Genomic DNA, 281,921 nt, shown 5'->3' with positions numbered 1-281,921 from the left:
TTTGGTTCACCATGAGCTTGCTGGGCAATCTGTGACTCTGGGTGTTTCAAGTCCTATCAGAAAGGTAGACAATACAATACAGTTCACTGTCAAGCAGGAGCGATCTCTCCATCTTATTTATCTCAAGATTTAGCCAGGCAGGTATTTTGAGTATGGTTATTCCAAAAAGTACAGATGTGCAATGCCCAAATCATTACAGGTTGCTAATTAATGAAAATTTACCATAACCTGTTCTCCGTTTCAATACAAAATATTTTATTTTAAACTGCTCTGCACCCTAAACCTCTGTCGGCATATCTTGTTTGGCTGCCTAGTGCAACCAAATGAGCGGGTGGCAGGGAGCAGTTATATTTATCTGCTGCGGACGGATTACTCTCTTCCTCCACCCGTGGCTCTGAACTTCCGACATGTCTTCTGGGTCCTGATCACAAGATATGACCTGTAATTGGGATCCAGGAGACTGTGTCAGCATTTAGCGCCACCTGGTGGTGGAAGAGTGGTGACGAAAGAGACTTTCACCACCCCTCATCCACCACTGGGTGGCACTGTGATGCTCACATAGTCTCCTGGATCCCGATCACATAACATAGTATGTGATCTGAACCCAGAAGACATGTTGGGGTTAAATTGCCGCTGTGGTGGAGAAGAAGCAGAAAGTTTCCTGTTGCCCACTCTGCATACTCTGCCTAGCCTGCCATCTTGGAGAAGGCACACGGCAGCTTTACTTTATTTGGCTGCTAAAAGGTTAAAGAGTCTCTGAAGCCTCTTTTTTTAACCAGTTTTTTTTTAATTAGTCCTGTACAGCATTGAACTCTAAGTAGATTTGCCGCATTCCTGCAGCAGAACAAGTGTTTTATACCAAAGAAATAGCCCAGCAAAGTTCCTGGGCTCTGCAGATCCTCTTTCCGGGTAGAGGCAGAGCTGTACACAGTAGCTCTGCCTCTACTTCAGTCAATCTCCACCAATCTCCGCCTTTCCCCGTCCCTCTCAGTCTTCTTTCACTGTAAGGGGCAGGGAGAGGCAGAGATCGGCAGAGATTGACTGAATAGGAGGCAGAGCTACAGTGCAAAGCTCTGCCTCCCCAGGGCAGCAGAAACTGTGACCTGCAAAGTCGTGGAACTTTGCAGGTCTATTTCTCTAGTGTAAAACACTCGTTCTGCCGCGGGAATGCGGCAAATCTACTTTTAATTTAATGCTGAACAGGACTAAATAAATAAAACAGGTAAAAAAAAAGACCTCAGAGTCTCTTTAAAAATGTGTGAGGCTAAACTCAGGCTTTAATGCATTAAACTGTACTATTGTACAGATGTAAATAAAGCCATGTGTTTTGATGCATATCTATAATTCATTATTCATAATTAGTTTTAAAGCAGAAACCTAATTATCGCATCGATTTATTGTAAGGCATTTGCCTGATAAACTGACCCTTTATTATACGCTGTTAAAAAAATCTGCATATTATCCTTCTTTGGATTTGTCATTCTGGTTATCACTCAGCACCATCCAGATATCTGAAGGCTAGTTAGGGATTTCTCATGATGCATGATGGCTAAGCTGCTGAATTTGGAACCGTTGAAAGGTGGTGACAGCCGATGAGTAGCCCGTCAACAATGATTCCAAATGCATGGCGAGTTACCTTCACAAATAAGATTAGCATACGGACACAGGGGTCTGTGCTAAAGTGCTGCCTGGAGTAGAAGATAAGGAAATATTTTTTGTTACGAGAATAAGAATTGAAGTGACAAAAAAAATATAAAGCAAAGAAATAAATAATACATTACTCATTCTTGTTCATCTGTACATGGCAATGTCAGGCCATGCTTGACTGCACATAGCTGAATAGCCCAGACATAATGCAGAACAGCCCCAGGAGCATGCTGAACAATTTTATGTAATGATTTACAAATGGAAACAGTCACACCGTTTAGGAAAGAGATAAGAACAAAAAGGTAACTGGAGGAGAATATAAAATAGCTAATGACCGGCTTATCCTACGAAAGCCAAACATTGTAACGAGTAAACAAAATCATAAAAAAAAATAAGTAAAGTATCTTGATTGTAAATTATACATTTAACCTTTATTGACTCTCTAATGTTTTAAAGTGTAACTGAAGTGTCAGGTAACATTATGAGATGACCAGTGGTGTAGCATAGAGTGCTTGGGGGGGGGGGGGGGGCAATGTGAAACTCGCCTCGGGGACCATAGCTTCATAGCTACACCACTGGTCATCTCATAATGTTACCTGACACTATATATGGGTGCTTCATCTCTGGTTCACTTTAATGATTACTACTATTCAAAGCATCTATGGAAGTGATTATTACCACCACAGGACCAATAAACAGCTAATACTTTGGTTGAGGAAGGGCCCCTCTGGCCCAAGAGCCCCGATGCGGTCGCTACCTCTGCAACCTCTATTGCTACGCCACTGGAGATGACCATGGATATAACCAATCATACGAAGAATTGTCTGTGTTCCTATCTTAGTTTTTCATTGAAAGGGGCCAAAAAACTAGTGCCATGGACAGTGAAATAAGTCACATTTCAGTTGGTAGCTTTTTTGAAAAGTCATGAGAAGGTCTTGCTCCTCTCGCTTCCTTTCCCACACTTCCTTTCCTTAAAGAGGAACTTAAATCTATACATTGTAAACTGAGAAGTTAAAAAATAGAAGAAAGATTAAGAAATAACTGATATCCGCCATGCAATCCTATATAATAAAAGGCAAGTGTCCCTGCGTCTGTCCGTGTGTCAGTGCTTTTTAGCACTGCGCATGAGCAGGGACAAGACATAGAGACACTGCTGAGAGGCGGAGGAGGACGGGGACAGAAGGGGCGGTCCTGTGTGCGCACGCGCAGAGAGCACGCGCACGGCGGATTAGTTACAGACTAAGGTCACTAGTTTGTTCATATTGTTTGATCCACAATCATGCATGCAATCATCTTTTCTACTGGCAGAGATGAAAAAAAAAACAGCACCAACTGCCATTATCAATAACCACATCCCCTAACAATGGAATAGGGTAAAAGGTTGTTTTTTTTATGGATACATATGCACAGAGGGATATACTGATTGCTTGGTAGTTGGAAACAGCTGTTAATTCCCACAATGCAACAAGGCTCACAGACAGGAAACTGTCAGGAATTGGTCATGACATTACACTGTGGGAGGGATTTCATCACAATATCAGCCATACAGAACCCCCCGATGATCTATTCTCGATAAGGTAAAGATTTCTCAAAGGGGGTATCAGCTACTGATTGCAGGGATGTTCAATCCTTGGTTACGGTTCCTCTTTGAACTTCATCCTTCAGTGTTTTTTCACCTTATGCATCGGAGCAATTTTCACCTCCCATTCATTTGTCAATAACCTTATCACTGCTTATCACAATGAAATAATCTATATCTTGTTTTTTCCACCAACAATTTTTTTTCCTAAATGCATTTTAATAAGAATATTAAGAAAAAATGGAAAAAATTCATTATTTCTCAGTTTTCAGCCATTATAGCTTTAAAATAATACATGCTACCATAATTAAAACCCACGTATTTTATGTGCCCATTTGTCCCGGTTATTACATCATTTAAATGATGACCCTATCACAACATATGGCACCAATATTTTATTTGGAACTAAAGGTGCATTTTTTAAGTTTTGCGTTCATCACTATTTACAAGCAATATTTGCATTACAATAATTTAAAAAATAACCGTAATATACTCTCTTGACATGCATATTAAAAAAGTTCACACCCTTAGGTAACTAGTTTTTTTCCCCTTTTTTTAATTGTAATTTTATTTTTTTTAGTTAAAAATGTTAGTTGGGTATTTTTGGGGAGAGTGTGGGAATTAAACAGTTAATTTTAAATGTAATTGTGTGTCTGTTTACTGAAAAATTATATGTAGATGTAGTTTTACTATTTGGCTACAAGATGGCCTCTGTCATTTTTTTCCCGTCCTGCAAGCGTGCAATCACGGTTCCAGGAAGTTAAGGGAGGACATGAAACTTTTTTTCTTCTTCAGAGAGATTGCGGCTTCTCATAGAAGCCTTTAGTCATTCTAATGGGGACTTAGATCAATGAATAGGAACTACGTTCCCATTTATTGATCTAATGGGCGGCGGCACAGAAGCGCGTGGGAGCGTGCGCGATCAGCCGCAGGGGCGCGCAGCAGCAGCCTTTTGGACGTAGCATCTACGTCTAAAAGCCTTAATTGATTAATTGGTAGAGTAGCGCAATGAAACTTTACCTCCTCCAGTGTCAGGTTGGTCCGGGTTCTGCTGTTTGCAGCCTCTCTGCACAGGACACTTCCAATCTATTCAGCTCCTGTACAGAGCGGAGAATGAGCGGAGCACTGCATGGATTTGCCGTGCCCTGCATAAGGGGGTGTTTAATTACCTTGCAGGTGTTGTTTCTCTTCTCTCCCCGCAGGTACACGCTTTCCCCCAGCATTTGGGGAAAGTTTCACAGCTGTTAGCGCTGATTAGGCGTACGAGCCGGCTTGCAGAGGAAGGCAGCCAATCCGCGTCGAGTGCGGAATATAAAAGGCGGAAGCGGGTGGATAGCGTCATTCAAATCCCCATCTGAAGAGGAGCGGTAACGCCCCCCCCCCCCCTTCTCTGTCGCTGGTCATTTGTTTAGTGGGGTTATTTGCTTATTCGGTTAGGTGAAGTTCATGGGAAATGGCACCCAGGTATGGGTGGTCCGTTTGGAGTGACCAGTAAAGATTACTGGCAGTTATTATAAAAACTTTCAGTTTGTTTTTTGTATTTCTGAATAAAGAAAATGTTGGTTGTTCTTATTTAATAAAGATAACAAAGTTATACATTTGAAACCCCAATAAAAATGGCCGCGGCCTTAATCCAACAATGGTGTGTAGTTATTATAGAGTTAAGTGGGTTTAATGGGCAAGTGCAATTCCATGATGTATGCCACATGACATACATCAATATCTGTACGGATAGGAGGTGTGTTGTACAGATCGGCTGCAAATCACCGGCTTTAGGTACGTAGAAACCTGTGTGGCCCTACAAGTTCAGGATCATATATGGAATTACTTATTATGTATTACCCAACCCATGGGAAAGGGATGGTGTCATCAGTGCGTTTACTTTATTGTATTTAGAAGTTGGCTACAATAAAACACAAAACACTGGTAAAGATTAATTATTGGACAATGACAAGACTTATGTTATAGTAACAAACACAGGAAACAGGTCTCATTCGTATCACAATACCCTTTGATTACTTTTATTTTACTGTTCTAAGAAGTCTAATTATGTCTCACATAATGAGCTGTACCCCTAAGCAGTGCTGACACGAGACAAATTGAGATATTAACATACTTGTTTACCACAACTTAGGCTAATTAGCAGTGTAGCAATCTGTTAAATTCTACAGAACCGCTTCTCTAAACAACCAAAAATAACTTACCACAATCTTTCCTTGTTAGCGGAGTTTCTGCTCAGTACACAACTAGATTTAATTTACATGTATTAAAGCTCAACTTCAGGCACAGATATAAATACACCATCTGATGGATTAGTAAGGCAGAGTGCCCAAGTTACCTTCCTGGAGAAAGGAGGCTGTTGCCACTAAATATTAGTCACATTATACTTTGAAGTAGTCCAGCTAAAGGAATTAAAGTGACACTGAAGCCAAAACAGCCTCATGATATAATGAATCGTATGTGCAGTACAGATTGTTGATAGCACATTAGTAGCAAAGAAAAGAGTTTCATATTTGTCATTTCAGTTCTGTAGCTTTTGTTTATGACATTGCATCATACTGTCATATTTGCAATTACAAACCACACTCTGTATTTTAAACTATAAAACAGAGCAGAGCTAATGACCCTTTGAACTCCCCTGCAGCAAAACCTTATCTGAAGCGGTGTCTCACTATTTCTTTGATGTCTAAGTGCTTCAGAAAATAGGACTCAGAGAATATCTTTCATAACCCGATGCTCGCTGTCTGTGTCTGCACAGTGTGGCCGAGCTGCGTCAGCAAGCCCTTTTTGACATGGGTCACAGCGCTGGAACAGCAAGGTGGAGGGGGATGGGAAAGCCTCTAGAGCCTCCACAGGCTTCCTCCTACCAAGGTAAGTACCAAAATTGGGTTATTTTTTCTTCACATGTTCTTGTTAAGCACCCATGACTGTAATCAGTTCACTAGTTGTCCTTCCTAGTCCTTCCAAGACCACATTGAGTAGACACTACCCATTGCATGCCAGGAACAATCCGAAAGATCTCACATTTTGAAGATGCTTTGGCCCTTGTCAAAGTCACTCAGATTTTTATGCTTGCACTTCCAACTCACCACCTTCAACAACTTGACTGCTCACTTGCTGCTCAATATATCCCACAGGCATAACACGTCAACTCTCCACACCCTACTATGTTTTAGCTGACAGTTACAACAGCATAGAAACAGGCACTTTCTAAACACTTCTGCTCACAAACAGAAAGGCTCCTTTCATTCAGTTTCAATGGTGGAGAGATAGTTCATCCGGCACTTCTTCCTTAGCTTAAAACTGCTTTATTTCCAAAGGCTGTTCATACTGTCACATCAGTGTATAAGAACAAGTAGAAACAACTTACCAACATACAAAGCAGGAAGTTCCATGCTGGTCCAAATGCCGGGCAGGCTGAACCGCATCATGTGAACGGAAGGAAGTTTAGTGCAAAAATTAGCCTATAAAGCGCAAGGTGCTTTGCTATAAAGCCTCTGAACATGAGGGATATGTGAATTAGTTAGGCGGCCATCGCTGCCACGCTGCCCAACAGCCTCACCGTAGCAGTTGGTATGTTCAGGGGCGTTGCTAGCCCTAAAGATCAGTGGCACGTGCCTCGGATCTACTCTGGGGTGCCCCAGATGTCCCCCAGGCAGAGTCAGCTGTGGTGCCTTAATGGTGAGCATGCTGGGAGCTGTGGTGCATCAATTGAGGGTATGCTGGGTGCTGTGGTGCCTCTATGTGGGTGTACTAGGTGCTGTGGTGACATGCTGGGCACTGTGATGCCTGTATGGGGGCATGCAGTTAGCTGTGGTAGTTCTATGGGGGCATTTTGCTGTGCAGGCCTACTTAGACTGCTGTGAAGTTCATGTAAATATGGGGCTTTGCCCATGACCACACCCACATTCTGGTGCATGGCCACACCCATTTTCTGGCTGGAGTGCCCAAATGTGCCCCGGATCTCTTCAGACCCTAGCAACGCCCCTGGGTATGTTGTTTTTTTTTACTTGTCCTTATACACTAATGTGACAGCCTTTGAAAATAAAGCGGTTACAAGCTAAGGAAGTAGTGTCCTATGAAATATCTCTCTACCATTGAAACCTATATCTCTGCTAGCTCTGTGCCTATGAACAATCCTTTCACACTGTTGTGGTGGGACTCTCATATGACAACACAGCACAAGTCCCTACAAATCACACATTAAATACTTACCGAACCTCCAGCACCATCTTCTAACCATCCTGTAGCTCCTAGTGGCTTCCCAGTGTTCATGCACAGCTCCCGGCGCATTACGTGACCCATTAGGTACCATACATAGAGGATGCTCTGAAACCGCTAGGAGCTACAGGAAGGTTAGAAGATGGCACTGGAGGCTAAGTAAGTATTTAATGCTGCACGAGGCAGGGGGGTTGTGCTTTTTAGGCTCTTTGCTCAAGCAACTGGCAAGCCCTGCGGACTTAGCTGTATATGTATCAAAAACGCCATACACACACATCACTGTATAGAGATGGAAAGGGAACATGATTCAGCTGCATTCTCTGTAGTGCAGTAATGACTCATAGAGACCTGAGAATGTGACTTGCGTTTATGAACATTTCCTTTCAGGGTAAAATGATACGTAACAAAATAGATGTGCTACTTCCTTTTACACTTCCAGTAACATTTCATTTCCCTGAGATGGAATTCTCCTCCGCATTGATTTTGCTTTTGTTGTTTCATTTTCGTCCTGCGTTCTTTGTATATTTGGTAAATAAGGTGAAATGATATATGTTTTGCTTACCCAGACCTTCACCCTTTCCGAGTTCTGAAAGAACAGCACTTTCTCCGCAGCAGGAAGCCGGCTCATTCACACTTTCTCTGCTACAGATGCATGCTGTCCTTAAATTACTGCGCTGCTGTTGCTGGGTTCCTGCTGCTTCTGTGTACCATTTACTGTTCTCCTCTCACGGGCTGTCTGTGACTGTGTTCCTACCTAACTTTAGCCGCAAACCTAAGTGGCTGACACCTCTGCTGTGTCAGCTAGGGGAACATGTCAGCCCAGTGCTTGGAAACGTTCAAAGCATCGGAGTTAGGCAATCCCTGATACAGCAAGGGAGATACACAAGTCATTATATTCTCTAAGGGCCTGAGCTGATTGCTGCATTTTTAAAAAACGCATTAAAATGCTTGTGTTTTTGAAACGTGTTTGATGCGTTTTAGCGTGTTAAAATGCCTGAAAACGCATTAACCATTTCAGCCGCAGTTATTTTTCACCATATGCATCAGAGCAATTTTCACCTCCCATTCATTCGCCAATAACTTTTTCACTACTTATCACAATGAATTGATCTATATCTTGTTTTTTCCGCCACCAATTAGGCTTTCTTTGGGTAATACATTTTGCTAAGAATTATTTTTTTTTTCTAAATGCATTTTCACATGAATATTAAGAAAAAAAAATGCATTATTTCTCAGTTTTCGGCCATTATAGCTTTAAAATAATACATGCTACCATAATTAAAGGGACACCGAGCTCAAAATAATAATGAAAATGGTACTCACCTGGGGCTTTCTGCAGCCCACCGTAGGTCGGGAGGTCCCACGACGTCCATCTGGCTCTTCTCCCAGGCCTTCGCCAGATATGGCTCCCCGGCGGCTTTCCGGCAACCACTGTCGTGACGGCCGCCTCGCGTCATCACGGCGGCCGGCGTGGCAGTACGGCACAGGCACGATTAAACCGCCGTGATGACGCGAGGCGGCCGGCGCGTGACGACAGCGGTTGCGTATGCAGAAGAAAGAGCCCGACACTCGGGCCAGTGTCGCCGGAAAGCCGCCGGGGAGCCATATCTGGTGAAGGCCTGGGAGAAGAGCCAGATGGATGTCGTGGGACCTCCCGACCTACGGTGGGCTGCAGAAAGCCCCAGGTGAGTACAATTCTCATTATTATTTTGAGCTCGGAGTCCCTTTAAAAACTATGTATTTTATTTGCCCAATTGTCCCGGTTATTACACCATTTAAATTATGTCCCTATCACAATATTTTATTTGGAAATAAAGGTGCATTTTTTCAGTTTTGCGTCCATCACTATTTACAAGCTTATAATTTCAAAAATGTTCGTAATATACCCTCTTCACATGCATATTAAAAAAGTTCAGACCCTTAGGTAACTATTTATGTTTTGGTTTTGTTTTTTGTTTTTTAATTGTAATTTTTTTTTCAATAAAAATTTATTAACAAATTTCATTAAAAATATTTTCATTCTCTGTGTTTGGGTAGGTTTCCTTTGGAAACTCTGGTTCCCTCCCCAAAAAATAAAATGATACAATAGAAAAAAAATGATTGGTTAATTGATTTCGTCCCTAAAATTATCCTTAGGCCTGAGACACACTACAAAGCACTATCGCTAATCGCAACAGCTAGTGTTTTTAATAACCGTTTTGTAAGCGATTTCATGAGCGTTTTCTGGTGACTTTGGTAGCGATTTTGAAACATATAAGCATTTTGCCAGCGATTGTGTAGCGATTTGCGATTAGCTTTTTTAATTCTGATTGGTCCTTTCAATTAATTTAAATTTTTTTCCAGTGTGCAGTAATTTAAAAAGGCTAGCAAAATCACTCTGTATAGAGATTCATGAGCGATTATGCCAGCGTTTATATACTTTACATTGCATTACATTGCAGAAACGCTAATGCAAAACGCTAATGCTCAAAAATGCTGCATGTCCTGCATTTGCAATGTTGCTAATCGCAATCACTCCAGTGGAATTTGGCCCACCCATTAGCATTTTGAATCGCTCCCCAAACGCTTAAAAAAATCGCTCTACTGGGTTCCAGCCCTTAGACCTTTTGTAGTCTGCAATGGTTTAGTCCCATGGTTAGCATCTTGCTTCATTTAAGGGTCCTGTATTGCAGCCCCCCCTCTTTTCAATGGCCATTTGTCTGTAACCTTTGCAGAAATTTGGCCATACTTGTCACCCTACAGACAGTGATTACAGTGATGACAAGACCCCGCCCCCCTCTCACCCCCACATACGTTTTTTGCAATGATACCTTTTCTGCACACGAGTTCCAGTTCAGTAGGAAGAGGCTTTTGTTACTTTTGGAGAAATATTAAGCCTGCTGTACTCTTAAAAAATACTCAAAATGAAAATGCATCTTCAGCAGAATCTGGTGAAAGTATTTGGATAAGTTCCTTTTCAAGTTGTATTTCATAAACAGTTACCAGTCTGTTCAGCGAATTAGTCTGCCCAGTGGCAGCTCATCTCCTCAGATCAGCCAGATCTGCCATAATCCATAGAGACAAAGGATTGCCAAGCTACGCCTGAGAAGAATAAATAAATAATAGAGGGCAGACAATATCGCCATGCTCCTACTTTCACCACATAATCACAGCAGCTGTGGCTGTTAATAAGGCACTGAAAAGTCTTATTGCCTACTTAAATTACCCCCCCCCCCCCCAAAAAAAAAAAAAAAATTTGTTAGTGTTACAAAAAAGTAGTAGAGGACATTATGGCTGCATTGTGTCACATACAATAAAGCATACAGTCAATGAAAAGTATGCTTCACTGTAACTGTTAACGCGAGTTTAGCAATAATGCACTGCATTACCATCCAGCTTCCCATTATACTGCAATACACTATAGTTTCCCATTTTGTCCATCTAGCGATGTATGGGCAGATTGACCATGAGTAAGATCATTACTGAGACAGACCATTACTGCGAGCGCCACCATGTGGGGTGTACACAACATTGCGCATGTGGGACTTCACACACATGCGTTGGTGCCACATGGGGTGACGGCGGAGAAGGCCAGAAGTTGCACCAGAGGGACAGGTTAGAATTTGACATACACATTAAAAAAGTCCCAAAGGTAATTATTTAAGTACTGTATTTTTTTTTATGTACTGTATTTTATTTTTTTTAAATGATGTTATTTTTTTATTTTGGTAAGTAAGGGGTAGGGGTAAAAGGGGTTAAAAACGAATACAAATGCATTTATTTTTATATATAATGGCATGTATGTGGGTGTATTTTACTTTTCCGGCACAAGACGCTGCCACACTTAATTCCTGTGTACTGTGAACAGTACACAGGATGTGTTATGTGTCTGTGTTTTACTTTCACTGTGTGAAGGAATACCGGCATCTTGTCAGCTTTAATTCATTTCAGGCACTGTGATCCGCTTTGGGAACAGCTGTTCCCATTCACCAATCACGGCACGGCTAGATTGTAACAAACGAATGGGAGCGGCAATCGCGAGGTAAATAAACAGGTATCCAGTGACGTGTGACATAATGAGATAGACCTGGGTATGTACAGTGCCAAGCACACTAATAACTATGCTGTGTTCCTTTTTTTCTTTCTCTGCCTGAAAGAGTTACATATCAGGTATGTAAGTGGCTGACTCAGTCCTGACAGGAAGTGACTACAGTGTAACCCTCACTGATAAGAAATTCCAACTATAAAACACTTTCCTAGCAGAAAATGGCTTCTGAGAGCAGGAAAGAGATAAAAAGGTTCAATAGTTCATAGATTTTAGCTCTGGCATACTTCAATGAGTGTGTCATTGAGCAAAAACAATAAAACAGTTAAAATTTAAAAAAAAGATTTAAACATAAAATAAAACTGTGGAATATCTTAAAAAGTCATTTTTAGGAGAAGGAAGATAGATACAATAGTTTATTTCATTAGTTTATTTTCACTTTGGGTGTCCTTTAAAGTGAACCTCCAGACTAAAAACCGACTCAGCAGCACTGAAAAGGCTTGGTGTTTCTTTAACAGTTTCACAGCATCAGAACTTTGTTTCTCTTATACAAGCTTCATTTTTAGCTGCACAGAAGAAAACTGCCCGGGCAGTTTTCCCCTTATGCTGTACAAAGCATGATGGGATTTCTGATGTTGTTGTTCTCGTTCTGCTGTTTTGGTGCAATTTTTTTTCTTTACATTTTGAATTTGACATTTGAAGCCTAGTGTGTGCAGCTGGGAGGGGTTATCAGGACACAGGACAGTTGGAACTGTGTCTCATGCTCCCTGTCACCTCCTTTCAACCAAAAAGTTGGCTGCCCCATGACAAAGATGGCAGCCCCCATGAATCACAAACATTTGCCTGTTCTTTTAAAACAGAGTGAGTAAGAGATTATATTACCAATCTATTCTAATTACCATAACTAATGTAACTTGATAACAGTATGTTTGTTTAGGCTGAAGTTCTCCTTTAAGGGGCATAGATATGCATACCAGTGGTTGGCTAGGGGTTAAAGGCTCACTTGGCTTTGTGTTACATTACTTTTTTCTATTAAAACATCTTCTAGGAAAACATCTTCCTGGTTGTGTTGATGCTCATTCACTCTTGGTTGGTCAGCTAAGGTCACATCACTAGGGAACTTTTTATGCAGCAGAAAACTGCAAGCATCGAGTCTTCAAGGTTCTGAATTTTTTTTAAGGGAAAAAAATTCACATTTTGAAAGGTTCCGCAACATGTCAGTTTTTCAGCAGCTGCTTAATCGCTGCTGTGGCAGGCTCACTAGGAATTACGTAAAATTCTCTTGGCATTTGGTTTTTAATGAAATGTCTGTCTGGATGCCAACCTGGGAACATCACTATTTCCGCCTTATCCAACAATAGTAAACATTGTTTTCAACAGTGTTATTGTGTTACTATCCTTAAAGCGGACCCAAAGCAAACATTTTTTTAATTCAAAATATTTAGTTGCACCACTCTGACATATACACAGATAAATAAACACTCCTTCAAGCCTATGAGCATTTCAGTGCATGTTTTTCACCCTTCTCTTTTCATAACTAGGGTTATACAGGTGGCAGCCATTAGCAATTCCTCCTTTGCTGGACACCATCTACTCTAGCAGTTTGCCGGATTCTGTCCCGGCAATATGAAAGGAAGGGAGGGGTTCCTCCAATAAAAGTAAAATATTCTATATTTGTCATCGTGCAGCTGAAAAAAGGCTGCTATTTATTATTATAATTTACAAATAGATTTTATTTCTGAAATCTTGTATTTTTAATTTGGGTCCACTTTAACCTCCTTGCTGGTTCAATTCCTCCAGCAAGGAGGCAGCGCAGGAGTTTTTTTTTTTTTTTTTAAATCATGTAGCGAGCCGAGGGCTCGCTACATGATAGCCGCTGAGCGGCGGCATCCCCCCACCCGAGTATGCAGGAAATCCCGTTGAGAACGGGATTTCCTGCAGGGCTTCCCCGGTCGCCATGGCGACGGGGCGGGATGACGTCACCGATGTCATGGACGTCGGGACGTCATGGGGAATCCCGATCCGCCCCTCAACGCTGCCTGGCACTGATTGGCCAGGCAACGCAGGGGTCTGGGGCGGGGGGAGCGGCTCGGCGCGGCGGATTGCGGCGGATCGGCGGCGATCGGAAGTTACAAGCAGCTAGCAAAGTGCTAGCTGCTTGTAACGAAAAAAAAATATGCAAATCGGCCCAGCGGGGCCTGAGCAATCCTCCTGCGCAGGTTACCCCGAACTGAGTTCGGGATAACCGGCAAGGAGGTTAAGCGGATTGTGTACTTCTACTCAGGTGGGCTTAAAGTAATTTTAATGTTTCATGCCCACAAATTCTCTGAACATGAAAACAACTAAGCTCCCTTGTTATAGAAATCCCTGTTGTAATGTAAACCCCATCGCCCATAACAAAACTAAATCACTCAGTGCTGATTTAATTGAATGCAGTATTAAACTCTGACATAATATTCAATAAAAATGTGTTTTCCTACCTTTTATATCCCATACAGTTATTGTTTTTTCTTTTGTGCATAAGTATTATTATTCATTTAGAAATGACAAGTTCCTAAAGTACAGCTTTATTTGTTCTGAAAGCTGACATTGCATTTTATTCATAACTGGTGTATTTATGTTGTAATGTACCCAGTAATGATTTCTGAGCTGATGTCTGTGTTCTCTGGACACATTAGAAGAAGTTTCTGCACACAGTCAGGGAATGTTTACATTCCTCTCTACTACAATTAAGTAAACACATGATAATGTTATCACCAGTTCGGATGCGGATCTCCCTGCAGAGAGCATTCTTTTGTAAAAGTAAAGGTGGCCATACATCAGGCGATTTGGCAGCTGATCAACCATCCAATTCTATTATTATAATCGAATTGGATGAAAATCAGTGCCGCCAAGTGCATGCCTGACCGGCAATGCAACCAATTTCGGAACAAAAATTGGTCGCATTCAATCGCGCATGCTGCAAGATGTTGCTCGATCGGGTGCGCAGTGGTTACGGCGTGCAATTTCCCGACGATTGATGAATGTGACAAAACCCCCAATGCTGTCTCCCCTAATGTCAGTGTCTCCCCATGTAAAGTGTATACATTACCTGTCCGCGGCGTCCGCTGCTCCAGCCGCATTCTCCACTTCATACATGCGCGTCCCACGTGGTTTCCTAGTAAGGGCACGCGTGTGACGTCACACACGCACGCCCTTACTAGGAAACTACGTGGTGCGTGCGTGTATGGAGAGGAGGAATCTTGGAGGCCGGCGGGGGAAAAGCGGAGGCAGCGGAGAGGTAATGTATACACTTTACACGAGCACTGGGGGGACATTGACTTTAGGGGACTGCGGCGGATGCGGTGCACAAGGCCGATTCCCGAGAGATTTAATGCTGAAATTGATTGGGAATCGGCCTCTGGTGTATGGGCAGCTGACAGATCTCTCTCTTATCAGATTCGATAAGAGAGGTTTGTCTCTTTGTCGGTTATATGCCCATACATCGCTCGATGTACGGCTACCATAAGTCCTGTGCTTTCGCCCTTCGAATGCTGTTCTGCTAAAAAAAATAAAACAAATTGTAGCAGTATATTATATGCTGTAAGTCATCTTTTAGAGCAAAGAAGAAATGCTAGGTTTTATACCACTTTAAAGGAAACTTGAACTAGACTTGAACAAAAATCTATAGCCTTTACCTACCTGGGGTTTCTTCTAGCATTGACCCATTACAAGGAGAAGCGTTTGCAATCAGCACTGTCGGACTGGTCTTCATTCCTTCCAGAGACCGGACGTCATGACAAGAGGGATGGACAACACACAGAGGTATGTGAACATAACTCTGTGCTTACCTTAGGTAGCTTTGCCTATGTTTTTTCTGGCCACACGCCGTACTGCACATGTGAGAGTCCTCACTTAAATATTTCATATGTAAATACTTATAAAGATAAATATTCAATAAAAGCAGTCTTTTTTAAAATAATTTGCTTTGCGCAAACACCAAGCAACCAAAACATGGCTGAAGGTGGCCATACACTGATGGATTTGCAGCAGATTCGACCATCGGATAGATTTCTGTCAGATGCCTGTCAAGTTGAATCTGACAGTAATCTATCTGATGTGTGCCACACAAAAGGAACAGATTTCCAATAGATTTCAGAATCTATTGGAAATCTATTGAAAATCGATTTAAATGCATTACTGCACCATTAGATCCAATGCAACTCTATGGGCCATCGATCTACTGCCAGCAGCAGATCAATCCAGATTTTACATCCTGTAAGATAGATCAAATTGATCGAAATCGGCCACAAATCAATCGATTGGCCAACCGATCGATTCTATTTAATTGATCGATCGATCGATCGATCGAATGCTGAAATCGACCAGTATATGGGCCCCTTTAGCAGGGCCAGATTTAAGCCAAGGCAACATAGGCCATGGCCTAGGGCACCACAGGATCAAGGGTGGGTGGGGGGCAGGCTATACTGGAGGGGATTGTTACCTGGCTACTTATACTGAAGGAAGGGGGTAACCATGTTATCTATATGAAAGGGGAAGGGTCATCTGGCTTCTTATACCAGAGGGAAGGGGGGAGGGGTCATCAGGCTACCTATACTGGAGGGAAGGTGGGGTCATCAATCTGAACTTGAGGGGGGGAGGGTTATCTGGCTAGCTATACTAGAGGGAAGGGTATTCTGGCTACCTATATTAAAGGGGGGGGGCGGCTGCTGACAGTGGCCTTGGGCGGTGAAGAGTACAAATCCGGCCCTGCCCTTTAGGGTTCAATATACAATGCACTATCACATGCATCAGTGCTGACACTTTGTTGACACATTTCTTTTCTCCCCAGTAGAGGGTGCTCTACACTGTTCTATTTTTTTTTACTTATAGCAGATCTGAACTCAGAACTTCCTCTCTGCTCTAAAAGCTTAGCAACAGCATAAAAACCTTTAACCTCCTTAGCGGTATGCCCGACACTGTGTCAGGCATACCACTCACTGGCCCCAGAAGTCCCCCATGCTTAATTATAATGATCTATTGGCTGCAAAACCTTTAGCTAGCACTAGGCTAGCTAGTACAGGTGTCTGGCAACCCCCCGATCACCCGCGATCCCCCGATCCAGTCGTTTATACATTACCCCACCTGGCTCCAGCGATCGGCGCAGTTCCCAACACAGCTCCGGTCTATCTATGGGGAGGATCGGGTCTGTGCATGACGTCATGTACGATCCTCCCCATGTAGAAGAGTAGAGCTGTATGGGGAAGCTGCGCCGATTGCTGGAGCCAGGCTGGGTAATGTATAAGCGGAGGATCGGGGGCGATCGGGGGGGGGGGGGGTGCTGGACACCTGTACTAGCTGGGGACACAAACTAGTAAAACCTCCTGAGCGGCGTAACGGCTAAAGAAACACATTTCTTTGTTACAGCTGATATATCCTGCAATAAATCTGCAGCGTGTCTGTTATGCTTGCTATGCAAAGCATAAGAATTGCAAGAAATGCAAATTTGTCACTATTGTGGAATATACTGAGACCCAGACCAGAAATAAGGAAAACAACATTAAGAGCTCATTCACACTACACAACGCACGCACAAACACGATTTCGTGCATGTGTTGCCATCGCATGGTCAACGCACGGAATGCACGTCGGGTTGCGCTAAGCACAGAGGTCGTCAGCTGTACTCATCTGGTAACATGTGCGTCGTGCGATAAAATGTCCCCAGATAATCATGATGTGTTTTAGTAGTAAGGAGTGCAACTTGGCGTTAGGTCAAAGGATAAATGGACTGAGGTAGAGCGTATGCTTGTAATGACAGCAATTTCTCTTGTATTATTCACAAGCTGACAAATCATTACATTCCAGCAGTTCTGGAGGTGTGTTTAGCTATCAGGGACAACAAAGAGATGCTTTGCAGTGGTGCTCAAATACCCCTTTTTAAAATTCGAGTTTGGTCGAATTCGAATAGTAAATTATTCGAGGTCAGTCGAATATTCGAGTCGAATAAATTTTACTATTCGATTCGACCTCGGACTTCGAGCTCACTATTCGAGTCGGTATTCGAGCTCATTATTCGAGCTGACTATTCGAATTGGCCTTAAATAGCTTCCCAACACTTGTTTTGAGGGTGAATGATGCAAGAAACATATTTTTTTCCAAGTAACAACAGCAAGTGATTATGTGGGGATGTTCCTTTAAAAAAAAAAAGGTGAAAAGAGAAGTTGTGTCCAGAATTTTGTTCAGTACTGTATATACTTCTTCTTCTTCTTCTTCTTCTTTATCTTCTATATCTTCTTCTTCTTCTTCTATATCTTCTTCTTCTTCTTCTATATTGTCTTCTTCTTCTTCTTCTTCATCTTCTTCTTCTTCATCTTCTTCATCTTCATCTTCTTCATCTTCTTCTTCATCTTCTTCATCTTCATCTTCTTCATCTTCTTCTTCATCTTCTTCATCTTCATCTTCTTCATCTTCTTCTTCATCTTCTTCATCTTCATCTTCTTCATCTTCATCTTCTTCATCTTCTTCTTCATCTTCTTCATCTTCTTCTTCTTCTTCTTCTTCTTCTTCATCTTCTTCTTCTTCTTCTTCTTCATCGTCTTCTTCTTCTTCTTCATCTTCTTCTTCTTCATCTTCTTCATCTTCATCTTCTTCATCTTCTTCTTCTTCTTCATCTTCTTCTTCTTCATCTTCTTCATCTTCTTCATCTTCTTCTTCATCTTCTTCATCTTCATCTTCTTCTTCTTCTTCTTCTTCTTCATCTTCTTCTTCTTCATCTTCTTCTTCTTCATCTTCTCCTATATCGTCTTCTTCTTCTTCACTTATTTCTCTTTTCATTTTTTTTTTTTAAAGAAATGCAGCTATTTTTGAGCGTAACAACAAATAGCTGGTGGCGCACGCATGTTGGAAGCGCCATTGTATGTGCTCCCTGGCAGTGGAAACACACAGACAGCAGGAGGTAAATTCAGCAGCAGGAGGAGGAGGATGAGTGTGTGGCAGCATGCAGTCAATAAGGCAGGCAGCGTGACATAATAGCCCTGGTACCTAGCGGTGATACCAGGGCTGTAAATAAACACAACAGGAGGTCCCAGACAGCGGTCGTGCAGCCCACATTGTGTCCAATACACAACTGGAACAACACAGTTTTCAACCCGGGCACCTCAGAAAAATTAAACCTTTTTTTGTAATGGTTTTGTAGTTTTGGTTTTACAACCAATTACACAGATATATAGCTATTTTTTGACGTAATAGCTGGTGGCAGAGTGGCAGCAGAAGGTAAATCTGTGTACCCTGGCGGTGGGAAACACAGACAGACAGCAGCAGCAGGAGTAATGGAGGAGTAGTGTGAGTGTGGCAGCAGGTAGACAGCGTGACATAATAGCCCTGGTACCTAGCGGTGATACCAGGCCGTAAATAAACACAACAGGAGGTCCCAGACAGCGGTCGTGCAGCCCACATTGTGTCCAATACACAACTGGGACAACACAGTTTTCAACCCGGGCACCTCAGAAAAATTAAACCTTTTTTTTTTTAATGGTTTTTTGGTTTTGTTTGTAAAAGAAATTACACAGATATATAGCTATTTTTTGACGTAATAGCTGGTGGCAGAGTGGCAGCAGAAGGTAAATCTGTGTACCCTGGCGGTGGGAAACACAGACAGACAGCAGCAGCAGCACACAGCAGCCCACTGTAGGTGTAAAATGTGTGGCTGCAGGCGACGTAATAGTCAAAGTGAACCAGGCTGGCTTAGTGAGCAGGAGCCAGGAGGTGGTAAAGGGTGGTAAGGCACATTAACGATGGTTCTTAGCCAGTTCATGTCCCCCTCTCGCCGACAACAGGGGCCAGGAACTCGCCTTCCACCCACGCCTGGTTCATCTTGAGAAACGTCAGTCTGTCCACAGACTTGTGAGACAGACGTGAGCGTTTCTCGGTGACCACGCCACCAGCTGCACTGAAGCAGCGCTCGGACAGCACGCTGGAAGGGGGGCAGGACAGCACTTCCAGGGCGTACTGCGCCAGCTCGCTCCAGATCTCCAGGCGCTTGACCCAATACTCCATGGGATCAACAGGGGCATCGCTGTCAAGCCCGCTGTAGGACCCCATGTAGTCAGCCACCATGCGGGTCAGGCGCTGGCTGTGACCGGAGGAGGATGCTGCTGCATGCACCTCCTCTCTAGTCACTGCTGCCGGATCCTCTACAGTCCTGTAGAGCTCGTGGCTGAGAGACAGCAGGTCTGTGGGGCGCTTGCTGCTGCTGGATGCAGGCACCTGCTGCTGCCTCTGTGCTGGCTGCTGGACAGTGGGGGTGGAAGGCTGGGGGAAGGCTTCCTTCAAGCGCTCAACAAGGGCCTGCTGCAAGCTCCTTATTTGTTGCGCTGGGTCTCCTCCTGCAGGCGGCAGGAACTGGCTCAACTTCCCCTTGAGGCGTGGGTCCAACATCATGCTGATCCAGATGTCCTCCCTCTGCTTCATCTGGATCACCCTGGGGTCCCTGCGCAGGCACGTCAGCATGTGCGCTGCCATTGGGAAGAGGCGGGCCACGTCTGCTGGCACATCGACGGCAGTGCTGCTGTCCTCATCCTCCTCCTCTGCCTCGTCAGCCTCATCCTCTCTCCACCCCCGCACCAACTCAGCTGCACTGTGCTGCTCCCCCTCATCAGCAGCAAGGTCAGGGACCTCCACCAAGTCCTCCTCCTCCCCCTCAGAGGTGGACTGTGCAGCTGCTTGCCGCTCCTGCTGGTCCAAGGCTGCCGCTCCCTGTTCCAGCAAAGGATCGAGGGCCCTGTTCAGCAGACAAACCAGGGGCACCCACTCGCAGACCATAGCATGGTCCCTGCTCACCATGTTAGTGGCCTGCAGAAAGGGAGCCAGCACTAAGCACACCTGCTGCATGTGCCTCCAGTCATCATCGGGGACGATGGACGGGATGTTGCTGGTCTTGTCCCTTCTCTGAGCGGCGGAAACAGTGGCCAGGGCAAGGTACTGGTTGACAGCGTGCTTCTGTTCAACCAGACGCTCCAACATCGCCAGGGTGGAGTTCCAGCGAGTCGGAACGTCAAGGATCAGCCGATGGCGTGGCAGATCCAGCTCCTTTTGCACGTCTTCCAGGCTCGCACAGGCTGCAGCCGAGCGCCGGAAGTGACGCACAACGTTCCTTGCCGTTTCCAGCAGTTCGCCCATCCCCTGGTAGGTGCGCAAGAACTTTTGCACCACCAGGTTCAGCACGTGGGCAAGACAGGGGATGTGGGTCAGGTTTCCCCTGTCTATTGCGGCAACCAAATTGGCCCCATTGTCGGCCACCACCTTTCCGACTCTGAGGCCTCTGGGGGTCAGCCAAATCCTCTCCTGCTCCTGGAGTTTGGCCAACACATGGGTTGCCGTCAGCTTGGTCTTCCCAAGGCTGACCAAGTGCAGCAGCGCTTGGCAGTGGCGGGCCTTCACGCTGCTGCTGAGGCGGGGGGTTTGGCCAGGTGTGCCGGAGGATGGCAGAGGTTCGGAGGAACCTGCTGCAGTTCCCCTGACCCTGCGGGGTGGCACCACCCACTGTGTTGCTGCTGCTGCTGTGCCCGCTGCTGCTCTCCCATCCTCACCCCCTTCCACCAAGCTGACCCAGTGGACAGTGAAGGACAGGTAGCGGCCTGTCCCGAAGCGGCTGCTCCAGGAGTCCATGGTGACGTGGACCCTTTCACCAACCGCGTGCTCCAGCCCTCTCTCCACATTGGCCATCACAAAGCGGTGCAGTGCAGGAATGGCCTTGCGGGAGAAAAAGTGTCTGCTGGGGAGCTGCCAGTCTGGGGCTGCGCAAGCAAGCAGCGCACGAATGTCGCTCCCCTCCTGCACGAGCGTGTACGGCAGGAGTTGGGAGCACATGGCCCGTGCCAGCAAGCCGTTCAGCTGCCGCACGCGACGGCTGCTGGGAGGCAGAGCCCTAACATCCCCCTGGAAGGACTCGCTCAAAAGGCTCTGGCGTGGCCTTTTGCTGGCACGGGAATCAGCAGACACAGCGGAGGAGGCCACTGAGGACTGGCTGCCAGAACAGGCCTCAGTGTCGGCGGCAGGAGTTGCAGAGGGGGGAGGAGCAGTGCGTTTCCGCACTCCTGCTGGTGCTGCTGGAGGAGCAGGAGGGCGGGTGGCTGCTGTTGCTGCTGCTGCTGCTGCTGAAGGCTGTGCAGTGATGGGTGTGGTGCCACTGCCAGCACCAGATGCCTTCAGCCTCTGGAACTCCTCATGCTGGTGGAAATGTTTCGCAGCAAGGTGGTTGATGAGCGAGCTGGTGCTGAACTTTAAGGGGTCTGCACCTCTGCTTAACTTCCGCTGACAGTGGTTGCAAGTGGCGTACTTGCTGTACACAGTGGGCATGGTGAAATATCGCCAGATTGGTGACAGAAACATCCCCCTACGGCATGGAAGCGCTGCTGCCTGTCTCCCTGTGGTGGTTGGGGGGGGGGCTTGGGTGCGGCTGGTGGTGGTACTGGCAGATGCTGCTGCTGCTGCTGCTGAGCCTGAGACACCAGCTGGCTGTGGGACCTGCCTACTGCTGCCAATGCTTGCAATGATGCGCCTCCTTGCAAGGCCCACAAGCGCATCCTCCTCCTCCTCCTCAGAGCTGCTGAGGACGACATCCCCTGGAGGTGGTGGCACCCAGTCTCTGTCTGTCACCGGGTCATCATCATCCTCCCCCTCCTGAAACATGTCCTGCTGGGATGATGACCCCCCAAACTCCTCTCCTGATGCATGGATGGGCTGCTTGACTGTCGCCACAGTCTTGCTGTCCAATCCCTCATCCCCCAAAGTGCCCATCAGCATCTCCTCCTCAAAATCGCCAACAACAGCAGACAATACCCTGATGGTGCCTGGGGTAAAAATACTGCTGAGTGACAGGTCGCCAACTTGTGACGGTGAACTGGCCTCCTCCCCAGACCCTGCTGGGCGGCTGCTGCGAACAGGGGTGGTGGTGGTGGTGGTGGTGAGGGTGGAGGCCTCGGATGCAGAGCTGATGGCGGGCTGCTCATCCTCCGTCATGAGTTGCACCACAGTGTCTGCATGCTTTTCCTCAATGGGACGTTTCCGACCCGGCTGGAGGAAAATCGGAGCAGGTGCTACACGCTGCTGCTGCTGTGTCTCTGCAGCGTGAGTTGCAGATGCTCCTGCTGGGCGGCGCCCAAGGCGTCCACGGCCAGTGGCTATGGGAGGAATGTTAGCCACTGACGCTGCTGCTGCGGAACTGTGCATGGTGGCGCGGCCGCGGCCTGCCACAATGCTGCTCCCTCTCCTCCTGATTCCCTTGCTGCCCTTCCCCTTGCCCAAACCGCGCTGGCTGCCACTTCCAGACATCTTCGATGTTTTGGGCGTATAGACAAAAGTTTTTTAAAAGGGCGGGTGAAAAGTGGGGTACTTTAATGGAGTGGGTTGGTGGGTGAGGTGACTGAGTGAGTGTCCCTAGTACAGTAAGTAAGTAGTAACAGTCAGGAAGTACAACTAACTAATTACAATAATCAATCAGTAATCAGAAGGAAATAGAGTGTGTGTAGTGTGTGTACTCAGACAGTGAGTGCACACACGCAGGAGCTAGTAGCCTATGAACAGTGACTGAGTGTCCTAGACTCCTAGTACAGTAAGAGTAACAAGTAGTAACAGTAAGTAACTAACTAATTACAATAATCAATCAGTAATCAGAAGGAAATAGAGTGTGTGTAGTGTGTACTCAGACAGTGAGTGCACACACGCAGGAGCTAGTAGCAAATGAACAGTGACTGAGTGTCCTAGACTCCTAGTACAGTAAGAGTAACAAGTAGTAACAGTAAGTAACTAACTAATTACAATAATCAATCAGTAATCAGAAGGACATAGAGTGTGTGTAGTGTGTACTCAGACAGTGAGTGCACACACGCAGGAGCTAGTAGCCTATGAACAGTGACTGAGTGTCCTAGACTCCTAGTACAGTAAGAGTAACAAGTAGTAACAGTAAGTAATTAACTAATTACAATAATCAATCAGTAATCAGAAGGAAATAGAGTGTGTGTAGTGTGTACTCAGACAGTGAGTGCACACACGCAGGAGCTAGTAGCCTATGAACAGTGACTGAGTGTCCTAGACTCCTAGTACAGTAAGAGTAACAAGTAGTAACAGTAAGTAACTAACTAATTACAATAATCAATCAGTAATCAGAAGGAAATAGAGAGTGTGTAGTGTGTACTCAGACAGTGAGTGCACACACGCAGGAGCTAGTAGCCTATGAACAGTGACTGAGTGTCCTAGACTCCTAGTACAGTAAGAGTAACAAGTAGTAACAGTAAGTAACTAACTAATTACAATAATCAATCAGTAATCAGAAGGAAATAGAGTGTGTGTAGTGTGTACTCAGACAGTGAGTGCACACACGCAGGAGCTAGTAGCCTATGAACAGTGACTGAGTGTCCTGGACTCCTAGTACAGTAAGAGTAACAAGTAGTAACAGTAAGTAACTAACTAATTACAATAATCAATCAGTAATCAGAAGGAAATAGAGTGTGTGTAGTGTGTACTCAGACAGTGAGTGCACACACGCAGGAGCTAGTAGCCTATGAACAGTGACTGAGTGTCCTAGACTCCTAGTACAGTAAGAGTAACAAGTAGTAACAGTAAGTAACTAACTAATTACAATAATCAATCAGTAATCAGAAGGAAATAGAGTGTGTGTAGTGTGTACTCAGACAGTGAGTGCACACACGCAGGAGCTAGTAGCCTATGAACAGTGACTGAGTGTCCTAGACTCCTAGTACAGTAAGAGTAACAAGTAGTAACAGTAAGTAACTAACTAATTACAATAATCAATCAGTAATCAGGAGGAAATAGAGTGTGTGTAGTGTGTACTCAGACAGTGAGTGCACACACGCAGGAGCTAGTAGCCTATGAACAGTGACTGAGTGTCCTAGACTCCTAGTACAGTAAGAGTAACAAGTAGTAACAGTAAGTAACTAACTAATTACAATAATCAATCAGTAATCAGAAGGAAATAGAGTGTGTGTAGTGTGTACTCAGACAGTGAGTGCACACACGCAGGAGCTAGTAGCCTATGAACAGTGACTGAGTGTCCTAGACTCCTAGTACAGTAAGAGTAACAAGTAGTAACAGTAAGTAACTAACTAATTACAATAATCAATCAGTAATCAGAAGGAAATAGAGTGTGTGTAGTGTGTACTCAGACAGTGAGTGCACACACGCAGGAGCTAGTAGCCTATGAACAGTGACTGAGTGTCCTAGACTCCTAGTACAGTAAGAGTAACAAGTAGTAACAGTAAGTAACTAACTAATTACAATAATCAATCAGTAATCAGAAGGAAATAGAGTGTGTGTAGTGTGTACTCAGACAGTGAGTGCACACACGCAGGAGCTAGTAGCCTATGAACAGTGACTGAGTGTCCTAGACTCCTAGTACAGTAAGAGTAACAAGTAGTAACAGTAAGTAACTAACTAATTACAATAATCAATCAGTAATCAGAAGGAAATAGAGTGTGTGTAGTGTGTACTCAGACACTGAGTGCACACACGCAGGAGCTAGTAGCCGATGAACAGTGACTGAGTGTCCTAGACTCCTAGTACAGTAAGAGTAACAAGTAGTAACAGTAAGTAACTAACTAATTACAATAATCAATCACTAATCAGAAGGAAATAGAGTGTGTGTAGTGTGTACTCAGACAGTGAGTGCACACACGCAGGAGCTAGTAGCCTATGAACAGTGACTGAGTGTCCTAGACTCCTAGTACACTAAGAGTAACAAGTAGTAACAGTAAGTAACTAACTAATTACAATAATCAATCAGTAATCAGAAGGAAATAGAGTGTGTGTAGTGTGTAATCAGACACTGAGTGCACACACGCAGGAGCTAGTAGCCGATGAACAGTGACTGAGTGTCCTAGACTCCTAGTACAGTAAGAGTAACAAGTAGTAACAGTAAGTAACTAACTAATTACAATAATCAATCACTAATCAGAAGGAAATAGAGTGTGTGTGTACAAGACTGTGAGTGCACACACGCAGGAGCTAGTAGCCTTAGCCTTAGCCTATGAACAGTGACAGTGAGTGTCCTAGGCTAGCCTAACTACAATACTAAATACAGAATCAATCAGTAGTAAAGGACAGCAGCAGAAATACTGGTATAGATGAGAGAAATATACTAACAGAGGACAGGAGAGAACAGCTGCCCACACAGGCAGGCCCTGAGGCCTAAAGCTGTGTAAGCCTGCAGCAGCTGTGTCTCTGTCTATGTAACACAAAAGCTACTAACTAAAATACAATGTCTATCTAACTAACAACAATATAGGTGTATATAGGAGGTGTATGTGAGCAAAAACGCTAGGTAAATGACCACAATAGAGCTCTTACTAAGCCAAAGCACAAAGGAGCAACTCTCTCTCTGTACAAGTCTCAGGCAAGCACGGAGAAACCTAACATGGCGGCCGCTATTTATAGGGTAGGGGCTGGCCAGGGTCCCCCTCTGTGATTGGCTGCCGTCAGAGGGCCTGGGAGCCCTCTGATTGGCTCTAAGGACATCAATCTGGGCTATGACGCTATTCGAGCTCGGTACCGAGCTCGAATAGCGCCGTTTTGCTCGAATAGCTCGAATAGTGAATGGGCTATTCGAGTGTACTCGAATACCCCATTCGAATAGCTCTAGCTATTCGGAGCTCGAATACCGAGCTCGAATAGCTGAGAAAGAGCTCGAATATTCGAGCTACTCGAATATTCGAGCTCTGCTGAGCACCACTGATGCTTTGCATATTCAGCAGTGATGCATTGTGGGACACCTAAGAGCTCACTCCAACCTGAATAATTACAATTACTATCTGTTTAAGAAGGCATTCTCCTGTTTTGCATAGTGTTTTAGTAAGGAGGCTTTTTGATCTCTTTCAGCCCCTTACACACTCCTAGGAGTTGTAGTTCATCATGAGCTAGAGAAAAAAAGGTGAATTCTGCTCAACCTCAATCACTAAGTGCTGGAACTAGGCGAATGAACCCAAAGGAGCAGGAGAAAAACTAAGGTTCCGCACAATGTCTATAGTCAAAAATTGTATCCAACTTTATTGAAACAGGTAAAAGCCAAACAGCCTGGTAGCTGACATGTTTTGGACACGCAGGACTTTAATCATAGCACGGCTAGCTTGCTGGGCAATCTGTAATACTGTAATGAAACACAGCTGTGGTAAAGGTAACTCATAAACTATGTATTGGAGCCCAAACGTTCACAAAAGGCTGCATGTCCTGCATTAGCGATTACCAAAAGCACTCTAGTGGGATCATCAACATTGACTTACACTAGCAAAGCATTTTTGAAAGCGCCAGCGATTGTCGGTGCTTTAAAAATCCGCCCAAAATCGCTCTAGTGTGTCCCAACCCTAATTCATAGTAAAACTCATGGAATAGAGCCACCGAGAGCCCAATATAGTGTAGTATGTACTGGCATGTGGATATGACAAGTAAAGCAGCCCATACACTCAGCCGATTTTCTGGCCGACCGATCGATCGATCGATCGATTGCAAATCGGTTGGCCAATCGACCGATCGACGGCCGATTTCGATCGATTTCGATGGATTTCCATCGAACTTGCAGGGTGGAAAATTTAGGTCGATCTGATGAGATTGCTTATCAGTTTGCATTGGCCTTAATGGAAATCTGATGGCAAAAAAATGCCATCAGATCGAATTTCAATAGATTTCAAACTGAAATCTATTGGAATTCTATCCTGGTAAAAAATGTTCTAAAAACGCATCAGATAGATCATCAGATGCATTTCTTATCTATCTGCTGCCAATCTGACGAGTGTATGGGCACCTTAAAGGTGCCCATACACTCGTCAGATTGGCAGCAGATAGATAAGAAATGCATCTGATGATCTATCTGATGCGTTTTTAGAACATTTTTTACCAGGATAGAATTCCAATAGATTTCAGTTTGAAATCTATTGAAATTCGATCTGATGGCATTTTTTTGCCATCAGATTTCCATTAAGGCCAATGCAAACTGATAAGCAATCTCATCAGATCGACCTAAATTTTCCACCCTGCAAGTTCGATGGAAATCCATCGAAATCGGCCGTCGATCGGCCAACCGATTTGCAATCGATCGATCGATCGATCGGGATCGATCGGTCGGCCAGAAAATCGGCTGAGTGTATAAGCTGCTTAAGTATCTATATATACTTACAAACATGGGTTACCGTTCAGGTAACCACTATATCAGCAGGTGAGGAGATTAGACCTGTCCTCACTCAGGATTAAGAAGTTGCTCTCTGTAGATAGGAAATAAGGGGCACCACCCTTCCACCAAGGGTGGACTCAGGAACTGTATAAGCAGACAGAGGCGCCAAAAGGATAAAATATTCGAAAACGCTTAAAATGAGGAGGAACAGGTGGACTTACCTCCTCCAAGCAGACACACACGAGTGTTGTGTGTATTCAAAACAACAAAAATGTATTTATATACTACAGAAAGTGCAAGTGCACCGCGTTTCGCAGGCATCTCCCGCTTCATCAGGCAATAGAAACGGAGCATAAAACTCAAATAGGTCTGGTGCAAAGCTCAGCGCCTCTGTGAAAAAAAACTCATGCAAGTCCTAAATGTTTTATTGCTGTTTGTGTCCCCACTGGGGAAGTTCCTCTCACTGCTCATCTTCCTGAATCCACACAAAGCTTTGGAGAAAATCTGAAGCATACCCAGGTAACAGAACGGTGCATAGGATGAACAGAACAGTACAGAAACAATGCATGTGATGAAATGCTACATCATGAGGTTACATACAGCATTAAACCTTGTCCTCCCAACTGAGCACTGTATTCTATTGCTGCTCAGTGACACATCCACTGGAAGTAAAGTACGGGGTCATTGTCTGCTTTTATACGCACACAGAGAGCTTGCATGGCCACTCGGGATGACTGAAGATACAGCCTTGACAGATCATAGCTGAAATGAAAACCAGAAGCTGCAAGTCATTGTTGTTTCTGTATATGTACAAATGGTCTCTGCAGAGTCATAATTATGTATCATGGTTCCCCACAGCAACATTTTAATGGGACTCCTGGCTTTAGGCACATCTGAGCAGAAATCCCCCTTTACCCACAAATATGAGTGGATAACACAAAGTACAGTCACATACAGTGCACAGAGTCTAAGACAGGGTTGTATAGCTACCTCTCTTCTTTTGGAAGAACAGAGCTTGCAGGGGAGCTGTGCTACACAGCATGTCTCCATAATGCAACAGGGGGGTTCTCTTATGCAGGGTTTTGTGATCAGTCACTTTTTTTGCAGGAAAGAACATCATACAGTTCAATCAGTGTCTCCCTGCGATTCCGCAACACTAAGCACAGCTTTCCTGCAAACTCTGCATATGGGTGTACAATTGAATTGAGCAATCCCTACACTGCACACACTCCAGAGCATCAACCAGGCTCCCAGACTCAACTTATAAGAAACCAGATCTGGTATAAAGCTAACATTTTATACATACCTGGGGCTTCCTCCAGCCCCATACGCACAGATCGCTCCCACGCCGCCGTCCTCAGTCTTCCCACAGCTCCAATACCGGGTCCTGTCACTTCAGCCAGTCGGGGCCAGTCTACGCAGGACGTGCGCCCTCTACATATCTCTCCAGTGGCTGCTGGAGAGATATGCAAAGAGCGCACTTCTCCTGCGTCAGACTGGCTCCGACTGACGTAAGTGACGGGACCCGGTGTCGGAGCTGCGGGAAGACTGAGGGCGGTGGTGTGGGAGCGATCCGTGCGTATGGGGCTGGAGGAAGCCCCAGGTATGTATAAAACATTAGCTTTATACCAGATCTGATACACTTTAAAGGGACTCAGAGCTGAAAATAGTAAAAAGATTTATACATACACGGAGCTTCCTCCAGCCCCATCTGTTCGGATCGCTCCCATGCCGCCGTCCTCCGATCTCCGCAGCTTCGGGAACTGGGTCCCATCACTTACGTCAGTCGGCTCCAGTCTACGCATTAGAAGTGTGCTTATTGCGCATCTCTCCAGCAGCCGTGGGAGAGATACGTAGAGGGCGCATTTCTCCTACATAGACTGGAGACGACTGTCATACAGTTTTCAGCTCTGGTACACTCTGGTACCCCTGTAAACAGAATAGTTACAAACTTCTGATATAGAAGTACAACCACATCTGCAGCCATAGCCAGATCCCTGCCTGCCTCTGGACCCTATCTTACCCCTGAATTTTTGCAGTGGCAATGGGCAGCGTTACACTGTGGCATGCTGGGGCACTCCCCCTCCCCCCATCCCTCCAGGAATCACTGTGCCACTTTGAGTAGCCCCCTGCTCAGTAACATACAGCTAACTGTTTCCAAGCTCCAGCAGTGTACACTGAACAGGATAGGGTATGTAAAATACTCTTCATGTCTACTTGGGTCTATGTAGGCGGAAAGTAAACCAAGGGTCTTATCTATTTGCCATAAATACCTCACAATCCTTGCATGATCCCTTGTAATTAATGAATCTGGATTACACTTACATTTGCCAAAATATCTCTCTACCTCTTGATTGTATGTTCTAAGATTGCCAGTCAACATGAATAGTCTGAAGAAGGATTGCAAGCTTACTGTTTTTCTTTTAAATTAGCATGAGTTAGGCAAAAAAATATCTAAAGCTCGCCAAACAAACATCGACTTTGATCATCCAAAAGGGCCCCACCAGCCTCTCCCCCCCCAAAAAAAAATTGAAGCTGGAGCCACAACTGGTAGTAGCTGGCGTATAGTCAGGAAGGCAGACTGTGCACACTTCACAAAGCTTAATGTCTCAGGTGTGAAAGGTGTGGCTTCATGGGACACAGCCATTACCTCTTGACTGCCCAATAGTTTATAAGCCAGTCTCTGCTCCAATGAAAAAGCTATTGTATGCCTGGGTGAGCAGGCACATGCGTGCTTTGGGTCACTACCTGTACAGGCATCAAAAAGAAATGTCACCATTCTGGATATTTTTTTGTTTTCATTTTCAAACAAACAGGTTAGGAAGGGTAGTAAAGCTGCATAGTATCCAGGCATACCATAAACACCATATGCAGGTTTACTTCAATGGTGTCATGTCCCTGAGATTCCTTGTCCCATACTGCTGTCAGGCACTGCTTCTGTGTAGAAATCACATGACACCTCTCCATTCACTCTGCAGCAGAGTAAAGGAATGACAGAAAGCTGCAGGACTAGCTCTACACAGTACACAACAGCTGTCAGTCAGAGCTTGGGACAGAGACATCAGGGGATGAGGGGAATTGCCAGCATATATACTGTTCTCCTGAAACATTGTGTTTTTGTCTATGGATTTTCTTTAACTCTTTAGAGGCTTGAAAGTGCTCCAGGCCAATTTATATTAGCACATTTTTTGCTATTAATGAGTACTGCTGTAATGTATATTTATAGCCACTTGTCACTAGGGGACAATGTGAGACAATAACAGAGGACTTCTGCTTTCAGTTTTTTAATCCTCTGCTAGCAGAGAGACTTCAAAGCATTTCAAGAATTTACAGCACAAGTTTTGCTGGCTGAAGTGAAAAGCAGTGCGTTTATCTCAAACAAGATAATACCTTTTAAAGTGAACCTCCGGACTAAAAATCGACTCAGCAGCACTGAAAAGGCTTTGTGTTTCATTAACAGTTTCACAGCATCAGAGCTTTGTTTCTCTTATAAAAGCCTCATTTTTAGCTGCACAGAAGAATTTTTCCCCTGATGCTGTGCAAAGCATGATGGGATTTCTGATGTTGTTGTTCTCGTTCTGCTGTTTTGGTGCAATTTTTTTTTTTACATTTTGAATTTGACATTCAGCTGGGAGGGGTTATCAGGACACAGGACAGTTGGAACTGTGTCTCCTGCTCCATGTCACCTCCTTTTAAACAAAAAGATGGCTGCTCCCATGACAAAGATGGCAGCCCCATGAATCACAAACATTTGCCTGTTCTTTTAAAACAGGGTGGGTAAGAGATTATATTACCTATCTATTCTAATTAACATAACTAATGTAACTTGATGACAGTATGTTTGTTTAGGCTGAAGTTCCGCTTTAAGCTGCTAATGAGGTAAGGAACACACATGATGTTGCTAGTGTTAAATAATGTAATAGCTTATTTGTTGGTGGCATTCACTGTAACATGCCATAGCATTGAGCACATCTCCTGACTCCACTCACTTCCTCCTGCTGTTGGAGAGATTAACTCTCTGTGGTTAGCACTGCTTCTTCAGCAGTCTTATCTTTTGTACTAACCTACTATGTAATAAACCATCAAACTCTTGTCACACCACCCAAATGAGTACCGCTCATTACCATATGCTGCCTGCAATAAGAAACTATATTTCCATGTTCATTTATTTAATCTTTTTACATAGACATAGAGGAACGTGTGGGGAGGGCTAAATACTTTTTACTACCAGAGCAAGGACAGGAAGTTAAAACATTGCCATGCTGCAATCCTGCAGTGTTGGTCTCAAAGAGTTAATCTCTCAGCAGAGGGAGGAGATGGGCAGAGTCGGGTGATATGTGCTTACAGGGAGATGATGGGATTGTGGGAGAGTTTGCACAGAGACCTAGGGCCCATATGCAATTCCCTTTTTCTCCTGAGTTTTCTCCTAAGTGATATTTTTAAACTTGTTAATAAAATGCCCTTTAAGCCACCAGAAAGCAAGAAAATACTCAAAACTATTTTGATATCACTTTTTCACCTACTTTTTGGTACTTTTTTAGTTGAAAAGTGCTGGGAAGTTATTTAAATCGAAGATGAAAAATTATCTCCTAGGAGAAAACTCAGGTGAAAAAGTGAATTGCATATGGGCCCTAGTCTGTCCAATAAAATTGCACAGTCATTTCAATAGTAAAAGGAACTACAGGACCTAGCAAATAGGGTTTTTCACTACTTTCATAGAAAAAAATACAGAAGCACAATGAGCAAAACTTTGTGCATCTTTCGTAACTCTCACATCCTAATTGGTCCCCATCCTGCACTAAATGCTTCTGCTTCTCGCTCATGCCTGTGCACTCTTGCTCTCACATGTGCACGGGTGCACCCCTGTTGTCTCCGCTGTTGCATTTCCATGTGCATGCATTGGTTTAAAAAATAATTGCTGTTATAACAGTAATCATTCATTTAAAGTTCTAAAGTTTAAAGTGACAGTGTCACATTAAACAATAAAAAGAAAATTCCTCCATGTGATTAGGTTTTAACCCATACCTAAATAACTAATTAACCCCTTGTTTCACCTATACTTGGCCCTAAGATTCCTGAACACCTGTAATAGCTGTTGCCTTTAGAGATTGGATGCCCAACGCTGTATAGATACATCGCTATGCTGTTGAAAAGCACTGGGGTCCCCAAACTGTGCGCCATAGCAATCACATCCAATCGCTACAGATGCACAGGCTGGCGATAACGGCATGCTACATTCTCAACTACTGATGAAATATGGCATGTAGGGTATCATTTTAATTGGGAAAAGCCAAATTATATATTTTGAGGTGTTTTATAAATGTGACTCTTGTCATGTGAAAAATAGGAAGAGTGAAAAATGAAAATCATTGTATTTTCTGCATTTATGTCTATCTTGCCCATGTAAAATGCCTATAAAATTAATAAATTATTGGAAAAAGTATTACCCATAGAAAGTCTAGGGTTCTGAAGAAAACAATATATGTATCACTTTAACCTCCTTGCCGGTTTTCCCGACCTGAGCTCGGGGTAGAAAAAACAAGCTATTAGCGGTGATCCCGAGCTCAGGTCGGGGTAGGCATTGCAGAGCTTTACCTTTAGTAGTGGAGTCCCGCGTGCGATCTCGCTGCGCAGCGGGACTCCAGCCTCTCTCCCCGGCAGTGTGGGGTCTTTCCCTGGCCGCCGGGATCCCCCATGTCCCCGCTATTCTTCCGGGGACCCGGCAGCCAGTTGGAGCAGCACAGCCGTGGTGGTGGCAGCAGAGCGGTGGTGGCAGCGTGACGTCATCGGGGGCGGGGCTAATAATGAAAACAAACTTCTCTATATTAGAGAAATATAGAGAAGTTCGTTTATATGTATATTAGCGCCATCTTGTGGGCAAAAAGAAAACTGCAGCACAGGAGACCAGGAAGGTACATTTTTTTTTTTAATTTTGCTGCAGATCTCCCTGCCAGAATAATTTTTTTCAGGTTTTAGGGTCTGAAAGAGTGGAAAAAAAATTGTACCGCTTTTAGACCCTAAAATCTGGAAAGAATCAGACCACCAAGGAGGTTAATGGCATGATTATTAAAAAAAAAAAGTTATTGCTATGTAAATAGTGACAGCTGAAATACCAAAATTGTCAGGAATCTTAACCACTTGAGGACCACAGTCTTTCTACCCCTTAAGGACCAGAGCCTTTTTCTCCATTCAGACCACTGCAGCTTTCACGGTTTATTGCTCGGTCATACAACCTACCACCTAAATGAATTTTACCTCCTTTTCTTCTCACTAATACAGCTTTCTTTTGGTGCTATTTGATTGCTGCTGCGAGTTTTACTTTTTATTATATTCATCAAAAAAGACATGAATTTTGTCAAAAAAATGACTTTTTTAACTTTCTGTGCTGACATTTTTCAAATAAAGTAAAATTTCCTATACATTTGAGCGCGAAAGTTATTCTGCTACATGTCTTTGATAAAAAAAAACCATTCAGTGTATATTTATTGGATTGGGTGAAAGTTATAGTGTTTACAAACTATGGTGCCAAAAGTGAATTTTCCCATTTTCAAGCATCTCTGACTTTTCTGCCCACCTGTCAGGTTTCATGAGGTGCTAAAATTCCAGGATAGTATAAATACCCCCAAATGACCCCATTTTGGAAAGAAGACATCCCAAAGTATTCACTGAGAGGCATGGTGAGTTCATAGAAGATTTTATTTTTTGTCACAAGTTAGCGGAAAATGACACTTTGTGACAAAAAAAAAAAAAAGTTTCCATTTCTTCTGACTTGTGACAAAAAAAAAATGAAATCTGCCACGGACTCACTATGCCCCTCTCTGAATACCTTGAAGGGTCTACTTTCCAAAATGGGGTCATTTGTGGGGTGTGTTTACTGTTCTGGCATTTTGGGGGGTGCTAAATTGTAAGCACCCCTGTAAAGCCTAAAGGTGCTCATTGGACTTTGGGCCCCTTAGCGCAGTTAGGCTGCAAAAAAGTGCCACAAATGTGGTATTGCCGTATTTAGGAGAAGTAGTGTAATGTGTTTTAGGGTGTATTTTTACACATACCCATGCTGGGTGGGAGAAATATCTCTGTAAATGACAATTTTTTTATTTTTTTTTACACACAATTGTCCATTTACAGAGATATTTCTCCCACTCAGCATGGGTATGTGTAAAAATACACCCCAAAACACATTATACTACTTCTCCTGAGTATGGCGATACCACATGTGTGGCACTTTTATGCACCCTAACTGCGCTAAGGGGCCCAAAGTCCAATGAGTACCTTTAGGATTTCACAGGTCATTTTGAGACATTTGTTTTTAAGACTACTCCTCACAGTTTAGGGCCCCTAAAATGCCAGGGCAGTATAGGAACCCCACAAATGACCCCATTTTAGAAAGAAGACACCCCAAGGTATTCCGTTAGCAGTATGGTGAGTTCATAGAAGAGTTTATTTTTTGTCACAAGTTAGTGGAAATTGATCTTAAGTGATTTTTTTCACAAAGTGTAATTTTCCGCTAACTTGTGACAAAAAATAAAATCTTCTATGAACTCCCCATACTCCTAACGGAATACCTTGGGGTGTCTTCTTTCTAAAATGGGGTCATTTGTGGGGTTTCTATACTGCCCTGGCATTTTAGGGGCCCTAAACTGTAAGGAGTAGTCTTAAAAACAAATGTCTCAAAATGACCCTTGAAATCCTAAAGGTACTCATTGGACTTTGGGCCCCTTAGCGCACTTAGGGTGCAAAAAAGTGCCACACATGTGGTACCGCCGTACTGAGGAGAAGTAGTATAATGTGTTTTGGGGTGTATTTTTACATATACCCATGCTGGGTGGGAGAAATCTCTCTGTAAATGACAATTGTTTGTTTTGTTTTACACACAATTGTCCATTTACAGAGAGATTTCTCCCACTCAGCATGGGTATGTGTAAAAATACACCCCAAAACACATTATACTACTTCTCCTGAGTACGGCGATACCACATGTGTGGCACTTTTTTTGCACCCTAACTGCGCTAAGGGGCCCAAAGTCCAATGAGTACCTTTAGGATTTCACAGGTCATTTTTGTTTCAAGACTACTCCTCACGGTTTAGGGCCCCTAAAATGCCAGGGCAGTATAGAAACCCCACTAATGACCCCATTTTACAAAGAAGACACCCCAAGGTATTCCGTTAGGAGTATGGTGAGTTCATAGAAGATTTTATTTTTTGCCACAAGTTAGCGGAAATTGATTTGAATTGTTTTTCTTCACAAAGTGTCATATTCCGCTAACTTGTGACAAAAAATAAAATCTTCTATGAACTCACCATACTCCTAACGGAATACCTTTGGGTGTCTTCTTTCTAGAATGGGGTCATTTGTGGGGTTCCTATACTGCCCTGGCATTTTAGGGGCCCTAAACCGTGAGGAGTAGTCTTGAAACCAAATGTCGCAAAATGACCTGTGAAATCCTAAAGGTACTCATTGGACTTTGGGCCCCTTAGCGCACTTAGGGTGTAAAAAAGTGCCACACATGTGGTACCGCCGTACTCAGGAGAAGTAGTATAATGTGTTTTGTGGTGTATTTTTACACATACCCATGCTGGGTGGTAGAAATATCTCTGTACATGACAATTGTTTGATTTTTTTTACACACAATTGTCCATTTACAGAGAGATTTCTCCCACCCAGCATGGGTATGTGTAAAAATACACCCCAAAACACATTATACAACTTCTCCTGAGTACGGCGATACCACATGTGTGACACTTTTTTTGCAGCCTAGGTGCGCTAAGGGGCCCAACGTCCTATTCACAGGTCATTTTGAGGCATTTGTTTTCTAGACTACTCTTCACGGTTTAGGGCCCCTAAAATGCCAGGGCAGTATAGGAACCCCACAAGTGACCCCATTTTAGAAAGAAGACACCCCAAGGTATTCCGTTAGGTGTATGGCGAGGTCATAGAAGATTTTATTTTTTGTCACAAGTTAGTGAAAAATGACACTTTGTGAAAAAAACCCAATAAAAATCAATTTTGACAAAAAATAAAATCATCTATGAACTCGTCATACACCTAACATAATACCTTGGGGTGTCTTTTTTTCTAAAATAGGGTCACTTGTGGGGTTCCTATACCGCCCTGGCATTTTACGGGCCCAAAACCGTGAGTAGTCTGGAAACCAAATGTCTCAAAATGACTGTTCAGGGGTATAAGCATCTGCAAATTTTGATGACAGGTGGTCTATGAGGGGCCGAATTTTGTGGAACCGGTCATAAGCAGGGTGGCCTTTTAGATGACAGGTTGTATTGGGCCTGATCTGATGGATAGGAGTGCTAGGGGAGTGACAGGAGGTGATTGATGGGTGTCTCAGGGGGTGATTAGAGGGGAAAATAGATGCACTCAATGCACTGGGGAGGTGATCGGAAGGGGGTCTGAGGGGGATCTGAGGGTTTGGCCGAGTGATCAGGAGCCCACACGGGGCAAATTAGGGCCTGATCTGATGGGTAGGTGTGCTAGGGGGTGACAGGTAGTGACAGGAGGTGATTGATGGGTGTCTCAAGGTGTGATTAGTGGGGGGAATAGATGCAAGTAATGCACTGGCAAGGTGATCAGGGCTGGGGTCTGAGGGTGTGGGCGGGTGATTGGCCCTAGGGGCAGATGGGGGTCTAATCTGATGGGTAGCAGTGACAGGGGGTGATTGATGGGTAATTAGTGGGTGTTTAGAGGAGAGAACAGATGCAATGCACTTGGGAGGTGATCTGACTGAGGGTCTGCAGGCGATCGGATGGTGTGGGTGGGTGATCAGATTGCCCGCAAGGGGCAGGTTAGGGACTGATTGATGGGTGGCAGTGACAGGGGGTGATTGATGGGTGGCAGTGACAGGGGCTGATTGATGGGTGGCAGTGACAGGGGGTGATTGATGGGTGATAGGTGATTGGCAGGTGATTGACAGGTGATCAGTGGGTTATTACAGGGAAGAACAGATGTAATTAATGCACTGGTGAATTGATAAGGGGGGGTCAAAGGGCAATCTGAGTGTGTTGGCGGGTGATTGGGTGCCCGCAAGGGGCAGATTAGGGTCTGATCTGATAGGTAAAAGTGACAGGTGGTGATAGGGGGTGATTGATGGGTAATTAGTGGGTGTTTAGAGGAGAGAATAGATGTAAACAATGGATTTGGGAGGTGATCTGATGTCGGATCTGCGGGCGATCTATTGGTGTGGGTGGGTGATCAGATTTCCCGCAAGGGGCAGGTTAGGGGCTGATTGATGGGTGGCAGTGACAGGATGACAGGGGGTGATTGATGGGTGATAGGTGATTGGCAGGTGATTGACAGGTGATCAGTGGGTTATTACAGGGAAGAACAGATGTAATTAATGCACTGGCGAATTGATAAGGGGGGGGGGGGGGGACTGAGGGCAATCTGAGCGTGTGGGCGGGTGATTGGGTGCCCGCAAGGGGCAGATTAGGGTCTGATCTGATAGGTAACAGTGACAGGTGGTGATAGGGGGTGATTAATGGGTAATTAGTGGGTGTTTAGAGGAGAGAATAGATGTAAACAATGGATTTGGGAGGTGATCTGATGTCGGATCTGCGGGCGATCTATTGGTGTGGGTGGGTGATCAGATTTCCCGCAAGGGGCAGGTTAGGGGCTGATTGATGGGTGGCAGTGACAGGGGTGACAGGGGGTGATTGATGGGTGATAGGTGATTGGCAGGTGATCAGTGGGTTATTACAGGGAAGAACAGATGTAATTAATGCACTGGCGAATTGATAAGGGGGGGGGGCTGAGGGCAATCCGAGCGTGTGGGCGGGTGATTGGGTGCCCGCAAGGGGCAGATTAGGGTCTGATCTGATAGGTAACAGTGACAGGTGGTGATAGGGGGTGATTGATGGGTAATTAGTGGGTGTTTAGAGGAGAGAATAGATGTAAACAATGGATTTGGGAGGTGATCTGATGTCGGATCTGCGGGCGATCTATTGGTGTGGGTGGGTGATCAGATTGCCCGCAAGGGGCAGGTTAGGGGCTGATTGATGGGTGGCAGTGACAGGGGGTGACAGGGGGTGATTGATGGGTGATAGGTGATTGGCAGGTGATTGACAGGTGATCAGTGGGTTATTACAGGGAAGAACAGATGTAATTAATGCACTGGTGAATTGATAAGGGGGGGTCAGAGGGCAATCTGAGCGTGTTGGCGGGTGATTGGGTGCCCGCAAGGGGCAGATTAGGGTCTGATCTGATAGGTAAAAGTGACAGGTGGTGATAGGGGGTGATTGATGGGTGATTGATGGGTAATTAGTGGGTGTTTAGAGGAGAGAATAAATGTAAACAATGGATTTGGGAGGTGATCTGATGTCGGATCTGCGGGCGATCTATTGGTGTGGGTGGGTGATCAGATTGCCCGCAAGGGGCAGGTTAGGGGCTGATTGTTGGGTGGCAGTGACAGGGGGTGATTGATGGTTGATTGATGGGTGATTGACAGGTGATTGACAGGTGATCAGGGGGGGCAGATGCATACAGTACACAGGGGGTGGGGGGTCTGGGGGGTGGTCTGGGGAGAATCTGAGGGGTGGGGGGGTGATCAGGAGGGGGCAGGGGGGGGTTAAAAAAAAATAGCGTTGACAGATAGTGACAGGGAGTGATTGATGGGTTATTAGGGGGGTGATTGGGTGCAAACAGTGGTCTGGGGGGTGGGCAGGGGGGGGGGGGGTCTGAGGGGTGCTGTGGGCGATCAGGGGGCAGGGGGGGCAGATCAGTGTGTTTGGGTGCAGACTAGGGTGGCTGCAGCCTGCCCTGGTGGTCCCTCGGACACTGGGACCACCAGGGCAGGAGGCAGCTTGTATAATACACTTTGTATACATTACAAAGTGTATTATACACTTTGTAGCGGCGATCGCGGGGTTAACATCCCGCCGGCGCTTCCGTATGGCCGACGGGATGTTACGGCGGGTGGGCGGAGCCAGTTGCCGGGGGAAGCGCAGGTCATCAATGACATGATCGCTCCCCCGGCATGTAAATAGGACGCAACGCCCTAAGGCGTATTGCGGTCCTTTAGCTATCCACTTTGCCGCCGCCCATGGGCTGTGGGCGGTCGGCAAGTGGTTAAAGGGGAAAAACCCAGGTATGCAAAGTGGTTAACAATGCTAACTTACAGTTTTGCTTATTTATAAAAATTAGACATAAACATGGGTATATTTAGTACGAGGCCTGCTTAGAACTTGTGTTTACTTTTTCTTCATTTTGCAATGCAGAAGTTAATAGACCAGTGCTTTATGTATGCAAATGATGGAGTGGAACAGCAGCCGAGTATAGCCAAGGCCCTCCTGAAAAGCATACAGAAGCCCATACACTTTTATCTGGCTGAGCAAACAATCTGTGACAACTAGAGAGTGCTCTCAACCTCAAAGCTAATAATTTATTTTGCTGAGGGCTGAAAATGAACCAGATTTTATATTATACTGAGGTGGTTGCCGTGCTAACTTCAGAGATCAAATGTAACCCCTGAAAGTGAAAATAAGAATATGAGACACCAGGTAAGTTCTATCTACTATTACAACTATACATATAATTATCTCTTGAATTTATTTTCAGTTCAGAATTGCTATAAAGGGAACCCAAGGTGAGAGGGATATGAAGGCTGCCATATTTATTTCCTTGCAAACAACGCCAGTTGCCTGGCAGCCCTGTTGATGTTGAACTTCTGCCATAAGTAGAGTCAAACACCTGGAACAAGCATTTGGCTAATCTAAAAAACCTGAGTCCGCTGAGAGTTCCTGATCTGCTGCATGCTTGTTTGGGGTCTTTGGCTAAAAGTATTAGAGACACTAGATCAGCAGGACTTCCAGGCACCTGGTATTGTTTAAAAGGAAATAAATATGTCAGCCTCCATATCCCTCTCACCTCGGGTTCTCTTTAAAGAGACTCTGTAACAAAATTTTGAGCCTTATTTCTTCTATCCTATATGTTCCTATAGCTGTTCTAATGTGCTCTGTCTTACTGCAGCCTTTCCTATTTGCACAGTGGCTGTATTATCTCTGTTATGTGATCTAATCTTCTCTCCTCTGTCGGGCTGAGGCAGTCAGGCTGGAATGTGCTGTGCTGCTTGTGATTGGATAGAAGCTATACACACCCTCTTCAGGCCCCCTGCACACTCTGTATGACTCACACACTGAGCTACTCTCAGCGCATCACTTGCTATGTCTTTTGTTTGTAAACGCTGCATAAAAATGGCAATCACAAGCCAGGATTGCAGCAGGGAGAGGCAGAAACAGCACAGAGGGGCCCAGGAGAACACAATGAATAGAATGGTATGCTTTTTATTGTAAGAATTTTACAGTACAGATCCTCTTTAAGCCAAAATGACAAAAAGAGAAGCATATATTCTGTGCTCATCATTTAGTATACAGCAAGAAACTTTGTTCAGCAAAGCAAATACGCTGTTAGGACCCACAAGGATTGAATTGGTCTACAAGTTTTACAATGAAGAGCAGTTACGTTCCACCATCTGCATATCCAATGTGCAGAGAAGTTTATTTTCTATTTCCCTTGCGCCTGATTGGATGTTTAAACTAAACACACCAGAACTTCAGAGCTGTTCCCTGCACATCTTCAATAAATCACACCCCACTGACTTTGCTGGGCGAAAATCCCTCCATTCAATAACTGCACACAATTGCCTGCTATAGCCTTGAGCATGAAATAATTAATTGATCTGTCATCAATAGTTAGTTCCTTGGGTACGGAGGGAGATTGGTAATGAACGGATTTCTGTATGCACTAATGAAAGATCCAGACCACTTGTAATTAGCTGCAACTATTTAACTGTCATAAAGTCTTAACTCCTACACAGCCACAAAGGAAATGCAGCAATGTAATTATAAGGCTTCTCTTTGGTCATACAGAAAGATAACCTCTCACTAGATAATTCCTGGATTCTAAATATAGCCTTTTTTCCTAACCCGCTAATAGATTATTTGCTAAGCCTAATTGATTTTTCTCATACTTACAAGTTTTATCTCAGAGAGTTGATTTCATACTCTAGAGTCTTATTGGGAAATGTATAAAGAGATTAGAAACTTAGTAAGCCAAACTTCACTCAATTAGCAAAAGAAAATACATTCACCACTTTATGTAATGATGATTTGGAAATTATTCCTTCTAACAGTGGTGGTGAGAATTTAGCATTCACTACAGATTGTTGTAAAGTACCCCTAGACAGCAGAAGGTGATTGGATGGGGCAGACCCAATCAGACTATAAACAGAGGCATAACACTAGCAGATTTGCAATTCAGCAGTTCTGCTTGGCACAGCCGAGTGTTCAGTTTTAGGGAATCTGAGGTGAGAGGGATATGGTGGCTGCTAAATGTATTTCCTTTTAACCAGTTTACCACTAAAGGGCTTTTCCCCTTATGGACCAAAGCGCTTTTCACATTTCAGTGCTCCTCCCTTTCATTCACCAATAATTTTATCACTACTTATCACAGCAAAAGTATCTGTATCTTGTTTTTTTTGCCCCCAATTAAGCTTTCTTTGGGTGGTACATTTTGCTAAGAATTATTTTACTCTAAATGCATTTTAGCAGGAATAATTTAAAAAAATGGAAAAAAATCATTATTTTTCAGTTTTTGGCCATTATAGTTTTAAAATAGAATGTGTTACTGTGGATAAAACCCACCCATTTTATTTGCCCATTTTTCCTGGTTATTACAACGTTTAACATATATCCCTAGTAAAGTGTATGGCGACAATATTTTATTTGGAAATAAAGGTGTATTTTTTCAGTTTTGGGTCAGTGCCGGATGCAATTACAAGCCCTCATTTGCAAAAATAACAGTAATATACCTTCATGAAATACAAAAAATGAAAGAAGTTGAGTCCCTGAGGTAACTATGTATTTTTTTTATTATATATATATATATATATATATATATATATATATATATATATATATATATATATATATATATATATATATATATATATATGTAACTATGGGTGGGGGAGTTAAGGGATTAATTTCAATGGGGGATTTATTTTTATTTAATGTATTAGGGAGTTTTATTTTACTATTTGGCCACTAGGTCTTACCCCAGTTTATTCCTGTGTACAGTACACAGGAAGAGTAATGTTACACTTTAATTTTATCAATGACAAAGTAAAAGGTGAACAGTCAACCTGGAATGAAAAACCACAGAAACACCGGGAGCCAAAATGGTGCAGTACGTCACAAGTGATAGAAAAAGCAAAAACATATAAACAGAGGGTACTCACAAAGGGAGGTTGCAAAGGGGCAACCAACCACTGCAGGCAGGTGGAGATCAATAAACCCGACTCCACTCGGAGGTCCAGGCTAGCCGGAGATGGTCGCACCATTCGAGAAAAATACCCCAGGGGCCCGTAAATGGTGTCCAAGGGTATCCTCGACCCTAAGCCAGGGGGGGGGGGGGGGGGGTTATACAATGCATAACAGGATGAAAAGCCTCCCAGAAAATGATAAAATGGATTAAAAACAATAAAATAAATAAAGTTTGAGGTGACTTGCCTCAATGAAGACAAATTCATATAGAAATGAACTTTTATAGCACTGGCTACGCGTTTCGTGGGTCCCTGCCCACTTCCTCAGTCCAAATCAAGTGTCTCACTGTGTTAACAGCCAAGGTTTGGGTGCTGGGACCCACAAAACTTGTTGCCAGTGCTATTAAAGTTCATTTTTATATCAATTAGTCTTCATTGTGGTAAGCCTTTTCATCCTGTTGGGCATTTTATCAATGACCACTGGCATCTTGTTGATCACAGGCACTTCGATGGTGGTGGCTGGATGGTGTACTGGTTAAGGGCTCTGCCTCTGACATGAGAGACCAGGGTTCGAATCTTGGCTCTGCCTGTTCAGTAAGCCAGTAATTCAGTAAGGAGTTCATTGGGCAAGACTCCCTAACACTGCTACTGCCTACTGAGTGCGCTCTAGTGGCTGCTTCGCAAGCGCTTTGAGTCCGACAGGAGAAAGGCGCTATACAAATACTGCCATTATTATTATTATTATTCGATCGGTGAATGGGAACTGTGTTCCCATTCACTGATCAGTCTACTACTACAATGCCACGGAAGGGGGGGTGTATTAGAAGTAGAAGACAATTATCTAGATATACTAGATACACTGCCACAATCACGGCTAGTGGTTAAACAAAGACAGTTGCCTGTCTACCATGGTACGCTTTCTGGCATCAGTAGAGGCTGAATTACACACCTGAAACACGCATATGGCTAATCTAGTCAGTCAGATATGACTCAATTTATGAAGTAGAATAGCATTTAGTAATAGGGCCTGAAATTACTTCAAACATTACTAGAACCATACCCCACTCCTTCCTATATAGTTGATTTTGACTGTACAAGGTGCCTAAGACTGCAGAAAGGAAAAAAAAAGATATTCTGATGGGCTCTAAGAACTAGACATAGTTACCCCCTCAAATGATGACAAACAGCAATTTTTGGCAATGGCTCTCATTGAAAGCACCAAACCAACGTCTTTTGTGTCTGATTTCTGCAGAAGGATAACTATTATTAGCACTAGCTTTTCAGCAATCTTCTCTGGTGAATTCACCAGTAAGCCCAGCAGCAGTAACCTTCACTAATCTTTTACAGTGAAAATCCAATCTTTATGTTTATAGACTGCACGTTTTCCATAGTGATTTAAAATTTTAAGTATACACAGATTGGGATTTCACCATCAAAATAAGAGATGATTACTGTTGCTTGGTTGTCTAGTGAATTTCTCATCTCCTCCACTGCTCATTCCAACATTGGATGTGACTTAGGTAAGAAGCGACATTTTTATTTTTAGTTTAAGTTTCTTCATTGAAGAATTTTAACATTACAAGATATTATTATATAATGGAACATGAGTTACACAGTACATACAATAAGACTGTGGGCCGACGGCCAAAAACGTTTTATCAGTAGTAAATGAAATATAAAACAAAAGCACGGCTATTGAAATATTGGACTCAATGGCCCCTCCAGTCACATGCTGCTCTAACAAAGGAGGCTAAAGGTGAAGTGCCTACTGTATTTTGTGGACTATAAGACTCAACCCAAAAGTGGGGGAAAAAAAGTCACTACATCTACATTGTCCAAATGCAGGGAGTTCCTGACGTGAAAACCTGCCAATACGACTCTCCAATCCACCGCAATATTGGGGACTCCCTGTACTGCGCCCTGTACTGCGCCCATGCAGAGGAGGACACAGGGGGACAAACAGAGGACACACAGGGGCATAGAGGAGGGCACAAGGGCCCACAAATGGGCATGGAGGAGGGCAGAGGCGGACACAGGAGGACACAAGGGGACAGAGGAGGACAGAGGGAGACACAAGGGGGACAGAAGAGGACAGAGGGAGACACTAGAGGAAAAAGGAGGCATGAGGTATAAAGGGGGCATAATCCACAAGATTCCCCTTCACCGTGGATGCACCAGGTTTAGTATATATATTTTTTCCCCTGATTTTTGCCCTCTAAACCTCGGTGCGTCTTATGGTCAGGAGCGTCTTATAGTTCGAAAAATACGGTATATTTCAAAATATGGTTAAGCATAAGCCTTTCTCATTCAGCTCACTCTTTAAAGTTTAACACTTAAAGTGAATTATGCACCAATTTAGCAAAATATATAAAACAGACCTCCTCCTACCGGGAGGTTTGTAATTGGAGAGTGTTGTGAGGGAGTGGGTGGAAGGCATTACTTACCTTTGGGGGGCAGCTCCCTAGCCCCCCATCTTTATTCTGGCATCCATATTCTCCAAGGAGACTGGTGGGTATTGCAGATTAAAGCTCCCAGTGGCAGCACATGTCTCCAACAGCCGCATTGCATGCTGGGAGATGGAGCACTCCGATGCGGTGGCCAGGAGCGTCTTTGACGCCAATACAGACACTTCCAACTTGCAGCTGCAGGTCACCCTAGAGAATATGATGCCAGCATAAAGATGGGGGGCAAAGGAGTAGCCCCCCAAAGGTAAGTAATGCCTGTCCTGCAATCCAACTCAAACCCTCCCCCCCCCCCCCCTACCAACCACCACAATTAGCTCATTCCAGTCATATTTTGCTAAATAAGTGCTTACTTCACTTTAAATGGTTCTCCAGGATTAATTACCTGCATACCTGCATCAGTCCCCACTCTGCAACCTTCCAATTGGCATCTGAAGTACATAACAAGTTGCCCCTACTTCCAGATATTCTCCAATGCATCCTCTGTGAGGATGCACTGCGCCACCAATAATTGCAAATGATGCTTTACTCTCTCTCCTTTCTCTTTTTCTGTTTCCACTGGCTATCAGCCAGAGAAGGAGAGAATGGCGGTGGTGCATATTACACTAGTAGGCAGAACTTAGCTTGCCCCGGATTGTTGTGCTCTGTGCAGATGACAGATGCAGTGTGAATCACCTGAAGTAGAACATAGAAAGAGGTAATAAGGCTGGATATTACAGTATAAAATAAAGGGTTTGCTGGTCACCCTCACAGCTATTCCACAACAAAGCATACTTTGAAAGAGAAAACAATATTTTACCTTCTCAACAATCTCCGTCTCCATTTCCTCCTTACATTCCACAGAAGGAGGGAGTGGCCGTGGTAGGGGTGGGGCAGCTGGGTGCTTTTCAGCTCCCCCAAATGCATCACAGTGTTTTGTTATGTACTATGTTGATTATTGGGCTGGGTCAGGATTAAAGAATTTAAAAGTCAGTTACTGTTAGAGTCATGGGAGACAAGTAAAACAAATGTCAATACTCCTTTTTGGTGGCAGGCATATTTTTAGGCATCTCAAAGAGATATGTCACAATTTCTTACGTTATACTTAAAGTGAACGCTTGCACAAGACAAAAAGAAAACAGAGAGAAATGTACCCTGCATGTATTTAGAGAGTTTAGCCTGTCTAATTCCCCCTCATCTGTGACTAATCACAAGTGTAATTTGATCTCTCAGCTTTGCCATCTGGCTGCCTCGGCAGAGCAGCTAATTTGTGAACACGGGATGATAACCCTCCGTCTGTTTCCATGAAAGCAGGAAGTAGACAAATTGCAGATTTACTGCAGAATTTGTATCAGCTGTAACAAAGAAATGTTTTTTCTTTAAAAGTTATTATGCTGTTGCTTATTTTTTAGAGCACAGAGGAAGTTCTGAGTTCAGGTTCACTTTAAAATTTTGGACGAAAGTGAACCACTTTAGTTGGACCTGGTCAGCACACACAATGAAATAACATCACAAAAAAAACTGCAAAACTTCGCAGAGCTCATACCTGCTCAGCCAGCGGGATAACTGACGGTACAAAAGCTTTCTGCTGTGACTCCGCAGGTCCTTCTGAAATAGTGGATCTGATGGGCACTCGCAAGTAAAATACATCTAAGAGTAATTAAATGTTACTTCCTATTTCTGATGTTCTGTCTCTGTATAAAACATACACTGATCATCTCAGAGGATAGGTTAATCTAATTGTTGCATAAAAGGTACAGAGCTTCTTTGCATTTATCTAGAAAAACATGACATGGGGCGATGAGAAGCAGCTGAGGCAAGAAGCTTACAATCTAAGCTGGCATTTCATTTCATAGCTCAGCACAGAGGAAGCACACTGCAGGTTTTTGTAACCAGAACTGGAACATGCAAAAGAAGTTATCTGACAGCAAGCATTTACTATACAATTCTCATTATCTGTTCACTGCTACGGCCCTGGGATAATAGCATATATTTGCATCCCGCACTTCATTCCACTTCCCTAAAATGTTGCTTCTAAAACAGTCTCGTTTATTCATGCACATTATGTGGCTTCAACATATTCTGCAAAGCATTAAAAATGTTGATTTTGTTAGATTTTTTTTTCATTAAATTAAGAAAAGTCAGCTAGAAAGTCTACAAAGTCTCCCATTATTGTCTTATCCCATGGCAGCATCATGTTATTTCCACCTTGTTCTAAAAATGGAAGAAAGACACAATAAGGCCTCTTGCACGCTGCAAGTGATTCCGATTCAGATTTCGCTTTTTAATCAGTTTTTACATCCGATTCAGATTCCGATTTGCAGTTTGCTCCCTGCACACTGCAAATCGGAATCTGAATCGGATGTAAAAACTGATTAAAAAGCGGAATCTGAATCGGAATCACTTGCAGTGTGCAAGAGGCCTAACTGTTTTGTCAACCAAGCTACATTGAACAATATGGACCAGTTCAGACGGATGGCTGGCAGCTTCTCATTTAGCCAATGCTAAACACATTTCTGCTACCGGGCAAAAAAGCATTTGCATCAGTTTCCTGTCATTCCATCATCGTGTTTTAAACCCCTATGCATAAATGGAACTGTGAACACAGTCAATGCTGGACACTACATGCGGCACCTCAGAAAAGTTAATTGAGTGCAGTGGTAATGCAATCCCCGAAAAATTAAGGTAAATATATTGAGATGAATGCTGCCATTAACGCTGCCATGATCTTGGCATTAAATTACGTGCGATAAGTGAGGAGGGTCCGCACAATGCCCCAGTCAATCAGACTATCCCGGATGTATCCGTTCACTGCACCATACAGCCCATTGCTAACATGTCTCGAAACAAGCCTGGTCCTTAAACATAACCTATAATTTGGGTCCAGGCTTGGTCCGAAACAAGTTAGCAGTGTGCTGTATGGTGCTGTGAACGGATACGGCCGGAATAGACTGACTGACTGGGGCATTGTGCGGTTGTGCAGACCCTCCTCACTTATCGTACTGTTGCTTTTTGGACTGGCTATCTCTGGTCAAGCACTGCCCTTTCTTGGTGGAGTGTAGCGGTTTTCCAGTCTTGTTTGGTTATTAAACGACGTGGATGGAAGCCGGCAGCCGTATATCTGATCCGCCACTACCACTACCTTTAGTGCAATTTAAAGTAGAGTCAAGACTCAGTTATCTATATGAGCTAGCCTAAAGTAGTGGAAATTCACTCAGCTATCTGCGTGAGCTAGCCTGAAGTAGTGGAAATTCAGTCAGCTATCTGTGTAAGCTAGCCTGAAGTAGTGGAAATTCACTAAGTTATTTGCGTGAGCTAGCCTGAAGTAGAGGAAATTTACTCAGCTATCTCCGTGAGCTAGCCTGAAGTAGTGGAAACACACTAAGCTATCTGCGTGAGCTAGCCTGAAGTAGTAAAAATTCACTCAGCTATCTCCGTGAGCTAGCCTCAAGCAGTGGAAATTCAATCAGCTATCTGTGTAAGCTAGCCTGAAGTAGTGGAAATTCACTCAGCTATCTATGTGAGCAAGCCTGAAGTAGCGGAAACACACTAAGCTATCTGCGTGAGCTAGTCTGAAGTAGAGGAAATTCACTCAGCTATCTCCGTGAGCTAGCCTGAAGTAGTGGAAACACACTAAGCTATCTGCGTGAGCTAGCCTGAAGTAGTGGAAACACACTAAGCTATCTGCGTGAGCTAGCCTGAAGTAGTGGAAATTCACTCAGCTATCTGTGAGCTAGCCTGAAGTAGTGGAAATTCAATCAGCTATCTGTGTGAGCTAGCCTGAAGTAGTGGAAACACACTAAGCTATCTGCGTGAGCTAGCCTGAAGTAGTGGAAATTCACTCAGCTATCTCTGTGAGCTAGCCTGAAGTAGTGGAAATTCACTCAGCTATTTCCGTGAGCTAGCCTGAAGTAGTGGAGATTCACTCAGCTATCTGCGTGAGCTAGCCTGAAGCAGTGGAAATTCACTCAGCTATCTGCGTGAGCTAGCCTGAAGTAGTGGAAATTCTCAGCTATCTGTGTGAGCTAGCTTGAAGTAGTAGAAATTCACTCAGCTATCTGTGTGAGCTAGCCTAAAGTAGTGGAAATTCACTCAGCTATCACTGAGCTAGCCTGAAGTATTGGAAATTCACTCAGCTATCTGCATGAGCTAGCCTGAAGTACTGGAAATTCACTCAGCTATCTGTGTAAGCTAGCCTAAAGTAGTGGAAATTGTTCAAGGTAATCTGAATAGCACTGCAGAAAATATGTCCATTACATTGGAATCATCTGATACTCGGTGCCTGTATAACAAACTACATAGGCACATCCATGCACACATTTGGTGCCAGTAGTTGCTGTTCGCTCAGATATTACCATATTGGGTTCAGTGCTGTTCAAGCGCTATACCGCTGCTACCCACATCTGCCTGCAAAACTTAGACTGCCCCCTGGAGTGGCTGACAGGCAGTGCACCAACTGCTGCTAGCCCTTACCATCCCTCAATGTGGCTCACAGTCTAATGTCCCTACTACAGTCTAGGACATATTTTACGGAAAGCCAATTAGCCTGCCATTATAGGACCTGGTTGTCCTCCCAAAAACTGGCTGTCCTTCCAAAATCTGCCATTATCTATTTAAAATATTGATAACATAATAATCCACATTTATAAAAGTAGCGATCAGCTGAGATCACTTTTTATCCCGATAGCCACTTTTACCATAATCCCCACTCCAACAGTTTTTCATCATTATTTAACAGTACTTTAGTGTCAATCACCATATTTATAAAGTGGCAGCCGGCGTGATCGCTACTTTATCAGGGGCTTACACTGTATGACTTATTGAATATGGTGAATGCGGTAGGGAACAATGAAATACAATGATGCTTTTTCGAATTCTCTGTTTTCCACTGTTGCGGTAGATTGCTACTTTAGAAGGTAGCAGTACAGTTAGTGGGTTGCTTACTGCTGCTTCCAGACTAACAGTCAAAAATAAAAGAAGAAAAAAGAGAGAAAGGAAGAGAGGAGGAGAGGTCTGCTGGAGCCTATTTCAGCTTGACAGTACCGCAAACCTGAGTATTCCTACAAGGAATTCCAACAACCCTTCGACACTATTATACCTCAGTGAGTGACTGGAAGGTCCAATGAGAGTAATTAAGAAAATTGGGGTTCCATATTTTCTCAAATTTAGGTAGAGAGTCATCTAAAATAGCCCTCATTCGATTGAAACACATAGCAGAGCTCAAGTTAGACTTGAGCAAGGTAAAGAACAGTACAGAGGATTTCCAAAAACTAGCTATTACCTTTTTAGCAGCAAGTACTTTATTTTTTTATTTTGGATGTCAACATCACAAAACCACAATTATTTAATCTGAAAAAATATTTGTTGATCTACCTAAAAAGAAAGGTAGCCAACAAAATAGCAGTCAGACAAACACAAGATTTAGGGTTTTTGTGTATAGCATGGAAAGGCATTAGCAAAGAACTTTTTGGCTTTAACAAAAAGGCCTGAAAAAACATGAACATCTTTAACATGAGCTCAGGGGTCAAGGAATAAGGGATAGCAATAAATCTAGGGATTCTTACTCTTCACCACTCTACAAAAATATGTTCCACTTGATGCTGTCTTGGTCTTTTTGGATATTCCCACTTCCTGCCTAGATAGGAAGTTAGTAAAATTTTCACTGGAAACACGGGGCAGCAAAACAAATCCAAATTAAGTTTTAGCCTTTAACTACTGTAAAACAAACCCGGAATAAGCTCAAGAGATAATTAATTGTATATATGGTAGCAATTTTATATAGAACTTTCCAGGTGTAATATTTTTATTTTCTTTGCAAGGGGTTAAATTGTAACTGAGTGGTGAATAGCAGCCATATCACTGTGACATAAAATCTGGATCATTCAACTCCTGTTTGCATACATAAAGAATTGGGTTTATTAACCCTTACAGTGAAAATAAAAAATGAACACAGACAAGTTCTAAGTAGACTTGATACTTTATAAAACCATGTCAGTTTAGGTTCGCTTTAAATAGCTTGTTTTCTTGGAACTGTCCTATGATTCCTTTCCACACTTTAAAAACATATTTTTCTTTTTTTATAACCCTAAGCTGAACTTTAAGCAGCTGTCATTTTATTTTTAGATATCAGTTCTTTACACCACATTTGCCTGTTTTGTTGCAGAACATGCAGGAGTCAATTAGGGGCAGCGGTAGTTTAATGTAGTAAAATGTTGTAGTTTGTTTCATAGAAGCACTTTGTTCCTTACAAACTCTGCTCTGTCTGCGACTTGTCATTCATTTTTACACACTGCTTCCAGAAGGTACAAAACCAGCTAATATATCAGCATTAAGAGAATAATGTGTCTTCACGGATGCAGATTACTCATCAAGCGGGGAATGTGGAATCCCGTTCTTGGCTCCCCTCTTCCCAGCCTTGCTTGGTTCCCATGTTCTTGTGAGGTTATGCTTCATCTCCTCACTCTGTCTGGTTTTCATCTGGAAGCTCTCTAAGACCAAAGTTGTGTCTTAGGGATCAAAGTTAATGCTTTTCCATAAATGTGACATGATTTGGGCCAACAAATCTCATTCTTGTTACGTAGGTAAAAGGAAACAGACGCTCATCTCAGCAATTAACTTCCAAATCGGTATACAGGGCCGTTGCTAACAGCTATAACGTGTGCTAAGAAGAAAACTTGGCACGTCTACGGACTTCTTTGTTTTAGCATGGCTCATTAGAGGGAAGCTGACAGAATACCTCAATGGAAGTCGCTGTTCTGACTGCACAGCTCACACTAGCTTTGTGACAATGAAACCTGACGTACTCACCCTTCCTGTGGTGATGATGTCACTGAACATCAGCTTCCATATTTATCCACTCAGCCTACCAATTAGTCACTAAGCAGGAACCTGTGTGGAATAACTATTTAAAGACTATCTCCATGCAGGGAAACTTGCGAAAATGTACGTCCATATGAAAAAAGAAAAAAGGGACTTCTTTAATTTATTTTAATAACACATGTAATAGTATTTTTCATGTTAAAATTTTACAATTTGCATTTGTTACAGATATAAATAGGAGGTCAAAAATCACTTTTTATTTCTATTTACTTGGAAGACAATAAGTATCTGGGGGTCCCATAAAAGGGACACTCAGATTTTACTATAACTTCTCCCCAGGTCCTACTGGCTGTGTGGGAATAGTTACCCACACCTCCCAGAGCAAAAGGTGCAAATAAGCCTCTTGTCTGCTGAACAACGAAGAAGGCCAAAGCCTTGTCATCCCATTTTTTACATACTTCCTTCCATGTTATAGAGAAAATGTGGGTTGGTATTGTTCAGGAAGCAGAGCCCCACACTGGTTGATACCTAATTCCCTGGGTTATACCCTGCATGGTGGACAAGGCATTAATAGGGCTTGGGGGAGGACATTTTCATAAAGAGATGTTGTCCAGTGTAGTTTAGGAGGGATAATCAATTCTGGAATGAGCATATAGTCCCTGGAGTCAAACTGTAGACCATCTAATCTGCATTCTCATTCTGGTTCAGTAATTCAGCCAGTGATAGCATTTTGCTCTACTCCTAAAATGGTGTGGCAGAGGGGGGTGACAGTGTGTTGTCCTATGTGGGTCTCCCAAATGGCTAGAAACAGATCTAATTGGGTGATAAGATAACTGCATAAATACAGAGAGGTAAAGTTGTTCCTAAAAAAGTACTCATTCAATATATTTCATTGCAGAAAAGGGGTCCTCCTGCTATTACTCAGTGTATTACTCAGTGTTACTACTGGAAGAATCTTCACTAAAGAGGCGTTTTATTTTACTTGCAAATCCCTTTAAAAATTGTTGGGTAAATCAGTCCTATTTCTTCAGCTGTACTTATGTAACTGGATAGATTTGCTACATTGCCACATCCAGACAGATAGATAAACATCTAATTTTATATAGCGGTTTGTTTTTATTTGTGGGTATGTTACAAAATGTAAATATACTGTTGACTAATGCTTTTAATAGAGACACAGCTGGGCCCAGGCAGTGCCGAAACGGTGCTAGTCATGTTCAATTACTTTTTTTGCAGATGTTGAAACTCACAACATTATATTAGGTAATTGGCATGCAGAACGTACGCGAGACTTCCACAAGGACATGGAGATGGAAAATGCATACCCTCTATGAAATAGACTGAATAGGGAATGGCAGACTCTTTATTCCACAAAGTTAGACATATGAGATGTATTAAAGAAATACATTTAGAACCAGGGATTTTTTTTCTTTTATAGAACAGAACAGGAGGCAAGTCTGTTCTATTTGTAGAGACATCCACATGCCATTCATGTATTTTCATGCTGTAAAAAGAAAAGAGTCAGGTAATGCTTTAACACCCTGACACAAGAGTATTATTATAGTGTACTTCGGTGCTTCTGAGTGCTTGGCAGTCTAATTAAAGAGTTCTGGTAATTGTAGTGTTGATGGCACAGCAGTCTGGTACACATCATAACAAAATTATAAATTAGGCCATAATACACGGCTTATGAGTTTGACATATACAACTATGCTCTGTTTTATTTAATTTATAGCAAATCTGAACAGCACTGGAGCAGACATTTTCTGGGTAGATGGGTAGAATGCACCCTAGAGAGAAGGAGAGAGACTGGGAGACCGATGGTGCAGTACCGTTAGGTGTAACAGCCAGGTGTGATATAAATATAATAATATACTAACAAAGGTAGGGTGCAATTCTTGCAACCACCATATGCGCCTGCGGGAGAAATAACTATCCCCGCCTGGCAAGGCTGGATGCTGGGTGGTCGCTCTCTTTAAAAACTTTATAATTGAAAAATGCAAAGTTTATGAAACCTCCATAGGAGGTCTAGGACTAAGCTAAGAATTGTGGTGGAGGTGTCCAGTATATCTAAAGCTATATGCTAATGATGCCCGTAATAGGTAAGAAGAGGAATCTCTCCATATAATGTGACACATTGTCATATTGTGGCATATTGGAAATAAGTTTTTATTCAACAAAAACAGGCATGACAACGCATTTCACGGCTACTGATCCACTTCCTCAGGTCAATTCAAAGAGTTGTGCCCGAATCAATAGTAGCAGTGAGCGTGAGCGCGTCTGATAGACTCTAGTAGGCAGTATAAGAGTCAGTGTTAGAAGTAACAGCAGCGAGAAGTGGTAGTAGGAGAATTAGTGTAGTGAGGTTAGGTGTAGCAGAGACGAGATTAGGTGCGCCGGCAGTGAGGCAGGTGTTAAGTGTAGCAGCAGTGAGGTTAGTGTTAGGTGTAGCGGCGGTAAGGTTGGTGTTAGGTGTGGAGGTGGTGAAGTAAATGTTATGTGCTGAGTTGGCAGGGTTAGCATTAGGGGGGGTGGCAATGAGATTAGTGTTAGGTGTGGCGCCAGTGAAGTTAGCTTTAGATGCGGTGGCAGTGAGGTTGGTATTAGGTGCAGCAGCAGTGAGGTTAGCATTAGGTGAGGTTAGTGTTAGGTGCGGTGGCAGTGAGGGTTAGCGTTCGCTGCAGTGGCAGTGAGAGTTAGTGTTAGGTGCAGCAGCATTTAGGTCAGCATTAGGTGCAGGGGCAGTGAAATTAGTGTTAGGTGGGGTTAAGTACGGCGGTGTTAAGGTTAGCATTAGGTGTGGCCGCAGGGAGGTTACCGTTAGGTGTGGCAGTAGTGAAGTTAGCATAAGTACAGGTAGATGCAGCGGCAGGGAGGTTAGCGTCAGGTGCAGCGGAGCTGAGGTTAGCATTAGGTACAGCAGCGAGGTTAGCATTAGGTGCGGTGGCAGTAAGGTTAGTGTCAGGTGCGACGGCAGTGAGGATAGCATTAGGTGCAGTGGCAGTGAGGTTAGCGTAAGTGCAGATAGGTGCAGCGGCAGTGAGGTTAGCATTAGGTGCAGCGCCGGTGACATTAGCGTTAGGTGTGGCGGCAATGAGGTTAGTGTTAGGTGTGGTGGTTGTAAGGCTAGAGTTAGGTGTTGCGGCAGTGAAGTTAGCGTCAGCTGCAACAGCGGTGAGCTTAGCGTTAGGTGCAGTGATGGTAAGGTTAGCGTTAGGTGCGGCGGTGAGATTAGTGTTCGGTGTGGTGGCTGTGCGGTTGGCCCCCCAGTATAGGTAGCCAAAGAGCCCAATATAGAAAGCCAGGGAACCCCCCAGGATAAGTACCAGAGAGCCCCCCATACTAAGCCAGGGATCCCCTTCCCAGTATAGATAGCCAGTAAAACTCCCAGTTTGTGGTGGGAGAGAGGGAGGCCCCCCCAGGAGGGAGACCCCCAATGCAGAGTTTGTAAGGGAGGGAAGGGTGATGCAACTCACCACTCGAAACTCCTGCTCCCACAAAAAAAATCCTTCATGGTTTTGGGGCGGAGCTTCTATCCAGTTTGGGATGGAGCTTCGCAGTGACTTTGGCGGTGGATCATGGCTTCCCTACAGCCAGGGACCCTTGCAATTCCTCCAACACCAGTCTACAGCACCGCCATGGCCTCTATTATGAAAGCTCCTGGCCGGTGATGGAGTTCGGATGCCAGGTCAACCAAAGCCCAATGCCCAGAAAACGTGCCCAGCATGAAGGAACACCTACTGCTGGAGGCAGGGCTTAGCCTGGATCCAGCGGCCACAGCACTGCAAAAGTAAGTTATGTTTGCACAGTTAGTGCTGCCCAGCCGATCCTGTATGTGTGAGGAGGCGGCGGCCAGGTGGGAAATTTCCCCCTTTCCCCTCAAGCCAGTCTGAGCCTGGTGGGGACACAGACAGAAATATTTAAAGCACACCTGAAATGAGAAGGATATGGAGGCTGCCACAATTTCCTGTCTGTCTAGATTTGTCTGGCTTCAGTAGTGTCTGAATCACACATGTGGCTGATCAAAGTTTAGTAAGCCAGGTTGCAGCATCAATCTCTGGCAGATTCAATCATAATGGTCAAATCTGGCACTTTTTGTACCGGCACCTAGACATTTTGCTGCTTAGGAATTCAACACAGTAGTAATTAGTGGGGGCATTAGGAACAGTACAAAATGTAATTCATTGGTGTTTATACTAAGGAGACTAACACCATCACAAGCAGCACCTCACAGTAGACAGTAAGCACTTTTGTGTTGCAGCATTTGACTGGCAGTGCTCAAGTGCTCTGCATGAATGTACGTTCTGGCATAGTTCCCGACACAAAGTGCTGCGCAAATGATAGATAATGTGCACAGCAGTGACATTTGTAAACTAGCAAGATGAGCTAGCAGAACATCAATGCAAACACCAGTCTTGCAATTCATGTGAATAGGGATGAGCAGATTGATCAGATATTTCTTAGCTGGAAATGTGGAGGGATATCCAAAACTTCCTTCTGCACGGAATGCATTGCAGTCTATAGAATAGTGTAATATGGTCCCTAAAGACTGTCCACAGAGGGTTTCAAGACCCTCTGTTGAGCGTCCTAGAGGCCATCCTTTAGCAAGAGTCCAGAAGGAGTCCAGCACCACCTTAGTGATCCCTGCATGCCCCAATTAAAGAGAGTTTCTGTGGAAATGCATGCTCTACTATGGAATCAAACTGGCTACACGTCTCTACATGTGAGTTGGACCTAATTCTTCATCCCAGCACTTGCAGGCAAAGAAGGTCTGAAGATGCAACCCTTCCTGTAACATTTTGGGCTTGTTCACCTAGAGCATTTTCATTATTTTTTTAAGCGAACCCACAGGGGCTCAGGGCAGGACGAGTGCCATTGCCACTTAGCAGTTCGTAGTGCTCGCTGTGCTACTCTGATAAGGCGCGTTAACTTTAATAAGTCGTGTTAGCTTTGATAAGGCGTGTTATCTCTGATAAGGCGTGCTATTTGTCATAGAACGGTTTAGTGAATCAACCCCATTGTATTTATTCATTTCCGGGTGAAAGAGTTTACTTCCTGACTGATGTCAGGAAGTGAAAAAATGAATTGCTCTTCAAAAGCAATTAGAAAAGTGCAAAGCAGGGAAAAACGCTGAAAAAACTCTCAATAAATCGCTCAGCGCTTGCGATAGCGCTGGCGATTTATGATGTGAACAAGGCCTGACTTAGGTTTCCATGTAAGTATTTAGAAAGTTGATGGAATTAAATATGTCTCTTTTCATATCCACATGGGAGAAAATAAAACGGAGTGATATAAACATGCTTTCTAGCCACACACAGTTAAAGAGGAAGAAACTATTTCTGAAGATAAGATGTCCTAAAAGAGGAAATTGTGTAGATAGAAGTAAAGGACACTTAAATTCTGTATGCAGCTTAAAGGAGAACTGTAAAGTTTAAAAAAAAAAGTTAGATTCTCACCTAAGAGGAGGGAAGGCTCTGGATCCCTTGAACCCTTCCTGTTCCTCTCTGCATGTCCTCATTTCATCGCCTGGAACTCATTTCCATCCTTTGACTTTGTCAAAGAGACCTTTGGGTGTCCTCGCCTAGAAAGGCCATGGAAGTACTTCCAAAGACACGCGGCTTTGTACTTTCAAAGACACGCTACTCCTTACTTCACATGCACAAGGGCAGACTTGCGCATGCGCAGCATGGAGCCGCCTGTCTTCGAAAGTACTTGGAGACCCAAGTACTTCTGAGAAGACCTGAAGATGTAGCTGGAGGGAGATTTGAACGGGGGCCGGTGGTGGCACGAGAGGACACAGAGAAGAACGGGAAAGCTCTGAAGGATCCAGAGCCTTCCCTCCTCTTAGGTGAGTATGCAACTTTTTTGTTTTAAATCAATACATTTGTCCTTTAAAGAGACTCTGTAACAACATTTTCAGCCTTATTTATTCTATCCTATAAGTTCCTATACATGTTCTAATGTGGTCTGTCTTACTGCAGCCTTTCCTAGTTGCACAGTGGCTGTATTATCTCTGTTATATGATCTAATCTTCTTTCCTCTGACGGCTTTGTCGGGCTCAGGTACCAGGGCAGGAATGTGCTGGTCTGCTGTGATAGGATAGAAGCTATACACACCCTCTCCACACCCCCTGCAGGCTCTGTGTGAGTCACAGACTGAGCTACTCTCAGCCTATCACAAGCTGGTTAGAAGCCATGTCTTTTGTTTGTAAACACTGCCTAAAACTGGCAATTACAAACCAAGCCAGGATTGCAGCAGGGAGTGGCAGAAACAGCACAGAGGGTCCCAGGAGAACATAATGAATAGAATGGTATGCTTTTTATTGTAAGAATTTTAGAGTACAGATTCTCTTTAAGACCTTTGACTAGAGAAAAAACTACTTTGCTCTGTCACTACCTGAAATGCCACTGAAATCACAAGACAGCACAATTTCTGCTGTCAGTAGTGAAAACAATAGAGGCCATTCCCCACTAGCCATCATATTGCTAGCATGGAAATCACTTTTGTAGCTATCATTTTTTTCCATTACTAATTACTAAGAGCTTACGGCAAAAAAATCCCTTTCACCGCCAGTGGGGCATGCAGGCCAACCATCTGACAGGCTGTAAACAGGCAGGGGAGCTGCAGGCATTGGGAGATGGTGGGATCAGTAGATATGAAGCAACACACAGGGGAATACTATTTACATATCCACAGGGGAATACTATTTATATATCCTACGAGATAACATATAGATCAATATAAGTAATGCTATAAATATGTTGTCTTCTTGTTTTTTTGTGATTGTAAGGTAGAATGCTGTTAAATTCAAGGCCATGCATCTCACATTCATTGCAAATGAAGGTTAAAAACACACTTCACCGTCATATTTTTTTTATAACAGCAATTGATATAAAAGCATTTATAGAACTAATTGTTTAGCTGTAGATGATATTTCACACGTTTTCTTCCTCTGCTTTCTGTTATCACCACATGTCTAATAATTCTACTATGAATTGATATTTGCTTGCTACCAGGATTGTTCTCTTTGTTCTGTTCCCAACTGTCTCTTTTTCAGAGGGACAGTCCCTGTTGGGGAATCCAATCCCTCTGTCCCTCTTTCTTCCTCATTTGTCCCTCTTTCAGGACTCATGTACTGATTTACATAAATATATGTATTTTTCTACTGAAAAAATGTTTAATTGACTCTAAACTGTATTCCCATCATTTAAATTGATATATTTCTTATCTTCAAATGTTAAAATGAAGGAAAACTACTGGTGATAGGACCAGTGTAATTTGAATGATAAAAATACATATTTTCCTTCTGATTTTTTTGTGATATGCATGACGAGGGGTGTGACGGGGGCGTGGTTAGGGTTGTGGCAGGGGCGTGTCTTAAAGTGTCCCTCTTTCTTATCTCAAAATGTTGGGAGGTATGCTATGTATGTTTGTCGGGATTATAGATTACCCCCCATTTTATGGCGAAACAGAGTACACTATGTGCCTGGATATATTAGTACGGTATTTTTATATTTAATGGAACACTATTGATAAACAAGTTTTTTCAATTGAGATAGAAATTGTTTGGGAAGTGCTGCTAAGTACTGTTGTATACATTTCACTGGCAACCTCTTTGTTTACTGTTATCAAAATATTTCCACACTTTGCTGACGCCAAAACTGACAGAATAAATCATGAGGGGAGGGGGAATTCCCCTCACACTTCATCTGTTAACCCTGTGTGTGAGAGAGAGAAAGCTCTCAGCAGCTGCAGCTGCTGTGTCTTGTGTCTCTGACAGAAGTGTCTGAAGAGAGCAACGGAAATGTAACTTGTTATAAACATTTGTAATTGTCTTTGACACCACAGCTTTTCATACTTTTTTTGCTTTCAGAGAAGAATACTCTGTAGTCTAATATGCAACACGGGCTGTTCATTGAAGCAGGCACCACTTCTGCTATTGATTTGTTCCAAATAAAGCTAAATCCTACACTCAATAATTTAAAACTTTTGCCTCTAAAGTTTAACATGAAAAGGAGGAAAGTACTTCCACTGCTATTTAGTTATTATTTTTACATTGTCATTTTAGAACACTTCGGTATTGATAGTGTTCATTTAATTTATAAGCTATGTGATATTTATAGTAGGATAATGATAGAGTGTATTATCTGATAACTATGATATGTTCTTAGCCAAATATTTCTATGCCTCCCAGTTGCTGGCATGAAGCAGGATTACACCTGCGAAACATACTGCATTGTGGAGTATTCAAATAAAGTGAATTATTGACCAAAATCAACAGAATCATGTCAACTTTTGGGGAGTTAAGTCCACCACTACCTCTTTTTTAAATGGATTTTAACAAATGTTTATTGTATTGGCTCCTCTGTTCAAAATGTCAGTGGTAAGATGCCGATTAACGGTACAATTTTTTCACTAAAAGTGATCCTTCGATCTTTCAATCACTTCAGATTTCTGTTAAAGCACACCTGAAGTGAAAGGGACATGGAGGCAGCCATGTTTATTTCTTTTTAAACGATACCAGTTGCCTGGCTATCCTGCTAATCTTTCAGGCATTAGTAGTGTATGAATCACACATTTAACAAGCATGTAGCTAATCCGGTCAGACCTCAGTCAGAATCATCTGATCTGCATGCTTGTTCAGGGTGTGTGGCTAAAAGTATTAGAGGCAGAAGATCAGTAAGACAGCCAGACAACTTGCATTGTTAAAAAGGAAATAAACATGGCAGCCTCCATACCCCTCTCACTCAGGTTTACTTTAATCACTACAGTACCAAAAGTCTCTGGCCCCTTAAGGGCCAGAGACATCTGGGTAAAAAAAACAGGGCTCACTGACGTCATGCCGAAATGACACCGCTCTCTCTCTTACAGTTTGCGCCAATGTCCCATCGATGAAGCCCACTCACTCTGCTGTCATACTGACAGCAGAACGGGTGGGCTGCAGCAGCCGGAGAGCGGTGACATCACCAGTAGCGTGTGGTGCGGTCATTGAAATCTACGCCCCGGCAGGATTTACGGGTCACAAACAGGGCATAGGTTTCACTTACCAAGGTCCAGAAAAGGTTAAGATTTCATTAGACCCATGTTGATGGTTAACAGATCTGTTCTCTGCATGGCAGTCACATCATTGGACTCTTACCTACTGTGTATGGACAGCTTTAGCCTCACACAGTTATCATAGCGGTCTGGAGAAACATGATATTCTGATTATTGTAAAAGATACAGTAGGTAGTATGAATAATAAAACTGAAAAAGTTAACAATGAAACTAATACTAATGTTTCATGTTTACAAAATGTTTCCAGCACCAGATGTGTTCCTTTACACTTCTGAACAGGGAGCGCTGCTTGCTTTGGGGCATTCTGCACAACCAACAATAGCTGGAGTGACTCATCCGTCTTTCAGCATTAGTTAATTCTATCTTACAGAAGAGTGTAAGTAGATCTAATAGATATAAGAATGAATAGTTTAAACATCAGCCAGCTCACTAAAGCCGCGTGCATACGGAGGCATTTTGTCACCCATCAGAGATGGGTACTTGATCCCTTGAGCGACAGTGCAGTGCCGATACTGTACAGATGCGTCTTTAGCCTCCAGGCTAGCAACATGTCTGTTGCTATGGGAAGGTGATAACAATCGGTGCACAACAGAGCAGTTTACCACGAGCGGGGGAGTGGGGAGAACAATACAATAACAGATTCTGCATGCCAGATCTTTAGGGGGTTGCTCTACATCCGCTGGGTTCTCTCAAAATTCTAGGCTGAGGCAGTCTCTATCGCCCAACATAACTGAGTTCAACCCAGCATGTGTACGTTGTTTAAAAGTGGTATAAATGCAGTATTCATAGGTTACTGTTAAAATCTACTTGATTAATAAGTGTTTAAAAAAATGATTTTAGGAGTAAATACAATATACAGTATTAAAGACCATCTCTATTCGAGTCATTCAGGTAATCTGGGCAGGCAGCAGGGGGTCTAAAAGTATCAGTAAACAAGCTGTGAGTTGTTCATCTAATGTGGATAGTAGCCGATTGGTAGAGCCAGATTGTCCACAAGGCAATTCTATGCAGTTGCCTAGGGCCTGGACACAGTCTAGGGGCCTGGTGGATGCAAGCCCTCACCATACCTAACTAAAAAAGCCAGGTGACCATCAGCAATGGGCAAAAAGCGCTATCTTGCCTTGCATTTCATTTTACTCCTTTCCTGCTACTTGAGAAATAATGGTCTAAACTGTTCCAAGAAGGAAAAATGCCCGTAACAATGCACTAACATATAACTTTTATTAAGTCATTAACATCTGAGGCAACGACAACAAATGGTGTTTTGAACTTGGTGTCTAGTACTTTGGTCCACATGCTTGTATCTGTTGAAATAGCACATATGGTATAGTAAACCTTAAATGTGTCGATAGATATGAACGAGAGGGGTTTCCGCAGTGTTAAAATTATCACTGTATATTATATATATATATTATATATATATATTTCGCAGGCGAACAATGTCAGGCTATGCGTTCCTCCACCATCAATCGCATTTAGTAAGGCACATTGTTTGTGGACATAAGTGGGAACAAATCACCCTTACACGTACATAAAACACAGACTCGATATGTTTCACCCAACAAAAGGCTTCATCGGGAGTGCAAATCAAATAAACAGTGCATTGTGTAAAACAAAATCATAAAATCTCCCCACCAAACATATAACAACTGTCAGCAAAATAGCCAGCTCTCACTAGGGCTATTTTGCTAACATTTGTTATATGTTTGGTAGGGGGATTTTATGATTTTGTTTTACACCATACACTGTTTATTTGATGAAGCTTTTCATTGGGTGAAACATGTTGAGTCTTTGTTTTATGTATGTGTGAGGGCTATTTGTCCCCACTTATGGCCCATACTCACGGGCTACAATTGTCGCCGCAACACGCGGCGCGCGCGTGTTGCGGCGACAGGTCGCCCGTGAGTATACGCCGTCGCACGGGCGCGCACCCCGAACTGTCGCCCGTGGCTGATGTCGCCAGGCGATTGAAAGTTTCAATCGCCTGGCGGCAGTTGCCGCCGCAACTCCGCCGCAACTGTCGCTAGTCCGCGTGAGTACGCAGACTAGTGACAGCAACCTCCATTGAGGTATGCGGAGCTTCCGGCGGGGGGAGGCGGGGGGAGGAGGAACGTCGGCGACAGCTTCCGTCGCACTGCTGGTCTCTCTTCCGCGTGTGTACGCGGAGGGACCTGGCGAGGAGCTGTCGCCGGCCTGTCGCCCACACGCTCACGTGTGCTGGCGACAGGCCACTTTTGCAGCCCGTGAGTATGGGCCATTATGTCCACAAAAAATGTGTCTAGCTAAATGCAATTGAGGAATTCAGAACCTAACATTGTTCACCTGTGACTTGGGGTATATCCCCGTGAGTGATCATTTTAACACTGCAGAAGCCCCTCTCATTCATATCTATCCATGCATTTAGGGCTTATTATACCATATGTGGTGCTAGGTCCTCTACACTATTCCAACAGATAGGAGCGTGTGGATCAAAGCACTAGACACCAAGTTCAAAACACCATTTATTGTCGTTGCCTCAGATCTTAATGACTTAATAAAAATTATATATTAGTGCATTATTAAGGGCATATTTCTTTCTTGGAACAGTTTAAACTATGATTCTTCCCCAAGTCCTTTTTTCAGTTTTTATTTAAAACTAATGGTCCTTTGGGCTCCAAGTTCGGGAGGTTCATTTCCGCACTTCCAGTACGGAATAGGGTTAGGTAGTAGGTGGAGGGGTTATTTTTAGGCTCTTAGAGGTGAGGTTAGGGTTAGGCATTAGGTAGGGGTTTTCTTTTAGGTACTTAGAGGTGAGGTTAGGGTTAGGCATTAGGTAGGGGTTTTCTTTTAGGTACTTAGAGGTGAGGTAAGAGTTAGGCATTAGGTAGGGGTTTTCTTTTAGGTACTTAGAGGTGAGGTTAGGGTTAGGCATTAGGTAGGGGTTTTCTTTTAGGTACTTTGAGGTGAGGTTAGGGTAAGACATAAGTTGGGGGGTGTTTGTTTTAGGCACTTAGAGTAGAGATTAGGCATTAAATGGGTGTTTGTTTTTAAGCACTAGGAGGGGAAGATTCAAGGGAGAATGGGTGTCGGATAGTGCATAGTAAAATGTCAATAATCTTAATTATAATTTTGTAGTTTGTAGCTGCAGTACATCTTGCAAACAACAATGCTTAGCAACCATGTTCCTAATTCTGTTTCCAGGTCCCCATTGGCTAGATGAAGTGACATGATACTGATGTTACCTAACTGACCAATGAAAGAGTGGGAAAACAACCTGCCCCTTCATTAGAATAAATGGCTGTGATTGGAGGCTGTTGTTTACTGAAGTTCAGTCCCTTGAGTGGGAGTGACTTGCATCCAAACACAAATGCCTCTGAGGCTCCACGGTCTTGAAAGACTCTTGCCAACTAAAGGATGACAAAGGTATTCTTGAGAGGAGATGTGATAAGAGATTTTTAAATAGGATGCTGCCATTTCTGACAATCGCCTTTTAAACAGGCCCTTAGGTTTTTGCAGCAGGATTAATCGTAGGTTGTTATTAAGCTCAGCACCTTCTTAATGAAAGATGAGACAGCAGGGTATTCCAGAAGCCAAAATAAGAAATGTGTGTGGGCTAGGAGTACGTTGGTCTTTTGGGACATGAAGTGTCGGCTGACAAGAGGCATTAAATATATTCATCCGGACTCCAGCTGCTAAAACGGCCCAGATCTGACCTCATGAGCTTCTGTGCTGTCTTTACAGCTGCTACGTGGCCCCAAAATGCTGGAACGAAAGTGGGTAAAGTGGTTAAATCAAACTTGCCACCAGCTTGTGCAATGGAGACTGTGCACACCCCGAACACAGAGAAAATCAAGGGTTACCTTCATTGAAAATTGTATGGCAAAACAATCAGTTTTAGAGTCTGCAAATAGCTCATGGAGACCCATAACTACTAGAAGAGTGTAAGGGGATAAAAGAGACAGACTACTTACTAGAAAATTATACTAATTATAATTTTGCCCTCTTAAGACAGAAGGTATTTGCAATAATTCGGCAAGTGTGGATTCCCATGGTGCATCACTCCCGATTTAGCAAAGTAATCACTTGTTCCAGAGATACAGAACTTGATTTGATAAGGTTGTGGTGACAGTTCCAGATAACTTTACAGTGATTTGGCATGAGCATGTTTGACCTAGCATGCCCACCACCTTTCCAGTGTGTGGGCAGATATTCTTTGATGCTTGGTGGGAAATTAAATGCTAAAGCATACACAAAAGCTCATATTGGGCAACATTTCCCTCAAGTGCATTTGTAGCATGGCTCACTCATTCAAACAGTTAAACACAGGACCTAGGCCCGGTTCACATTAGCGGTGAGCGGAACGGAAACTGTACAAACGGTCCGGTATGCGAACGGATCCAATGTTAACCAATAGATCCGTTCACATCTATCCGCTTATACGGATCGATTGCCCGTTCCGCTCAAAACTCTGCATGACCTATTTTTCAGAAACGTTGTGCCCAGCGGAACGGAAACGGAAGGTTTTGCAGCTGCATAGGAACAAATAGAAAATTTACAGTTTACAGCACACTGGCTGTAAAAACGGACAGTTTTTACCTGATCCTGATGGCCAAATCCGTACGGCCGGCTCTGCAAAAAAAAGCGAATGTGAACCGGGCCTTAGAAGCTCCCTGCTGTGAAAGCTGGACGCATCTGAACTGGAGATGTTATCTATGTGTTTACATTCCTCACTTGATACAATTAAGTAAACATTTCTGACACTGCAAACTCTCCTGAACAGAAAGCATTTCTACTTACATTTTAGATGAATAAACCAGTTATGAATAAAATGCAAAGGCAGCTCTCAGAGCAAAAAAAGTGTACTTTGGAAACTTGTAATTTCTAAATGAATAATAATACTTATGTACAAAAGCAAATATGATAGCTGTATGGCATATAAAAAGTAGGAAAACATGTTTTTAATGAATATCATGTCCGGGTTTTATACCGCTTTAAAAGGAGTCTGAAGCATAATAAAAAAAAACCCAAAAAACAGATACTTACCTAAGGAGAGGGACGGGTCTGGATCCTATAGATCCTTCCCGTTCTCCTCCTGGTCTCCGCGTTCCCCGTAGGCTTTCCCATTAACCGGAGTGCTACCACAGACTGCTAAAGTTTCCCGCAGCTGGAGCTTTAAACCAAGAAGCCTGCGAGGAACGCGGGGACCAGGAGAACAAGAAGGCTCTTTTGGACCCAGATCCTTCCCTGTCCTTAGGTAAGTATTTGTTCTTTATTTTTAATAACGCTTCAGACTTGCTTTAAAGCAAGCTAAAACACTGCTTTTAAAGAGACACTGAAGCGAAAAAAAAATTATGATATTATGATTTGTATGTGTAGTACAGCTAAGAAATAAAACATTAAGATCAGATACATCAGTATAATTGTTTCCAGTACAGGAAGATTTAAGAAACTCCAGTTGTTATCTCTATACAAAAAAGCCATTAAGCTCTACGACTTTCAAAGTCGTGTAAAGGGCTGTTTTCTGACTTTTATTATCTCAACTGTTAGTTAATTTTTACTTTTCCTCTGCCAGAGGAGAGGTCATTAGTTCACAGACTGCTCTGAAAGAATCATTTTGAATGCTGAGTGTTGTGTAATCTGCACATATTAGAAAATGATGCAATGTTAGAAAAAACACTATATACCTGAAAATAAAAATATGAGAATATTTTCTTTGCTGCTAATCTTCTAGTAATTATTCATAGTACACAACCAATTCATTATATCATATATTTTTTTTCGCTTCAGTGTCTCTTTAAAATCATAAAAAAACAATTGAATGTATATTTATACACCTGAATGTATATACCACCCCTTCCAGTAAACAGGTAGAGCATTTATTGTGAGGGCGCCAAATAATGCTGTGTTTCCACACAAGGAAACACAAGCTATAACCTTTTGCATGCACTTTTCTGTATGCAAATATTCACGTTATTTGATATGAATTCTAGGCAAATTTCCATGCGCCTGCCATAACTGACAATCATTACATTAAAAATGAATGTTTGGTGTGAAAATCTCCAGCATGCTGTCCGATTTTGTTTCAGAAACGGACTTTTAAAAATTCATTCAATGTAAACTACTGTATTTCATTGAAATTGCATTGCTTTTAATACAAATGCGAATTTTCGCAATGCGAATTCGCATTCCTTGAAAATGAGCCCTGAATGTTGTTGGTTTTTTAAAATTCATTATATATAGAGTTTTATCTCGCTTGAAAGTGGCAACTCATGGTGTGGCCATCCCCATCCTCCCCTGACCTCAGTCCTATTGAGAACCTTTGGTCCTTCTTCAAGCAATAGATCTATGAGCATGCAAGGCCGTTCTGCTCTGGGAGGCTATTGGGAGGCTATTCTGACATCCTGCAAAGAAATTCAAACAGAAACTTTCCAAAAACTCTTATTTTCAATGGATTCAAGTATTTTGAAGTTGCTATCAAATAAAGGGTCCTATGCAGGGGCGTAGCAATAGGGGTTGCAGAGGTTGCGACAGCATCGGGCCCTTGGGCCCCCCCCCTCATTTGCAGTATTAGCTCTCTATTGGTTCTGTGCTCATAATAATCACTTCTATAGATACTTTGAATAGTGATAATCATTAACAAACTGTTCCCCATCTCCTTCTTGCACCTCTGACACTGTAGTTGCCATTGGCAGGTTTTGATGCACCATATCCATTGTTATGTATAGAGTGCTTGGGGAGCCCCAATGTAAGACTTGCATCAGGGCCCACAGCTCCTTAGCTACGCCGCTGGTCCTCCTATGTTAATATATACTGTATCTTGACCTGTTAAGGTGTTTTTGATTGAAATAGCTTTTAATTTCAGTAAATATGACCTCCTAATGCTGCAAATTCAACAAATGACCATTTTCAGTTCCTTACAACCTATAAAATGTTTTGAAACTCTGTTGTGCGTAATAATTTGGAAAAGTACATTTTAAGTTTTTTATTTTTGAAAAACATACCGTTATCATTAGTTTACTCAGCAACATTCAAATTATACTCTAATAATTAATGACTCAGAAATTATGCCGACTGCCACTTGCATCGACTTTTTTAGTAAAATCAGAGTAAAATATTATTTGCATTATAATTTGGAACATCATGTAGAAGTCCCAGCATGCACTGCAGCGGACCTGGGATGCACTCTACCGCTGCACATGCTAACCGCTGCAGCTCTGGATGGAGAAGATTGCGGAACTCATACAGACGGGGGCTAGGGAGCAGCCCCCAAAGGTATGTAATGCCTGCCACACCCCCAACAGACCATACCATTTCCAAACATACCCCAGGGGGAGGATAGTTTAAAATATTGTAGAAAAATTGTACTCTCATTCCTTTGACAGATCCCAAGCAGTGTTCTTTTTCTGCAGTTTGCCCTAGTTTCTAATAGCTGTAGGTTCTGCCAATCCCCCCCCCCCCCCCCCCCCTGCTTATTTATGCAGAGGAAGGTGTGAATGTAATAAAATGTTTGAAGCACAGTGTCCAATCTACCCAACCACACTGCTGATGAAAGCTTTTGTATTCTCATAGCTACTGCTAATTACAACAATCCTTATCTGGCTGCTCTTTCTGCGGACAGTAGGCCATGGAAATAGAGCAATATAAGCCCCTTAAGAAACATTTTAATGTAAAAAGAGGTAGAGTTGATTTTTTTTGTGATGATCCACATTGTTAATATGCATTTTTAATGAGCTAATGTACTAAAATGGTGCTTGGTTCACTTTAAGACAGGAAGTTCTGCTGTCATTTAAACATTAGTTTCAGGGCAGGTCAACTGCAGCTTGAAGTCAGTTGCCCAATTTATCCAGGTAAATGCAGACCTTTTCTTCTGTTTCAATTTAGGCTGAAGGCAGAAAGTGACCTGACCTGAACACGCTAATTAACCTAACCTGAACAAGTTAAATGTTGTGAAACTAGGTTCTGATCAATATTACACGATACTTGCAATACTAGTTTTAGCCCTTTTTTAAACACTTGCATGTGACTCACACAAACAAATGACTCCACATTAATCCCTACTTAGTACGAACTGGAGCGTTGATATGAGCTGCATAGACGGATGACAAAGGAACCAGAAGCAGTGGGCAAGACAAGCTTCTGACACTTTTCATAAAGGAATCAACCCAAACTGCTGCTAGTTGACAATCAGTATAGGCACAGTTACCAGTTTATAGTATACATACAGAAGGTGACACCAAAGCAATTAATTTGTGTGACACCGGCATTCGGTAAAATGAGCCCTGCATAGACCAGTCCCCTAACCCTGTCCTCAAGGCCCACCAACAGTACGTTTTGTAAGAAACCACAAACATTCACAGGTGAGGTAATTAGTGCCTCAGCAGTGCTGATTAACAACCTCTGTGGACTGGATTGCCACAAAACATGCATTGTTGGTGGGCCTTGAGGATAGGGTTGGGGAATACAGCTCCCAAAGTGTAGTTTGGGTGCTGGCGACCCCGATTAATATTATTTATAGGCAGCACAGTTATCAATGGAGAGAATATTTAGTGACAGAAAGTGGTGCTGGACTGGTATTGGTGAAGGAGAAGGTTAGTGTTAGGAGTAGGTAGAGGTAAGGTTAGGTCTAGTTAGTTCACATGGACATGGATGGTCATTTACTGCCTAGTTCGACCACTTCTAGCATTGAGAGCGTTCATCTCAACGCATTTACCGTCATTTGTCTGAATGTCAAGGTCGATCCGCTGCAGGTAGCATCCAGCGGTGGTTGCATTCAACAGTTCTCTACCCCCAGGGCAGCGATGCTCAGTTGCAAAAAAGCATTTAACGTTGGCTAATCGTGACACCGGCAGTTGCCCGTGTACTCCAGCCCTTAGTATGAGAAAAGGGTTAGATTGCAGTTACCGATATTCTACTTCTGTAGTGGAATTAGCGACTGCCCAGCTGTAAAATATCTATAATTTTACTGATATTCTACTAGTGACTTTCCCCTGCACCAAAATGACTGTCACCCTTTTTAAACTTACAATAATACATCACTATTATAAAATGAGATTAAAGTCAGTAACGAGCTTCTGTTTAATAAAAAAGTGTTATAAAAAAAATCAGCAATGGGTATAATGTATTGATTTAATGCCCCATTTCAACCACAATTACATTATTGAATTTTTTTTTCTTTTACAAAGGGGAAAAATGACATTGATTTTTTAGAGTAAGTATAAATCTAGTGTGCCTCATTGCCAGGGACTGCTAGAAGCGTTAGCTTCCGTGTGCCCTGAGAAGTGAGCTGTGACGACATGATACTGAGAGGTAGCTTCTGGAAGTTTTCGGTGAGTCACATAGAGGCAGCGTGCGTGATGGGACAGTGCGGCGAAGGCATAAGCCGTGACTCCAGCCGCATGATCTATAGCTGAGGATAACTTATGCGCTGCCCAGAACGTAAACATAAATACGGGACTCTTTGTCCTCGCCTGGCACGGAGGAATGCGCGTGCACGATATAGAAGGCGAGCGAGGAGAGCACGCGCCGTTCACGCGTCCGGGAGCGCGCCACAACTTGCTGACTTCACCGATTTGCGGCGGGGAAGAGGAGGTGGGGCTACAGCCACCGGGAGGAAAAGAGCAAGAGAGAGGGCGGAGTTTGAAGCAAGGTTGGGGGAGTCTGTGGGCGTGGCCTGCGTCTCCGCAGCTCTGCTGGCAGCGGCCATCTCCCCACCTCCTCTAGTCCCCGCCCACAGCAGACTCGGCAGCGCCACCAGCAGCCTGGAGAGGCGCACTGCAGGCAGCTCCCCATTCCCTCCTCCTCCTTCTTCTTTCTTCCGACTCTCAATGTTCGGCAGCCGGCCGGAGCCTGCTCGTTTCCCCCCCCTGGCTCGGTGTCTCCAGGCTCCCCTCCCCAGCACAGCATCCAGCGGCGTGAGCACAGGGACGGGCAGCGCTCCTGAGGTAACCGGAGAAGCGGGGGAGGGATCCGGGCAGAGGCAGCTTTGTTCTGGTTATCAGCCCCGGTGAAAAGCGAGGGGGGGGGGGGAGCGACCTGGAACTGACTTCACGCATCACTTGGTACACCATGCTGATATCAGAGCCTCCTACCATAACAAACCGTCCAAAGCGACCCCCCCTCGCCAACAAAGATTGGACACGTCCGGCCCCCAGTGCTGTCCAGACTGCCCCCCCCCCCCTCCTCCTCGGCCAGTATGGGCTGTCCGTGTGAGCAGCCTCTGGCCAGATACCTCCTGAGCTTTCAGCAGTGCCAGTACCCTGCTCATCACCCCCACATCCATCCTCATCCCATCTCAGCAACCTGTGGCCCTCCAGCTGTGGAGGAACTACAGATCCCAGCCATCCATGTCATGAATAGCCAAGTGGCCACTGTGAGCAAAACATCAGCCACCTATGTTGTGTCTGGACATCCAGTGCCCCCCCCTCCCCCACTTCTGTGGGGGAACTACAGACTCCAGACTTTAGATATGTTGGTCTTGATAGTGTCTCTAACCTGCTTCTGTAGTCAAACTCTATCTGTATGTGATCTTGAGCAACATGTGCCCCTCCAGCTGAGGAGGAACTACAGATCACAGCCATCAGTGTCATGTCTGGACAGCCAGTGGCTCCTATCCGTGGAGGAATGACAAATCTCGGACTGTCCAGACATCCGATTCCCACTAGTGTCAATACCTTGGTTAATTATCTTATTTTCATATAAAGAGATCTGGGCAACCTGCAGCCAAGAACTTCAGATCACAGCCATCTGTCTCCTGGACTGCCACTGGCCTCCCCTGTGGAGATATTACAGAGCCCAGTCATCTGTGTCACGTGACCATCCAGTGGCCTCCATCGGTCATAGAACTACATAACCTAGACCAGTGGTCCTCAAACTAAGGCCCGTGGGCCGAATGCGGCCCCCTTAGGCTTTTTTACTGGCCCCCCACACACAAAATGTATTACTTATAGATGCGGTCAGCCACACCTTTAAATATTGGTGGTCCAATCAAATTCCACATCAGGTGACACTGCTGTCTAATTGGACTGCAGATTGTCACCTGGGTATGCTTCACTGTCTGGCCTGCAAAGACGACATATTATGTATATTCCGGCCCCCCAGCAGTCTGAAGTATGTTGACCCGGCCCTCGACCCAAAACGTTTGGGGACCCCTGACCTAGACGGTCTAGATATTTCAGTCCTGTCAATAACTATAGTTCTGTCCAGTTGTTATCTGACATGTGGCCTTACAGCTGTGGTGGAATTAAAGTTCCTAGTCCTAACTGAATAGCCAGTGGCCACCACCTGTAGGGAAACTGCCAATCCCAGAATGTCCTATATCTGATTCTTAAAATTGTTCATAACTTGTCTATGCAGCCTGGCTTCATATAAGCAACATCCAGCCCTCCAGCTGTGGAGGAACTACAGATTCCTGCCATTTGTCACATCTGGATAGCCAGCGACCTCCACCGGTGGGGGAACCAGATATCTTGCACTGTCTTTATGTATGGTTCTTAATAGTGTTAATAACCTGGCAATTTAGACAAACACCCTCTAGATATAATCTCAGCAACTTTTGGACCTTGATCACTAGTGGAACTACAAAACCCGGTCATTTGTGTCACATCTGGATAGCTTGGGGTCCTTATCTCCGGTGGAACCACAAATTCTGGACTGTGCAGATATCTGTCTCTCAGTAGCATGAATGAACTTGTATGTATGTCATGACCATCTAGATGTGATTTGAGCAACCTGTGGGACTGCTGGCAAGGAAGAAGAACCGTTCCTAGCCTTTGCAAGATCGGTCATATGGTCTTCCTATAGGCCAACTCTGGAACTAGCTTTGCAAGAACCACAAGTCAGCTTTAATACTAGTTTTTCTCTGAGTGGGCCAGCTAAGGTCCTCTTGCTGTAGAGAACTCTGGATTTCAGCATACCTTAACAGCCATCTTAGATCTAAACAGGCCATTGCCCAACCATCTGTTAACTGACTAACATCCTTTCCTGTACTGCTAATTATATGGTCTTTACAGGCCACGTTGACCTTCAGCTTTGGTAGAATTACAGTAATGCTTCTTATTTGCTGTTCTTCAAATCTTTGTATATTTGGGCAGCTTTTGCATCACCTCAAGTTACAGAGGAACTCTGAGTAACAACCTGTCTTAGTGGTTAAGATCTTCAAATTCTCTGCCTTTTCTGGTGTAACTTTAAATCTTATCTGCCCCTTTACCCATCAGGTGGTTATAGGTCAGGTACCGTCAACTGGTAATCCATCCAGTTATAAAGGCTCAAGAAATCTAAAAATTCTTAATCGGCTTCAGACTGCAAACAAGTCTGGTTGCCACTAAGGGCTTATTTCTCAGGAAAAATTGCAATTTTTTTTTTTTGTGTGTGTGCTTTTGCTATCCTTTTTTTTTTTTTTTTAAGTACTGATGTGCTTAAGTGCAGCATGCACTTTATCATTGCCCTTCCATGGGAAACCGCATGTCCTTGCAAATCCCAAAACACAGAGAATCCAAAAAGAAAACAAAAAAAAAAGTTAATATTGGTAACAGAACCTAATTGATCTGATAGTCAGTTGTCCGCTGTTGTGAAGAGGTTAAGAAAATCAGTACTCCATAAATGAAGGGGGTAGGTGCTATAACACTATTGCATAGTGTAAATATTTACAAAACCTCACTGACTCAGTTATTTACAGTAGATGCCAGAGTTACTACTCCTGCTTTCTGGCAGAACTTCACCCAGACAGTCCAGAAACTCGCAACTGTTTGAAAGAATTGCTTCCCTTTGAAAAGCACATGCAGAGTGTTCTTTAACCATTTTAAATAATGTTCCTGAACTCGTGTTTTGGTGTGAACAGCATGCGCTTTGATTTGGAGAACACACTGTCACACTGGGAATGTATTAATAGTAGGAGTGTTTTGACAGGGTAATCTTTGAAAGTTGAACAGGAAACTTCAGAAAACACTGATCTGGATAGTGTGTGTGGAGTACACTTTGTGCTTGTTTTTTTTTTGCACTTGGCATGTTTTTTTGTGCAATGTGAATGGTATTAGGCTTTTATAGCAGTTGTCAAAGACAGAAATGGATTTTTTTCCCTTTCAGGTTTTATATCCGGATTAAGTAACATCTTGCAAGATGTCCACTGATCGGCAGAGGTCAGACGATGAAAGTCCTAGTACCAGCAGCGGTAGTTCAGATGCCGATCAAAGGGACCCACCAGCCCCCGAACCAGAGGAGCAAGAGGAAAGGAAACCTTCAGCAGTTCAACAGAAGAAAAATACCAAATTATCCAGTAAAACCACTGCAAAGCTATCTACTAGTGCTAAGAGGTAATAATATGATGAGGCATGCAATGACACACTATGTGTAAAAGGACCTTTCCTACATTCACAGCAAACAGTAGTCAAGTCCCACAGGATAAAGAGTTAATAATATGCTTTTGCGGTAGTGACACCTTGCCATCTGGAGCCGTGACTCTGTGTTATGAAATAAAATGTTAGTGAGTTTCCTTAATAAGGCAAAGAACAATGTGCAGTGAAGAATTGCAGCAAATAGGCAATCAACTTGCATTAGTTTAATGACGGTAAACTTATATATTGAGTAGTTCTATTGCGCTGAGTCCTCACTTTGCCTATCAATAATGTTCTATTTCTTGGTCTGCCACATTAAATACCCTGTAGCTTAAGTTTTTGAATCTCTTTAATTTATTTAAAACAAAAATTAAAACGTGACTCCACTTTTATAGTGTAAAGTGGTCCAGATACATACAATGCTCAGATTTCAACGTATGCTTACAAATATTTAAAATCCAACCATTCGGTAGAATTGCATTAATGGACAACATGTTGATAAGGTGGTGGTGAGTGTAATGTAAGTTTCCTCCAGTCCACGTCTATAAAGTAATCCCAGCATGCTTCAGTTAACTGGTCCCCTATACACTGCATGCTCTTCTGTTGTTCCTTGGGGCCATGGAAGTCTAGTGGAATGTCAGTGGTACTATAGGAGATTGAAGAGTGTACTGAATTATAGTGAATAAGCAATGACAGCATTGACTGAAATTTAGCATCCGCGTATACCAAGCATTTCAGTAATGTTGACTGAAATAGGTATACATGGAATTCCAGGTCTTGGTTATTTAGAGACCACTACCGTTAGGTTATGCCTAATGATGTTGATCCAGGGATTTTATCTAATTGCCATCTGGAGTCAGGAAGGAATTTTTCCCTTTTGGGGCTAATTGGACCATGCCTTGTGGGGTTTTTTTCGCCTTCCTCTGGATCAACAGGGGTATGTGGGGGACGGGCTGGAGTTGTACTTTGTACTGGTTGAACTCGATGGACGTATGTCTTTTTTCAACCAAAATAACTATGTAACTATGTAACCGTTAAATGTGCTATTGAAGCAGAAGCTGGGCACCATCACTACTAAATTGAATGGAGGTCTTCAGTTTGCTGAGACGATCCATAGACTACTGGTGCCACAAACCGTTCAAATTACACTATTAGCAGTTACCCATAGACTGGTGCCACAACCAGTTCAAATTACACTATTAACAGTTACCTTTCCGTGATGTGTGAATTGTTCAAAAGTGGAGGTCTCAAAATGACCTATTTGAGTGATTTTTCCCAAAGTGGTTATCCTTTTCTGTGCAGTATCTGTAATTGGTTGGCTGAAAGGCCATGAATCCTTTACGTGTGTTCAGTTCTGCCGCAGTCGTTGTGTCTGGTAGATGTTTTGCTTTTTGCATCATTCATTATGGTTTCTGAGAGCTGAAATAAGTCTTATGGCAAAAACTCCTAACGCATGCACGAGAACGGGTGTCCGCTTTCAATGTGTAATATTTATGATGATCCATAACCTTTCCTGGACGCGTGTGATTTTTATGTTCTCGCCATAAGTCTACAACCACAACAACACTATCTTAGCTTATGAGCTCATTCTCATGCACTGAAGCTAGCCACTAGAAACCCTGCATTTTCCTGTTGACCAGTCTTGGGGTATTGATTGTAATAAGTAAGCAATATCACACAAAGGGGATTATGTTTGAACACTATTAGCAGCAATATTGACAAACTGAGGTAGAAGGTGCAGAGGTAAGTTTGCATTTCTCCAATATGATCTGCTGCTTTATCCTGGCCAAAAGCTATTAATGTAAATCCTGGCATTTATCACTTGGCTAGTTCAAACAAATCTTAGACTACTTGAAGCTTGTAGGGAAATGCTATATTACAGAGGCATCAGGATGACAGGACTAATAGCAAGGTTCAGGTAATTTGCAAGCATGCTGCAGTTTTGCCATGCCTGACATTTTAAACAGTTGTGTTTCAGTTAGAGCCACTCTCTACTGTACACTTTGCGGAGGAATAGAGACTTGCAGGACAGTTGTCTTGTGTTTACTTGAAGCATCCGGCTAAATAGAGTTAGGCCCGGTTCACATTAGCGGTTGTTTGCCAAACGGACCGGATGACCTGACCTGATCCGGACCGGATCCGGATCGGAACCGTACGGTTCTGATCCGGATCCGATCCGGATCCGGTCAGGTTGCATCAGGTGGTAATCAGGATGCGATCCGGATCCGTTTGGCAAAATATACGTAAAAAAAAAAAAAAAAAAAGGTTGGGGTCTGGGAGGTCAGCAGAAGGGGGACCTGTGGAATCAGGCCCTCTGCTGTTTAGCACTCACCTCCACCTCCGACATGCTGCCAACATCCTGCCAACACCTCCAGCTCGTGCTGCTCCACTCCAAAATGCTTGCCCATGTGTCCCCAGCCAATATCGCCGCAAAAATCCGCATAGGAAGTGGGGTAGAAGATCCGGATTTCTCAGCCAGTGTGTTGTGCGGCCTCCGGTTCCCATTTGTTTGTATTGGCCGGATGGTGCAGTCCGGCTCCGCCCCGGATACGGCTGCCGGAGGGGCCGGATGAAAAAATAGCGCATGTTGGAACGGAGGCCGGAGTCCGGATCCGGCCCGGATCCGGTCCGGCTCCGGTTCTGCAGAACGGACCCATGTGAACGGACGCATAGGCTTTAATTGCTATGCCGTGCGTCCGTTCCGTCCGTTCTGCAGGCGGTGCGGCTCCGGCACGGCGATTCCGGAGGGCCACCGCAAGTGTGAACCGGGCCTAAAAGTGATATGCAGGAGAAAATGTAGACAAATTATAATTTCACTTCTTTGTAAACCTCTTTTAATTTGCCATGGTGACTTCTGTTTTTGATATTGTCTCATTTTGGTGTTGCATTAATATGATGAAACCATATTATTTTGGTTTTACTTTCCAGGTTTTAAGAATTTCATGTGCATGGTCAGAAGGTGTCCTATGTTTCATGATAGGTTTTTATTGTATATAAATTATTTACAAAGTAGTCATTGGCATTGATCTTTAAGCTTGCCAGAAATGTTACGGTTGTGCTTATCACTTTGAATGTAGATTATAACACAATTATTTCTTTAGCAGTTCTTATTACTTTTTTTTTATGATCAGAAAAAAAAAATCCCAGCATCCTGCTAGAAGCGATTGAGCTTTATTACAGTCCGCCAAGTCTATCTTATCAGAGAGCAGGAGTTATGCTTCCATCTGCAACTGATATTTAAATAGTTCTTCAACAAAAGTTCTTTAGTATGATTGTAAGTGTGCAAGGGCAGGGTCCTCAAGTGTTTATTTGCTGTGCTTGTCCTATTAAACAAATATATATATATACGGTAAATGGGTTGCTTGGTGTTTACGCTGTGCATTAACTATTAAGTTCGGATGTTCCAACTGTTGTTTCTCTTGTACTCTGTACAACAAAATTCCGTAAGTTGATAGTACACAATAGTGTATATATAATACATATTTAAAAGATACCTAAGATACCTAAATTTTTATTCTAGAAAAAATGTTAAGAGTTAATAAGTTTGTACTAACCTTGTCATCAGTTGCAGTAGATTGTATTAAAAGACTGTGACTGCAGTAACATTCTATAGATTATGGACTTCCCTACCTCACCTGTTTAAATGTTTTTCTTTTACTTTCTTGATTAAAATCTGTTTCCATGTTGTATAATGGTAGTATCGTTATTACCTAGCACTTATGTTGTGTAAACTGTCAGATAGTATCTAATTATCCAGTATGTCACAGACACAAAAAGAGAGAAATCCTAGCAGATCTAGAAGTTGTAAGCAGATTTGTAAATGCATGAAGAGAGTTCTATGCAGGCTTCACTGCAGAAGCAGTTCAGTATTTACTTTTTTCTTAAAGAATGTTCAAGTATAATAAAAATAGTGTTGCAACAAAAAGAGAGAGAGAGCACGAGAGAGAAAATGTAGGCTCATGTGTTTTTATTGTGTTACCGTAGCTCCTGAAGAGCTCTCTGATACTGGTTTAAAGTCATTGTCAAATTGCTGCTCACCCCCTCCCTTCTTGCCTCATTTGCATATTAGCTTGAAAAAGAATTTTCCCCAGCAAAGAGTGTGTGGAATCCGACCATTTCCACTTTTCTAGGAAGGTGAAAGAGTGCTCTTTTCCACCAGCGTGTTTGCAGCCAGCATATCTGCAACGACGCCCCTGGAATACAGCTGCTAAGTTCCTCTGTTATTGGATTTGGGTTATGCCTCTGAGAACAAAGAGGAAGCAGCCATGTTAGCGTTACTGAAGGCAAAGCCAATCTTGCATTTAACAACATCATGGTAGAGGGCAGTGTAATTCCCCGATTCTTTCTGCAGTGTTTGAAACGCTTCTCATTTCACTTACAGAATTCAGAAGGAGTTAGCCGAAATAACCCTTGATCCTCCTCCGAACTGCAGGTATGTTACCATTCACCTTTCTAATTGCTTTGTTTTGCACAAGAAATGATCAATCTAATGAGTTTTCTGCCTTTTTTTACACTTAGATGTTTGCCTTTTTAAAAGTGCTTTGATGTGCAAATGATTAGTTTTGAAGAAGGTCGGAACAGCTGTGTGAATCATGAAGAGCACGCTTTGGCTGTAACTTTGCTTTTTACAATATGATTTCATGAATCTTAAGTGGATTGTGTTTTTGTTTTTTTTATGCTTGCTTTTATCATTATTTACATCAGGATTTTTGTGGTCTTTGTTTTATTTAATAGACCTGTTAGATTAATCAACGTTCTTAATACTGTGTTTATTTGAAATCTTGGCTTTGAGGTTAATGTGATCTTTATTTTTGCTAGGATGTCTTGTTGATAAGCAGCATGTTTCTTGATACTTTTCAGAACTTTATTACTTGCGAAACAGAGAAATATATACTTTGTACGCAGATTTATGAATCATTTTGTTTAGCATTGTTGCTAATCGGGTCCTTGCTAGAAGGTTGATTCTTAATAAGACACTATTGAAGCATGCTGTCTGTACTGAAATATTGACGTGCTGTAGGTCTCCAAGCAGTGGTTGATTTATTATTACATTGCATATTTTAATCGGAAGGATTGATTTAAGCATCCGTGGAGTAAATGTAGATAGTACAGTAGTGTGTTAAGCCTTACTGCTCTGCTTTTTATACTGTTTAATTTACCTTTCCGCTTTTATTAGCAATAGAGGTATTTATTCAGTGCCAAAATATTTGCTATCTACAAGTACATACTTGACTGCTTTATACAGATGTACTGTATGTTACCATGTAAGGCTTATAATCTGTGTATATAGCTGCATCATACTTTTTTGACATTAGTTTGCTTTTTACATGAATTGAATGATTGAATTACTTAAACTTGGGTGTGTAAATACATAATTTACAATGAAATATGCCTCTTGAGTGTATATTAAAATGTCATTTGTGCTGTCAGCATGATCATAGTTATGGAGTACAGATGACCTTCCTCCATGCTTTTTCCCCAGGTTTTCTATAGTTTTCTTGCTGTCTCTCTGAATTATACCTGAACTCCCAGGAGACAGTGACATATTAGATGAAATACAATATGTGTGAAGAGTTATACTCTAATTACCTGAACATTTGTTGTTAAGCCAATGCAGTCCCGTGATTTCAAGTTTCTCAGTGTCAGTGAACAGCCAGTAAAAAGGGCTCCATGTCCAAAAGGGCTGTGGAACCGGTACTAAAATCATCCGACCCCCAACTCCTCAGTTTATGAAACCACTGACTCCAGGTTCTCAAAATTGCTCCAACTCCACAGCCTTTGGAAGGGTATGGAGTGGGTATAAAATTCATCAGTTTCCTCAGATTATGTCCAACTCCAGGTCCCGAAAAATTGGTTCGACTCCGACTTCACAGCCCTGGTGCCCAACACAGTATGGGCAGAACATCCCACCAGTCTTTGATAGGATTGTGAAGGTCAGCAGATTGTTATTTAATCTTCAGATTTTACTTCTTAGACAAAAAGTAACCCTGGGGGGTACTTACCTGGGGAGGGGGGAGCCTATTGAGTCATCCCACGTTGTCATCCGTCCCACAGTGGTCTCGCTGGACCCCTCCAAAACCACAGCCGACAATTTGTCAAGCTGTGGTGCAGGCGCAGCAGCGCCTGCAATGTTTTTCCTTCCCCTGCTCCAGCGCAGGCGTAGTAGCTGCTCTCTTTTCGGGATTGGGCAAAAGTAGCTGATCCCAGTCGGGTCTGCTCTACTATGCAGGCGACTTGCATCCGCGCAGTAGGGCGGACCCGACCGGGATCGGCTATTTCCACCTGATCCTGAGCAGAGAGCCACTACTGCGCCTGTGCTGGAGCCGGAGAGGTAAATATTTACATGGCCACCTTTCGGAGGGGCCCAGTGAGACTTCTGTGGGACGGAGGAGACTGGGGGAAGCCTCAATAGGATCCCGGTTTGTTCCAGGTTTTCTTTAAATCCAACTTGTATATTGTAATTTTTGCTTTTGAACAATTTGTTTGGTGTTGTAAAACATGGTGATTGCATAAACATGGCATGACTACTGACAGCCGCAATAAGAAGCTTTTATAAGCACATTATTTTTCAATGATCTAGAAATGTGTGTTTTTATTTTCTCTTATTTGCTTTACATCAGAATATTGGTAGAATAAGTTTTCATATGTCCCAGATATCTCTAGTTTGCACTGTCATTTTGATAAATCCTCTCCAGGAGTGCTGTAGTGGACTGACTAAAAAGGTATCAGATACCTGTGCTATAAAAGACTTGATTTTGTTTTTAGTTTTTGATTTGGGACAAACAGTAGCTATGTTCCCAGCAGAGAGGATTCTTATATTTAAGTTGTACTTGGTCACCTATGCAGTGGCAAGGTTTTATTTATTTTTTGTGTGTCCCCGCCTCTTCCCCTGTAAATGTTGCAAATAGCCTGTGCAGCACAAATTAATCACTGGTCCTGGTTATACACAAAGACTGTGTCCAGGCTTGCTTTGCACTAACTGTAACTAGAAGGCCAAAATCACCCTACCCATTGCCTTGTATTTATTTAAGTTCTTACTTATATCAGAGTGATTTGTAGAAATGCTCACAGTATAATTTGGCAGCATTACTTGGCACAAAGTATCTTGTTAGATAATTGTTATTACTGGGGTGGAGCCAGACTCTGAGGGCGTGGTTTAATGCTGGCTTAGTTTGAGCAGGCAGGAAAGTACACAAGTGGCATACAAATGTAAATGTTAAATGTCTTGCATTCCAGGAGATTATTCATTATATGTAGCTAGTTATTATGATTCTGATAACCTATTCATACACACAGCATAATCAGCTCTACCTCTGCCACCTGAGCTGTTGAAAAACACAGGCTGAACACTCCTCCCACAGAGTGAATTACAGGGGAGTTTCAGCACATTGAGTTATCATTCTGTTATCCACAAAGTCCATAAACTTCTCACTGCTGGACTAGCTGAACTGTGTAATGTGTGAGAGAAGGGGGTGTACACCAATACTAGATATATTTAAAATTGCCTTCATTCATTAAAGTAGACCTGAACTCTTGCACAGGACCGACGGAAAACATAGAAAAATGCACCCTGTATGTATTTAGAGAGTTGATCTCTCCTCTGTGTCAGCTGACTGCCATGGCAGATAAGCTTGTTTGAAAGCACATGATGTTAATATGCCTGCTTCCATGAAAGCAGGAAGTAGAGACCCTGCAGACTTATTCTAGGATTTGTATCAGCTGTAACAAAGAGATTTTTTCTTTAAAGGTTATTCTGCTGTTACGTATCTTTTAGAGCAGAGAGGACATTCTGAGTTCAGGTCCGCTTGAATATTAGAGTAAAATCTATTGTAAGTTTGTTTTTTGTTTTTTTTTGTTTTTTTAATTTGTCCGAGATTCCAAGTTTAAAACTGTGGATTTGTTAGTGTGTATAGTTTAAAAAAAATGCATACGGTAATTGCTTCTAGGCTCCCTCCGGTTTTCTGGCTACTGTGAAAGTGGCCAGTTGTACTGTGCTTGTTGGTTTTGCCTACTTCCTCCCCCAGTGTGTCTGTATATTTTCCTCTGCATTGGCTCAGAGGCACAGTGGTCAGCCCTCTATGACATTGTGCACTCCCACATGGTGGATGCACCGAGACGCAGGGGCCCATAGTGCATCTCCGAAGGCCTGTGTGCAGGGAAGGACGATGAGGCTGTTTCAAAGCAACCTTTCTGGGCTGGTGCACACCAACAGCTTTTCTGAGCGCTTTTAAAAATGCTAGCGCTTTGAAAAGCGATTGGCTAATGTATTTCAATGGGATGGAGCACACCAGAGCGATGTGTCTTGTTCCCAAACGCAAACGCGTGTCCTGCAGCATTGTTGCTGATTTCTGAGGTGATTCAGCCTCAATGATAAGTACAGGCAGTCCCCGGTTAACGAACGAGATAGGGACTGTAAGTTCGTTCTTAACCTGAATCTGTTCTTAAGTCGGAACACTGTGCCATCTCTGTCCCCTGTACCCCCTCTGTGCCTTCAGTGGCCCCCTCCGTGTCACCTCCTGCCCTCTGTACCGGCTTATACAAGTTTTTAAAAGACATTTTTTTCTTTGATTTTTTTTTTTAAATCGATTTTCTCAAAAACTACAAGTCCAAATTGAAAAACATTTTTGTTGACTTGTTCCCATGGAAACACAGAATCCATGCAGTTCGTGTCGGCGGGTCGTTCGTAAGTCGGAGACTACCTGTATAAGAAAGTGGAAAAATGGCTCTGAAAAGCGCGAGACTTGACTTTGTTCTCAGTTGAATGTGAAAACCATCTTCCAACAGTGAGGTTTGTTGGTGCTGTGTGTGGTTGCTGCATAAGGAACACATGGTTATTTATTTTCTGTACATACTTAGCATTATCTTACTCTGCAGCACTTTAGAGGTTCATATAGCCACTCTCCACTGTACCTGCTTACGTGAGAGCTCGCAGTGTAATGTCCCTACTACGAACTCACACTCTTCCAGTTTTGTTTAGGGGACCTGAAACCTGCACCAACACACAGAACACACACAGCATTGGCCACAGTGCTTTCCCACAGTTATTTCTGCAAGACTGGAGAGTGTGGAACCTCTTTTTCAAAGACAGAGGTGCCTGGCTCTTCTACTGACCACATATGCTATTGCTCCGTTGTTATTGCCTGATGAAGCGGGATCAAACCTGCGAAACGCGTTGCATATTTGGAGTTCATAAATAAAATATATTGACTGTCTTTACTACAGTCGTTGTGTGTCTTCTTGGAGGAGGTAAGTCCACCACTACCTCCTCTATTTACCAAGAATGTGTTTTTTTAAGCTCATTTAGCTTCCTTTTATCCTTATGGCGCCTCGGTTCTCCTGCATAATATTGAGTCCACCCTGGGTGGAGGGTTGAACCCCCTTTTTCTCATCTACAGAGAGCGACTTCTTCCTGAGTGGGGTCAGGAAAATCTCCCCACCTGCTTTTACAGTGGTTGCCTAATGGTAACCCTGGTTTGTGAGTATTAGTAATATTTACTCTATCTAGTAACCATTTACCAGTACACATTACACTATTGGGGCTCTTGGTGTTCCTTGTTTTTATCTCTTTTTCAGGACTGCCTTGGGCTCTTTCACTTTTTTCTTAACAACTTTATATGGCTGATCTGGTGAAAGTGGGCTCTTTATTTTTCAGTAGGACTTGTTTAAGCCATGAAAACTATTCATATACGTTTTCCTGCACATTGCTGTAGCACATTTTTTATTTTAAAATAATTATTTGGATACTTAGCTTAGAATGATCATATTTTAACATTAGTGAATGAGAGCATTAACTGTCTCCTGGCTTGTGCAAATTGCAGTACCATGCATACGCCATAGACTCTGCTTTAGCTGCTGTGTGAGTTGCAGAAACTGCTTGTTGCAGGGAATAGTTCATTATACTTTTAAAGAAAATTAATGTTACTGTACTGAAAACAGCATACTTAATAATTTTTTTTTTTTTTTTACAATATTACTTTATAAATCGGTTAATCTGCATCTGCCCATTGTTAAATCTTTCCTCCCCCTTTCTGCTGCCTGATCCATTCTTAAATTGATCACTGGCGGTGGCCTCTTCAGTGCTGTCAGGTGCAGCTCTGCAGAATGTTTGTATTCTCAGTGTTCTGAAACCAGTAAAAAAATACCTGGTCTGGTCCTCCAGAGTACTCTGGGAGGAGAATTCTGTATAGGTAAACAGCCTAGGCTGTGTCATCATTAGGAGGGCAAGGCTACATACCAACATACAGCAATATTGTGTTTCTGATGCTGAAACCAGGATAAATAATCGGCGGCGAGCGGCGGCGAGCGCGTACTACACGCAGCTAGCAAAGTGCTAGCTGCGTGTAGGAGAAAAAATTATACAAATCGGCCCAGCGGGGCCTGAGAAATCCTCCTGCGCAGGTTACCCCGAACTGAGTTCGGGGTAACCGGCAAGGAGGTTAATAGGCTGACCTACTTTCACATCTTAGCTATTTTTTTTTTTATTGCCCCATTCAAAAATTGTATATAGTGTTTGTATGTGTTTGTTTTGTTTCTGTTTATTTTTTCCATGAAGCCACTTTGTGGATTGGCAGTTATATCTGTGATTTTTGCTGCATCTTGTACTGTTATCCTTGGATCCAATGTCCTGTACTTCCTTGTTCTTGTGCAGATGTGAACTGGCTACCCTGAGGAATTGTTTGTAGGCTGCTTCATAAACATGTATACTTTACTCATCCAAAAATCTCATTCATGCCTGTGGAAGAGGTATGAGCAGTGTGCATCTGGAAACCGTTGTAATAACGCATCCATGGACATGGGCTTTTCAAGGGTTTCTTTATGAATTAATTTGATCAGTGCAGACAATGGCCTCTTGTTTATTTGTAGCTACAGATTGGTACAGGGGTCAGGGCATTTGTAATTCTCATATGGCTCTATAAGTCAAGTTTTTTTATACATCCCTGGCAATTATGAATATGATTTGGCTTCAAGCTTATAACTGTAATAGTTGTTAGATACAATCATGTTTTTTGTACTACTGTATTTATTTATTATAAGTGCGTTTGTACATGTTGGAAATTCTCCATATGAGTAGTCAAGGCAAGAGCCCTGGGGGATGGATGGACACATTGCATTGAGCAGTACAGCGCTTGTAGTTCTGCATTCAGCAGAAATCTGTAAAAAAATGTTTGCCATGTGGTGTTGGGGTTGTTTGGCATATCTGACTGTGATTGACCCGTTGCTCTTAGCCATTCTTGGATGTCTATAGCTAGCTGTTATCCCGTAGGAGTATCCAGGATCTGCGAGTTGAGGCAAAGCTTACTGACACTGGGCAGTACATTGCCCGTTGAAAGCTCCAGTTTTTGTCTAATTTATCCAAAGGTCAGTCTGCCAGAAGCATTGGGGCTTATCAGTATTCACTTTAGTTTAACTTTTCTGGGTTATCATGGGACAGTCCTTCTGTGTTTTCTTTTGAGCCCACTGTCATTGAAAAAGTAAAGAATGGTACAATCAGATGTTGGCGTTCATTTTTGTATTTGTTTGAGGGCCCGTTTCCACTTGTGTGGTGCGAATCGCCGCGGTAAAAATTTGCATGCGGATGCGAATTTCGCATGCGGGTGTATGCGAATTCGCCTGGATGACGATGTATGCGAATTTAACCATAGCAGTGCTGGTGTGATTTTTCATTGTTTCTATACGAATTCGCATGAAAATTTGCATGAAAATTTGCATACCCAAACCGCATGCGAATTTCCTATTAAATACATTGTATGCAATTCGCATAGCGGTATGCGGTATGCGAATTCTGAAGGCTCTGCCATGCACATTTTTTCTGAACAGAAAAACGCAAAGGAATCCTGACAAGTGGAAACAGTCTCATTCACTTGTATTGCTATGCGAATTTGCATGCGAAAAACGCATGCGAATTCGCGATAGTGGAAATGGGCCCTGAAAGATGTCCTTGGCCTCTTCACTACTCTCACTATCATTTTACCTTGTCTGGGATTTACTTTGTTGCAGCTGCATCTAGGGGGGCACAGGGACATCTGGCTGTTCAGAGATTGTCGTATTGATTTTGCCTTTATCATGCTTGTCTATAATTTTATGATCTCCTTGGGCAAGCTCACCTTTGCATTATCTGGATCATGCTGAGTGTGGGACACAGTGATGACTACTTTTGTCTGTGCTGACACAGCTGCGAGATCAAATTACACTTGTGATTACTTGACGTTAAAGGGGTATTAGGCTCTTCTCTCTAAAAGCACACTGAGTGCATTTCTCTTTTTTTTTTTCCTTGTGTCCTGTGCAAGAGTTCAGGTCTACTTTAAAAAGGCTGAATGACATGACTGAAGACATGCAAAACTAATTAAGAAAAAAAGATAGTATAAAAAAAGACTCAAACTGGTTATTTATGCAAATCAAGAGAAAAAAGGGCACATGGAGTGAAGCGAAAAGAAGCGGCTATGATAAAAGCCACAATTAGTGGCAATACAGGCTATTCTTAACCACGATTTCCAGGCGCCCAAAATTCCATCTATTGCGGTTTTGCCGATATTCTACTTGTGGCAATCCCCTGCGCCCCTTTTTTTTCCTGGCTCTTTTATTACATGTATGCTTATTTATGATCTTTTCTTAGAGTAACAAATATGTCATTTTAGACTATCTTTGTAGAGTGAACAATACTTCTTCTCTTTTTCACATTTAACCACTTAAAGAGACACTGAAGCGAGAATAAATCTCGCTTCAGTGCTTATATTCAGCAGGGGCATGTGTGCCCCTGCTAAAACGCTGCTATCCCGCGGCTAAACGGGGGTCCCTTCACCCCCAAACCCACCCCCGCAAAATCAACGACCAATTTGGTCGTATATTTTGCTGCTCTTCAGCCAGGGCTAACGGCTGCAGCCCTGCCTCTCAGCGCTGTCAATCAGCGGCGCATCGCCGCCCCTCTCAGTGAAGTAAGACTGAGAGGGGCAGGGGAGAGGCGGAGATACGCGTTGACAGACGCGCGTGAGGCAGGGCTGCGGCGGTTGGCCCTGCCTCTATGCGGAAGAGGGAATGCGCTGCACGGAGGGGGATTTGGGGGTGAAGGGACCCCTGTTTAGCGGCGCGATAGCGGCGGTTTAGCAGGGGCACGCATGCCCCTGCTATCTATGAGGTCTGAAGCGAGATTCATTCTCCCTTCAGACTCTCTTTAAGGACCACAGGCTTCCCAGCCTGTTTTTGGAACAGATGTCCCACTACACTGATGGTTCTGTAAAAGTCCAATCTTTATTGCAGCATCTATGAACACATATATGTTGTGTGTCCATAGATCATCTCAACTGTGATGGTCCTTAAAGAGACTCTGTAACAAAATTTTCAGCCTTAGTTCTTCTATCCTATAAGTTCCTTTGCCTGTTCTAATGTGCTCTGGCTTACTGCAGCCTTTCCTAATTGCACTATAGCTGTGTTATCTCTGTTATATGATCTAATCTTCTCTCTTCTGTAGGCTCTGTCCAGCAGAGGCTGGAATGTGTGGAATGTGCTGCACTGCTTGTCATTGGCAGAAGCTATACACACCCCCTGCAGGCCCTCTGCAGGCTCTGTATTACTCACACACTCTGCTTATGTGAGCACAAGCTGGTTAGTTTGTTTGTAAACACTGCCTAAAACTGGCAATTACAAGCCAGGTTTGCAGCAGAGAGTGGCAGAAACAGCACAGAGGGGCCCAGGAGAACATAATGAATAGAATGGTATGCTTTTTGCTGTAAAAATGTACAGATTACAGATTCTCTTTAAAGTGGTCTGAAACTCTGACATAACATTCAATAAAAAAGTGTTTTCCTACATTTTATTACTCCTACAGCTATATTTACTTTTGTGCACAAGTAATATTGTCTGTTTACAAATTACAAGTTTCCAAAGTGTAGTTTTTCTTACCCTGAAAGCTGCCATTTTATTATTTTTCTATCATTACTGCTTTTTATTATATATGAAAATCTTCTAATGAGCTATTCTGCACACTGTGTGTGCCTGAAGCAGACAGTTTCTCATAGAGTGTTTGTTTATATTCCAGTGTTGATACATTTGTGTTTAACAAGTAAAAACTATATTGTTATCTGCAGTTTGGATGCGGATTTGAAGCTGAATAGCAGGAGAAAGTGCTTTCTTTAACCATTTCAGTGATGTCCTGCTAGAATTTTTTTTTCTGGGATAGTAGCTTTCAAACTGTGAGCAATCTGTTAGAGCAAAGTAGAAATGCTGGCTTTCAGACCACTTTAATGGCTAAGTGTGATCCAGCAGGTGTACCTTGCTTGGGCTCTCAGCAAGCAGGCATGACTCGAGTTGACAGAACAGTCACTCTTCCCCTTTTATGCCCATGTGACCAAAGACAGAAGGTTTCAGTGTAACTGACAGCAGATAATTACAGGTGTGTTATTCTGTTAAATGCCTTTTAAAATCTTTCCGATCTTTGGTTAGAAACGCTGCTGTTACATAAAGCACGGCATCACCGTTAGTGAAAATAAATCCACAATCTAGCTCGTGCCAGCGTCCCTTTTGATCTTCAACATACAGAGAATCTATTTTGAAATTAAAGGGACACTATCGATTAACGTGTGTTTTTTAACCTGGGTTTGAGAGAGTTGCTGAAGTGCTGGTAAATGATGTATACATTTCATTTGCTTATATCTTTTGTTTACTGTAACAGATTCCTTTCACTCTGAACTGAAGGCAGTCTGTAGAATTCTGATGGGAGAGTGAACAATGAGGGGAGGGGGAATTCCCTCACAGTGCAATTCCCTCACTGTTAACTCTGTGTGTAACTGTGTGTGAGGGAGCTCTCAGAAGCTGCCTGTTTCTGAGCTGTCTGCATGAGAGCAGAGGAAATGTAACTTGTTTTAAACATGCAGCAAGCAAAGTGCTTGATCGGCCCAGCGGGGCCTGAGCGGTGACCTCCGGCGTCTCTGGACGAGCTCAGCTCGTCCAGAATGCTAGGGAGGTTAAAGTGACTCCGAGCTCATCTAAAAAATAAACGTTGTACTCACCAGGAGCTTTCTCCAGCCCAGTGCTGGTCGGGAGGTCCCACGCCGGCGTCCTGGCTCCTCTCCTTCTCCCCGCTCCGGAATGGCTGACAGGCCGCAGCCCGGGCGACACTCTCCCGAGTGTCGGGCTGCTTCTTCCGCATATGACGCGGATTACGTCACACGCCGGCCGCCTCGCGTCATCACGGCGGCCGGCGTGAAAGTACTGCGCATGCGCACTTTAATCGCGCATGCGCAGTACTTTCACGCCGGCCGCCGTGATGACGCGTGGCGGCCGGCGTGTGACGTAATCCACGTCATATGCGGAAGAAGCAGCACTGGGCTGGAGAAAGCCCCTGGTGAGTACAACTTTTATTTTTTAGATGAGCTCGGAGTCCCTTTAAGTAAATTGGTGGTGGAGCTGAAGCACAATATTTGATTTTTCACTGATCAAGCAAAGCTAGTGTTTAGTAGATTGTGTACTTTTTTTCTATTTCCAAAGTACAAATGTGGCATTAACAAAAACACAGGGGATAAATGTTACATAAATGATCTTATAACTTGCCACCCACAGACATTATCATGAGCATTTAAATGAAACTTATGTGTAGCGTGTCTCCAGCAAGTTTACTCCACTTTGCTGAAGTCTCATTACAGCCTGAGCTTCTCTGACTTGTGTCTCTAGCACACTGTGCCCACTTGTGTCATATGACGCATCCTCAAAGTGTCTAATTATGGAATGTGTTAGTCAGTGCAATGAAAATCACCTCATGTATGTAACTTGTTTGTATTGCCAGCATCATTTGCTCACACAGCAAAAAAAAACCCCACAATGCTGCTGTTTCCTGGGTGGGTTTCTTTACTCTTACATGGCAATAACTAACCTTTCATACAAATTCCACATGAATAAATGAATGGGGCTTTAAATGAACAAATAGTCTTTTATTCTTCCTTTAAAGTTTCTTCCAGATTGCGGACAAAAATGCGAGCATAATTTCGGAATTTCCAATTCACAAAAAGACTGCCTGACACATGTTTCACGGTCAAAGACCGCTTCCTCAGAGGCATACAGTATACACACACATCAATTGTCGATTCTCACAGGATAAAAAACGTAATCTGCTCTAGATAAAAGACTGGTAATCACCGACGGTGTAATGGGTGCTGCAACGGTTGTTGTATTGCAATAACTATCCTTTGCTGGTAGCTATTAAACCTATGTATTAGCCACTAGGTTCCTAAATCAACAAAATAATTATTAAATTATAATCTGAGAGCAGCCTTTGCCTTTCTCAGCTTAAATATGTAACATTTCAATTTAGAATAGCACAAGGATTTTTACTTTTGTTGCTTCTGTCTAGCAAAACCCACAGAGAAGCGTTTGATCAAGTGATACATTCTTTGCAGTTTTCACTTCCTGCTTCAGCTCTGACATAAAACAAAAGCGACACAAGATTTTGGCTAGCAAAGCAGAGCCTTATAAATCCATAACCTGATCAAACTGATTGCATGCTACTCCATGGGGCTGTTTAAAAAGATTGATGTAGTAGACCGACATGCTCCTTTAACCGCTTATATGAAAAACAAGTGTATATCTACGCCCCGCGGGAGTATTGTTCCAGGGGCATAGATATACGTCTCTCGCTGCTGTGTGGCGCTTCCGCACGCATTCTCGTCGCTGCCCTCTAGTAGACCAGTGAATAGGAACACAGTTCCCAGTCATTGATCCAAGTGCCTGTGATCAATGATCATCAGCATCTATGAGATGCCGTGGTCATTAACAAACTGAATGTAAAAACATACTCGCATTACTTCCTGTTAGCGTACTAACAGTACATGCACAGGAAGATAATAACAATAAAATTTTATAGGGCTTTTCTCCCTGGGGACATCTTGTGGCCAAATAGTAAAAATACACCCTACATACATCACATTTAATAAAAATACATAAAATGCACATAAAGTAACCCCTTACCTCCCCTCCCGTAGTTGCTAAATGAAAACACCCACAATGACTAAAAACAGAAATAACACATTTTTGCAAAAAAATGTTTCTTACTTATTATTCATAGGCAAACGCAGGGGGGGGGGGGGTGATTACAGCTGCCCCGAATCCCCCCCTCTGATCAGGGACAGTGCAGTGTCTGGGGGCAGACACAAGTTAAGACACTAGAATATCTGCAGGCATCCTGCAGCTCACAGCACTGTCCCCTTTCTTTCCCTGCTACAATTTACTTTGGATGTAGCAGCAGCTGTATACAGAGCATGGAGCACCAGAGTGTGTAAAGAGCATAGAGCATGGAGCAGCTCTGGGGAACTTAAGAGTAAGGTATGAGCACAGCCCTGTGCCCTGCTGTGTGAATGCTTCTCTTTCCCCTTCATTACTAATGTCAGCTGCCCTCATTATTATCTGCATACAAACTACTCCTAAACGATCCCATTGTCGATCGTGAGCAGATCGGACATTTAGGAAATAATTGTCAGATCCCGTCGGACGAGAAATTGCATTATGTGTACCCAGCATGATGTCCTACCCATATTATTATACTGTATTGTGTGTGGTTGAGAGAGGCTTTCAGGAATCCCCCCCCCCCCTTGAAAATCCTGGGTTTGCCCCAGTTGTTCCCGTTAAAATGCGTTTAGAATAAAATAATTATTAACAAAATGTACCACCCTAAGGGCTTGTTCACACTACAAAAGCTTTTCTAAGCGTTTGTGATTTTAAAAGCTCTTGCTAATGTCCTATGTGAGTATTCACACTGGAGCGATGTGATTTTGTAAAAATCCCCCAAGGATTGCATTAGCTAGAGCTTTTAAAATCTCTAGCGTTTAAAAAGCTCTTGTGGTGTGAACGGGCCTTAAGAAGGTCTAATTGGTGGCAAAAAACAAGATCTAGTTTTAGAAGTAGTGATAAAGTTGTTGATTGAAGTAATGTGAAAATTGCTCTGGTCCATACGGGGTAAAACCCCTCAGTGATGAGTAAAATAAAACAAACACAGAAGTAAGCTACTAATGTTACAATTACCTGGCACGCCATCCATGTAATCTTTACCAGAGTCATGAATCGTCCAGGTTCCGGCACATAGCTTCATTCCCTTGCCCAATATAGAAGCAGCCTTGCTCTGGGCAAGGGACATGTATACTCATGCTCATAACAGGCAACCTGGACTGTCTTTCATGCGCCACTCTATATTTACACCAGAGGTGTGCTTTAACATTCCCACACGTAAAAAGGGGGAATATTGTTCTTTTCTAAGACGTGATTCCGTGCTTGATAATCTACTGTAATCATCCTTATGGTGGCCACTAATGATACAATCTTTTTCATCCAATTTTACCAAATCAATGCAGTAGAATGGTAAACTGAGTGAAAATATTGAATGGATAATTAAGGCAGTCCCTTCTATTTCATAGAAATGAAAAGATTGGATCACTAGTGGCCAGTAACGACCCAATTTCTAGGGAGAAATAGTTTGAGTGATCAGATAATTCTGATCGAAAGTGAAATATTGTAATACATCGTTCACTACACTCATCAACAAGCCAATCTTTGCTTCCTATCTATCACAGCCAGCAAGAAGTTCGGCGAAAATCCAATTGGACGATTGTGCCCATCAACGGAGATTATTTACAACCAGTCTTATCACATCCAATCAGAATTATCTGATCGCTCAAACGATTTTTCACTAGAAATTGGACCGTTAGTGGCCACCTTAAAAGGACCCTGACCTTAAAAAAATAAACAAAATTGGTACTTGGGGCTTTCTGCAGCCCACCGTAGGTCGGGAGGTCCCCCGGCGTGGTCCTGGCTCCTCTCCCAGTACTTCTGCCGCATACCGCACTGCCAACACCTGGGCCGGGTGTTGGGCTTCCACTTCCTGAACTGGGACACTCTTCGTCATCACGGCGGCCGGCATGACAGTACTGCACGAAGAGCGTCCCGGTTCAGAAAGTGGGAGCCCGACACCCGGCCCAGGTGTCGGCGGTGCAGTATGCGGCGGAGGGACCACGCCGGGGGACCTCCCGACTACGGCGGGCTGCAGAAAGCCCCAGGTAAGTACCAATTTTGTTTATTTTTTGAGCTCGGAGTCCCTTTAATGTTGCTTTGGATCACAGGTGCCAACTGAACTGTTTGCAAAAAGAAAAATCCAGCAATGTGTTGACTGGCAGCTCAGTTACTTACATTGTGGCTTTGATTCACTGCATATAAAAGTTGTGATCAGAATGTTTGTTGCAAACACGTCTGTCCTAAGGCATGTTTCACTTTGAAGGCTTACTTTGGGGAACTTTAAAGTGATGATCAGTTTAAAGTGATTATCAGACCTCTTGTAACTGGAGGGGGAAGCAACCAGGACGGGGGTGACAGCGGTCGTCCACGCTCCCCTCCAGCTATTTGCGTTAAAATGTGATGGCGGCGAGCGGGGACGCCTACCTTCTCTCCTTGTGGTCCCTCGCTCGCCTCTTGGCTTCCTGCAATGCCGCCCTCTATACTTCGGAGGGCGGCATTGCAGGAAGTGACACGGAGAGCGGAGTAAAGAGAAAAGGTAGGCTTCCCCGCTCGCTGCATACATTATATATTAACAACTTTTGCACAAATAGCTGGAGGGGGAGCAGGGACGGGGGGACCCAGGTGGGAGGGGGGCGACCCCCCCCTTCCCGCCGACCGCCATCACCCCTGTCCTGGCTGCTACCACCTCCAGTATGGCAGCCCCCTCCTCACCCACAGGCTGGGATTTTCACTACTCCTCCGTGTATCCGGCTCCATGTGCAGTCTGTAAAAATCATGAAAATCCGGACAGTCCGTTCAGGTTTTCAACATGGATCAACCTGAACGCATACGGATCCGTTTTTAAATTGAGTGAAGAAGGCTGCTATTTTTAACATTGGTATCCGTGGCTCCATTTTTGATCCGGGCCAAAAAACTGAGCCACAGATATGTTTTTAAAACAAGTGTGAACTTACTCTTACTATGCAGAACATGCAGAACATTGCTAGAATCGCACACATTGATTGACACAAGTTTGTTAATGAAGGTGCTCTTTGATCAGTTACTACCTTGTCTGCACTGTAAATGTTGTTGTTTTTGGTTGGGTTTTGTGCTCGTTATAACACAATGCAGTCCACCAGCGAAAAACTTAAAACTAGCCTAAGTCTTCTGTTATATGCACCATTGTACCTATTTTTACAGTGTTTCTGAACAATAATAGCAGTCTAATTGTTGACTCCATAGACTTGACCTTAAGAGACTGGAGGTGACAGCTTAATTCCATATTAAAGCTAATGCAGAAGAAGCTGATCTCCTGCTTTTGGAGGTGCTCATTGCTGAAGTCACATCACAGACATCCACTACTGTAGTGAAATAATTTTGATAATGGAAAAGCAGAAGTTAAAAAAGAAGTCATGACCCTGGAGAACAATACTTCTATGAAGGAGAATGCGGCTCATGCAATAAGGTGGTTTATTAATGGTGAAGTGCTCAAAGCCAAGTGAAGCTGCATTCAGTTTACACATGCTGTATTGTGCAGATTTTCCATTTTTGTGTGTATTCCCCAACAAGCGATTGGACAATAGGATGTGTACACTTAAGCAATAGTAAACCACTAATTAGTGTCTTGTGGGAATATGTCTATGTAGCCCACAGCACAGATTCCAACCGTTATTTCTTCCAGGCAGATTAAGAAATTAAAATAATAAACATTTGTCTCAAGGAATTTAATCTGAGAGGAATATGTAAAGTAATCATTGCTTTCTCCCTTTTTGTAAATTCTTGCTTGGCTATTGTGCTGGTGCTCTGACTCGTGTACTGTGTATAACTGACCCAGGAGGAATATGAAGATCAGTCTGTATTGCTTTACTGGTAGCTTGTTGATTACAGGCTTGTACATTGGAATCTAAAGTCAAATTATCAGTATTACATCCACACAACCAGCTTTTGAGTCAGGTGGAGTGTAAAGCCCCGTATGTGTTCTAGACCAGGGGTCCCCAACCACCGGGCCGCAACCCACTGCGGGTCCGTGGGCAGTTTCCAGCTGGGCCGCGGCGGGTCTGGCCTCTCGCCCCTCCTCCCCCCGCGGCCGCCTCTCCTGTTACCTTATGAGCTGACGGCCGCTTCCTGTCACAGATTCCCCGTAGCCGCTCTCCTCTGTGTAGCATCTCCTATTACAGCAGCGCTTCCTGTGCGGCTGCTGTAAGGAGGGAAGGAGGCGGGGCAGCGGCTTCCTGTAGCGGCGATCGCCGTTACTATGGGCACCGCTGCCCCGCCTCCTTCCCTCCTCACAGCAGCCATGTGACGCGTTGCTGTAAATAGAAGATGCTACACAGAGGAGAGCGGCTACGGGGAATCTGTGACAGGAAGCGGCTGTCAGCTCATAAGGTAACAGGAGAGGCGGCCGCGGGGGGAGTGGACTACACTGGGGCACTATACTAGCTATACTGGGGCACATGGGGCGCTATACTAGCTATACTGGGGCACATGGGGCACTATACTAGCTATACTGGGGCACATGGGGCACTATACTAGGGCACACTGGGCACTACTAGCTATCCTGGGGCACTATACTAGCTTTCCTGGGGCACACTGGGCACTATACTAGCTATACTGGGGCACATGGGGCACTACACTAGCTATACTGGGGCACATGGGGCGCTATACTAGCTATACTGGGGCACATGGGGCACTATACTAGGGCACACTGGGCACTACTAGCTATCCTGGGGCACTATACTAGCTTTCCTGGGGCACACTGGGCACTATACTAGCTATACTGGGGCACATGGGGCACTATACTAGCTATGCTGGGGCACATGGGGCACTACACTAGCTATACTGGGGCACATGGGGCACTATACTAGGGCACTATACTAGCTATACTGGGGCACATGGGGCACTATACTAGCTATCTTGGGGCACACTGGGAACTATACTAGCTATACTGGGTCACTATACTAGCTATACTGGGGCAACTATACATACTTGGTCACTTTGATACTAATTATACTGGGGCACTATACTAGCTGTACCGGGGTAACTAGACTCCCTATAATGGGGCAACTGTGCTTGCTGTGCCGCCGCGAATACACCCCCCCCCCCCCCCCCCAACGTACCCCAGAGAAAATTTGGGACGGTTACCGGTCCCCGGGCCGAAGAAGGTTGGGGACCCCTGTTCTAGACTATCCTGACTGGCTGTTTTGAGCGAGAATCTAGTGTGTTTCCAAGTGTTCCCCAAGGTTTACCAAGGCCCCTTAATGATCCTGCATACCAGATTTTAAAAGTGGTATTAAACTAAGCATTTTTTCTTTTTTCTAAAAAAAAAAAAAACTATTTACAGCATAAAATCTACTACCATAAAAAAATTATAGCAGAACAGCATTCAAACAATTAAAGAGAAAATCCAGAGAAAATAATGTATTAAAAAAGTGCTTTATTTTTGCAATAATTATGTATAAATGATTTAGTCAGTGTTTGCCCCAATGTAAAATATTTCCTCTCCCTGATTTACATTCTGACATGTATTACATAGTGACATTTTTACTGCTTACAGGTGATGTCAGTGGAAGGAGATGCTGCTTGCTTTTTTGGCAGTTGGAAACGGCTGTAAACAGCTGTTATTTTCCACAATGTTACAAGACTCCCACAGTGTGATGTCAGAACCTTGGTCCTTTCAATCGAAACAATCGCACACCTATAATAGAGCAGTGCTGGTGCTGGAACCCGCAGACAGGGCCTGATTCACAAAGCGGTGCTAACAGTTAGCACGCTGGTGAAAAGCCCCTTATCACGCCTAAACTCAGTTTAGGCATGATAAGTTTAGGAGTGATAAGTTTAGGCATGATAAGTTTAAGCACCAACTGCGTTAGCACCGCAGTGCACAGCTGATCAAAAGTTTTGCGCTAGCAAAGTCTGGTGCACTTCGCATAGAGTTTAATGGCGCTGCTTTGTGTGCAGGACTTTGCACGCTATCTACACTTATCTAAACTTAGCATGCCTAAACTTATCACACCTAAACTTATCATGCCTAAACTGGCTTTTTACCAGCGTGGTGCAATGGTTATCACGCCTAAAGTCTCTAACTGGGTTAGCACCGCTTTGTGAATCGGGCCCTCAGTCTTCAAGGAACAACGTGCTTTTATTGTTCCAATGCACACATATAATACACACCAAATTGTCTCAGCCGAGACAGTGTGGTGTGTATTCTATGTGTGCATTGGAACAATAAAAGCACGTTTTTCCTTGAAGACTGTGTGCGGATCACTCCTTTGACTGTTAAAACCATGGTCCTGACATCACACTGTGGGAGGGGTTTCACCACAGTATCAGCCATACAGAGCCCCTTGATGATCCGTTTGTGAAAAGGAAAAGATTTCTCATAGGAAAGGGGGTATCCGATACCAATTGGGAAGTTCAATTCTTGGTTACGGTTTCTCTTTAGTTTCAAAAGTATTTTTATTGAAAAGATCAAATGAATACAAGGTTGCTTTTCGTAAGCCCTTAACATAGGGCAAGGTATAGATATAACAGTATAGAATGAGAAAACACAGTCCACTTACTGCAAGATCAGCAATGTATCAGGTACATATTTTAGGTTAAATACAAACAATCATATATGGCGATTTTGAAATTTAGAGTCCGGGTTAGTGCATTTAGGCGTCAAGGGCATTGCGTAATTTTATTTCAGAAAGAAAGGGCACAGGAGCGAAGACTTATCGTGTGTGAGCATGAGAGCCAGGGTTGCCAAGTTCTAGTGAAGGCATCAGTGGTATCGTTGATAATGGCTAGTGTTCGTTCAGAGATTAATATGTCAGTGATGATGTGATCAGTAAGATCTATTGACAATGTTGGTTGTCTCCACTGTCTCGCAATGTGAAGTCTAGCTGCCTTGGCTATATGTTGGGAGAGCCTATGCTGAGGATAGTTCCAGCCAGGGGGCCTATCTCCCAAAAGTAGGAGCAGGGGGTCCGGAGAGAGAGGTTTTTCGAGTGCTGTGCTGAGAAAGGAAGTGACTTGAGACCAGTATTTTTTAACTTTGGGACAGAACCACCAGATGTGGTCAATAGTTCCGGGCAAACCACAACCTCTAAAACAGAGATGGGAGTTGGTCCTAGAAATTGCGTGCATTTTAATGGGTGTTACATAGGTTCTGTGTAGTATTTTGTAGTTGGTTTCGATATGGGAGAAGTAGCTACTGCCTTTTGTAAGCGTTAAACAGCATTTGGACCAACGCTCAGTTGTCAGAGTAGTGCCTAAGTCTCTTTCCCATTGCAGCATTGTACGTGTTTTTGTGAATTCCGTTGGTTGTGAGAGCAAGGAAAAAATGTAGGAAATAAGGCCACCTTCTAAGGGGTGTAGAGCACACCAGGCTTCATATGTGGTCCTAGGTGGGAGTGTATTTCTATTGGGGCAAAGCGATTTTATAAAATGAAAAATCTGGATAGCATGGAAGTACTCAGAGGGCGGGAAAGAAATAGCTTCTTTAAATTGCTCCCAAGTGGATAGCTTATCATTCAGTAGAAAATTTTTAAGAGTGGTATAGCCCTTTTCCTTCCACCATCCGAATGCTCCCGGTTCCAGACCAGGGGGAAAATTGAGATTACCAAACAGAGGAGTCTGAGGGGGGATATTTGATTGCAATCCTTTTTGAATTTTGAGTCTGTTCCAGATCGATAGAGAGTGGGCAGTTAGTGGGGAGAGTTTTTGATACCTAGATAAGGGTACGCGAGGCGACCATTGTAGTGCTTGAAATGTGAGTTGTTGCAATAGGCCATTTTCTATTTCAGCCCATAAAGGAGGGGAATGTTCGGCATGTATCTGGGCTATTTGGGCTAGTTGCGAGGCCCTGTAGTAGTTAAACAAGTCTGGAACTCCCAGTCCACACCGGCTCCTATTCATGTACATTATTTTTTGGTTTATTCTTGCTCTTCTATTGTTTGTAATGAACCTAAAGATGGCACTTTGAAGGTCTTTAAGGGAAGTTTTGGTTACTAAAACTGGAAGTGTTCTAAAGAGGTATAGGAGCCGGGGGAGAAGGGTCATTCTAACTGCTTGGATTCTTCCTGTCCAGGATATAGTTGGTATGTTCCATTTCAATAGGTCCTGCTTTAAGGAAGCTAGCATTGGTTTGTAGTTTAGGTTAAATAGTTCTTTTGGGTTAGCTGCTATCTTGACTCCCAAATATGTAATGTATTTGGTTTGGAGTGAAAGGCCTAAGGAGGAAGTGATAGCAGTTGCCTGCGTGTTAGTTAGATTAGTGAAGAGCACTTCTGATTTGCTAATGTTAAGGGAAAGACCTGAAATATTGCCAAATGTTTTCATTAGGTCAATTAGATTAGGTAGAGAGGTATGGGGGGATGTTAGAGTTAGGAGTAGGTCGTCGGCAAATAGGTTTGCTTTATAATTAGTGTTTGCAACAGATATTCCCTGGATGTCGGTTGATTGGCATATTTTGCCCGCCAGCGGTTCTATGGTTAAAGCGAACAAGGCTGGCGATAGGGGACAGCCCTGCCTGGTTCCCCTTTGGATAGAGATTGTGGTTGGATTATCAGTGGGGAGCTTAAGTTGGGCAGAGGGAGTAGAGTATAGGGTTTGTATGGCTGTTAGGAAAGAGCCCCCAATACCCGCCTTTTGGAGAGCTTGTAGCATTCATGGCCAGTCTATTGTGTCAAAGGCCTTCTCCATGTCGAGCGAAACCAGTGCTAATGGAAGCTTCCTGGAGGCGGCGACATGGAGAAGGCCCACAACTTTCCTGACATTATCAGAGGCCTGTCGTTGTGGGATGAACCCCACTTGGTCTCTATGAATTAATCGGCCTAGTACTTTGTTTAGTCTAGACACTAGGATTGAGGTAAATAATTTATAATCTAGATTGAGCAATGAGATTGGCCTATAATTTTTAATGTCCAGTGGGTCCCTTTTTGGCTTGGGGATCACTGCAATGGTAGATTGTAGAAACTCTGGGGCCAGGGGTTTGCCTTCCAAGATAGTGTTGAATAGTCTAGTGAGATATGGGGTTAGGATTTTTTTTTAATTTTTTATAATATATGGCCGAGAAGCCGTCTGGTCCAGGTGCCTTGCCTTGTTTCAGACGTTTGATGGCCATTTGGACTTCCAGCGTTGAGATCGGCATATTTAAGGCTAGCGCTTTTTCTGGGAGGAGGCGAGGGGTTCTTAGGTCGCTAAGAAACTCACAAGGGTGATGTGGTGAGCCATTATTGTTTTAGCTGTGTATAGGGATTGATAATAATCTGTGAATTCTTTGTGTATTTTTAGAGGGTCAGAGGTGACTGCTCCCCTTTTAGTTCTAATTTGATGGACTTTGTTAAGGGCTTGGGTCTGGCGTAGTTTTCTGGCAAGCCATGTACTAGGTTTATTGTATTGGGCATACCCCTTCGCTCTCGTCCAGCGAATCGCTTTTTCTGTGCGGTTTGATAACAGAATGTTTATCTGTGATTGGGTGGTCTCTATTTGTTTCTGCAGATCGGTTTCTCTTTAAACACCGCGCTTTGTTCTTCAGTTAAAAGCTCCCTGCTTCAGTGGTCAGTTTCTGGCCGCATCCGAAGAGGTGATAACATTATCTTCTCTTTACATTTCTTTGTCTGCTACCTTCCTAGCTGTGCTGAAAATGAGCTCTCTTTCTGCTGTAGAAGCAGAGAGCTGAGATACACTAGATACATTTTAATATATAAATACAGCAGCTATGCAAGAAAATGCACTGGCAGCTTTCAGAGCAGATAAGCCATACTTTGGGAACTTGTAATTTGTAAACAGACAGTAGTACTTGTGCACAAAAGCAAATATGCTAACTGTATGGGTAATTAAAAGTAGGAAAACACATTTTTATTGAATGTTATATCAGAGTTTTAACCCACTTTAAGTGACAATTGACAGACAAGTCTATTATTCTCCTCCTACCCATAAACATTTCACTACAAGCTGATCTTTCCACCAATAATATAATTTAAACTTTGTGTATTGTTGTCTACAATCCTCTGAGGATAATGGTTTCAAAGATCTCCAGGGTGGATTTGTATTTTTCTCCTTGCGGAACTGGAACAGAACTGTTGTTGAAAATTATGTGTATTTAAATGTATTTTTGGGAGATGTTTTTTTATGCTCCTTGCTGGCCAATAATAAGTCATCTGTTTAGGCAACAAAACCTCTGCAATATATTCTGCTACAAGTCGAGAAATTTAGGGTTAAGTGTAGGGGTCGCCTTATACAGGAGTCAGTCTAAAATGTCCTCGCTTATAGCTATAATGGGGTGTAGAGTGCTGCTCTGTCTTCCCCTCCCCGCAGTGCTGAGTGTCCAGCGTACTTTGCCCACCCCTCCCTACCCACCACCACCAAAAGGGGGCCACCTCTCTCTTCTCCCCCATCCCCCTTTCTATCTGTAAAATGCAGAGCGAGTGCCACAGAGGAAGCCATCACTCACCGGTTCAGCATCGGACGCATCCTCATTTTCCTCACTCACGCCGGTCTGCGAGCATTAGCATACCTCCAGCTCCTGAAGTCATGTGACATCGGGAGCTGGATCTAAGCTAATTCAGGCAAGCCAGCATGAGTGAGGGAGAAGAGATGATGCTGCCCCTGGCGCTGGATCTGCATATTATTAAGCGTGGAGGAGATGGGTTAAGAGAGAGGTGGTCCTCTTTGGTGGTGGGAGGGGGGAGTTAAAACACACTAGCTGAACTTGTGCTGTGAAAAGCTAGATGGCTGCATGTATGAGGACACCATACTGCAATGATAAAGCCTAGTACTTAAAGGACTACTGTAGGGGGCTAGGGTCAAAAAAGAGTTTAACTTATAGTCCCCCACAGACGTCCTTTGCCCGCGCAGCCAGTCACCGATGCTCCAGTCCCCGCAAATTCCGGAAGTGAACTGGCGGTGGGGACCGGAGCATCTGGGACTGGCTGCGCGGGCAAAGGACGTCTGTGGGGGACCGTTAGAAGCCCCCCAGCTAAGTTAAACTTCTTTTTTTTTTCCCTAGCCCCCTACAGTAGTCGTCCTTTAAGGGCAAAGGGCTTTCTGCATCACCAAATTTTTATTTTTTTATTTTTTAAATGTGGTTGTAAAGTGATGCTTGACTGCTACTCAAGCAGTCTTTTATACAGGAGCCAATTTGGAGAGGGCTTTGAAGGCAATAGATCTTGGAACTGTATTGTTTTTATGATGGAGAACAAGAAGAGAAATAGATGAATCAAGCAGCAGAGTTAACAATGTGCTGGAGTTGTGCCAGTCATTTTATAGGTAGACCACAGAGGAGGTTGTTATCTTACACTATTTGGTATATGATGTGCAATAACATTTCGTTTTGTATTGTCAGGAAGGAACAGAAACGTATGAGATTTTTTAGTTGGAGACGACCATAATTTGCAGGGGGTCACATATTGGCCACACTAAAAGGTGGCAGAGGGGCACATACTGGCCACAATGAAAGGGAGGCGCTGGCACACTGATAGTGGGCAATGGGGACAGGTCAAAGGATTAATGGCTGCCTGTTTGGGCCTGGAGAAGTTATGGGCTGCATTGTTCTCCTCAAATTTTTTTCCAGCCGGGTGGCATGAACAAGTAGCCGGGTGGGGCTATATGAGGGAATGCAGGGCCAGTGCTTCTGTGCGTAACTTTTCTTACAGCATAGGAGGAGGTAAGACGATGACAGCTAGTTGTTCATTAAAACTAGTTGGGTCAGGTGCTCCAAAGAGCCTGGGGAGAACACTGGGCTGCACTTAGGGGGGCCAGGAGGGGTTACTGGCTACAATGTTCAATGCAGTGCAGCCTTATAACCCCCCGTGGTCTCCAAGTGCAGCCATTGACTTTTCTGAATAGACTTATACTTAAATAGTTGAGAAATTCCAGCTTAACCCCCTGCCGACCGCTCCATGCCAATTGGCGTGAATGCTGCGGCAGCCCCAGGACCACTCCACGCCGATTGGCGTGAATGGCTGCGAGTGGGGATTGCAGGAGATTGCGCACGCTGATGCACGCGCATTTCCGTATGAATGATGGAGCTCCGCCTTCAGTCTCCCAGCGGCGCTTGCCGTCTAATGGGGACAGCTGTGTGGCACGGCTGTCCCCCTGGCAGGCTCAGGGGTGATCCGCTGTCCTAGGCTGAAGCCTATGACAGCCAATCACAGTTATTGGCTGGCAGGAGGAGGGAGGGCGGGGCTAGTCTTAAATAAATAAAAAAAATAGCAAAATTTGAAAAAAAATGTATATAAAAATAAACAAACATCCCAGCAGGGATGAAATCCCACCAACAGAGAGCTCTGTTGGTGGGGAGAAAAGGGGGAAGGGGGGTATTCACTGTGCTGAGTTGTGCGGGGGCCGCAGCAAGGCCTTAAAGCTGCAGTGGCCTATTTAGTAAAAATGGCCTGGTCACTAGGGGGGTTTAACACTGCGGTCCTCAAGTGAGGGTCAGATATTGGGGTTGACATATACACTAAGTGGACTTGTATCTGAAAATATACGGATATATACGTAATAAAAAAAATATTAGCATAGTTTTCCATCCTGAATGTCTAATTAACATTACTTAATGGACTTCTCCTTCATGACCATTTCTGCACTATAGCACCACCAATGGAGTTGGGCTTTATGTAATGTTTAGCCTTGATATATTTTAATTACATGCTGTTTCTGACGATTTCCTATAATCCTGCATTGCAGTATTGTCAAATATATAACTCCATTAAGGCTTTAATACAATATTAACAGGCACATTTTTGTAATGTGATGACATATGGGTATCTCTGGGTAAGGATATGCACATATGGCACTAGAATGTCTCTTAAAACTGACTGCTTTAAAGGGATATCCCACCGAATGTTATATTATTATGTGAGATGGTAATTCATTTAAATGACACCTTCAACCTTTTGCTCCATCCTTAACCAGAAAGACCAGAAAAAGTAAACATTTTTATTATTATTATTATTTTAAATAAATGTGGTTTTTTTTGGGGGGGGGGGCGAAGGGGGAGGGGGAGTGTTGCCTCTGTGTATAACATATTGTGTCAGACTAATGAAAAGAATGTGGAAGTGACTTGCAGAACTATTTAGTCCTATAATAGCCAAGTTAGTTCATCTTTTTAAAAGCCAATCGTGGGCACAGATCTTAATATAGCTGATTGCTCAGTTATTGCAAAGCCCAAACAACTTGATTGGGAGAGAAAACCAGAAAAGAAGAATGGTATGATGCACATTTGTTTGGAAGGGACAAAAAAGGGTATATATATATATATATATATATATATATATATATATATATATATATATATATACAGTGGAGGAAATAATTATTTGACCCCTCACTGATTTTGTAAGTTTGTCCAATGACAAAGAAATGAAAAGTCTCAGAACAGTATCATTTCAATGGTAGGTTTATTTTAAGAGTGGCAGATAGCACATCAAAAGGAAAATCGAAAAAATAACTGATTTGCATTTCATTGAGTGAAATAAGTTTTTTAACCCTCTAACAATAAAAGACTTAATACTTAGTGGAAAAACCCTTGTTTGCAAGCACAGAGGTCAAACGTTTCTTGTAATTGATGACCAAGTTTGCACACATTTTAGGAGGAATGTTGGTCCACTCCTCTTTGCAGATCATCTCTAAATCCCTAAGGTTTCGAGGCTGTCTCTGTGCAACTCTGAGCTTGAGCTCCCTCCATAGGTTTTCTATTGGATTAAGGTCCGGAGACTGACTCGGCCACTCCATGACCTTAATGTGCTTCTTCTTGAGCCACTCCTTTGTTGCCTTTGCTGTATGTTTTGGGTCATTGTCGTGCTGGAACACCCATCCACGACCCATTTTCAGTTTCCTGGCAGAGGGAAGGAGGTTGTCGTTCAAGATTTCACGATACATGGCTCCGTCCATTTTCCCGTTAATGCGATTAAGTTGTCCTGTGCCCTTAGCAGAAAAACACCCCCAAAGCAAAATGTTTCCACCCCCATGCTTGACGGTGGGGATGGTGTTTTGGGGGTCATAGGCAGCATTTTTCTTCCTCCAAACACAGCGAGTTGAGTTAATGCCAAAGAGCTCTATTTTGGTCTCATCAGACCACAGCACCTTCTCCCAGTCACTCACAGAATCATTCAGGTGTTCATTGGCAAACTTCAGACGGGCCTGCACATGTGCCTTCTTGAGCAGGGGGACCTTGCGAGCCCTGCAGGATTTTAATCCATTGCGGTGTAATGTGTTTCCAATGGTTTGCTTGGTGACTGTGGTCCCTGCTAATTTGAGGTCATTCACTAACTCCTCCCGTGTAGTTCTAGGATGCTTTTTCACCTTTCTCAGAACCATTGACACCCCACGAGGTGAGATCTTGCGTGGAGCCCCAGAGCGAGGTCGATTGATGGTCATTTTGTGCTCCTTCCATTTTCGAACAATCGCACCAACAGTTGTCACCTTCTCTCCCAGCTTCTTGCTAATGGTTTTGTAGCCCATTCCAGCCTTGTGCAGGTCTACAATTTTGTCTCTGACATCCTTGGACAGCTCTTTGGTCTTTCCCATGTTGGAGAGTTTGGAGTCTGCTTGATTGATTGATTCTGTGGACAGGTGTCTTTTATACAGGTGACTAGTTAAGACAGGTGTCCTTAATGAGGGTGACTAATTGAGTAGAAGTGTCTAACCACTCTGTGGGAGCCAGAACTCTTAATGGTTGGTAGGGGTTCAAAAACTTATTTCACTCAATGAAATGCAAATCAGTTGCTATCTTTTATTTAAGGTTATTTTTTCGATTTTCCTTTTGATGTGCTATCTGCCACTGTTAAAATAAACCTACCATTGAAATGATACTGTTCTGAGACTTTTCATTTCTTTGTCATTGGACAAACTTACAAAATCAGTGAGGGGTCAAATAATTATTTCCTCCACTGTATATATATATATATATATATATATATATATATATATATATATATATATATATATTTATATATATATATATATACCGTATTTTTCGGACCATAAGACGCACTTTTTCTCCCCTAAAAGTGGGGGGGAAAAGTCAGTACGTCTTATGGTCCGAATGCTACATACTCGGACCAGCGTGACTGTCACACGGAGATGAGGAGGAGTGATGTGCGCAGGAAGAAGGAGGATGTGAGAGGCTTCCGACTTGCTATGTTCTCCCAGCTAACTCTGGCTGTATCAGAGCTTATTGCCCACTCACTGCCTGCTGACACCTCTCAGAGATGAGGAGGAGAAGGGATGAAGAGGCTTCCGGGTTTGCCGTTCGCCGCCCGCTGCTGCTCTAGCCGCTCGGAAGTGAGGAGGAGAAGGGATGAAGAGGCTTCCGGGTTTGCCGTTCGCCGCCCGCTGCTGCTCTAGCCGCTCGGAAGTGAGGAGGAGAAGGGATGAAGAAGCTTCCGGGTTTGCCGTTCGCCGCCCACTGCTGCTCTAGCCGCTCGGAAGTGAGGAGGAGAAGGGATGAAGAGGCTTCCGGGTTTGCCATTCGCCGCCCGCTGCTGCTCTGGCCGCTTGGAAGTGAGGAGGAGAAGGGATGAAGAGGCTTCCGGGTTTGCCGTTCGCCGCCCGCTGCTGCTCTAGCCGCTCGGAAGTGAGGAGGAGAAGGGATGAAGAGGCTTCCGGGTTTGCCGTTCGCCGCCCGCTGCTGCTCTGGCCGCTTGGAAGTGAGGAGGAGAAGGGATGAAGAGGCTTCCGGGTTTGCCGTTCGCCGCCCGCTGCTGCTCTGGCCGCTCGGAAGTGAGGAGGAGAAGGGATGAAGAGGCTTCCGGGTTTGCCGTTCGCCGCCCGCTGCTGCTCTGGCCGCTCGGAAGTGAGGAGGAGAAGGGATGAAGAGGCTTCCGGGTTTGCCGTTCGCCGCCCGCTGCTGCTCTGGCCGCTTGGAAGTGAGGAGGAGAAGGGATGAAGAGGCTTCCGGGTTTGCCGTTCGCCGCCCGCTGCTGCTCTGGCCGCTCTCGGAAGTGAGGAGGAGAAGGGATGAAGAGGCTTCCGGTGGTGTCGTCCGCTGCTGCTCTGGCCGCTCTTGGAAGTGAGGAGGAGAAGGAATTAGTGAGGCTTCTGAGTTTGCCGTTCACCGCCCGCTGCCGCTCTCGGAAGTGAGGAAGAGATGTGAGAGGCTTCTGGGTTTGCCATGCTCTGACTTCCTTGCAGCTGATTCAATATGGAAGCCTGGGACGCTGCAGCTAGGGCATCTGAAGACTGGAGTGCAGGCTGCAGGAGACTCTCCTATGGAGGATTTTACAGGTACTTTGAATAGTTTCCCAGTGGTTTCCCTTGTGTCTGTCTCAGCTGTGCAAACGATTGATTTCAGGTCTGGAAGTTATCTTTACTCTCCCTCTGCCCAACTTCAGAAAAGTACTGTGAGTGCAGTTGGATGAGCCATGTAGCTGGAGTGTGTGTGCATGATCGTCCTGAGGTCAGAACCAGCATTGTTTTTAGCAGGGTGGGATAGCCAGGATGGGTTATAGGGGCGGGCATCTGTTATCTGTGCAATTTTGCCCAATAAAGCATATCATTTTGTGCACTAGTTTACAGTTAGTACAGTCTATATTTTCACATTAGTGTGGGGTAGTTTGTGTAGCTGGTGGGGTAGCAAGTGTTAGTGTAGCTTGATAGTTAGTATAGCTTGGGGTGGGGGCAGAAGGGGTTAATATAGCAGGGCAGTGTAGCTAACATAGAGGTAGCTTGTGGAAAGAAGGTTCATAAGATGCCCCTGCACCATAGATGCACCAGGTGTAGTATATTTTTTTTTCCTCTAGTTTTTGCCCTCTAAACCTGGGTGCGTCTTATAGTCCGGAGCGTCTTATGGTCCGAAAAATACGGTGTATATATATATATATATATATATATATATATATATATATATATATATATATATATATATATATATATATATATGAATTTTCTGAAAAGTCAGGGGTCGTCTTGTACGCCGGGTGTCATTGATGCCGGGTGATACGCCCTATCCTGTTACCGGACTTTCAGATCTCGCTGCTCAGGACTGTAGTGAAGTGGTGCAGGCGCACATGTGCGAGAACTGAGAGGCAGAGAAGGAGGTAAATAGGATACAAGGGCACAACGCAATCTATTCTTCCATACCACTCTAATAAACAGGTAGACAAGGAGAGCTGATCAATCCACTTAGGGAGAGAGAGAGAGTTTCCAGTCAATTGCCTGTATACTGTTATATACTGGGTACCACATACAGTACAGCACCAGTATCTGTTCATACATAGCACCAGTATATCATGTTTTTTTAATTTTTATTTGGTGTGCATTGGAAGAGGGGTTGTCTTATATGCGAGTATATCCCAAACTCTCTATTTTAACTGGAAAAGTTGGGGGGTCGTGTTATACGCTGGAATACACGGTATATTATCCGTGCACATCTGAGAACATAGTGTATGCCTTGAAACCTGCGGTCATAGTGCTTCAAGTGTTAATACCACATATGAGAACCCCATGAGGTATATCACTCTATTCAATATCATGCCACTAGGTTTTCAATCCAGACACAACCACTAAAAGAAAAGGAAAACCTCTTTGTTCCATAAATAATATATCCAGAACAATCTGAATTTCAATGGTTCAAATTTATAGTCTTTTATTTAGCATACAAACAAAACAAATTCATAAAAACATTTAAAACCAGTCTCATGGTACGTATCAAAGGTTATTGATACTCTCCACATCAGGAATACAATTTAATCAAATCGCACTACAATAGTATAGTATGTAGTTCATAGGGCAGGGTGCCATCAATTGTGCATTATTGTGCAAATAACAAATAATCCTCATCAAGAATAAAGTGCTGCTGTGCATACAAGTAGGGTTGAGAATTAAACAAACCAGAACGATTCCCAAATCAACCAGATCCAACAATCAGTGCTCTGTACTAGGGCTGAACGATTTTCGGTTTAAAACCGAAAATCGCGATCAGGGGCTTGACGATCTTCAGATCGTCAAAGTGTCGGTTTTGCTGCGATTTTTGGAGCCACTGGTACTTACTCCTCTCCCGGCCCCCTCCTTCTCTCCCGGCCACCTCCTCCAGCAAGTTCTTATCCCGTTTGGCTTCACCGCATTAGACTGCTGCGCGGTGAGCCGTGGGGAACAAGGAGCGAGTGTTGCCGAGTATTGCGGGGCCTGAATCAGGAAGTGTGACATCACTTCCTGGCGCCCACCGTTACCAAGCAACACTCGCTGCCTGTTCACCGCGACTCATCGCGCGACACTCTAATGCGGTGAAGCCGAATGGGATCAGAACTTGCTGGAGGAGGGGGCCGGGAGAGAAGCAGGTACCATCGTGAGGGGGATCTGCCTATATACGCTAAAAGGAAGGGGGGGTGTATCTGCCTATACTAAAGGGGGGATCTGGCTATATATGCTAAAAAGGGGGATCAGGCAATTAACATTAAGTGGGGGAAAGGGGGGGGACGGACGGGACTGCCTATATACACTAAAGGGGATCTACACTAAAGGAAAGTGGGGAAGTGTGTCTGCCTATACTAAAGGGGAGATATGGCAATATAAGCTAAAGTGGGGGATCTGCCTATACTAAAGGGGGATCTAGCTATATACATTAAGGGGGGACGGACTGCCTATGTACACTAAAGGGGTGATCTGGCTATATACACTAAAGGGAGGGGAAAGAATCTGCCTATATACACTAAGGGGGGTGGGGGGTGGGGAATCTGGCTATATACACTAAAGGTGTGTGCGAGTGTGTATGAGGGGGGGGGGGGATCTGGTTACACTAAAGGGGATCAGGATGGCTAACCTGTACTGCGGCACCTACACTGGCTAACCTGTACTGCGGCACCTACACTGGCTAACCTGTACTGCGGCACCTACACTGGCTAACCTGTACTGCGGCACCTACACTGGCTAACCTGTACTGCGGCACCTACACTGGCTAACCTGTACTGCGGCACCTACACTGGCTAACCTGTACTGCGGCACCTACACTGGCTAACCTGTACTGCGGCACCATACACTGGCTAACCTGTACTGCGGCACCATACACTGGCTAACCTGTACTGCGGCACCATACACTGGCTAATCTGTACTGTGATACCTACACTGGCTAACCTGTACTGCGGCACCATACACTGGCTAACCTGTACTGCGGCACCATACACTGGCTAATCTGTACTGTGATACCTACACTGGCTAACCTGTACTGCGGCACCATACACTGGCTAATCTGTACTGTGATACCTACACTGGCTAACCTGTACTGCGGCACCATACACTGGCTAATCTGTACTGTGATACCTACACTGGCTAACCTGTACTGCGGCACCATACACTGGCTAATCTGTACTGTGATACCTACACTGGCTAACCTGTACTGCGGTCCCTAAACAGGCTAACCTGCACTGCGGTACCTAAACAGGCTAACCTGCACTGCGGTACCTAAACAGGCTAACCTGCACTGCGGTACCTAAACAGGCTAACCTGCACTGCGGTACCTAAACAGGCTAACCTGCACTGCGGTACCTAAACAGGCTAACCTGCACTGTGGTACCTAAACAGACTAACCTGCACTGCGGTACCTAAACAGGCTAACCTGCACTGCAACACCTATAGCTGGCTTATCTATACTGGGGCACGTATAGTTAGCTAACCTTTACTGGGGAACCTATAGCTGGATAAACTATACTGGGGGCATTGTGAATTTAGTGCTAAAGCTCGATTTGAAGAAAATCGTGAAAAAAATCGATCGCATTTTTGAGAGAAAAATCGCAATTTCAATTTTTTCCTAAAATCGTGCAGCCCTACTCTGTACATGCCTGCGCCCACACCCAACAGTGCATTTCAGTCTGGGAATTGTCTAGATTTATGTACATTTTGGAATCCCGTGTGAGTTTGTACTATGCACATTTCTATATATTTTTAAAAATGTATTGATGAAGTGGTCACATGGTCCTTATCAACTAGGCCCTGCTTTAGATTAAGTAAATTTGTGAGTCGCTGTAGATGTAGCCAGTTTATTGCTATAACATTATTGGCCAAAAGTTAGACGTAAGTGTCATGATATGACATGAGGTTTGTCCATAAACCGTGAGCAGACATGGAATCCAAAGATAAATGCTTTATTGCGATCAATACAAAAGTGAACTTCCATCCATAACGTAGCATACAGCTTTCACCTAGCTGTCTCACACCAAACTGACTGTCTCTCCCTCTCTACCAGACAGTATCTCAGCTTGTCAACAAACAGACCTCAAACCTTATCAGGTGATAAGGACAAGGCCAGTCTGCTAAAGGGGCCCATACACTCAGCCGATTTTCTGGCCGACCGATCGATCCCGATCGATCGATTGTTTGCAAATCGGTTGGCCAATCGACCGATCGATGGCCGATTTCAATCGATTTCGATGGATTTCCATCGAACTGGCAGGGTGGAAAATTTAGGTCGATCTGATGAGATTGCTTATCAGTTTGCATTGGCCTTAATGGAAATCTGATGGCAAAAAAAATGCCATCAGATCGAATTTCAATAGATTTCAAACTGAAATCTATTGGAATTCTATCCTGGTAAAAAATGTTCTAAAAACGCATCAGATAGATCATCAGATGCATTTCTTATCTATCTGCTGCCAATCTGACGAGTGTATGGGCACCTTAACACACAACAGAACAATAGTATATTCCCCACCCGACTCCAGTAATACAATCAATGCAGGGTCCAATCGCCGCAAACAAACAAAGCAGAATCAAAATACATTAAGCAAAACATACGGTTATTACATATCATACATCACATTCCTCCCCCCATACATTCCTGGACCCCCAGGTGATCCCATTAGTTGGGTGAGACTGAGGTACAGGCACGTGGCAAATCTGTCCATCTACTCCTTCTCAGTCTAGGTGGGAGTTCATAATGAATTGTCCTTGTTTTCATACAGGCCAGTTCGACTTTTATTTGATGTCCACATATGATTTGTCCATTTAATCCAAATACAGCCCTCACTGCATCATCTGGATTTTCATACTCAACAAAACCGAACCCAGGTGGGCTCCTGGAGACCCAGATATGGCGCACAGGTCCATAGCGGCTAAACACTCGCCCCAACTCCCACTTGCTGCTTAGTCTTCCTAAGTGTCCAATGTACACTTTGGAAATTGTGCTGCGAGCTCCATGGGATTGGGCACAGTCAGATACATTATTGGTCAAAACATCATGTGACAGACGGACGTAATTAATCCCTCTGGCATGGTCTCTTTCCGCTACTGTTCTTAAGAGCAGGGAAACGCCCGAGGAGTTGGTTGCCACATTCCTATCATCAGTGGGCTGAGGAAACTGAGCAGTTCCATTGTCTCTGATGACATGCGGGCATGCTGCTGCCAGGTGCTCAGTAGACCCACAGCCAAAACATGACTTTCTCACCTGGTTCCTTCCATCAGCTGACGTGGCATAACGCCTCTCTGGATGGGGTGGTCTGGGCTCTACACACGATGCTGTCCTGGATGCTTCACAGACACATAAATCCTCTGGTTGATGACACACCTGGGACCGGTTCTCCACAAACTGATCGGCCAGCTTTGCAGCATCCCTCATTGTTGCAGGGTTCCGATCCAGTACCCACATTTTCACCTCTGGAGGACAGCAGCTCAGGAATTGTTCTCTCAAACAAAGTTCTTTTAAGTCCTCCAAAGTCCTGACACTGCTGCCCTGAATCCACTGATTAAACACATTTGTCAGCTTAACTCCAAACTCAGTGAAAGAGTGTTTTGGGGTCTTAAACAAGGATCGGAAAGACTGTGTATATGTCTCTGGAGTTTTAGCATACCGAGCCAGCAATGCCCGCTTCACTTCCACAAAGTTCATTCGTTGTGCCAGAGGAAGCAATTTAAAAGTGTCACTGGCATGTCCTGTCAGCTTTCCTAACAGGATGCGATGCCACTCACTGGTTGGAATACAGTGTGTCTCACAAATGAGTTCAAAAGTTTCTAAATAGGCATCAATTTCCTCTTTAGACTCGTCAAACATGGGGAATAATGAGTACAGTCTAAGGCCTCTTGCACACTGCATGCATTTCAGATTCCGATTCCGCTTTTTAATCTGTTTTTACATCCGATTCCGATTCAGATTTTTAATCTTAACTGCATGCTGCGTTTTTTGATCCGTTTTTCTGTTGAATGTATTCAAGGAAAATCGGAATCGGAAAACGGATTTGCAGTGTGCAGGGAGCCTAACAGTGTCCATATGTGGCTTTAACATTCCCCCTTGAGATCGGTTCACATTCTGTGCCATCATCTCACCAACCATCCTGAGCAATGTGTGAAGCATGTCCTCACCTCTGGCAATACCTTGCTGAGTCTGATCCTGAGACTGTTCCTCTGAGCCTTTATCAGTCTGCACATCTCCACTAGGGCTGCACGATTTTAGGGAAAAATTGAAATTGCGATTTTTCGCTCAAATTGTGATTTCAATTTTTTTCACGATTTTTTTTTTCAAAGCAAGCTTTAGCACTAAATTGCACATATATGCGGGTGGGGCCTTCTGTGAGGACGCTGGGCTGGGGGCAGTTAACAATGTGCGGCGTATTGCGGAGTGCTTGAGCCGGGCAGTGGTTTCGGTTTTAAACTGCAAAACCGTGTAGCCCTAACACACGCTCTGACAGACGCACGCTCTGACAGACGCACGGACGCACGCACGCACAGACGCAGGCACGCACAGACACACGCTGGCACACGCACACTGGCACACGCACACTGGCACACACACTGGCACACACACACTGGCACACACACAGGCAAACACTGTACACTCATCTCCCCACCCCCACCTCCGTGCAATCACACAGCTGAAAAAAAAAATTTACTTCACGGGCAGCCTTTGAAGTTTCCTGGAGGAAGGAGGGGGGAGAGAATCCCACACTCTCTCGGCTGGAGCTGCCTGTTCTCTCCATAGAGCTGTTCGCTGTCATCCTTTTCAGGGAGGGAGAAAGCAGCGGATGCAGCAGAAACAGCTCTGCTTGAGCGGCCACACTCTCCTGAGTCTCCCGGCATAAGTTGTGCATAGCGCCCCTCCCCCGTCACAGGGGCTGTGAGGTCAGCAGATACTCTGTCTCTGGGAGGTGCAGTGCAGACAGAGTGGGGCGGCATAGAAGCCAGGGATTAGCGGCGGCCGGCGGGAGGTAGCTGAGCAGCTAGTAGCACAAAAAACTGAAGCTACTGACGATCTCAAGATCGTCTGCATGTGAATCACGGTTTCGGTTTTAAACCGCAAAACTGTGCAGCCCTAATCTCCACCTTCACTCAGTGCCTCACCATTACTTGTAGCTTGTATCCTGTCCACCAGAAGTTCCACAAGCTGAGGTTTCTTCAGCACTTCAGGATGTAAGCCCCTCTTCCGGCATAACCTCCAAAGGGTAGCGATTTCCAGCTTCTGCAGTATCTCCTCCATGTTTATGGTGTTCCAATGTCTGCTCTTTCCCACCACTGCTCACCAATATGTCATGATATGACATGAGGATTGTCCATAAACCGTGAGCAGACATGGAATCCAAAGATAAATGCTTTATTGCGATCAATACAAAAGTGAACTTCCATCCATAATGTAGCATACAGCTTTCACCTAGCTGTCTCACACCAAACTGACTGTCTCTCCCTCTCTACCAGACAGTATCTCAGCTTGTCAACAAACAGACCTCAAACCTTATTAGGTGATAAGGACAAGGCCAGTCTGCTAACACACAACAGAACAATAGTATATTCCCCACCCGACTCCAGTAACACAATCAATGCAGGGTCCAATCACCGCAAACAAACAAAGCAGAATCAAAATACATTAAGCAAAACATACGGTTATTACAGTGAGTGAACAGCAAGTGCTGAGTCTTTTTATGCTGGATGCACACGTTGAGATTTCCCGTTCGATTCCCGGGATCGAACGGATCGAATCGATTATTTCCAACATGCTCAATTCGGATTTCGATCATTTCTGCCGTCGATTTGGCATACTTAACATGCAAATCGACGGCAGAAACAATCGAAATCCGAATCGAGCATGTTGGAAATAATCGGTTCGATCCCGGGAATCGAACGGGAAATCTCAACGTGTGTATCCAGCATTAGGTCCAGGATATATGTTATCGTCGCCCTTCTTCTTTTTATCATTCCCAGACCTCAGGTACCTTCCTCTTGTTTACCATGTCAGATCTCTGCTTCTCTTGTCCTCCGTGCTCTAGTGTCCACCTTCTGTTGACCATCATGAAATATTTGTTCATCTCCCCTTGGATACCTTCACCAGATCATCTCCTGTATAATCATCCCCATATCTTAAGTCTTCTTCTCTTGTACCCACCCTAGGTGTTCTATCCTCTTCTGCTGTTTACATCCCCAGATCTCTTGTCTCTTCATGTGAGTCCCCACTCCCCTTCTCTTTTGTACTCCTTCTGATCATCTTTTCCTGACAACCTCAGTCCAGTTTTCCATGTTAGAGCTAGATGAATAAATTGATCTCCATTTTAGACCATACTGTATAATGCTCATATGCCTTGCTCACGGCACCCATTATAGTTTTGATATTGAGGCATGATGCGGAGCTCAGCAGATACATTTTACAAGATGACATGGACAGGAAATCTGAAATCTCTTGGAAATATGTTGTGAATTTCCTCTGAAATTTACGTCAGAATTAAGTTGTTTTATGTTTATCTGCAAAGTGAAGTGGTTTTGAGTCCCTGTTGGGTAATTAGCAAATAAATACATAATTCTCAGACTACGATGTTGTAAATGTTTGCAACCAATCTCATACTTTCATAAAATGTCATAGCAGTTGTGTTGTACTGTCTTTGCTTTTAGTAGAGGCAGGAAAATGAAAGGTTAAATACCCCTTTTGACTGAGTAGAATGCCTTTAAGACAGTCAAGTTTTCCTAATCATTCATCCATTACCAGGCCTAACTGTAAGCATAGCCCTTCCATAACCATGAACCCCTTAGTATAATATTATAACCTATCTAGCCTCCATTCTGACTCTAATCTCTACCATTATTTTAAAGTAAAGCTGTAGGGAAAAAATAGCCCCTGGGGGTACTTAACTCAGGAGGGGAAAGCCTCTGGATCCTAATGATGCTTCTCTCGTCATCCTCGGGCAGCTCGTTCCAATGCTGGGACCCCCACACAAGTAGGCAAAATATTTACATTTGCTTGCCTGTGCAGGCACACTAGTTGCTCTCCGCTCGGGCTCCAGACAGAGATAGCTGGGGCAGTAGAGCAGACCCGATTGTGCTCGGCTATTTCCGCCGGAGTCCAAATGGAGAGCCGCTAGTGCGTCTGTACACAAGCCGACGAGGAGATTTATGGGGTTGCCATGCTGGATCCCCTCTGCTACAGAGGACGGAGGAAGCCTCTTTAGGATCCAGAGGCTTCCTACTTCCGAGGTAAGTACCCCCAGGGCACTTTTTCTCACTACAGGTACACTTTAATCTTTAACCTCTTAAGAACAATTACCTAATCGTATATTAGTGCCTATAGTTAACTTTTAAAGTGCCTTTCCACAGTCCTTTCCCCCCCCCTCTGCTTACCCTTGCTTGGAAGGGGTTGTATTAGTACCAGTTGCTGATAGGCAGTACTTGTCCAGCAGCGATCAAAATATCAAATATGTTGTGTTTATAAAATAAACTCTTGTGAGAATTTACTTGTTTCAGATCTTGATCCAGTAGCTGCAATCTGATTGGCTGTTTTGTGGGTATTGCACTTTGAGAAGCCTCATTTTTTTTTATTTTATGTAATCTAGTTTGTTTTGTTTTTTTATTTTTGTGTTGCCTGTGTGGTAAAATAAACATTCCCTCCACCTTGTTGAACATTTTAATTTAATCCATCTGTAATCGGTATTATAACGACAAGATAATCCTATCCTCTCTTGTTTGATTCACTGTCTTTAAGTTGTAGCTGTTTTTTTATCTTATAATAGAAGGTTGTTCTTGAATTAAACAAATGCAATGTATTTGTGCTGTCTTCCACATATTATATGTTTGCCCAAAATGCATCCAGCACATATATAATGCCATGCTGACCTTGAGCACTTAATCCTCCTCTGTATTTGCTTTTTGACAAGAACATATTGATTGAGCATTTCCTTGTCTACTAGACCGCAAAAAAATAGTTTAACTCTCTGATATCCAGGAAGTCTCTGACATACAGGAGGCGAGTAGTCCAATGACATTTCAGTGGTCTTCAAAGGTATTAAAATAATAATTTTTAAAAATTTTGTATGAATGAGTTTTAGAGTCGAACAAATTAAAAGGTGTCATTAGTTGGGATGAGCTGTTAAATTTGGGTTGGAACAAAAAAGTGTTTGCACAAATGCGGTCTGTGGCAAAGGATATTAACTCTCCTCTGGCAACAGCGTTCCGTCAATCCCTTACTTCCTTTCTTCACAGCCAGAAGGAAGTATTGGAAGGATGTTAAGGGGCGTGGAGCACTGCAGTCAGGGGTGGCAACTTGGGTGAGTTAATACAGTCTGCTATGGCCCGAATTTACAAAAGCTCTGCTTCTGTACCAAGTTTTGCATCCGAAAGCTTATCCCTAATCATTCGAGAGCTGTGGAGGCAGCCATCTTGATTCCCTATTAGCAATTGGCTTCCCTGTTGTAATGCAAATTATGTGGCTAGAATGCTTTTATAAATCACTTGCTTTGGACAACAGAATAGCGAAATAACTCATGGCGACCCTGCAATGTTCTGCCTCACCTCTGACTCATCTGATCTCCATACTTGTTCCAGGAGAAGGACTCAGAAAAGATCACAGCTATATCATTGGCATTACTTCCAGAATTGAACTCCTTTATTTTTATATATATATATATATATATATATATATATATATATATATATATATATATATATATATATATATATATATATATATATATATATATATATATATATATATATAGGCTCACACTGCTCAGTTTTCGGCCATTATAGTTTTAAAATAATACATGCCTCCACAATTAAAACTCACGTATTGTATGTGCCCATTTCTCCCGGTTATTACACCGTTTAAATTATGTCTCTATCACAATGTATGGCGACAATATTTTACTTGGAAATAAAAGTGCATTTTTTCCGTTTTGCATCCATCACTATTTACAAGCTTATAATAATAAAAAAAAAAAAAAATAGAAATATTTCATGTGTACATAGATATTTAAAAAGTTTAGACCCTTAGGTAAATATTTGTGGTTTTTTTTTTTTTAATTATTTTATGTGGGTATTTTTGGGAGGGTGGGAGGCAAATCAAATTTTTTTGTACATATTGGTCTATTTTTAAAAAATTTTTTTTGCATTTTCATGCAGTTAGCTTTTTGGCCACAAGATGGCAGCCATGAGTTTGTTTACAATGACGTCACTCTAAGCATAACACGGACGCTTAGAGTGAAATAGGAACAGAAAAACCTCAGCTTCCGTGCGAAGCTGACAGTTTTTCTCGGGGGGAGAGCAATCAGTGATCGGGCACCATAGCCCGATTCACTGATTGCCTGGCTAGCGAACCGCGGGCCAGGAGTGCGCGTGAACTCGCGTGATCAGCCGCGGGGGCGCGCGTCAGCGCACGTGGCCTCCTGGGCGTAGCTAGTACGTCCAGGAGGCCAAAGTAGTTAAATATACTTAAATGGAAGCTTAACTGGAAATAATTAAGAGTTTCACCTACCTGGGGCTTCGACCAGCCCAAAATCCATCCTCCCCACGCAGCCGTCCTGTGCCCACAGCATGCCAAAACGATCCTCTGTTCCTCCACCTCAACTTAGTTTTGTTTGAGCTGACTGATCAGTTGCCGGTCCACTGCCACATGCATCCTCATACGCTTTCAAGTTGGCGAGCACGTCCTGCACAGTAAGAGCACAGCGGAGGATCGGTTTGTCACGCAGTGTGCACAGGACAGCTGCGAGGGGGTGTTCGAAGCCCCAGGTAAGTGAAACGGTTCTCATAATTTTCAGTTAAGGTTCCCTTTAAAGAGAAACTGTGACCAAGATTTGAACTTCATCCCAATCAGTAGCTGATACCCCCTTTTACATGAGAAATCTATTCCTTTTCACAAACAGACCATCAGGGGGCTCTGTATGGCTGATATTGTGGTGAAACCCCTCCCACAAGAAATTCTGAAGGACCATGGTACTCCTGGCAGTTTCCGGTCTGTGAACCTTTTTGCATTGTGCGAAATAGCTGTTTACAGCTGTTTCCAACTGCCAAAACAGCAAGCAGCAGCTACATCACCTGCCAGCAGTAAAAATGTCACCATGTGATAAATGTCAGAATGTAAATCGGGGATTTTAAAGATTTTACAATGGGCAAACAATGACTAAATGATTTATACATAATAATTATTGTGAAAATGAAGCACTTTTTTTTATTACCTTATTTTCACTGGAGTTCCTCTTTAAGGGCTATCGGCTTGTGTTGATGAACAGTTGGGGCCGGTTTCCACTACATGCAGATTGGATGCAGAAAAAATGACTCTAATGAATGCCTATGGGAAAATCTGCATCAGAGAAATTGCGTTTAGTGAAAACGGGCCCACAGGCTTTTATTGGAGTCAGTTTTTCTGCATCCATTCTACATCCAATCTGGGTGTAGTGGAAACAGGTCCTTATATTTCAGTGTGAGCTGCATTTTTGAAGTGCTTTGAACAAATCTTAAAAAAGGAGGGTTGAAAGTTTGAAGAATGTTTGGAATTTTTTAGTTTTTCCGATCAGAACCCTTATCTTTGTGCATGCGCACTGTGGCAGGGGGTGTTAACTTGTTGCCACCTAATGTGCGCTGCCCTCCACGCTGCGTTCCAGCTCTCACAAAATTCCTCCTTGACGAGAAAGTATATATGTAAGCTGGAAAGTGATGTGGAGTGGCCAGAGGTGGAGACAAGGGTGATAAAAGTGTGTAACTGAGCAGATTTCAGTAACAATGATGGTGCGAGGTATGCAAGGATATCAGACAGATACCATACTTATGCCCGGCGCAGCAGTACATTCTGACAGTGTACTCCTGCATGCATTTCTGTGTGCAACAGCAGAGCTATCCCATTCAGTAAAATTGAATAGAGTAAGCTCTGCAACAGAGAGCAGACAATGTGCCATGCATTTTTGTAAAATGGACCGCCACCTGCGTTGCCACAGCAACTTAACAATGTGTACAGGCCCTAGGGAAAAAATTCTTAGGCATAATCACTTGATCAAGAGCCTAGTCACAGATTTTAGCTTTTTTTTTTTCTTTTCATTGTGGTAAGGAAAATTAGTGAATGTAAGCTGGATTACCGCTCACCCTGCTCCCTCCTAATGATACAAGCAGGGCTGTGGAGCAAGTTTTGGGTACCAGGAGTCGGTAGTTTCATAAACAGAAGAGTCAGTCTAATGATTTTTGTTCCCACTCCACACGGAGCAGTGCTTTTCAGCACTGCTAGATTTGGGCGCAGCCAGCGCCGCCATAGACTATAAAGGGATTCAGTCTATAGCGGCGCTCAGTGAGTAACGTCTGAGCCGTCAGAAGACGGAGCCGAGGTTGCTTAAAAATCATAATAATTCGGCTTCCAGCAGTCACTGGAAGCCGAATTATTTAATTCCCCCACTATCCACGGCGGCCTGGAGGGGGAATAGAAATTAATTCGGCCCGGACTTGTGCAGAAACAGGACCAGCCATATAACAGCTGGATCCTGCGCCCAAGTCTACCGGCGCCAAATTTAAATGTACTCCACTCCACAACCCTGGATACCAGCAAAGTCCAAATCTTTAGGATAGCTCTGCTTTCTAAAAAAAAAAAAAAAAAAAATCTTCAGTTCAAGTTTTATTTTCATTTTAAATACAGTATGCAAAGCCACGGGGGGGAAATCCATATGAGCAATTGATGTAGATGCACTGCATAAGAAAGCAAAGTGCACCTAAATAAACTGCCATTCTTTTTCTTTCCTCCCCCGCCTGTTGATTTGTCTTGGACAGAAGTCTTGCAGCCATTACTTCTCTCTTTACAACAATAAGCTTTGCGTGTATTTTGATAGCTCGTAAAATGCTCGGCTTTCTCTAAAATGTCATATTTTGAGGCTTTGATCTCATAGTTCTTTTGGTTGTTAAACTGCATCCTGCTGCGTGTAGCTTTCAGTAAAATAAAACATGATTGAAGAGCTCTCTGGTAATCTCTGCAGCAGTAATTGTCAGAATAAACTGCCAAATCCAAAGGGATAAGTAAGGAGCTCTCATAAATGGGCAAGTCCTTCAAAGGCAAATCGAGACACACTACCCCAAAGTCATGCTTCACATTCAGTCCCCTCCAGGTCGCCTACGTAGATTGTGAGGACTTGGCAAAACAGTGTTGCTGATCCCAAAGCCACGTACACGGATCGGATCTTTAAGATCTCCGACAACTCCCACGCAAAGTGATCATTTGAACTCGTGTTTTTGCCCATCGTGTCATGTCGCGTTTCCCGCGGATAGGAAGATGATTCGGGGAACACTCGTTCGTCAGGCTGCGTCACTGAGCATTGCCCGATCCATCTAGCAGTGAGTATGGGGCTTTATGTGCTTTTGTCCCACAGCTGCTCAGTTTTAGTGGATCAGGCCGCCTGGGTGTGGGGATTGGCGGGCAATACACGCTTGTGTAATTTATTGGTAATTGGGTGCCCGATGTAGATAGTAGCCACTACTGCATAGGAAATTATGGTTGAATTCGAATGTAGATGATCGACTACAATTTATGGGTGTTTGGAAGCTGTGTTAGGGATTAGGAGGAGGAGGTTAGTTTTAGGCACTAAAAAAGGGGTTAGTGTTAGGCATTAGGTGTGGGAGGGGTAGTTTTAGGCACTAGGAGGGGAGGGGTCAAGTGGAAATGGGTGCCATGTAAGTGCATAGTAAAATATGTAAGTCTACTTGTGGCTAGCTGCATTAATGTGTATCCGTTTGCATTCAATTTATTTAGTTTAGGGATTAGTGCATAGTTTGCATCTGATTTGAATTCAAGGTGGGTATAAAGGTGGGTACACACGTCAGATAAAAGTCTTTGGAAAATGAAAGATCACAGACCAATTTTACCCCCTTTCATGCAGTATGAGAGCCATACCTACACAGTCTATTCTATGGAGCTGAACTCCCCATCAGACAGAAATCTTTGCAAGATGCTGCACACAAAGATGCTGTACACATTCAAAAGATCAGTATCTGCAAAAGATCTGTTCCTGCAAAAGATCCGTTCCTGCAAACCGCATTCATAGTCTATGATATCTGCAGATCTCATACACACCTTGTTTAACAGACATTCATCTGCAGATCAGATCCACCAGGATGGATTTTCAGATCTGCAGATGATTGTCTGATCTGCAGATGAATGTCAGTTAAACAAGGTGTGTATGAGGATCTGCAGATCTCATAGACTATGAATGCAATTTGCAGGAACGGATCTTTGGCAGGAACAGATCTTTTGCAGATACTGATCTTTTGTGTCTGTACAGCATCTGTGTGTGCAGCGTCTTGCAAAGATTTCTGTCTGATGGGGAGTTCAACTCCATAGAATAGACTGTGTAGGTATGGCTCTCATACTACATAAAAGGGGGTAAAATTGGTCTGTGATCTTTCATTTTCCAAAGACTTTTATCTGACGTGTGTACGCACCTTTAGTCCCTGGGTGGCGCTGCACACCTCTGTTGGTTTCATTTTTATTTTGCAGCCCGACTAGGAGTGCTTCCTATTTCCTGCTGTTATTTAGAAAAAAATGTGTATACCATTTATGGGTTAGCAGCCCCAGGTTTTAACTATGTTTGTCAGCGGTTAGGTCTCTTCCAAGATAGCATGTCATTGTCGTGGAAGAGTCTAATATTGAACAATCTGTGCACAGGCTGTTTTTGAAGACAGCGTTGTCTTTTGCTGCATCTGTTTTGTATGCAAGTTGTGCAATCTGCCCATGTTTGGGCTGTGCACATCTATGCAGCTGGGCAATACAGGTGCAGCCTATATTTGAAAGCGCTGCCATTTCCTCCTGTTGTACATAGTTAAATATTGGTTACGTAAATGACCAACATTTTTTTTTAGTAGCGGCACCACCCTGCACCCCACTTGTGAGGTGACGCCACAACACCTACTCCTGTTTCAGTGCAGACAACCTTCGCCTTCACTCAACCATTATTTGAGAAGGCAGGGTACGGCTCCTGACCAGGTATTTTACAAGTGATTTTTTTCACTTTGGCTGTTTGGTGGGAGGTTATAGAATGGTAAAAATGAGATTTGCAAACTGAGTGCCTATACAGATGCAGAAGCACATGGACTCTAGCATTATACTGTGGCATGATAAGGTTAGCACTGGGTCAGAATCAGAACCTCTTCTATTGCATCTTTGGCAAGAGGCGGCACTATTGAATTCACAGTATCAGAGCATTGACCTCATTAGCAGCAGTATGCTAAGGCATAATTAGCTGGTGTTTTCACTAATTGTTTTATATTATTTGAAACATTCTGCAGCCTAGCCTTGCAAATGTCGCATGTAAATCCTATTATGTTTTGAATGGTTTGAGCTTTTGCAACACTAAATTCCATCTGGAATTGCATCATTACCTGAACATGTAAACAGGGTGAATTACAATTATAGATTACATGCAGGAGAAGGGAGCTGTCTGCACTACCACTAAAGGCAACAGATGGTGGTGAGGCTAGGATGTCAGTACGCTTCATGCAGTGTGCTCTGAGTGGAAATCGTTATCATAGATGTGATAAGCAGGAACAGAATCCTGGCACTACTGCACGGAGTTAAATACCAGGCATGTAAGTGGCTGACTTGGTCCTGACTCAGACAGGAAGTGACTACAGTGTGACCCTCACTGATTAGAAAGTCCAACTATAAAACACTTTCCTAGCAGAAAATGGCTTCTGAGAGCAGGGAAGAGATAAAAAAAAGGTCAATAGTTCATAGATTTTAGCTCTGGCATACTTCAATGAATGTGTCCTTGAGCAAAAACCATAAAACAGTGACAACTTAAAAAAAAGATTTAAAATAAAACTGTGGATTATCTTAAGTCAATTTTAGAAGAAGGAAGATAGATACAATCGTTTATTTCATTAGTTTATTTTCGCCTCGGGTGTCCTTCAAATCCAGTTGTGATGATGTCATTACAACCATGCATGCTCACATTAAAAGCTACCTAAAGCCTCATCTACACGGGTAGATGAGGTTGCGATCCGGCGGCTCGATTAGCCGCCAGATCGCCTCTTCCGCGTACCCGCCGCGTCCCCCACATTCGATTCACCGCTCGTCCCCGCCGGCGCCGCTTATCTTCCGCTCGATTCCCTGCTATTGTCCCCTCGCGGGAAGCGAGCAGGGAATCGGCGGTGCGGAGATCCGTCCTGTCGGAACTTATCAATCGATTGTTAAGGAGCATCGCGGCCGCATCTACTCGTGTAGATGCGGCTTAAGAGGTGCACTCCTTGTAGCCTAGGTCATGCATTTGTGTCTGATGTCTGACCATAGCAGCTACAGCAATCATCTGTTTAGGCATGCATGCTCTCTATCTCCATCTACTGTATTTGGGGGGTTTAATGACATCGTTCTGCCGCAGGAATGCAGCGTTTTAGCACTGCTGATATTGCTAAAGATAAATGTCTAATAAAAAGATGATTTTTTGAAGACTTCAGACTCTCTTGGGCAAACTTTTGTTTTCCATCTAGTATCTAAGTCTAAGCCAACAGTCTTTCCAATCCCCTGCTCAGGAACAAAAGCTTCCATCATCCCCACATAACAATCTCTGTTCTGCATCGAAACAACTTCAAGATGGAGCATTTTCAGATGCAGTCTGAATCGCTGAAAAAGAAATTAGTGAAGAGAGGTTTCAACCCTATGAGTTTAGAGCCAGATCAGAAGAGGGACGCCCGGCAAGTCAGGACCTGTCCGTATTTCTTATACATACAAGAGGTCTAGAAAATCTTAAGAGACCTGGGGCCATATGCAATTCCCCTTTTGCCTGAGTTTTCTCCTAGGAGTTATTTTTTCATCTTCGATTTAAAATAATTTTTTTGCACTTTATCATGGAAAAAGTACCAAAAATTGTGTGTAAAAGTACTGCCAAAATTATTTTGTGTATTTGTTTGCTTGCTGATGGTGTAGAAGGCATTTTATTTACACATGGTGAAAATATCACCTGGGAGAAAACACATGTGAAAAAAGTGATTTGCATGTGGGCCCTGGAGCTGAGGGAGGGAATAGCCTCTTGCAGGCACCATTAGAAAGGTACTCCTCGAACACTGGTACATCTTGCAACTAAATCCTGTTATGAATCAGTTGCTTGTAACAAGACACAGAACATTTGTATCATGATTTTCTCAAACACCAGAGCTGCAGTCACCATGGGGCTCTCTATAGGCAGTAGCAGTGTTAGGGAGTCTTGCCCAAGGTCTCCTACTGAATAGGTACTGGCTTACTGAACAGGAAAAGCCAAGATTTTGAACCCTGGTCATTTGTGTGATGGGCAGAGTACACTGCTGACATCACACTGTGGGAGGGGTTTCACCACAGTATCAGCCAGATAGAGAGCCCCCTGATGATCCGTTTGAGAAAAGGAAAAGATTTCTTATGGAAAAGGAGGTATCAGCTACTGATTGGGATGAAGTTCAATCCTTGGTCACGGTATCGTTAAAGAAGGGAGTGTTTATGCTTCACATCACAGTAGTGCTGGGATTATGTTACTATCTATAGATTAGGCTTTACCGCTGTATATTCTGGAGCACATTTTAAAAATGGTAATACTTGTATCCAGCATTATTTCCTACAGTCATTATGTACTCGTTTTGTTCTTCAGTAGCTCCGTGAGTGTACTGTGGATGTGGCAAAGTTTTTATTCATTTTTAATTGTCTGAATAGCAAGGAGGGAAGACCTTGCAGGGATAGCTGTTTCTGCTGGTGTCAGATGTGTCTGCTTGATAATGCTCCTCCCCTCTTCATTGCATAGGGAGCAGCCACTCAGCAGTTGCAAGCATTTGGAGCTATTAGGCAAAAGAAGTAATAGAGAAATAAATAATCAAAAAGGGGTGTACCTTTTTATCAGAACAGAAGCACACCAAAAAATGTCCTTGTGACTGTTGACACCCTGAAATTAATGATCTGTTATGTTGCAATAAAGACCTTAAAGTTGATATTAAGGAACATTTAAAAAAAAAATAGCCCTTTAAAAACAGAATGGGTGCAGTCCATAGCAATGTAAATATCGTACACGTATGTAATGCAACAAATGATAGTTAAAAAATTATCAGGAAAAAATACACTATGAAATCTTCACCACATGGTGATATCTTACTGAAAATTGCAAAAGAATCACTTCAAATGTATTCATAAAAATAGTTGATGGTTTGATGCAGAAGTTCATTTAATTCATAAAAAGGTGAGGTAAATGAGCATGATTAACTGCACAGATCAAAAGATTTATGATCCATTGACCTAGATATTCATCTCCATATCCCTCACTGTATCATTACAGCTTCTGCTCTCATGTTTTCACTGCATTTCATCACACGTTCTTAATTGCATTGCAGCTGCTAACAGGTGAGGCTTTTTCGGTGCACATTTGAGGAGCATTTGAGGTGGTCATTGCTTTCCTGCATGGTGCACTTTACCACCCAGCTGTTGTGACAGAATAAAACCTAAGGGCTCTTTCACACTAGAGGCTGCGGTAGAAAAGGTTGAAAGTCAGCCTTTTGCTTAACGCCAATACATAGCGTTTTCAAAGCGTTTTGGAAGCGTTTTACAGCTCATATAAAAACGTCCTTTTTTTTTTTTTTTTTTCTATAAAAATGAGTGAACAAGTCAGCTGGAAAACGCTTTGAAAACGCTTTGAAAACGCTGAAGTTGGCGTTTTCCATTGACTATCATTGAAACGCCAACAGCCAACTTCGGCTGTAAACAGCCCTGAAAAAGCTCCTGGGAGCGTTGAAACGCAACGCTCCAAAATGCCGAGTTAGATGTAAAAAGTAAAATGAAAGTCTATGGACTTTCATTTTACCTTAGAAAACGCCAACTTCGGCTGTGGCGTTAAAACGCCGAAAAAGTCCACTGATGTGAAAGGGCCCTAAGAGATGCTCACTTGTTCTGTTGGTGACTTTCCTTTACTCTCCATTTTTCTCGGTTGCAAGTGGTGCTTTGTGGGAAAAAAAAAAAAAAAAAACAGAACAACAAGAGTCTGAATTCACTGTAATGGCTGTTTCACACCAAAAAGCAATTAGCAATTTTGGAACTAATTTTTGAAGCGATTTTCACAGCACTTTTGCTTTCTATACTTGTTACAGAATCACAATTGCTGCAAAAATACTGCATACCAAGTGCTTTTCTAAACAATGGAAATCACTGGTGATCAGAAAAGATTTTGCTGCTTTCTTCTATTAGATGCAAAAGACAAGGACTTATGCAAAATTATGAAAATCGCGAGAATACTTTTATACTAGCGCAATCCTATTTTGCCTGATCACTAAAGTCTGATATTTTACTACAGCGAAACCTAACCCTATTTTCACACTTCCTCAACCTAACCTAACCCCATCCCCTAACCTTAAACTCCACTCACAGATGCCTAACCTTAAATGTGCCCCCCACGCAAAAAAAGGGCTAAATATCGTATGAAGCAAAAACACTATTTATCTAGAGCCTTCACTGCACACATTTCCTGCTATAAAAGGTATTTATATGCAGAGCTGGGGCAAGGTCCTCCAGCACCCAAGGCTGAGACACCAAAGTGCGCCCCTCCATCCCTCCCACCCCAGCTGTCACACACTGATTGCTATTAGACTAAGAGGGCCACAGGTCCCACAACCTCCCCAACACATTAAGCTCTAGTTATCTGGCTTGCAGTCACTGCTATGTATGGCTTTTTCTTATTTCTTTCTGCTTCAAACACAATTAGGAATGCAGCTGAATGAATTGTGCGCCACCTCCTACACTGTGCCCTGAGGCTGGAGCCTCTCCAGCCTATGCCTCGGCCCGGCCCTGTTTGTATGGGTGCCTACGGTGACGACCACACTTTCGGGGCTCTCCAGGCTCCCAAATTTTCTTACTTCCATTATATCTCTTTGTGAATTTTTTCTTTTATTAAGCATTCATTTAGGAGTATAATGCAGGAAGAGGAAGTAATAAGTATTTTAAACACAAAAATCAATATTATATATTGAATTAGCAACATAATTTGTGTTGCTATAAACATGATAAATGACTGAATACAGTTTGTGATTTGTACCTAAAGTAGAACTGTGTTTATGTTACTAACTCGAATGTGTGAATGCTTTTACCCTTTTTTTTTCCATTTAAATATATAGAAAACAAATGAACTCTTGGACTGAACCACTGCCCAAAGCGAAATCTGGGACGGCTATTGGCCCTTCCCTGTTGATTCAGCAATAGGCTATCGCTGAATCAACAGGGAAATGCTACACGTGCTCCAGTCCATAAGGTGCCCACAGCCTCTAGATATGAACTGGTTAAGTGAGAGCTACACGCTGTGTATTAAGTCACAGAACACAATCTAGTCCTGCAGTTGTGAAGTTTGCATTCATTTTACCCTCTAAATGCTGCCAGATCCATGTAGAGAATTGTCATTGTGAGCCAATTATGGTCATTTTCAGGGCAGACTTAATTGCTGCACTTCAGTGTTATTCTGCTCACTCTAGTTCCCTGCGGCAGCTTCTGAGCAATCAGCATCCCTCTTCATTCTCCCACTCCCTTTATTCCTGCAAACCATCCTGTTTATTGAATGTTAATATGTATTCTCACCCCAGGAAAATAATACTTTCTTGGCAGGCAGGTATTAAAAAAGAGCCGTGGTCTAATAAAATAAACTTTTTCTTAATTTGATTTATTATTATTATTATTATTATTGTTTTATATATTACCACCACCTTCTATGAGGTACTGAGTATGAAACAAACATGGGTATTTAAAATTACAAACACATAGGCTATCATTCATAAAGCATTTCCGCATGCGGAAATGCTTAAAACAGCTGACTTTACCGACCACTCGGCAAAGTCAGCATTCATAAAGCCTCTTTCCGCATGGAAAAATGACACTACCGAGCAGAGTGATAAATCACCGCCTTGTGCGGTGATTATCGGTACAAATGTAGCAAAATGTTCATTCATGAAGATCACCGCAAGCGGTGTAAGGTCGGGAAGTACCGCTCACTCTGATGTGGCGATACCAATGTAAGTGAATGGAGACACACAGACCTCCCAGGCAGCTGCAGCAGAGCAGAACACGGAGAAATGTATCAACTCGGCAGCTTCCGTGTCTCCACAAGCCTACCGCCTGCCTACCGCCAGCTTAGTTCGGGGAATCTCCGCACTGCTTCCGCACATGGAAACATCTTTATGAATGCCCACCCAGAAGTCTAAAAATCCGCCAGCGGCGTTTTCCCGCACTGATTCTCTTTACCGACAGCCTGTTCATGAATGATAGCCATAATATACAATTGGAAGGCAACATGCATGTCACCGCGACTAATACTACATTGTTAAAAACAAAACCCTGTATCCAGCAAGTTACAAGAAATAAAGGTTGTAGTGGTGAGAGGGGGAGGGGAGGATGCTATCTAGGGAGTAGATATGAAACAAGAGGTGGGGCAATGTGCAAGGTGTACGGAGGGGATGCATTTTTAAACCATTTTTCTTTATAACGCTGAGCCAGTTCCAAGGCTGCTCCAGAATGGCCTAAATTAGATTGTATGCTTATTTGACAAGGTGAGTTTTTTAAAGAGTACCTGAAACGTCGGATTAAAAAGATATGTTACTTAAAGCGGAATATAACCCTGCATTTCACCTTTGCTCTAAAACATTATTTACAGCATATTATATGCAACCAGCATTTTTTTTTACTAGACCAGCATTGAAAGGGTTACACACAGAGCTTTAAAGTTCCATGGAGAGAAATGCAGACGCATCCGAAGCTTAAATAGATACATTTAAATAAACAGAATGTAACAAGTGAGGAATGTTACACACACTTTGGCTGTCTTCCAGCTCCTGCAAAGTCAGAGAGAGTGAGTCACATTCCACACTTAGATACATTTAAGTAAACAAAATGTATCTATCTAAACTTCGGCTGCGGGAGCAGTTCTCTCCAAGGAACTTTACAGCTCTGTGTGTAACCCTTCCAATGCTGGTCTAGTAAAAAAAATGTTGGTTGCATATAATATGCTGTAAACAATGTTTTAGAGCAAAGTTGAAATGCAGGGTTATATTCCGCTTTAACCGGGGCTTCCTCCAGCCCCATAAGCACAGATGCGTCCCACGCCATCCTCCTGAGTGCCTCCGTTCAGCCTCAATTACTCCCGATAATCTGGTTCAGTCGCGCCAGGCAGCTCTTCTGCACCCGTGCGGAGGAACTGCATTTTCGCAGGACAGCCGACTGGCGCGACTGAGCCAGATTATCAGGGGCAATTACGGCTGAACGGAGACACTCGGGAGGACGGTGTGGGACGCATCTGTGCTTATGGGGCTGGAGGAAGCCCCGGGTAAGTAATGCATCTTTTTAATCCCAACATCTCCGGTTTCCTTTAAGGGTGCATTAAAAGTTTTGTTCTTTGGTTTGTTTTTCGGTTTGCTTGTTTTTTTTTAGGTTTGGAGAATGAAATTTGTAGTATTTGCATTTGCCAAATACAACCCCTGAATGTTTTGTATTATGCAAAGGTTTAGTTTTTATGCCTGCTATAGACCACATTGTAATGTTTCAGCTTTGTGCACCAAGGTGCTAGTGTTGGGCACTAGCATTCAGCTATTGTATAAGTTAATCATGGCTGCACCTAGGTAAGAAGGCGTATTGTTAAGCTGATCACTTATTGAGATTCAGTGGGCAGTGCTAGGGGAATAGGGTAGGGAAAGGTTGGGGAGGATGGTCAGGGTGAGGAAGTGAGTGTTAGGCGTCAGGGTGAGGAAGTGAAGTATTAGGCGTCGGGGTGAGGAAGTGAGTGTAAAGGTGGCAACACACCATACAATTTTTTAAATATCTGTTCAATTTAAGAATTGCAATCAATTTTTATGACTAACATTTCAAAAATATGAGCAATGTACCACCCACCTATGTTAAATTTTTCCCCAATTATGATACAAATGATTGGAAACTCTTGACAAAATTGTTAGGGTGTGTATAGTAATAAATTGACACTCTAACACACACAATACAATCTTTACAAAGATTGAAGAAAAATATCTGGCATTTTGGATCGATAAAAATCGAAGAAAACGGGAAATCCGTGTGGCCACCTTTAGGCATCAGGGTGAGAAAGTGAGTATTAGGCATCAGGGTGAGGAAGTGATTGTTAGGCGTCAGGCATCAGGGTGAGGAAGGGAGTGTTAGGCATTTAACATGCTATTTAAACTTTACGGTGGCGTAGTGGATAGCACTCCCACCTTGCAGCGCTGGGCCCCTGGTTTGAGTCCCAGGCGGGGTACAGTCTGCAAGGAGTTTGTATGTCCTCCCTGTGTTTGTGTGACTTTTATCTGCTTTCCTCCCACATAAGTTAATTGGCTGTCCCTAAATTGGCCCTAGATTACAATGGACATATGAATACGGTAGAGATTAGATTGTGAGCCCCTCTGAGGGACAGTTAGTGACACGACTATATGTATACGTAAAGTGCTGTGGAAGATTTTAGTGCTATATAAATGCTAAATAATAGTACAATGTATTTTTATACAACTGTGTTGTAAATTGTCATTTCCCCGGCTCAGGAAAACGAATTACTCTGGTAAGATCCAAGAGAGACCATGAATGTTGTAAATTGCTGCTGTACGCCAGTATTGACAAGATGATTTAAACTTTTACATGTAATAAATCTGCCTTTCAGCAAAGTGTTGATAAGCAGCTCATCAATAGAATTTGACAGCTCTAAATCTTTTGCCTTTCTTATGTGAAAGGCTGTGACTTATTACATTGTGACACAGATCTCTCCAAGTGCCAGGTTTGTTTTATATTAACATCACTCCATTATCAGGTTACAAGCCAGCTGTATGCGATCTGGTGGAGTGACATCAAGGCCCCGTGTTTCCCCTGGGACTGTGCCAGCTCCTTAATTGAAGTAGTGCTTTCTGTGTGTCACTTGACGATTGTGTGACAATAAGTAAATATTTTTCACAAGCTGCACTGGAGGTTGTTAACCCTGATTTGTATATGTGATGGGGAAAGTGCTTTCTTCATAAAATCTTCAGCACATTAAACAGATCATTATATCGACTCATGAGTGATTAAAAACTGACGTAAAGTGAAATCAGTTTCTTGGGAGAGACTATCCTTAGAACAGAATCAAAAATAGATGGCACTGTGTAGACCATCAGTGCTGGATTGCTATTGACAGATCACCATTATAAAACCGTGGTATTCAAAAAAAATTCCAGTTCACTTTTGTATCTTGGCAATTTTTTTTCAAGGCACCTCTGGCCATGGGCAAGAGTCGGCATAGACACACAGAACTGGAATAACAAGTTTATTGTGCAGTAGCCTTCCCCCCCCTCCACCCCCCTCTGTTTCCCTGCTATACTGCTCCAGTAGTACTCCCTCCATTATCTTGGTCCCAGATAGTGCTCCCCTCATTATAGTACCCCATGTGAGCGTTTTCTTTAGTATTGTGCCCTCTCAGTTCCAACACGCCCTTATTATAGTTGTCTGTATTATAATGCATCATTTACTGTATACAGGTGGCCATACACTCATCAATTTTCTCATTCGATTCCTTGCTGATTCGATTCATCAGCTCTGAATCAATTCCCCAAAATGTCTGATAGATTGATTTCTTTATCCGGTTTAAACAAAAAATTATTGAAATAATCCACCAGACAGGATGGAAAATTTCAAACAATATTGGTGAGGCAAGAGCATTGGCAGATCGATGGCCTATAGCTTTGCACTGCATGGAACAGTGCAGCTATGCATTTCAATCAATCTTCAATAGATCCCCTGCTGGAATTGATGTGCAGTGTATGGTAGCAATCCATTCCTTTCAAAAAGGAATCGTCGTTTTGGAACATTGGGTGGAATTTTATAAGTGAATGGCCAGCTTTTATGTTTTGTTTATTGCTTCCGTCATTATAATGCCCCTTATTACATTTCTGCTATTATGTTATTCCAACTTGTTATAGTAGCCCATTAGCACTGCCTTCACTATAGTGTGTTGTACATGTGTAAGTGCGCACTGGATGGTTTTATTCCTCTGTCCTGCCATCCTTTCCAGGACAAGAGTGTTCTCTTCAGTCACACCGGGTGGGTTTGTATCAGAACATGGAAAAACAACACAGGTCTCCAATACAACTTTGTTTTTTAGCGGTATTTGCTGTTAGGCCTAGTTCAAATTATAAATTGCTAGCGCAAGCACTAAGCGCTTTTGTGAGCGCTCTTTAAATCGATTTTCTCTACGCTTTCTGAGCGATTTGCGATTTATCCAAGCTTGCTTATCACATAGCTTATAAATATATGATTTACAGGACAGCAAGAATGATATTTTGGGTAGGGATGAGCCTTATCAAGTGCCTCAAATCACAATCCGCGCCCTACCCTAATTTACATCTCACCACCTACACTAGGGGGCAGGGGCAGACATTAATTCACAATTAAAGGTGAAATATTCAATTATATGCATACTATAATTTATCAGCAGTGCCACCTAGAGGTGATAGCTGAGAATAAAAGCCTCGTTCAGACCATTTGTTCTATAGGCACCTTCTATTTATCCAAAATACTTCCCTATGCAGAATGTATATGTATTCAGTTGAACTGTTAGTGATAGGGGCATCCTTTTAGTTAAAATGTTACCAGTATCACTGACTGTATCCATCAATATTTGTCAAAAGACTAATAATGATATCTTCAGTTTCATGCCACAAATTTCACTTCAGTTTTCTGATGAATTTATACAAGTCAGTCCTTGCATTTTAAAAATTCCACTCTATGTGCTGGCACAAACACAGCCCTTTACTGAGAACATTCAGCGTAACCCAAAACACAATTTAAATCAACGATCACATATCCTTTACCTTTGTTAATATTATCCTGTGTGGCTGATTCATTTGCATCATGTGTCAGTACAGTCACATGGCGATCCAGGCAGTGCCTGTGACTGGCAAATCGAATGACCTGCAGTCTGGTGAATACAAACCTCCAGTGCTCTGCTTTACATACATGACTCTGCACTGCAGGATGCATCGGTAGCACCTCTGGAACCTACCAGTCTGGAAAACTCAGTTCGAAGACATTTTGCTTGGATTTTGAGGTAAAAATACTGCTCACATGATTGTTGTTAGATTCAGTGTTCTCACTATGGGCCTGATCCAATTCACCTTTTCTCCTAAGTTTTTTTTTTTTTTTTTCTAGGACAGGCATGTCCAAAGTCTGGCCTACCTAGCCTTTTCTGGTAGCCCCCAAAGCTCTATACAGTTGTTAGTCGCATACAGCCTGCAGGCCATAGCTGCAGTGCCGCGTGCAGGGGCTTCCTTGTATCGCTGCTCTGCCTCCTCCTTTGTTCACCTGTAGGTGAAACGCTACCACTGTAGCAGTAGCAGCCACTGATTAGCAGCTGCCACAAATGCACAAAGTATATGGGTTATTTCACATTGAAATGTTTTGACAAAATGTCACAGGCATAGTGTACCTAATGGCAGTCAAAAGTTGGCATCTAGGCCCTTGGCCTAAAAAGTTTATCCTAAGAGATAATTTTTCATCTTCTGTTTAACCACTTAATGACAACTGGACCTTTATAAACCTCCAGTGTATTTGTGGAGGGTGCACCACCAGTTTGTTACTAAATAAGGCACATGTGGTATCATTTTAACCTTCTCCTTAGCGGTAATCCCGAGCCGGGCTCGGCTCGGAAATCTGCAGCTCAGAGCGGTAATCGCATGCCTGAGTGAGTTATATGGAGGAGCTACTACAGATCTCTCTGTAGTATGTTTTTTTCTTCTTGTTTTTAGGGTCTAAAAGATTGTTAAAAAACAAGGGTCTAAAAGCCTGTTAAAAAAATTGCACTGCTTTTAGACTCTATGGGCTTGATTCACAAAGCCGTGCAAACTGTTTAGCACGTGTGTGCTAAACCGTTAGCACGTGAAGGGCCGTTCGCGGACTTTTGCGGCAAATTGCGCGCGCAAAAGTCCACGATGGCGCCAATGGCGGCACTTTGCGCGCGCAAAAGTCCGCGAATGGCACTTCACGTGCTAACTGTTTAGCACACCCGTGCTAAACAGTTTGCACGGCTTTGTGAATCAAGCCCTATATCTGAAAATAATCATAACGCCAGAGAGGTTAACATGACGAGTCGTAGAATACATTTTGGTGTGTTTTAAAGCTTAGACACACATCACATAAAAAGTAGGTAGGGAAAAACTCAATCCAATACAAAAAGGCATTTTCAAAATTCGGATCAAATTTGAGAAAGTTTTAGAAAAACTACAAGAGACATATGTGGTAACATTTTAACCGTGATAAGTAGTAGAATAGAGTTTAGAGAGTTTTAGCGTTGAGGCTCATGTCTTGGGTATTCTTTTTAGTCACAAAGTGAATCAAAGGCAATTACATTTTTGCACCTTTTGTACCAAAGTAAAAGACTTGTGAAATAAAAACAAAGTGACAGAATATGAAAGAAACAATATATATTTTTACCTTCGGAACTGGGCTTTTTAAATGTATATGCCCTGATGGTGTATTACTATTATTTTAGCAAAATAGGTTGTATAATCATCAATAGTGTACAACGAGAAAGCAAAAAAGGAAAAACAGAAAAATAGACACCTTTATTTACAAATACAATATTGTCACCATACATTGTGCTAGGAACATAATCTAAACGTTGTTATAACCAGGATGGATAAGCAAATACAATTTGTGGGCTTAACTTACTGTATAGTTAGCACTGTTTATTGTGAAACTATAATGGATGTAAATAGAGAAATAGTGTGTTTTTCTGTTTTCCTCCTGCTTTTCCCTTTAAAATGCATTGCAAATAAGGTAATTACTACACAAAATTATCACACACTAAAAGCCTAACTTGTATAGATCATGTAGGTGTGATTAGTAGTAATAAAGTTATTGGCGAATGAATGGGAGCAGTGCTGATATGTGAAAATTGGTTTGGTCCTGAAGTGGTTAAAATACATTTTCAGCACTCTGCAATTTAAAAGTACCAAAAAGTAGGTGAGAAAGTATTATCAAAAGTATTCTGAGTATTTTCTTGCTTGCTGGTGGCATAAAAGCATTTTATTGATAAGATGTGAAAATATCACCTAGGATAAAACTTAGGAGAAAAAGTGAATTGGATTGGGGCCCATGTGGGCAGATCCTCAGTCTCTTGTGGCTTCACATTCCCAGTTTGAATCTCCCCTCATGCTGTGCATCCGCATGCATATAATAGGCAGGGTTAGTGCTTGAGCCCAATATAATGAATTACAGTATGAGAAATCTGTTTATAGCTTTTCTCCAGGTTTGCCTATAATATTCAGTCTAGCAAGGATGTGTTTTGTGTTCCTGTCTGGCACTTTCCTCTTCAGGCCCTGTGTAAAATGATTTCCTTTCAGTAACAGAGCTGTGGGTTCCCATTCAAGGCAGCAGCAAGTAATGACACTTTTCACAAACACTCGGCTAGGCTAAGAAACCGGTAGCCCTAGCAAGTATTCCTGTGTGAACCACAAGCCAGCGGAAATGTGTGGTCTGAGAACACAGCTCTCTTTCACAATACACTCGGGGCTTATTCACATTATAAACATGGTGCAAGGCATATTCCATTTATTACACTGAAAGGGCAGCAGATTAAAATGTGCACTGCAGTGCAATAAACCAGTGCAGCACACAGGCAGAAGCTCTGGGATTAGATATTAATCATCAACACAGCAAGAGGTGTGGAAGAAAGCTACCGAGAGTCCAGTGAAGCATACTCCATGCTGCACTGGTTTCAACAGCAGAACGCCGCCATGCTGTGTCATCCTTTGAAAACAAAAGGAACGGGTCAATAAAATTTACTGCACTGGTGCGGTGTATTGAGATAACAATGTATGATGGTGTTTATAAACTTTTTTTTTTTTACTATCCACTTACTTCTGCATGTCGTATCTCTAGACAGCCAGCCACTGCAAAGGTTAAGGTAAATCCACACACTTAGTTATTATTACTAATTATAAAGTATTTCCTACTACTATTACTAACACAATCCACATGCTCATTTACTGTTACTGATTATCAAGTATTCCTTATTGGGCTTTGGTAGGGTCATTATATTTTGTTCAAAGTCAGCAGTGGGGGGCAGTAGTCCATGCAGAGCTGTTGGTTTGGTCTGTTCCTGGATGAGCTGTAATGAATATTGGGGAGAGCTTTGTTTGATACACCAGATGAGCATTTCTGTTAGGCCTTGTTCGCATTGCGTTCCGTTCGCGTTGTTGTTTTTTTTCCGTGGAGTCTTTTTTTTTTCCGATTCCCGGCGCTTGGGTGGGTGTTTTTGTGCTTAGCGGTTTTCTAAGCGTTTTTTCCAAGCCCTTTTTTGTAATTCACTCTGTGGCGCAAGTCAGGAAGTGAACTCTTTGACCCGGAAAAGAGTAAATACAATGTATTTATTCTTGAAAACACGAACGCAATCGCCTTTTTGTACGCGCTTGCCAATTTTCCTATACCTTCCATTGAGGAGGAATCACCCCGAAAATGGAACACTCACCGTTTTCCTAGCCGCACCGTGCACGACCCACGCTGATATGAACCTTCTCATAGACATTCATTAGCCACGCGGTCGGGGGGCGTTTTTAAAAACCACGGGCGGCAAAAAGCCAAAAACGTCTGCAGTGTTAACAAACCCTTAGGGAATCTCAGGCTCTAGTCCTTATCATCACTACAGCAAATGTAATTAACCCAACCTTCACATTCTTCTCAAATACTGTTAATTCAGGGTACAGCTATTGTCCCTACATCTAACTAAGACAGGTATTTGTAAGAGCATGCATGTTTGTGTAGTCATATACACCAATATAGAGGCTCTTCTGGATTTGTATGTGTGCCACCACTGGCCCTGTAACATGTATAATGCTAAGTAAGCATGCCTTTTTAAAGACTAGGATCACATATCATAAAGCTCCTCTTATGAGGCAAGATGGTGCATCAAAAACTAATCTTTTTAGGGTGCAAACATCAGAATCATTTTATTTCAGACAAATACTGTGCATATTTGCATATAAGCCGACCCGCGTATAAGCCGAGCTACCCACTCTCCCCCCAGAAACCAGGAAAAAAATGATTGACTCGCATATAAGCCCTATCCCCAGTACAGCACCCCTCCCCATAGCCAGATGTGCCACAAGGATACAGCTGTGTCTCAAGACGCCACTAGATGGGGTCAAGGATATGAGACCGCAAATGCCACACAGGAAGAATCCCCGATCATTGCACCGCTGACACGTTGCTTTCATGCTCCGCTCCACATGCCGAGGACACAGGTAGTCTTGAGCAGCGCACTCTGCATACCATGTTGCAGGGTGTGCGGGGTACGGACACAGCAAGGATCCAGCTGGCAAGAGCAGAATTACTAGTGCATGATCATTACACCCCTCTGCCTGTAACTAAACCCGCTCCACCATCCATTCTGCTCAAATGACCTACATATAAGCCGAGGGGGTAACGTTTCAGCACATTTTTTGTGCTGAAAAATTAAGCTTATACATGACTATATCCAGTAAGTTTGCACCTACAAGAAATTTGACTTGACAGTTGATTATTAACAGACACAATCAATATTATACAAGGGCAGATAATTACCAGGGCTGTGGAGTCAGTACAAAAACCATCCAACGCCGACTCCTCAGTTTATGAAACCACCGACTCCAGGTACCAAAAATTGCTCCTACTCCACAGCCTGTCAGGGCTATGAAGTGGGTACAAAATCATCCAATTCCGACTCCTCAGCTTATGAAACCTCTGACTCCGACTCCAGGTACCCAAAAATGACATAGACTCCCACATCACAGCCCTGAGAATTGCAGATCAAGAGGTCAAGAGCAGTATAGGTATAAGGACACCAGTCAAGACAATGTAAATAAAAAAATTAAAGTGGATAATAGGTCTAGCAGTAAATAGTTCTGAAGATAAATGTAAATAAATGGTTTAAAAAGTTAATGGTTTTAATAAAACATCTGTATAAAGTCAAGGTATGATAATATTGATGCCTGATGGAGAATTGCCAGTACCATTTGAAACCGATTGGGGGGGCTGTTTTTGTTTGTTTGTTTGTTTGTTTGTTTTTTCCATACATTTAGTTCCTCACACCTTTAATGGATGGTATTTCCCTGGCTGATCGCCGTTATCTATGTCAGGTTACAGGAAACTGTGATCTGTAGGATATCCTCAGAGAGAGGACCCCGCAAATAGAAACTGGCACAGAGCCGGACAGTTTATTTCCAGATTGCGGACAGATATCACCAGAACCATATACAGAGCTCCACATCAAAAACAAGGGACTGCCTGACACGTGTTTCACGGCCAAAGACCGCTTCCTCAGAGGCACCCAATATTTACATGTATCAATAGTTGATTCATAGGTAAAGTAAAATCGCAATCTGTGAGGATCAGTAAGTCAGTTCTCCTGAATAAAGCCCCGAACGCATGGACGCATCCGTGGGGAATACAAGATTGTAATCCTCATGGATGCGTCCATGCGTTCGGGGCTTTATTCAGGAGAACTGACTTACTGATCCTCACAGATTGCGATTTTACTTTACCTATGAATCAACTATTGATACATGTAAATATTGGGTGCCTCTGAGGAAGCGGTCTTTGGCCGTGAAACACGTGTCAGGCAGTCCCTTGTTTTTGATGTGGAGCTCTGTATATGGTTCTGGTGATATCTGTCCGCAATCTGGAAGAAAATTTTGAACACTGAGGAATAAACGTTGATTGTTCATTTAAAACCCCGTTTATATTGTATGTGTATTGAACAGGTCTATGTATTAGGGGTGGAACTACACTATTACTGTTTTAAGTGTCAGTGTATTGCTTCAGTTTATTTCCAGTCGGAATTCAGACTATAGCATCATCAGAGGAATAGCTAAACATGCAAATTAGTTGATATATTTTAGCTCTGGGAAAGACTGTGTCATTGAGCAGAGACCATAAGAGATGAAGGCTTTTTTTTTTTTTTTCTTACTTTGAAAATTTTAATAGAAATTGCTGTTTTACAAGGCAAAAATGAAATAACAAGACAGTGTTCTCCCCAGAATTTTTTTTCCAGCCGGATGGCATGAACAACTAGCCAGGTGGCATGAAAAACTAGCCGCATGGGGTGAGATGAGAGAATGTAGGGCTGGCACTTCTCTGCATAAAACGGAGGAGGTGAGCAGATAACAGCCGGGTGCTCACCAAAACCAGCCGGGTGGAGCACCCAGCTAAAAGAGCCTGGGGAGAACATTGGCAAGATACATAAGATATTATAAACAAAAGGAAATGAGGAGCGGTTGCAGCACATTCACACAATGGTTGGTAGAGTGCAAGTGAAATCAGATAACTGAGAATATCTTGAGACAAACTTCTATACATATTAAGACCAGATTAAATCTACTTTATAAGTTTTAAAACATAAAATAGAACTGAAGTGCTAATTTTCTTTTGAGACGATGGATAGATACATTTGCTTATCTCATTGGTTATTTTCACCTTGGGTTCCCCAGGAGCACAAATCAAAGCATTTATCACGTGATCCTGTCCTAGTCTTTATACAGGTTGATGCATACTACGGTTGCACTGCTGTGCATGTTACAGGGCTTGTGGTAGAATCCAAAGCAGCCTCTGTTGGTGTATGTGACTACACGGAACTATGCATGATTTTGTAAACTAGATCCTCTGACTTTGAAATAGCTCTAGGGACAGCAGGTGTATCCTGAATGTTTGAGCAGCCGTTGTGCATTTTGTCTCTGTGTGAATGAACAGAGAGTAATTACTTTTTCTGTTTGATATTTTAGCCATGCCCCCTTTAGCACCTCTAATTTACTTTAATCCTATTTAAGTGTCCCCTTCTGGGAGATGAGCCTGGACTTTGCGTCTTGTTATGTCTGTTCATTACTGCCTCTTGCAGTTGTCATCTCCCTTCTATTTCAGATGTGTGTTCAGTTGTGTGTTGTCTGGGTTTCAGCCCTTTAGCATTTATGGAAAGTTCATCTAACATGAGAAGCTTTTGCTAACAATGTTAATTTTTAACGGTTCATTTGTGCATTTGTTTTGTTGACATTTGTAAATGTAACTGTAACATTGTAATCCTTTAAACGTGTTGTTTATCCTGTGATCTTTGTACAAGCCTGCAGAGTAAAGATGTTTGACCTCTTCTGTTTAAGCAAACAGTTTGATGTTTTCATGCGTCTTTTCATGCTGCTGCGCTTTAACTTTTTTTTTTTTTATTAAATGGTTTCTAAATTTAGTTTACTTTGGGAAGAGAATTTTCGTTATTAATGAAACAACTTAATTGATATGGTGATTCATTCAGTACTATGGTGGCTAGCTCACACAAGGGGCTAGTGTTGTCATTTTGTGAGTTACATTAGTTATGTTAATTAAAATAAATAGGTAGTATAAACTCTTACCCACCCGGTTTTAAAAGAACAGGCAAATGTTTGATTTCATGAGGGCAGCCATCTGTTTGGTTGAAAGGAGGTGACAGGGAGCATGAGACACAATTCCAACTGTCCTGTGTCCTGACCACCCCTCCCAGTTGCTAGGCAACGAGAACAACAACATAGGAAATCCCATCATGCTTTGCACAGCATCAGGGGGAAAATGCCCAGGCAGTTTTCTTTGATGGGACGGAGCTTAGCTTCTCTGCAGCTAAAAATGAGGCTTATGTAAGAAAAACAAAGTTCTGATGCTGTGAAACTGTTAAAGAAACACCAAGCCTTTTCAGTGCTGCTGAGTAGATTTTTAGTCTGGAGGTTCACTTTAACATTCTTCCTAATTAGTTTGATCCCAAATCCTTTCTGATCCCAGATTTGCAAAAACAATGCTTAACAGATTTGCCCAGCATCTCCAATTTTACATTGACTGGGATTCCTTGTCTTCGCTATCCCATCTTCGTTACATTCACCGGCCTCTTTCGAAGTAAATTAATATGAATTAACCTATGCTGGTAGATCTTCACTTACCTTCTATAAATACTGTAAAATCCTGCATTTTTTTCCTTTGTTTAGTTTACATTGTTACATAGCAAGGAAATGAACAGCGCTACTTAAAAACAGGCAAGTGCCTACCTGCAAAAGAGTGCAAGCCCCACTTGTGAGATATAATACACACCGAGCATACACATGACCTGTCTACCACTGGAGGAGGATGTTAGTTTCCTGTAACAGCTTGCATGCAACATATTAAGTACTCGTCCCTCCCACTGCAAAGAAATCGATCCTCCATGGGAGGGGCCTAACACTAACTAAATCCTAACCTATGTATATGCATAGCCTGGGTGCGGCTAATCAAATAAAATCGAAAATTGAACATTGCGCAAAAGGTGGATCAGCGCAACACCAGGCCGCCTCCGAATGGCCTCCAATCAGAGGTGCGCTGAGCCCCCCCAGAAACTACAAACGCACCTTGAACCCAAACAGAAGCTCTGCATATATACCAAAAGCATGGCTGTTAAGTGGGAGCAGCTGACCAAAAACGAAATAAATTAGTACATAGCAAGGAAATGAACAGCGCTACTTAAAAACAGGCAAGTGCCTACCTGCAAAAGAGTGCAAGCCCCACTTGTGGGATATAATACACACCGAGCATACACATGACCTGTCTACCACTGGAGGATGTTGGTTTCCTGTAACAGCTTGCATGCAACCTATTAAGTACTCGTCCCTCCCACTGAGAAGTCAATCCTCCATGGGAGGGGCCTAACACTAACTAAATCCTAGCCTATGTATATGCATAGCCTGGGTGCGGCTAATCAAGTAAAATCGAAATTGAAAATTGCGCATTCGGAGGCGGCCTGGTGTTGGATCCGCGCAACACCAGGCCGCCTCCGAATGGCCTCCATCAGAGGTGCGCTGAGCCCCCGCAGGAACTACAAACGCACCTTGAACCCAAACAGAAGCTCTGCATATACACCAAAAGCATGGCTGTTAAGTGGGAGCAGCTGACCAAAAACGAAATAAATTAGTACATAGCAAGGAAATGAACAGCGCTACTTAAAAACAGGCAAGTGCCTACCTGCAAAAGAGTGCAAGCCCCACTTGTGGGATATAATACACACAGTTTACATTGTTGTTTCTACTTTTTCTATAAGTTCTTTTATTTAGCATCCGTTTAGTGGTCAAATTGAACTATACATCCCCCAAAAGAACAATAAGACGACCTAAGGTTTTCTCTTTCTGGTTAAAGAGAAACTGTGACCAAGAATTGAACTTCATCCCAATCAGTAGCAGATACCCCCTTTTACATGAGAAATCTATTCCTTTTCACAAATGGATCATCAGGGCACTCTGTATGGCTGATATTGTGGTGAAACCCCTTCCACAGTGTGATGTCAGGACCATGGTTCTGACATCACACTGAGAGCCTTGTTGCATTGTGGGAAATAACAGCTGTTTCCAACTGCCAAAAAAGCAAGCAGCCGCTACTTCCACTGACATCACCTGCCAGCAGTAAAAATGTCTCCATGTGATAAATGTCAGAATGTAAATCAGGGAGAGGAAAGGTTTTTCAATGGGCAAACACTGACTAAACCATGTATACATAATTATTGTAAACATGAAGCACTTTATTACATTATTTTCACTGGAGTTCCTCTTTAAGTCCTGTGTCTTACGATGACACTATTAGTTAGCGGAGGGTTTTATCGCAGTTGTTTGATATAAAGCATACATGCCTTCTGAAGACTATAGCAGGGAAAGCGGCTGTCTAGCTAATTTTAATTAGAGGATTTCTCAAGATAGAAGCTTTGTCATAATAATGGGGATTAGCACTGAGTGTTTGAGACATGAAGACTGTAAAACTTTTTGAATAGCTGTGGAGTGATTGATATATTTTATTTTCAAGAAATTGCTTCAAGTAGTCAGCGAAGCATTAACATCACAGATCCTTTGTGATTTTTATTTTCTGGTGCAATAGAAACCCTTTGTTCCAACTATTTTAAGCCCATAATGTGATCAATAAATAATGGTTAAATGCCTTTTTATAGACAGCCACTAAAAGTACCTGATTATGTCTTATCAGTTCATGTGCACACACGGAGTAGAAAGGGGGTACGATACAAGTGTGTGTATTACATTTGTTGCTTAAAGGACCACTCTAGTGAAAAAAAGTAAGCAGTTAAAATCTGACATAACCGATAGGGTTTGGACTAGTCCATCTACTCATGGGGGATTTATCAGGAGGTTTTTTTGTTGTTGTTGTTGTTTTTTTGTTTGTTTTTTTCCAAAAGCATTTTCTCTCAACGGCAGTTGCTAAGTCTAACTGACAACATAGTGTGCAAGTGAGTAGGGAGGATGGCTGGTATCTTACTATTATGGCAGTTAAATTGCCATTAAGGAAATGCTTTTGACAGCAAAGAAAACCCTGAGAATACCCCCATGAGGAGATGGACTAGTCCACCTGTTGGTTCTGGAGTGGTACTTGAATTGGGATGCAGAGTGATGCCATTTAGAACATTAGTAATATGCTATTACTGATATTCATATAACGACTTAGCGATGATACTTTTATGAGGGTTTGTAGCGCTTTTCCCGCTGATTGGATAGCACTAAAAGCCCTTCTCTTTCCTCAACCCTGACTTCCCACCCAGTGTAAGCTCCCACCCCTATTGTTCATTTCTTCCTGACGCCTAACCTTGTCACCCCATTCATTCTAACCTCCCCCTATCCTTTCCCTTCACACTAACCCTTTCTAAACCCTCACCAAACCCTAACCTGTGACTCTAGCTACCTTCTATATTCTTCTCTTTGGTTCTGAGGGGAGTCCCCATTGACTCCCTTAAAGAGGAACTTTACCGAAAAATAGTAGTAGGGGGAAAATAAATCAATACATTGCAAAGTAAGATGTTACAAAATAGAACATGAATATCAAAATATTGATACTCTCTGTGCAATTTGTTCATGTTGTTTGATCCATAATCTGCTTGCACGTCATCATTATCAGAGAAGAAAAAACTGCCATTATCTATAACCACACCCACTAACAATATGATGGGCTAAAAGGTTGTTTTTTATAGAAATACATATGCACAGAAGGAGAAACTGGCTGCTTGGCAGTTGGAAACAGCTGTTCTTTCTCACAGTGCAACACAGTTCACAGAAAAACTGTCATGAGCATGGTTCTGACATCACACTGTGGGAGGGATTTCACCTCATTATCAGCCATACAGAGCCCCCTGATGATACGTTTGAGAAAAGGAGTAGATTTCTCATGGGAAAGGGGGTATCAGCTACTGATTGGGATGAAGTTAATTGGGTAATGTTCCTCTGTAAGGACCCAGTACTCCTTACAGAGTAAGTATTAGTTTTGTTTCCACCTAATGGGGAGCCCCAGCAGTATGCTTCTGCCTGTGTTCCCACAGTATTTGTATGTATAATCAGTATTTGTGGTGCTTGTCCTCAGCAGCAGTAGAAGTGGTGACCCAAGCAGCAGCGGAGAATCCCAGCGCATTCATAACACTGCCAGTGTGACCCAGCAGATGTGTCCCGGACACACTGGAAATGCACTGCATTCATCACAGTGTGAACCGCGCCTAACAAATTCCACTGGACAATTGCGGTTGTGCAAATGCCTGGAGAGCAGCATAGAGCCGTTTTCCAGGCAATTGAATTGCAGCTCTTAGGGCCTGAGCCCACTAACGCAGTTGTGCGCAGTTGTGTCCGCTTTTCAGCCTCTGTAACATTGATGTGTTGCTGAAAAGCGGACACAACTGCATTAGTGGGCTCAGGCCCTTAGTGGTTATGAAGCATCTGAACTCAATATAGAAGTTTTGATTATGTAACCTAAGTATTGCAAGTTGCATTTTTTTTCCACTGCCCTCAACCACACTTTACCCCTATCTGCGTATTTGTGTATGGACCCCTTGGTTTACACAGCATGAGGTTTTATAGGACTCCTGCAATTGTGAACTTGCTGCCATACATGGTTTTACTGGCAAGCCATAGTTAATATTCTGTACTTTACATGGAGATTCATTTTTCTACCTGGAGTTCATATTTTAAAATGAAGAATAAATGTTGTTTTATATGGATTAGGTTGTGGCTTGTCATGTCAATGTGAGCCCAATTTCTGCATAGTAATGTACTGGGTAATCTCCGTAATGTGTATATCATTCATCTTAATGAGTTATTTAATCACTTTCTAGAAGCGCCATGTCAAGGTCATTAGGAATCGCTTATTCTCGGTGACATTATCTGCCGTATTTTTAAACCTAATAATTCACTTTTTCGTGGTGAAACGTATAATCTGTTACAGAAACCCCAGAACTAAATATTTTCCTTTAACAAGGGCTCATATTTCATCCTCAGTCATTGGAACCCCCGAGAGTCTCTTAATATTTTCAAGAGAAAAGTCCCGCTGTGATATGGCAACTTTCCCTGTATTTGGAAAATCAAATAATAGAAAACATAATATAGCCTAATTAGAGTTGAGCGCGGCTCTGGAATGGAATGCAAATAGACTGTTCTCTGACCGCAGATTGTATACAGTGCAAAGCCTAATGCAGTCAGCTGAGTGGGAGAGCAGCCGACTCGTGTTTCCGCTCCATTGTAAACGCTTAATTGGTGACTATCAATTCAATACGTATATACAGATGAGGAGATACTTTTATGCTGAAATCCCGGTGAGAGAAATTCCACCACTACCCAGACTTCACAGCATGTTCTACCCAATCCAGCTGTACAGAATGGCAGACCAGTATAGGGTTAATTTTATTTCAGAGGTACCTGACTTTTCTTATCGGAGGGAATGAGTGAATCTGAGTTTAAAGAGAAACCGTGACCAAGAATTGAACTTCATCTCAGTAGATGCTACCCCCTTTCCCATGAGAAATCTTTTCCTTTTCACAAACGAGGGCTCTGTATGGCTGATATTGTGTTGAAACTCCTTCCTCAGTGTGATTTCAGGACCGTGGTCCTGACAGTTTCTTGTCTGTGAACCTCATTGCGTTGTGGGAAATAAAAGCTGTTTAAGCTGGGTCCAACTGCCAAAAAAGCAAGCAGCATCTCCTTCCACTGATATCACCTGTCAGCAATAAAAATGTCACCATGTGGTAAATGTCAGAATGTAAATCAGGGAGAGGAAAGATTTTACAATGGGCAAACACTGACTAAATCATTTATACATAACTAGCCAACCCGCGGCGTAGCATACGCCGATCTAGAGGGGGTAGCGGGCAGGAAGAGGGTATTGGGCACAGCGGCGGGGAGAGGGCTCGGACCCCTCCCTCACCTGGGTCCCCCATCTGCGCTCCCCCTCCAGCTTAAGCTGAGCAGCAGCAGCAGCCGCTATTAGTAAGAGGCAGCGGGCGGGGATGACTCACCTCTTCCGTGTTCCAGCGTGCGTTCCACTGTCCTCACTTTCTGCAATGCCGCCCACTGTATTGTAAGTGGACGGCATTGCAGGAAGTGATGACAGTGGAACGCACGCTGGAACACGGAAGAGGTGAGTCATCCCCACCCGCTACCTCTTACTAATAGCGGTGGCTGCTGTTGAACTTAACCTTCCTGGTGGTACGTTCGGGGTAAGCCACGCAGGAGGTTTTCTCTGGCCCTACTTGGCCAATTTTCTTAATTTTTTTTTTTTGCTGGACGCAGCTAGCACTTTGCTAGCTGCGCCAGCACACCGATCGCCGCCGCCCCGCGCCCGATCGCCGCTATTCGTCACGGCGCGCGACCCCCCAAAAGACCCCGTGCGCTGCCTGGCCAATCAGTGCCAGGCAGCGCCGAGGGGTGGATCGGGACTCCCAATGACGTCACTGACGTCATCCCGCTCCGTCGCCATGGCGGGATTTCCTGATCGGAGATCGCCGAAGGCGATCGAAGCGGGCGGGGGGATGCCGTTGAGCAGCGGCTATCATGTAGCGAGCCCTGGGCTCGCTACATGATTTAAAAAAAAAAAAAAAAACTAATGCGCTGCCTCCTGGCGGAATTTTTCATACCGCCAGGAGGGTTAAACTAGTGGGGGATCGCAGATGGGGGACCCAGGTGAGGGGGGGTGTCCGACCCCCCCCCCCCCCCCTCCCCGCCGCCGTGCCCAATACCCCCTTTCTGCCCGCTACCCCCTCCAGCTCGGCGGCAAGTGTAGGACCGCCCCTGGGGGCAGGGCACTACTTCTTCTTGCTTGGACCGGCCCCTTCTTCTTGATCGGACCGGCCCTGGGGGCAGGGCGCTACTTCTTCTTCTTGCTTGAAGGATAAGACACTTACTCTATTATATTTATACATAATTATTGTAAAAATGAAGCACTTTTTTTATTACATTATTTTCACTGGAGTTCCTCTTTAACCGGATCTGGATTAACGTAGTTGAAATCTACATCCTGCTTGTGGCTGTGCAGATCTGACAGGACGTACGTTTCAATTTTAGTCGCCGTGCAGTCCCGCCACTCACGCCAGTCGCGCTGCTGTCTCCCTGCCGCAGATCACTCGCCCTGCCGTCAATATGATAGTAGAGCTGTGTAAGCCGGTCAGGAGCCAATTTCATTGGCTCCTGACCCTGTCATCACTGTAAGCCAATCCCATTGGTTTATATTGATTGACAGTGTCAGGAGCCAATGAAAGCGGCTTCTGACCGGCGCACAGCGCTCTGCCGTCATAGCGAGGTCAGAGAGAGGGACCTGTGGCAGGGACAGAGCAGCATCACCGGCTGGAGCAGTGGATTATTGCAGCAATTCGTCGGTAAGCGCGGTTTTAAAGTACCAGCAGTCTCTGGTCCTTAAGGGGGCAGAGATTGCTGGTACCCAAGTAGTTAAGGCTAATAAGTTTTTGTTGTTATTGTTAATAATAATAATAATAATATTATTATTATTACATATTCACTATATTGTATACAGCTCTGACATCTTCTGCAGCGCTTTACAGAGTCTATAGTCATGCCTGTCTCTCAGAAGAGCTTACAATCTAATCCCACAGTTCAGGTGTGTACACTGATATTCACTGGGATCTGAATTTTTACAGATCACTTACAAGCCGGGGGGGGGGGGGGGGGGGGGGTGACAATCCAGCCCCGCGATCCCGTCGAGATATGCTCCCGTTAGCGTACGCAGGAAGTACGGGCGCAGACGGACAACGAGACCGGTTGCTGGATCGTCAGAGGGAAGAAAGAAAGAGAAGGAAAAAGGCGACAGAGCGTGCCAATCCCGTCTAATCTGCTTCCGTTAGCATACGCAGGAAGTACGGTGAACAGACTGACAATAAAGATTGGTCGCCCAGCTGCCGACAATATGTAATGGGACAAACATCCACCAATCCCATATTATTACTAGGCCACTGTTGCTATGCAGGTCTCATGCACTAGAGACTGCTGGAGGCAAATTCACTGTGTGCGTAGTAAACTGTTAAGATTGGTTGGAGGTGCCCATACATCTACAATTCTGATTGTATATACAATCGGTAAACTAAAAATATCGATTTCGTGCTGGAAATCGGGTAAATACACTGCCACCACTCTTCCAGTTCAGGGAGGAAAGAGACTCCCGCAGTCACCATACGGTAGCCAGCCCAATCACGTTCAACACTCTCCAGTCACCGTTCGGGGAATAGTCACTTCCGACAGCTTAAAGACTGTGAGCAATGTGACGTTAATGAAAGGTTACTGGGTCCCTATATGCTGCAATCTCGAATTGTGTTTACAATCGAGAAACGAAAGTTATCGATTTCGCACAGAAAATCTGGTACTAGCTAATCCGAGAAGGAAGAAACGGTTATTTACAACCTAGCTAGCAAATCAACAATTTATAAGCAAATCATAAAACAATGCGGTAGTATGACTGACTCTTCAGAGGGCAGATTCGTTATAGCAGCAATCAGATGACCAGAAAAGGCACAAGACTGAACGATCAAAAATCGTTAGTTTATTTCTAAACTACATACACACAGCTTATTTTAGAACAGATTGATTGACAGAGAGAAGAGAGGAAAAGGAACAGAATGTCTTAATATACAGTTTAAATACCGTTATTGGTAGTCCATGCGGCAATCGCAAGTCTTTGGCGAAAGTCCCAAAATGGCGGTTGCCATGCGGCCAACAGGCCTTTGTTAGCAATAGTTCCAAGATGGAGGTTTTGGCCCGTGTCCTTGCGGGCTGCCAGGATGTTACTAGGCATCAGATTGAAGGTAAAGGACCCAGAGCTTTCTGGGCTCTCTGTGGTTATAGCCCCTTCTACCAGCCCCATGTAGCCATCCTGTGCCCTCATAGTCACTCACTGCTGCTCCAGTCCCCCGCTGGCAGCTTTCTGACCTCGGAGGTCAGGGCCGCATTGTGTACATTTTTACGCATTCCCACTAGTGCAGGAACATTAACATATACATTTTTACGCGTTAGTGGTGCAACGCATACATTTTTGTTCCTGCACTAGCTGGAATGCGTAAAAATGTATGCAATGCGGCCCTGACCTCCGAGGTCAGAAAGCTGCCAGCGGGGGACTGGAGCAGCAGTGAGTGACTACGAGGGCACAGGATGGCTACATGGGGCTGGTAGAAGCCCCAGGTAAGTGAAACTCATTTTTTTTTTTTTTGCTTGGACCTTCCCTTTAAAGCAAAACATGCAGTGCTCTCAATTATCTATCACATTATTATATCAGTCCCCCCCCCCCTTTTTTTTCCTGTATGTTTTTAAATAATGTAACATTTTAACAAGCAATGTTGGCTTCTATGCAAGCTTAGAAATGTTAGTGCAGTGTAAGACGAGAAGAAGTATCTAACTTTCAGCACTTATATGACTCGTGGCAGTGCATGCCTTTGAATGGTACATATTCCTTTAATGTTATTCTGCAACTGAAGGTGACGTTGGTAACTTTAACTTAAAGGTGAACTCCATCCCAGAGCAATGTCACACTGACTCTTGTCAGCTGGCAACAAGAGATTGATTAGAGCAGAGGGATTGTGTGTCATCTGGGAATCTTAAATTACGTCCTTTAACACAACTCTTTTATCTTTGTCAGAGCATAATGGAACACAAAGCAGTCCGTGGCGTGATGCAATCCTTGCTACATAATAACTATGACCGAACTCAGATTCCTAATACTGTTTAAAAAAAAAAAAAAAAAAAAAAACAGCCTGCCGGCCCTTTTCCACTACTCTGCTTTTTGCGATCTGATACCGATCTTGTCCTGAGCACAGTCGTCCTGCCACGTTTTGGATGCGATTGAGCTCCTAATATGGAGTGTAGAATCGAAATTGCATTAGTGGAAATTAGTTTGATGCGCTTGTGATTGCATTTCATAGCGGAAAAGAGCCCTGAGTAAAGCTAAAGGCCCATACACACGTCGGATTTGCGCGAACGACGGGTCGTTTGAACGTTCCGTCGTTCGCACGTTTCCGCATGAAATCCGGCGTGTGTACAGACTATCGTTCGGGAGATAAGACTGGTTACCAACGATCCGCCGGGCGGATCGCTGGTAACCAGTCTTATCTCCCGAACGATAGTCTGTACACACGCCGGATTTCATGCGGAAACGTGCGAACGACGGAACGTTTAAACGACCCGTCGTTCGCGCAAATCCGACGTGTGTATGGGCCTTAAGTACTTATGGCCAGATGGATCAGGGATTCTCAGCTGATAAACAAACGTTTCCCTGATACATCTGGCCTAATCTTCCAACATTGTTGTGGCCGAAAAATTAGCGATCGCTTCCAGGGCTGACTGTACAAAAATCATCCGACTCCTCAGTTTAGGAAACCTCCGACAGGCCAATTCCCGTCCAGTTTCAGCATGAAATCTTCAGGGAATCGGCTGAGTCCGCACCGCCCTTGCTCCAATGTATATAAATGTTTCCTCACCCCCGTGTATTTATACATAACCTGTCCTGTAGCAGCCTCCACGCAGTGTCCGTAACCTCCGGCTGGCTCTCCATACAACACGCTACTGGCACATAGACGCTTTGCGCCAGTGGCATGTACGAGAGCCGCCAGGAGGTTACAGAGGCTGCAACAGGACAGGCAACATATTAATGTACACACAGGGCCACATTTATACATTGCAGAGGTGGGGGTTTCATTGTCTCGTTGCTTGTTCCATAAATCGCTGCCACACACCCAACCAACTAACTAACTTTGGACCGCATCTTGCAGCATGCGCGATGAACCGTGCGACCAATTAATGTCCCGAAATTGGTTGCTTTGTCGGTTGGGCATCCACTTAGCGGCACCGATTTTCATCCACTTCGATTATAATAATCAAATTGGATGGTCGATTGGCCGCCAAGTCGCCTGATGTTTGGCCACCTTTAGGTAAAGGTAGCTGAGGGTTAGTGGTGAGAATAAGGTTTACAGTGTGAGATAACAGAATGTTGGTATAATTATCAATAGTCTACTATTGAGATTTCCACATACCTATTTTACCAGACACCCATTTTAAATGTTCGTGCATGTATTCCATGCAGTGTCACCATAGCAATCGAGCATGATCATTATGGACGACACTAATTGTGCTTGTGTTAGCTCCTGTCTGAGATTTGTCCATATAATGTCACAATTTGACTGGCTGCTCCTGTTTGTGCCACCTCTGAACCACCAAGACTATGAAGCAATGTGTCTTCTAATCTGTTTACCAATATGTGCTAGACAGAAGAACGTTTATTTACGACTTAGTGGTCCCCTGCCTGGATCATCTTACAAATTTGACACTTCCTGCTGCAAACACAACACATCATTTTCCACACTAAACTGGGTAATTAGGTTTTTATAGATTGAAGGCTGTAGGGAGTTCCTCTTTAACAGATAGAAGGATCTTTTTGTTTCCTGCCAGATACTCATTTCACAAGTGGCACACCGTAACTGTCCTTGGCATTCCAGCCCTGAACAATCCAGACCAATATCTGTGTGGTAAAATAATGCAGCATTACTGGGATAGCTATACACAGACTAAAGGTGGCCACACACCATACAATGTTTTAAATATCTGTTTAATTTAAGAATTGCAATCAATTTTTCTGACTGATTGTAACATTTCAAAAATATGACCAATGTACCCATGTTAAATTTTTTCCTCAATTATAATAAAAATGATTGGAAACTCAGAGAAAATTGCTAAGGTGTGTATATTAACACACACCATACAATCTTTAGTAGAAATTGAAGAGAACTATCTGGCATTTCGGATCGATTTAAATCGGAAAAAAAACGGGAAATCCGATCAGATTTTTCAGTCGAATGAAAAGCTTTTGATTTTTTTCGAGATACGATCGTTTTTATCGAATTACTGTAAAATCTGATCATTTTATTTTATCGCGTGTGGCCACCTTTAGGCTTCAATTCACTAAGCGTAACTGCATTCAGTAAAGCAGAAAACAGCTGATTTTATCACGCATTTTGTGAAATATCAATTCACTAGGGCTGTTACCACCTAGAAAATTAAAATGACCAACTAGTGAGGTAAGTAACTGACTTGTGGGGTAAATACCACAATAGTAAATGTCAATTCAGAGATGTGGTAAGTGAGGTGAAAACTAACTATTCAGGAAAATAAAAAAGAGGTAATAAATATTTTCCTAATTTCACAATATTATTATGTAGTAAATACGATTGCAAATGGTTTTGAGTTGACAAAATGTAATATTTTTTAGCTTGGATTTGCACTTTGTCAGTGTAATGAAATACAATGCTATATGTTTCACACTTTTGATCTGTTTGCCCTGCACTGCAGTAATCCATCAAATGCCGAATGAAATACTTGAAAATATAGCTGTGCCCCAATTTACTTGCGCTATTGTGTTCTGCTTTGGCCTGCAGTACTTATTTTTATAAAAGATAGCCCATAGTAAGCAACCACATAAAATGCATGGTAATAATACAGCATCACCTGCGATTTGGTGGCAATCTAAAAGACCGGTAATAAAATATAGTAGAACGTATACAATTATGCAGCTCCGCTCCCTGCCGGTGGCCCAGGGTCCCCTTCATTGCAGCAGCCTCTGCGTTCTGTGCAGGCGCAGAGGCTGTCGACCTCACCAGGTCAGCTGCTGCAATGGTGAAAACCCCAGGAGACCGGCTGGGAGCAGAGGGACACATAAGCTGCCAGGGCTGAAGGAAGCCTCAGGTAAGTAGTTCTGCTTTTTTTAAGAACCCCGGGTGTTTCCTGTAAGGCTACTTGCACGCTAAGACGTTGCGTTAGGTGCCACGTTAAGGTCGCATAACGTGCACCTAACGCGACGCCTGGTGCACTTTGTTGTGGACGTCAGAGTGAGCCACGTTGTGCAGCTCACTCTGGCGTCCGTGATGCCGTGATGCGTACTCTTGTGCGCATGCGGCATCACGTCCCGCCGTCCAATCACCGCACAGAGCGGCCGCTCCAGGAAGTAAACACTGCACGTCTCAACGTGCAGTGAATATTAATTAGCCATGTGCCTGGCCGCTCTCCGCTCCTCCCCAACATGACTGCGCATGTGCAAACAGTCTAACGCGGCTTAAGCCGCTCTAACGCCGTTGCATGCTGCACTTTCTTAAGAACGTGCAGGGTTACATGTAACGCAACGTGGGCTGTGTGAACAGCCCACTTGTGTTACATTGCTGTGTGTTGGGGGAGCGTTATAGGCTGCACTAACGTGCGCCTGTAACGTCCCTGTGTGGAAGCAGCCTAAAGGTTATTATGCTGTTGCTTATCTTTTAGAGCAGAGAGGAAGTTCTCAGTTCAGGTCCACTTTAAAATAAGTGAAAATATTAAAATAATTTTGTGTTAACTGAACTTCCCCTTACCTGAAGCAATACAGAATTTAACTTTTTTTTGGCATCACATTGTTTCTGTAAATGTATAAAAAGATAGGTTTGCTAGCATTCCGTCATTTGCTATGCCTATGCATAAAGCGTGTCTGTGTAGGCTAGCTTACAGATGAAAGCTTGCTTGATTTCTTTTTTTTCCTGTAATTTAACAATACAGTATCAAATATGATAGCCTTTGCTTTCCAATAGCTTCCCTGCTCAGGTGCTTTCATCCTGTCTAATCCACAGTTCTCATCAGTATAATTGTATCTTTTTGTGTTTATTGCTTTAGATACCATGGTATGTAAGCGGTGATCTCAGGTGTCAGAGTTTACTGATGTAGTGGCTGATATGCTGGCATTCTTCTTTATCCTTTACACTAGTCAGAGAAGGGTTACTAGGTTGCTTTGTGCGATGCCTAATCACCATTCTTTGCAGAAATTGCTCAATGCTGGTTGGAGTGGGGATTATGTTTGCAAATATGTGTGCATAGTGATTTTACAGCGAATGCCTTAATGTCGTTTTTTTTTCCCCTCATTTAGAAGTTAAGAACATAAAGTGTGAGTAATGCAACTGGTATCTGAGTGGCTACACCAGTCATACCTTTGAATTGGTATGATTGATTTTGAATGAACAATGCCTGCGGTATAATCACACAGGAGGGGGGGGGGGGGGGGAGGTTGAATCGCATGTATTGAATGGTTTATGGGCTTTGATCAGTCGTTACGAGAGTTCTGTGTAAAAACGATAAGGGCCATGACCCACTTAGCCGGCGTGCATCTTGCAGGAGGCTCAGTGGCACTTGTAGTGATGCAAGCCATAGGAGTAGTTAGTAGGCAGTGTTCCCCCGTCCAACTCGCCTGTGGGAAAATATTTGGCCTGGATTCAGCCCTAGTGGACACGGGCCTTAAGGGCGCCTGCGATTTTGAAAATTGCCCTAAAAAGCTTGTGCAATGAATCCCTATGAGACTGTTCTCATCTGAGTAGTTTTTCTGATCCGCTCAGCAAAGTGCTGTCTGTACCATTTTCTGAGCGTTTTTGCTCAATAGAAGGTATAGGGAAATCGCAAAGCGCTTGAAAAAGCGCTTTGTATAGCGATTTCCCCAGCACTTTGATGAATAAATACATTGTATTAATTCATTTCCCGATCAAAGAGTTCACTTTCTGACTTGCGTCAGGAAGTGAAAAAAGACTAATCGCTCTGCAAAAGCGCTTAGAAAACCACTTAAAAAAACGCAGCAACCACCTGACCGCCAAGAGATTTCTCTTCTCTGCACTCCCATTTTTACAAATCCAGTGTAGGCTTTGGTGTCCTCCCGAAGACAGGAGCTCACGTGAGAAAGAGGATGCACTCCAGGATTTGTTGTTCTCCCTTAGACAGGTTCTCTTGTGAGAGTGAAAGCGCCAATTTGTTTAGTCTAAAGTTGCCCTATTCTGGGTAGCACACTGTCCTAAATTGAACACATAAAACATGAGAATTTTGTGCTGTAAAGGACTGGATCAAATTTTCTGTTGTTACTTGTTTATTGTTTAGGACAAATAGAAGGTTTGCTCCCAGTAGAGAGGATTCTCCACTTTGATTTTAGTTAGTCGCCCAGTGGCAAGGTTTTCTTTTGTTTTATTACGCCCTTTATGTACATATGCGCTGTGCTTGTCCTAGAAGATAAAAAGCACCCACAACCTATCCCCTCCCCATCTTACAATATATATATTAATCTCATTTTTTCCTCTTGTTATTTATGCTCTGCACTGCGTGTTTCAGGCAGCCAGAAGATAGGTCAGGAAAGACAGTAACAAGTGTTTGATTGCAGCGAGGGATTTGTATCTCTAAGCTTTTTACAGCTGTTTAACATTAATATATATGCACGGTAAAAGTAAATGAGCTCCACTCTGTATGCTTTATATAAGTGCTAACACACGACATTAATCTGCAAGCTTCTGCAAATGTCATCAGCGCAGCGTTCAGCAGATATACAGTTCTGTTGAGTTACGATACTCCAAATAATAAAAGTATTACTGGTAACATTCTACATAATCCAGACTATCTGATAGGATGTCTTTCAAATTAGTAAAGGCAGCAGATACATCACCTGCCATCAGCCACCAATATTGTTACACATCCTACCCGAGTGTACACGGACTCCAGCTATATCTGTGTCATTTAGCTCCCAGCAGGTCTTTTCACAGATAACGATGATATTGTAGAACGTAATAATTTTTCACAGATGAGTGCTTGGCTTTCACTTGTGTTTATGTAATGTTTGTTCGTTGCGTCCCACGCTGAGTGCAAGGTATGTGGTATCATTATGTGTCTTATTTCTTACATAGAACTATTATGTTCTCTACTATTCTGTAATTCTCTTTTCTTAAGAGGAACATCAGTTCAATTCAGAAAAGAAAAACCTTCGTAAGTATAACAACCACCAGCAAAATCCACTCTCACCGTCATACCTATAATATGGCTGTTCATGCTTTATCCTCTTCACAACTAAGGGTTTCCCTTTATGGATTAGAGCAATTTTCACATATCAAGACTCCTCCCATTCATTCGCCAATAACTTTCACTACTTGTCAAACCAAAATCATCTGTACATTTTTTTTTTCCGCTACAAATTGGGCTTTCTTTGGGTGGTATTTTTCGCTAAGAATTATTTTATTTTATATACATTTTAACAGAAATTAATGAAAAAACAAATTGAAAATCCATTATTTCTCAGTTTTCAGCTTTTATAGTTTTAAAATAAAATGTGACTGTAGATAAAACCCACACATTTTATTTCCCCATTTGTCTCAGTTATTTCAACATTTAAATTATGTCCCTAGTACAATATATGGCGACAATATTTTATTTGGAAATGTGTATTTTTTCCATATTTTATTTTATAAATTACAATCCCTTATGTTAAATATATATATATATATATATATATATATATATATACCCTCATTACAAAAAATGGTCTTGATTCATTAAAGAGACACTGAAGCGAAAAAAAAATATGATATAGTGAATTGGTTGTGTACTATGAATAATTACTAGAAGATTAGCAGCAAAGAAAATATTCTCATACTTTTATTTTCAGGTATATAGTGTTTTTTCTAACATTGCATCATTCTATTATATGTGCAGATTACACAACACTTAGCATTCAAAATGAGTCTTTCAGATCAGTCTGTGAAGTAATGACCTCTCCTCTAGCAGAGGAAAAGTAAATAGTCCAGGAACAGTTGAGATAACAAAAGTCAGATAACAGCCCTCTCCACGACTAACTTAGTCGGAGAGCTTAATGGCTTGTTTGCATAGAGATAACAACTGGAGTTTCTCAACTCTTCCTGTACTGGAAACAATTAGACTGATGTATCTGATCTTAAAGAGAATCTGTATTGTTAAAATCGCACAGAAGTAAACATACTAGTGCGTTAGGGGACATCTCCTATTACCCTCTGTCACAATTTCGCCGCTCCTCGCCGCATTAAAAGTGGTTAAAAACAGTTTTAAAACGTTTGTTTATAAACAAACAAAATGGCCACCAAAACAGGAAGTAGGTTGATGTACAGTATGTCCACACACAGAAAATACATCCATACACAAGCAGGCTGTGTACACCCTTCCTTTTGAATCTCAAGAGATCATTTGTGTGTTTCTTTCCCCCTGCAGCTATCTTCCACTGAAGTGTCAGGCTGTTTCTTCCTGCAGAGTGCAGACAGCTCTGCCTGTATGTAATTCCTCAGTATGTGAAAGCCCAGCCAGCTCAGAGGAGAATTTATCCAGCTTGTAAAAGATAAGAGAGAAGAGAGAAGCTGCCCTAATCTAAATAACACACAGGCAGTGTGCAGAGAGGGGCCTGGAGGGGGGAGATGCATCACAGAGCCACAACACTGAAGAACTTGTCAGCCTTCCAGACACAGGCTGACAAGTCTGACAAGAGAGAGATAAGTTGATTTATTACAGAGATGGTGATAGTAGAACGTGCTGCAGTAAGCCAGAACACATTAGAATAGCTTTTGGAACTTGTAGGATGATAAAAAACAGGATGTAATTTTTGTTACGGAGTCTCTTTAATGTTTTATTTCTTAGCTGCACTACACATACAAATCATAATATCATCATTTTTTTTTCGCTTCAGTGTCTCTTTAAGCTGCACTGCTAAAGCAGCACACCTTAATGTGAAGGAGTGGCCACTATGTGTATCTTATATAGCTGCGATCACTATTATGTAAGGAGTGTGTCTTCCTATACATAGTAACTATAGTTACCAGTGTTCTCCCCAGGCTCTTTTAGCTGGGTGCTCCACCCGGCTAGTTTTGGTGAGCACCTGCCTGTTATCTGCTCACCTCCTCCTATGCTGTAAGCAGAGTTGCGCACAGAAGCACCAGCCCTGCATTCTCTCCTCTCGCCCCACCCAGCTACATTTTCATGCCACCTAGCTGGAAAAAAAAATTCTGGGGAGATCACTGAGTTACTTTGTATAGGAAGGCGCTATGCTATGTAAGGCATGCATAGTGGCCTCTCCTTCACATTAAGGTGCGCTTCTTTAATAGTTGAGTTTAATGAATCAAGCCCTAACTCCCTAACATAATAATTTTTAAATTCTGTCACTTTGGGGTTTTTTTCTTTTATTGGAACTATGGGGACAGGAAGGGTTAATGGGCTATCCCCGGAACCTGACTTACACTGCTGTGCGGCCATAGACATACCATTATATCTATGGCGGCTCTGAGGTCAGGCGCAGCCTGGGGAAGGACCCGCACTGAATAGACCTGCCTCGCCAAAGAGGGGCTGTAGAGTACTACATTTACAGATGTTAAGGTGTCAGATGTTTTAGTGCTTGTATGATGTTTTCTGCTCTGTAATGAAAGCTGACATTGATAAGACATACCGTATTTTCCGCCATATAAGACGCACTTTTTCTCCCTAAAAAATGGGGAGAAAAAGTCCCTGCGTCTTATATGGCAAAGGCAGGGAATCCCCGACTTATGAACGCCCGCTGTTACGCACCGCCGTCATCGGGGATTCCCTGCCTGCTCTCTCCTGTGCCTCTGCTTCCCTTCTCTGTGTCCCCGCTGCCGTGTATAGCGGCAGGCTTTGCCTCCCCATGTCGCCGCATGCTGTCCCGATGTCCCCGCTGCCTGCCTATAGCTGCAGGCTTTGCCTCCCCATGTCGCCGCATGCTGTCCCGATGTCCCCGCTGCCCGCCTATAGCTGCAGGCTTTGCCTCCCCATGTCGCCGCATGCTGTCCCGATGTCCCCGCTGCCCGCCTATAGCTGCAGGCTTTGCCTCCCCCATGTCGCCGCATGCTGTCCCGATGTCCCCGCTGCCGGTGTATAGAGGCAGTCTCTTACCTTTCCAGCAGCGCCCGCGGGGACAGCCGACCTCTTCACCGCTGCACTTCTCGCTCTAGTGTTGGCTTGTACTGATGACGCGTCATCAGTACAAGCCAACACTAGAGCGAGAAGTGCAGCGGTGAAGAGGTCGGCTGTCCCCGCGGGCGCTGCTGGAAAGGTAAGAGACTGCCTCTATACACCGGCAGCGGGGACATCGGGACAGCATGCGGCGACTTGGGGGAGGCAAAGCCTGCAGCTATAGGCGGGCAGCGGGGACATCGGGACAGCATGCGGCGACATGGGGGAGGCAAAGCCTGCCGCTATATGGGGACAACGGGACAGCATGCGGCGACATGGGGGAGGTAAAGCCTGCAGCTATACGCGGGACAGCATGCGGCGACATGGGGAGGCAAAGCCTGCCACTATACACGGGCAGCGGGGACATGGGGACAGGAAGCAGTGACATGGGAGAGGCAAAGCCTGCCTATATACACTTAAACTGGCAGCCGGGACACGGGGACAGGAAGCGGGGACATGGGGGAGGCAAAGCCTGCCGCTATTCACTATTGAAAAAGAGAGCAGGGACACACGCTAAGTGGCTAACTGTAGCAGGGACACAGGAGAGAGAAATGGCAACACAGGGGAGGTAGAAAGAGACACCTGGGAGTCGAGTGGTGACACCTGGGGGAACAGACGGACACCTGGGAACAGAGTGGGGACTCCTGGGGGGAACAGAAGGACACCTGGGGGAACAGGAGGACACCTGGGGGAACAGAACGGGACACCTGGGAAAAAGTGGGCACTCCTGGGGGGAACGGAATGACACATGAGGGGACAGAAGGACACATGGGGGACAGAAGGACACATGGGGGGACAGGCGACACCTTTTGGGGGAGAACAAAGTACAGGACGCTCCTGGAACATGGACGCACCAGGTTTAGTAAATATATATTTTTTTCCCTGGTTTTTGCTCTCTAAACCTGGGTGCGTCTTATATTCCGGAGCGTCTTATACGGCGAAAAATACGGTATGTCAGCAGCTTCTCAGGGATACATAACCAAAAAAAAACTAAACAAAACACAAAAGTACTATAAAACACTTATCAGCGGGAGAGAAGCATTGGAGTCATGCAGTTAAACAGTTCATTGGTTTCAGCGTCACACAGAACTGAAATGTAGAAGGACACGGATAAAGATCAAAGCATTCTGCTTCAGGGTGGTAACATTTTCACTGTTCATTTCAGAATTAAAATTCCAATTATTAGAAAATATTCAATTGTGTTTTGGTCCATTTGATCACGTGTATATCACGTTTTAAGAATGCCCAGTAATGCCTGCAGGAATCCTTTGTATAGCTCAGTAACACAAGGTGTAGCTCCTTCAGGTTTACTAATGGCTTCTGGGTGACACAGTCAATGCCGCTATGTATTGTCATCTCAGGGCAGCAGCTGTTATGTGGAATATAGAGCTAAGCCTAGCTTGCAACTGTCTGCTCTCTGCAAATGCTAAACGTGTAAATCATGTAATTTGTTTCAGTAATGAACACTGTAATGTGCACAAATCACAGTTTAACTTTAAGAATGCTTGCTGCCTGCCTCAGGGGCATCTCTTCCATGCGGGCTGCACTTCTCCCAAAGACTGAGGCGGTATTTCTTTACACTGTGCTTACTCGTAAATTGGAACTATTGAGCCATTTTGGAGCTATAGGGTGAAAAGGTGATACTGTTAATGGCTTGTTGGAGGAAGTTGGCCTTTCTCCACGTAATAGGGCAAGATGCGTCCAATGATCTTCTTTTCAGTTGACATCTTATTGTGCTCAAAACTTATTTTGGATACTTTTTTACAGGCCTAGTTCAAGCACATTGTCTGACACATTATTTGATTGTAACCACTACTAGAGGCCAGCTGCTGCATTTTTCTTATACTATCTTTAGGTGTGACAACTATTATTGAGAGTTTATGTGCTTTCAATGCCATTTTTTGTATGGTTTTGTCTTCAAGACCTTGCATGGTTGTTCAAGTGGTTTTCTGATAAAATATCGCTATATTCTGATTTTCATACTTAATGTTTAGGCCTCGTGTAGAGATGATTGCAGACCTCCTTAAATGCCTAATGATAAAACTGTATTTTCTTTACCATTTTGATGATTCTTTAATGGTATTCTGCATATTATACACGTTTGTCTGCTATGTTTCTTAAAGTAGATCTGAACTCTTGTACAGTACAGAAGGGAGACAGAAAAACATGCACCCTGTATGTATTTAGAGAGTTTAGCCTGCCTAATTCCCCTCACCTGTGACTAATCACCACTGTAGTTTGATCTCTTCAGCTGTGTAAGCTCAGCAATCTCCTCTGGCAAAGCTGCTAATTTGTAAACACAGGATGTTAAAATAGGTTTGCTTCCATGAAAGCAGGAAGTAGGCACACTGCAGATTTCAGGATTTGCATTTAGAGCAGAGAGCAAATTCTGAGTTCAAGTTTGCGTTAACAATAACACTGGTGGAGGCACCCAGTATATATGTTTCAGATGAATAACTGTGCATATGAGAGGCAGAATCTTACCTCTCTTGAAGGAAGAACCAATATAATTGGAAAAATAGTATTTATTTGTTTAAAGGAATACTTAAGTCAGCTAAAAAAAATGACTTTTACTCACCCGGGGCTCTCCTCAGCCCCCTGCAGCTGAACGGTGCCCTCGCCGTGTCCCTCCAATGCGCCTGGACTCGCCGACGGCCACTCCCGGTTTGGCCGTCACCGGCCGACAGGCTGGGAACGCGGCTGATTAGCCGCGTTCCCGGCCGCAATAGCGCCCTCTATAATGCTATTGCGGCCGGGAATGCGGCTAATCAGCTGCGTTCCCAGCCTGTCGGCCGGTGACGGGCAAACCGGAAGTGGCCGCCGCATCGGAGGGACACGGCGAGGGCACCGTTCACTGCAGGGGGCTGAGGAGAGCCCCGGGTGAGTAAAAGTCATTTTTTTTAGCTGACTTAAGTATTCCTTTAAGCACTAAAAGGGACAATTTTAATGGATGCTGGCCCACTGCTTCAGGCCAATAAATTGCCTGTATCGGGAGCTATGTCAGTGTTATTGTTCAGCCCCATACTCCTGTACAGGATTGATGTTTTTTTTAATTTCTCTAAAAAACTCAGAGGAGAATCGACCACCCAGCACCTGCACCGCAGACCCAGAAACCCGAGTGGTGATGGTTATATGCCACAGGCTCTCACGGTGGTTGCAAGTTATTGCAACCCACCTTTGTGAGTACAGCTAAGTTCCTGTGATATGGAACTCAGGCAATCAAAAGTCTTAACTAACCGGCATGCCTGAATGATAATGGTGACTTTACTCTAGCAGCCTTTCCGAATTACCTAGTGGGCTCCTAGCAGCTTCCGGCATCCATATGCGCAAGTCAGCGTGTCACCTGATCCGATGCAGGTCAGCTGACATGCCACCAGCTTCCGTGCACGGGGAAAGCCGCTTGCAGACCGCTAGGTGAATCAGAAAGGCTGCTAGACATCACTGGTGCATTTTAGGCCGATTGCTCAAGTGACCAGCAAGCACATGTATCCGGCATCAGGTGATCCCCGGCTGGTGCCAGATACTAGGGACTCTGCTGTATATACTATCTTACATTACACCATCCAACAACCTACATTAATGCACCATTTGGCTCCTGGTCATTCTCATTTTCCAGATTCTCTGAAGTTACTGCTAAGAATAACCCCCCCACCAAGAATAACCCCCTAGTCTTGCTGTGTTTCTTGGCTGTTTCAATAGATAAACCAACATTGGTTAATTTGAATCTGCACGGTTAAGACTATAATTCTTAATAAGCTGTATAATATAAAAACCTCTTCATCTCCAATAAGCACAAAGATGCCACCTTCAAGATTTACTGCCAGTAAAGGTTGCACATAAAATCTATTCCTAAATGTGAACCAGCGAAGAGGCGACACAGAGTATATGCTTGATTAATGGAAGCCTGATGTGTGAGGCAGCGCTGTTACTTTTTGCAAAGTGCTCTTTCAAACACTTTTACTAAACCGCTCTTTTAGATGGAATGATTTGGGATAGTAAATGTCAGTTTTGTTATGTATTTGAAAGTGTCACGTGGACATGTCCCAGTACCATGTATATTCCGGCATCGCCCCATGCTCTACCCTCATCCGGAGAAAATTCAGCATATTGCAGCGCATGCCCTAACATTGCAAGCGATGTTTAGGAGACCGAGACAAAATGGTGCCAGTGTGATGTGGGGGTGAGAACTGAGTCACTTAATGCAAACTGTTTAATGGTTACCTGGCGAAGGTACAGTAGTAGGTGAATTTGGTAGTAGTAGTAGTAGGTGAATTTGGCCAGCTGCCAGATAACAAAGCTGTTAAAAACCTGAAGGAAAACGGAACGAAGGGTGAATTGAGTTAGGTTTATGCCTGGTACACACAATGCAATACTCCAATTGATGGTCAAATCGATTGACGGTCATGGTCCTTCCGCGCGTTGCAACATGTTAGTTAATTCGTACGTACCCATGTTGTGAGATCATAGAAACCGATCTCTCATCTCGCAAAAAAATCAACGGTTATCCGAAAAATTGTGCAAAAAGTCGTGCTGTGGGTACAGGCGTTAAACTCTATGAGGGAGGAGAGGTTTGGGCATAAAGAAGAGAATTTGACTTTAGAGCTAGGTTATTGGCAGTGGGGATGTGTGGCAATGCCAATGAAAATACCATTGCAGACCCAAAATAGCAGACTATTCATAAAATGCTGATTCTCTGCCTATCCTGAGCTAACACAATCAGACTGTACCAAAAGCTACCAGTGCTAGTAAGATACCAAAAGAAGTTAAAATGGGAGTCTAACCTCCAATGATGGTTGAGTGGCCACCATTTGTGAAATCAAGGACACCAGTTTTATAAAGTCAGTGTCTTTTAATGTGCTTGATGTGGCTGTCTGGACCACAGTCGAGGGCAGATAATCCTGCATACATGTAAAAAAATTCAACTGCCATATATTCCAGCGTATAAGACGACCCCCCAACTTCTCCAGATAAAATATAGTGGTTGGGATATACTTGGGATATACTCTTCCAAAGCACACCAAACAAAAATAAAAAAACCATATCTGCTTTGCATAAACAGATACTGGCGCTTTACTGTATGTGGTACCTAGTATATAACCGTATATAGGCGATTGACTGGTTGGATTGGTCAACTCTCCTTCTCCCTAAGGCTCAACACACACCATAGAATCTTGGTTGTTCAATCTTACCACTTTCATGTAGTAATAGAGCTTATCCAATCAATCATTAAAGGTATTTTCAATCTAATGGACCTTATACTACATAGATTTGGTAAATCTGTACAACCAAGATTGTATGGTGTGTGTTGAGCTATAGTTGATTGGTCAGCACTCCTGTCTCCCTGTTTATCAGAGTAGTATGGAAGAATAGATTGCACTGTGCCCATAAAACACGCCTCTTTCACCCTTCTTGCCCGCCCTTCTATTTACCTGCTTCTCTGCCTCTCAGATCTTGCATAAGTGTGCCGCTTCACTACAGTCCTCAGCAGTGAGATCTGATGGCCCATACTCACGGGCTACATTTGTGGCCTGTCGCTAGCACACGGGAGCGTGTGCGCGACAGGCCGGCGACAGCTCGTCGCCAGGTCCCTCCGCATACACACGGCGGAGGGACCTGGCAACTGATATGGCGGAAGCTGGCGCTGTTGTTCCTCCCTCCGCCGGAAGCTCAAGGTATTCCCTGCTTGTTGCTGTCGCTAGTCCGCATACCCACGCGGACTGGCGACAGTTGCGGCAGCAACTGTCGCCAGGCGATTGACCGCGCCAATCGCCCGGCGACAGCAGAGACGAGCGACGGTTCGGAGTGCGCACCCGTGTTGCGCTTCATACTCAAGGACGACCTGTCGCGGCGTCCGCGTGTTGCGGCGACAGGTCAGGAAATGTCCAAAAACCCCAATTTAAAAAATAATAATAATAAAAAAAAAATCTTAGGAATAAACTCAAAATTCAGAATTGATGAGTTAAAATTAACCCATTTTATTATGTGGGGTGGGGTGTGGGGGGGGGGGGGGGGGGTACATTGCAAAGAAACCTGAAGGTAATCTAGAGATAAATATGCAAAAGTCCCTGTTCAAAATATATTGTTCTGAAATAATTTATGCGCTAAAGAATTTAGCCATACAACATGCTATTTTTAAGGTGCATTATGCACAAACTGAATAGTGACATAAGCCGAAGAGAAATATCCAATACCACACAGATGCACACAATTTTGCCCCTGTTTGTATGCGTAAATACAATTAAAAGCTGTACTGTATTTGTCTGTGCCTGGAGATATGAAGGTGTGCTCCCTGGAAAGCAGTCCTTGCATTGTAATTTATTGTACCAGGATTCATTAGTGTGTTTTCCCTTGTCATGGCTTCATTGACCTATAGCTATTCCTCATTTGCAGCAGACGTATAACTGACCAGCATTTGCATAGAGATCTTGTTTAATTCATTAATGTTACGGGTTCGTGTTCCTAGCTGTTATATGCATACGTGCAGTCGCTGTATTTCTATTTTATTTATCAGTAGCAGGGAAGGATTTAGGTGAGATTGTTAGGCTTGGTTCATATGTAAATGTAATCTTGTGTGTATTGTACAGGTACACGGTACATGCTGTGGTCTATCACAGCTTATTATTATTATTTAGTAATTATATAGCGCCAACATCTTCGCTGTACAGAGTATATTGTCTTGTCACGTAACTGTTCCTATGTGCGCTAATCATCTGATGAAAGTCAATGCAGTCCGCTATGCAAAAAAATCATACCTCTCTGCATTGCGTGCTGTGGAAACACAACAATCAAACCGGACATGTCAAAAACAAACTGCTGTGAGTGATTACCTGCTTCATCTGATGATCTGGTTTGCTCACTTCTGTCAAAAATGCAGGACTCAACGTGACCTAAACCTTATTGTTAAAAGTTCATTTCTGCCAGTTGACCTTTCCTTTTCTTTCTGTTCACAGTGCTGGCCCTAAAGGAGATAACATCTATGAATGGAGGTCAACTATCCTTGGACCCCCAGGATCTGTATATGAAGGGGGAGTATTTTTTTTGGATATAACATTTTCATCTGATTATCCGTTTAAGCCACCAAAGGTAAATATTGTTTGTTTTTTTTTTAAATTCTCTTTTTTTTTATTTATTTTGTGTTTTATGTAGAGGTGAAATCTTCCGCTGCGCTTTACACAGTATACAGTCTTGTCACTTGCTGTTCCTCAGAGGGGCTGGCAGTAGTAACATGTCCCTATCATAGTCCAAGGCCAATTTTGGGCGAACTCAATCAACTTACCTGTATATGAGCAGCACGGTGGCCGTAGTGGTTAGCGCTCTTGCCTTGCAGCGCTGGATCCCCAGTTTGAATCCCAGCCAGGTCAACATCTGCAAGGAGTTTGTATGCTTTCCCCATCTCTGTGTGGGTTTCCTCCAGGCACTCTGGTTTCCCCCACATGCCAAAAGCATACAGATAAGTAAATTGGCCATAGACTACAATAAATACACTACGCGATACACACATAGACATACGACTATAGTAGGGATTAGATTGCAAAGCCCTCTGAGGAACAGCTATGTGACAAGACCATATTTTCTGTACAGATGTCGGCGCTAAATAAATACTAAATAATAATAATATGCATTTGAGATGTTGGAGAAAAACAGGGTATCCAGAGGAAACCTATGAAAATACATGAAACTTCCAATTCAAACCAGGAACCCAGTGCTGCAAGGCAAGAGAATTAAAGAGAAACTCCGACCAAGAATTGAACTTTATCAGTAGCTGATACCCCCTTTTACATGAGAAATCTATTCCTTTTCACAAACAGACCATCAGGGGGCGCTGTATGACTGATATTGTGGTGAAACCCCTCCCACAAAGAAATTCTGAGTATGTACTCTTGCTAGTTTCCTGTCTGTGAACCTTGCTGCATTGTAGGAAATAGCTGTTTACAGCTGTTTCCAACTGCCAAAACAGCAAGCAGCAACTACACCACCTGCCAGCAGTAAAAATGTCACCATGTAATAAATGTCAGAATATAAATCAGGGATTTAAAATATTTTACAATGGGCAAACACTGACTAAATCATTTATACATAATTATTGTAAAAATGAAGCACGTTTTTTATTACATTATTTTCACTGGAGTTCCTCTTGAAGTCTCACACATACGCTAGCTGAAACTCGGCCAAGGTGGGCGATAAGGACCACCTCTGTTGAGAATCTAGTTTGAGTACAGCAGCCCATGAAGCCTTGGCTAGGGATCAGCCTGACTGGACCACCTCAGCTGAGCACTGGCCAAGACCATTGTACTTCTCACATTGTTCTTCTGCTCCTCATGCACTGCTCCTTCAGCCGTCCTCCTCCTGCACAGCAGCAGAATGCTTTGCTACCCTGTAGGCTAGCGACTCCTCTGTACAGCATTGGCCGCATCGCTCGAGAGATCGAGTCCCAATCCCTGCTTCACAACTTGTGCTGTAAGTGTGTATGAGGCTTTATACACTACACCATCATACGAGGCTTTATACACTACACCACCGTGCTGCCCATGTATAGTTTTGTCATTTGTTCAGTCTATGATATGATCTTCCTCTAAGAGCCCACTCCCAATGGCACCCTTCACAAGAGCTATTGCAGTATATTATTGATGTGGGTTCTGACTCATAAATAGACATTTTTCATTCACTGGAAAAACTTGGAAGCATTAAGCGTAATTTGTATGTTTCACACAGGCGGGTTTTTTGCCATTTCAGTAATCCGACACACATTCATCTTTATATGTGAAGGAAACAAAGCCAGTGGCTTAGAGCACGATGAAGATCTCCATAATAGCAGTCCTGCCTCTTGGATCAGTAACACTAAAATGGCTTTTGCCAGTAATTCTGACTGGGAAAGACAAATATAGAAGCCTGGGATAAAGCTCTGAGTATTTTTAAATCTAGTCAAGCTAGGCATATAACACTTAGAGCAGTGTAAGTATTTGTATAGCCGTATACAGCTTGTTGATCTCTTCCAAGCTGCTTTATTAAAATGTGCCTGTAGCTCCTTGTCTGAAATGATAAACTGCTGACCGTAGGACATGTTTTACCCTCCTAGAAGAGCCTTGATATGCTTTCTAATGGTTGGCATAAAAAGTAGATCATCGTGAGTAAGGCATGTGGCCACGAAGCAACCAATCCTGGCTAGAATTACACACTGCTGAGGAGTTACTTGGGAATTTGGCCTTTGCATTTCCCTTCTTGCTAATACTGTATACGCTACCTTATTTTTCAAACTATAAGACACTCCGGACTATAAGAGACACCTAGCTTTGGAGGGCAAAAACCTGGGGAAAAAATATACTAATCCTGGTGCGTCCATGTTCCAGGAGCATCTTGAAGATGTTCTTCTGCAATTATTGTTTCCCCATTTGTCCTCGTGTCCTGTGTCCCCATGTGTTGCCCCCCCACGTTTCTTCTGCTTCCTGTGTGTAAATACAGTTAGCGGCAGCGCAGCTCACCTAATCCACAGTTCCATTGGTGATCAGCAGACCTCTCATCTTCCGCACAGCTCCCCCTAGTGACTGCTCCTGCTGATTGCGTCAGAAGAAGCAGCAACTTGTGGGAGCCCAGCGGGTGAAGAGGGGTCTGGAATCTCCGCTATAACTGTTGATTTGGAGAGCCGCGCTGCCACTAATTGTATTTACATACGGGAAGCGGAGTACGACACAGGCGGAGAATACAGGGAGTTTCCAACGCCGCAGTATGTAGGCAGTTCATATTAGCGAACTATCATAGAATTTCACGCTACACCTGCTATTGCTGAAATTCTGTCTTGTCCCCATTTTTATTGCCTGATGAAGCGGGCTGGGCCTGCGAAACGCATTGCACTGTTTTGGGGTACTAATTAATAAATGTGACTACTATTCAGACAGTCTTTCGTGTCTGCTTTATGGAGGTAAGTCCACCGCTTCCTCCCAGCAAATTTTAAAGTTTTTATCCACTTTTATCCTGCTGGCGCCTCTGTTCTCCTACTGCTATAGCTGTGAAAGAGGATGGTGCTGTGTAAATGGATATAGCACACTTTGCAGTGACTGAACACAGAATGAACGATCTCTGTAATTAGGAACCCATCTCTGTCTGCAGCAAGGAGCCCACAAGCGGCTTGTTTCTGGCTTTGTAGTCATTCCAAAATTAATACAAGAAATGCATTTCATAGTCTGTAAATATTAAACCGTAGATGCCCTCTCCAATGCTAGCCACAAACAGGCAGATGTGTAGGGTGACTGATCTGCCCACGTTTAGAGATCACTAAGCTCTGCTGCCAACCACAGCTGTCATTTCCAAACTGGGATATGTTTCAATTTGGCTTGAATGGGATTCAGAGATTGTTTGATTTTTCTACTGAAGAGAGTATTATTAAGCATTGGTCACACATGATTATTTCACTATGCTCAGGATTACCTGCAACTCAAGTCATAGACTAGATTGTTTCAAGCAGAGCTTCATTTTATGGTCTGCCCAGACTTAAAGCACACCTGCATTACACACTCTTCCAGATGAGTGCTCTCCCGCCATGTTTTAAAAGCCTAAAAACGCCTTCTGCACACCTTAACAACATGCCTTAAACGAGTGGTGAGTGTCATCTCACCTTGCTGGCCAGGCTTTAGAATTCGTGGTTCATGGGGGCGTGGTTTTTAATTTGTAAAGATAATCTGTAATGAAAAAAAAACCTTCTGGGGGATACTTACCTTGGGAGGGGGAAGCCTCTGGATCCTAACGAGGCTTCCCCGTCGTCCTCTGTCCCTCCATTGGAGTGCCGGGTCCCCCCCGAGCTGCGGCGAAGTCAATATTTAACTACCGCGATCCTGCGCAGGCGCACTAGTGGCTCTTCCTTGGGGCTAAGGTGAAAATGGCCCAGCCCGATCGTATCCGCTCTACTGTGCAGACGCAAAGGACTCACGCCTGCGCAGTAGAGCGGATATGATCGGGCTCCACTATTTTCGCCTTAGCCCGAAAGAAGAGCCACTGGTGTGCCTGCGCAGGATTGCTGTAGGTAAATATATCACAGCTTGTTGAGGCAGTTGCAGGGGGGGCAGCGCTGGGTTCCCTGGAGATTCAGAGGACAGGGAAGCCTCTTTGGAAATAATTCTGCGTTGATGCTGGTATATGCAAATGTATGCACTCCCTTTGCTCATGAAATCAAATAATTTGATATGTTGTTAAATTTGGTTTGGTGACTATGAATTAAAATGGGACCTTAGACGGATGAAAAGAAAAGTTTTGTACATACCCGGGGCTTCCTCCAGCCCCCTTCAGGCTAATCAGTCACTCGCTGTCCTACTCCGCCACCTGGATCTTCTGCTATGAGTCTCGGTAATTCATCCAGTCAGCGGAGTCCAGCCACGTGCCGCTCCCACAGCCAGGAGCATTCTGCACCTGCACAACAGTGCTGCGCAGGTGTGGTACGCTCCCGGTGGCGGAGTGTGTGCATGCAAACTACGCCCGACTGGCTCAAGTACCTGGACTCATAGCAGAAGATCCAGGTGGCGGAGGAGGACAACGAGGGACTGATTAGCCTGAAGGCGACTGGAGGAAGCCCCAGGTATGTATAAAACTTTAATTTCATCTGTCTCAGGTTTACTTTGTTACACAGTAGTACTATACTCTACATATGCACTCCCCACAGAGCTGCAGGGAATCCACTGAGAATGCTGTGCACATTGAACACAGAGGTGTTGTCTATCACCCATAAACCTGGTTCAGATTGTACATGTGTAATAGAGGAAGAATTGCCTCATTCTCCCGCAGAGTACCTGCACATCACTCTTACATGTACCCACAGTCACATTGCCTGGGGCCTGATCCATGTTCTTTGTTCCTGTCTTCTACACGTACTCTTACTAAGGACTAGTTTTAGTATATGACTAAAAGTATTAGAGGCAGAAGATCAGCCGGCTAGCCAGGTAACTGGTATTATTTAAAAGGGAATAAATATGGCAGCCTCCTTATCCTTCTCACTTCAGTTGTATTTAAAAATTCCTAATCGTTGGCAAAATTCCTAAGCGTTAAGAGATGCATTTCATGTTACATACTTTCAATCAACAAAATTGTAATATGCAAATTAGAGGCGTCTTGAGTCGAGGAGTCTGAGTCGGTGGAATCCTAACCTGAGGAGTCGGTGGATTTTGTACCGACTCCACAGCCCTGGATACCAATGCAAGATTTGGCATCTTTTCTGTACTTTGACTCATCACCAGTGATGTAATATTAACCCTTCCCTACTGAAGTGCTGGAGGCTGCAGAGAAACATGTTAGGCCCGGTTCACATTAGCGGTTGTTTGCCAAACGGACCGGATGACCTGACCGGATCCGGATCGGAACCGTACGGTTCTGATCCGGATCCGATCCGGATCCGGTCAGGTTGCATCAGGTGGTAATCAGGATGCGATCCGGATCCGTTTGGCAAAGTAACGTAAAAAAAAAAAAAAATGTTGGGGTCTGGGAGGTCAGCAGAAGGGGGACCTGTGGAATCAGGCCCTCTGCTGTTTAGCACTCACCTCCACCTCCGACATGCTGCCAACATCTTGCCAACACCTCCAGCTCGTGCTGCTCCACTCCGAAATGCTTGCCCATGTGTCCCCAGCCAATATCGCCGCAACAATCCGCATAGGAAGTGGGGTAGAACATCCGGATTTCTCAGCCAGTGTGTTGTGCGGCCTCCGGTTCCCATTTGTTTGTATTGGCCGGATGGTGCAGTCCGGCTCCGCCCCGGATACGGCTGCCGGAGGGGCCGGATGAAAAAATAGCGCATGTTGGAACGGAGTCCGGATCCGGCCCGGATCCGGTCCGGCTCCGGTTCTGCAGAACGGACCCATGTGAACGGACGCATAGGCTTTAATTGCTATGCCGTGCGTCCGTTCCGTCCGTTCTGCAGGCGGTGCGGCTCCGGCACGGCGATTCCGGAGGGCCACCGCAAGTGTGAACCGGGCCTTACACATAGTGGTCAACTCAAATCTAACAGGAAAGGTCACTCTGTCTGGGAAAAAAGAGATCTGTTTTTCCGTACACAGTCTCCCTTTGTCTATAGATAGGTAATTGCATCAGGCCTTCCAGCTGCACCAGCAAAAAATGGTAGTCACTCTGTCAGGCTCATGACTAACATATGAGGCACTCAGGAGGCTGGACGTTGACACAGTGCAAAATTTAAATCCTTGACTCAAACACACAGCCAGCTGACTCACGCAAACTTACATTCCTAAAGTGAAAACCATACATTTGCATAGTGCATGGATGTATCCACTTCTATCATGTAAGACACAGAACATTTATATTGCGCTTTTCTCCTGGCAAGCTCAAAGTGCAATGTTAAAGAAACACTGCAACTTCTATCTAGTAAATAAGTTCTGGCAGGATGGGGAGGAATAGGGAAGACCTTCTGACAGGGGTCCATAACAACAGCTGTACAAATACAGCCTAGAAGGATAAAATAATTCATAGAATTCATAGAATAAACTACAGTAGAAATGCTGACATTTTAAGGTAGAAAGTCAGCTTCCTGCCCAGGTGAGGGAAAGAACATTTCTGCTCTTGTCTGGGGAGGACCCTGGCCTTTTTTAATTTACTGAAAAAGCAGGCTGTTTAAAGCCCTATTCACAAATGATTTCTATGCCAAGAAACTCTTCTCCTTATCAGTCATGCCTAATAAAACTCTTTAAAGAGAATTGTTTAGTCAAGAGACATTGGAGTATGAATGTAGGGAGGTATTGTGGTGATTCTTTGTCAGAAAGAATATAAAAAATACCAGGGTAAGGCAAGAGTAGTACAATAGTTTGTCTTCCAGCATTTCAGTGTATTAATGAAATCGGTTTCAAATAGACTGATTTCAGTGTCGCCAGGTAGGATGCCTATCACATATAGTGTAACCACATCTCTTCCAGTAATGAAGTGCATCACTCAGTGAGGATACTAATAATAAGCCTCATCTTGTGAACTCACAAGTGTTGCCCTCTCTCCCTTTAGTTTCTTGTAAATTGCTGTGAGTTTTGTTAGACACAATGTAATAGTCACTGTGGTATTTATGTTGCTTACCATCTCTATATTATGTGCCGGTGTGAGTTCTGTGCCCATGTATGTTTCTTACTTTGCAGAGCACCACAGAAAATGATGCCACGGTGTAAAAATTAGCTGTAATATGTTGTTTATGGACATTGCTGAGGCATAGTGGATAGCACTCTCGCCTTGCAGCGCTGAGACCTTGGTTCAAATCCCAACTAGGACACTCTCTGTGTGCGTTTCCTCTGGACACTCCGGTCTCTTTTCACATCCCAAAATTGTCCCTAGACTTTAATAGACATATAACTGTGGTAGAGATTAGATTGTGAGCCCCTCTGAGGGACAGCTAGTGGCAAGACTACGTTCTCTGTAAAGGGCTGCAGAAGATGTTGGTTCTATATAAATGCTAAATAATATTAACAACCGAAATCAGTATCTTTTTGTTAATTTAATCCATAAAGGAATATTTGTAAAGCATTCCTAAACAATTATGGAGTATTTCTAACAAATTTATATGTCAAGGGGTACTCAAGAAGAGATTTTCCACAACTGGGGGGTTCTTAGCAAAATCTGTGTTTTATAAAGGGGTTCATTGTGCTCCATCGGGCTGCAAAGAGTCAGACCCGAATGAACAAACGGCATATATATATATATATATATATATATATATATGTGTATGTCCGTGTGTGTGTGTGTATATATATACACACACACACACACACACACACTCTCACCTAAAGGATTATTAGGAACACCATACTAATACGGTGTTTGACCCCCTTTCCCCTCAAGGTGCTGAAAGCATTCTTTACAAATGTTGGCCCATACTGATAGGATAGCATCTTGCAGTTGATGGAGATTTGTGGGATGCCCATCCAGGGCACGAAGCTCCCGTTCCATCACATCCCAAAGATGCTCTATTGGGTTGAGATCTGGTGATTGTGGGGGCCATTTTAGTACAGTGAACTCATTGTCATGTTCAAGTAACCAATTTTGAATGATTAGAGCTTTGTGACATGGTGCATTATTCTGCTGGACGTAGCCATCAGAGGATGGGTACATGGTGGTCATGATGGGACGGACATGGTCAGAAACAATGCTCAGGTAGCCCCTGGCCTTGAAATGATGCCCAATTGGCTCTAAGGGGCCTAAAGTGTTCCAAGAAAACACCCCCCCCCCCCCCCCACCATTACACCACCACCACCAGCCTGCACACTTGCAACAAGGCATGATGGATCCATGTTATCATTCTGTTTACGTCAAATTCTGACTCTATCAAGACTCATCAGACCAGGCAACATTTTTCCAGTCTTCAACTGTCCAAATTTGGTGAGCTCGTGTCCCTACCTCTCCCTCTAGATCAGAGGTGCCCACACTTTTTTCGCTTGTGAGCTACTTTTAAAAATTAGCAAGTCAAAATGATCTACCTATATACAATTTTAGGAGCACATTTGTATATACAGAATGGAAAATGTAGTGGGGTCGGGATCTATTTATTTATTTATTTATCTACCAAGAAGTCCTTTGCGATCTACCGGTAGATCGCTATCTACCTAATGGGTACCCCTGCTCTAGATTGTAAGCCTTTAAGTAGCCTCCTCCTTTTGTGTCCTACCTGATCATGCACCTCCATTACTGTGAACCCATGCTATGCATTTGAGTGACTTGCCTAATCTCCATGCTCCCATCCAGTGACTGACTAAGCATTACCTTGTACTCATACTGTGCTGCGTGATCTGGTTTTTCTTGTATTCCTGTATTGTCATATTGCTGTATGCCACCCCTAACTATTGTCTGTAACCTAAACTAATGTCCAGTGCTGCATAATATGTTGGCGCTTTATAAATACAATAAATAAAAATTGTAGCCTCTTTTTCCTATTTGTAGTGGAGATGAGTGGTACCCGGTGGGGTCTTCTGCTGTTGTAGCCCATCCGCCTCAAGGTTGTGTGTGTTGTGGCTTCATAAATGCTTTGCTGCATACCTCGGTTGTAGCGAGTAGTTATTTCAGTCAACGTTGCTCTTCTATTAGCTTGAATAAGTCAGCCTATTCTCCGCTGACCTCTAGCATCAACAAGGCATTTTTGCCCACAGGACTCCTGCATACTGGATGTTTTTCCCTTTTCACACCATTCTTTGTAAACCCTAGAAATGGTTGTGCGTGAAAATACCAGTAACTGAGCAGATTGTGAAATACTCAGACCGGCCCCTCTGGCACCAACAACCATGCCACGCTCAGAATTGCTTAAATCACCTTTCTTTCCCATTCTGACATTCAGTTTGGCGTTCAGGAGATTGTCTTGACCAGGACCACATCCCTAAATGCATTGAAGCAACTGCCATGTGATTGTTTGATTAGATAATTGCATTAATGAGAAATTGAATTCCTAATAATCCTTTAGGTGAGTGTATATGTGTATATCGAAGAACTCTAAAGTAACTAATTTCTCTTTTCTTTTTTTCCGTTTAGGTCACGTTCCGCACCAGAATCTATCACTGTAATATCAACAGCCAAGGAGTAATCTGCTTGGATATTCTGAAAGACAACTGGAGTCCAGCATTGACTATATCAAAAGTTTTGCTATCTATTTGTTCCCTCCTGACAGACTGCAACCCTGGTATGTACCTTATTGGACAGATGCAAATGTGTGCATTCAGTGATTATGTGCTAGTCCTGTGAAGTCACTGGTCTGTGCACATATGAGCTCATTGATTCTTTGTTTTTCTGGCTTCCTAGTCCTGCACAGATATGGTGGGGGAATCATTTATGGTCCTTTGGGGCACCATGGCAGCTCTTTCCTGGGCTCTTGTGGTTCTGTTAGCTGAGAACAGTTTTGTAGCGTTGCTTGTTGTTTTCTGTTCATAGGAATTCATGCATTTAATTGTGATATTTATTGTAGAAGGAAGTAGACTTAGTGGACCAGCTTTATAATAACTTCTGCTTTTTCCTCTTCTGTCATGCTAAAGTTGTAGCTCTAGTTTGCATAAGCACACCCCAAATTAACTGTACTTCTCACTAAACATTTCCGCATTGCCTGTGCCACCTAATGGTGGCCACACACGTTAACGGATAACAGACCGGAGAGGGATATGGATGCTACCATATTGATTTCCTTTTAAACAATGCACATTACCTGGCTGTCCTACTGATCCTCTGCCTCTAATACTTTGTCATAGACCTTGAGCAAGCATACAGATCAGATGGTTGACTAAAGTTTTGCTTGTTTTGGGTGTGTGATTCAGACACTACTGAAGCTTTAAAGAACAAGCGACACCCATGCTAACCTAGAAATAAAAACCACATATATAACAGTGTTCTCCCCAGAAATGTTTTCCAGTCGGGTGGCATGAAATTGTAGCTGGGTGGCATGAAAAATTAGCCGGGTGAGGCGTGATTAGAGAATGCAGGGCCGGTGCCTCTGTGCGCAACTCAGCTTACAGCATAGGAAGAGGTGAGCCGATGACAGCCGGGTGGTCACCAAAACTAGCCGGGTGGAGCACCCGGCTAAAAGAGCCTGGGGAGAACACTGCATAAGTAGATAAATACTACTTCTACTTACATAACAGATGTATTGTGCAATCCACCTAATGATTCCTGTGAATTGTATAAAGGAAAAGCAGAAAATCCTATTCTAGGCAGTGGCCATCTTTCCAAGCTAATGCTGACATCATATCCTCCCTGACTCTTGTTTCCCCCCCCCCCCTCCCTTCTCTTGCTCATTGTGTATTCATTAGCTGCCCTCCTCCCAGAGTCTGCAGACACTCCCACTGGGGTGTATACTAACAACTGCACTGTTTGTTTGTTTTTATTTACACATCCAATCACTGAGTCACCTCAGCCTTGCTTGTAAACACAAGTAATCAGAGGGATTTTCTGATAAGCAGTTAGGCAGGGAAATAAATGGAAGAGGAGGAATATATTATAGATAAAAAGAACCCCCAGCATGCAATTCTTTGGCACGACTACTAAAGAGCCAGTGCTCCTAAGTTATGTGATAACTGCAAACCATAACAGCAGAAAAAGTTATGCAAGTTTTGAATGCAGGATTAGCATCTTTATCACTTAATACACTCAGACCAGTTGCTGTTGAAATGTGATTTTTATGGTGACAATTCCGCTTTAAAGATCAGCAGGGCTGCCAGGCAACTGGTATCGTTTAAAAGGAAATAAATATGCCAGCCTCCATATCCCTCTCGCCTGGATTCCCTTTAACCACTTGAGGACCCACCCTTTACCCCCCCCTTAAGGACCAGCGCTGTTTTAGCTGATCTGTGCTGGGTGGGCTCTGCAGCCCCCAGCACAGATCAGGGTGCAGGCAGAGCGACCAGATCGCCCCCCTTTTTTCCCCACTAGGGGGATGATGTGCTGGGGGGGTCTGATCGCTCCTGCCTGCCGGGTGTTGCGGGGGGGGGGGGCACCTCAAAGCCCCCCTCCGCGGCAAAATCCTCCCCCTCCCTCTCCTACCTGGCCCCCCCTGGTGAACCGGGCTGCACAGGACGCTATCCATCCTGTGCAGCCAGTGACAGGCTGTCCCCTGTCACATGGCGGCGATCCCCGGCCGCTGATTGGCCAGGGATCGCCGATCTGCCTTACGGCGCTGCTGCGCAGCAGCGCCGTACAATGTAAACAAAGCGGATTATTTCCGCTTGTGTTTACATTTAGCCTGCGAGCCGCCATCGGCGGCCCGCAGGCTATTCACAGAGCCCCCCGCCGTGAATTGACAGGAAGCAGCCGCTCGCGCGAGCGGCTGCTTCCTGATTAATCAGCCTGCAGCTGGCGACGCAATACTGCGTCGCTGGTCCTGCAGCTGCCACTGGTTAAGGATCAAGCAGGTTGCCAGGCAACTGGTACTGTTTAAAAAGAAGTAAATATGGCAGCCTCTCAGGTCAGTTGTTTTTTAAGGACCATCCTGTTTCATTCTACAAAACTATAAAAAATTGGAGCATAATCTGAGAAGTAATGAATTTACGTGAGATCATGCTTAATTCACATAGGTCAGATTTTACAATGGGAAAGCCTAACATTTTTTGACAAAATCTAATCGAAACGCTCAGAAACAAACATTCCACAGAACTGCACCTGAGCTAAAGATATTACCGCCTGTGATACATTTTAGTATGTAAATCATGGAGGTGAAAGGTTTTACAATGGGCAACCCATTTATAAAGTAATGTTGTAAAAAGAATACATTTTATTAATAACGTTATTTTCTCTTTAAAGTTTTATCCCAAAAGAAAGTTCTTCAGTGGCATCTCCTTGTATTGTTATAATATGTGGAGCGCAATGCAGTTGGTCAGTACCTGTTCTTTCAGCTGTCTATTTCTGGCTATATAATGGGTCCTGCAATTTCTTTTTGTCAAGAGGTCTAGAAAAGTAGAACTTTTTCCTTAGAATGGTCCAGCATGTACAGTACTATAGCTGTACATGTTAAACCACTTGTGCACAAAAACTGTTCAATAAAAACCTATTGAAACATAAAAAAAACAAAAACTGTTCAATAAAAACCTATCGAAACATAAACCACTTGAGCATTTGTTGCAGTAGAGCTACTTTAACTGAGACTTCAGCTAAGCCCCAGTGATGTAAGTATCTGTCTGCTGCTTTATATAAGTACTGAGCACATGCACCTGTGCCCATCTACCCCAGGGAACTACAGAAGACTAAGCAGGGATACCTTAGTGCCCAGCCCCCCCCCCCCCCCTTCTTTTACGCTGAGATTGTAATAACTTCTGCTTTTCCCTCTTCTGTCATGCTAAAGTTGTAGCTCTAGTTTGCATAAGCAATCCCCAAATTGAGGGCTAATGCACACCAAAAAGTGCCAGCATAATCGCAAACGGTCAGCTCTTTTTGAAGTGATTTTTCAGAGCGATCCTAGACATGTGCCTAGCGATTTTCTAGTTATGCCTAGTGATTTTTGGATCATTTTGCCGTAGCTTTTTTTAATTTGTTACAGTAAAGCTGGAACCGAACAGCTTTTGTAACAAACAAGCTTGTGATTTTCCACTTTCCTATACTTAACATTGAAGCTGAATCGCCTCAGAAAAGCGCAGAAATGCTATAGGACCCCGTTTGCATTTGGCAGAAAATCACATCGCTCTGGTGTGATCCATCCCATTCAAAACCATTAGCCAATCGCTTTTCAAAGCACTAGCATTTTTTAAAACGCTCAGAAGCGCTCTTGGTGTGCACCAGCCCTAACTGTACTTTTCACTAAACAGTGCCACCTAATGAGATTGAACAGAGAGCATACTGGTAAGCATTATATTCACCCCTCTCTATCCTGCTCTGATCATAATGCTCCCGAGTCCTCCATTTCACCCGCTTTCACATATTAGATTTAGTGAAAAAAAAATACATTTCTGGTATCTCTCTAGATCATACATGTCAAACTCTGGCCCTCAGAGCCATCCAATTTGGCCCTCAAGTGCTTTCCCCACTTTGCATTATGTTTGGCCCACTCTAGACCACCAGAGAAGCTATATTGAAGGTGAAGCCCTAGAACTGTATACAAGAGAATTATATAGGGGGGGAAGGACCACTAGACACCTGGGAACTGTACAGGGGTTGGAAGAGGTGCCATTAGATACCCGGGAACTTTATAAGGGAGGAAAGTGGTCAGTAGAGATTGAGGTTGGCCTGCAACTAGGTCTCAGTGTATGATTTCGTCTCACTTTGTATTTGAGTGTGAAACCCCTGCTCTAGATATAAACTGTATGGTCCATACAATAGAAAGCGTTGCTAAAGAACAAGGAGAGCCAATCAATGGTAATCTAGACAATTAGGGCTCTTTTCCACTGTCTGCGATTCGACCAATAAATCAAATCGTTTACATTTTGCGTATCAGAACAGCATTGCACGCTTAACATGGAAATTCCAATGCTGTTTTTCTACTAGTGCAATCAATTTTTCCCAAATAGCAATAGTTGATCTGCTGCATTTTTGTCGCGTTTGCGCTCTGGTACAAAGTATAGGAGAACAGAAATAGCAATTGCGCCGATGTGCGATTTTCCCCGCAATTGGCCAATTGCAACTTATTTCCCCCAGCGAGTTTTTCTTTTTCCCTCCTGTCGGAAATCACGAAGGCACCGCAATTGCACCATATACACAACTGATCACGGCACAATTGGTTGTGGAAATAAAAAGAACCGTGACTGCGCATTTCTTAGAGGGAAAGGGCCCTTACTTTATGCTGACATCGGGGCAAATTTTGAGCATTCATAGTTGTATAGTTATTTGGGTTGTAAAAAGACATACGTCCATCGAGTTCAACCAGAAAAGTTGTGTTGCCCAAACTGTGAACTATTGCAGAGATTGTAAAGAGTATAGTCTGTGTGTTTTTAGATTTAGAAGGGTTCTAGCTGGTTGCAGACTGAAATAGAAAAGTGAATTAATTTTTAATAACCTTCACTTATAAAATGGCTGGTGTAGCAATCTGCTATAGAAATGTTTAGCGAAAGTGACATTTCTCTTTAGAATCCCCACAATTTTTAACATTTTCAAGCAGACACAGAGTTAGATTTATCAGTTTTGACACCCGGTACAGAATGGGAACAGTAGGAGTGAGTTATTATAGCAGGGCAGTTTGATTTATAAGTCGCCCTCCCCGATCCTAAGTAAGAACTCCTCTAGACCGCAGCTTGCTATGCTGTGCGCCTATTTGCCTTTTAACATGAAACTGCGAGTCTGTAGTACGTCTTCACAGAGCCAGTGCCATGGACTTTAGGCCCAGAATAACCATTGCAAATGCTTTGTTACACTAATAACTGTGTGGTTTGAACTGTAAAAGCCTGGGATTCTGGTGTAGACTTGCTCGATAAACCCCCTCCACTGTCTGAGTGTAAAACTGTATTTTTGCTTAGCGAGTTTGAAATACCAAATTGGCGAAGAAGCGCAATGTTTTTATTGATTAACAAACATAAATAGCTTTATCTGTCTAGGAAAATGTTACAACAAGCACGAATGCTTTTAGTCCCGAAATAACAGCTTTGCTTCAATGAGTACACTTGCGAATTTGAATTGCATATCTTTTTGTGCGCGCTGTAAATTATGTTCTTGCATTTGTAATTTCAGGGCAGAACAGATGGTGAAGGTTTAATTTAAAGTAATGTGTCTATTAAGATAACTATGCCGCCAAGTGTGAATGGAGCGTCCTGTGATCTGTCAGCGATGTAATCTGTTTTCCGGGAACCTGTTCGGACAGAACATATCTCTTGGCGGCTTGTGTTACAACCACTGAGAAATATGAAGGCTGCCCTTGCTGGCTTCCCTTTTTAAAAAAAATGATACTGGTTTGGTGCTACTTTCCTTTTTCCCTGGTGCTTATCCCCTCTGCTTAGGCAAACATACCCTATCCAAACCCCTACCTAAGAATGGTAGCAGGTAGAGAGTTGGTTGGATGTCTGTTTTAGTTGGATTATAAGTCATAACCGCTGTTTATTGTTCTGGTGAATCTGCACTTTCATATTTATGTACTTTTTTTAAATTTTTTTTATTTTTTACATAGACCTAGAGCAAGGGTGTCAAACTCAAATACAAAGTGGGCTGAAATTCAACACTGGGACCTTGTCACGGGCCAACCTCTACATCTACTGGCCACCTTCCTCACTTATAAAGTTCCCTGGTGTCTATTGGCTTCCCTTCAAACTCTATACAGTTCCCCAGTGACTAGTGGTCCTCCTCCCTCTCCTATACAGTTCCCTGGTGTCTAGTAGCCCCCACCCTCTCCTATACGGTTCCCTGGTGTCTAGTAGCCCCCATCCTCTCCTATACAGTTTCCTGGTGTCTAGTGGCCCACACCCTCCCCTATGCAATTCCCTAGTGTTTAGTGCTTTCCCCCATATGGCTTCCCTGGTGTTCTAGGGCTTCATCTCCACCTTCTCTGGTGGTCTAGAGTGGGCCAAACATAATGCAAAGTGGGGAAACCACTTGGGAGCCAAATTTAATGGCTCTGAGGGACAGATATGGCCCGCCGGGCCAGAGTTTGACATGTATGTCATAAAGTAAGCACAAATGGAAACTTAATTATAATTCCCCCTTGAATTATGTTAAGTGACTTCGTCTTCACAATTTATGTAATATGTAGCCTTGTGTAAAAGCCATGTTGGAAATGCTTCTTCTATAAAGAATACTCCGTTAAGATGGGGAAAGCCAGCAGGATTTCTGGTATTTAAGAACCAACATTTTTCACTGCAGTATTAGTAAGGCGTGTAGGTTACAAATGCAAGACAAACCATTAAGGTGCCCATTAATGATACAATATTTTCATAGATTAGAGAGTACATCTAGTATAAAAGAGTTGGGAGGAGTCTCAGCTTTAAGGCCTCGTTCACATCATTTAGCGCAGATGGCTGTGCGATTGGAACGCAACGCGTCCGATCGCACGCCATCTGCGCTCCTATGCGCTGCGCTGCAGATCCCATTCATTACAATGAATGGGATCTGCTCTGCGATTCCCAAAAATGCATGCAGCACGCGACAGCGCAATCGCGCTGCCACGCAGCGCATATGATGGGAACGGTAGAAGGGCTGTCTACCGTTCTTGCGTGTCGCACACTATACGCGCTGCCAAAATGCGCACGGCAGCGCATATAGTCTGAACGAGGCCTAACTAGTTACGTTGATCGGCTATAGGGTGACACTTTTCACCCTATTCGAGAATCCAGTTGCGACCATGTTTCTGAATGTCCTTGTAAAGCCCCGCAGGCATTGCCGCAACCCGCCCCCAGCTCTGCACTAATTAGGCCATGGCAACGCAGATGGGGGTGGCCAGAGCCTTGGCAGAAGTTTGAAAAAAAAAAAACCCTGTGAAGGATGCATTTCCGAGGGGGGCGATGCACTCACCTGAATGAATGAACTACAGCCAGTTCCTGGCTACCTATACTGGGGGCACCTATTCCTGGCTACCTATACTGGGGGCACCTATTCCTGGCTACCTATACTGGCTGCTCCAATCGTGGCTACCTATACTGGCTGCACCAATCCTGGCTACCTATACTGGCTGCACCTATTCCTGGCTACCTATACTGACGGCACCTATTCTTGGCTACCTATTCTGGGGCACCTATTCTTGGCTACCTATTCTGGGGCACCAATTCTTGGCTACCTATACTGGGGCACCAATTCCTGGCTACTTATACTGGGGCACCTATACCTGGCTACCATACAGGGGGGGATGAGGCAATGGAGCTCTGTAAAAACAGCGAATTATGGTTACAGCGGGCGCTCAGTGAGTAATTTTGGCACTGTCAAAAGATGGAGCACAAATTACTAGCCGCATTACATCTTTCCCCACTATCCGTGGCAGCCTGGACGGGGAATAGTATTTCACGCAGCGAGGACTTTTACAGGAGCAGGGTGAGCCGTTTAACTCTTTACCCTGCACCCAAATCTCCCGGCAGCTTAATCATATGTATGCTGAGGGAGTAAGGCACATCTGGCTACCTTACTGGGGTGGGAAGGGCACATTATTTAACCATTTCAGCTAGAGCTGAACGATTTTCGATTTAAAACCGAAAATCATGATCAGGGGCATGACGATCTCAAGATCGTCACAGCGGCGATTTTCTCTCTGGATCTATTTCAGTTAAATACAGGGACCCGGCTGGCAGTTCTTGTAATGTCGGGGAACGCTAGAGCAGCGTCCCCGCTGTTGCCATGGCACTGCATTACCACGTGGCGCACTAAAGTCTCTTCACTCGCCCCCATAGCTGTGTCAGGGGCAAACTTCATGAAGCTCCGCCCCCACATGCTGCGCATTGCCCGCCCCGCTGCTCTCTGACTTCATGAATTCCGGACAACCGGGAGCCTTGTCAGCACACCTTCACACAAACTTGGCAACAGTCCAGATTTCCCGCTTTGGGAGGCTTGATCCTGCGTCCTGCGAGTGCGACAGCCAGCCTGTGTCCTGGGTTGGGGAGAAATCAGGATGGAGAGCGGCAGAAGGATCACACAAGAGAACAGAGTACAGTCACCGCGGGGCATGCTTCCTATAGTGAGCAAGGAATGACGTCAGTACAAAGCCCCGCGGTGACTGCTCTGCTCTCATCTCTACAGTCTCCTCTCCTGCACGGTGTCTGCTTCCCATCACCTGTCTTTTGCGGAATTATACTCCGCTGTCCTCTGCTCAAGCTGTCACACTCCAGCAGCCATGCCCTCTGACCCTCCATCCTGAGTCCTCCTCATCGGAACACTATCTGCACAATTACCGGAGGAGGGGATGGGCACAGAAGCCTGCTGTCTCTCCTTGTGCCATGTGGATGACTCTGCAGTGAAGTGGGTAATCTCTGTTCAGAGCATCCCATCTCCCTATAGAAACTTTACACTAGGTGAGTGTCCTGTTGATTGGCAGAAGGTGGCTTACAAGCGACTGCAGCGTTTGTTAGGCTTTCACTTCCCTTCTGATTTATAAACTTGTAAAAAAAAAATCAATAGTGGTGCAAGATCTGATGTAACATCTTATACAGGACATGTAGGACCTTTTCTTGTGTACTTGATTTACTGGTCAGCTGAGGTGCTTGACAACAAAATTCCTATGGTCAGCTGCATAAGGTCCACATGATGGTGTACTCAGTGACTGTTTGGTGCATCAAAGCTGAATTCTGGGTACAGTCAAACAAGCCAGGCTTATCTGCTCTCAGTATTCTAAAAATACACTTTTCCTTATTAATTTTTAGTGGTATGCAACTATGCATGGCGAGGGGTGTGCTGGGGGCGTGTCCTACAGTGTCCCTCTTTCTCATCTCAAAAAGTTGGGAGGTATGCTTCACCTCCAGCCACTGCCAGCACAGCATGCACTGACAAGCCTGCAGTGCATTGTCTCCAGCAGACAGCTTGGCTAGGAGTAGGAGCTTTCCTAAATGTGAGGCTGCAGATGATAGAAGCTTCTCTCCAGCTGCCACACTACCTGCTGTACTGTCACCCCTAAAGAGACTGCAGCATGGAGGGTCCCCTTCACTGAGCAGCCAAGTCTCTAGTGCATATTGACATCTACACTTTTTCCCTACTACTTCCAACTGTTCTCAAATTGACACCATTTTGTTAGTTGGTTGGAAAGTTTTGACGTTTGTGTTTTGCTATGTAATAACATAACTCTGAATATGCCGGTGCATTTATAAATCAATAATAATATCTCTGCTGTTCTGGCTAACCTGTACTGCGACCTATACTGGGGGCACTCATACTCACCATCAGTGTTCTGATCCATCGCTGCACATTGAAAATCGTGAATCGAATCGAAATCGCAATTTCAGACAGAAATCGTGCAATTCAATCTTTTCCTAAAATCGTTCAGGCCTAATTTCAGCCCGCGGGAATTTTTCACCTTATGCATCAGAGCAATTTTCACCTCCCATTCATTTGCTAATAACTTTATCACTTCTTAACACAATTTATTGATCTCTATCTTGTTTTTTCCGCCAATAATTAGGCTTTCTTTGGGTGGTACATTTTGCTAAGAATTATTTTTTTTATAAATGCATTTTAACAGGATTAATAAGAAAAATAGAAAAAAAAATCATTATTTCTCAGTTTTCGGCCATTATAGCTTTAAAATAATCCACGCTACCATAATTAAAACCTATGTATTTTATTTGCCCGTTTTTCTCGGTTATGACACCATTTAAATTTTGTCCCTATCACAATGTATGGCGCCAATATTTTATTTGGAAATAAAGGAGCATTTTTTCCGTTTTGCAGCCATCATTATTTATAAGCTTATAATTTTTAAAAATGTTCGTAGTATACCCCCTTCACATGCATATTTAAAAAGTTCAGACCCTTAGGTAACTATTTGTTTTTGTTTTTTTTGTAATTGTAATTTTTTTTTTCTCCATTAAAAATTTTATTTTGCATAGGCAATGCATTTCGTGGGCCTGAGCTCACTTCCTCAGGCCAATAAAAGTGCCATTTGATAAAAAGCCTTCCAGAATAGGGAGCTTCTCTCTGTGTAATACCAGATACTGTCGTACTGTGGTATTTTTTGAGATTGTTATCATACCGTGAATATTCATACAGTTGCAATCAGATCAGAAGTTAATTAAATTGGAAGTTGGGGTATTTTTGTTTTATAGATTTCCTAGCAAGCTCATGGTGAACCAGAACTCCCCTAGGAGTGTGTAGGGGGGCTAAAAAGGAACAAAAAGCCTTCTTACTAAAAATGCTATGTAAAATAGAATTTTGCCTTCTTGAAACAGAAGGTATTATTATGTGATTATTATCCAGGTTGGAGTGAGCATATGAGGTGTGCTGAATATGCAAATCATCCTTTTGTTGTCCCTGTAAGCAAGACACACCTCCAGAAGCGCTGCAATGCAATGACGTGTCAGCTTGTAGATTGTACAGAGCCACAATAATCCTACATGCATACAGACTGTTTCGGTTTTGTGAAAAATTCCTCTCACCAGATTTTGGATGAACTAACTTTTTGTTTCTCCTCTTTCAGCTGACCCCCTGGTTGGAAGCATAGCCACTCAGTATCTGACCAACAGAGCCGAGCATGACAGGATAGCCAGACAGTGGACCAAGAGATACGCCACATAAACTGTACAGTTTGAAGAAGCACAAGGCATCTGTACAATGTGCAACAAATCTTTATAGCCTTTACAATACGGACTTCTGTGTATATGTTATACTGATTCTACTCTCTGCTTTTATCCTATATGGTATTCTGCCCCGAGAGGTAAATGCTATCAAGAGTAGAACTTTGTAGCTGTAGATTAGTCATGTTAAAATGCCTACTTGCAAGTCTTGCTTCTTTGGGATATCAAAACGTATTTTGTGATGTACTAAGGATACCGTTCCAAACCAAATATTATAGTGCATTTTAGCCTAATTCATTATCTGTATGACGTTATTAAAGTTTAGCTGTAGATTATTAGAAGATCTGTCATTTGTATTAAACCCAGAAATATTTCCAATTATGTGGTACACGCTGTTGTGAAAACTGTTTTACCTTTGTCAGTTTGTACTGAAAGGATTTCCTTTATCCCTTTGTAGCTCAGAGAGCACCCAATGTATTATCCCAGCACACAATAAACATGTTCCCTAAAGTGTAGTTTCCTTTTGCTTTCACATATGGAGATCAGTGTACTGAGCGCAGTGGCAGCGTATCGAGGTTAGTGTTATGATTGCACAGCTAATTTATGTCTCTAAAGGTGCCCATACATGGTACAACTTTTTTTTTCTTTTTTCGATTAGATAATTTAGTTCGATTATTCCGTTAGATCGAATATAAAGATTTTTCCAGCATGTCCGATCAGATTTTTCTCAAAAAAAATGGGATAATCGTTCGAATTTCTTGATCGGGAAAAAAAAATATTTTCAACTTTCATTCGATTCGATCATTTAGATAGAATAAACAGGAAAATCAAACGTTTTTATTGTATCGTGTATGGGCACCATTAGGAACTGGTTCGCTTTCCTTTTTTTCCGTTTCTCATTTCCCATGTAGTTTATTATAGCTGTAATTTCACTTTGTTTGGTAATGCAGAATATTATAAGTATTGGCTTTCTTAAAAGACAACCGAAGTGACATATAACATGCTGAGATAGACATGTGTATGTCCAGTGCAAAGCACACACATTACTGTGCTGTGTTCCTTTTTTACTTTCTCTGCCTGAAAGAGTCAAACATCAGGTATGCAAATGACAGTTTGTCTGGGTCAGGGCCGGGTCAGACTATAGCATAACCCTCACTGCTAAGTAATTACAGCCATAAAACACTTTCCTGTCAGTAAATGGTTTTTGAAAGCAGAAAAGAGATAAAAAGGTTAATAGTTCATAGATTTGAGCTCTGGAATACTTCAATGAAGGTGTCATTGAGCAGGTGACAATGGTACAGTAGAAACTTAAAAACTAGAATTAAATATAAAATAAAGCTGTGGGATATCTAAAAAAAAGTCATTTTTAGGAGGAGGAGGATAGATACAATTGTTTTTCTCATCAGTTTATTTTCACCTCGGATGCCCTTTAAGAGTGTTTAGGAAAATATGAACTGGTCAAAAGTAAAAAATAAAAAAGAATAATGTGTAGATTGATTATCTATATAATTCTGAAGTTTACCTAAAATTGTGGCACTGGTGATGAGTAAAAAGCTGCCTTACCAATCTATTGGCACTCTGAAAGCAAACCTGAAGCGCAAATACGATGATGAGATAATGAATTGTATGTATAGTATAACACAGAAACAGAACATAAGTAGCAAAGAATAGATTTATCTATGCCATAGAGTTATCTATGCAAAAGAGATTCCCTGAGCTAATTCGAACCAACTTGGGCCGAATAGAATCCTGTTTTCTGAAGCACTTAGAGGGAGTGTGAAACCACTCAAAAAGAAAATAAATCAGATACTCGCCTAAGGAGAGGGAAGTCTCTGGGTCCTATAGAGCCTTCCCATTTCTCTCACAGTTCCTGCGCTCCAGCACTGGCTCTCCCATTAGCTCTCTGCCACTGCGGGAGGCTTCAGCAGTCTTCAGGGGCCCCTGCGGAAGGGCCGCTCTGTACTGCGCAAACGAGCTTTCTCGCGTACTCGCGCAGTACGGAGCCGCCCGTCTTCAGGAGCACTCGGGCTTCTGAAGACGGCCAAAGCCTCCCGCAGGAACGAGCAGACTGTGAGAGGAATGGAAGGCTCTATAGGACCCAGAGTCTTCCCTCTTCTTAGGTAAGTATCTGGTGTTGGTTTTTTTTTTTTTTTTGTATGGCTTCACACCAACTTTAAACCGCAAAGAAACAGAACAGTGAGAGACAGTTTGAGATAAGGTTTTACTGCTGGAAAGTTCAAAGGGTCATTATTTCTTAGTTTTATAGCTTAAAAGACAGAGTGTGGTTTTAAAACTGCAACTGTGAAAGTATGATGCAATGTTATAAAAGGAAAAAAGAAAGGCTATATAACTGAAAATAAAAATAGGAGAATCTTTTCTTTGCTACTAATGTTATACTCATTCGTACTGCACATACAGTTCATTATATCATACGTTTAGTTTTTTCGCTTCAAGTTTGCTGTAAGGCTCCTTTTACACAGTGTCTGTTGTGTCGCTGCAGACAATATCCTCACAATGTGATGCAATAATATGCCTAAAGAGTCGGGGTAATGCTCAGCATGCAGTACATTTACAGGGCAACGCTCACCTTAACAGTGGTCGTGTGGCATACTTTTTTTGAATTGTATGCCTCACTTTATGGTCGCACCGCATGAGGCGACTTTTTGCCTACGTTGCAATTGCACAGCATTGCAGCACAATTTGCATACTGTGAAAGGAACCTAAAACAAGATTCTGTTGACCTCAGTGAATCCCTGTTATCATAGGACTTCCATGCAGGGAAGTTCCACCATCTCCTTCCTGCTGACAGCAATATCCCTTCCTGCCCCAACCGATCCCGCTGACCGTATCATACATGTACGAGAGGAATCGGCGCGGGAGACTTGGGTGCAGGATACAGCCGGTATATGGCTGATCCTGCTGATGAACAAGTCCCGGCCGTGTTGAATACTATTCCCCCTCCAGGCTGCCATGGATGGTGGGGAATGAAATAATTTGGCTTCCAGGGAAGCATCTGGATGGTCCAATGGCTTTCCAGATCTCCTTTGAGGCTGCCGTTGCTGCCCAGGACCCTCTTCTTCTTCAAGCTGCACTTCCAGTCGTGTATGAGCTCATCCCTACTGGGAATGTGTGAGTCAGGTCTGTGCATGCCCAGCAGAATGAAGCTTTGCATGGAGGAAAATGCTGCATACGAATGACGCTGTTCTACCAGCTAGGTGTGGACCTCAGTCAGGATGTGCACAAACATGTCGGGAGCACAGCCACAGGATCCGGACAACTTCTGGACTATCCAGAGGCTCTTCACTACTGAGGTACAGGAAGTATCTAATTTTAACCATTTTTCCCTTTCAGGTATACTTTAAATCTCGAGCAAAAAAAAGAACAATCTCCGTGCGCAGTCCCACACACACTACAATGCAATCCAATGGCTGCTGCCGATCTAAGTTGATGCTCAGTGAGGTCTCCAGTGATCAGCGCAAGAATCTTTCAATCTGTTCACAAACTCTAAAATCTTCTAACTCCACCACACCGCTTGTGAGCGCACTCACTGGCTCTTTGGATCATACGAAATGATCATATGCGTGTTAAACAAACGACTGCCCCTCTGTTCATAAATGGGCTCTTCTCTGTAACCTCTTCATATCCTCATTAACATAGCATGTAATATAAAAACGCTCCACATAGCGTAATCCAATTTCCAATTAAATGTATTCTGCATAAAATCAATTCAAATACACTCACGTGTACACCATGTATGTCTATGACAGGCATACAGGTAAGCGCAGGGTAGGAAAGATAGCAGGCTGAGTCCGGCCGTTCACTCCACGTAACACCGCCGTCCAGCTTGCATCCGCCTACTTCCGCACTCCCTCGCCTGCCCTGTAGCTCCTACCCAACCGGTTTCGTCCACGTGACTTTCTCAAGGGGTTCGAAGGTCACGGGCTACGGCGCTTACCTTTATCACTCTCGTGTACTGTGCCTGTTATCTCTCTGCGCCTGCCCATGCTATTTATGCACTTATGTTACTTTTCTGTTTGTTTGACAAATTCTTCAAGTTTGTGAACTAACATTCGTACCTGCATACATACCACACTCATACTTAAAGAGGAACTCTTCAAATCATTAGCTATAAAACAATTCACATTATACTCCATATTTAAGCCTTCTGGGGACATCGTTCTCAATAACAGTATCCATTTAGTTTCTCGCCTGAGTAACTCTCTCTCTCTATCTATTCCTCTCCAGTGATTACTAACACTCTCTATTACGCAATATTTGAAACTGGAACAATCCTTTCCATGTGCTTCTAAAAAATGTAGGGGTACATTGTGGTCTTTATGACCTTTCTGAATTGTATGTACATGTTCTTATAGCCTTTGATTAAAACATCTTGTAGTCTGTCCTATATACTGAAGCCCGCAAGGGCATTCCAGCAGATAAATTACATAATCAGTATTACAGCTACACAACGCTTTTATTTTAAAAATGTCACCTGTAGTCTGTGATATAAAATTATCCTGAAATAATTTAGAACTTCTGGTGTTTCTACATCCAAAACAATCCAGACATTTCGCAAACCCTTTTTGTCCCGATTTTTTTCTTTCTGGTTTATTTATAACACTCTTCGTTAGTCTGATCTTAACCTCTTCCCGACCGCGTCACGCCGATGGGCGTGGCCGCAGCGGCAGCCCCAGGACTGCCTAACGCCGATTGGCGTAAAGTCCTGGAGCCATCTCCTGCTTGGGGGGCGGAGCTCCGCCCCGCCTTCAGTCTCCTAGCGGCTATTGCCGCTCGGGAGACTGTTAGACGACGTGATCGCCGTCTATTTGCATGTACAGCGCTGCGATCGTCAGCAGCGCTGTACTGGGGACAGCCGTGTGACACGGCTGTCCCCCTGGGACACTGGAGAGCGATCGGCTCTCATAGGCAGAAGCCTATGACCGCCGATCGCCATAATTAGCTGGCTGTGGGGAGGGAGGGGATAGATTTAAAGAAACATACTGTTTTTAATAAAAAATGTAAAAAAAATAAATTAGACAATATGGGGGCGATCAGACCCCACCAACAGAGAGCTCTGTTGGTGGGGAGAAAAGGGGGGGGAATCACTTGTGTGCTGTGTTGTGTGGCCCTGCAGCTTAGCCTTAAAGCTGCAGTGGCCTATTTTAATAAAAATGGCCTGGTTTTGCACTGTATTCCTCAAGAGTATAATATTACGTGCTTTTCTGAATATCATTTCTGTTTTTTTCTGGCGATCTAGTCTCCAAAGTGCTGCACACTAAACTGTGTGATCATAGGACAAAAAAACTGTTTATTTCTCTTTTCTCCCCCCTCCAATAGTTGCTTTCTCTCAATCTGCAGTGCCTCCTCCTTTTCTTCCAAAAAATCTATATTATAGCCCTTTTCCTTAAATCTTTTCGTCAGTATTTCACTTTGCTCTAAAATATCTTTCTCCCGGGTAGCATTCCTTCTAATTCAGCAATATTGATTTTTAGGGATATTTATTATCCAGGGATCATAATGGCAGCTGGATACTGGAATGAAACTATTCCTATCAGTCTTTTTGAAAAAAGTTCTAATGTTCAGTGATGTTCCTTCTTTATACACCGTTACATAAAAAAAAAATCAACTTCTCTGGGACTATACTGACAAGTGAAGCTTAGGTTAATAGAGTTATCATCAATGCTGTCAATAAAATTATTCAAGTAGACCTCACTACCTTCCCACAGAAAAAATCACCTATAAACCTTTTCCAACACTTTTGTTCAGGCCACCTGTCCCCCAAAATAGTAATCTTTTCCCTTTCGGACATGAAAATATTTGCCAAATTGGGTGCGAACTTTGCCCCCAAATCTTTTCCCATTCGGACATGAAAATATTTGCCAAATTTGGTGCAAACTTTGCCCCCATCGAAACACCTTTACGTTGCAAATAAAAATTATCTTCGAACCAGAAAAAATTATGCTCTAATGCAAACCATATACATTTTTGCAAAAAGTCTACCTGTTCAGGTTCTAACATGACATCCTCCAATAATGCTGAATGGATGGCTTGCTTCCCATCTCCATGTCCTATCACAGTGTACAGCGAGACAACGTCCACTGTCACCCAAAAAGTTTGTTCTGTCACTTTCAATGTTTCCAAAATATTTAAAAAATGAACAGTATCTTTCAAAAAACAAGGTGTATTCCTTTCTAATGGCTGCAAATAAAAATCAATATACATACCTAGTCTCACTAAAATGGATCCAACCCCGCTCACAATGGGTCTCCCCGGTGGCTTGACTGTATTTTTATGGACCTTAGGCAAATATTAAATTGTTGCAAATCTTGGTGTTTTGGGCACTAGGTACTCCTCTGTCAGAATACCCATACTTACTCCTCCTCCTATCAAGGACTTCAGTTCACTTTTATATTTCAGTGTGGGATCCCCCTTTAAAACTCTATATGTATCCTGATCTTCCAATAGCCTGCACATTTCTGTTATATAATCAGATTTATTTAACACCACAATTCCCCCCCCCCCCCCCCTTATCTGCTGGTTTCAGCACAATATCACCCCCCTTCGCCATAGATTTGAGGGCCATATCCACATCCTTAGGTTTATGGGCTTTCTTTACTCTGAGATGTCTCAAATCATCCATCGCTAGCTTTGGCAGCACTCGGGCTACCAAAGACTTCTGAAGCTTCCCGTGTGGGGAGATTTGAATGGGGGAGCCAGTGCTGGAACAAGGGCACCGTGAGAGGAATGGGAAGGCTCAATAGGAAACAGAGCCTTCCCCCTCCTTAGGTAAGTATCTCTTTTTTTTATTATTTAAAAATCATTCAGGTTTGCTTTAATGTGTTGCAAGGTATAGTCTAGCACACAGCCCTGACTAACGAGCTTTAAAACCAGGGAAAAAAACTGTCAAATGCAGGTAATGTAATTTTCTGAGAGCATGATGACAGAGAAGACAATACATTCTGAGGCGAGAGCAAGCTAGGCTAGATGGCAGTGTGCCTCAGCAAAATCATGATATTAAGGTACGGGGAACACGGAAGAGATATCAGGTTAAGCAAATTTTAGCTCAGGTTTGCTTTAACTACAGTAAGACGAGAGTCTGTGGTAGACAGCAACTGATGCATGGAATGAGGTTTGACACTTCCTCAGTTCCATCTGTCTGCTGATTCTTTAAAGTCAATGTAGTGCGCTAGCTGCATAATCAAAGTAATGGACTTGGAGAGCTGTCATACTCATTATTCTGTGTAATCATTGCAGTGGGAATCGACAATTGCAGACACTCTCACAATTGCAGACACTCTTCTCACTGTACTTGACTTTTTCACTAGTTTAAGTGCTGTAACCTGGTGACAGAGGTGCTTTGAGAGAGAATCCCCATTCTTGCCTATAGCGTTTAGTAACCATGTCTAATGCTGGCTACATGTGGCAATCTGATGGGTAATTTCTGAAACCTCTTACCATGACATATGTAGCATGTGGGCCTGTCTAAGAAATCTACTGAAATTAGTTTCAACTTCACACTATCCATTTTACCTATGGTAGTATGAGTCTGCAATTATTTGAAACTGTCATTTTAATCATGTCTAGTCTCCTCTAACTGTGGCAGGAGGTGGAAGCAGATTGATTGATGTTACATAGATTTATTTATGCTACTTAGATGTTGCTTCAAAATATACTGTATGCTTTGCTACTAGAAATGGCAAGGGAATACAAATAATTCAGTATTACATGCCACCCCCTACCCCCCCCCCCCCCCCCCACACACACACACAAAAAGGTAAGGAGAGAGAGTTTGGCACGCTAAGTGCACCACGGCGGGTAATGCCAGGTATAATTGCCCCCAGTATAGGTAGTTTGGAATAGTTGCCCCCAGGGTAAGTAGCCCAGAATAATTGCCTGCAGTATAGGTAGCCTGAAATAGTTGCCCCCAGCATAGCCTGGAATAGTTGCCACCAGTATAGGTAGCCTGAAATAGTATAGGTAGCCTGGAATAGTTTTCACAGCATACATAGCCTTAAATAGTAAAGGTAGCCTGGAATAGATGCTCCAGCATAGATGGCCTGGAAAAAATGCACCTAGCATAGATAGCCTGTAATAGATCCCCCCAGCATAGATAGCCTGGAATAGTTGCCCCCAGCATACATGGCCTGAAATAGATGCCCCCAGCATAGATAGCCTGTAATAGATCCCCCCAGCATAGATAGCCTGTAATAGATCCCCCCAGCATAGATAGCCTGTAATAGATCCCCCAGCACAGATAGCCTGTAATAGATCCCCCCAGCATAGATGGCCTGTAATAGATCCCCCCAGCATAGATGGCCTGTAATAGATCCCCCCAGCATAGATGGCCTGTAATAGATCCCCCCAGCATAGATGGCCTGTAATAGATCCCCCCAGCATAGATGGCCTGTAATAGATCCCCCCAGCATAGATGGCCTGTAATAGATCCCCCCAGCATAGATAGCCTGTAATAGATCCCCCCAGCATAGATAGCCTGTAATAGATCCCCCCAGCATAGATAGCCTGTAATAGATCCCCCAGCACAGATAGCCTGTAATAGATCCCCCCAGCATAGATGGCCTGTAATAGATCCCCCCAGCATAGATGGCCTGTAATAGATCCCCCCAGCATAGATGGCCTGTAATAGATCCCCCCAGCATAGATGGCCTGTAATAGATCCCCCCAGCATAGATGGCCTGTAATAGATCCCCCCAGCATAGATGGCCTGTAATAGATCCCCCCAGCATAGATGGCCTGTAATAGATGCCCCAGCAATTAATAGCCTGAAATAGTTGCCCTGAGCATAGATAGCCTGGAATAGTTGTCCCCAGCATAGGTAGCCTGGAATAGTTGCCCCCAGCATAGATAGCCTGGAATAGTTGTCCCCAGCATAGGTAGCCTGGAATAGTTATCCCCAGCATAGATAGCCTGGAATAGTTGTCCCCAGCATACATGGCCTGAAATAGATGCCCCCAGCATAGATAGCCTGGAATAGTTGCCCCCAGGATATGCAGAGTATAGCGTACAGCGGAAGACGTGCTTTTATCTTACCTGCGTCCTGGGAATCCACTGATTTCTGCAGACTTCAGGTCACCGCTCAGCTCTCCCCTACTGCCTGGCACCACTTCCTGCATCATGTGATTACATGCATGCGGGAAGTGATGCCATCACTAGGGGGAGTGCCCAGCGGTGACAGGAAGTCTGACATTACAGGACTCCAGGAGGCTGGTGAGGTAACGGAAAGGGGGCAGCGCGGCCACATTCCAGCTGCAGTGGGGCCGGTTGGCAACCAAATCTGTCCACAGGAACTGAAATACATTGTTTGTTTTTTTATATGCATGGGAGAGTTCACGCTTACATCTACAAAAAGCATGCATATTTTTTTTCCACTTATGCTTTTGTGGGTTTTTTTTTAACCACTTTAGTACCAGCGGTTTCTGGCCCCTTTAAAGAAAACCTGAACTAAAAATTAAAAGTCAAAATAAGCATACACAAGTCATACTTACCTTCCATGTAGTCTACTCCTCAGTGTCTTTCTCCTGTCCCACGTCCTGTTTGTTCACTGTGATCAAGGAAATTTACCGTCCTCCATTTTGAAAATGGCTATTACCCATAACAGCTTTCTGGTCAGCACACAGTTAAACTGTAACATCGCCCACTTGAGCCATAGGGAAACATGGACATTACCTGGTACATCAGTTTTCCTCTCAGCTATAACTGACAGCAACTGATATTTTACTGACAGCAACTGATATATTTCAGATCTGACAAAATATTGTCAGAACTGGAAAGGATTATTGTCAGAAGAAAATGGTGAGCTTCTGAGAGGAACTGATGGCAAGGTAACTATGTAATGTTCATTTGAGGTTACCTCGTGTTTATTTTAAATATTTTTACTCAGTACAGGTTCTCTTTAAGAGGAACTTCCGCAAAAACAAACCCATACTGTCATTAAGTTACATTAGTTATGTTAATTAAAATAGATAATATAATCTCTTACCCACCCTGTTTTAAAAGAACAGGCAAAAGTTTGATTTCATGAGGGCAGCCATCTTTTTGGTTGAAAGGAGGTGACGGGGAGCATGAGACACAGTTCCAACTGTCTTGTGTCCTGATTACCCCTCCCAGTTGCTAGGCAACGAGAACAACATCAGAAATCCCATCATGCTTTGCACTGTATCGGGAAAAATGCCTGGGCAGTTTTCTTTGATGGGGCGGAGCTTAGCTTTTGTGCAGCCAAAAATGATGCTTGGATAAGAAAAACAAAGTTCTGATGCTGTGAAACTGTTAACCCTCTGGGCGATACAATTATATCGCCCAGGAGGTGGCGCACCACTATTTTTTTAAATTTTTTTATTTTTTAAATCATGTAGCGAGCCCAGGGCTCGCTACATGATAGCCGCAGCGCAGCGGCATCCCCCCACCCACTCCGATCGCCTTCGGCGATCAGAGTACGCAGGAAATCCCGTTCAGAACGGGATTTCCTGCTGGGCTTCCCCGGTCTCCATGGCGACGGGGCGGGATGACGTCACCGACGTCATGGGCGTCGTGACGTCAGAGGGAGTCCCGATCCACCCCTCAGCGCTGCCTGGCACTGATTGGCCAGGCTGCGCAAGGCTCGGGGAGGGGGGGGGGCTGCACGGCGAGCGGCGGCGATCGGAAGTTACACGCAGCTAGCAAAGTGCTAGCTGCGTGTAGCAAAAAAAATTATGCAAATCGGCCCACCAGGGCCTGAGAAATCCTCCTGCGCGATATACCCGGAGCTCAGCTCGGGATTATCGCTCAGGAGGTTAAAGAAACACTAAGCCTTTTCAGTGCTGCTTAGTAGATTTTTAGTCTGGAGGTTCACTTTAAGGACTGCTGGCTGCAAAAATCGCTGTATACCAGCGAATCGCCGCCAACGCTGTACACGCAACACACCCATTGCCTCAGCCCATCTGCTCTGCTGTCTCTATGACAGCAGAACTCTGTGAGCCAGTCAGGAGCCCATGTCACTGGCTCCTGACCCTGTGATCAGTGTAAGGCCACATACACACATCAGACCATAGTCTTTTGAAAATGAAAGATCACAGACCAATCTTACCACCCTTCATGTAGTATGAGAGCCATACTCTACACAGTCTATTCTATGGAGCTGCACTCCACATCAGAAAAAAAATCTATGCAAGATGCTGCACACACAGATGCTGTACAGACACAAAAGATCAGTATCTGCAAAAGATCTGTTCCTGCCAAAAATCCATTCCTGCAAATTGCAATGATAGTCTATGAGATCTGCAGATCATCATACACACATGATTTAACTGACACTCATCTGCAGATCAGATCCACCAGGATGGATTTTCAGATCTGCAGATGATTGCTTGATCTGCAGATGAAGGTCAGTTAAATCATGTGTGTATGATGATCTGCAGATCTCATAGACTATCATTGCAATTTGCAGGAATGGATTTTTGGCAGGAACAGATCTTTTGCAGATACTGATCTTTTGTGTCTGTACAGCATCTGTGTGTGCAGCATCTTGCAAAGATTTTTTTCTGATGTGGAGTTCAGCTCCATAGAAAAGACTGTGTAGAGTATGGCTCTCATACTACATGAAGGGTGGTAAGATTGGTCTGTGATCTTTCATTTTCCAAAGACTATGGTCTGATGTGTGTATGAGCCTTTAGTCAATAGGATTTGCTCACATTGATGCTAATGAAATCCACTCCTGACTGGCTCACGAATCTCTGCTGTCATACCGACAGCAGGGCGAGTGAGCTGCAGCGGAAGGGGAGCGGCAAGACTGCGCGGCAGCGGTGAGGTGAAATCTACGCCCCGGCAGGAATAACAGCCTCCAAATGCCGTAGATTTCAATCACCGCCGTCTGCAAGTGGTTAAGCATTTGTGTTTCTAAATATTTGTTTATCCTGCATTTTCATTCTGTTTTTATCTACATTTTTTGTTGTATGTGTTTTTATTTTATCCACAGTTAGATCACAGAATAAAGGAAACACATAGGCCTCAATTCACTAAGCTTATCTCCTGTCTTTAATAACTCTCCTAGAGTTGTTACCGTGGTGATAAGGCATGTAGTATTCAGGAAACATTTTACCTCAGGCAAACCTAAAGTTAACTCTTCTGTCTTTAAGTTAACTCTTTAATCCTTAAAATAACTCCAGAGTTAAAGACAGGCTGTTCATTAACTGCGTGTGAAAATAACTACAGAGGAGGTAACTTAACTACAGAGGAGGTAACTTAACTACAGAGGAGGTAAATTAACTACAGAAGAGGTAACGTAAAGAATGAAGAGATAAGATAACGCTCTTACTAGTGGAGGTAAGTTTTCTCTTGCTTTATTATCTCCAGCATGATCTTAAAGGATAACTGTAGTGAGAGGGATATGGAGGCTGCCATATTTATTTCCTTTTAAGCAATACCAGTTGCCTGGCAGCCCTGATGGTCTATTTGCCTAAAGAAGTGTCTGAATCACACCAGAAACAAGCATGCAGCTAATGTTGTCATATCTGTCTAAATTTGTCAGAAACACCTGATCTGCTGCATGCTTGTTCAGGGCCTATGGCTGAAAGTATTAGAGGCAGAGGATTAGCTGAATAGCCAGGCAACTGGTATTGCTTAAAAGGAAATAAATATGGCAGCCTCCATATCCCTCTCACTACAGTTATCCTTTAATGAATTGAGGCCAAAGGCTGGATTCACAGGGGTCAGTTGCATAACGCATGTGTTATAAGTGTGAACTACAATGTAGACTGGATAGTAATTCAAAGCCTGCATGCGAGTTAGAGTAACGCAATACGTTAAAACGTAGTACTGTGAACCCTTCCATGGGCAGTGAGTTGACATGCAGAATTATCCTACAACACAACTGAGCACTGTGTTGCCTTCTTATCTAAAGGAAATCTGGAGTGTGAGTTTTATGTAGTGTAGATATTTTTTTCTATCCCATGTTAAAGCGGGCCCAAACCAAACATTTAGTTGCACCACTCTGACACATACAAAGATAAATAAACACTCCTTCAAGCCTATGAGCATTTCAGTGACTGCTTTTTACCTCTCTTTTCATAACTAGGGTTATACAGGTGGCAGCCATTAGCAATTCCTCCTTTTCCGGACACCACCTACTCCACCAGTTTGCCGAATTTTGTACTGGCAATATGAAAGGAAGGGAGGGGTTTCTCCAATAAATTTAAAACATTTTATATTTGTCATCATGCAGCTGAAAAAATGCTGCTATTTTTTATTATAATTTTGAAAATAGATTTTATTTTTGAAATCTTGTATTTTTGGTTTGGGTCCACTTTAAATATTGCCCATCATGCTGGTCTTTTGTATAAGTTATACATACAGACTGGTGACAGCGCTCATGGATGCATTCGCTTGCAAACCTACAGAGGCAATGCACAGCCCCTCTGAACTAAATACACGCCCTGAATGCAAAGCAGATGCAAATTGTGTGCTAATTCTAATCTAAAGCTTTGTGAATCAGTGAATGCAGCTAGCCACTAGTATACAGACATTCAATTCATACAGCAAAAGGAATGGCAGCGCTTTCAAAAACTCATACCTGAATGTTTTAATAGTATAAAATGTGCAGAGCTCCAATACTCCTGGACTAAAATACACAGCAACACTCATTGCAGGCACAAAAAATGGGGGAACATAACTTCAGTGAGGGGTGAACCTATACCTGAATGAATTATCTCCCACAATATGCAGAGCTCCAATGACCACTGGACTAAAATACATACCTAGCTTCACTTCAGGCAAACGGGGGGTGTTAGCTTCAGAGATAATATGTGCACAAATTATGCTTACTAGACTTCCCCATGGCTGTGACGGACCCCCTTGGGGAAGACCTAACGCTAATCTAGCAATAAAAACACAATATTTCCAGTGCAGCTAATCAGACAAATGGTATACACATTTGCCTGAAGTGAAGCTAGGTATGTATTTTAGTCCAGTGGTCATTGGAGCTCTGCATATTGTGGGAGATAATTCATTCAGGTATAGGTTAACCCCTCACTGAAGTTATGTTCCCCCATTTTTTGTGCCTGCAATGAGTGTTGGTGTGTATTTTAGTCCAGGAGTATTGGAGCTCTGCACATCTTATACTATTAAAACATTCAGGTATGAGTTTTTGAAAGCACTGCCATTCTTTTTGCTTTTGTATAAGTTGCCCAGTCAGCTGCTGTATATGTAAACGGGCAGCAGCTGATTGGGATGCAAACAGCTAGAGGTGGTCTGCCTGTGAGCCAAGCTTTGCCTCCTGGCAGTGCAGACTCCTCCATTAATAACACATAACACACATTATGGAATCATTATCATGGTCTGGTGGTTTTATATACTTAAAAAAATCGTAGTTAAGGAGTCCTAATTGTCTATTTTGCTTACTCTGAGTAAAACAGTGCTGTCTCCTGGTACAACATTGCTTCCTGCAGTCTCATATGTTCATATGCTGCATTCTTCCTTGCACAAAACCCTTTATTGCTTTTGTGCTCCATATGTGTAAAATGGAGGAGCAGAATCTGCTGTGCTGTTTTATAGGCCATGGCTTGTCTCCCAAACATTTCACTCACCAGGAAGCATGGCATTAGGCCATGGCAAGCTGCCAGGCGAAAAAAGCTGTTTAAATATTTTACTTAAGGACAGGCTGAAATGCAGCATCTGGGTCTATCAATCTGGAGAAAAACGTATATGTCAATAGCACAGCAGCATTCACGTTTTAAAAGGACAACCAACTGTGAATCATGAAATTGGTATGTATTTAATGATTAGTAATGCTAAAAAAGAACTCTGTAATGTTCCATTAGAGTGGAACTAAATAACTATACATTGATTTATAAAATGTTTGGATATTTAAAAATTATCAGCTGAATTTTTTTTTTAATTTTCCCCAAGCTGTCTAGGTCTTTGAAAATTAGTCAGACATTGTCAAATGCATTACCAGTCCAGAGCAATACAATGGATGGTTTCTGCCTAAAATAATTGTTTAGTGCTGACATCTTCTGCAGCGCTTTACAGCAGGGGTCCCCAACCTTTTTCAGCCTGAGGACCCAGTCCAAACATTTTTCGGGGGGGGGGGGGGAGGGGGGTTTATTTTACTATAGCTAAACCAAACCCTACCCTCACACAGATCCCTCCACTACCGATGCCTTAACTTACCCCAAACCCTACGCCTGAACCTAACCGTCCCCTCTGCACACAAAAAAAACTGCAACAAAAAGTTTTACTGGGTGGCACCTATCACCTGAATTTTCCCATTGTTGCCGGCCTAAAACCAGAGAAAAACCCACAAAAAGCTACAATTATCAGGCGTGGCCTGATGCCCGAATTTCCCTTTTTGGTATCAGCTTGCTGATATTTTCAATTAAAGTCTATGGCGGTATCTGATTTGTCCAGAAACCGCATGCCCACAATTTGTGTAATACCATTTGGGGTGTTTGGAGCAGGGGAAGGTTATGCCGGCAAGGGGAAAGTGGGGCAGGGCAGGGTCCCTCCCAAATGCGCACCATCTCCCCTCCAAAGCAGAGGCGCTTGGCTGTATACCAGACCCTTACTAGTTTGCTCTCCTCTATTTGCCTGATGAAGCAGGATTGTGCTTGCGAAACGCGTTGCAATTTGGAGTACCTATTAAATGCTATTTTTTGTATGAAATAACAGACTTGTGTCTGTTTGGTCTACTGGGGAGGTAAGTCCACCACTACCTCCTCTTTTAAACGTTTTTTTTAACACTGTTTTATCCTATTTTGGCACCTCTGTTCAAGCTTCTACACCATCCCCTCCAAAGCAGTGTGTCCTGTATTTCTTTAACACCAGCCCCCAAAAGCAAACACAGGGCTGACTCCCTCAATCATCCCCCCAACCCCCTCCCAGCAAGGTGTGGCCAGATAACATCCCTCGCTAGCTACAGGCAAAACATACCACAAAAACAGGTAATATACAACCAATGTAGAGGCAGGTGTCAAATAATAATCTAATAAAGCTAGAATAATCTCTAAGTATAGGACCCCTAGGTAAGACACATGGCAATAATAAAGTGTATAGTGCCTGTGCAAAAGTCTTGCTGAATATTATACTCTCCTGCAGAGAAAAGAGTTGAGTGCATGAAAGAGAGCCAGCAAATCAATCAAGAGAAAAGTGCATCCGTGCAATAAACCAGAAGCCACCAACCTTAGGACAATACACACACAAAGGCTAAGTAGAAAACTCAGCTAACACACTCATGTAGGAGTAAATATGTAAACACATGCCCATAAAGTAAGAGAGCAGTATATAAATCAGACCGAGAACTCAGTGCAGCAGTGAAGGGGGTGGATAGCTGCCAGAAAGGGAGATTCCCATAGTGAGTAGAACCGAAAGAGAGCAGTGCAACAGACAAGGACGGAGTAGCTAACCAAAAACTGCTGTAAGGAGAGGACAGCACCACATAGTGACGCTCTGCATCAATGTAATACAGTGAGAGGAACACAGAGAGCGCAGGCCCGTGGAATGGCTCTGAATGGCTTGCAGACCGACACTGAGCCACGGGCCGGGGGTTGGGGACTCCTGTTTTACAGAATATATAGTCTAAGGCAGGCTATATACACACTTGAGATAAAAGTCTTTGGAAAAGGCAAGATCACAGACCAATTTTACCCCATTCCATGTAGTATGAGAGACATACTCTACACAGTCTATTCTATTGAGTTGAACTCCCCATCAGATAAAAATCTATGCAAGATGCTGCACACAAAGATGCTGTACACATTCAGTATCTGCAAAAGATCTGTTACTGAAAAAGATCCGTTCCTGCAAAATGCATTCATAGTGTAATGATCGCTGCTGCAGCAGCTATTGCTGGAAGTAGTGCTGCAGCTCAGGCAGTTCTGATCTATTTCCATGCAAGCTGTATAGCTTTGTCTGTTTTTCCCTGCTGTCAGCTTGTGACTGATTATCATTCACCTGTGTGGGAATCTGCATGTCTGCTCCCATTGGATGACCTCAGTATAAAGATCTGCTTCCTGCAGGGTTTCCTTGGGTTTTCATAGCTTCAGCTTAAGCCTGTCTTGCTGTCGCTTTAGCCCCCGATCATGTTTCTTGTTATAAAGATACTTTGCTGGTCTTTGCATCATATATTGGTTCATTGCCAATATATATGCATACCAGCACGTTTATTATTTTCCTTGTATTTGTGTTACGTTAATACATCAGTGTCGCTGATGTATACGTACACAAACTGTTTATATCCTGTGTGCAGTTAGTCAGCTTTCCAGCACGTTTTGGTAGGTTGCGCGTACCGTGACCACCCGTGCTGAGGTAGTTACCCTGCTCCTGGTTCTGTTTGTGGATTGCGTTCATCTCTGCGAAGAGATAACGAATCCTTCTGAATCCTGTTCTGTTACCGTTTGTGGATTGCGTTCATCTCTGCGAAGAGATAGCGAATCCTTCTGAGTCCTGTTCCCTGTGTTACTCCATTCCTAGTCAGCGTTCCTGCTTATGTCATATATCGGTTCATTGCCGATATATACATATGTTAGTCAGACGTTACAAATAGTTTCATTGATAGCTGTAATTGTAATACGCTAGGAAAACATACTTATTGTATATTTATCTGTGTTACGTTCATCTATCTTAATCCTGCTATTTTCTGACTATCCTGTCCTGTCTTTGTGAGGCACGCCATCGCCGCATCGCATTGGCTGCCTCATTCCAGTCTGTCTGGTTTTGGACGCTTGCTGTCGCTAAGTAGCCACTTGCTAGCAAGCGTTCATTCTGTCTACCTGTCCTGATCTCCTCAGTTCTGGTTTGTGCGCTCAGCGCTACTTTGCGCTGAGACGTTATAACGAAAGCATTGTTTGTGGCTGTCAGATCTGCACCGGCTCTGTGCGCCACAATCTCCTATTGGAGTCAGTCCTCCCCTCCACTATACTAGGGATAGCCTGTTTCCTGGTGCTAGTGTGTGTACCTCCTCCACGCCAGCTCATGCGTTGCATGCTGACTGTGGAGAATACACCACCAAGCCTTACATTATGAAAACCCCATTACCAATCCCCATTGTGGGGGGGATTCCCAGAAAGTATGACACTGTTAATTATGGTTCCTGTTCCTTTAAAAAATTTGATGAACTTAGCTCTGAAACAGAAAATGAGTTTTTCTCTGAATGTGCCAGGTTCCTGACCAATCCTGATCTCCAAGCGACTCCTGTTTCAACCTGGGCACTCCAACTAAGTTATATTTTGTTTAAAGGGGAATTATTCCAGTGGGCATTTGATGTTCTCAATCATTCCGATTTGAAAGATAGACCGCTGGAATTTCTAGCGTTTGTGATCCATAACTGGTTGCGCATAGATCCATTGCCTTTTCCTCTTAATGAACTCCTGGCAGCAGGCCAATCAGCTGCTCCTTCAATTGCTTGCAAGAATGAGCAGCAAGCAGAAAGTGTTACTGATAATTTTCCTGCAGCTTTGAATAAATCACCAAGAACCGCAAGGTCAAAGGCAAAACGCAAACGTTCTAAGAAACGTGTCCAATCTGCAGAATCATTATCCTTAGCGACTGAGACCTATAATGAGATTCTGCCATTAACAGATAATGAAATGCAATTGTCTTTCAGGGGAGTTAAATGGACTTATGAAACTACTAATGAACTTTCCTCTCTGGCTAGGGAAAATAAAGATTTTTGTTTAAAAGAATTATCTGAGTATGATTATGATGAGATATTACAGAGTATTGAACAAATCAACTTATTTGTGAACCAAGGGAAGTTTGCATACACTACAGTTCAACACTTGCTACAGGTATTGGAAATTCTTAAGAATAAGGAATCTGCCAATCACCTGCTAATTAACCCTATACATGTGCCTGCCACAATCATATCTGCAGACTGTGATCAGCCTAAATGTTTCGCTGTTAAGTATGCATGGGATCCTCCATTCGAGAGGGGAGAGATGGAAGCCCTGGTCTGTGAATGGAAGAATGATTCAAGTTCATTTTGTCAATTTTACAGTGCAAAAAGTGAAATGGTATTGAACGCATGCATTAAGTCAGCCTATAACCTAATAGAGGCTGGTGTGTGTAGGTATGACTGTGTGGCTCCCTTGATTGATGTGTGGGAACTGATTTTGGATGATTTTTATGTGACTCCGAATTCGCAAATTTGGCGTTCTGACCCGCCTGCTTCAGCACCTTTGGCTGATTCAGCAGGTGATTCGGAGCTCTTTTTGTGTGAAATTGAAGTTCCTGCAATTCCACCCTGTACCATGGATAACTCAGTGTTACTTCCCAGTAAAACAGAAGCCACTGATACATTCTTAACCTTGCCCTGCGCAAATTTCTCAGCAGAGAATCCAGAGGTCCTGCTGACTTCCGAGTCCAGCCTAGCCAGTACTCATGACTCTTTGTTTAGTGAAACAGACACCAGAAAAATCTTGCCTGTCACTGCAAACACTTCTGCAGAAATTACCTGTGTTAATAAAGTTCAACTCCTGTCTGATCCAGCAGATGCCAATAGATGCACTACATCAGTTTCCGAGTCCCAGCAATCCTGTCTAGAAACATCAGAACCCCGGCATCTGAATTTTCCAATTTTACAAATGAATGGTGATTCGGATGCGCAAACATTGTGTCTTGATCTTCCTGTTTCTACACCTCGCTCTAGTTTCATGAATAGCTCAGAGCATCTGCTATGTGAACCTGAAATCGCAGAATTATTACCTTGTTCAGAAAATTTTCCAATAAATTTGCCCTGTACCATGAATTGTGCAGTAGATCTCTCCAATGAAACTCAGGTCACAGAATCATTATGCTGTCCAGCAGGTGCTTCCATGGTTTTGCCCTGCAATATGGACTGTTCAGTGATCCTGTCCAGTGAAGCTGTGGTCGCAGAGTCTTATGCTTCACCCAGTACTTTGGATACTTTAAACCCTCTAGCAGAGGAGGCTGAAGCACTGCTTACCTCAGTTGGTGTTGCAGTAATATTCACTTGTCTAGCAGCTGTTTTGGAATTACAGTCTGCTCTAATAAAACTTGATGAATTTCTGCCCAGCAAAACAGAAGCCATTGAAATATTGTCCTCGTCAGCAAGTGTGTCAGATACCTTGCCCTGTACACAGTCTGATTTAACCAATGTTGAGTCCCTCTCCAGTGTTGTAACAGCCGAGGAACTCCAGCCCTGTCCTCTGAATGTTTCAGAAGTCTTGCCCTGTAACATGGATAATTCTGATTCTCTGGTCAAAATAATAGAAATCTCAGAATTTCAGTCCGGTCTGATGAGTGTTCCTGAAACCCAGCCCTGTATCCTGAAAGATTCTGGTTCTCTGGCCGCTGTGGCAGAGGTTCCAGAGTTCCCTTCCTGTCCAGGGAATTCCTCAGTTTTGCCTAGTCCAGTGGGGGCTGCTGCAATACTGACTTGTTCTGCAGCGCCTCATGAGCTTCAATCCAGTGTATTAAATGAGTCTCTGTCCAGTCCAGAGGTAGTTGTGGAGTCCCTGTCTGGTTCAGTGCATACATCAGAAGATTTGTCCTGTCTTGTTAGTGCCCCTGAATCTGATTTGTTACTGACTTTGCTGGAATCAGCGACATCTAAGTCTGATCCAGCATTCTCGTGTAAAAGTCCAGTAGTTGCGAAGTTTAGTCATGATGATTTTCTTTTGGCCAGTCCTGGTTTTGGTCCTGTCTTGGCTGACCCTGAGGCTCACAGTTCCTTGACATGCCCAGAGGTTTCTCTTGTGCCGGTGTGCCCAGATGTTCTTTGTGTGCCAGAATGCCCAAGTGTGTCTAAGGTGTTAGCGTGCTCTGATGCTTCCTTAGTGGGAACACGTTCTGATATTGCCAGTCTGCCTGCATGCCCAGAGATGGTTCTGGTCCCTGAAAGCCCTGATATTGATGTTTGTCCTTGTGGCCCTGACTCGGGAATTGCCCTAGGTTCCATAGGGGTTCTTGATAGTTCTCCATGTGAGCCTAAGGGGCATTCTGACCTATGGGGATCTCTTTGGAGCTTCAAGGTGTTCTGGGAGGTCTCTGAGAAAACTTGTCCTGGTGCCTTGGACTGGTTCAACAGTGGGTTTTGTGTTGGTAAAGACAGTACCGGTGGGCATTGCAAAGGCTTTGGCGTTTCTGAACTGTTCCTGGAAGGCGGTGGGTATCGCTCAGGGAGTTTCGGAGGGCTTTCTTCTGGAAATCATGGTTCTGATGGGTGTCACACTGGGGCTTGTAGTACTGATGGGCATGGTTCTGTAGGTTCTGGTTCTGATGGGTCCAGTCTTGTGGGGACTGATTCTGGAATTCGGTCTTGCCGGGCTGTCCCGGTCATCATGAATTATCAGTCAGACTGTTTTGTTGGAAATTTCAGTTTTGAAAAGCGTCTGGAATCCACTTTTAAAGGCGGGGGTACTGTAATGATCGCTGCTGCAGCAGCTATTGCTGGAAGTAGTGCTGCAGCTCAGGCAGTTCTGATCTATTTCCATGCAAGCTGTATAGCTTTGTCTGTTTTTCCCTGCTGTCAGCTTGTGACTGATTATCATTCACCTGTGTGGGAATCTGCATGTCTGCTCCCATTGGATGACCTCAGTATAAAGATCTGCTTCCTGCAGGGTTTCCTTGGGTTTTCATAGCTTCAGCTTAAGCCTGTCTTGCTGTCGCTTTAGCCCCCGATCGTGTTTCTTGTTATAAAGATACTTTGCTGGTCTTTGCATCATATATTGGTTCATTGCCAATATATATGCATACCAGCACGTTTATTATTTTCCTTGTATTTGTGTTACGTTAATACATCAGTGTCGCTGATGTATACGTACACAAACTGTTTATATCCTGTGTGCAGTTAGTCAGCTTTCCAGCACGTTTTGGTAGGTTGCGCGTACCGTGACCACCCGTGCTGAGGTAGTTACCCTGCTCCTGGTTCTGTTTGTGGATTGCGTTCATCTCTGCGAAGAGATAACGAATCCTTCTGAATCCTGTTCTGTTACCGTTTGTGGATTGCGTTCATCTCTGCGAAGAGATAGCGAATCCTTCTGAGTCCTGTTCCCTGTGTTACTCCATTCCTAGTCAGCGTTCCTGCTTATGTCATATATCGGTTCATTGCCGATATATACATATGTTAGTCAGACGTTACAAATAGTTTCATTGATAGCTGTAATTGTAATACGCTAGGAAAACATACTTATTGTATATTTATCTGTGTTACGTTCATCTATCTTAATCCTGCTATTTTCTGACTATCCTGTCCTGTCTTTGTGAGGCACGCCATCGCCGCATCGCATTGGCTGCCTCATTCCAGTCTGTCTGGTTTTGGACGCTTGCTGTCGCTAAGTAGCCACTTGCTAGCAAGCGTTCATTCTGTCTACCTGTCCTGATCTCCTCAGTTCTGGTTTGTGCGCTCAGCGCTACTTTGCGCTGAGACGTTATAACGAAAGCATTGTTTGTGGCTGTCAGATCTGCACCGGCTCTGTGCGCCACAATCTCCTATTGGAGTCAGTCCTCCCCTCCACTATACTAGGGATAGCCTGTTTCCTGGTGCTAGTGTGTGTACCTCCTCCACGCCAGCTCATGCGTTGCATGCTGACTGTGGAGAATACACCACCAAGCCTTACACATAGTGTATGATATCTGCAGATCCTCATACAATCATCTGAAGATCCATCCTGGTGGATCTGATCTGCAGATGAATGTCTGTTAACCACTTCCCTACCACGCTATTTTGTGCTGATCTGTGCTGTGTGGGACTCTCCAGCCCACAGCACAGATCAGGTTGCAGCCAGGCCGATCAGACTTCCCCCCTTTTTTCCCCACTAGGGGGATGTCCTGCTGGGGGGGTCTGATCGCCGCCGGCTGCTTGCGCTTGCGGGGGGGGCTCTTCAAAGGCCCCCTCCGCAGCGCTTCCTGGCCTCCTTCCCTCCCTCTCCCTCCCCCTGTGAGCGGCGCAGGACGGATTTCCGTCCTGCGCCTGATGGGATAGGCTTTAGCCTATCAGATGCCGGTGATCCCCGGCCAATCAGAGGCCGGGGATCACCGATCTCCTCTACGGCGCTGCTGCGCAGCAGCGCCGTATACATGTAAACACCGGGGAAGGTCTTCCCCGTGTGTTTACATTTACCCTGCGAGCCGCCGATCGGCTCGCAGGGTGTTCACGGAGACACCCTCCGGGAACTGACATGGAACGGCCGCTCATGGAATACACTTCAGGATTCAGGGGCGTGTATATACGCTCCGAGAATCCGGAAGTGGTTAAACAAGGTGTGTATGAGGATCTGCAGATATCATAGACTATGAATGCATTTTGCAAGAATGGATCTTTTGCAGGAACTGATCTTTTGCAGATACTGATCTGTTGAATGTGTACAGCATCTTTGTGTCCAGCATCTTGCAAAGATTTTTATCTGATGGGGAGTTCAGCTCAATAGAATAGACTGTGTAGTACATGGCTCTCACACTACATGGAAGGGGGTAAAATTTGTCTGTGATCTTGCCTTTTCCAAAGACTTTTATCTCAAGTGTGTATGTAGCCTTATCACTAACTTGGTTATTGCTGACAAAATATAATTATAGGTGACCATTGGTGAATAGTATGTCCCCGAGGAAACCCTGTGTGACAAAACGTGTAGGTTCGGGCTTATGCATATGGTAGGCTTTTTATGTTTAAAAACTTTTTTTATTTAAAAGGGAACTGAAGTAAGAGGTATACAGAGACTGCCATATTTATTTCCTTTTAATCAATACCAGTTGCCTGGCAGCCCTGCTGGTCTATTTCTCTCCAGTAGTATCTGAATAAAACCAGAAACAAGCATGCAGCTAGTCTTGTCAGATCTGACTTTAAAGTCTAAAACACCTGATCTGCTGCATGCTTGTTCAGGGGCTATGGCCAATAGTATTAGAGGCAGAGGATCAGCAGGGCTGCCAGGCAACTGGTATTGCTTAAAAGGAAATAAACATGACAGCCTTCATATACCTCTCTCTTCAGTCCCCCTTTAAGCTTATCTGAAAGAAAAATTAAACAAAGTATATTCTTTTCTTTTAACCAAAGACAGTTTAAAGGGAACCTAAACTGAGAGGGATATGGATTTTTCCTTGTAAACAATACCAGTTGCCTGGCTCTCCTGCTGATCTCTTTAGTTTCAGTATTGGCTGAATAACACACCTGAAACAAGCATGCAGCTTATCCAGTCTGACTTCAGTCAGAGCATCTGATCTGTATGCTTGTTCAGGGGTTGTGGCTAAAAGTATTGGAGACACAGGATCAGCAGGAGAGTCGGGCAACTGGTATTATTTAAAAGGAAAAATCCATATCCTTCTCAATTTAGGTTCCCTCTAAGTTGAGAGTGAGACGTGTAGACAATACAATCCATAGTTTGCAGTTTAGGTTGAGAAAAAAAGGCACATAGAAGTTTTCAATCAGTGAATCTCTCAGATACATAACAGTCTTTTGGTCGTATCTAATACAGAGTAATAGTACAGGAATAACATTATTATTATTCCTTCATTACTGTTCACAACCAAGAGGCACATCTACAAGGAAACCTATAACAAGTGTAGCCAACAACACTGGTTCTAGTGAGACAACACATGTACTGGAGGGAGGGAGGGTAAAACATGAGGTGGGGGGGAGCCCTCCCAGCCCTACCCCTATAGTTACACTGCTGTCAGGACTCTGGGGCCTGCCCTCGTCTTTTCATATGTGAAACCAACAAGTATTTCATAAGTGTTGTGGGTATTTGCTGCCTTCATGTGTGTTGAGACAGGTTCTTTAAAGAGAAACGGTGACCAAGGATTGAACTTCATCACAATGAGTAGCTGATACCCCCTTTCCCATGAGAAATCTTTTCCTTTTCTCAAATGGATCATCAGGGGGCTCTGTATGGCTGATTTTGTGGTGAAACCCCTCCCACAGTGTGATGTCAGGACCATGGCCCTGGCATCACACTGTGGGAGCCTTGTTGCACTGTGGGAAATAGCAGCTGTTTTCAACTGCCAAAAATGCAAGTAGCAGCTACTTCCACTGACATCACCTGCCAGCAGTAAAAATGTCAACATGTGATCAATGTCAGAATGTAAATCAGGGAGAGGAAAGATTTTACAATGGGCAAACACTGACTAAATCATTTATACATAATTTTTGTAAAAATTAAGCACTTTTGTTCATTTACGTTATTTTCACTGGAGTTGCTCTTTAATTTACTTTTTTTATTTTTTGCCGTGCTCGCCCAGCATCACACTAGAGCTCTATTTGTTCCCAAATGCACCACTGCTGTGCATATGAAATCAGTTTGATCACGGATGATGTGCATACACTACTGTGGAATTGTCTATGATGTCCTGTTCATTTAAGTGGAAAATGGTAAAAAATGATTTTAGTGGTAATTGAGTGTAATATGATCTGCTTTATGTAAATATATCCTATAGAGTAAAGGGGGATTAGTATTAAAGAGAATCTGTACTCTAAAATTCTTACAATAAAAAGCATACCATTCTATTCATTATGTTCTCCTGGGCCCCTCTTTGCTGTTTCTGCCACTCCCTGCTGCAATCCTGGCTTGTAATTGCCAGTTTTAGGCAGTGTTTACAAACAAAAAACATGGCTGCTAACCAGCATGTGATAGGCTGAGAGAAGCTCAGTCTGTGACTCATACAGAGCCTGGAGGGGGTGTGGAGAGGGTGTGTATAACGTCTACCTATCACAGCAGAGCAGCACATTCCTGCCTGAGCCGACAGAGCTGACAAAGGAAAGAAGATTAGATTATATAACAGAGATAATACAGCCTCTGTGCAACTAGGAAAGGCTGCATTAAGACAGACCACATTAGAACAGGTATAGGAACTTATAGGATAGAAGAAATAGGGCTGAGAATTTTGTTACAGAGTCTCTTTAACACAAAGTAAAAAAAAGAATGTTCTCCATGTTATATAAATAAAAAAGGTTACAAACAAGACATGCAATATTTGGCTGAGCAAATTGCAGTGGTTTACATGCTGCTAGGAGGTCTTGGGATTCTGAAAGCAGTGTTCTCATTGGAACACTGGGCGGTATCAGTTACTGATGGCGATGAAGTTTTATCCTTGGTTACAGTTCCTCTTTAAAAAACCTTCTGTTAAAAAATATGAATTTTAACTTGGCGAAGAATATCTTTTTCCATAGAATTTTATTATCTTTTTTTTTAAAATTGTACGAAAAGATACAATGTTGAACTTCCGTTTTTTTTTATTCAGTAGGTTTAATGCCATGCGATAATACATATATTTAAATGCCTACCTTTGAACATCAGGGTTGCCATCAGAATGGTAATGAGGAGCCAAACACAAAATGTGTGGCATTAAAATAAGTTCCTCATGTGTCTCCTAAGCTCACGACAGCCACTGAAGATGTGGAAGAGGTGTTTGAAGTCTTTTTATTTGCAGGGTATTGTCTCCCGTTCCTCGCACATTTACATCTTTGCTTGATCCCAGCACAGTTACATGTAATAAAATGTGTCTAACTTACATAATATTAGGTGAATCGCTGCACTGTTTGTATAATCCTGATCTATTACCGCGTTACATTGATTGTTAGAATCAGAAGCATCTTGGGGCTAGAACGTCGGAACTGCTGTGTCATGTATTCTCAGAACTTACTGCATTTTGCTGTATTTATATTAATTTTTAATAGCAAAATGTTACATAAACAGGCTGTTGATGAATGGGGCTGACAAAGTAGCGCAGATGAGTGCATTATTAATGATGAAAGAGGCATAGGAGAAGTCAAGATTTATCACAATCTGTCACAGATACTGTTCGGCAATGTGCAAATGCAACGGAATTCCACTCCTGTCAACCGGCAACAAGAGTAATGTAGCCGTTGGAAATATGATGTCAAAATCAAGTTTTGTTAATGGGGAACTACCTTTATCCAGGTTGGCTTTGTCAGGGCTTTTCCAGACAAACAATATTGTTGTTGGTTTATTTTTGTTTTTATTCTTTTATTCCTTTTTTTTTTTACTACCTCTTTAGCACGTTAACCATATGCATATTCTGTGCATTTCATCATAGCATTTATGCAACATAAAGACTACACAGATGTTTATGGCATAGCCAGCTGGGTGCATGGGCTTTGCATTTGCACCTCTCTAAACAAATGAAATTCTTGAGGGCGGTTTCATACTGCAGATTGGCCCGGGGGCCGCACCACACCACCAAAAACAGGCCTTCGGGGATCACTGCGTTAGTACGTGGTAATCCCAGTCTGACAGCCTGCCAAGCAGGAAGTGATGCTCACTTCCTCTTGCTGAAGCGATGACGTGCACAGAGACATATTGTTAAAATACGCTTTTGCACATGCGCGACTTGTAAAACCCGCAGCAGGCATTTTTGCACATGCGTCGCCATAGACTTACATGACTTTCGGTCTGCCGCACATCGCCGCAGCTCTCTGCAGAACCCCGCGGTAACGTAGTTTTGCCCTTGCGTTGGGATGCGGCGAAAACGTCACTTCCGTTGCATCATGCCGCACCACGTCGGTAACAATGGCCCCATAGACTTTCATTGCCAGGCGGAGGGGTGCAATAAAAATACAGCAGCACCCCAGTTTGAGAGGGCCCTTATATTAACCACTTCCCGACCGCCGTATTGACAATTGGCGGCCGGGAAGTGGACCCCGCAAGGACCGCCGTATTGACAAATGGCTTACCAAACACACAGTTGGAGAAACTCACTCCCAAACAGTTCTCTGCTGCTTTATAAAGCCTGCAGGCTGCTTATAAGCCAATGAGAAGTGCACACATAATACACCTAGCTTGCAGTGATAATCAAGCAGAAGCTGAGCAAGTCAGCCAATTAGTTGGAGAGGGCTTCAGTTGCATATAGACAATGGCTATATGACCAGCAGGGGGCACCAGCGTGCAGGATATTCCCTCTCATCTGCCCCCCTCCTAACTAAACTGCATGGGATACTACAATAATTAAAAACAATGGTGCATGAGCCAGCCTGGGGCCCCGGGAACTCTCACTGCCCGGGGCCCCAGAACCAGCATCTAACACCATATGTGAGTGCAGCCAAAACCTTGGAGCTGCCACCTCCAAGGCCTGTCTCCTACTGCTCTAAAACTTACCAAACACACAGTTGGAGAAACTCACTCCCAAACAGTTCTCTGCTGCTTTATAAAGCCTGCAGGCTGCTTATAAGCCAATGAGAAGTGCACACATAATACACCTAGCTTGCAGTGATACTCAAGCAGAAGCTGAGCAAGTCAGCCAATTAGTTGGAGAGGGCTTCAGTTGCATATAGACAATGGCTATATGACCAGCAGGGGGCACCAGCATGCAGGATATTCCCTCTCATCTGCCCCCCTCCTAACTAAACTGCATAGGATACTACAATAATTAAAAACAATGGTGCATGAGCCAGCCTGGGGCCCCGGGAACTCTCACTGCCCGGGGCCCCAGAACCAGCATCTAACACCATATGTGAGCACAGCCAAAACCTTGGAGCTGCCAAGCTGTTTGGGAGTGAGTTTCTCCAATTGTGTGTTTGGTAAGTTTTAGAGCAGTAGGAGACAGGCCTTGGAGGTGGCAGCTCCAAGGTTTTGGCTGCGCTCACATATGGTATTGACAAATGGCGTCGGTCCTTGTAGGGGCATGGGCGGAGCGATCGCGTCATCCGTGACGCGATCCTCCGCCGGCGCCTGTCACCGCTCACCCGCCGCAACATCCTGCCGGCCATACGGAAGCGCCGGCGGGATGTTAACCCGACGATCGCCGCATACAAAGTGTATAATACACTTTGTAATGTTTACAAAGTGTATTATACAGGCTGCCTCCTGCCCTGGTGGTCCCAGTGTCCGAGGGACCACCAGGGCAGGCTGCAGCCACCCTATGTCGCACCCAAGCACACTGATTTCTCCCCCCCCTGCCCCAGATCGCCCACAGCACCCCTCAGACCCCCCCCTGCCCACCCCCCAGACCCCTGTTTGCACCCAATCACCCCCCTAATCACCCATCAATCACTCCCTGTCACTATCTGTCAACGCTATTTCCCCCCCTCTGCCCCCTGCCCCCTCCTGATCACCCCCCCACCCCTCAGATTCTCCCCAGACCCCCCCCCCCTGTGTACTGTATGCATCTATCCCCCCTGATCACCTGTCAATCACCCATCAATCATCCCCCTGTCACTGCCACACATCAATCAGCCCCTAACCTGCCCCTTGCGGGAAATCTGATCACCCACCCACACCAATAGATCGCCCGCAGATCTGACATCAGATCACCACCCAAGCGCAGTGTTTACATCTATTGTCTCCTCTAAACACCCACTAATTACCCATCAATCACCCCCTATCACCACCTGTCACTGTTACCCATCAGATCAGACCCTAATCTGCCACTTGCGGGCACCCAATCACCCGCCTACACGCTCAGATTGCCCTCAGACCCCCCCTTATCAATTCGCCAGGGCATTATTTACATCTGTCCTTCCCTGTAATAACCCACTGATCACCCATCAATCACCCCCTGTCACTGCCACCCATCAATCACCCCCTGTCACTGCCACCCATCAATCAGCCCCTAACCTGCCCCTTGCGGGCAATCTGATCACCCACCCACACCAATAGATCGCCCGCAGATCCGACGTCAGATCACCTCCCAAGTGCATTGTTTACATCTGTTCTCTCCTCCAAACACCCACTAATTACCCATCAATCACCCCCTGTCACCGCTACCCATCAGATTAGACCCCTATCTGCCCCTAGGGCACTCAATCACTTGCCCATACCCTCAGAACGCCCCCAGACCCCAGCCCTGATCACCTGGCCAGTGCATTTCTTGCATCTATTCCCCCCTCTAATCACACCTTGAGACACCCATCAATCACCTCCTGTCACCCCCTAGCACACCTACCCATCAGATCAGGCCCTAATTTGCCCCGTGTGGGCTCCTGATCACTCGGCCAAACCCTCAGATCCCCCTCAGACCCCCTTCTGATTACCTCCCCAGTGCATTGATTGCATCTATTTTCCCCTCTAACCACCCCCTGAGACACCCATCAATCACCTCCTGTCACCCCCTAGCACTCCTATCCATCAGATCAGGCCCAATACAACCTGTCATCTAAAAGGCCACCCTGCTTATGACTGGTTCCACAAAATTCGCCCCCTCATAGACCACCTGTCATCAAAATTTGCAGATGCTTATACCCCTGAACAGTCATTTTGAGACATTTGGTTTCCAGACTACTCACGCTTTTGGGCCCGTAAAATGCCAGGGCGGTATAGGAACCCCACAAACTGAAAAAAGACACCCCAATGTATTCTGTTAGGTGTATGACGAGTTCATAGAAGATTTTATTTTTTGTCAAAAGTTAGCAGAAATTGATTTTTGTTTTTTTTTCACAAAGTGTCATTTTTCACTAACTTGTGACAAAAAATAAAATCTTCTATGAACTCGCCATACACCTAACGGAATACCTTGGGGTGTCTTCTTTCTAAAATGGGGTCACTTGTGGGGTTCCTATACTGCCCTTGCATTTTAGGGGCCCTAAACCGTAAGGAGTAGTCTAGAAAACAAATGCCTCAAAATGACCTGTGATTAGGACGTTGGGCCCCTTAGCGCACCTAGGCTGCAAAAAAGTGTCACACATGGGGTAACGCCGTACTCAGGAGAAGTAGTATAATGTGTTTTGGGGTGTATTTTTACACATACCCATGCTGGGTGGGAGAAATCTCTCTGTAAATGGACAATTGTGTGTAAAAAAAAATCAAACAATTGTCATTTACAGAGATATTTCTCCCACCCAGCATGGGTATGTGTAAAAATACACCACAAAACACATTATACTACTTCTCCTGAGTACGGCGGTACCACATATGTGGCACTTTTTTACACCCTAAGTACGCTAAGGGGCCCAAAGTCCAATGAGTATCTTTAGGATTTCACAGGTCATTTTGCGACATTGTTGGTTTCAAGACTACTCCTCACGGTTTAGGGCCCCTAAAATGCCAGGGCAGTATAGGAACCCTACAAATGACCCCATTCTAGAAAGAAGACACCCAAAGGTATTCCGTTAGGAGTATGGTGAGTTCATAGAAGATTTTATTTTTTGTCACAAGTTAGCGGAAAATGACACTTTGTGAAAAAAAAACAATTAAAATCAATTTCCGCTAACTTGTGACAAAAAAATAAAAACTTCTATGAACTCACCATATTCCTAACGGAATACCTTGGGGTGTCTTCTTTCTAAAATGGAGTCATTAGTGGGGTTCCTATACTGCCCTGGCATTTTAGGGGGCCTAAACCGTGAGGAGTAGTCTTGAAACAAAAAGGACCTGTGAAATCCTAAAGGTACTCATTGGACTTTGGGCCCCTTAGCGCAGTTAGGCTGCAAAAAAGTGCCAATCATGTGGTATCGCCGTACTCGGGAGAAGTAGTATAATGTGTTTTGGGGTGTATTTTTACACATACCCATGCTGGGTGGGAGAAATATCTCTGTAAATGACAATTTTTTAATTTTTTTTACACACAATTGTCCATTTACAGAGTTATTTCTCCCACTCAGCATGGGTATGTGTAAAAATACACCCCAAAACACATTGTACTACTTCTCCCGAGTACGGCGATACCACATGTGTGGCACTTTTTTGCACCCTAACTGCGCTAAGGGGCCCAAAGTCCAATGAGTACCTTTAGGATTTCACAGGTCATTTTGAGAAATTTTGTTTCAAGACTACTCCTCACGGTTTAGGGCCCCTAAAATGCCAGGACAGTATAGGAACCCCACAAATGACTCAATTTTAGAAAGAAGACACCCCAAGGTATTCTGTTAGTAGTACGGTGAGTTCATAGAAGATTTTATTTTTTGTCACAAGTTAGCGGAAATTGATTTTTATTGTTTTTTTTCACAAAGTGTCATTTTCCGCTAACTTGTGACAAAAAATAAAATCTTCTATGAACTCACCGTACTACTAACGGAATACCTTGGGGTGTCTTCTTTCTAAAATGGGGTCATTTGTGGGGTTCCTATACTGTCCTGGCATTTTAGGGGCCCTAAACCGTGAGGAGTAGTCTTGAAACGAAATTTCTTAAAATGACCTGTGAAATCCTAAAGGTACTCATTGGACTTTGGGCCTCTTAGCGCAGTTAGGGTGCAAAAAAGTGCCACACGTGGTATCGCCGTACTCGGGAGAAGTAGTACAATGTGTTTTGGGGTGTATTTTTACACATACCCATGCTGAGTGGGAGAAATAACTCTGTAAATGGACAATTGTGTGTAAAAAAAATAAAAAAATTGTCATTTACAGAGATATTTCTCCCACCCAGCATCGGTATGTGTAAAAATACACCCCAAAACACATTATACTACTTCTCCTGAGTACGGCAATACCACATGTGTGGCACTTTTTTGCAGCCTAACTGCGCTAAGGGGCCCAAAGTCCAATGAGCACCTTTAGGCTTTACAGGGGTGCTTACAAATTAGCACCCCCCCAAAATGCGAGGACAGTAAACACACCCCACAAATGACCCCATTTTGGAAAGTAGACACTTCAAGGTATTCAGAGAGGGGCATGGTGAGTCCGTGGAAGAAATGGAACCTTTTTTTTTTTTTTTGTCACAAAGTGTCATTTTCTGCTTACTTGTGACAAAAATTAATATCTTCTATGAACTCACTATGCCTCTCAGTGAATACTTTGGGATGTCTTCTTTCCAAAATGGGGTCATTTGGGGGGTATTTATACTATCCTGGAATTCTAGCCCCTCATGAAACATGTCAGGTGGTCAGAAAAGTCATAGATGCTTGAAAATGGGAAAATTCACTTTTTGCACCATAGTTTGTAAACGCTATAACTTTTATCCAAACCAATAAATATACACTGAATGGGTTTTTTTTTATCAAAAACATGTTTGTCCACATTTTTCGCGCTGCATGTATACAGAAATTTAACTTTATTTGAAAAATGTCAGCACAGAAAGTTAAAAAAATCATTTTTTTGACAAAATTCATGTCTTTTTTGATGAATATAATAAAAAGTAAAAATCGCAGGAGCAATCAAATAGCACCAAAAGAAAGCTTTATTAGTGACAAGAAAAGGAGCCAAAATTCATTTAGGTGGTAGGTTGTATGAGCGAGCAATAAACCGTGAAAGCTGCAGTGGTCTGAATGGAAAAAAAGTGGCCGGTCCTTAAGGGGGGTAAAGCCCACGGTCCTCAAGTGGTTAACCAACAGAGGATGGCAAAAGGTGTGCTTCTTTCTGCTTATGCATATTATTGTTATATATGACTTTTTTACTCTGCTGAATCTGAAACAATCTGGGACAACGATTTTAAAGAATTGAATATTGTAGAAAATACTCGTTCATTGATTTATTCAAAACACACTTACATGCAGAGCTGAAACATCAACAAATCAGAATAAAGAAATGGTGTGTATGCATGCACCAAGCAGGTCATTTGTCATGAGATGTGATCTATGGCCTTTTTCCACTACCCTGTGATTTGATTCCGCAACACGCAAGGTACATTAAACTAATAGAAACGGCAGCAGCAATTTCCATTAGTGCGATCCGATTGCGATGCGATTTTTGTCCAAGCGCAATCGTCGTCCTGCCACGTTATGGATGCAATTGAGCTCTACAATACAATGTATAGTACCTCTATCGCAATAGCATGGTGGAAATTGAAACGCCATTGCGATCGCGATTATGATCACAACCGCGATTGCATTTCATAGTGGAAAAGAGCCCTAAGTTCACCAATCACTGCTCTGTAAATGCAGAGAGGGGAAATGGTTGCAGGATGACAGTGAATTAGTTGAATGGGCTATCTATGTTCTGGTTGCATTGAAAGCTTGTTCAGGAAAGGATGTAAACTACATTAGTGCCCCCTCCCCAATCATCCACAGACCGACAGATCACTGCAGCAGTAGTGTTAGGGTTTACCTCTTCCACCATCAGGTCCCTGCTCTGCTCCTGCTGCAGCCACTAGTTTCATTCCAAAATGGCCAGCACACCTTTTAAAGTGAAGGTGAACAAATAGAGCTATGATACCCAGTAATACAGCAAGATCACCCAGTAACATAGCTACATACTTATTTGTAGAGAACAGAGGCGCCAGTAAGTATAACATAAGATAACATCAGTAACAATGGGGGAGGGGGTAGTGGTGGACCTACCTCCCCACAGTCAACATGACAGAATTTGGTATAACAATAATATTCTTTTTATTTCTTTACTCCATAAAAAGGTGGGGATGCAACGCGTTTCACAGGTTCACAGCCCGCTTCATCAGGCAATAAGTATTGGGAGCAAGCTTATGTTCTGTTGAAACAAAGCCAGAGAGGCGCTCTGGCCGGTGGCTGAGTAGGATAACAATGTGCTCGGGGTCTGTCAAACATTGGATGTTACTAAAGGTCCAGAATGCTGAATTTTTAGATAACGTTGGTGTGCTCCTGTACACACACTAGATTCACGTCCAAGGCGATCAGTATCAGCCACCTCGGCAGGGCCGGTTTAAGCAACAATGGGACCCCAGGGCAAAATAAACCTGGGGGGCCCCCCCAACATATACCCCGGAACAAAAATCGGCATTAGGGGACCTTTTTTGCAGCTGGTATAGTCAGTGTGTGAAGTCCCAATCGGTCGGAGCTCCACATTCTGGCTATCCCAGTCTGCATGGGGGACAAGGGGTTAAAAAGTTTCAGGAGGGGGGACCCCACATAATTGTTTTTTATTTTTAATTCCCACACTCTAAACATAAAAAAAAAATTGGGAAAATAGGAAAAAATGCCAGGGATCTTCATACAGCCATATTGCGGCTGTATAGCGATCCCTGGCCAAAGCGCTGCGGCTGCGTATAGACCCCCTGGAAACCCCGTCAGGAAATTTATTGCGCTTTCGTTTGATGCATGTAAAATTACACTACCGTTAGGTTTGCTACTAAAAGTGACATTTACCGCATTTAAAAGTATACTTTTTTCCTTCGAAACTTTAAAATCGATTTTCTCAAAAACTATAAGGTCTTTTTGAAAAATTGTTTTTCCTCTTATTCCTAATGATCTCCTTAACATATCCTGCAAATTTAGGGTTTCTAGCATTTAAGGTGGATTTGCTATTAAGCATTAAAGTCGACAGGTTTTTAAATGTGTATTTTTTTTCCTTTGAAACTTTAAAATCGATTTTCTCAAAAACTATAAAGCCGATTTGAAATTTTTTTTCTCTTGTAGACACTGGGGGCCCCTACAAGCTCTGGGGCCCTGGGGCAGCTGCCTCCTTTGCCTCTATGGTAGCGCCGGCCCTGCACCTCGGACAAGTTTAATCCAGCATGTGTACATAGTCTTATGGTGTGGATAATCTATTGGACCAGAGGGAGTATTTTCACTTTAAATACCTATTCCTGAATCCTGGACCTTCGATCCCTCATTACTTAGAAAGCTGAGTTAGGTCATCAGCAAAGTTAACATCAGACAAATGAAAGTGGAAATTATGAAGAAATATAAATATTTCTATAGTGAAAGACTAATGATCATTTTAAGTAATGTTTTATGTCTCGCTCAGTCAGAAAGAATGAAGCAATGCAAGAGATCAATGCCGAGCTGTGAAGGACCAGAATGGATTTCTGAATGACAAAATTATCATATTGTTCCAGAAGACATTTGTGCCGGAACACCACTAATTCATTATCCCTTCAATTAGCTTTATCTCTGCACATCTTCATTTGACATTCACGATTTAAGATGGTTAAAAAAAATGATTTCTCTAGCTCTGGGCTTCCCTGATCCTGCTTGTACTTCCAGCCAAATCCATTGATCCTTAAAAACCCTTACTGCATTAAATAATATTCAATACATGTCGTGGTAAAACAGAGCAGTCTCCTGTCCTCCATTCAGCTACCTGCTTATTCTCAGGGGTCTGTGGATCGGATGATGTCCTCCAGAGAGGACGGCCACTTTGTTCCACGGGTAACCGCAGTGCACCAACGTCTTCACACATTGGGGTTGATTCACTAAACTGTACTATGACAAATAGCACGCCTTATCAGAGATAGAACACCTTATCAAAGATAACACGCCTTATCAAAGTTAACACGCCTTATCAGAGAAGGTGTGTTATCTCTGATAAGGCATGCTATCTCTGATAAGGCGTGTTATTTGTCATAGCACGGTTTAGTGACTCAACCCCCTTGGGTTCAATTCACTGAGTGAATTCAGTTATGCAGAAAACGGTTGAGTTTACCGAACATCCTGCCGAATATTTTATTTATTTATTTATTTATTTATTGTATTTTTCAAAATGCCAACATATTACGCAGCGCTGATACCAATTCACTTAGTCTGTTACCGCACTGCATTCAGTAAACTGGACCGACAAAGGAGACAGCCAATAGGAAGAGCCACCTGGTTCTGATACTCATTCCATTTAATTCATTTGAACAATGCAACAAAATACAACCTTTGGATAAGGAAGGGAAAAAAATACCATCACAGGATCGTCTTTTGTCTTTATTAGCCATCAGAAATACTATCTGTCTCCTGTGTAGTTTAACTTCTTAAAACAGAAGGTATTTTCGATAATTCAGCTTTAAGTGAGTATCTGTGATCTCCCACAATGCATCACTACTGAATATGCAAATTATCTCTTTATGCCCCTGAAGCTAGGCCTGCATCCAAAACCGCTGGTGTATAGCAAGCCTATAGCTTATAAAATTTACAGAGCCATATCAACCCCACATGCAGACAGCCTGTTTCGGACTGTTGGTCCTCTTCAGTGCATGGCAGGGATTTGCGATATATGGCTCTATGGGATAGGGCTTGGACCAGTACAACAGAATACCCAAGCAGCTGGGGAGCATTGCTTTTTTAGTAGGAGGGCTTTTCTGTCCCTTTTTGTCCCCTATATTTTACTAGTAGTTTTGGGTCACCCCGAGCTGCTTGGGTATTGTATCAGTCTCCTGATAATTTATTATTGTGTTAATAAAAAAGAAGCTAAAAGTATAAGAATCCAAGAACTGCCTAGATTCTTTTTTACTATGACTTAACAACACTTAAAAGCAAGGATTTTCCCTGGTAGAACAAGTGAGAAATTGAGCTTTTCTGTGTGACGGAAATGTTTAGGCATTTGCTGAGCCTGACAAGATCTGGGCTGTAGAGCTTTTTTTTAGAGCTGCCATTTACATGAGAGGGCCTGTGATTAGAGCTCTGCCTGGATAGAATTGTTCATGTTAAGGAATCAGATTGGAATGTCTTTCCAGGTACAATACAACATATAAAATACATTATCCCACTGTGCTGAGACTCTCTGGATGTCAGTCCTATGTGATCGCATTATACAAATATAAGATAATGCTAATGCCTATTCTGTGTGAAATGTTGAGAAATGGCATTAATATTCATGTATATGTATTTGGTACCGCTTTCTTTCTTTCTGTTTAGATATCAGTTATAAGAGCCACCTCTGATGAAGCTTATTTTACCATACTATATTTTATTATTTATATATATTTGGTAGGAACAGTATAGCAAATTCGGTTGATGCACACTTTATGGCCAGTTGTCAGCAGAAACTCATTGAAGTAAAAACTGTGGGAAGGATCTTGTGATAACCTACAAACCCCTTAAGGTCCCTACATATTAACACATTAACAGCCTCCTGCTACTTCTATCTCAAAAATATCTCCAGAATTCGTCCCTTCCTTTTACATGAGGCTACTACAATGTTTGTACATGCTTTAATCGTATCCCATCTTGAGTACTATTACATAGAGTTGGGCCGAACGGTTCGCCTGCGAACGGTTCCATGCGAACTTCCGTGGTTCGCGTTCGCGTCCCGCAGGCGAACTTTTGCGGAAGTTCGGTTCGCCCCATAATGCACCATGAGGGTCAACTTTGACCCTCTACATCACAGTCAGCAGGCCCAGTGTAGCCAATTAGGCTACACTAGCCCCTGGAGCGCCACCCCCCTTATATAAGGCAGGCAGCGGCGGCCATTACGGTCACTCGTGTGCCACTGCCTGCCTGCATTAGTGAGAGTAGGGCGAGCTGCTGCACTGTCTCTCATAGGGAAAGATTAGTTAGGCTTAGCTTGTCCCTGACTGCATACCTGTTCTGTGAACCCACCACTGCATACCTGTACTGTGAACCCACCACTGCATACCTGTTCTGTGAACCCACCACTGCATACCTGTTCTGTGAACCCACCACTGCATACCTGTTCTGTGAACCCACCACTGCATACCTGTTCTGTGAACCCACCACTGCATACCTGTTCTGTGAACCCACCACTGCATACCTGTTCTGTGAACCCACCACTGCATACCTGTACTGTGAACCCACCACTGCATACCTGTTCTGTGAACCCACCACTGCATACCTGTTCAGTGAACCCACCACTGCATACCTGTTCTGTGAACCCACCACTGCATACCTGTTCTGTGAACCCACCACTGCATACCTGTTCTGTGAACCCACCACTGCATACCTGTTCAGTGAACCTGCCACTGCATACCTGTACTGTTCAGTGAACCCGCCACTGCATACCTGTTCTGTTCAGTGAACCCGCCACTGTATACCTGTTCTGTTCAGTGAACCCGCCACTGTATACCTGTTCTGTTCAGTGAACCCGCCACTGCATACCTGTTCTGTTCAGTGAATCCGCCACTGTATACCTGTTCTGTTCAGTGAACCCGCCACTGTATACCTGTTCTGTTCAGTGAACCCGCCACTGCATACCTCTTCTGTTCAGTGAACCCGCCACTGCATACCTGTTCTGTTCAGTGAACCCGCCACTGTATACCTGTTCTGTTCAGTGAACCCGCCACTGTATACCTGTTCTGTTCAGTGAACCCGCCACTGCATACCTGTTCTGTTCAGTGAACCCGCCACTGTATACCTGTTCTGTTCAGTGAACCCGCCACTGTATACCTGTTCTGTTCAGTGAACCCGCCACTGCATACTTGTTCTGTTCAGTGAACAGTTTGGTGTGTCAGTGTGAAGCAGTACCTTAATTAGACTACCTGATTGATGTATACACATGCAAGATGTTTTAAAGCACTTTAGGCCTGTCATTTAGCATTCAATATGATTTCTGCCCTTAAAACGCTGCTTTGCGTCAAATCCAGATTTTTCCCGGGGACTTTTGGCGTGTATCCCACTCCGCCATGCCCCCCTCCAGGTGTTAGACCCCTTGAAACATCTTTTCCATCACTTTTGTGGCCAGCATAATTTTTTTTTTTTTTCAAAGTTCGCATCCCCATTGAAGTCTATTGCGGTTCGCGAACTTTAACGCGAACCGAACCTTCCGCGGAAGTTCGCGAACCCGGTTCGCGAACCTAAAATCGGAGGTTCGGCCCAACTCTACAATATTACACACTAATCTGTGGTCTACCAAAAACCAGACTGGCACCTCTCCGGTCCTGAACTCTGCAGCCCGCCTCATCCACCTCTCCTCCCAATCCTCCGATGCTGATTCTCTCTGCCAGTCCCTCCACTGGCTGCCAATTACCCAAAGAATCCTGTTCAAACTGTCATACATAGCTCCATGTAAGTTGTAACCTCCATATAGTTTCTCATTAATCTCCAGATACCATCCCTCCCAGAATCTTTGTTCCTCCTATGAGACCTTCTTGTCATCCAGCATGGTCACCTACTCACATGCTCGCAACCAGGACTTCTCACGGGCGTCACCTCTCCTTTGGCTCTCTCACCCACAAAATTCATTCTTAAAATATGTTTCCAGACCAGTTTATAATTTATCATAGCTAGCTTTGGACCCTTAGTGTCTGCACCCCACTACCATCAAGATTCTAAGCTCGCAAGGGCAGGGACCTCCCATCAGTGTTTCTTGTATCTTGTACTTTATCATATTAGCATTTACCAATGTTGGTGATGTCTCAAACTATGTAAAAATGTTCATGTGTATTGCTGGATGTCCTGATTCTACAGTGCCTTCAACTTCTCATTTATCCATACGCCCGATGTGCAGTGCTACAAAAGATATTTGTGCAATATAAATAATAATAATGGTAGCCACACATTAAAGTGATCCCGAGCCGAAGCTTGGGATCAAAATAAGATACTAACCTGAAGAAAGGGAAGCCTCAGGATCGCATTAAGGCTTCCCTCAGTGGTCTGACGTCCCCCGGCCGTTGCTGAACTGGCCACTATTTACATCAGGGCCGTGCAGCTCCTCTTCTTGTAGCATGGCTGCACATGCACAGTAGCATGGAGGCTGCAGCTCCTGCTTACTGCGCATGCGCTGCAGGGCTCGCATGGCTATTGTGTAGCCATGTTGTAAAAAGAGGAGCTGCATTGCCCCGATGTGGAGAAGGGCTCACTCAGCAACGGGGAACATCGGACCACTGAGGGAAGCCTCAATAGGATCCTGAGGCTTCCCTCTCTTTAGGTAAGTATCTCAATTTGTACCTGAGCTTTGGCTTGGGTACACTTTAAGGGCCTGAGCCCACTAATGCAGTTCTGTGCGCTTCTGTCTGCTTTTCAGCATCTGTAACATTGATGTCGAAAACAACTGCATTAGTGGGCTCAGGCACTAATAGATTGCCATCTGATGTGGTAAAAAGTTTGATACGTCTCTGATATGATTCTGATCAGAGAATGATCTACTCCTTTCACACACTGCACATAGACTTTTGATAGATTTCAGCATGAAATGCAGTCTCTTGTCATAATGGTAAACTGTGACAATATTCTGTACCTTACATAAGGACTCAGAAATATGAACAAATGAAGGGAAAGAGGTGCCCTGATGTGTATATAATAGATTAAAATCAGTTTTAAATAGGAAAAGTGAGGTGGCTTACCTCAATAACGAAATCCTTGTATGAAACAAAGAATTTTATTCCGAATTTTATTCACTCTTGCTGAATAAAATTCTTTGTTTCATACAAGGATTTCGTTATTGAGGTAAGCCAGCTCACTTCTCCGATTTTAAACTGATTTTGATCTATTTTATACATACCAGGGCGCCTCTTTCCCTCCAATTGTGCTGAGTTTATCCCCCAACACCCCCTGTTGTAGGGGTTGAGATAGAGCACCTGTGGTTCTTTACCACGGAGTGTTGCTGCCATCAATCTTTCAAAAGAGAGCGACCACATCGAGGTCCGGCTGGACCACCCCAAGTGGAGTTGGGTTTATTGTCTCCACCTGCTTCCCGTGGTTAGTTGCGCCCTTGCAACCTATATTTGTGAGTAGTAATTTGTATTGTTTTCATTTCACGTCATTTATTCCAACATACTACACCAGTTGGGCTCCCGCTTTTTGTCTACTGTATTTTTACCTAGGGTGCCGTGACACCCCTCCCACTCTGTCAGAAATACGAAGCTTGCTTCAAAGACTAGTTAATCTCAGTTGCTCAGTGTGTCTTTAAAGTGGACCAGAACTCTATATTCACATTTTGTGTGTGTTCCGAAAAATTGTCCACTATTAATAGTAAAATAATTTCTGCCTATCTTCTGCAGTCTGTAGTCCTCTCTTCTAAGCAGCTTTATTGCTTCTTCTCAGGAACTGAAGCTTATTGAATTCCACAACTTCCCAAAATAGCAGCAACCAATTATAATCTCCAAGAGTGGAAACAGAGTATTTAGTAATCAGCACTAGACAAAATTAGGCATCCCTTCCTACCTCGAATCCCAACTATATTTACTTTATTTTGACACAAAAATATCTGAAACAATGTTTTTTGGTTTTGTGAAACATGTCTGGTGTCAAAATGATCCAACCCAGAGTTGGGACACTGTGGGCCCGATCCAATTCACGAAAAAGGAAATCGGATTAGGCCCACAGCGTCCCAACTCGTTAGAACCCTGTTGGATCATTTGAGACCAGACGTTTCAATGATTCAACTGATTTCAAATGTTTAACTGATTTTAGTGGCTTGAGCACTAGCATTGATGTCGAAACTGCTCCACCTGTGTGCTCTTACCTTCTTTTTTGTATGGAGAAGAAAATCTGTGAGAGAGAGTTGTGGGAACAATTTCATGGGTGGCTGTTCTCCTTTGTGCCATTATTAAAGGGTTGATGGTTGCTTCTGCTAAATCTAAAGAGATATGAAAGAAATATTGAGATAATTTTGATCTCAAAAAGATTGGCTACAAAAGATATAACCCAGCTCTTCTGAATATGCTAGAGTCTACTTTGAAGAGTCAGACGGACTGTCAGTGCTAACATTTGAAAATGAAAAATTGACTTCATGCATGAGCTGGGAGTGAAAAAAAAGAGAAATAATTATTCCTAGAAAAATCCTTGGTTTGGTTTATAAATGGTGTAAGAGATTCACCAGATGTTGGATGTCGTCTGTACAAAATAACATGTCTCAGATTGTCCGGACAGGATGAAACCCCCATCTGAGAAAACCTTTCTGGTCATGATCGCAGCGTCCCATCCATCCTTTCCCACTTAACCTTGTAACTGCCCTGCCCGAGTTACCTCATTTTAGATAACTAGCAGGGATGGTCGGAATTGCCAATTCCCGCTTCTGCGGATAACCCGCTTTCCGCCGTTGCCGATTACCGCTACCGATTTCCACATTCCGATGCGATTTTCGCAGTAATTTCCGTCTACTGTAACATCGATCTCCTCAAAAACTGCAAGGTCTTTTTGAAAGCTTCCATCTTGTTCCCACTCTTCTGCTTAACATACCCTGAAAATGTGGTGTACCTAGCACCTATTGGAGCTTTGCTATTACCCTCTAAAGTCGGCAGCATACCACATATCGGTAATGCGGATTTTCCGCATTTTACATTACACTCAATGGCCGCCGACTTTAGAGGTTAATAGCAAAGCTCCCTAGGTGCTAGAAACACCAGCACTTGTATTACCGATTTCCGAGCATCCCTAATAACTAGGGGCAGGACTGCCTCGGCCAGCTAATCTGAGGCTGCCTAATGCTGAACGACAGGGAGCGCTTCATATTTACCTGAACCAGACTCAGGATTCCCTCTTCCCTTGTAGGATTGGCTCTCCTTGTCTACCACCGAGCAGTGCTGTAATGCTGACATCCTCTTCCGGGTCCTTTCTTGTTTAGCATATTGTATGATATGCACAATATGCTAAACAAGAAAAAGATGAGCACGTTTAGGAGTCTCCCTATGGTAAATTTTATTGAAGAACTCCTAGTAGGGGAAAATGAGTCACACAACTCATATTAAATTTATACTACAAACAAAGAAAACTACTCCCCACATAATATATATTCAGATAAATATCTGTAAAGATTACAAGATTGGCCCAAATCACACAACAAATACAATATTTATTGAGGGAATAAATAAAAAAACAAGGCATGGCTATCTTGCCTCCTCAAAAATGGCAAGTGCATACGTCAACATAGATGCCACACTGTCCATGTAAATAGAACGGTCCTGTCAGGCTGACTCAAAGCACCAGAGTTGCAGCCACTAGGGTGCCCTCTATAGGCAGTTGCAGTGTTCTGGAGCCTTGCCCAATGTCTCCTCACTGAATAGGTGTTGGCTTACTTAACAGGAAGAGCCGAGTTTAAAACCCAGGTCTCCTGTGTCAGTGGCCGAGCCCTTAACCAGTAAACTATCCAGCCACCACTCTCCCTGTCATGCTGCATTACACTGGGAGAGGCACAAAAGTATGTGGGGATGCAGCACACATAATTAAAAAAAATACAGCAGGGAAAAGGTTAACTAGACCTACAATCTTTCCATCATGCACCAAATCTCCAAATTTCAGTACTGTAACACCGCTTCAGGTACAGCCACAGCCTCCAGTTCTCAATGTTTTCAGACTTTTTAAAATTCACTGATGAACAAATAGTCTAAAACACGTTAAAATGTTGTGGTTTAGCTGTGGTATACAACATCTGTTTATTTGCATTTCCTGCTTCACCTTATTGCTTCACCTTGCTGGCATGTGATGAATCCTCAGCTGGCTTGTAAATTACAGCTCTCCAGTCTCAAGCACATAAGAACAGCCATAATTATATTGCCACATACTTCTTTCCTGCTCTTTATAGTTCAGTGCACAGGAGAATAATGCAGGGCTTATGGCATTTCTGGACTAAAGCAGAAAGGTCCCATGATGTGTGTCCCATTCAAGGGTGTACTGATAGGACCAGGGCCGGATTTGTACTCTTTACCGCCCAAGGCCACTGTCACCAAGCCGCTCCCCTGCAGTACAGGTAGCGAGATGACCCCTCCCCCTTCCCTCCAGTATAGGTAGCCAGATGAACCTTCCTCCCCTTCCCTCTAGTATAGGTAGCCTGATCCCCCACCCCCAGTTTAGGTAGCCAGATGACCCCTCCTCCTTTCCCTCCAGTATAGGTAGCCAGATGATGACTCCCTTAATCCCTCCCTTTCCCACCCCCCTTTCATTGTAGGTAGACAGCTCGCCTTCACACACCACAGCAGCCATCAGTGTCACTCATAACTCCACTCGTCTCCAGTGCAGAAGCTTCCTTTCCATCTACAAAGCTGCCCAAGTCTATAGCCCCCGGCCACAATGCAAACATGCACAGAGAGCAAGGTGGCTGCTTCACAGGCGACTAGCAGCAGAGTACCCCGGTCAGGCGTTCGCGTGATCTCCCTGCATTGCAGCATTTGCAAGCTTGCAAATGCTGAACCATTTTAGCCTACTGCTTTTGTGCCCTTGCTTCTGTGGTGCCCTAGGCCATGGCGTGGTGTCCAGCCCTGGATAGGACCTTTTAATCTCACAACCATAGGGGGCCCCATTCTCTTCTGCCCATGCTACTTTCTCCTCTCCAGTGCTCTTTGTCAGTTTGCAGAATAGGGCAGTGGAGCATTATAACATTACTTGCCTCCAGTATTGGCTTGCTTTGGCTTTACTGTAGTCAAATTCAACCACTATGGATGGCGCACAGAAAGGTTGTGATTGTTTTTGGCTACAGAAAAGCTGTAATAAAGCTGAGCCCCAATGTTTAGTGATAGGCAAAAAGGTAGTGGCGAGGGAGGTTAGTGTTGGGCATGGAGAGGGAGGTTATTGTTAGGCAAGAAGAGGGAGGTTAGTGTTGGGTATGGAGACTGAGGTTAGTGTTAGGCGATAAGGTAACAGGGAGGGAGGTTATTGTTGGGCATGGAGAGGAAGGTTATTGTTAGGCAAGAAGAGGGAGGTTAGTGTTGGGCATGGAGAGGAAGGTTAGTGTTAGGCGATAAGGTAGCAGGGAGGGAGGTTATTGTTGGGCATGGAGAGGAAGGTTATTGTTGGGCATGGAGAGAAAGGTTATTGTTAGGCAAGAAGAGGGAGGTTAGTGTTGGGCATGGAGAGGGAGGTTAGTGTTAGGCGATAAGGTAGCAGGGAGGGAGGTTATTGTTGGGCATGGAGAGGAAGGTTATTGTTAGGCAAGAAGAGGGAGGTTAGTGTTGGGCATGGAGAGGGACGTTAGTGTTAGGCGATAGGGTAGCAGGAAGGGAGGTTACTGTTGGGCATGAAGAGGGAGATTATTGTTAGGCGATAAGGTAGTAGGGAGGGAGGGAGGTTAGTGTTGGGCATGGAGAGGGAGGTTAGTGTTAGGCGATAAGGTAGAAGGGACGGAGGTAGGTTAGTGTTAGGCATGGAGAGGGAGGTTAGTGTTAGGCGATAAGGTAACAGGGAGGGAGGAAGGTTAGTTTTAGGCATGGAGAGGGAGGTTAGTGTAGGTTAGTGTTAGGTGATAAGGTAGTGGGAAGGGAGGTTAGTATTGAGCATGGAGAGGGAGGTTAACGTTAGGCATGGAGAGGAAGGTTAATGTTAGGCATGGAGAGGGAGGTTAGTGTTAGGCAATAAGGTAGCAGGGAGGGAGGGAGGTTAGTGTTAGGCGATAAGGTAGTGGGAAGGGAGGTTAGTGTTGGGCATGGAGAGGGAGGTTAATGTTAGGCATGGAGAGGGCGGTTAGTGTTAGGCATAGAGAGGGAGGGTAGTGTTAGGCGATAAGGTAGCAGGGAGGGAGGGAGGTTTGTGTTGGGCATGGAGAGGGAGGTTAGTGTTAGGCATGGAGAGAGAGGGTAGAGAGGGAGGTTAGTGTAGGGCATAGAGAGGGAGGTTAGTGTTAGGAGTGGAATATGCCTGTTTTTCAGGTCGGAGAGGTCCAAATTTGAACAGCCATTTTCAGGTCGAGTTAAATGTGATCTGAATTTGAACATCAACCCCATTTGTGTTTATATGGACTTTTGATTCTCTGACATATCAATGAAAGTTATGTTGTAAACCTTCTGAAAGCAATATTCTCCCTGCGGTCTTTAATGATGTAAAACCTCAAGGAATACGATCTTATGGCCACCACAAACTGCGTCACCTTTGCCTGTAGGTCACACGAGACAGCTTGTGGGCAACATTTGTTGTTTTTTATTCATGAGAAGACCTGGTAAATGTTCCTCACAATAATATTATGATTTATTGACACTGACACGTGCCTTACCGATTCCTGTGAAGTATGACATTAATGATAGAGAATATCGCTAAATTGCCTGTCAATGAATTGGCAGGGGCACATGTCAGCATCGCTATATAACATTATTATTGTAATGGCAGAAAAGGGATATTATGATAATGGTGTCTTTCAGTCTGCCGGAGTCTTGGGCATATTTCACATTCCAGCTCGGCAGTTATAAAAACATAATGGATTCAAACAGCAGCTATGTTGTTGTCACTAAGAGCTCTGAAGCCTTCACGGGAGGTGTCTGACCTTGCTGGATGCCGGCACCTATTTCAAAGCCTTTTTTCCTGCAAACAAGGACTGTCTCCCGTTAGTGTATTATTCAGACAGCATAGCACAAGTACAGGGCTAATGCATGATTCTCATGTTCATGTTTGTACCCTGACCTCAGATCATTGCAGCTACACAAAGGAAGAGATTATTATAGGATACAAATCATTGTATGAGTATCCCATTCAGGACCCGATTTCTGCAAAGGCCTCTAAAGCTACATGCTCACCGCAGAGGTGCAGGAAGGAGGATCCAGCGACGCCCTCCAACAAGGACCGCTGCCTGATCCATCTTCCTGCAGGCAAAGTCACGTGACGCTACGCGAGAATACCCGGCAGGCGCGAATGGGAAGTCAAGAGATCGCGTTACTTTGCGTGGAGTCGTCGGAGATCTTAAAGATCCGATCCTAAATGACGGTCATTATCATTGCACGATGCTAAATGACGTACGTGTGATCGCACCTGTACCCAAATCACGATATTGGGTAAACTATCGATCTTACCTCACAAAATCGCCGGTCGTTGGAAAAATTGTTGGGGATATCACATAGTGGGTTCAGGCCTTTAGGGAAGTGATGCCGGGGGAGTGGGTACAAGGGGGGGCTGCTGTACCTATGTTCTGCAAAAAGAAAATGGGGGGAAAAGGTGCACAATGGAGATCAGAGAAGGATTAAGATGAAATGGGCCCGAGGCAAGAAGGCAGTTTTTGCATACCACTGATGATCACCTGGCTTTTTTTTAGTAAAATTTGGTGGGGGCTAGCATCCATTAGGCCCCTAAATGCTCTTCATGCCCTAGGCAAACGCTTAGGTTTGCCTTGTGGATGATCTGGCTCTTGAAGAGTGTCTGGATAGTGTAATGGTTAAGGGCTCTGGAGACTTGGGTTCAAATCTAGTCTCAGGTTTAAGTCTAGTCTCTTCCTGTTCAGTAAGCCAGCACCTATTCAGTAGGAGACCTTGGGCAAGGCTCAATAACACTGCTACTGCCTATAGCAGGGGTAGGGAACCTATGGCTCGGGAGCCAGATGTGGCTCTTTTGAGGGCTACATCTGGCTCACGTACAAATCACTAGGGGTTGATTCACTAAGCTACACTGCTCAAGCAGTGCAGCTTAGGCCCCTTTTTCACTTAATCAGTTGCTCTCAGTTAAAACTGAAAGAAAACTGATTGTCAAAGTAGTGTCCATGTTTTCCTATAGAACAGTCCCCGCTATACCCGTTTTAACTGAAAGCTTTTTCACAATGCACTGCTATAGAAAAAAAAGCATACCAATGCATACTAATGCACACTAAGGCATACCAACGCATTGTGTAAAACGGCCCCTAATGTGGCAGTGCAAGAAACATTTTCAAAGTAGCCACGCTACTGCTGTAGCATGCACTACTAACTTACTCGCGCTACCCCAAAACGAAAGGATGCTCCAAATGACCCGCCCTGGACCCTGTCAGGTCCAGTGAATTTGTAGGACGAGATCCCTGCACATTGACTGGCTCAATAGGCTTGACAGGCAGCCTACTGGGCCAAAGTGCGGGGACCTCATCCTACAAAGTGAATCGACCCCCAAGTCAGCTAGCTAATTGTACAAGCTGTTAGTCGGTATTTCTCCTGTTTGGCTCTCGGGGAAATTGCTGATGTGGCTGAAACCCAAGAGAAGCTGAAGACATGTCTGACACGTCCGCTGCCCGGTGGATCAACTGTATACACATCACCATGGCAACAGGGACGTGAGCCCTACTGCCCCAGTTTGAAAGATATTGTATGGCTCTCACGGAATTACATTTTAAAATATGTGGCGTTTACAGCTCTCTCAGCCAAAAAGGTTCCTGACCCGTGGCCTATAGAGAGCGTCCTAGTGGCTGCAGCTCTGGTGCTTTGAGTCCACCAGGAGAAAAGCACAATATAAATGTTATTTGTCTTGTCTTGATGGAGAGATCTCTCCCTAGTGCCTGAGGGCTCAAACCCACTAGCAGCTTTTTCTTAGCGCTAGTGATTTGAAAAAGCTCTAGCTAATGCAATGCTATGGGGGATTTTTACGAAATCAGATCCCTCAAGTGGGATCACACCCATAGCATTACATTAGCAAGAGCTTTTCAAATCACAAAGCGCTCAGAAAAGCGTTCCTAGTGGGTTCCAGGGCTGACAATCATTTAATAGGAGTTGTTTACAACTGTAAGAAGGGGTCATTGTAGGACTTCAGGGGTGAAGGTGCCCATAAATGGTAAAATCTCCTAAATGATCGCTTGGACCGGGAGCCATTAATGGCATCTATTGATTGTACCGTTGATCTGAATTTTGGAATGATTCTTTTAGTCTGATCAGATTTCTTATTATTTCTTATCCTCCGTTGGTGGGGTTAAATGATAATTTCTGATCAATCACAAAAATTGGATCGGATAGTTGTTCAGGGAATTGGATTGTTAATCGGCACCTTAACCACTTCCGTACCAGCAGTCTCTGCCCCCTTAAGGTCCAGAGACTGCTGGCACGGTAAAACACCGCCTCCTGGCAAATTACCGCAAATACCGGCCGCTCTCGCCGGTCACAACGCTGCCCCATTACCGCAGGCTTCTCTCTCTACCGTCTCTATGACGGCAGAGTGCTGACAGCCGGTCAGGAGCCGCTTTCATTGGCTCCTGACGCTGTCTATCAATGGGAGCCAATGTGATTGGCTCTCCATGATCACGCCAATGAAAGTGGCTCCTGACCTGCTTACAGTGCTCTGCCGTCTTGTAGATGGCAGGGCGAGCGAATTGCGGCGGGTGCAGAGCGTCGAGATCAGCAGTAACAGCGGGGACGCACGATTCATTGCGATGTTGAATCTACGTCCAGTCAGAGCTGCAGCACCACTTGCTAGATGTAGATTCGTACTGCGTAGATCCGGAACCAGTTAATGTACAAAAACACAAATACTTCAGTGCACAGATTTTTGGGGTCCATCGTTGGACCAGTTGTTTGTCCCCGTATGCACCTATGTAATATGTAATAGCCTGGCATTGAGGATGGACGGATAGCAGGTCTTTATGGCCCTTTTACTTCACACTCCCACCCCCGTGTACCGGAGCCCAAAGAGTATTTGTTCCAGCAGGCTGACAATAGGGATGCAGTCACAGATCACTCTCTGATTTCACCTGACCATTCTTATTACTTCCTTTTGCACAAACAATGGTAAACAATAGTACCAAGTGCTGTCCATTCATTTGAATAGGCATTGCTTGAGCAACGAGGGCTGGGTGATCATGTGCGATCAGCAAAGCGCTGATGCATTAAGTAATCTAATGGGATTACTCACACTGCAGTAATTGCAGCCCGGTTTCTGACGATCGCAAACATGCTACATGAAGCATTTTCCCCATGATTGCGTCTCGATTCTTATCCACTGAAATGAAAATGGCTAAACGCACTATCGTGTTTTGTGTTCCCGAGTGTAAACGAGACTTTAAGGCCCTTTTCCACTAGCTGTGATCTTCTTCAAGAAGCGGATTGCAGCTGTTTTGCCATTCGCAAGAACACCGTGATTTACATGTAAAATCGCGGTGCTCATTTCCAACTAGTGCATGTCACTTTTCCTTGACCAAACAATGATTGTTTCATGTTGGCGAGGATGCTTGGTCACTTTATAGTGTGGGCCTTATTATAGGGTATCCCTACAAGTTTTTGGGCAAATACTACAAAACCTTAGTCTCTATATTTGGTATTGTGGTATTGTTTAAAAGGAAACATCCATATCTCTCTCAGTTAAGGTTCCCTTTAATGGTTCCAGTTACATTTTCTTTTTTTTTTGGTACTAAAAATTTTTGACCACATAAGCAAAAAGGAACACTTACAGTCCCCAAAATAAAATTTTCTATACAGAAAGAGAAACAGATGGAATAAAGACGATATGTGAGTACAAACGTCTATTTTAGTACCAGAACAAAATAAACCAAAAACCAGTAAACAGCCACTGTGATATCAAGTGCACTTAAAGAGAACCTGAACTGGTAATAAAAAGTCAAAATAACCATACATAGGTCATACTTACCTCCCATGTAGTCTGCTCATCAATCTATTTATCCTCTCCTGCGTCTTGTTTGTCCACTGTGATCAATGGACTTCTCCGTCCTCTATTTTAAAAATGGCCATTACCCCATAACAGCTTTCAGGTCAGCACACTGTTAAACTGTAATATCACCCACTTGAGCCATAGGGAAACATGGACATTACCTTGCACATTCAGTTGTAACTGACAGCTGCTGATATATAACTGACAGCAACTTGTATATTTCTCAAGATTCAAGAAGATTCAAGAAGGATTTATTCACCAAGTACAGTGGTGCCGTACTCGGAATTGCTTGTGGTACACATGGCTTTAGGCAAAGTACACAACAACAGTGTTACATAAACAGCTACAAATTACACATACTGGCAACATTAACAATACAATACATTTAAAGTACATTTACAGCTATAGTTACACATACTAGCAACATTAACAGTGCAATGGCATCCGGTAGTGTGTGAGACGCAGAGCAAAAAGGCAGTGAGCGCCACAGTCAGGAGTCAGGGGTTGTTAAGCAATAAAATTGCCTGGGTGAAGAAAGAATTCCTGCGCCTGGTGGTTTTGGATCGGATAGTTCGGAAGCGCCGGCCAGATGGGAGGTACTCAAAGAAGCGGCTGCCAGGGTGGGAGGGGTCACAGGAGATCCTGGTGGCCCTTTTCCTCATCCTAGCCGTGTGGAGGAGATCTAGAGGTGGCAGGGGTGATCCGATGATCCTTTCTGCCTCACTAATGATTCTTTGCAGTTTATATCTGTCACCAGCCGTTGCGCCTGCATACCAGACGATGACTAAGGAGCAAAGTATAGACTCCGTGGTGGCGGTGTAGAAGCTGGTCAGCAGCTCTCGATACCAAATTTTTTGAGTTGGCGCAGGAAAAATAGCCTCTACTGTGCCTTCTTCTGAATTTTGATAGTGTTCTGCCCCCATCTAAGGTCAGTGAATAAGGTTGTGCCAAGGAACCAGACCGATGATTCTCTGGAGACTTCGGTCTCCTTTATGTAGACTGGAGGGGGAGTAGTAGGGTTTTTCCTAAAATCAACAATCAGCTCAACAGTCTTTGTTGCATTGAGGACAAGGTTGTTGTCCTTGCACCAATTGCAAATTCTCCCTGCGGTAGTCTCGCTCTCCATTGCTGCTGATGAGGCCGATGATCGTTGTGTCGTCTGCAAATTTAATGACCTTAACAGAGTCTGAGGAGGAGCTGCAGTTATTGGTGTACATGGAGAACAGAAGCGGGGACAGTACACATCCTTGAGGTGCCCCTGTATTGGTCGTCCTCACGCTGGAGGAGCAGTTGCTGAGCTTTGCCTGTTGTGTCCTGTCCGTGAGGAAACTCTTGACCCATGCACAAAGCGTGGGGTCAACACCGAGCTGCGCCAGGTTATCGACCAGGGTGACTGGGCAGATTGTGTTATAGGCCGAGCTGAAGTCCAGGAACAGGATTTTGGCGTAGGAGTCAGGCCTGTCGAGGTGCTCCATGATGTATGCTAGTCTGTTGGCCCAGTATATGAATTGGAGAGGATCTAACAGTGCGTCGGTGGTGCTTTTGAGATGAGCGACGACTAGCCGTTCTAGGACCTTCATGATGGTAGATGTTAGAGCCACGGGTCTGAAATTGTTGATGTCTGTGCTGCCTGGCTTTTTGGGGACTGGTATGATTGTGGACCTCTTAAGACAGGAGGGGACTGAGCCTTCCGCTAGTGACCTCTTGAACAGAGTGGTGAGCACCGGAGCCAACTGATCCGCACAGGTTCTTAGGCAGTTTGATGAAACACCATCCAGGCCTGAAGCTTTCCGGGGGTTGAGCTTGTGAAGTAGCCTGAGAACTTATTTTTCCTGGACTGCGACAGGTTCAGCAATATCTTGATCTCTCTGTGCGGAGGGAGCCGCTATCTTCATCATTGGCCCTGGGGCTCTGAGCTGCTCAGGCTGTTGCTCGAACCTACAGTAGAACTCGTTGAGTTCCTCGGCCAGTTGGGTGCTCTGGGTCTTCAGTTGGGGAGGGGGTTTGAAGGTAGTGACCGCTCTGAGGCCCTGCCATACCTCCCTCGAGTTGTTGGACTGAAGGCGGAGGCCCAGTTTGTCAGAGTAGGCTCTCTTTGCGACACGCAATTCCCGTTTCAGGGCGAACCTGGCCTCCCTGAACTCTTCTGGGGAGCCGGCCTTGTGCGCCTGCTCCTTGCATTTTCGAAGTTGGCGCAGTTTCTGTAACGAATGGGGAATTATCTCCGTGGTCAGCGCACGAGATGTGCGCTGACACTGCGGAACTCCTCCACAAGCGTTAAAATAACAGAACCCAGCTTTGGTGCAATGCACCTGTAGAGAGGAATTCCCACCGGCAGATGGAGCTGTGGAGTGCAGAGGAATAAACCCTCTGCACTGCCACAGATGCCAGAGGGAAATTGTACGAGGTGAAGCAATACAGGGCAAGATAGCCCCTAGAGAGAGAGTGAGCACAGAGACAGAATGTATGTATGTCCACCAATCCAGTCGCCACCCGGACACCCACATACAACAGCGAAAACCAAAGTGAGAAAGCAATCACAAGAATGGTGATTGCTAATAGAGACACAAGACTGAATAAGACAGAGCGTGACTGAGTAGGGAAGACACAGCAAAGAACCACAATCTGAACATCAAAGAAAATAACAAACAAACTACCTAAACGCGGTCCCCGCACGACATGCGCAACAGAGACAAGCGCGTTAACTGTACGGTCACCGCACGAAAAGCGCAACAGTGACAAAACGTACCAACCCTAACTATTACATGAACCTAACAATGACGACAGACAAATAACGTGAACGCTTGCCAATCAGTTGCCTCCCACCAGACAACAGCAAGCGTTCGTGCTGGACAAGACAGACTAAAGGAGTAACCAGTAGCAACCGCAGCTAAGGTTATACTCCAAGACAGACAAAGGAGATTCACCGCCTCTACCACCAGGGTAAATGCGATCTATGAACGAGACCAAACGATTTACTGCCAGCCGCCGCAGGCGACAGTACAATCGCAGGGACCAGACAAAACAGCACAGGAATAAACAGTACAAATAATACAAAGCCTGACTGCACTATAGAGAATGCAAGAGGCACTCCCCAATAATTAACTACACTAGAATATTAGCAAACAATCAGCAGAGGGGCTGAAACTCAAGGTAAGTCCAGTAGAACCAAACCTTTATGACCAGCAGGGAATTCTGGGAGGAATGGTATTTATACTGCAAGCCTTCAAAGGAAGCAGATAAGCAATTTGCATGACAAGTGGATGCAAATCCCTCAGCAGAACAGCAGCTCTGAAACTTTCAGAATGAAGACAGGTCTCCTTTCCAGGGACCTGCAGCATACAGACCTAAAAAATGGTCAAAAAGCTGCCTGCCTGTGCAGACAGCAGAGCAGATCATTGCAATTTCAGTTCTGATAAAATATTGTCAGAACTGGAAGGGATCACTGAAAGAAGAAAATGGTGAGCTTCTGAGAGGAACTCACAGTGAAGTTAGTATGTAATATTAATTTGCAGCTATGTCATGTGTTTATTTTAAATAATTTTACTCGCTTCAGGTTCCCTTTAAGAGCTAGACCTTCTCAGATCTGCTACGCCCTCCACATAACTCCAATCCCAAAGCAACTTTGCATTACCCCCCTCTCATCCCCCGAGCTCCCAATTCTCCCTGAAATTAAATATAAGGAAAAAACAGTTACATTTTCAATGCTTAATGAGGTAAAAAAAAAATAAAACAAATAATATAAAATAAAAAGACTGGAAATTATTAAGAGCCAGGAGCGGAGTGTATAAGATCCTCCTGGCGGCAATAGGAGCATAGGGGGCGATATACAGGCTGGGAATGCGAAGAATCACTCGCGTTCCCTTGCCTGTCGGCCGGTGACAGCCAAACCGGAAGTGTTCGCCGGCGGGTCCTGCACCATCGGAGGGGAGCTGCGAGGGCACCGATCGACTGCAGGGGGCTGAGGGAAGCCCCAGGTGAGTAAATCTCGTTTTTTTCCTTTGACTTTAGGTTCACTTTAAAGGTACCTAAAACTGCTTATTATGTTACATGCTTAATGCACGTTACCATAGCAATGAGCTGCTACCCATGTACTGCGGGTCGGGCTAATTGTACAACGTGCAGTACTCTTCCAGTGTTAATACCAATAATACTGCTGTGCACTGTATGTGCATGGCAGGGCCCAGGCATAGGCCTCTGAGTACAAAGCCCTGACAGCGTACCCATGCTGGTTCCCCCCATTACAGAGTATGTGGAGTGGGACATTGTGTGTAACCCTTAAATCTCATCACTATGATCACTCTACCATAAGGCACTGTAGGCACGTGCCTACAGGCGTCTGATGATGGAAATGTGGCTCACTCCCCTCCCTATGCAGAGTCCTGATGAGAGTGTAAATGAGAACACCCCCCTGAGACTCCTGTACCTTTAAAAAAAATTCCCTGAAATCACTGAAGCAGACAAGCTGATAAATATACAGAGGCTTGCCTGCAGGGTCTGTGGGAAAATCTCAGCTCTGGAGGGCAGAGTCTAAGGTGCCAAGACATACAGTGGGTTGCAAAAGTATTCGGCCCCCTTGAAGTTTTCCACATTTTGTCATATTACTGCCACAAACATGCATCAATTTTATTGGAATTCCACATGAAAGACCAATACAAAGTGGTGTACACATGAGAAGTGGAACGAAAATCATACATGATTCCAAACATTTTTTACAAATAAATAACTGCAAAGTGGTGTGTGTATAATTATTCGGCCCCCTTTGAGCTGAGTGCAGTCAGTTGCCTATAGACATTGCCTGATGAGTGCTAATGACTAAGAGTGCACCTGTGTGTAATTTAATGTCAGTACAAATACAGCTGCTCTGTGAGGGCCTCAGAGGTTGTCTAAAAGAACATTGAGAGCAACAACACCGTGAAGTCCAAAGAACACACAAGACAGGCCAGGGATCAAGTTATTGAGAAATGTAAAGCAGGCTTAGGCTACAAAAAGATTTCCAAAGCCTTGAACATCCCATGGAGCACTGTTCAAGCGATCATTCAGAAATGGAAGGAGTATGGCGGAGGTGAACCTCCGCCCCAGTCGTGACCAAAGAAGAGCGATCCTTGTGTAGCGGGTTAGTGCATTATGTACCTCTACCGAACTGGATACGCTGAGAGGAAATGTTTAAGGCCTAGTTCACAGTGCTCAGTTGCGTTGCAAAATAATTCTGCATGTCAGCTCACTGCCCATACAATTCTATGGGGCTGTTCACAGTACTGTGTTGTAACTAATCACGTTATTCTAACTCTCTGCATGCTTTCGTGGTAAAAATCGCCGCGATCACGTACATTTTTAGACGATTTTTAATGCAAGTGAATGGGAGCGATTTTTAAAAAGCTCTCAGAATGCGCTAATCAAATGCTCAGAAAAGCGCTTAAAGTGTGCCTGAGCCCTTAACCATTTCAGCCGCCCGGACGTGATCCTCACGTCCAGGCAACTGCTCTGCTGCGGTGCCGTGCGCGATCGCGGCTCACCCCCGTGCTGTCCCCCGGTAGCCCTGGGATCAGTGAACGGGAACATGGTTCCCGATCACTGATCCGTGTCTCCAGCAGAAAAACTGAAGCTCTCTTACTAGAGGCTTCAGTCTTTCTGCAAAGAAAAGTTTCCCCGTCCTCCTTGTGCTTCCGGTGATCCTTGTGCTTCCGGTGATCGAGAAGCAAAGGAGAAAAAAATAAACTCAAGGTGGCCATCTTGTGGCCAAATAGTTAAACTACATCTACATACATTTTACATTAAAATGTACACATGTAATAACATTAAAAATGAACTGTTTATTTCCCACACCAAAATATTACCCAAATACAATTTTTCATGGAAACAAAAAAAAATTACAATAAAAAACAAACAAACAAACAAAAAACATAAATAGTTACTTAAGGGTCTGAACTTTTTAAATATGCATGTAAAGGGGGTATACTACCAACATTTTTTAAATTACAAGCTTGTAAATAGTGATGGGTGCAAAACTGAAAAAAAATGCACCTTTATTTCCAAATAAAATATTGGCGCCATAAATTGTGATAGGGACAAAATTTAAATGGTGTCATAAACGAGACAAACAGGCAAATAAAATACATAGGTTTTAATTATGGTAGTGTGGATTATTTTAAAGCTATAATGGACGAAAACTGAGAAATAATGAATTTTTTCCATTTTTTCTTATTAATCCTGTTAAAATGCATTTATAAAAAAATAACTCTTAGCAAAATGTACCACCCAAAGAAAGCCTAATTAGTGGCGGAAAAAACAAGATATAGATCAATAAATTGCGTTAAGTAGTGATAAAGTTATTAACGAATGAATGGGAGGTGAAAATTGCTCTGATGCATAAGGTAAAAAATCCCAGCGGGCTGAAATGGTTAAAGTCTATGTCCAGTCTCCATTGCAGTTCACACTCATTATAATATGTGCATTGTGTGACTGACCACTGTGAACCCAGCCTCAGACCTCTTTGGACCTGGACCTTTTCAAGAAGGTCTGTGAATCATAAAGCATTTACAGCTGTCACATATGTGCCACTTGTTATATTAATATATCGTATTATAAGACCTTTAAGTGGAATTTTAAGGCTTATTTAGCTTAACTAACTCGATCCCTTAGGGCTCTTTCACACTAGAGGCTGCGGTAGAAAAGGCTGAAAGTCAGCCTTTTGCTTAACGCCAATACATAGCGTTTTCAAAGCGTTTTCAAAGCCTTTTGAAAGAGTTTTACAGCCCATATGAAAACGTCCTTTTTTTTTTTCTTCTATAAAAATAAGTGAACAAGATAGCTGTAAAACGCTTTGAAAAGGCTTTGAAAACGCTGAAGTTGGCGTTTTCCATTGACTATCATTGAAACGCCAACAGCCAACTTCGGCTGTTAACAGCCCTGAAAAAGGTCCTGGGAGCGTTGAAACGCAACGCTCCAAAACGCCGAGTTAGATGTGAAAGGTAAAATGAAAGTCTATGGAATTTCTTTTACCTAGCAAAACGCCAACTTCGGCCGTGGCGTTAAAACGCCGAAAAATCCCTCTGGTGTGAAAGGGCCCATTATTTAGGATGGCCATGATCTCACAAGCCTCACCCCCTCATCTTCCACAGAGTGCTTTTAAAAGGATGCAGCAACCTCCATCTTTGCTTATAGGTAACAAGCATAGCTCCCAACTGTCCCTTTTTCGGAGGGACAGTCCCTCTTTGGGAGCCCTGTCCTTCTGTCCCTCTTTCTCCCTCATTTTTCCCTCTTTCAGGACTTTGTCCCTCTTTCTGTGTAAATATATATATTTCTCTACTAAAAAATGTGTTTAATTGACTCTAAACTTTATTCCCATTCTTTAAATTTATATATTACTAATTTTAAAATGTTAATATGAAGGAGAATGAACAAGGATAGAAAGGACCAGTGTGGTTTGAATTATAGAACAACATATTTTTCTTATAATATCGTTATCGTATGTGTGACTAGGGGTGTGACCAAGGGGGGGGGGGGGTTGATTAGGGGTGTGGCAGGGGTGTGGCTTAAGTGTCCCTCCTTCTCATCTCAAAAAGTTGGAAGGTATGGTAACAAGGCCTCAGCGAGACTGGCGATTGCCGCTACTCACTATGGTCAGGATGTCTTCAAGGGAATCTTTAAGGCCAAAAAAAAAAAAAATGTAACTTGCCTGAGGCTTCTTCCAGCCCTCTGGACTCCTACTGTGCCCACAACATCCTTCTTTCCCCCACCCCCGGGCAGCAGTTGCGACCCCCGAAAGGCTGGCCTGTCGGCGGCTACTGCGCACACACTGCCCCAAGCCGTACACATCATGGTCGCACTCCTGGTGCCAGAAGCATTCTGCGCAGTAGTGAATTACTCATACTGCGCATGCGCAGAACGCTTCCACAGCTGGAACGCAACCAGGGTGCACTGGTGGTGACAGGCCAGCCTTGCAGGATTCGCCGATGCTGCCTGGAGGAAATCAGGATAATCTGCCGCCACTGAGGGTGCCCACAATAGGCCAACCTCTGGAGCGTTAGGTTAGCATTGCCCAAAAACTGCTTGCCGAATAGGAAACTAGCTGCAGCTACAAAGGTGGTGGCTTAAAAGGAAACCTAGGATGTGTAATAAGGATGTATTTACACTTACCTGGGCTAGCTCCAGCCCCATGAGGTGTGTAGGCTCCCTCACCGTCCTCCCAGGCCTCTCCGCTCTGCCGTTATCTCATCCGTTAATCTGGCGCTGCGCATTCGTGGCTCGACTGCCCGGGGGGGCCCATTCTGGGGGGCCCCATTCTGCCTCAGTACAACAGGGGGCGCGGAAGCAGCTGGGCTGCACATGTGCAGAAGAGCATGACTGGCCATATTACCAGAGGTGATAACGTGAGAATGGAGCAACAGGAGAGGAACGGGGAGGGATCCCTCGCACCTCATCGGACTGGAGGAGGCCCCAGCTAAGTATAAATATACCACTATTAACCATCTCAGGTACACTTAAACCAGTACACTATCCATCCACACTGTCAACACAGGTACCGTAGCAGAGGTTGTAATAGAGTATCATGAGCCATTCTTCACAAACTTAATTTTCACAAAACCCATGTTTCCTTGGTTAGTCACTCCTCTCTTCTGCAAAAAGAACCTAGGACAGGCATGCCATGCTGAAGTCCATGTGGAGAAGGGGATGGTTTAGTTTATCTTTTATCTGCAGGCTGCACTACAGAAATTAAGCAGCTGCGTGCCCCCACATATTCGAATTAAGTAAATTACATGATACTTAACATTTAAACAGAAATGTGCCTCTTGATATTAGAATTAAATGTGGTTGTGCCTCAAGATATCAGAGTTAAGCAGCAGTCACCACAGATGTCAGAAGTACAGGGAACCTGAAGTGAGAGGGATATGGAGGCTGCCATATTCATTCCCTTATAAACAATGCCAGTTTGCCTAGCTGACCATCTGAGCTTTTAGCCAGTGGAGTGAGATCAGAGTCAAAACATCTTATATGCATGCTTATTTTGGGAGAATGACATGAAGTATTAGACCATAAGCATCAGCACAGGCATCAGGCACCTGGCATTATTAGATAATGAAGATGGCAGCCTCCCTACACCTCTCAATTCAGGTTCCCTTTAGGTCAGGGTGTGGCCTCCAATATCAGAATTAAGCAGCCATATACCCCCAGATATCTGAAGTAAGCTGTCAAATTCACCCAAATCATGATTCAGCAATCATATGCCCTTAGATAGCAGAATTAAGCAGCCAGCCTGTCAGTCATGTCAGTGTCCCTCTCTTCTAATCATCCACAAGGACCAGCGTACACTAAAGTACTTCTGAAAATACAATTCTTATTGAATTCTTCTTCAGAATTCTTGTTAAAAAAAAACACAACAACCAAAGTCCACCAATAAGCTTGGCTCCACTGGATCAGAAAGGCTATTCTGTAGAATTAGAATAGACATCGACTCAATCTGGGTTGAGCTGGTTTGACCAAGCTTATTGATGGACTTTGGTTGTCGCATATTTTTTAACAAGAATTCTGAAGAAAAATTCAATGAAAACAAGTTTGTATTTTCAGACGTACTTTGGAGTGTGCTGGTCCTTGTGGGTTGTTTGATGTATGTCTGGCCTGGTGCCCTGGCAGACTGACCTTGCACCTCTATTATTGGTTAGGGACTGCGGCCCAGAACCCTTATGTTGTCTAGTGCACCCCTCTTCTCAGACATTCGTATCCCCTGTAAGACTAGTTAGTCTGATGCAGTGACACTGCTGTAGGAAGCTTTGGAGGCAAACAATTTGAGCAAACAATTCTACCATGCTTGTTTACTGGGGAGTGGGCTCATACATAGGGCCGGTTCAGGCAATGGGCTACATTTTTTGACACCTATTGTCAGAAAGGTAGTATGATTGGTGGATGGGGGTGTCTCTTGCAAGTGCTCAGTAGGCCTGAGAGCAACTGTGCTTTTGCCTCTTAGCTAGCCTGTTACAGAGGGGAGAAGGAATGTGAAGTGCTAACCACAGTATTCATTGTGCTAGTTGCAGAATGCTACCTTCCAATACTGCCACAGTTCTTTGCTTTACCTGAATACAAAAATCAACTGCTGCATCAGAAGAGACAAAGGGGCAATGGTCATAGGAAGATCTGGTTCTTTTCCTAATCAAGAATTCTCAGATCAGGTCTAATTTAAAAGCACTTTTTGGTCTAAATGCCCTTGTTTTTTTTAAATTCAGTGCTAAGGATTTTCAATGTCAACCTCCTGCATCGATGACTTCAGTTGCTGTAAGTTGCAATCTTCTTGGAGAGTGTAGTCATAGCTCCGCCCCCTTGCAGAATGAATAGCGTGAAGGTGCCAAGCAGCCACACCCCCTCCACTAAATGTGTTTCTTCAAGTTTTGACCAAAGTTTGTAGTTTTAGATGTCTTCCTTCAAAACATTGGACACTTTGGTAAGCTGTCAGATGACAAACTCAGATCTGCTTCTGGAACTTTCTGTGCCTCTCTGGTCCCACATCTGGTCTAATATACAACATCGCTCTACATAAAACGTAATATTTTACTTGTTCCACATTCTAAAACCACTTTTCATGCATTGTAGCCCCTATGTCACTTGGTTATGCAACACAGTGTCAGACCAAGTATATTATTCCAGTAGTTACCATATTATGAAACCAGAATAGACTTGTTTGTTTGACAAATGCTCACTGCCCACATCTGTTTCCTCTTCTCAGTCCTCTGGGGTCCTCCTATCAGCTATTTATTTATTTATTTATTTTTTCTTCCTATCAGCTGCTCCATCCAGGCATGCTTGTGGTTTCTTCTCTGGAATAAATGATATCAACAGGGGCGTAACTAGAAATCCCTGGGCCCCCTGCAAAACTTTGGATGGGTCCCCCTCCCGCCAAAGAATGGGGTAGAAAGACTGGGGGTAGAACAGTGCTGTACACAAGACCCTGCTGAATGCTGCATAGCGACTGTCTACAAATCTTTGTCTGCAAAACTTTTTATGATTCGTTATCAGTGGCAGAGCAGATGAAGTCATTAGAACACTTGTACAGAGAGCAGAAAGTTATTTCTCTCCTTACCCTTAGTTATCAGTCTCTCAGGATGGGGGACCCGAGGGCCTCTGGGCCCCCTGCGGCTGCATCCCTTGCAGGGTCTATTGTTACGCCCCTGGATCTCAGCCTTTTAGGACTGCCTCACAATGATGTTGCAGAATGTACACATTAAATGCAAGTTAGATGTCCTCTTGGCTCATAGATCTTCTGCTTTGTTGGTTTTTCCGATTCCTTTATGAAAGGCTTATTGCTGCTGACTTTGTTTTTTTTGTGTTGTTGGTCACTTGAAATACCCCCTGCCCCCCCTCCTTCCTTTTAGGAATGTATTTTCTATACACGCAGTGGTGTAGCTAGAGATCATTGGACTTCATAGCAAAGCTTCCATGGGGCCCTCAGATGTAGGCACTCTTGAGCAATGCTACCTGCCCCTACCATATGAATATGAGTTGATTGGACAATTTACATTCTCGTGCAATCTACACTGCACATAGTCCATGGGCATTGCCACTGAGACAAAGTCAGAGGGTGGAGGAACACAAGAAAGTAATTAGTGAATACATCAAGTACCACTTGGGTGACGGTCCCCTCTGATCCAGGGCCCCATAGTAGCTGCTATGGCTATTGCTACGGCTCTGTATAAATGCCTCTTAGCATTGATTGATTGACTCAGAGAGATGCAGAAGTGATTCCAACAGTTTTTGTATCTTGTTCCAACACCCACAGGGGTTAAAGGTTGCGCTCCTAGCACACCAGATGAGGAGGGAAACAAATACATGTAAATATTACCAGTATTCCAAAGAAGGGGTGCGCTTGCTTAAAGAGAAATTGAACTGAAAATAAAAAGTCAAACCAAACATACACAATTCATACTTAGCTCCCATGTAGTCTGCTCATCAATCTCTTTCTCCTCTCCTGCATCTTGTTTGTCCACTGTGATCAATGGAGTTCTCTGTCCTCCATTTTGAAAATGGCCATTACCCCATAACAGCTTCCTGGTCAGCACATTGTTAAACTGTTATATCTCCCACTTGAGCCATAGGGAAACATGGACATTACCTTGCACATTCAGTTGTAACTGACAGCAGCTAATATATAACTGACAGCAACTGGTATATTTCAGTTCTGACAAAATCTTGTCAGAACTGGAAGGGATCACTGAAAGAAGAAAATGGTGAGCCTCTGAGAGGAACTGACGGTGAGGTTAGTATATAATATTCATTTGCAGCTACATCATATGTTTATTTTAAATAATTTGACTCAGTTCAGCTTCCCTTTAAAGAGAAACTGCGATCAAGAATTGAACTTTATCCCAATCAGTAGCTGATATCCCCTTTTACATGAGAAATCTATTTCTTTTCACAAACAGACCATCAGGGGGCACTGTGTGACTGATATTGTGGTGAAACCCCTCCCACAAGAAGCTCTGAGGACCATGGTACGCCTGGCAGTTTCCTGTCTGTGAACCTTGTTGCATTGTGGGAAATAGCTGTTTACAGCTGTTCCCAACTGCCAAAACAGCAAGCAGCAGCTACATCACCTGCCAGCAGTAAAAATGTCACCATGTAATAAATGTCAGAATGTAAATCAGGGATTTAAAATATTTTTACATTATTATTGTGTATTTTATTTATACATAATTATTGTAAAAATGAAGCACTTTTTTATTACATTATTTTCACTGGAGTTCCTCTTTAAAGAGATCATATACTGTATAGTCTCCGCTTTACACTAGTTCCAACCAAGCAGCGTTCACATCTAATAGTCCTTATATCCGTGAGGTAAGGAGATGGCTCCTCAGGAGATCACTCATCCCAGACTTTCTGAATTACTTAAACTCCAACAGGGCCAAACTGTCCTTCACCTCACAATTTAGCAATACATCGTTGGAATTTTTAGACCTAATCCTATTTCACGATGAAGGTAAAATCAAGACTAAAACATATTTTAAACAGGTCGATTCTAACAGCTATATTCACTTTAATAGTTTTCACTATAAACCATAGACTATTAACACTCCATATAACCAATTCAAATGGATACACAGAAACTGCACGGATATACAGGACTATGACACACAATCCAAAATTTTAGTTGACAAATTTAAGGAAAGAAAATACCCCAAAAAACTCATACAGAATGCAAAAACTAGAGCAAAATACCCCAGACCCCAATAACTCAAGACATTACAAGGCCAAATAGCTCAGAAAATGTACTACGGTTTATTACTAAATATAATGCTCAACATACAACCATAAAAAATATTCTGAACCACAGATGGGAAATACTACAACAAGATCCATATCTAAGAGGATGCATCCCCGAAAGACCCATTATGACGTTTCGTAGAGCCCCCAACCTCCGCAGTATATTGGCACCCAGCAAAATTAGGGTAAAAACCAAGACACTATCTCTACCAGCAGGGTCCCATGCATGCAATAAAACACGTTGCTTAGCCTGTACATTTCTAACAAACACGGATCACTTGATAGCATTCAGCAACAAGGTCCTTCACCCAATTAAGAAATATATCAACTGTGACTCCAGACTGGTCATTTATGTAGCCACCTGCCCCTGTGGGCTACAATATGTAGGACGCACTAGCCAACAATTACGAGAAAGAATTGGCCAACACAAGCGCAATATTCTGAAAGGCCTCGCCACACATGGCCTATCTAGGCACTTCAATTCAATTCACAATAGAGACCCAACAGGGGTCACGTTCACTGCTCTTGAGCACATCAATCCCCTGATACCGAATGCAATCCAGACACTCAAAAATAGAGAGATGTTCTGGATCCAGACCCTGAAAACCTTGGTTCCTTTAGGCCTAAACGAACAACTAGAGAAAACGTTTTAGGAGTATTCTTAACAATAATCACATAGCTACTATGGGGCTTAATGCAGTACTCCACACTGCAGTTCTGATTACACCTCCCTCAGCCTTGTGACAATAGATGGTTACCTGGTCCACTCATTGATATATAAAGATGTAGAGACATGTGCTGTACAGATACCAAGTGATAATTATACACATCCGGCACATCAGCACATATTAGTTAGGGCAAGCCTAATTTATGATTCATTGTTGATGATTGATTATCATTAATTTTATTTTTATATTTTTAATTTTTATATATTTTTATATATATTTTTTATTTTTTATAGGTCTCATCTGGTCGCTCTCTTTTATCCTTAATTTTTGTATTTTGTATTTTATGATAATTCATGATAATTTGTTATTATGGTTGTGTGATTTTTATCTATACCATATGCACCATATGCACCTGTACATAATATTATTATTCCTTTTAGATCAGACCATTAATTAATCTCCACCCACCATGCACCCACTTAGCCCTATATGAAGGAACACATAGGTTTTGCATACTTTATACATGAATCATTGCAGAGAAATCCAGTATTATAGTTTCAACACAATATCAATTTCTGCCACTAGATGGGGATATGTGAATACAGAACATCTACAAACTGCAACCTTTTTATTTCATCAATTATATTATATATGTATTGATTACACTATCTAGAGCGCATCTCGTGGGAAGCTTGATGCTTTTTTCTGCAATGTATCCATATACCCCTAAAAACATGCCGCTCAGGCATTAGCCCGTGGTTTATTTCCACCCAAGTACGGAGGGACAGCCTCAACCAACATGGCGGTGTGAGGCACATGCCCTTAGATGACGTATATCCGCCCAGAGCGGAATCTCAATGGCTGGACAGACATCTGCAGCACTCATTTCCGCATACAGCGGAACACGCCCACCTGTATCACGCCCACCTGTATCTGCCGCTATTCACTTTAATCCAGAAGGTATTTAGTGGCTGGCGTGCTGCCCGCTGGTAACAGAAGCGCCACGCTTGTACTAACCACTGCTGGGGTAAGTCTTTCAGTCCTTACTATGTGTCGTTTATATCTACTACACTTATAGTGTACACTTATAGTACAGCCAGGATCAGCACCATGGTATCTCTAACTTTTGCCTTTATATAACACAGCGGTCACTTCCCTTCATCGCCCACGTTGTCCTCCGTCTCCTTAGAAGCTTACTATTTCCCCCCCCCCCCCCCCCTCTCACTCTATTCTTTCCCAGCATTTTTCCTATCTCACTCTCCCCTCCCCACGAGGCCCCCCCCCCACCCCTAAAAAACATTGCCCTCACGAATCAATGGATACTCACTGCCCCTCAGTGGGGAAATGGCATACAGTATAATGGTTAGAATTACTAATTATTATTAGAATTACTATTATTTGTGTATTTTACATCAATGTTTACATCAATTTTTACCTTCATATGCATATTGATATACAATTGATTTATTATACCAACCTAACCGTTATGGTTCATTCAATAATGATGGAATGTTCAATACTTGAATATGGAGATTGTTGGTCACTAATGCAATTTATACTTGCGATTTACGCTTTGGATTATACTGTGGATTTGATGAATTATCATTGTGGCTTGATCCGGATGGATCATTGCTTTTTATATATTGTCATTTAAACAGGTGTTTTTTATTATTATTATTATTTTTTTTTTTTTTTTTTTTTATTATATTTTTTTCTTTATGTTTTGTTTTATTTTATTTATATTATTATATTATATATTTTTTTATTTTTTACTTTCAGTTGCTCCTGCTTTTATGGTTTTTGCCTGAGGAAGCGGGCTTGTGTCCCGTGAAACGCGTTGCAGATCAATTGTTATTGGGAGTTTGAAATTGATTAAATTTATATCTATTACCATATACTGTGGTTGTTATTTTTGTGGGGAAGGCAAATCCACCAGTGCCACCCATCTTTTATTTGGTTTTAATTGGCATCATTTTTATTCTGTTGGCGCCTCTGTTTTTTCATTACATGATGCATCCACCTGGTGGATAGGTGTGGACACCTTTTTTTCTTCTACACAGAGAGCGACTTTTTAGCCTGAGCGGGGACAGGCCTAATCTCCCCGACTGTGCTTAAAGTGGTTGCCTGAATGTGGCAACCCACACTTGTGAGTATAATTCTTTTATTTCAACCATTTGACGTCCACTGTGTTACAATATCACACTATCGGGGGCTCTCGATTGTTCTTTTCTTCTCTCCTATACACAATTCATACTTAGCTCCCATGTAGTCTGCTCATCAATCTCTTTCTCCTCTCCTGCATCTTGTTTGTCCACTGTGATCAATGGAGTTCTCTGTCCTCCATTTTGAAAATGGCCATTACCCCATAACAGCTTCCTGGTCAGCACATTGTTAAACTGTTATATCTCCCACTTGAGCCATAGGGAAACATGGACATTACCTTGCACATTCAGTTGTAACTGACAGCAGCTAATATATAACTGACAGCAACTGGTATATTTCAGTTCTGACAAAATCTTGTCAGAACTGGAAGGGATCACTGAAAGAAGAAAATGGTGAGCCTCTGAGAGGAACTGACGGTGAGGTTAGTATATAATATTCATTTGCAGCTACATCATATGTTTATTTTAAATAATTTGACTCAGTTCAGCTTCCCTTTAAAGAGAAACTGCGATCAAGAATTGAACTTTATCCCAATCAGTAGCTGATATCCCCTTTTACATGAGAAATCTATTTCTTTTCACAAACAGACCATCAGGGGGCACTGTGTGACTGATATTGTGGTGAAACCCCTCCCACAAGAAGCTCTGAGGACCATGGTACGCCTGGCAGTTTCCTGTCTGTGAACCTTGTTGCATTGTGGGAAATAGCTGTTTACAGCTGTTCCCAACTGCCAAAACAGCAAGCAGCAGCTACATCACCTGCCAGCAGTAAAAATGTCACCATGTAATAAATGTCAGAATGTAAATCAGGGATTTAAAATATTTTTACATTATTATTGTGTATTTTATTTATACATAATTATTGTAAAAATGAAGCACTTTTTTATTACATTATTTTCACTGGAGTTCCTCTTTAAAGAGATCATATACTGTATAGTCTCCGCTTTACACTAGTTCCAACCAAGCAGCGTTCACATCTAATAGTCCTTATATCCGTGAGGTAAGGAGATGGCTCACCATATAAGCGCAAACAGAACATAGCGCGATACTGTATAGATATATGACACCCTAGTGATCACTGCAGGACAAAAGCAGTAGTGCCTTCACCAAGAGAACACTTAGTGGGGTACACTTGATATGCATTGCTAGCGTCTCAGCCCTCAGAGTGTTCTCCAGGTAAAGGCACTACTGCTTTTGTCCTGCAGTGATCACTAGGGTGTCATATATCTAATGAGTTTGAGAAGAAAAAGAACAGTACCTGGCACCAAACGCAGCAGGGCAGACACACCGGACCCAGGAAACAGAGCGTGCTCATCCACAAGTCTGTTGCATCCAGTAGGCTTGAAGAAAGGAAAAGGAGGCACCGCTTCTTAAAATTCCTTTATTCCGGTGGGGGAAATAGCAGGTACACAGCAGTGGGGGTAAAAAAGGCCTGACAGCTGTTTCGCTGTTTTAACCTCCCTGGCGGTAAGCCCGAGCTGAGGTCGGGCTATGCCGCCGGGAGGCACCGCTCAGGCCCCGCTGGGCCGATTTGCATAATTTTTTTTTTTGTTACACGCAGCTAGCACTTTGCTAGCTGCGTGTAACCTCCGATCGCCGCCGCTACCCGCCGATCCGCCGCTATACCCGTCGCCGCAGCCGCCCCCCCCAGACCCCGTGCGCTGCCTGCCCAATCAGTGCCAGGCAGCGCTGTGGGGTGGATCGGATTCCCCTTTGACATCACGACGTCAATGACGTCGGTGACGTCATCCCGCCCCGTCGCCATGGCGACGGGGGAAGCCCTCCAAGAGATCCCGTTCTTTGAACGGGATCTCTTGATCTCCGTTCGCCAAAGGCGATCGGAGGGGCTGGGGGGATGCCGCTCAGCAGCGGCTATCATGTAGCGAGACATTGTCTCGCTACATGAAAAAAAAAAAATAATAAAATAAAAAAAAGGTATTTGCTGCCCCCTGGCGTATTTTAACAAACCGCCAGGGAGGTTAAACCAGCTTCTTCAGAGGCAGAGTGCACTCTGCCTCTGAAGAAGCTGGTTTAAACCAGCGAAACAGCTGTCAGGCCTTTTTTACCCCCACTGCTGTGTACCTGCTATTTCCCCCACCGGAATAAAGGAATTTTAAGAAGCGGTGCCTCCTTTTCCTTTCTTCAAGCCTACTGGTGTCATATATCTATACAGTATCTCACTATGTTCTGTTTGCTCTTATATGGTGATCCATCTCCTTACCTCACAGATATAAGGACTTTTGGATTTGAGCGCTGCTTGGTTGGAACTAGTTCTTGTATCTTGATTATCAACGATTTAACTACAGTAAATGTCATTTATTGTTGTGACAGTGCTTGGCAGGTAGATTGAATGGCTCTTTTCATTATCACACAGAAAGCTACAGAATTCCATAGCTGAGTGGACCCAATGCTGTATTTTACAGTTTCTATAAGCATTAAAGAATTGTAACGATAGGTGTCAGCAACCAGAGAGAGAATCAGATTCTTGGCGATCTGCAGTATCCCCAAGAATACAGATATACCCGATTATTGAGGATCTGACTGCAGTATCGTCAATAATCAGATATGTCTAACCTCTAGACACCTGAGTGTGTGAGTGTTTTGTAACAGTAACAACTCTGAGTGGAGACCACCAGAGGAGCTGGCGGCCTAATGCTTCATACACACTTGAGATAAAAGTCTTTGGAAAAGGCAAGATCACAGACCAATTTTACCCCATTCTATGTGGTATGAGATCCATACTCTACACAGTCTATTCTATGGAGCTGCACTCCCCATCAGATAAAATCTTTGCAAGATGCTGCACACAAAGATGTCCGTACACACTCAAAAGATCATTATCTGCAAAAGATCTGTTCCTGCAAAAGATCCATTCCTGCAAAATGCATTCATAGTCTATGATATCTGCAGATCCTTATACACACTTGGTTTAACAGACAATCATCTGCAGATCATCTGCAGATCAGATCCACCAGGATGGATTTTCAGATCTGCAGATGATTGCCAGATATGCAGATGAAGTCTGTTAAACAAGGTGTGTATGATGATCTGCAGATCTCATAGACTATGAATGCATTTTGCAGGAATGGATATTTTGCAGGAACAGATCTTTTGCAGATAATGATCTTTTGAGTGTGTACGGGCATCTTTGTGTCCAGTATCTTGCAAAGATTTTATCTGATGGGGAGTGCAGCTCCATAGAATAGACTGTGTAGGGTAAGGCTCTCATACTACATGGAAGGGGGTAAAATTGGTCTGTGATCTTGCCTTTTCCAAAGACTTTGATCTCAAGTGTGTATGAAGCATAAGACTCCTGAGGAATTCACCCCTGACTGTGGGTGATATTCCTGTAGCCTGTGGACCCCTGGGCGAGGGACCGAGGCTGGGTTGCAGGAAGCCCTGCTGCTAATATGAAAGGTTTTGCCCTGAATTGGGCTAACGTAATACAGTAATAGCACAATCCTAGTCTGGGGTGTGAGGTCCGTAGTCACAACACCCTGGAACTAGTCTGGAGCATAACATAAATGGTAATACAATTCCCTAGTCTTGGGTGTGAGGTCCGTGATCATCAACACCCTGGAACTAGTCTGGAGTATAACATAAATGATAATACAATACCCTAGTCTTGGGTGTGAGGTCCGTGATCATCAACACCCTTGAACTAGTCTGGAATATTCTAGTTCAAGAAGCAGATAGTAGTGTGGCACTCCCTATAATGATACAAATAATACGTGGGAGAAAACAATTGAAGCTGTAAGGTACTCTTCGCCTCCACAAACCCTGCAATGGGATCAGAGGGATGCTGGGACATGTGCTCCGACAAATTTCATGGAAGGAAGGAAACAGCAGAAGTGTACACAAACAAGCAGAGGCGTGCACCAATGTCCTATAAGTAAATCTTGCCTTTTAATCCTCCAGATCGATTCCATACAATAGGGTAAACATCAGTGTACACTTGAATATATATCATACATACTGATTGTGGTGGCGGTGATCCGGTGGGGGCTCAGGGTGTGAAAAGGTCGGCGACGGCCGTTTCGCGTCCAACAGGACGCTTGGTCACGCTGCGTTCCACATTCTGTATGTATGCCACCACAATCAGTATGTATGATATATATTCAAGTGGACACTGATGTTTACCCTATTGTATGGAATCGATCTGGAGGATTAAAAGGCAAGATTTACTTATAGGACATTGGTGCACGCCTCTGCTTCTTTGTGTACACTAGTCTGGAATATAACACAAAGACAATACAGTTCCCTAGTCTTGGGTGTGAGGGCCTTGATCTCAACACCCTGGAACTATGCTAGAGAATACACAGAAGATACACAGTATTCCTAGTCTGGGGTGTGAGGACCTTGATCTCAACACCCTGGAACTGGTCTAACAAATAATAATAATAGTACAAGGTAATCTGGCTCAGTGTGAATTCCCAGGTCCACCTGGTTCAAACACACTGTAAGAATCTGACTATGGTCTGAATGCTTCCACAAAGTGTTTGCAATGGCAGACAACCAGCAACTGACAAGCAAGCAGAATATATAGTTGCTGAACTCTGCTGCCCCGCCCAAGCCACTCAGCCAATCATGAGTCCAGCAGGAATCAGCTGATCGTCCTGATCAGCTGACACTTCCCCTGCTGGTATAAAGGTCCTGACTTCTAGCCCACGCGCGCGTAGCTCTCCATCCATCTATGTGAACTAACAGACCCAGCCACTCCAAAGGCACGCTGCTGCGTACAAACCGCCACCTTGGACGCGGAAACAGCCACTTTGCTGTTAGAACATGCGGCGGCTTTTCCGCGTTCTGTCACACTACCAGACGCGTGCCTACGCGTGCAAACCGCGTAGGCTTTTCCGCGTTTTCTCACAAGAATATTTGCATTTTCAGACAAAGTACAGGTATCCATCTGACTCCAGAACAAAGATAGGGACACCAAGAGCCAAATATAGTGTAGTATGTACTGGTGATATGGGGTGAAGTTGGTAGAGTAAATACAAATATACCGTATTTTCCGCCGTATAAGACACACTTTTTCTCCCCCCAGAATGGGGAGAAAAAGTCCCTGCGTCTTATACGGCAAATGCAGGGAATCCCCGACTTACGAACGCCCGCAGATACGAACCGCCGCAAGGTCGGGGATTCCCTGCACTGGCTCCCTGTGTGGTCCGCTCCCCCTTCCCCGTGTAAATAGTCTGGGGGCGGCATGTATGTATAGAGTGTCCCCCGAGATCACTGCCTGGCTCCCCGTGCGTCAGCTTGCCCAATCTCCTCTCCCCGCATCTGTGCGCTCACCCCCGCTGATGTGTCCGCACTCCACCCCGCTGATGTCCGCTCACCCCCCGCCTGATGTGTCCGCACTCACCCCCCCCCCGCTGATGTCCACTCACCCCCCGCCTGATGTGTCCGCACTCACCCCCCCTGCTGATGTCCGCTCACCCCCTCTGCCGCTGATGTCCGCTCACCCCCGCCCGGTGTGTCCGCTCACCCCCCGCTGCCGCTGACGTCCGCTCACCCCCGTTGATGTGTCTGCTCCCCGCCGGGTGTTAGGCTCAGCATAGCAGCAGTCTTTCTCACTTTAGCCGCTCTTCGGGAATGCAGACCTGGTCTCCTCTCTCGCCGCCCCTCTAATGATGGCTTCTATAATACGCGTCATTGATTAAGCCATCACTAGAGGGGTGACGAGAGGAGACCAGGTCTTCATTCCCGGAGAGCGGCTAAAGTGAGACAGACTGCCGCTATGCTGAGCCTGACACCCGGCGGGGAGCAGACACTTCAGCGGGGGTGAGCGGACATCAACGCGGGGGGGGGGGGGGGGTGAGCGGACATCAGCGCGCGGGGGGGTGAGCGGACATCAGCGGCAGCGGGGGGTGAGCGGACATCAGCGGGGGGTGAGTGCGGACACATCAGCGGGGGTGAGCGCACAGATGCGGGGAGAGGAGATTGGGCAAGCTGACGCATGGGGAGCCAGGCAGTGATCTCGGGGGCCACTCTATACATACATGCCGCCCCCAGACTATTTACACAGGGAAGGGGGAGCGGACCACACAGGGAGCTGGGGTCATTATGCTGTTGCTGATCTTTTAGAGCAGACAGAAAGTTTTGAGCTCAGATTGCTGCACCATTTCTCTGGGAAGACTGAAGGGCTAGAATATGGACAATGTCAGTCCGAGGCTGGGCTTCCCTGCCTGCTGGTGCACAAACTAAGAGTGGATCCTACGTGACACTGCTGTATTACCAGGGGAGTTTCCTATTCTGACGTCACTCGCAGTCAGTACATAACACCATTCTGCAAGATCCAGGACATGGGGGCATCTGAGAGCACTAGGGGACACCTATTGCAACACTGGGAACACCTAAGGGCTCATGGGGGACACTGGGACCACCTAAGGGCACAAGGGGACACCTGAGGATTACACTGAGGACACCTAAGGGCATATGGGGGACACTGAGGGCACATATGATACACCTGGGGGCCACACTGGGAATACCTAAGGGCTCATATGGGCCACACTGGGAACACCCAAGGGCACACGGGGGACACCTGAGGACACCTAAGGGCACATGGGAGACACTGAGGACACATACGTGACACCTAAGGGGAGGACACTGAGGGCACATGGGGGACACTGAGGGCACATGGGAGACACTGAGGGCACATGGGGACACTGAGGGCACATGGGGGACTCCTGAGGACATTAATTGGAGTAGAACACCTACAAGACGCTCCTGGAATATAGACGCACCAGGTTTACTATGAATTCTTTTTTTTCCCTGGTGTTTGCCCTCAAAACCTGGGTGCGTCTTATATTCCGGAGTGTCTTATACGGCGAAAAATACGGTACTCACAAAGGCAACCACTGTAAGGCTTTGTATACATTATAAATTGCAAGCATTTTTTTCAAGCGATTCCCGAGGTTTTCTGAGCGTTGAGCGATTTTGTGTAAGCACTTTTGTAAGCCCTTTTCTATTCGCTTTTGCTGAGCGATTGTGATTTTCACTTCCTGGCATCAGTCAGGAAGTGAACTCTTTGCCCCGGAATAGAATAAATACAATGTATTTATTCTTAAAAGCGCTCGGGAAATCGCTATACAAAGCGCTTTTTCAAGCGTTTAGCATTTCCCTATACCTTCCATTGAGCCAAAACGCTCAGAAAATGGTACAGGCAGCGCTTTTTGAGAACGGCACGCAATCGATACCCTCATATGTGAACACTCTCATAGAAAATCATTGCACAAGCGCTTTTAGGGCAATTTTCAAAACCACCAGTACTTAGAAAAATCTGCAAACGCTCATAGGGCTTGATTCACAAAGCAGTGGTAACTCATAGCATGGTCTCGCTAGTGTTTTGCGCGCGTTATAACGCGCGTAACGTTTTTTGCAAGCATTCACAAATTTTCATGCGCAATCATGAATTTTTCCTCGCATTAGCGTGCGCAAAACGCTAGCGTGACTGTGCTATGAGTTAGCACGGCTTTGTGAATCAAGCCTATAGTGTGAACAAGCCCTAATAGCAGTTGCGAAGATTAGACCTGACCCCACTCAGGATTAAGAAGTCCCTCTGCATAGGTCAGGAAAAAAGAGGATGATACAACTCCATCAAGGGTGGACTTAGAACAATGCATTTGCAGGCTTCCGGCCAGCCCCCAAACTGCAGGGAAGTGAGCCTCCCGTGCCTGCGGCGGTAGCAGCACCTGCTGGGGACGTGGTTAAAGAATCATTTTTCAGCACTTATTGATTGAAAAAGTAGGTAAAAAAAATAATGTCAAATTTATTTTGAGTAGTTTCTTACATGGTGGGATCTTCGAAGGTATTTTATTCGTAAGATTTACAGTGGCTTGCAAAAGTATTCGGCCCCCTTGAAGTTTTCCACATTTTCTCATATTACTGCCGCAAACATGAATCAATTTTATTGAAATTTCACATGAAAGACCAATACAAAGTGGTGTACACGTGAGAAGTGGAATGAAAATCATACATGATTCCAAACATTTTTTACAAATAAATAACTGCATAGTGGGGTGTGCGTAATTATTCAGCCCCCTTTGGTCTGAGTGCAGTCAGTTGCCCATAGACATTGCCTGATGAGTGCTAATGACTAAATTGAGTGCACCTGTGTGTAATCTCATGTCAGTACAAATACAGCTGCTCTGTGACGGCCTCTGAGATTGTCTAAGAGAATATTGGGAGCAACAACACCACGAAGTCCAAATAACACACCAGAAAGGTCAGGGATAAAGGTATTGAGAAGTTTAAAGCAGGCTTAGGCTACAAAAAGGTTTCCAAAGCCCTGAACATACCACAGAGCACTGTTCAAGTGATCATTCAGAAATGGAAGGAGTATGGCACAACTGTAAACCTGCCAAGACAAGGCCGTCCACCTAAACTCACATGCCAAACAAGGAGAGCACTGATCAGAAATGCAATCAAGAGGCCCATGGTGACTCTGGACGAGCTCCAGAGATCTACAGCTCAGATGGGGGAATCTGTCCATAGGACAACTATTAGTTGTGCACTGCACAAAGTTGGCCTTTATGAAAGAGTGGCAAGAAGAAAGCCATTGTTATCAGAAAAGCATAAGAAGTCCCGTTTGCAGTTTGCCACAAGCCATGTGGGGGATGCAGCAAACATGTGGAAGAAGGCGCTCTGGTCAGATGAGACCAAAACGGAACTTTTTGGCCAAAATGCAAAACGCTATGTGTGGCGGAAAATTAACACTGCACATCACTCTGAACACACCATCCCCACTGTCAAATATGGTGGTGGCAGCATCATGCTCTGGGGGTGTTTCTCTTCAGCAGGGACAGGGAAGCTGGTAAGAGTTGATAGGAAGATGGATGGAGCCAAATACAGGGCAATCTTGCAAGAAAACCTCTTGGAGTCTGCAAAAGACTTGAGACTGGGGTGGAGGTTCACCTTCCAGCAGGACAACGGCCCTAAACATACAGCCAGGGCAACAATGGAATGGTTTAAAACAAAACATATCCATGTGTTAGAATGGCCCAGTCAAAGTCCAGATCTAAATCCAATCGATAATCTGTGGCAAGATCTGAAAACTGCTGTTCACAAACGCTGTCCATCTAATCTGACTGAGCTGGAGCTGTTTTGCAAAGAAGAATGGGCAAGGATTTCAGTCTCTAGATGTGCAATGCTGGTATAGACATACCCTAAAAAACTGGCAGCTGTAATTGCAGCAAAAGGTGGTTCTACAAAGTATTGACTCAGGGGCTGAATAATTATGCACACCCTACTTTGCAGTTATTTATTTGTAAAAAAAATGTTTGGAATCATGTATGATTTTCGTTCCACTTCTCACGTGTACACCACTTTGTATTGGTCTTTTAATGGAATTCCAATAAAATTGACTCATGTTTGTGGCAGTAATGTGACAAAATGTATGAAAACTTCAAGGGGGCCAAATACTTTTGCAAGCCACTGTAAAAATGTCTCCTAAGAAGAAAAGTGAATAGTATATAGGCCAGTGAGGCTATGGGGTTCTAGGTAAGTCCTATTTAGGATTAGGACTATAGATACAATTGTTTATTTTTGGGGGTTTATTTGCTTCAAAGTAAAGACGTAATTGTCTCCTGATACCTGACTGGTATATTGTTTTATTGACATTAATATGCTGTGGGATAACATGAGTATTACAGCTACTGAAGTCTAAGGCTTGTGCCTGCGCCGAATGATGTCACTATACAGGAGGGTGCTTGCTCCTGTGTCCTGGCATGCATGCGCCCTCCATAACATGCCAGGCGCAGGTGCAAGTGCCCTTCTGTATAATGACATCATTCAGCGCGGGCACAGCGTAGAAGAAAGGACTCACTGCGCTTGCGAGGCTCAGTATGTCCGGAAGCTAAGTTATGAAAGTTGCCAAAAGAACAGGGATCACTGCAGGAGAACGGCGAGTGACGAGTTCTGAAAAGTATCCGTTCTTCCCACAGATGAGTTTTTATATACTTACCAGAGTTCTGCTTTAAACTGTGAGAAAACGCGGAAAAGCCGCCGCAAGTACTCAGAGTAAGGCAGCTAATTCCGCATCCAACATGGCATCCACTAGCCTGACGGAGCGCTGAGAAACCGCCGCATGCCCAGTTAACAAGGCGGCGGATTCCGCATCCGACGCGGCGGTTTGCACGCATGGGTCTACCACTAGCAGTATGGCTGAACGCGGGGAAACCGCCACATGCTCTGACAGCGGTGCGGCTGGCCCCGCGTTCAAACCAGCAGATACATTACAACACATGTCTGGTGTGGCTGGGACTGACAGTCCACACAGGTTCAGAAGGACGCGCGCGCGCGTTGAGAGGCAGAGCCTTTATGACAGTCAGAAGGGTGTCAGCTGATCCTGCCCATCAGCTGACAATTCTATCAAGTTTCATTGGTCCAGCACTTAGGGGAGGCGCCGGAGAGCGCTTGTGTGTATATACTGGGTGCTGGTCATTTCTCTGGTGTCTGGCGTTGCGATCACTACGTGGTAGCACTCAGACCTTGTCAGTATCTGTGATATTTTCTGTGTTATTACTTCAGGCTAGTTCCAGGGTGTTGATGATCAAGGAACTCACACCCAAGACTAGGGAACTGTATTACCATTCTGTTATACTTCAGACTAGTTCCAGGGTGTTGATGATCAAGGAACTCACACCCAAGACTAGGTAACTGTATTATCACTCTGTTATATATCAGACTAGTTCCAGGGTGTTGATGATCACGGAGCTCACACCTAAGACTAGGCATTGTTATTATCTGTTATGACTTTCTGCTCTCCTGACCACTCTCTTGATCTCTGATTTGGTACTTCGCTATATCTGATACTCTGTTGCTGAACCCTGCTTGTCTTTGGATTCCGTATCTGTCTCCTGTCTCTGTATCTGATCTGTCTGTCTGTTGCCGACCTGGCCTGTCCGACCTCGAGAACTATCTTCCCTGTTTGGAGATAGTTCACAGACCTGTCAGTGACACTTCACCATTGGTGTCACTCACTCTCTGGTCCTTCCCACTCTCAGCCTGGCTCCGCCCCTTGGGGAGCATCAGACCATTGGAAGGAACCTGTTCTCTGAGCAGTATCTCTTACTGCCTGGCACCCTCTATACGGGTGCTCTCCTCAAAGTATTACTGTTGCACAAACACTCATATTACTCAGGTGTCCAGAGGTTAGAAATATATCTGATTATCGGTGATACTGCAGATCATCAATAATCGGGTATATATCTGTATTTTTGGTGATACTGCAGATCACCGATGATCAGATCCTCTTTGTGTTACACCGATCATTACAGAACGCCAGACCAAATCCAAATGGACGCACTGTATAGCCATGTTAAAGTCCTGACCACCGCGGTAAACCAACTTTCCGCGGCAGTTTTGAACCAACCAACAGACCCAGACATGTCAGATATTTGGGGCTATTCAGGAACTTCAATCAGTGCGATCTCCTCTTAGCACAGACATACGTATGCCTGTACCTGAAAAATTTTCCGGTCACAGATCTGACTTCCGAAATTTTAGGAGTAGAGTGCTATCATACTTTGAGTTGAGACCTAATTCTTCAGGAACTATGGCCCAAAGGGTTACATTTATTAAAACTTTGTTATCAGGTGATTCTCAGACCTGGGCGTACAGTCCGATAGTGTCCGGCTGTGGTTCGCTAACAGAAAAGGTTAGTGTGTATATTGACAAGCATCTCCAACCACACGTGCAATCCCTTCCTTCGTATATAAAAGATACCTCCCATTTCCTACGGACAGTTGATGGGTTGCAGGTCCCTCCTGGTACCATGCTGGTTACCCTGGATGTCGAGGCCCTATATTCATCCATCCCACATGATTTGGGCATTGCAGCAGTTGGCACCTTCCTTAGTGAGCTGGGTTTGGAATCTGCTGATCACAACAGACTTTTGCTGACCCTTTTGCAATTTTTATTGACCAATAACATTTTTATATTTGATGGCGAACACTACCTCCAGGTGCAGGGGGCGGCGATGGGGACAACTTGTGCCCCGTCATACGCCAACCTGTACCTGGGGGAGTGGGAACGCAATTTGTTTGCGAACGATGACCTCTCAATGTACCTGTGCCGGATTTTGGTCTGGCACAGGTACATAGACGACATCTTTTTACTCTGGTCCGGTGACCAGAGGGATTTGGAGAGATTCGTTGATTACTTAAACTGCAATGATCGTAATCTGAGATTTACTTTCAATTATGATAAATGGTCGATTTCTTTTCTGGACCTTTTGGTCAGTTGTGATCGGCGGGGCTGCATACATACCAGCTTATATAGGAAGGAGACGTCAACTAATGCCCTTTTACAGGCCACTAGCTGCCACCCTACACATACGGTAAAAGGCATTCCCATTGGCCAATACCTTAGGGTTCGACGGAATTGTACTAGTGATGAGTCCTTTGTGCGGGAGGCAGGGGCACTGCGCACACGTTTTCAGGCACGTGGGTATAGTGATAAAGTTCTTAGACAGGCCTTTAAGAGAGCGTTTAATAGCGATCGGACTAGTCTGCTTAATTCTAACAAGCCGGCAGGATCGACCAATCAACGGACGAGGTTCTGTACCCGTTACTGCACAGAGCATGATTTAATTACGAATGCTCTGGACAAATACTGGTACATTTTGTGCAATGATCCGCAGCTATCTCCATTTGTTTCACCTAAACCCAGTGTTGCTTTTCGTAGGGCACCCTCATTGAGGGATTCCCTAGTTAGGAGCCATTTTGATGGTATTGATGGTCCAAGGCCACACTGTTGGATTTTGGGTACATATACTTGTGGCGGCTGCAAATTTTGCAGATATATGCAAGTTGGTGGGTCCGTTCTGCTTCCTGACGGGAGGCAGTGGAGATTATCACACTATGTCAACTGTATCACAAAATTTGTAGTATACATGCTAATGTGCCCCTGCGGGGCTTTTTACGTTGGCAAGACTACACGTGAGTTGCGTGAGCGTGTGTCGGAACACATTAAAAGTATTAAAAGTGTGAACTCCACTGCACCCGTCGGGCAGCATTTCAGACAATACCACGGGGGCAGCTATAGTAATCTGAGGGTTGTGGGCCTGGACCGTATTCATGGGTCTATCAGGGGTGGCAATCAGGATAGATTGCTTAAACAGCGAGAATGTCGGTGGATCTTTGATCTTAAAGCGACAGTTCCCCCTGGTTTGAATGAGATGGAAGGTTTTGCCTCGTTTCTGCCAACCTAAATCCTGATACTGGCTGTAATGTGGCGTTTGTCCCATGTCTTCCTCCTTCTGAGACACTGTCTCTTTCCCCCATCTGGGTGGCCGGTTGTTCTCACTGCATGTGGTTTTCCTGACACCGTCAGTGGGCAATTTTTGCTTTATAGCTTAGATTTTGCATGAGTTAGGTGTAGCATATAACCATCCTACCTGCCCACATATATATTATGGTTGGCAGGCTAGGGTCTCCTGATAGCTGTAGCTGATTATATAATAAATTTGTATTGCAGGCTAGATTTTGGTATTTACATGGCATTTGAATGACATTGTGTATGTACCTTGTTGATATGTGTGAGTGTGCCTCTGGGCGGCCTGGCGGGGCCGCGCCCCCCGTCCTGTGCATGCGCGCACGGAGTTCCGTCTTAGCACGGATCTTCTGGGCGGCTGGTCTCCGTGTTGCGCTCGGCGGTTGGCGCGCGTCTCCCTCTTCCGCTTACCCGAACGCCAGATTGATGCGGCGGGAGGTGGAGGTGTTGGGGGTTGATGCGCGTCATCGCCGTTGGGCGGTGGGCGTGGCCTCGATGTCCCGCCCCGCGGCTGCGTGATTGGTCTGTTTGGCCCATTTAGCACTTCCCTAATGACTGAGCGGTGAGCCACGCCCCCTGAGGAAACGAGCAGGAAGCTCGTGAAACATGTCGGGGCTATAGCTGGCGTCACCGCATGTTGCTCAAACTCTCTGGCTGCCTTTTCTACCCGGCTCTCCTTCTTTGGCCCAGCTGGTCCTGGGGGACTGGACACTTTATCACTGCCTTCCCGGCCTAAGGATATCTGGGAGCCTGAGAACGTTGAGGTCGACACAGCATATAGCAACACCTTATTGGAGGTTCACTACTTAGGGATTGTTTGCTGAGAGACTCCTGCCTGATGATCTAAGGCAAGATTGCCAATACAGGACACATCTAGCCAAGTACGTATCTGTGTACTATCAGCGGGTCACGCTTGCTGCTTGCTTACAATGCTTGTTGGGCATGTTCCCATTGCCTAAGGAAGTTCATGTGCTATATGTTACTGTATTCAGCTGAATGGAAGCTTATATGACTGTTGCTGGCACTAACGCTGTTCTGATGCTAACCTGTCACGCTTTGCCATCTGAGCTACTTTCTACCTGCTATATGCTGTTTTGAGCTGGAATTTCTTTAATCAGGAATTTTGGAGAAGCGGAGTGAAGCCAATATTGGAACTATGCAATGTGCTATACTTGTGATTTATATCTAAACATCCGCCTGAGCAATATGTGAGGAGGAACTCCTATCCTCAATTAACGTGTGATCCACCATTTTGTGCACTGAGGTGCACCTCAGTGCACGCATCCAAAGGGCTTATGCTGCTTGATATGTGTGGCTGGTATGTATGAAGGGAGCTCCCACCTGGTAGTTAAAGGGTAGTTAGATACTGAGATTTGGGCAATTTTTAAATGTTTTTTAAAGTTGAATATTAATAAAATTTATACAGTTATTTGTTAAAAATATTTGTGTTTATGTGCATTTTTGGTAGGTATCATCCACCTCATTTTTTCCTTCCTATCAATTTTTGTGCTGGGCGTACAGTCTGCCTGACGGAGACTTGGCCCTAACCTCTGTAGAGGAATTTTTTAAAGCCATGGCTATAATTTACGATGATCCAGACATTGCCTCGACTTCTGAGTGGAAGCTCAAACGGTTACGTTAAGGCAAGAGTCCGGTGGAAGATTATGCTGCTGAATTTAGGAAGTGGTCAGTATCAGCCAGGTGGGACACCTTTGCCCTTTTAGATTGTTTCTTATCAGGGTTGTCAGATGAGGTTTCCGATCTTATGTTAAGTCAGCCTGAACCTAAGTCCATCGATGAGGCCAATTCATCGGCCATCAGGATAGATCGCCGGCTGCGCTATCAGAGGCAGACCCGGGGTAGTATCCATGTGAGAATGGTATCCCACGCTGCGCCCCCTGTGACTCCACCTCCTCCCATCTCACCTCCACCTGAGCCAATGCAGATTGGTCGGTCAAAATTGTCTCAAGTGGAGCGGAAACGCAGGATATCAGAGCAGCTTTGTCTTTATTGTGCAGAGGGGGGTCATGGAATACAGAATTGCCCTAAGAAATCGGGAAATGCTGCTGCCTTAGGTGTAGTTGAGGGTAGTACCCTAGGCATGCAATTTTTACCCCTAGATGATAAACGTTTGCTTCTTCCTTGTACTATTTCGTGGGAGGATAAGTCTGAGGTCACTGAAGCCTTCATTGACTTGGGCTCAGCGGCTAATTTTATGGATTACGAATTTGCAAAAAAATTGGGTATTCCGCTCACCCCGGTAAAACCACCGGTTCAAGTTACGGCAGTGGATGATTCCCCTTTGCAGGGTAACAGTCCTCTGTCACAGACCCCAGAGGTGGAAGTCACTATCGGGGTGCTACATAAGGAGAGTTTGCATTTTTTTGTGTTACACATGACAACCTCCACGATCATCCTTGGCATGCCTTGGTTACACCTTCACTCCCCTCAGATTAATTGGGCCACTGGTCAGCTAACAAGCTGGTCAGCCCATTGCTTTCATCATTGTTTAGTGAGGGTGACCTTGGGTCAGACCAGGATTCATGTGGAGGGAGTACCGGAATAATATTCTCAATTTTCAGATGTGTTTTGTCCCAAAGCTGCAGAGAAACTACCTCCACATCGCCCCTTCGATTGCCCCATCGATCTCCGATCTGGTTGTATGCCCCCTAGAGGTCATCTCTACAATTTGTCTGGGCCGGAAAAGGTGGCCATGCGAGACAACCTCCGTGAAAACTTTGCTAAGGCTTTCATTCGCCCTTCCCGGTCGCCTGCCGGAGCAGGTTTCTTTTTTGTAAAGAAAAAAGACGGAGGCCTTCGGCCATGCATTGATTACCGGGGCCTGAATAAAATCACAGTAAAAAATCTCTATCCATTGCCTTTGATAGACGATTTATTCACTCAGGTCACCAATGCTAAGATTTTCTCGAAATTGGATTTGCGGGGTGCATACAACCTGGTGCGGATCAGAGAGGGCGATGAGTGGAAGATGGCCTTTAACACACCCGAGGGGCATTACGAGTACCTGGTGATGCCCTTTGGGTTGTGTAACTCCCCGGCCGTCTTTCAGGAACTCATTAACGAAGTATTCAGGGAGGTGTTGGGTAAATTTGTCCTGGTATATCTGGATGATATACTAATATTCTCAGATAACCTCTCTGAGCACAGGGCTCGTGTCAAATTTGTGCTGCATAAGTTAAGACAGAACATGCTTTATGCTAAATTGGAGAAATGCATTTTCGAGGTAACATCTGTCACTTTTCTGGGGTACATAATTTCCACCTCGGGCCTTTCTATGGATCCTGCCAAAGTCTCTGCTGTACTTGAATGGCCTCAGCCAGTGGGACTAAAATCTCTCCAGAGATTTTTAGGATTCGCTAATTACTATAGAAGGTTCATAAAGGGGTACTCTACAGTCATAGCACCCCTCACCAGTCTCACAAAGAAAGGGGCAGATACCAACCACTGGTCCCCCGAAGCTCTAGCTGCTTTCTCCACTTTGAAAGAAATGTTTTGCTCTGCATCCATTTTGAGACACGTCGACACCTCCTATCCCTTTATTGTGGAGGTGGACGCCTCGGAGGTCGGGGTGGGGGCTGTGCTGTCTCAGCGTTCTGAGTTGCAGGGAAGATTACACCCGTGTGCCTATTTCTCTCTTAGGTTTTCACCAGCAGAGAAAAACTACGATATTGGCAACAGGGAGCTCCTAGCCATTAAATTGGCCTTCGAAGAACGGCGTCATTGGCTAGAAGGATCAGAACATACGATTACCATTTACACTGATCACAAAAATTTGGAATACATTGAGGGGGCTAAGAGATTGAGTCCCCGTCAGGCTCGGTGGTCACTGTTTTTCTCGAGATTCAGATTTGTAATTACGTACACTCCTGGTAGTAAAAACGTTAAAGCAGATGCTTTGTCCAGATGCTTTGAGCCAGAGACAGCACAGCCCTCAGACCCAGAGACTATTATCCCACAGAGAGTAGTGTTGGCAGCCACAGAGACCTGGAAAGACTGGATGGAGACTTTAAGTCCCTTCCAGCAGGATGTCCCTGAAGGAAAGCCTGAAGGGGTGATGTTTGTACCACTGCCATTTCGTCTCCAGATATTGCAGATGTTCCACTCCCACAAAAATGCTGGACATCCTGGGGCCACCAGAACACAGGACCTTGTTGCTAGGTGTGCTTGGTGGCCTTCATTGGCAACTGACTGCAAGGAGTATGTTAGAGAGTGTGCAGTATGTGCAAAAAGCAAACCCTCCCGTCTGGCACCTGTGGGAACGTTGCAGCCTTTGCCCACCCTGAGTGAACCATGGACCCATTTGTCCATGGATTTTGTGGGTGAGCTTCCGAGGTCTGAGGGCATGTCGGTCATTTGGGTGGTAGTCGACCGTTTCAGTAAAATGGCCCATTTTGTGCCCCTGAAAGGACTCCCCTCGGCTCAGGAGTTGGCCGATCTTTTCATCATCCACATTTTCCGGCTACATGGCATTCCGGAAAACATTGTATCAGATCGGGGAGTCCAATTTGTTTCTAAACTTTGGAGGGCATTTTTTCATCAAATGGGCATGGAACTGTCATTTTCGTCGGGCTACCACCCACAGACCAATGGTCAGACTGAGAGAGTTAGTCAAGTTCTTGCCGTTTGCAGAATTTGCGCACAATAATTTGAAAAGCTCTTCCTCTGGATTTTCTCAGTTTCAGGTGGTAACTGGAAAGTTGCCTAAGTTCTCTCCACTGCCAGTAGCTTCCACTCCGTTTCCAGCTTTGGAGGCCTGGCAAAAGTCATTTAAGAACATTTGGGGGATCGTGAAAAATAATTTGGAGAAGGCTTTTCAAAGTCAGAAAGGTCAAGCTGACAAGAAACTTTCCTTAGAGTGGAAGTTCTGGCCAGGAGACTTGGTCTGGGTGTCCACGCGTCATTTGACCCTGAAACAGCCCTCGCCCAAGTTAGGATCCAGATTTGTGGGCCCTTTTCCAGTGACCAGGAAGATCAACAATGTTACTTATGCCATTGATCTCCCTGCCTTCATGCGTGGTATAAGATCCTTTCATGTGTCCCTGCTTAAGCCAGCAGTTCATGTAGGTTCCACTCCTCCTCCTCCTGTGATGGTAGATGACCAACCTGAGTACGAAGTAGAAAAGATTTTAGACTCACGTGTTGTACAGAACTCAGTGCAGTATCTAGTTCACTGGAAAGGGTATGGTATTGAGGAGAGAACATGGGTACCTGAGTGTCGCATGCATGCGGATAAATTAAAGAGGGAGTTCCACGCTTTATATCCTGAGAAACCGGGTAGGAGCTGTCCGGAGTCCACTCCTCAGGGGGGGGGGGGGGGTACTGTGAGAAAACGCGGAAAAGCCGCCGCGAGTATTCAGAGTAAGGCGGCTAATTCCGCGTCCAACATGGCATCCACTAGCCTGACGGAGCGTGGAGAAACCGCCGCATGCCCAGTGAACAAGGCAGCGGATTCCGCGTCCGACGCGGCGGTTTGCACGCATGGGTCTACCACTAGCAGTATGGCTGAACGCGGGGAAACCGCCGCATGCTCTGACAGCGCTGCGGCTGGCCCCGCGTTCAAATCAGCAGATACATTACAACACATGTCTGGTGTGGCTGGGACTGATAGTCCACATAGCTTCAGAAGGACGCGTGCGCGCGTTGAGAGGCAGAGCCTTTATGACAGTCTGAAGGGTATCAGCTGATCCAGCCGATCAGCTGACAATTCTATCAGGTTTCATTGGTCCAGCACTTAGGGGAGGCGCCGGAGAGCGCTTGTGTATATATACTGGGTGCTGGTCATTTCTCTGGTGTCTGGCGTTGCGATCACTACGTGGTAGCACTCAGACCTTGTCAGTATCTGTGATATTTTCTGTGTTATTACTTCATTCTAGTTCCAGGGTGTTGATGATCAAGGAACTCACACCCAAGACTAGGGAACTGTATTACCATTCTGTTATTACTTCAGACTAGTTGCATGGTGTTGATGATCAAGGAACTCACACCCAAGACTAGGGAACTGTATTATCACTCTGTTATATATCAGACTAGTTCCAGGGTGTTGATGATCACGGAGCTCACACCTAAGACTAGGCATTGTTATTATCTGCTATGACTTTCTGCTCTCCTGACCACTATCTTGATCTCTGATTTGGTACTTCGCTATATCTGATACTCTGTTGCTAAACCCTGCTTGTCTTTGGATTCCGTATCTGTCTCCTGTCTCTGTATCTGATCTGTCTGTCTGTTGCCGACCTGGCCTGTCCGACCTCGAGAACTATCTTCCCTGTTTGGAGATAGTTCACAGACCTGTCAGTGACACTTCACCATTGGTGTCACTCACTCTCTGGTCCTTCCCACTCTCAGCCTGGCTCCGCCCCTTGGGGAGCATCAGACCATTGGAAGGAACCTGTTCTCTGAGCAGTATCTCTTACTGCCTGGCACCCTCTATATGGGTGCTCTCCTCAAAGTAATACTGTTGCACAAACACTCATATTACTCAGGTGTCCAGAGGTTAGAAATATATCTGATTATCGGTGATACTGCAGATCATCAATAATCGGGTATATATCTGTATTTTCGGTGATACTGCAGATCACCGGTAATCAGACCCTCTCTGTGTTACACCGATCGTTACATAAACACTCTGCAACCGGCTTACACCGATCGACAGCCGCAGAGTGGCTCCCCCAGGACCGCCTAATGCTGATTGGCGTGAAGTGCTGGGGGAAGAGATTAGCGGGGATCACGCGCAGATGTGCTCGCATCCCTGCTGACTGATGGAGCGGAGCTCCGCGATCGCGGGGCAGGCAGGCTGTTAGAGGGAAAAAACACTGTTTGTTTACATGTACAGCACTGCGATCTTACCTAGGGGTAAAAAAGTATAAATCCGGCCTTGCTACTGATTGGCATAAAGTTCAATCCTTGGTTACAGTTCCTCTTTAATATGGGTGTCGAATAAAGCTGAGAATTAGATTATCGGTAATGTGAAATTACTGATATTCTACCACTACAGTCCCTACTACCTAATCCTAACACCAGCCCCTGTAGTTATGCCAAACACCACTTACCTACGCGTACGTTAAAAAGGGGCGCTGGGAAAAAAGGGCGCGGGGTTTTAAACGATAAACATGGATAACGTTTAAAAATATAATGTACTATATTTCGTTTAAATATTCGTTTTTATAAAGTTATAAATCATTAAATAATGTTCATGAAATCGGCAATTGTGAAAACGTTAATCTTCCGTTTAAAAAGTGAAATGTATAATAACGTTTAAAAAAAAATTAGTAAGTAACCCTCCCTGTACCTACCCCTAACCCCTAGACCCCCGTATTGGTGCCTAAACCTAAGACCCCCCTGGTGGTGCCTAAACCTAAGACCCCCCTGGTGGTGCCTAAACCTAAGACCCCCCTGGTGGTGCCTAAACCTAAGACCCCCCTGGTGGTGCCTAAACCTAAGACCCCCCCTGGTGGTGCCTAAACCTAAGACTCCCCTGATGGTGCCTAAACCTAAGACCCCCCTGATGGTGCCTAAACCTAAGACCCTCCTTAGTGATCACTGTATTGTGTGTAGAATAATGTTTTAGAAACAGTAAGGGATAAAATATATTACAATTTACGTTACGTACTGATCGCTTTATTTTGTGAATGATAATGTTTTACAAACAGTAAGGGATAACATTTAAAATAATGTTTTATTGAAATAGGAAACGTAAATCATCACAAGCAGTTATAAAACATTAAAAATCTTCGGGCGCCCTTGGAAAACGTTATTATTCTCGGGCGCCCTTTTTTCCCGTTCGGCGCTCAGTAAACGATATTTATTATGGGAGTGAATGGCGGCGCCCGATTTGTCCACTAGCCTCCTGCGCCCTTTTTTACTGTTACCCTTACCTACACCTAACACTAACTCCCAGTCATAAGCCCCCTCTGACGGTTCACATCCAAACAAAACCGATATCAAGAGCTTGGTTACTAGTAGCCATACTCCGGAGCCACTTCCCGATTATCCTTGCCCCCCCAAAAAAAATCTGAAATCTGGAGCTAAGCTACTAATAGCTTAATTGCAGAGCTGTTCCCCAATCGCTGGTCCCCAAAGTAGACCTGATATCTAGAGCTTCACTAATAATAGCAGAACGGAGCTGGTGCGTATTCTGTAGCAGGCACCTAAATCACCCAATCGACGCCGCATTGCCCCTACCTTGTGTTGCAGTCTATGGCAGCTATGGAACCCCCTGCAGTAGTCGCTGATCTATGAAGGTTCCTATAATCAGGTATTACCCCTGCTGGGGATGAGATGTTCATTTGACATGAGGTCATTTTTTTGCTCCACGGGAGGTGGGCAGAACCTGAACTTTTTTCTCGGCTAATCAGATTTGAAAATGAATTACACCTGATCAACTATGTATCAATCATGAATCTTCTGAATGTGATTTATCCTGTGCAAAAATCCAGTTCAAATCAAAGGAGTTCACACTTATAGTAGAGCAAGAAAACTACCGTGTTAAATTTCACTTCACATCTGTAGTGGTCAAATAACATCTATGAAGGGAAAAAGGATTACAGGCTCTTTTCCATATATTGCATTGTTCCTATTCTAAGTGACGATCAGCAGAAATGGTTGCCACTTTTATCCATATCTCATCTCCTGTCCCCGATCGCCACTTTTGCACATAATTACTCAATAAGTAATAGTCACCTCATTTGGAAAGCAAAGATCAGCTGGTCTTGGAGAGAGCTCCGAGGTAATTGTAGCCATGAAGTTGAGTCCTCAAGTAGTTTTACAGCCCACTAGTGATGCACCTTCAATTGAGTGAAGAACTGTTCCAAGGGTGAATCGTCTATGAACAGCAGAACTTATAGAGGCCCTGACTTCATGGCTAGGAGGTGGCTACAGTTGGTTCCTTGTGGCCGGCCCTTATGCAATTCCCGGGATCAGTTCCAGTAAATGGAACTGTGAATTGTCACTGTAGGGTAAAAAAAGATGATTAGTGATTCAAACATTAAGAGTCTTTTGGTTAATCCAACTGAAGAAAAGTAAAACTTTTTGAGCAGTAGGATTGTAAGCCCACCCACCACGTCACGGTAGACTCTTTTAGGGTGGGTCCCTACACTACACTATGCTAGCATACTCTGAATGGTGCTAGTCACCCTAATAGTGCTACACTAGTTACAATATGCTTTTAAGCAATACCACCCCTATTCTCTCCTAACACTACCCCCCCTCCTCCTAACACTAACTTATCCCTCTACGAACACTAACCTCACCCCTCTCTAGACCTAACACTAGCCGTCTCCTCTCCTAACACTAGCCTTCTCCTCTCTTAACACTAACCTCCCTCACTCCTCTCCTAACACTAACCTATCCCTCTACTAACACTAACCTCCACCCTCTCTAGACCTAACACTAGCCGTCTTGTCTCCTAACACTAACCTTCTCCTCTCTTAACACTAACCCCCCTCACTCCTCTCCTAACACTAGCCTTCCCCTCTCCTAACACTTACCTCCCCCCTCTCCACTCCTAACACTAGCCTTCCCCTCTCCTAACACCAACCTACCCTCTCTCCATTTCTAACAATAACCCCCCCCCCCTCTCCACTCCTAACACTAGCCTTCCCCTCTCCTAACACCAACTTACCCTCTTTATGCCTAACAAAAGCCTTCTCCTCTCCTGACACGAATCTCCCTCCTCTCCAGTCTCCACTCTTAACACTTTCCTTCCCCTCTCCTAACACTAACCTGCCCCCTATCTACTCCTAAAACTAACCTTCACCCTCTCCTCTCCCTTACCTCCACCTTCTCCACTCCTAACACTAACCTCCCCCTCTCCACTCCTAACCCTAGCCTTCCCCTGTCTTAACACTAACCCCCCCACCACTCCTAACACTAGCCTTCCCCTCTCCTAACTTTAAGCTCCCATTTCTACACACTAGCCTTCTCCTCTCCTAACACTAACCTCCCCCCTCTCTATTCTTAACACTAGCCTCTCCCTCTCTGCTCCTAACACTAACCCCCCCCCCTCCCCCCCAATCCTAATGCTAGCCTTTACCTCTCCTTTCCTAACACTAACACCCCCCACCCCCTTCCCAGTTTCCCATTGCCGCTACAATGTTTGCAGAAGATGGTAGGAGCTGCAAGCAATGATGGTGGAGGATGGCTGGGACTGTAAGAAAAGATGTTTCAAGATGGCAGGAGCTGCATGCAAAGATGGTTCCAGATGGCAGGAATTGCAAGCAAAATTGGTTCAAGATGGCAGGAGTTGCAAGCAAAGGTGGTTCAAGATGGTAGGAGCTGCAAGCAATGATGGTGGAAGATGGCTGGGACTGCAAGAAAAGGTGGTTCAAGATGGTAGGAGCTGCAAGCAAAGATTGTTCAAGATGGCAGGAGTTGCAAGCAAAGGTGGTTCAAGATGGTAGAAGATGTAAGCAATGATGTTTGAAGGTGGCTGGGGCTGTAATCGATGACAGTGGACAAAGGAGACACTCACTGCAGGAGATGACTGACACTGCAGAACATGAATTAAAGAAGAAGTTCACTGCAAGAGATGACAGACACAGCAGGAAATGAATTGAATGAGTCGCTCACTGCAGTAGAGGAGTCACTGCAGGAAATAAATTAAAGGGGAAGATCACTGCAAGAGATGACAGGCACTGCAGGAAATGATTTGTAAGAGTCGCTCGCTGCAGTAGAGGAGCCACTGCAGGTAAAGATAGGAGCTGCAGGTGATAGCTGCAGAAGTCGCTCACTGCAGATGATGACAGGCACTGCAGGAAAAGATAGGAGCTGCAGCTGATGGCTGCAGAAGTCGCTCACTGCAGGTGATGACAGGTACTGCAGGAAATGAGTAAGAATGTAGGAAAAGCCAGGAGCCGGAGGAGATGGAAACGCTGACAGACACTGTGGCAGAAAGATATTAAAAGCAGATGACAGCAGCAACTTCAGCAGATGGATGAATTCTCAGGAGCTGCATGAGAAGGAAGGAGCTGTATGAGGTGGTTGATGTTGGATTCCATGTCAGAGCCTGCATGAATGACTTCACTGCAGGTGATGGAAGTCGCTGGACAGGATGGAAAGAGTTGCAGGACATGGATGGAGATGACAGGAGCTGCAACTGACCTGGCAGGAGGTAACAATCACTGCATGATGCAACACCAGGAGCAGGGCCTGGACCTAGAACACTGGTCACAGACATATCCGCTCCCTGGTTCCATAGCAGTGCATTCCTCTGTGGTCATCCTGAAATCCCGATGGGCCAGGCCATGATGGTCCATTCTCTTTCTTCTCCATCCCCGATGACTCAGTCTCTTCATGACCTAAGGGAATTAAACAAACATACACGTTAGACGTTTATAAAATAAGAAGTCGGGTAATTCGGGGCCTTCAGGACAACTTCGAGGGACAAGGCAGTGCAGGTAATTATAACTGTATTTTACAAGAAGGTTGCAGAATTTTAATTTTAGGCTGGAGAGTGACACACATGCCCCTCCCCCCCCCCCCCCCCCACATGCCTAACCTTAGCCAAAGAGCGGGGGGAGAGGTCCCAGGAGGACGTGACTCCCTGTTTGCATGCTAATGATTGCTTTTTTAAAATGTGAGTGCAATGTTGTTTATCGATTTTAAATAGAAGCAGTGCTTCACGTTTATAAAATATCCAGGTGGGGCCATGCGGCAGAAGTGGGGTGATTTGGGGTCTTCAGGATGGCTTTGAAGGACAAGGAAGCACGGGTAGACAAGACAAGACAAATAACATTTATATCGCACTTTTTTCCTGGCGGACTCAAAGCGCCAGAGCAGCAGCCACTAGGATGCGCTCAATCGGCAGTAGCAGTGTTAGGGAGTCTTGCCCAAGGTCTCCTACTGAATAGGTGCTGGCTTACTGAACAGGCAGAGCCGAGATTTGAACCCAGGTCTCCAGTGTCAGAGGCAGAGCCCTTAACCATTACACTATCCAGCCAGCCACCAGGTAACTATAACTTGTTTGAAGTAAGGCTGCTGGATTTTAATTTTAGGCTGGAGATTTGCTTTAAGTACCCCCCCCCCCCCGCATGCCTAACTTTAACCCCCCCACACCTAACCTTAAAACCCTTCCCATGGACACCTATGGGGTACCCAAATTTTGTTCCCAGAGATACAGGCTAAAGGAAGCCTGAATAGAGCTTCCCTGGTGTGTAGTGGTTTTCCCCCTCTCTCCCCATCCTGTGTCCTGTCCCCCCCCCAGCTGACATTATGCAGAGTACGATGGACGCCATGATAATGTCACCTGCTCCGACATAGTCCAGCAATGTGTGTCCTCCTGTCACCGCTTAGTTTTCCCCCTAGTGCCCAGCATCTCCTGCATTGGGTGATTAGATGAGTGCAGGAAGAGATGCCGGGCTCTAGAGGTAGAGCTGAGTGGTGACAGATTAGTGTTTAGGATTTAGATTTTTTTTTTTGACTTACATGGCGGCACTCCTCACGACTGACCCAGGCCCGGAATCTCATCCGTCTAAAGAGGGTCTTCGTGGCCTCCTTGAAGTCTTCTTCGCTGCTGAAGTACCAGTCGGCGAACAGTAAGATGGAGTAATAGAAAGGGATGTCTTCTTCCATCTGGTTGGCCAGGAACCTGAAAAAATGATGGAATAATAAGAATGTGCTATAAAAACATACCTATTTGTATTGCTAACTATATACTGTATATCTATATGCTACCAGACCCATGGCAGAAGAGAGAAGGAGGGTGTCATGGAGCCCCCCGATATAAGTTACCCCTCTACTGTCAGCTATGTGAAAATATGCATGAGAAGAAGACATCATATACTTACAGAGCAGCGTAGAAGTTCTGGATGTTGTATTCGGCAATGGAGAGGCCAGCTCTGCTGAAGTAGACGAGCACCATGGCAAGCAGGTACTGTAATGGGAAACACAAATACAGAGACAATTAGCTTTTACTGATAGACAAACCAAGACTTCTATGGTACATTTGCTAATATTTACCTTGTCTGAAACTCTTTTGCATCCATCATGTTGCAGGAAGATTTCAATGGCGCGGTCATCTGTGTGAGACAAAATGGTAAAATATGAGAATCGTGGTATGTTATAGAAATGGCTTTGCTGTAATGAAGATAATGTTTTTTCTAATGGTTAAACAGGTTAAATATCTCACCAAGGAGCTTGTGGAAGGCTCTCCTCATCTCTCTTGTGATGGTGACTGGCTTCTGAGAATCTGATGGACGGGCTCTGGCTGGTTGGTCGGTGTCTGTCACACTCTCCCACTTCACACTCCTGTACGGCACATCCTCGTTTCCAGGAGTGATGAGTGGAGAGGGAATGCGAGGTCCTCTCTGTCTGATTCGGATGGGATTGTCAGGTGTTCTGAATGGGTCTGGAGGCTCCTGTGTTCTGAGTGAGCTGGCAGACTCAGATGACACAATGGGACTCGGAGACTCATGTGTACTGAGTGAGCTGGGAGACTCAGATGACACAATGGGACTCGGAGTCTCAGGTGTTCTGAGTGTGCTGGCAGACTCAGATGACACAATGGGACTCAGTGGTGTAGATGTCTCTGCAGGCCTATCTAAAAGCTGTGCAGGATTGGATGGGACTGCTGCAGTTGGTGCAGTCAGATCACTGGTGGGTGATGGAGATGTTTCATCAACCCCATCCAAGGCCTCTGCAACCTGTGCCATGGAGAGAGTGTGGATGGTGAAACTCTCATTTGCAGTTGGCACAG

The 281,921-nt window shown here is 43.9% G+C and overlaps 1 protein-coding gene across 1 annotated transcript; it reads left to right on the top strand.

Annotated features, from left to right (window-relative positions):
- The first annotated feature begins 70,896 nt into the window (after positions 1-70,896).
- Positions 70,897-188,726, top strand: UBE2E3 (ubiquitin conjugating enzyme E2 E3). The gene is made up of 6 exons (XM_068245422.1): positions 70,897-71,127; positions 74,267-74,493; positions 78,896-78,946; positions 167,619-167,751; positions 177,151-177,298; positions 188,120-188,726. Exons 2-6 carry the CDS (start codon positions 74,300-74,302, stop codon positions 188,215-188,217), a joined length of 624 nt encoding a protein of 207 aa, XP_068101523.1. The 5' UTR covers positions 70,897-71,127; positions 74,267-74,299; the 3' UTR covers positions 188,218-188,726.
- The last annotated feature ends 93,195 nt before the right edge of the window (positions 188,727-281,921 follow it).

This window comes from Hyperolius riggenbachi, chromosome 7, assembly GCF_040937935.1.
Source record: "Hyperolius riggenbachi isolate aHypRig1 chromosome 7, aHypRig1.pri, whole genome shotgun sequence".
Classification (NCBI taxonomy): domain Eukaryota; kingdom Metazoa; phylum Chordata; class Amphibia; order Anura; family Hyperoliidae; genus Hyperolius; species Hyperolius riggenbachi.
The sequence above is the reverse complement of the archived record's forward strand: the minus strand, read 5'-3'. Positions and strand labels throughout refer to the sequence as shown.

What these genes read in the sequence shown, in the direction of transcription:
- UBE2E3 (XM_068245422.1), top strand. Translation starts at nt 74,300, where the DNA reads ATGTCCACTGATCGGCAGAGGTCAGACGATGAAAGTCCTAGTACCAGC. An exon ending in CTATCTACTAGTGCTAAGAG is followed by an intron (nt 74,494 to 78,895) that starts GTAATAATATGA and finishes TTTCACTTACAG; the next exon opens with AATTCAGAAGGAGTTAGCCG. An exon ending in CCTGACAGACTGCAACCCTG is followed by an intron (nt 177,299 to 188,119) that starts GTATGTACCTTA and finishes CTCCTCTTTCAG; the next exon opens with CTGACCCCCTGGTTGGAAGC.